General features: G+C 34.2%; 6 protein-coding genes across 7 annotated transcripts; 1 reads left to right on the forward strand and 5 right to left on the reverse strand.

The window, feature by feature from the left end:
- The first annotated feature begins 46,848 nt into the window (after nucleotides 1-46,848).
- On the forward strand, nucleotides 46,849-50,118 carry LOC139877689 (protein XRI1-like). 2 transcript variants are annotated; one of them, XM_071865117.1, is made up of 10 exons: nucleotides 46,849-46,988; nucleotides 47,101-47,157; nucleotides 47,836-47,882; nucleotides 47,980-48,099; nucleotides 48,187-48,320; nucleotides 48,453-48,516; nucleotides 48,599-48,710; nucleotides 48,793-48,833; nucleotides 48,914-48,997; nucleotides 49,705-50,118. In XM_071865117.1, the coding sequence occupies exons 2-10, from the start codon at nucleotides 47,123-47,125 to the stop codon at nucleotides 49,974-49,976; spliced, it is 909 nt and encodes a 302-aa protein (XP_071721218.1). In that variant the 5' UTR covers nucleotides 46,849-46,988; nucleotides 47,101-47,122; the 3' UTR covers nucleotides 49,977-50,118. The 2 variants fall into 2 exon arrangements, with proteins under 2 accessions (XP_071721218.1, XP_071721219.1); XM_071865118.1 differs by having other exon boundaries at nucleotides 47,101-47,151.
- Nucleotides 50,119-50,941: 823 nt separating this feature from the next.
- On the reverse strand, nucleotides 50,942-51,541 carry LOC139874564 (uncharacterized). The gene has a single exon (XM_071861978.1). It carries the CDS (start codon nucleotides 51,539-51,541, stop codon nucleotides 50,942-50,944), a length of 600 nt encoding a protein of 199 aa, XP_071718079.1.
- A 1,057-nt stretch (nucleotides 51,542-52,598) lies between these two features.
- LOC139874565 (UDP-glycosyltransferase 87A2-like) lies at nucleotides 52,599-173,850 on the reverse strand. The gene is made up of 4 exons (XM_071861979.1): nucleotides 173,795-173,850; nucleotides 57,408-57,829; nucleotides 56,570-56,656; nucleotides 52,599-53,308 (listed from the first exon to the last, which is right to left on the reverse strand). The coding sequence occupies exons 1-4, from the start codon at nucleotides 173,848-173,850 to the stop codon at nucleotides 52,599-52,601; spliced, it is 1,275 nt and encodes a 424-aa protein (XP_071718080.1).
- Nucleotides 173,851-173,981: 131 nt separating this feature from the next.
- LOC139877202 (UDP-glycosyltransferase 87A1-like) lies at nucleotides 173,982-176,492 on the reverse strand. The gene is made up of 2 exons (XM_071864613.1): nucleotides 175,920-176,492; nucleotides 173,982-174,916 (listed from the first exon to the last, which is right to left on the reverse strand). The coding sequence occupies exons 1-2, from the start codon at nucleotides 176,425-176,427 to the stop codon at nucleotides 174,057-174,059; spliced, it is 1,368 nt and encodes a 455-aa protein (XP_071720714.1). The 5' UTR covers nucleotides 176,428-176,492; the 3' UTR covers nucleotides 173,982-174,056.
- A 919-nt stretch (nucleotides 176,493-177,411) lies between these two features.
- Nucleotides 177,412-179,847, reverse strand: LOC139877741 (UDP-glycosyltransferase 87A1-like). The gene is made up of 2 exons (XM_071865162.1): nucleotides 179,340-179,847; nucleotides 177,412-178,312 (listed from the first exon to the last, which is right to left on the reverse strand). The coding sequence occupies exons 1-2, from the start codon at nucleotides 179,845-179,847 to the stop codon at nucleotides 177,438-177,440; spliced, it is 1,383 nt and encodes a 460-aa protein (XP_071721263.1). The 3' UTR covers nucleotides 177,412-177,437.
- Nucleotides 179,848-183,046: 3,199 nt separating this feature from the next.
- Nucleotides 183,047-188,384, reverse strand: LOC139877740 (phosphatidylinositol/phosphatidylcholine transfer protein SFH9). Its single transcript, XM_071865161.1, has 14 exons — nucleotides 188,342-188,384; nucleotides 187,940-188,234; nucleotides 187,156-187,255; nucleotides 186,700-186,966; nucleotides 186,168-186,245; nucleotides 185,969-186,070; nucleotides 185,813-185,862; nucleotides 185,637-185,736; nucleotides 185,360-185,440; nucleotides 185,169-185,258; nucleotides 184,735-184,816; nucleotides 184,303-184,643; nucleotides 183,891-183,965; nucleotides 183,047-183,525 (listed from the first exon to the last, which is right to left on the reverse strand). Exons 1-14 carry the CDS (start codon nucleotides 188,346-188,348, stop codon nucleotides 183,469-183,471), a joined length of 1,725 nt encoding a protein of 574 aa, XP_071721262.1. The 5' UTR covers nucleotides 188,349-188,384; the 3' UTR covers nucleotides 183,047-183,468.
- Nucleotides 188,385-288,358: the final 99,974 nt, after the last annotated feature.

A 288,358-nucleotide genomic window follows, 5' to 3' on the forward strand; every position in this document is an offset into this window, starting at 1 on the left:
GAGTTGTCAAAAGTGGTTCTATATATTTATAAAAGTTATATACGTTTTAATAATAAGGTTCTTTTTAAACTGAAAACGTTTTTGTACGTTTGAAACTAAATAGATCAATCGAGTCTTTATGAGATTCAATCTTCCACTATTCTTTGTCTAGTTCTCAATGATTGACAATTTGTTCTTATTTATAAATCACTTTACCATTTTCCGAATATTTTTAAACTGGAAAGATTTCTCAAATCAACGTAGGCCTTTCAACAGAGACTTGTAATCATAATTCAATATATCTGATAATTCAATCATTTGATCTTATCTTCTAATTCCATTGATAAATATTTTGAAACAGATACAATCATATAAAGTATTTAATCTAATATTTTGTTTACGTTTCAAGTTATAATATATATACACATATACATATATAATCATATTCGTTTAATGGTTCGTGAATCATTGGAACTTGGTCGAGGTTGAATGAATGTATGAACATAGTTTAAAATTCTTGAAATTTAACTTAACAAATATTTCTTATCGTGTCGGAAACATATAAAGATTAAAGTTTAAATTTGGTTGGAAATTTCCGGGTTGTCATAGGGTGACCGAAGTTGTAGAAGAAGAAGCTGAAAACGAATACAAATTCGCAAGTGTGAGGGTTACGGTTTTTTGTGTGTTAGTTGATGCCTTTTTCTCAATACCAAAGTTTGGTATTTATAATGCAAACAAGATCTGAAAAAGAAAAGAAAAGATTTACAAAATCACACAAAAAAGGAAACGATTTTGTTCTTGGTGGACAAGAAAATTGTTTTTTTGGTTGATAAGTCAAATCTTTTCTTTCTTAATAAAAAAACGTGGAAGCAAGTTGGCTGAAACTGGAACGGATTGCAAAAACAGGCCTCGCACGGACCCGGATTTTTGGATCCCCCCCCCCCCAACACTCGCGCTAGGGTATGTAAAGGACAAGTTCGATTTCATTTTAAAAAGCTTCTACTTTGCACTTAAACTAGCAACTTTGAGAAGCGATATCTCATTCACCATTAACCCGTTTTGGACACGCTTTTGTTCGTTTAAAAGCTCTCATTAGTGGCTATAAAACCTACTAAATAATCGTTAATTGTAAGACCCGAATATTCGTAGTGTACATATGTGTATATGAGTTACTCAAGTTTGGGGTTTTTGTTGCACATAATTAAAAAGACAAAAGATGCTGAACTGGGAGGTCGCGCGCCGCGCGGCTAGGTGGCGCGCCGCGCCATCTGTCTGCGACAGATTCCCCTTTTCTTTTTAATTAGATATTTTGAGGGCATTTTGGTAAAATCACCTTGGGGTCCGAATTTAATGCCTTAGATCAGTTTTGGGAGCTCATTAACTCCATTCACAACCACCTTATCCTCTCCAATTCAATTCTAGTGAGAGAGTGCATTTCTTGAGTGAGAAAGCTTCATTAAAGGGTAAAGGAGGTTGAATCGGGTCTTAGTGCGAGTTCTAAAGTCGTTCATCTAGTCGCTAGCTACGTAGTGATTGTGTTGGTAAGTTCTAAAACCTAGATTCTTACTTTAATTGCATTAAGGGTTAGTGATGCACACAAAACCCACTTGCTAGTAATTTGGGGGTTTTGGGTGAATTTGGGTCATGTAGACTCAAAGGTAACTAATTAGGGTTTTCAAAGTGTTAATTTATGTATATGAACCTAATTAGTTAGTTAAAGTACTAGAACACTTCAATGATATGTAAATGGGTGTTAATTGGGTATGGATGACCCAAATGGGTGTGTTGACCTTGAAATGGGTCAAATGGGTCTTTAATGACCTAAGTGGTCTTGCATGTGTGAAAATGAGTTAAATTGGTGATTTAAAAATGTAATAAGACCATATTTGACTAGAGTTAGGGTTTTTGGTGAAGTTGACCCATTATTAGGGTTAATGGTGCAAAATGGGTCGGGATTGCACTTTGGGTCAAAATGACTTAGGAATGGTGAAAGAATTGGTTGACCGACTTGAGTTTGCGTTTGATAATATGTATAATGTGATAGGTACGTTACTTTGAGGTTTCGCAAGCTCGGGTATCTTTTCACAAGACTTTGAGGTGAGTGGAATAATTATATGCGTATGTATATAATGTATCTATTTGTTGTAGCGTGAAAGGTGTAGTGTCGAGGTGTTAAGACACCACGTTTCACGTGAAGAGTGTAGCATCGAGGTGTTAAGATCCACTCGGGTGTAGCATCGAGGTGTTAAGATGCCACCTAGGAGTGTAGTGTCGAGGTGTTAAGACACCACTCCGTAAAAATAACGAGTGATGCATCGAGGTGTTAAGATGCCACTCGGGGTGATGTGCCGAGGTGTTAAGGTGCCACCCTAGGGGTTAGTGGTGCGAGGTGTTAAGTGCCCTAACGGATGTTATGAACACCGATGGCGTTTTCGCGAGTGCCGTTCCCTTGTACTATTGGTTAACCATGGTTATTTGTGTTGTAAGCATATTATATTATTCGAGTTATATTTATATGCGGATGTTATGCTAGCTTGGGGGTATTGGTGAATTATAGCTTGTTATTGCGACGATAAGCTAATGTTGTTTGCTAGCACGTTTGCGGTTGTGTAAGTGTATGCAAGTAGGTATAATTATATATGTATTCGTATAATTATTGCATTCACTAAGCTTTGCTTACCCTCTCGTTGTTTACCATTTTATAGGTTCGGTTTTGGACAAGGGTAAGGGCATCGTTTTGGACTAGAGATCCCGCTTGATGCTATGGGACGCTTTTGGCTTTAGTAGCTCTTGGAGTTTGACCGATAGTTGGGTAGTTTAATCCCAAACACCATGCTCATTGTGTAGTTTGGAACTTAAACTTTTTGGTGGTCGAAACTCGTAAATTGTATTAAACTCGTAAAACGGCCGATGTGGGCCCCGCCTGTAAAACATTGATTTTATATTTGAAACAAGTTAGTTTTACATATTTGGATGTATGGTAAAAAGCGTTTCGTCTAAAAGTGTCAGGAACTAGTCAATCTTTTTCGCATTTAGAGACTTTCCGGACAGTCCACTTTGGCGCGCCGCGCCCCACAGGAATTTTTTTTTTATTTTGTATTTTCGCGTGGTTTGGTCGAGGGTTGGTTTGGGTTGTTACAAGTGGTATCAGAGCATGGTCTAAGGGATTTATGTGACTTGAGATAGGCGCCTATGAAATGTCCCGTTCTTATTGATTAAAAACGTTCCATATTAATTGATTTCGTTGCGAGGTTTTGACCTCTATATGAGACGTTTTTCAAAGACTGCATTCATTTTAAAACAAACCATAACCTTTATTTCATCAATAAAGGTTTAAAAAGCTTTACGTAGATTATCAAATAATGATAATCTAAAATATCCTGTTTACACACGACCATTACATAATGGTTTACAATACAAATATGTTACAACAAAATAAGTTTCTTGAATGCAGTTTTTACACAATATCATACAAGCATGGACTCCAAATCTCGTCCTTATTTAAGTATGCGACAGCGGAAGCTCTTAATAATCACCTGAGAATAAACATGCTTAAAACGTCAACAAAAATGTTGGTGAGTTATAGGTTTATCCTATATATATCAAATCATAATAATAGACCACAAGATTTCATATTTCAATACACACCCCATACATAGAGATAAAAATCATTCATATGGTGAACACCTGGTAACCGACATTAACAAGATGCATATATAAGAATATCCCCATCATTCCGGGACACCCTTCGGATATGATATAAATTTCGAAGTACTAAAGCATCCGGTACTTTGGATGGGGTTTGTTAGGCCCAATAGATCTATCTTTAGGATTCGCGTCAATTAGGGTGTCTGTTCCCTAATTCTTAGATTACCAGACTTAATAAAAAGGGGCATATTCGATTTCGATAATTCAACCATAGAATGTAGTTTCACGTACTTGTGTCTATTTTGTAAATCATTTATAAAACCTGCATGTATTCTCATCCCAAAAATATTAGATTTTAAAAGTGGGACTATAACTCACTTTCACAGATTTTTACTTCGTCGGGAAGTAAGACTTGACCACTGGTTGATTCATGAACCTATAACAATATATACATATATATCAAAGTATGTTCAAAATATATTTACAACACTTTTAATATATTTTGATGTTTTAAGTTTATTAAGTCAGCTGTCCTCGTTAGTAACCTACAACTAGTTGTCCACAGTTAGATGTACAGAAATAAATCGATAAATATTATCTTGAATCAATCCACGACCCAGTGTATACGTATCTCAGTATTGATCACAACTCAAACTATATATATTTTGGAATCAACCTCAACCCTGTATAGCTAACTCCAACATTCACATATAGAGTGTCTATGGTTGTTCCGAAATATATATAGATGTGTCGACATGATAGGTCGAAACATTGTATACGTGTCTATGGTATCTCAAGATTACATAATATACAATACAAGTTGATTAAGTTATGGTTGGAATAGATTTGTTACCAATTTTCACGTAGCTAAAATGAGAAAAATTATCCAATCTTGTTTTACCCATAACTTCTTCATTTTAAATCCGTTTTGAGTGAATCAAATTTCTATGGTTTCATATTGAACTCTATTTTATGAATCTAAACAGAAAAAGTATAGGTTTATAGTCGGAAAAATAAGTTACAAGTCGTTTTTGTAAAGGTAGTCATTTCAGTCGAAAGAACGACATCTAGATGACCATTTTAGAAAACATACTTCCACTTTGAGTTTAACCATAATTTTTGGATATAGTTTCATGTTCGTAATAAAAATCATTTTCTCAGAATAACAACTTTTAAATCAAAGTTTATCATAGTTTTTAATTAACTAACCCAAAACAGCCCGCGGTGTTACTACGACGGCGTAAATCCGGTTTTACGGTGTTTTTCGTGTCTCCAGGTTTTAAATCATTAAGTTAGCATATCATATAGATATAGAACATGTGTTTAGTTGATTTTAAAAGTCAAGTTAGAAGGATTAACTTTTGTTTGCGAACAAGTTTAGAATTAACTAAACTATGTTCTAGTGATTACAAGTTTAAACCTTCGAATAAGATAGCTTTATATGTATGAATTGAATGATGTTATGAACATCATTAATACCTTAAGTTCCTTGGATAAACCTACTGGAAAAGTGAAAAATGGATCTAGCTTCAACGGATCCTTGGATGGCTCGAAGTTCTTGAAGCAGAATCATGACACGAAAACAAGTTCAAGTAAGATCATCACTTGAAATAAGATTGTTATAGTTATAGAAATTGAACCAAAGTTTGAATATGATTATTACCTTGTATTAGAATGATAACCTACTGTAAGAAACAAAGATTTCTTGAGGTTGGATGATCACCTTACAAGATTGGAAGTGAGCTAGCAAACTTGAAAGTATTCTTGATTTTATGTAACTAGAACTTGTAGAATATATGAAGAACACTTAGAACTTAAAGATAGAACTTGAGAGAGATCAATTAGATGAAGAAAATTGAAGAATGAAAGTGTTTGTAGGTGTTTTTGGTCGTTGGTGTATGGATTAGATATAAAGGATATGTAATTTTGTTTTCATGTAAATAAGTCATGAATGATTACTCATATTTTTGTAATTTTATGAGATATTTCATGCTAGTTGCCAAATGATGGTTCCCACATGTGTTAGGTGACTCACATGGGCTGCTAAGAGCTGATCATTGGAGTGTATATACCAATAGTACATACATCTAAAAGCTGTGTATTGTACGAGTACGAATACGGGTGCATACGAGTAGAATTGTTGATGAAACTGAACGAGGATGTAATTGTAAGCATTTTTGTTAAGTAGAAGTATTTTGATAAGTGTATTGAAGTCTTTCAAAAGTGTATAAATACATATTAAAACACTACATGTATATACATTTTAACTGAGTCGTTAAGTCATCGTTAGTCGTTACATGTAAGTGTTGTTTTGAAACCTTTAGGTTAACGATCTTGTTAAATGTTGTTAACCTAATGTTTATAATATCAAATGAGATTTTAAATTATTATATTATCATGATATTATCATGTATGAATATCTCTTAATATGATATATATACATTAAATGTCTTTACAACGATAATCGTTACATATATGTCGCGTTTAAAAATCATTAAGTTAGTAGTCTTGTTTTTACATATGTAGTTCATTGTTAATATACTTAATGATATGTTTACTTATCATAGTATCATATTAACTATATATATATCCATATATATGTCATCATATAGTTTTTACAAATTTTAACGTTCGTGAATCACCGGTCAACTTGGGTGGTCAATTGTCTATATGAAACATATTTCAATTAATCAAGTCTTAACAAGTTTGATTGCTTAACATGTTGGAAACATTTAATCATGTAAATATCAATCTCAATTAATATATATAAACATAGAAAAGTTCGGGTCACTACAGTACCTACCCGTTAAATAAATTTCGTCCCGAAATTTTAAACAGTTGAAGGTGTTGACGAATCTTCTAGAAATAGATGCGGGTATTTCTTCTTCATCTAATCTTCACGCTCCCAGGTGAACTCGGGTCCTCTACGAGCATTCCATCAAACCTTAACAATTGGTATCTTGTTTTGCTTAAGTCTTTTAACCTCACGATCCATTATTTCGACGGGTTCTTCGATGAATTGAAGTTTTTCGTTGATTTGGATTTCATCTAACGGAATAGTGAGATCTTCTTTAGCAAAACATTTCTTCAAATTCGAGACGTGGAAAGTGTTATGTACAGCCGCGAGTTGTTGAGGTAACTCAAGTCGGTAAGCTACTGGTCCAACACGATCAATAATCTTGAATGGTCCAATATACCTTGGATTTAATTTCCCTCGTTTACCAAATCGAACAATGCCTTTCCAAGGTGCAACTTTAAGCATGACCATCTCTCCAATTTCAAATTCTATATCTTTTCTTTTAATGTCAGCGTAGCTCTTTTGTCGACTTTGGGCGGTTTTCAACCGTTGTTGAATTTGGATGATCTTCTCGGTAGTTTCTTGTATAATCTCTGGACCCGTAATCTGTCTATCCCCCACTTCACTCCAACAAATCGGAGACCTGCACTTTCTACCATAAAGTGCTTCAAACGGCGCCATCTCAATGCTTGAATGGTAGCTGTTGTTGTAGGAAAATTCTGCTAACGGTAGATGTCGATCCCAACTGTTTCCGAAATCAATAACACATGCTCGTAGCATGTCTTCAAGCGTTTGTATCGTCCTTTCGCTCTGCCCATCAGTTTGTGGATGATAGGAAGTACTCATGTCTAGACGAGTTCCTAATGCTTGTTGTAATGTCTGCCAGAATCTTGAAATAAATCTACCATCCCTATCAGAGATAATAGAGATTGGTATTCCATGTCTGGAGACGACTTCCTTCAAATACAGTCGTGCTAACTTCTCCATCTTGTCATCTTCTCTTATTGGCAGGAAGTGTGCTGATTTGGTGAGACGATCAACTATTACCCAAATAGTATCAAAACCACTTGCAGTCCTTGGCAATTTAGTGATGAAATCCATGGTAATGTTTTCCCATTTCCATTCCGGGATTTCGGGTTGTTGAAGTAGACCTGATGGTTTCTGATGCTCAGCTTTGACCTTAGAACACGTCAAACATTCTCCTACATATTTAGCAACATCGGCTTTCATACCCGGCCACCAAAAATGTTTCTTGAGATCCTTGTACATCTTCCCCGTTCCAGGATGTATTGAGTATCTGGTTTTATGAGCTTCTCTAAGTACCATTTCTCTCATATCTCCAAATTTTGGTACCCAAATCCTTTCAGCCCTATACCGGGTTCCGTCTTCCCGAATATTAAGATGCTTCTCCGATCCCTTGGGTATTTCATCCTTTAAATTTCCCTCTTTTAAAACTCCTTGTTGCGCCTCCTTTATTTGAGTAGTAAGGTTATTATGAATCATTATATTCATAGATTTTACTCGAATGGGTTTTCTGTCCTTCCTGCTCAAGGCATCGGCTACCACATTTGCCTTCCCCGGGTGGTAACGAATCTCAAAGTCGTAATCATTCAACAATTCAATCCACCTACGCTGCCTCATATTCAGTTGTTTCTGATTAAATATGTGTTGAAGACTTTTGTGGTCGGTATATATAATACTTTTGACCCCATATAAGTAGTGCCTCCAAGTCTTTAATGCAAAAACAACCGCGCCTAATTCCAAATCATGCGTCGTATAATTTTGTTCGTGAATCTTCAATTGTCTAGACGCATAAGCAATCACCTTCGTTCGTTGCATTAATACACAACCGAGACCTTGCTTTGATGCGTCACAATAAATCACAAAATCATCATTCCCTTCAGGCAATGACAATATAGGTGCCGTAGTTAGCTTTTTCTTCAATAACTGAAACGCTTTCTCTTGTTCATCATTCCATTCAAATTTCTTCCCTTTATGCGTTAATGCAGTCAAGGGTTTTGCTATTCTGGAAAAGTCTTGGATGAACCTTCTGTAGTAACCAGCTAGTCCTAAAAACTGGCGTATGTGTTTCGGAGTTTTTGGGGTTTTCCACTTTTCAACAGTTTCTATCTTTGCCGGATCCACCTTAATACCTTCTTTGTTCACTATGTGACCGAGGAATTGAACTTCTTCCAACCAAAATGCACACTTTGAAAACTTAGCGTACAATTCTTCCTTCCTCAATACTTCTAACACCTTTCTCAAATGTTCACCATGTTCTTGGTCATTCTTTGAGTAAATAAGTATGTCATCAATGAAAACAATGACAAACTTGTCAAGGTATGGTCCACACACTCGGTTCATAAGGTCCATGAACACAGCTGGTGCATTAGTTAAACCAAACGGCATGAACATAAACTCGTAATGACCGTAACGTGTTCTGAAAGCAGTCTTTGGAATATCATCTTCTTTCACCCGCATTTGATGATACCCGGAACGTAAGTCAATCTTTGAATAAACAGACGAGCCTTGTAGTTGATCAAATAAGTCATCGATTCTCGGTAGTGGGTAGCGGTTCTTGATGGTAAGTTTGTTCAACTCTCGGTAGTCGATACACAACCTGAATGTACCATCTTTCTTCTTGACAAACAAAACAGGAGCTCCCCACGGTGATGTGCTTGGTCGAATGAAACCACGCTCTAAAAGTTCTTGTAATTGGCTTTGCAGTTCTTTCATCTCGCTGGGTGCGAGTCTGTAAGGAGCACGAGCTATTGGTGCAGCTCCTGGTACAAGATCTATTTGAAATTCAACGGATCGATGTGGGGGTAATCCCGGTAATTCTTTTGGAAATACATCAGAAAATTCTTTTGCAACGGGAACATCATTGATGCTCTTTTCTTCAGTTTGTACTTTCTCGACGTGTGCTAGAATAGCATAACAACCTTTTCTTATTAGTTTTTGTGCCTTCAAATTACTAATAAGATGTAGCTTCGTGTTGCCCTTTTCTCCGTACACCATTAAGGGTTTTCCTTTTTCTCGTATAATGCGAATTGCATTTTTGTAACAAACGATCTCTGCTTTCACTTCTTTCAACCAGTCCATACCGATTATCACATCAAAACTCCCTAACTCTACTGGTATCAAGTCAATCTTAAATGTTTCGCTAACCAGTTTAATTTCTCGATTCCGACATATATTATCTGCTGAAATTAATTTACCATTTGCTAATTCGAGTAAAAATTTACTATCCAAAGGCGTCAATGGACAACTTAATTTAGCACAAAAATCTCTACTCATATAGCTTCTATCCGCACCCGAATCAAATAAAACGTAAGCAGATTTATTGTCAATAAGAAACGTACCCGTAACAAGCTCCGGGTCTTCCTGTGCCTCTGCCGCATTAATATTGAAAACTCTTCCGCGGCCTTGTCCATTCGTGTTCTCCTGGTTCGGGCAATTTCTAATAATGTGGCCCGGTTTTCCACATTTATAACAAACTACATTGGCATAACTTGCTCCGACACTACTTGCTCCACCATTACTCGTTCTGACACCATTTGTTCCTTTCGTTCTATTAACCCCTGGTCCGTAGACCTCACACTTCGCCGCGCTATGACCATTTCTTTTACACTTGTTGCAAAATTTGGTGCAGAACCCCGAGTGATACTTTTCACACCTTTGGCATAACTGCTTCTGATTGTTGTTGTTGTTGCGGTTATTATTGTTGTTGGGATGATTGTTGTAGCTGCTATTGTTGTTGTTGTTGTTGTTGGGCCGTTTGTTGTAGTTGCGATTGATGTTGCGATAGTTGGGATAATTGTTGCGATTATTGTTGTAATTGCTGTTGTTGTTGTATTGGTGATTCTTATCACCATTTTCCTCCCACTTTCTTTTGACTTGCTTCACATTGGCCTCTTCAGCAGTCTATTCTTTAATTCTTTCTTCAATCTGGTTCACTAGTTTGTGAGCCATTCTACATGCCTGTTGTATGGAGGCGGGCTCGTATGAACTTATATCTTCTTGGATTCTTTCCGGTAATCCTTTCACAAACGCGTCGATCTTCTCTTCTTCATCTTCGAACGCTCCCGGACACAATAGGCACAATTCTGTGAATCGTCTTTCATACGTGGTAATATCAAATCCTTGGGTTCGTAACCCTCTAAGTTCTGTCTTGAGCTTATTGACCTCGGTTCTGGGACGGTACTTCTCGTTCATCAAGCGCTTGAATGCTGACCACGGTAGTGCGTACGCATCGTCTTGTCCCACTTGCTCTAGATAGGTATTCCACCATGTTAACGCAGAACCTGTGAAGGTATGCGTAGCGTACTTCACTTTGTCCTCTTCAGTACACTTACTTATGGCAAACACCGATTCGGCCTTCTCGGTCCACCGTTTCAATCTGATCGGTCCTTCGGTTCCATCAAATTCCAAAGGTTTGCAGGCAGTGAATTCTTTGTAGGTGCATCCTACACGATTTCCTGTACTGCTAGATCCAAGGTTATTGTTGGTATGTAGCGCAGCCTGTACTGCGGCTATGTTTGAAGCTAGAAAAGTACGGAATTCCTCTTCATTCATATTCACGGTGTGTCGAGTAGTCGGTGCCATTTCCTTCAAAATAGTCAAATGGAACAAGTTAATCATACAGAATATTAAGAGTAGTTAATAGTATTTCGTAGCATAATATGAACTCATTTATAAAAGCTTTTTCTTCATATTAGCGTTTTATAAGTTTAAATTCGGGTAGTACCTACCCGTTAAGTTCATACTTAGTAGCTAATATACAATTCAACTACTACAATTCTATATGAAAAACTGATTATAATAATATTTCGCGTTCAAACTTTTATACAATATTTTACAAACTTACAATACCGCTTATTTTACATAAAGCATGAAATATAGCACACAATAACTTTGATACAAGATAGTTGTGAAGATAATTCTAGCTAGTACACAAGTCGTTCAGCAAAGGCAATAAAGACACGTAATTCATACGTCCAGAAACAAGTCATGCATTCTGGTTTTACTAGGACTACTTCCCATCCTTGGTCTTGTGGAACATAACCGTTATGGCCGTTGATAAGACAGCGTGTTGTAACGTCGTCAAAGGGACGAGGGTTACGTAATGTCCAACAGTCCCGTAACAATCTAAAAACCTCATTTCTTACCCCAATTACCGACTCCGTCACTTGTGGGAACGTTTTGTTTAATAGTTGTAGGCCGATGTTCTTGTTCTCACTTTGGTGAGAAGCGAACATTACTAATCCGTAAGCATAACATGCTTCTTTATGTTGCATGTTAGCCGCTTTTTCTAAATCACGAAGTCCAATATTCGGATATATTGAGTCAAAATAATTTCTTAACCCATTGCGTAAAATAGCATTTGGGTTCCCCGCAATATATGCGTCAAAGTAAACACATCGTAACTTATGGATTTCCCAATGTGATATCCCCCATCTTTCGAACGAAAGCCTTTTATAAACCAAGGCATTCTTGGAACGTTCTTCGAATGTCTTACAAACTGATCTCGCCTTAAATAGTTGTGCCGAAGAATTCTGACCGACTCTAGACAAGATTTCATCAATCATGTCTCCGGGTAGGTCTCTTAAAATATTGGGTTGTCTATCCATTTTGTGTTTTTATACTGTAAAATAGACAAGAGTTAGATTCATAAAAAAAAAAAAATACTTATTAATACAAGCAATTTTTACATATATCATAAAGCATAAGCACACTATATTACATATATTACACCACACGAATACAGCTATCTTATTCCGACTCGCTTGTTTCTTCTTCTTCGGTTTTGGTTCGTTTTGCCAAGTTTCTAGGGATATATGATGTTCCCCTAATACGAGCCGTCGTTATCCACATTGGTTTAGAAAAACCTGGTGGTTTAGAGGTTCCCGGGTCATTGTTACAACTTAAGGACTTCGGGGGTTGACAATACATATAAAGTTCATCGGGGTTGGAATTAGATTTCTCTATTTTTATGCCCTTTCCCTTATTATTTTCTTTTGCCTTTTTAAATTCAGTTGGGGTAATTTCTATAACATCATCGGAATTCTCGTCAGAATCCGATTCATCGGAGAATTGGTAATCCTCCCAATATTTTGCTTCCTTGGCGGAAACACCATTGACCATAATTAACCTTAGTCGGTTGGTTGAGGATTTTCTTTTACTTAACCGTTTTATTATTTCCCCCACCGGTTCTATTTCTTCATCCGGTTCCGATTCTTCTTCCGGTTCCGATTCTTCTTCTGGTTCCGACTCTTCTTCCGGTTCCTCTTCGGGAACTTGTGAATCAGTCCACGAATCATTCCAATTTACATTTGACTCTTCATTATTATTAGGTGAGTCAATGGGACTTGTTCTAGAGGTAGACATCTATCACATAATATCAAACGCGTTAAGAGATTAATATATCACATAATATTCACATGTTAAAAATATATAGTTTCCAACAAAATTTGTTAAGCAATCATTTTTCAAGTAAACACGGTCGAAGTCCAGACTCACTAATACATCCTAACAAACTCGATAAGACACACTAATGCAAAATTCTGGTTCTCTAAGACCAACGCTCGGATACCAACTGAAATGTCCCGTTCTTATTGATTAAAAACGTTCCATATTAATTGATTTCGTTGCGAGGTTTTGACCTCTATATGAGACGTTTTTCAAAGACTGCATTCATTTTAAAATAAACCATAACCTTTATTTCATCAATAAAGGTTTAAAAAGCTTTACGTAGATTATCAAATAATGATAATCTAAAATATCCTGTTTACACACGACCATTACATAATGGTTTACAATACAAATATGTTACAACAAAATAAGTTTCTTGAATGCAGTTTTTACACAATATCATACAAGCATGGACTCTAAATCTCGTCCTTATTTAAGTATGTGACAGCGGAAGCTCTTAATAATCACCTGAGAATAAACATGCTTAAAACGTCAACAAAAATGTTGGTGAGTTATAGGTTTATCCTATATATATCAAATCATAATAATAGACCACAAGATTTCATATTTCAATACGCACCCCATACATAGAGATAAAAATCATTCATATGGTGAACACCTGGTAACCGACATTAACAAGATGCATATATAAGAATATCCCCATCATTCCGGGACACCCTTCGGATATGATATAAATTTCGAAGTACTAAAGCATCCGGTACTTTGGATGGGGTTTGTTAGGCCCAATAGATCTATCTTTAGGATTCGCGTCAATTAGGGTGTCTGTTCCCTAATTCTTAGATTACCAGACTTAATAAAAAGGGGCATATTCGATTTCGATAATTCAACCATAGAATGTAGTTTCACGTACTTGTATCTATTTTGTAAATCATTTATAAAACCTGCATGTATTCTCATCCCAAAAATATTAGATTTTAAAAGTGGGACTATAACTCACTTTCACAGATTTTTACTTCGTCGGGAAGTAAGACTTGACCGCTGGTTGATTCACGAACCTATAACAATATATACATATATATCAAAGTATGTTCAAAATATATTTACAACACTTTTAATATATTTTGATGTTTTAAGTTTATTAAGTCAGCTGTCCTCGTTAGTAACCTACAACTAGTTGTCCACAGTTAGATGTACAGAAATAAATCAATAAATATTATCTTGAATCAATCCACGACCCAGTGTATACGTATCTCAGTATTGATCACAACTCAAACTATATATATTTTGGAATCAACCTCAACCCTGTATAGCTAACTCCAACATTCACATATAGAGTGTCTATGGTTGTTCTGAAATATATATAGATGTGTCGACATGATAGGTCGAAACATTGTATACGTGTCTATGGTATCTCAAGATTACATAATATACAATACAAGTTGATGTGGTAGCACGGGGTTACGAAATAGTGTATATTTTTAATACGGAATGCTACAAAATTTAACAAGTTTTAATTAAATAAAACCTAATGTAAAATATAAAATAAATACAAGACTTAAATTAAAGCGTAAAGTAAATAACGATAATGAAATTGCGAATAATAAAAGTGCGATAAAATAAACTTGCGATAATTAAAAAGTACGATAATTAAAAGTGCGATTAAATAACAATAAATAAAAGTGCGATAATTAGAAGTGCAATTAAATATAAAATAAAGAAAATTAAATATGAAATAAAAGAATTATGCTTATTTAAACTTCCGTAATCATGATGTTTGACGTGTTGATTTTAGTTTTATGCCCATGGGTTAATTGTCCTTTGTCCTGGATTACTTAATATGTCCGTCTGGTTTTTGTCCATAACAGTCCATCAGTCATAAATATAAAGTGCGAGTGTCCTCGTCAAATTATTCTTATACCCGAAGTTAAATATTCTAACTAATTGGGGATTCGAATTGTAACAAGGTTTTAATACTTTGTTTAATGAATACACCAGGTTATCGACTGCGTGTAAACCAAGGTTTTACTACTTTGTTAACAATTACACCAATTACCCTTGAATGTAATTTCACCCCTGTTTTAATTATTCTAGTGGCTATTAATCCATTCCCGTGTCCGGTTAAATGAACGATTATTCGTACATATAAATACCCCGCCCATCGTGTCCGATCGAGTGTATATGGTAATTTATAGGGACGCCCAATTGTAAATCTTTATATTAACATTAACAAACTATCATTTATTTAAACAAATATAAAGCCCATTAATAGCCCATAGTCTAATTTCCACAAGTGTCGTTCTTTTGTCCAAACCCCAATTATGGTACAAAGCCCAATTACCCAATTTTAGTATTTTAGCCCAACATCATGATTACTTCGGTTCAAATAAGCATAATAACAACTTAGTTACGAGACATTAATTTAAAAAGGAGAACATAGCTTACATTGATTATTTATCGCATAGTGGTACACGGACAGAGCTCCGACTTTAAAAACTCGTAAAAATAACCTTTACATAACCCAAACTAATCTAATATAACACTAATCTATACTATATATACATATATATATTTATTTATATTATGGAGTATTATTATTATTATGTGTGTGTGGTGTGGTAAACTGGAACGAAAACTGGCAATTTATAGAATGTGAGCTGATTCTGATCCTCATGCGACTCGCATGGGTTTATGCCTATTTGCCATGCGAGTCGCATGGCCACGCTGGACAGCTCACATATCTTTTGTCATCTTGTTCGTCGACATATTTATTAAATATATATAAAATATAAATAATTTTAATAATTATTTATATATTATATTATATTTATATGCATAGTAGACTAGATATTTTTGGTCCATTGCGTCGGGCGTTTCTTCTTGGCTCGGGTCCCGGTTCCGGATTTTCGAACGTCCTTGCGTACTATTTTATATCGTGTACTTTGCGTTCCGCAACTTGTACTCTTATCATTTTTAGACGTTCTTCGTCAATATTTTGAACCTTTTTAATTGTTTCTTGTACTATTGAGCATTTTGGACCTTTGCGTCTTCAATTCTTCGTTTTCGCCTTTTGTCTTCGCACTTATTTAATATAAACGAATATTACGTGAATATGGAACAATTACAACTGAAAACTTGTCATATCGGAAGGATATTGATACTAAATATATGTTCATTTGGAGCACTATCAAATATCCCCACACTTGAGCGTTGCTTGTCCTCAAGCAATACAGTCTTGAAATAAAAACATACAAATCACTTCTTTATTCTTCACACTTTATACATCAGTGATTTTGATACGGCGGTATAAACAATGATAGTAACGATAGAACCATGGTTAAAGGTGGGTGTGTCATCCACAGTTGCCTTGGGTTTAGGTCAACGACACTTGCAATCAAATAGCCGATTTACTTTCGGTTTTCAAAGCAAAGTGCACATTTGAAAGGTGGTTTACAGTCCCACATGACTATAAAAATTTAGATCCTTAAGGAAATTGGATCTTTATGAAAACATTTGATCTTTTGAAAATTCATTCTAGCTTTTACCCTAGACAAGTTTTCTGATTTGACCCACCATCGGTGTTGCAAAATATATTTGTGGATCAATATTTTGGCTAAAAACTTTTAGGTTCGTGTAATCCACTGCTATCCCGGTATCGGAAAGCACACATCCAGTTTACTTGTTCCGTATATTACCTTTCGGTAAACTACCGTCCGGTTGTAAAGGAAAGCGATGAACAAGAAACTGTTAAGGCAATGTCCCGTGACATGCATTTGTTCATGGTCTAATTACGTGTCGGATGCTAGTACTATCCTTGGTAGGAGCAATAGTAAAGATCATCCTATGATTTTTCGGTCTGGCACAAGGTCCTGTCTCCGACCATGCTATGCAACCACCGTTCTTACGGTTGACACCCGATTTGGTTCCGGTGACCTAATGAATTCTAGGTGAATTCCTAGGATTTTACGTTCAATGGTAATGAACGCATTGAAAATGGGTTTTCAGAAAACAAATCGGTTTGTATTTTTGATCAAAATATTTTCTCGTTCAAGCTCGAGTTTAGATATCATTGAATTCCATGAGTTTGAATTCTCAATCTTTAAGGTCAATCTCAAGGATTGAGTAATATCAGGCTTAAAAGCTGATTTTTAATCTTTAAGGAGATTATCCTTTCTGGAGATCTGATTCATTAGTCTTATCAAGCTAATTTGCACGGTGCCTCCCATTGTACGAGATAAATCCTTCTCATGGTTAGGATAAATCTGACCACTTGGCGACCCTGTTTGATGCTGAGGTCCGTGGATTTCCAGCCGATTTTAGTGATGACTTTTCTAGATTTTTCGTCAACCTACAGCTGGTCTGGACGACAACTTCATGACCTAAATCAAGAAGCGCGTGTCTTTTTCGGAAGACTTTACTTCCTTCTAATGATGGAATTGATTCATCGTGTAGATCCATCTTTCTTTTAAAAGTATCACAATAAACCGGGTAAAACTATTAATTTAGTTCAAAACAAAAGCACCTGCAATAACTTTACAGAAACATGTGATAGATAATTTTTAATTGAATAACTTGGTACATTCTCCCCACACTTAGTTTATTTCTTTGCCTTTTTATTCTCTTCTATTCCATTCTTAAATGAATTCAAGCGTTTTGGGTTGTTTCTCAATTTATGTCCTTTTTAAGGTAACGATAATTTCGGTATTAACACCTAGTTTTCATCGTTCATAAATATGTATAAACATGATTTTAAATTCATTTAGTTGAAATTTTTTTTTCAAATTTTCACAAAATTTGGCAAATAAACCAAGTGTAAACCCGAGAGAATTTATAACCCTTCCCCACACTTGAGATCATGCAATGCCCTCATTTGCATGAAATCAGACTCTAATTATAAATTCATGAGGGTGATTAGTGTAGAAAAGTGATTAAGAATACCTAGTTTGTACTTACAAAGCTCGACGAATGATAGATGGCGCGCCTCATCATTCATTCCTTCTTGTATTATCACACATGTTTTTCTTCAAAAATGGTTGCTTTTCTGAACTGTTTGCTAATTTTTGAAAATGCGTATTTTACCCTAACTTATCATGCATGTTTATTAACGAGTTATGCACTAACCCGAACCCCTAATTTAACGTTAAGTGGGGTTAGACTTCCCCACACTTAGCTGACGACATGTGAAATCGGTGGAATAAGTTCCACGAATTAAAATAGTGAGCCAGTTATTTGCATCTCGGGTGGTGTATAATATATCAATGGGTTTAAAGTTTAGACTCACCCGATCGTCACTACTTAATTCTTTTTTAAGTGTAGCTTTTAGTAAATGGATATGTCTCTTTTCTGGTTCTTGGTCAAATGGATCGATATACACCGACATACTTATATCTATAGGGTGGTCAATTCCAAAAGTGTCCTTCCGTTTATTCTCGGGATTAAAGTTTTCACCTCTATTACCCAATTGGGTGAAATCCGAGGTGTCATTATCTATTACAGCTCGTAGTTCATCTTCAGTAGATGACTCGTCTATTGAGAATATTGGGTTGGAAAGTTGTGGGATGGTAAAGTTCGGTTTGGCCTCGGGGGTAAAATTTTCAACGTTATCGTTTTCCCAAGAGTACCAATTTGTCACCTTTTCTTCTTCTTCATCCTCCATTGATGGATTGATTATTTCGTCGGTAGAGGCTAATGTGTCGATATGTTGTGAATTTGGTAAGACTGAATAAAAAGTATCATCGGGATAGTTGGTGATTTCGGAGCTCCCGAATTCATCAAAATTCGATGATTTGAGATTTTCTTGCACACGACTCCTCAGATCAACAGGTGTGTAATCTGATAGAGTTTCAGCTTGCCGGTTTACAAACTCTCTCATTTGTTCCTTTTGAGCATCAAGTTCTTCGAGTTTGATTTTCATATTGTCTAAAGAATTTTCGGACACGTAATTTTCCTCGTCTTCTGGTTGTTGAGTTTGGATATATTCTTGGGAATAATCCCAGTTTGAATTGCGTTCTTCATAATCGTTCCATGCAGGTTCTGTGGGTGCGTAATTTTCCATAGGAACGTAATAGTAACATTCCCATGTTGAGTGATAATCTCCACAGATTTCACAACCAGTTATTGTTTCATCGTTCGCGATCCAAGATTGACTGAATGAATTGTCATCAACACTCGGTTGAGAGTATTGATTTAATTGATTTTGGAGTTCAAAAAGAGTTTCCAAGGCCTTGTTTTCAAAATTTTCCATTTTATTGCGACGGCCAAATTTTAGCTACATTCACAAATGATCCTATTAGTTATAAAAATAGAAAAACTTATATAAGTTGTCCAATTAATAGACTTTTCTGCTTTTGCCCACGTTTCGAATAGCCAAAAGATGCAGCAGGGAGCCAGAACCCTTTAAATCGGAAGCTCACAACTCAGCCACTAACAAATCCAACTATTACTACGAAGCAGAAAATTGTCAACGTCCATTAATTTAACCACTTAAATAATTTTTCTTTCTGTTTGAGATATTAGATAAGAAATAGAGAAAATTTTTAAGTCCTAAAAACTAAAGCGTCGAGAAATAAGAAAGAAAAAGAATGCGCGTCGAAAAACGTCGAAAAATAAAAATAAGAAAATAGCGCGTCGTAACTTAAAAAGGAATTAAAAACTAAGAATTAAAAGTTGCGTCTAAAAATATTAAAGCTTAAAAGAAAAACTATATCCCAAATGGTAATAACTTAAAAAGGTACTAAAATATAAAAACGGCGTCGCAAAATTCTAAAGCATCTAAATCTTAGTCTAAAGAAAAAGCACTTAAGGGATTTTACGGCAATGCCTAAAAATTCTAGAAATAAAAATGAAACTGCGGCAAAAACTAGACTTAAAACTAAGCACGAATGATAAAAATACAAAAATTACGCTAAAAATAAATAAAAGATACAAAATATAAAAGTTAATAAAAAGTTTATAAAAATTATTAGTTTTTATAAAAATATTATTTTTATATTTATATATTATAAAAGTATTAATTTATAAATTTAATAAACTAATAATAAGTAATAATAATTTAATTAATCTAAAAACTAAATATAATAATTAATAATAGATTAGGGTTTTAGATAATAATAATAATAAAATACGTGTAATTAATGCGATTTTAGGTTAACATGTGGCCTGTCAGACTCCTCCATGCGACTCGCATGGAATCAGGGGAACAGGTCATGCGAGTCGCATGACCTGCTGAGCCGGTTCAAGTGGGGGTTCAAACAACAGGTTCAGTTTGTATTATATTTATATTTATTTTATTTTCTGTTTTAAAAAATAAGATATTTATAAACATATAATTTAAATGAAAACTTAATTTTTAAAAACTAAAATAAAATAAAAAGACTTAATAATTTTATAAATAATAAAAACTTAAAAATAGATTTTAATATATATATTTTTTTTTTCGGTTTTAATAGATTTTATATTATTTTTTTTTTTAATTTTATATTGTTTTTCTAAAAATCATTAATAATGTTTTGCCGACTCCCCGGCAGCGGCGCCAAAAACTTGATGTGGTAGCACGGGGTTACGAAATAGTGTATATTTTTAATACGGAATGCTACAAAATTTAACAAGTTTTAATTAAATATTTATAAAATGGATATACCAAAACCTTGCTACAACACAATAGGCAGTGTACCTAGTCGCGAAGTAGTATAGTTTTTAGTAAGTCCGGTTCGTTCCACAGGGAGACGGGCTTATGAAACACTTTATTTTTATATAACAATATATAAATATAAATATAAAAAGGGGGGTTTTACCGTTTAATGACCGGTTTGTCGATTTTAAAACTTTAGTCGCAGTTAAAACCTAATGTAAAATATAAAATAAATACAAGACTTAAATTAAAGCGTAAAGTAAATAACGATAATGAAATTGCGAATAATAAAAGTGCGATAAAATAAACTTGCGATAATTAAAAAGTACGATAATTAAAAGTGCGATTAAATAACAATAAATAAAAGTGCGATAATTAGAAGTGCAATTAAATATAAAATAAAGAAAATTAAATATGAAATAAAAGAATTATGCTTATTTAAACTTCCGTAATCATGATGTTTGACGTGTTGATTTTAGTTTTATGCCCATGGGTTAATTGTCCTTTGTCCTGGATTACTTAATATGTCCGTCTGGTTTTTGTCCATAACAGTCCATCAGTCATAAATATAAAGTGCGAGTGTCCTCGTCAAATTATTCTTATACCCGAAGTTAAATATTCCAACTAATTGGGGATTCGAATTGTAACAAGGTTTTAATACTTTGTTTAATGAATACACCAGGTTATCGACTGCGTGTAAACCAAGGTTTTACTACTTTGTTAACAATTACACCAATTACCCTTGAATGTAATTTCACCCCTGTTTTAATTATTCTAGTGGCTATTAATCCATTCCCGTGTCCGGTTAAATGAACGATTATTCGTACATATAAATACCCCGCCCATCGTGTCCGATCGAGTGTATATGGTAATTTATAGGGACGCCCAATTGTAAATCTTTATATTAACATTAACAAACTATCATTTAGTTAAACAAATATAAAGCCCATTAATAGCCCATAGTCTAATTTCCACAAGTGTCGTTCTTTTGTCCAAACCCCAATTATGGTACAAAGCCCAATTACCCAATTTTAGTATTTTAGCCCAACATCATGATTACTTCGGTTCAAATAAGCATAATAACAACTTAGTTACGAGACATTAATTTAAAAAGGAGAACATAGCTTACATTGATTATTTATCGCATAGTGGTACACGGACAGAGCTCCGACTTTAAAAACTCGTAAAAATAACCTTTACATAACCCAAACTAATCTAATATAACACTAATCTATACTATATATACATATATATATTTATTTATATTATGGAGTATTATTATTATTATGTGTGTGTGGTGTGGTAAACTGGAACGAAAACTGGCAATTTATAGAATGTGAGCTGATTCTGATCCTCATGCGACTCGCATGGGTTTATGCCTATTTGCCATGCGAGTCGCATGGCCACGCTGGACAGCTCACATATCTTTTGTCATCTTGTTCGTCGACATATTTATTAAATATATATAAAATATAAATAATTTTAATAATTATTTATATATTATATTATATTTATATGCATAGTAGACTAGATATTTTTGGTCCATTGCGTCGGGCGTTTCTTCTTGGCTCGGGTCCCGGTTCCGGATTTTCGAACGTCCTTGCGTACTATTTTATATCGTGTACTTTGCGTTCCGCAACTTGTACTCTTATCATTTTTAGACGTTCTTCGTCAATATTTTGAACCTTTTTAATTGTTTCTTGTACTATTGAGCATTTTGGACCTTTGCGTCTTCAATTCTTCGTTTTCGCCTTTTGTCTTCGCACTTATTTAATATAAACGAATATTACGTGAATATGGAACAATTACAACTGAAAACTTGTCATATCGGAAGGATATTGATACTAAATATATGTTCATTTGGAGCACTATCACAAGTTGATTAAGTTATGGTTGGAATAGATTTGTTACCAATTTTCACGTAGCTAAAATGAGAAAAATTATCCAATCTTGTTTTACCCATAACTTCTTCATTTTAAATCCGTTTTGAGTGAATCAAATTGCTATGGTTTCATATTGAACTCTATTTTATGAATCTAAACAGAAAAAGTATAGGTTTATAGTCAGAAAAATAAGTTACAAGTCATTTTTGTAAAGGTAGTCATTTCAGTCGAAAGAACGACATCTAGATGACCATTTTAGAAAACATACTTCCACTTTGAGTTTAACCATAATTTTTGGATATAGTTTCATGTTCATAATAAAAATCATTTTCTCAGAATAACAACTTTTAAATCAAAGTTTATCATAGTTTTTAATTAACTAACCCAAAACAGTCCGCGGTGTTACTACGACGGCGTAAATCCGGTTTTACGGTGTTTTTCGTGTCTCCAGGTTTTAAATCATTAAGTTAGCATATCATATAGATATAGAACATGTGTTTAGTTGATTTTAAAAGTCAAGTTAGAAGGATTAACTTTTGTTTGCGAACAAGTTTAGAATTAACTAAACTATGTTCTAGTGATTACAAGTTTAAACCTTCGAATAAGATAGCTTTATATGTATGAATTGAATGATGTTATGAACATCATTAATACCTTAAGTTCCTTGGATAAACCTACTGGAAAAGTGAAAAATGGATCTAGCTTCAACGGATCCTTGGATGGCTCGAAGTTCTTGAAGCAGAATCATGACACGAAAACAAGTTCAAGTAAGATCATCACTTGAAATAAGATTGTTATAGTTATAGAAATTGAACCAAAGTTTGAATATGATTATTACCTTGTATTAGAATGATAACCTACTGTAAGAAACAAAGATTCCTTGAGGTTGGATGATCACCTTACAAGATTGGAAGTGAGCTAGCAAACTTGAAAGTATTCTTGATTTTATGTAACTAGAACTTGTAGAATATATGAAGAACACTTAGAACTTGAAGATAGAACTTGAGAGAGATCAATTAGATGAATAAAATTGAAGAATGAAAGTGTTTGTAGGTGTTTTTGGTCGTTGGTGTATGGATTAGATATAAAGGATATGTAATTTTGTTTTCATGTAAATAAGTCATGAATGATTACTCATATTTTTGTAATTTTATGAGATATTTCATGCTAGTTGCCAAATGATGGTTCCCACATGTGTTAGGTGACTCACATGGGCTGCTAAGAGCTGATCATTGGAGTGTATATACCAATAGTACATACATCTAAAAGCTGTGTATTGTACGAGTACGAATACGGGTGCATACGAGTAGAATTGTTGATGAAACTGAACGAGGATGTAATTGTAAGCATTTTTGTTAAGTAGAAGTATTTTGATAAGTGTATTGAAGTCTTTCAAAAGTGTATAAATACATATTAAAACAATACATGTATATACATTTTAACTGAGTCGTTAAGTCATCGTTAGTCGTTACATTTAAGTGTTGTTTTGAAACCTTTAGGTTAACGATCTTGTTAAATGTTGTTAACCCAATGTTTATAATATCAAATGAGATTTTAAATTATTATATTATCATGATATTATCATGTATGAATATCTCTTAATATGATATATATATACATTAAATGTCTTTACAACGATAATCGTTACATATATGTCGCGTTTAAAAATCATTAAGTTAGTAGTCTTATTTTTACATATGTAGTTCATTGTTAATATACTTAATGATATGTTTACTTATCATAGTATCATATTAACTATATATATATCCATATATATGTCATCATATAGTTTTTACAAATTTTAACGTTCGTGAATCACCGGTCAACTTGGGTGGTCAATTGTCTATATGAAACATATTTCAATTAATCAAGTCTTAACAAGTTTGATTGCTTAACATGTTGGAAACATTTAATCATGTAAATATCAATCTCAATTAATATATATAAACATGGAAAAGTTCGGGTCACTACAGCCTAGACTTAGACTTTTTGTGTGTGCGCTATGCGGGACTTGTAGGACTTTGGGTCGGATCGGGATTGGTTTGTGCATAGGTTTATGTAAACTAATCATGCACTATTTGTTATGTATGTTTAGCGAGCATCGAGCGAGATGGACGTTGTACTAGCAAGTTAATGCGACGTGCTCGCGTAACAATGATTAGCTACCATTGTTACGGGCGCAAATCGTGTCGAACAAGCAATGTACGACGATTGTTGAGCAAGATGGGGTAGTGTGGTGTATATGTATATACATACGTGTTATGTCTTTTTGTTTCACCGCTTAACCTACTTCGTTTTATAGAATGAAGACGAGAAACGGACCCGATCATGATAACGGAAGTACAAGTGAGGACGCCGAGTTTTCGGCCAAGGTTGAGGCCGTCTTTAAAAAGTTAAAAGAGGATTTTCTTACGGACTTCCGAAAGGTCTTCCAAGATTCGGTCGATGGGCAAGTGACCGATTTGATAAATGAACGAATGAAGGCCACTATCGAAGAGGCCCTTGATGCTAGAAACATTTATCCTCGTGGTGAAGGAGGTGAAGGAAGGCGGGACTTCCACTACAAGAATTTCAAGGATGCTCAACCCCCGATGTTTAATGGGGTACGAGATCCTTTAAAAAGTACATGTTGGATCTCCGACATCGAGGGAGCTTTCCGTACCTCGGAATGTCCTCCCGAGAAGAAGGCGAGGTATGGCTCTAGCATGCTACGAGAAGAGGCTAAGTTATGGTGGGATGATAAAATCAACTTGTATGATGAGGAACAATGTATGGGCTTGACGTGGGAAGAGTTTAAGAAGGAGTTTTTCAAGGAATACCGAACTTCTTCCGATCTCGATAGAATCCGGGACGAGTTGCACCATTTGCAACAAGGCTCAATGGACTTAGTTACTCTTAAGTCTACATTCTTGGCAAAGACTCGTTTTTGCCCGAAATATGTTGGTGATGATCATAAGCTCATGAAGGATTTCTACCGTACTTTGAATGATGAGTACAAGGGGAAGATTAGTCGGGGTATGGCTAAGTCTTTTGATGAATTGTTCGATTTGGCTCGGGGTTTTGAGCTGGAGGTTCCAAGAAAGAGTGATTTCATGTTTTCCAAAAGAAAATTTGAAGGTTTTAGTTACTCTAACGCCTCAAGCAAGAAGAGCAAGAGCAAGAGGGGGGCCGAAAGTATCAATAGTGCAAAGAAGGGCACTACCGGTGGGTTTTCTTATACGTGCTACAATTGTGGGCAACCGGGTCATATGGCTCGTGAGTGTCCGAAACCACGTTCCGGGAACAAAGTCACTTGTTTTAATTTCGGCAAAGAAGGGCATAAGAAGCCGGAGTGTCCCGACTTGCGAAACGACAATGTGAAACGGTTAGAGAAGGCGGCGGGTACGGCTAGGGGTCGCAACTATTTGATGACCAATGATGAAGCCAAACAATCGCACAAAGTTGTCTCAGGTACTTACATGGTTAATTCTAATCCGGCAAGGATTCTTTTCGATAGCGGTGCAAATTTGTCGTTTGTGTTTCCTAAATTTGTGCCTAAACTTAATAGACCGTTAGCTAAGTTAAGTCGTCCGATAGAAGTCGAAATAGCGGACGGCAAGACGGTGCTAGTGGTTGATGTGTGTGAAAATTGTGATGTTGTTTTTGGTGCCGAAACCTTTAAAATTGATCTTATTCCAATGACCTTGGGCGACTTTGATATTGTCATTGGTATGAATTGGCTCGATCGTTATAGAGCCGATATTGCATGCGATGATAAGTTTATTCGTGTGAAGACCCTAAGTGGGGGAGAGTTAATTATTCATGGTGATAAGCGAAGGAGACCGGTGCCGATATGCACTTTTGCACGGGCACGTCGTTTTGTTGTTACCGGTGTCATGGCTTTCCTTGCTCATGTTGTTGATACTCGCAATGAGCCACCACCTATTCGTGAAATTTCGGTTGTTAGTGAATTCGAAGACGTTTTTTCGGATGAATTACCGGGTGTTCCGGCGGAAAGACAAGTTGAGTTTCGTATTGAGTTGGTTCCGGGAGCTACTCCCATTGCTAAAACTCCTTATCGTTTAGCACCAACGGAAATGCAAGAGTTGTTAAATCAAACCCAAGAGTTGCTCGAGAAGGGTTTTATTCGACCGAGTACTTCGCCATGGGGCGTTCCAGTGTTATTTGTGAAGAAGAAAGATGGTAGTATGCGTATGTGCATTGAGTACCGTGAGTTGAATAAAGTGACGATCAAGAATCGTTATCCATTACCTAGGATTGACGATTTATTTGATCAACTTCAAGGTGCAACGTATTTCTCTAAGATCGACCTACGGTCCGGCTATCACCAAATGCGGGTCCGTGAGGAAGACATAGAGAAAACGGCTTTTCGAACGCGTTACGGGCATTATGAGTTTGTAGTTATGCCCTTTGGTCTTACGAATGCACCGGCAGCATTCATGGATCTTATGAACCGAGTGTGCCAACCTATGTTGGACAAGTCGGTAATAGTGTTCATTGACGACATACTAGTCTACTCGAAAAGTATGAACGAGCATGAACGTCATTTGCGTGAAGTATTGAAGACGCTACGAAAGGAGAAGTTGTATGCAAAGTTCTCCAAATGTGAATTTTGGCTAAGGGAAGTTCAATTCCTTGGTCATATCGTGAACGAAAACGGTATTCAAGTAGATCCGGGGAAGATCGAAACGGTGAAGAGTTGGGGACGACCGACTACGCCTACGAAAATCCGAAGTTTTCTCGGATTGGCCGGTTATTATCGTCGATTTATCCAAGACTTTTCTAAGATTGCTTCTCCATTGACGAAATTGACAAGGAAGAATGCGAGGTTTGGTTGGGAGAACGAGCAAGAAATTGCTTTTCAATTGTTAAAAGAGAAGTTGTGTCAAGCTCCGGTGTTAGTGTTACCGGAAGGTGTTGAAGACATGGTGGTTTATTGTGATGCTTCCTTAAATGGTCTCGGGTGTGTTCTAATGCAAAGAGGTAAGGTTATCGCTTATGCCTCTCGACAATTAAAGGAACATGAAACGAGGTATCCGACTCATGATCTTGAGTTGGCGGCGGTAGTGCATGCGTTGAAAATTTGGCCCCATTACTTGTATGGTGTCAAGTGTATGATTTATTCGGATCATAAGAGTTTGAAACATCTCTTTAATCAACGAGATTTGAATTATCGCCAACGTAGGTGGATGGATGTGGTGAAAGACTACGATTGTGAAATACTTTATCATCCGGGTAAGGCGAATGTGGTCGCGGATGCGTTGAGTCGAAAGAGTCAACATCCGGCGATAAAAGTGGGGTCGTTACGTTTGATTATTACCAACGATTTTCTTGAAAAGCTTGGTGAGATTCAAATAGAGGCTTATGTTCACAACAAGCATAGGGAGCGAATCGTGGGCCAATCGGAGTTTATTACTTTGGGTCCGCGTGGGTTGTTGTCCTTTCAAGGAAGGGTGTGGGTGCCTAAGATGGGTGATTACCGACGAGTGCTACTTGATGAAGCACATAAGTCAAAATACTCCATTCATCCTGGCGCGACGAAAATGTACCTTGACTTGAAGAAAGATTATTGGTGGCCGGGCATGAAACGTGATGTTGTGAAGTATGTTGAGCAATGTGTCACGTGTTTACAAGTAAAAGCCGAACACCAAAAGCCGTATGGTAAGTTGCAACCATTAGAAATCCCGAAATGGAAATGGGAGCACATTACCATGGATTTCATTACAAAGTTACCTAAAACGGCGAGAACCCAATTCGATTCGATTTGGGTTATAGTTGACCGATTGACAAAAAGCGCTTTGTTTCTTCCCATTAAAGAAGCGATATCGTCGGAGACCTTGGCTAAGTTGTTTATCAAGGAAGTGGTCTCGCGATATGGGGTTCCTATATCTATTATTTCAGATCGAGATACCCGTTTTACATCTCGGTTTTAGGAAAAGTTTCATGAAGATATGGGTACGCAATTGAAGTTGAGCACGGCGTATCATCCTCAAACGGACGGTCAAACCGAACGTACGAATCAAACTTTGGAAGATATACTACGAGCGTGCATCATTGACTTCGGTGGTAGTTGGGATGAGCATTTGCCTTTGGTGGAATTCTCGTACAATAATAGTTATCAAACTAGTATCGGGATGCCACCTTACGAAATGCTTTATGGGCGTAGGTGTCGAACTCCCGTTTGTTGGGGAGAAGTGGGTCAAAGAGAGATCGGGAGTACCGATTTGGTTTTAGAGACCAATAGCAAGATCGATTTGATTCGGGAACATTTGAAGAAGGCTCAAGATAGGCAAAAGTCGTATGCCGATAGACGTAGGCGATTGATTGAGTTCCAAGAAGGCGATATGGTGATGCTTAAGGTTTCGCCATGGAAGGGTATTATCCGATTTCGAAAACGGGGAAAGTTAGCTCCTCGGTTTATTGGGCCATTCAAGGTTTTAGCTCGTGTTGGTGAAGTTGCATATCGATTGGAATTACCCGAAGAGCTTGCGGGGATCCATAATACATTTCATGTTTCCCACCTCCGTAAGTGTCTTGCGGATGATTCCTCATGGATGCCTTTAGACGAGATCGAGCTAAACAACAAGTTAGAATATGTCGAGGAACCGATTGCTATCCTTGACGAGAAGGTGAAAATGTTGAGAAATAAAGAGGTGAGAACTTTCAAGGTTCAATGGCGACGAAGTAAAGGTTCCGAGTTCACTTGGGAACCCGAATAGTTCGTGTTGGTTTATCTTCCCTCATGTCATGCAGCTTGGATTGCGAGGACGCAATCCGAATAAGTGGGGGAGAGTTGTAAGACCTGAATATTCGTAGTGTACATATGTGTATATGAGTTACTCAAGTTTGGGGTTTTTGTTGTGTAGTGACCCGAACTTTTCCATGTTTATATATATTAATTGAGATTGATATTTACATGATTAAATGTTTCCAACATGTTAAGCAATCAAACTTGTTAAGACTTGATTAATTGAAATATGTTTCATATAGACAATTGACCACCCAAGTTGACCGGCGATTCACGAACGTTAAAACTTGTAAAAATGACATGACGATATATATATGGATATACATATGGTTAACATGAGATTATGATAAGTAAGTATATCCATAAGTATATTAACAATGAGTTATATACATATAAACAAGACTACTAACTTAAGGATTTCGAAACGAGACATATATGTAACGATTATCGTTGTAACGACATTTAAATGTATATATATCATATTAAGATATATTAATATATCATAATATCATGATAATATAATAATTTAACATCTCATTAGATATAATAATCAATGGGTTAACAACATTAATTGAGATCGTTAACTTAAAGGTTTCAAAACAACACTTACATGTAACGACTAACGATGACTTAACGACTCAGTTAAAATGTATATACATGTAGTGTATTTAGATGTATTAAAATACTTTTGGAAGACTTCAAGACATATATCAAAACACTCATACTTAACGAAAATGGTTACAGTTACTTTCCCATTCTTTTCTTTCATCAAGAATTCTAGTCGTATTTTTACCCGTATTATACACAGCTTCAAAACGTACTTACTATGGGTATATACCAATAGGAACTAGCATGGGATTCCACTCTTGATTATGTCATGTATGACTAATCAATTTTAACTTCTACCATGAGCTAGTCAACTAACTAGAACTCCTTTTAACCCCACTCAACACTCACCAATTACCACTCATCATTCACTCCATTTCACTTCCAATTCTCTTTCTAATTCTCTCTCAACACACCCACACTATTATGAACGTATTTTTCCAGTAGTTAATCATCATCTTCATCAAAAATCACTTCAAGAATCAAGCTATAATCATCATAGGAAGAACACTTCAAGAACACTCTAAAAATCCCTTCAAGTTTACTAATTTACTTCCAAGCTTTCTAATCCATTCCAAGTAATCATCTAAGATCAAGAAACCTTTGTTATATACAGTAGGTTATCTTTCTTATTCAAGGTAATATTCATATTCAAACTTTGATTCAATTTCTATAACTATAAACTATCTTAATTCGAGTAAAAATCTTACTTGAACTTGTTTTTGTGTCATGATCCTACTTCAAGAACTTTCAAGCCATCCAAGATCCTTTCAAGCTAGATCATTTCTTGTCACTTCCAGTAGGTTTACCTACTAAACTTGAGGTAGTAATGATGTTCATAACATCATTCGATTCATATATATAAAACTATCTTATTCGAAGGTTTAAACTCGTAATCACTAGAACATAGTTTAGTTAATTCTAAAATTGTTCGCAAACAAAAGTTAATCCTTCTAACTTGACTTTTAAAATTAACTAAACACATGTTCTATATCTATATGATATGCTAACTTAATGATTTAAAACCTGGAAACACGAAAAACACCGTAAAACCGGATTTACGCCGTCGTAGTAACACCACGGGCTGTTTTGGGTTAGTTAATTAAAAACTATGATAAACTTTGATTTAAAAGTTGTTATTTTGAGAAAATGATTTTTATTATGAACATGAAACTATATCCAAAAATTATGGTTAAACTCAAAGTGGAAGTATGTTTTCTAAAATGGTCATCTAGACGTCGTTCTTTCGACTGAAATGACTACCTTTACAAAAACGACTTGTAACTTATTTTTCCGACTATAACCCTATACTTTTCTGTTTAGATTCATAAAATAGAGTTCAATATGAAACCATAGCAATTTGATTCACTCAAAACGGATTTAAAATGAAGAAGTTATGGGTAAAACAAGATTGGATAATTTTTCTCATTTTAGCTACGTGAAAATTGGTAACAAATATATTCCAACCATAACTTAATCAACTTGTATTGTATATTATGTAATCTTGAGATACCATAGACATGTATACAATGTTTCGACCTATCATGTCGACACATCTATATATATTTCGGAACAACCATAGACACTCTATATGTGAATGTTGGAGTTAGCTATACAGGGTTGAGGTTGATTCCAAAATATATATAGTTTGAGTTGTGATCAATACTGAGATACGTATACACTGGGTCGTGGATTGATTCAAGATAATATTTATCGATTTATTTCTGTACATCTAACTGTGGACAACTAGTTGTAGGTTACTAACGAGGACAGCTGACTTAATAAACTTAAAACATCAAAATATATTAAAAGTGTTGTAAATATATTTTGAACATACTTTAATATATATGTATATATTGTTATAGGTTCGTGAATCAACAGTGGCCAAGTCTTACTTCTCGACGAAGTAAAAAATCTGTGAAAGTGAGTTATAGTCCCACTTTTAAAATCTAATATTTTTGGGATGAGAATACATGCAGGTTTTATAAATGATTTACAAAATAGACACAAGTACGTGAAACTACATTCTATGGTTGAATTATCGAAATCGAATATGCCCCTTTTTATTAAGTCTGGTAATCTAAGAATTAGGGAACAGACACCCTAATTGACGCGAATCCTAAAGATAGATCTATTGGGCCTAACAAACCCCATCCAAAGTACCGGATGCTTTAGTACTTCGAAATTTATATCATATCCGAAGGGTGTCCCGGAATGATGGGGATATTCTTAAAAATGCATCTTGTTATTGTCGGTTACCAGGTGTTCACCATATGAATGATTTTTATCTCTATGTATGGGATGTGTATTGAAATATGAAATCTTGTGGTCTATTGTTACGATTTGATATATATAGGTTAAACCTATAACTCACCAACATTTTTGTTGACGTTTAAAGCATGTTTATTCTCAGGTGAATACTAAGAGCTTCCGCTGTTGCATACTAAAATAAGGACAAGATTTGGAGTCCATGTTTGTATGATATTGTGTAAAAACTGCATTCAAGAAACTGATTTCGATGTAACATATTTGTATTGTAAACCCTTATGTAATGGTCGTGTGTAAACAGGATATTTTAGATTATCATTATTTGATAATCTACGTAAAGCTTTTTAAACCTTTATAAAGGTGATGGTGTTTTAAAAATGAATGCAGTCTTTGAAAAACGTCTCATATAGAGGTCAAAACCTCGCAACGAAATCAATTAATATGGAACGTTTTTAATCAATAAGAACGGGACATTTCAGTTGGTTTCAGAGCGTTGGTCTTAGAGAACCAGAATTTTGCATTAGTGTGTCTTATCGAGTTTGTTAGGATGCATTAGTGAGTCTGGACTTCGACCGTGTTTACTTGAAAAATGATTGCTTAACAAATTTTGTTGGAAACTATATATTTTTAACATGTGAATATTATGTGATATATTAATCTCTTAACGCGTTTGATATTATGTGATAGATGTCTACCTCTAGAACAAGTCCCATTGACTCACCTAATAATAATGAAGAGTCAAATGTAAATTGGAATGATTCGTGGACTGATTCACAAGTTCCCGAAGAGGAACCGGAAGAAGAGTCGGAACCGGAAGAAGAATCGGAACCGGATGAAGAAATAGAACCGGTGGGGGAAATATTAAAATGGTTAAGTAAAAGAAAATCCTCAACCAACCGACCAAGGTTAATTATGGTCAATGGTGTTTCCGCCAAGGAAGCAAAATATTGGGAGGATTACCAATTCTCCGATGAATCGGATTCCGACGAGAATTCCGATGATGTTATAGAAATTACCCCAACTGAATTTAAAAAGGCAAAAGAAAATAATAAGGGAAAGGGCATAAAAATAGAGAAATCTAATTCCAACCCCGATGAACTTTATATGTATCGTCAACCCCCGAAGTCCTTAAGTTGTAACAATGACCCGGGAACCTCTAAACCACCAGGTTTTTCTAAACCAATGTGGAAAATAACAGCTAGTATTAGGGGAACATCATATATCCCTAGAAACTTGGCAAAACGAACCAAAACCTAAGAAGAAGAAACGAGCGAGTCGGAATAAGATAGTTGTATTCGTGTGGTGTAATATATGTAATATAGTGTGCTTATGCTTTATGATATATGTAAAAATTGCTTGTATTAATAAGTATTTTTTTTTTTATGAATCTAACTCTTGTCTATTTTACAGTATAAAAACACAAAATGGATAGACAACCCAATATTTTAAGAGACCTACCCGGAGACATGATTGATGAAATCTTGTCTAGAGTCGGTCAGAATTCTTCGGCACAACTATTTAAGGCGAGATCAGTTTGTAAGACATTCGAAGAACGTTCCAAGAATGCCTTGGTTTATAAAAGGCTTTCGTTCGAAAGATGGGGGATATCACATTGGGAAATCCATAAGTTACGATGTGTTTACTTTGACGCATATATTGCGGGGAACCCAAATGCTATTTTACGCAATGGGTTAAGAAATTATTTTGACTCAATATATCCGAATATTGGACTTCGTGATTTAGAAAAAGCGGCTAACATGCAACATAAAGAAGCATGTTATGCTTACGGATTAGTAATGTTCGCTTCTCACCAAAGTGAGAACAAGAACATCGGCCTACAACTATTAAACAAAACATTCCCACAAGTGACGGAGTCGGTAATTGGGGTAAGAAATGAGGTTTTTAGATTGTTACGGGACTGTTGGACATTACGTAACCCTCGTCCCTTTGACGACGTTACAACACGCTGTCTTATCAACGGCTATAACGGTTATGTTCCACAAGACCAAGGATGGGAAGTAGTCCTAGTAAAACCAGAATGCATGACTTGTTTCTGGACGTATGAATTACGTGTCTTTATTGCCTTTGCTGAACGACTTGTGTACTAGCTAGAAAAATCTTCACAACTATCTTGTATCAAAGTTATTGTGTGCTATATTTCATGCTTTATGTAAAATAAGCGGTATTGTAAGTTTGTAAAATATTGTATAAAAGTTTGAACGCGAAATATTATTATAATCAGTTTTTCATATAGAATTGTAGTAGTTGAATTGTATATTAGCTAGTAAGTATGAACTTAACGGGTAGGTACTACCCGAATTTAAACTTATAAAACGCTAATATGAAGAAAAAGCTTTTATAAATGAGTTCATATTATGCTACGAAATACTATTAACTACTCTTAATATTCTGTATGATTAACTTGTTCCATTTAACTATTTTGAAGGAAATGGCACCGACTACTCGACACACCGTGAATATGAATGAAGAGGAATTCCGTACTTTTATAGCTTCAAACATAGCCGCAGTACAGGCTGCGCTACATACCAACAATAACCTTGGATCTAGCAGTACAGGAAATCGTGTAGGATGCACCTACAAAGAATTCACTGCCTGCAAACCTTTGGAATTTGATGGAACCGAAGGACCGATCGGATTGAAACGGTGGACCGAGAAGGTCGAATCGGTGTTTGCCATAAGTAAGTGTACTGAAGAGGACAAAGTGAAGTACACTACGCATACCTTCACAGGTTCTGCGTTAACATGGTGGAATACCTATCTAGAGCAAGTGGGACAAGATGATGCGTACGCACTACCGTGGTCAGCATTCAAGCACTTGATGAACGAGAAATACCGTCCCAGAACCGAGGTCAATAAGCTCAAGACAGAACTTAGAGGGTTACGAACCCAAGGATTTGATATTACCACGTACGAAAGACGATTCACAGAATTGTGCCTATTGTGTCCGGGAGCATTCGAAGATGAGGAAGAGAAGATCGACGCGTTTGTGAAAGGATTACCGGAAAGAATCCAAGAAGATATAAGTTCACACGAGCCCGCCTCCATACAACAGGCATGTAGAATGGCTCACAAACTAGTGAACCAGATTGAAGAAAGAATTAAAGAACAGACTGCTGAAGAGACCAATGTGAAGCAAGTCAAAAGAAAGTGGGAGGAAAACGGTGATAAGAATCACCAATACAACAACAACAGCAATTACAACAATAATCGCAACAATTATCCCAGCAATCGCAACATCAATCGCAACTACAACAAACGGCCCAACAACAACAACAACAACAACAACAACAACAACAGCAACTACAACAATCATCCCAACAACAATAATAACCGCAACAACAACAACAACAATCAGAAGCAGCTATGCCAAAGGTGTGAAAAGTATCACTCGGGGTTATGCACCAAATTTTGCAACAAGTGTAAAAGAAATGGTCATAGCGCGGCGAAGTGTGAGGTCTACGGACCAGGGGTTAATAGAATGAAAGGAACAAATGGTGTCGGAACGAGTAATGGCGGAGCAAGTAGTGTCGGAGCAAGTTATGCCAATGTAGTTTGTTATAAATGTGGAAAACCGGGCCACATTATTAGAAATTGCCCGAACCAGGAGAACACGAATGGACAAGGCCGCGGAAGAGTTTTCAATATTAATGCGGCAGAGGCACAAGAAGACTCGGAGCTTGTTACGGGTACGTTTCTTATTGACAATAAATCTGCTTACGTTTTATTTGATTCGGGTGCGGATAGAAGCTATATGAGTAGAGATTTTTGTGCTAAATTAAGTTGTCCATTGACGCCTTTGGATAGTAAATTTTTACTCGAATTAGCAAATGGTAAATTAATTTCAGCAGATAATATATGTCGGAATCGAGAAATTAAACTGGTTAGCGAAACATTTAAGATTGATTTGATACCAGTAGAGTTAGGGAGTTTTGATGTGATAATCGGTATGGACTGGTTGAAAGAAGTGAAAGCGGAGATCGTTTGTTACAAAAATGCAATTCGCATTATACGAGAAAAAGGAAAACCCTTAATGGTGTACGGAGAAAAGGGCAACACGAAGCTACATCTTATTAGTAATTTGAAGGCACAAAAACTAATAAGAAAAGGTTGCTATGCTGTTCTAGCACACGTCGAGAAAGTACAAACTGAAGAAAAGAGCATCAATGATATTCCCGTAGCAAAAGAATTTCCCGATGTATTTCCGAAAGAATTACCGGGATTACCCCCACATCGATCCGTTGAATTTCAAATAGATCTTGTACCAGGAGCTGCACCAATAGCTCGTGCTCCTTACAGACTCGCACCCAGTGAGATGAAAGAACTGCAAAGCCAATTACAAGAACTTTTAGAGCATGGTTTCATTCGACCAAGCACATCACCGTGGGGAGCTCCTGTTTTGTTTGTCAAGAAGAAAGATGGTACATTCAGGTTGTGTATCGACTACCGAGAGTTGAACAAACTTACCATCAAGAACCGCTACCCACTACCGAGAATCGACGACTTATTTGATCAACTACAAGGCTCGTCTGTTTATTCAAAGATTGACTTACGTTCCGGGTATCATCAAATGCGGGTGAAAGAAGATGATATTCCAAAGACTGCTTTCAGAACACGTTACGGTCATTACGAGTTTATGGTCATGCCATTTGGTTTAACTAATGCACCAGCTGTGTTCATGGACCTTATGAACCGAGTGTGTGGACCATATCTTGACAAGTTTGTCATTGTTTTCATTGATGACATACTTATTTACTCAAAGAATGACCAAGAACACGGTGAACATTTGAGAAAGGTGTTAGAAGTATTGAGGAAGGAAAATTTGTACGCTAAATTTTCAAAGTGTGCATTTTGGTTGGAAGAAGTTCAATTCCTCGGTCACATAGTGAACAAAAAAGGTATTAAGGTGGATCCGGCAAAGATAGAAACTGTTGAAAAGTGGGAAACCCCGAAAACTCCGAAACACATACGCCAGTTTTTAGGACTAGCTGGTTACTACAGAAGGTTCATCCAAGACTTTTCCAGAATAGCAAAACCCTTGACTGCATTAACGCATAAAGGGAAGAAATTTGAATGGAATGATGAACAAGAGAAAGCGTTTCAGTTATTGAAGAAAAAGCTAACTACGGCACCTATATTGTCATTGCCTGAAGGGAATGATGATTTTGTGATTTATTGTGATGCATCAAAGCAAGGTCTCGGTTGTGTATTAATGCAACGAACGAAGGTGATTGCTTATGCGTCTAGACAATTGAAGATTCACGAGCAAAATTATACGACGCATGATTTGGAATTAGGCGCGGTTGTTTTTGCATTAAAGACTTGGAGGCACTACTTATATGGGGTCAAAAGTATTATATATACCGACCACAAAAGTCTTCAACACATATTTAATCAGAAACAACTGAATATGAGGCAGCGTAGGTGGATTGAATTATTGAATGATTATGACTTTGAGATTCGTTATCACCCTGGGAAGGCAAATGTGGTAGCCGATGCCTTGAGCAGGAAGGACAGAGAACCCATTCGAGTAAAATCTATGAATATAATGATTCATAATAACCTTACTACTCAAATAAAGGAGGCGCAACAAGGAGTTTTAAAAGAGGGAAATTTAAAGGATGAAATACCCAAAGGATCGGAGAAGCATCTTAATATTCGGGAAGACGGAACCCGGTATAGGACCGAAAGGATTTGGGTACCAAAATTTGGAGATATGAGAGAAATGGTACTTAGAGAAGCTCATAAAACCAGATACTCAATACATCCTGGAACGGGGAAGATGTACAAGGATCTCAAGAAACATTTTTGGTGGCCGGGTATGAAAGCCGATGTTGCTAAATACGTAGGAGAATGTTTGACGTGTTCTAAGGTCAAAACTGAGCATCAGAAACCATCAGGTCTACTTCAACAACCCGAAATCCCGGAATGGAAATGGGAAAACATTACCATGGATTTCATCACTAAATTGCCAAGGACTGCAAGTGGTTTTGATACTATTTGGGTAATAGTTGATCGTCTCACCAAATCAGCACACTTCCTGCCAATAAGAGAAGATGACAAGATGGAGAAGTTAGCACGACTGTATTTGAAGGAAGTCGTCTCCAGACATGGAATACCAATCTCTATTATCTCTGATAGGGATGGCAGATTTATTTCAAGATTCTGGCAGACATTACAGCAAGCATTAGGAACTCGTCTAGACATGAGTACTGCCTATCATCCACAAACTGATGGGCAGAGCGAAAGGACGATACAAACGCTTGAAGACATGCTACGAGCATGTGTTATTGATTTCGGAAACAGTTGGGATCGACATCTACCGTTAGCAGAATTTTCCTACAACAACAGCTACCATTCAAGCATTGAGATGGCGCCGTTTGAAGCACTTTATGGTAGAAAGTGCAGGTCTCCGATTTGTTGGAGTGAAGTGGGGGATAGACAGATTACGGGTCCGGAGATTATACAAGAAACTACCGAGAAGATCATCCAAATTCAACAACGGTTGAAAACCGCCCAAAGTCGACAAAAGAGCTACGCTGACATTAAAAGAAAAGATATAGAATTTGAAATTGGAGAGATGGTCATGCTTAAAGTTGCACCTTGGAAAGGCGTTGTTCGATTTGGTAAACGAGGGAAATTAAATCCAAGGTATATTGGACCATTCAAGATTATTGATCGTGTCGGACCAGTAGCTTACCGACTAGAGTTACCTCAACAACTCGCGGCTGTACATAACACTTTCCACGTCTCAAATTTGAAGAAATGTTTTGCTAAAGAAGATCTCACTATTCCGTTAGATGAAATCCAAATCAACGAAAAACTTCAATTCATCGAAGAACCCGTCGAAATAATGGATCGTGAGGTTAAAAGACTTAAGCAAAACAAGATACCAATTGTTAAGGTTCGATGGAATGCTCGTAGAGGACCCAAGTTCACCTGGGAGCGTGAAGATCAGATGAAGAAGAAATACCCGCATCTATTTCCAGAAGATTCGTCAACACCTTCAACAGCTTAAAATTTCGGGACGAAATTTATTTAACGGGTAGGTACTGTAGTGACCCGAACTTTTCCATGTTTATATATATTAATTGAGATTTATATTTACATGATTAAATGTTTCCAACATGTTAAGCAATCAAACTTGTTAAGACTTGATTAATTGAAATATGTTTCATATAGACAATTGACCACCCAAGTTGACCGGCGATTCACGAACGTTAAAACTTGTAAAAATGACATGACGATATATATATGGATATACATATGGTTAACATGAGATTATGATAAGTAAGTATCTCCATAATTATATTAACAATGAGTTATATACATATAAACAAGACTACTAACTTAAGGATTTCGAAACGAGACATATATGTAACGATTATCGTTGTAACGACATTTAAATGTATATATATCATATTAAGATATATTAATATATCATAATATCATGATAATATAATAATTTAACATCTCATTAGATATAATAATCAATGGGTTAACAACATTAATTGAGATCGTTAACTTAAAGGTTTCAAAACAACACTTACATGTAACGACTAACGATGACTTAACGACTCAGTTAAAATGTATATACATGTAGTGTATTTAGATGTATTAAAATACTTTTGGAAGACTTCAAGACATATATCAAAACACTCATACTTAACGAAAATGGTTACAGTTACTTTCCCATTCTTTTCTTTCATCAAGAATTCTAGTCGTATTTTTACCCGTATTATACACAGCTTCAAAACGTACTTACTATGGGTATATACCAATAGGAACTAGCATGGGATTCCACTCTTGATTATTTCATGTATGACTAATCAATTTTAACTTCTACCATGAGCTAGTCAACTAACTAGAACTCCTTTTAACCCCACTCAACACTCACCAATTACCACTCATCATTCACTCCATTTCACTTCCAATTCTCTTTCTAATTCTCTCTCAACACACCCACACTATTATGAACGTATTTTTCCAGTAGTTAATCATCATCTTCATCAAAAATCACTTCAAGAATCAAGCTATAATCATCATAGGAAGAACACTTCAAGAACACTCTAAAAATCCCTTCAAGTTTACTAATTTACTTCCAAGCTTTCTAATCCATTCCAAGTAATCATCTAAGATCAAGAAACCTTTGTTATATACAGTAGGTTATCTTTCTTATTCAAGGTAATATTCATATTCAAACTTTGATTCAATTTCTATAACTATAAACTATCTTAATTCGAGTAAAAATCTTACTTGAACTTGTTTTTGTGTCATGATCCTACTTCAAGAACTTTCAAGCCATCCAAGATCCTTTCAAGCTAGATCATTTCTTGTCACTTCCAGTAGGTTTACCTACTAAACTTGAGGTAGTAATGATGTTCATAACATCATTCGATTCATATATATAAAACTATCTTATTCGAAGGTTTAAACTCGTAATCACTAGAACATAGTTTAGTTAATTCTAAACTTGTTCGCAAACAAAAGTTAATCCTTCTAACTTGACTTTTAAAATTAACTAAACACATGTTATATATCTATATGATATGCTAACTTAATGATTTAAAACCTGGAAACACGAAAAACACCGTAAAACCGGATTTACGCCGTCGTAGTAACACCACGGGCTGTTTTGGGTTAGTTAATTAAAAACTATGATAAACTTTGATTTAAAAGTTGTTATTCTGAGAAAATGATTTTTATTATGAACATGAAACTATATCTAAAAATTATGGTTAAACTCAAAGTGGAAGTATGTTTTCTAAAATGGTCATCTAGACGTCGTTCTTTCGACTGAAATGACTACCTTTACAAAAACGACTTGTAACTTATTTTTCCGACTATAAACCTATACTTTTCTGTTTAGATTCATAAAATAGAGTTCAATATGAAACCATAGCAATTTGATTCACTCAAAACGGATTTAAAATGAAGAAGTTATGGGTAAAACAAGATTGGATAATTTTTCTCATTTTAGCTACGTGAAAATTGGTAACAAATATATTCCAACCATAACTTAATCAACTTGTATTGTATATTATGTAATCTTGAGATACCATAGACACGTATACAATGTTTCGACCTATCATGTCGACACATCTATATATATTTCGGAACAACCATAGACACTCTATATGTGAATGTTGGAGTTAGCTATACAGGGTTGAGGTTGATTCCAAAATATATATAGTTTGAGTTGTGATCAATACTGAGATACGTATACACTGGGTCGTGGATTGATTCAAGATAATATTTATCGATTTATTTCTGTACATCTAACTGTGGACAACTAGTTGTAGGTTACTAACGAGGACAGCTGACTTAATAAACTTAAAACATCAAAATATATTAAAAGTGTTGTAAATATATTTTGAACATACTTTAATATATATGTATATATTGTTATAGGTTCGTGAATCAACAGTGGCCAAGTCTTACTTCTCGACGAAGTAAAAAAATCTGTGAAAGTGAGTTATAGTCCCACTTTTAAAATCTAATATTTTTGGGATGAGAATACATGCAGGTTTTATAAATGATTTACAAAATAGACACAAGTACGTGAAACTACATTCTATGGTTGAATTATCGAAATCGAATATGCCCCTTTTTATTAAGTCTGGTAATCTAAGAATTAGGGAACAGACACCCTAATTGACGCGAATCCTAAAGATAGATCTATTGGGCCTAACAAACCCCATCCAAAGTACCGGATGCTTTAGTACTTCGAAATTTATATCATATCCGAAGGGTGTCCCGGAATGATGGGGATATTCTTAAAAATGCATCTTGTTATTGTCGGTTACCAGGTGTTCACCATATGAATGATTTTTATCTCTATGTATGAGATGTGTATTGAAATATGAAATCTTGTGGTCTATTGTTACGATTTGATATATATAGGTTAAACCTATAACTCACCAACATTTTTGTTGACGTTTAAAGCATGTTTATTCTCAGGTGAATACTAAGAGCTTCCGCTGTTGCATACTAAAATAAGGACAAGATTTGGAGTCCATGTTTGTATGATATTGTGTAAAAACTGCATTCAAGAAACTGATTTCGATGTAACATATTTGTATTGTAAACAATTATGTAATGGTCGTGTGTAAACAGGATATTTTAGATTATCATTATTTGATAATCTACGTAAAGCTTTTTAAACCTTTATAAAGGTGATGGTGTTTTAAAAATGAATGCAGTCTTTGAAAAACGTCTCATATAGAGGTCAAAACCTCGCAACGAAATCAATTAATATGGAACGTTTTTAATCAATAAGAACGGGACATTTCATGTTGCACATAATTAAAAAAACAAAAGATGCTGAACTGGGAGGTCGCGCGCCGCGCGGCTAGGTGGCGCGCCGCGCCATCTGTCTGCGACAGATTCCCCTTTTCTTTTTAATTAGATATTTTGAGGGCATTTTGGTAAAATCACCTTGGGGTCCGAATTTAATGCCTTAGATCAGTTTTGGGAGCTCATTAACTCCATTCACAACCACCTTATCCTCTCCAATTCAATTCTAGTGAGAGAGTGCATTTCTTGAGTGAGAAAGCTTCATTAAAGGGTAAAGGAGGTTGAATCGGGTCTTAGTGCGAGTTCTAAAGTCGTTCATCTAGTCGCTAGCTACGTAGTGATTGTGTTGGTAAGTTCTAAAACCTAGATTCTTACTTTAATTTCATTAAGGGTTAGTGATGCACACAAAACCCACTTGCTAGTAATTTGGGGGTTTTGGGTGAATTTGGGTCATGTAGACTCAAAGGTAACTAATTAGGGTTTTCAAAGTGTTAATTTATGTATATGAACCTAATTAGTTAGTTAAAGTACTAGAACACTTCAATGATATGTAAATGGGTGTTAATTGGGTATGGATGACCCAAATGGGTGTGTTGACCTTGAAATGGGTCAAATGGGTCTTTAATGACCTAAGTGGTCTTGCATGTGTGAAAATGAGTTAAATTGGTGATTTAAAAATGTAATAAGACCATATTTGACTAGAGTTAGGGTTTTTGGTGAAGTTGACCCATTATTAGGGTTAATGGTGCAAAATGGGTCGGGATTGCACTTTGGGTCAAAATGACTTAGGAATGGTGAAAGAATTGGTTGACCGACTTGAGTTTGCGTTTGATAATATGTATAATGTGATAGGTACGTTACTTTGAGGTTTCGCAAGCTCGGGTATCTTTTCACAAGACTTTGAGGTGAGTGGAATAATTATATGCGTATGTATATAATGTATCTATTTGTTGTAGCGTGAAAGGTGTAGTGTCGAGGTGTTAAGACACCACGTTTCACGTGAAGAGTGTAGCATCGAGGTGTTAAGATGCCACTCGGGTGTAGCATCGAGGTGTTAAGATGCCACCTAGGAGTGTAGTGTCGAGGTGTTAAGACACCACTCCGTAAAAATAACGAGTGATGCATCGAGGTGTTAAGATGCCACTCGGGGTGATGTACCGAGGTGTTAAGGTGCCACCCTAGGGGTTAGTGGTGCGAGGTGTTAAGTGCCCTAACGGATGTTATGAACACCGATGGCGTTTTCGCGAGCGCCGTTCCCTTGTACTATTGGTTAACCATGGTTATTTGTGTTGTAAGCATATTATATTATTCGAGTTATATTTATATGCGGATGTTATGCTAGCTTGGGGGTATTGGTGAATTATAGCTTGTTATTGCGACGATAAGCTAATGTTGTTTGCTAGCACGTTTGCGGTTGTGTAAGTGTATGCAAGTAGGTATAATTATATATGTATTCGTATAATTATTGCATTCACTAAGCTTTGCTTACCCTCTCGTTGTTTACCATTTTATAGGTTCGGTTTTGGACAAGGGTAAGGGCATCGTTTTGGACTAGAGATCCCGCTTGATGCTAGGGGACGCTTTTGGCTTTAGTAGCTCTTGGAGTTTGACCGATAGTTGGGTAGTTTAATCCCAAACGCCATGCTCATTGTGTAGTTTGGAACTTAAAATTTTTGGTGGTCGAAACTCGTAAATTGTATTAAACTCGTAAAACGGCCGATGTGGGCCCCGCCTGTAAAACATTGATTTTATATTTGAAACAAGTTAGTTTTACATATTTGGATGTATGGTAAAAAGCGTTTCGTCTAAAAGTGTCGGGAACTAGTCAATCTTTTTCGCATTTAGAGACTTTCCGGACAGTCCACTTTGGCGCGCCGCGCCCCTATCTGGCGCGCCGCGCGGGTATGCTGCACAGGAATTTTTTTTTTTTATTTTGTATTTTCGCGTGGTTTGGTCGAGGGTTGGTTTGGGTTGTTACATTAATATATATCACTTTATTATATATTAATTTGTGTCCAAACATTGATGGAACACACTTTCCAATCAAATTTTTCAACAGCCGGTTCAACTTTTTTGTAGGGATATGCAAACTTTGATGACAAGTATATTATTAAATTGTTAATTTTGAATTTAGCTTGGTTTTAATTTGTAGGTTTTGATTTTTATTTGTTTCTGATTTTCATAAATGAAGATATTACATTTGGGGAAGAAGATGAAACTTAAAATTGGGGAAGAAAAGCAACGTAAATGACAGGAATACCCTCATATGCGTTGCACATATGGTGACTTAACAGAGCTAGACTAACGTTTGTCACAATCATGGACCTACCGAGTAACATTTGTAAGCATTAGAGGCATCCACCTAAAAAAATTGAAGTCCATGCGTGTAATTTTAACCAATCATTAAGGATGAACCATGCAATTTTGTCATTTTAGGGTTACACTGTATTTTTTTGGGCTATAAAAAGGCAACTTTTAATCATTTCAACAGTTTTTAGTTATGTTTGATCTAATTAATATGATCCGTTAGTATAATGTGAATTAATAAAACTCCTATAAATCTGTAAACGGTGAAAACTATTCCTTTTACTTTATTATTTTGACGCACACGGTTTAACTGAATACATTGTACATAGGTAGAAACATTTTTTTTTTTTTTTTTTTTTTTTCTTATGTTAACAAGGAAGTGTTTTGATGGATCAAATTAACCTTCTTTATACATCCCTACATAAGAATTAAAAATAATGTTTTGGGGATCTTTTTTTTTTGTCATTTCTAAGGGTATCATAAAACCTTAAAAGTAGATCATGTTTTCTAGTACCCTGTCACGTATCCTTGTACAAGAATCTTTAAATAAAGTCAAAATTCAATAACAATAGTTTTTGTATTCAAGTGTAACGACTTAGTTGGATTGTCACATGTCATCAATAAAATAGTGAATCACATGTCAACTCTCTTTCAATAGATAAAAGTCCAAATGCCCACTAATGTGTTAACTTCTTTATCCGATGGAACATATCAAAGCACTGAAGGTGGTGACACATCAAACTCGGTGTTAAATATAGTGTTTTTCGAAAACTATGAAGATAGCTAAAATAATGAGGTAGAAGAGTATGATCAATCTTGTATATATATATCATAATATAACGGTCTCAGTTACAATCTACTTTTATTTCGTGCTAGATATTTAAGAAAAAAAAAAAACTATTCTTATATTGAAATGTAAATATGCAATTTATTCGACACAAACTCAATAAAAAAACTTTATTTCGACGTAAATGGTTACAAATTAACCGCTATATATCTTGCATTTAACCAAATTATTCGAATTAATCTACTCTTTGTTAACCTAAATTGAGTAGTTAAGAAAGTTGATTGACTAAAGTAGTGAATATGGGACATTTTTCATACATATCCGCCCTTAATCTTCCATACTTATCCTTAGTTGATTCATTATAAATTATGTGAAAAGCTCACCGGATATTTTAGTGTGTTAGGTAGAATTAGCTCGTAGATGATAGCTTTTAGCTATTAGCTTATAGTTGTTATTGTTAAATGGTAGCTAATAGTTGTTATGTTCTTAGTTGTATTTAGGTGTTTGACATGATATATGAAACTATTTAAAAAAAAAGAGTAAAATGACGAAAAAGTGATAGATTCGTACACCACCATTTTTTAGCCATACACCATTAAATATACATTAATGCATTGTAATGTATACCTATTTAATGCATATTTAGTAGTGTATAGCGTGGTGGTGTACGGATCACCTCTTATGACAAAAAACTATGAGTTTTTTTTTTTTCTCAAACACTAGTTCTAATAGCTTTAGGCTTACAACTTTTTCCATCAGTCTAAAAATTTTAAACTATTTTAACCAAACGAAACATTATTATAAAGTACGAACTTTTTCATAAATTTGAAGCTTTCGAAAACTTCAAAAAGCTCAAAGAATTCCCTTAACACACACCCTTAGACAATTTGATGCATTTACAATTAGTCAGATAGGTTGATGAAAAAGTATTTATTTTATACCTATAAAATCGTAAGCCTTATGTTTTCTTACCTATAATTAAGCCTATAGTTATTGCTTAATTTATGATATAAAAAGTTTATATACTACAAAACAATTAAAGAAATTATTAATTTTCTGTTCAGTTTATGTATGTCCTCAAAAGGATTTATTAGCTTACCACATATTTAATTTAATTTTATTTATACATATAAATATAATCTTTTTTTTGATAAGCGAGAAAATCCTCTTATGAACGAGCACATTGGATCCCCATAGAAGGTAAAATCATCACATACCAATTCATTTTTCATATCTTAAAAAAAGTAATTATATATAGATCTTATGTTTTAAATTTATTCATATCCTAAAATAGTACTGTAAAACAGTATAGTAGAGTATTCCGTAATACTCCGTATAATAAACGTAGTACGGAATAATACATAATCATTTTCAAAAAAAACACTACACTAAATAAATCAAGTAAAAAAAGAATATTTGTTATCCGTTAAAAAGTAACAAAAACAAAATTACACCATACAACACACGCACATATAAAAAAACTGTATATACATACACACATCTATATCTATAGGTGAGTGAGAACCGGCGGTTTTTACACATTTCTCAACGCAAATTCCATTCGCCTTCTTCGCATTCTCCGGTTACTAATTGTATGTATATTCCGTACTTATAATTTCAACGGCTAGTACTTATTGTATAAATTAATATTATAGATACATGAAACTGTATGTAATCTTTTTAATCTGATCCATTTGCTTGCAGATTTGATTATTCATTCAATTTTATGGACCACAACATCAACAATCATAACAAGTACGTGTACGTGCTTGTGGTTAGCTTCATTTCATTAATTTTTGGAATATTGAAATGATATTATTTATGTTTTTGTAAGTGATTATTGATTGATTTGAGAAGCAATTGAGGTGTGTGAAATGTTGTTAGAGGCAGATCCTTTGTTATTCTGGTTAATTCATTCAATTTTGTGGTGATTTAAGATTTTAGCACTTGAGGTCCGCTTCATTTTATTAAATTTTGAGTTGCAAGTGATAATTGATTGATTTGAGATGGCATTGATGATGAATTTTTGGCCAATTTAAATCGGATAGAGTAATTTGAATGATTAAATGTATGATTTGCTTGTTAGTCAAAGTAATTAATGTGTTAACTAATGGATATATCATGAATTTAGGTTTGTTTTAATGGTGATTTTTTCATCTTTAAACTGAGATTAATGTTTCCTTGTGATAGATTCATCACTAACTGTAAGCATTCCACCTTGCATATTTAATTGTAATTTATGCTGTAAATCAAGGTCTTAACTCCTATTTTAATGTCTTCAATTTAGGATATTTTGTGCTTAGTTTCTTAATCTAATTTTTTTTTTTAATCAAAACTCTTCTTGTGAAATGATTTGATATGAATTTAAGGTGTTTGATGTTTAGTTGGCTATGAATATTTGGTAATGTTGTTAATTATTATTATTGTTTGTTTATGTAGTGATGAGATGTGGGATTTTAAAGGTGAAGATTACGGGTTGCAGCTAGGTGAGACTTGTGATTCGTTTGATAAATGTTTAAACATCAAATTGTTGGTGGCCACTATATTAATGTTGATATTGTTATTATGCATTTTATTAAACAGATATTCCTAATAGTCTTTGGAACAATGTAAGTGAGAATGATGATGTTCTTTCATACGTGTTTAACGATACGACTCCAGTGAAGTCTTGTGGGGATTTGGCTTATCAAGTAACCGATAATGGTGTGTAACTGATAATGTTTTAGTCATAGATATTAAATATTAATATTATAATATTATTTTTGTCATCTGATACAATTGTTTAAGCAGAAAATGTGAACAAGGATAAGGAGGTGTGCAGGGATGCTTCATCCCAATCAAAGAGACGCCGAATGCTGCATTTTGATGAAGAAGTTCTTCCCCTTTGTGATGAGGATTTTTCATCCATCTATTTAAAGTCCAAGGTTGGTATCAAATATCAACCCTGCATAATGTTTGTGGGACCTACTTTTACTCATTGGGCTCGAAAAGCATAATTTAACCTCGAATTCGGGCAGCCATTGATTAACTACTACTGTTTTGCTGGTTTACTTTAGGAGAGGGAAGACTCATTGGACAGGGCTTTTTCTGACATGTCACAATGGATGTCTGAATTTGCTGGTACATTTTTAACTTCTGATCAATGAGTAATAATGTAAGACAGTTTTATTTGACTAAAATTACTAACTAATTGTGTTCCTAGATGATATGTCTACATCTGCATCTGGTCATGATGGTTTGGAACAAATTTCAGAAGGTTGGCTAGAAGATTGTCTAGTAAATGACTCGGGGATGCATTTTAGTCCCGATGATTTGTACGTTATCTTTTGAGTTATGTTACGATTTGATGTCTTTATCTACAAAAGAAATTGGCTTAATTCAGTATGTTTAATATAGGAATTTATCTGAGACATCTGATATGCAGACTAATCTTACAGGTAGTGCATCTTCTAACGTTTAAACTTGTATTTTTCTTATTTTGTGATTTCCTCAATATAATGTGTAACTGTCATTATAGATTCGAATAGTTCACAACCCGAGAACAGAGACGTTATAATTCAAAGTCGTCAGCCTCCTATTCGTCAAAACGTCATTATTAAAGGTTTGTCTTCCCATAGTTCTTGTTTTCCTTTTCTTCAAATTATAGATTATAGATTAGGTTACATTTCTTGTGCAAAAACACTAGACAATGTAGGATAAATAAGCCAACATATATAAATTATAAATATTGATATACAGAAAAAAAAGTTACCATTGACCACTTAAATAATATGGCCTACATTCAATTCTAAGTAAGACGAGTATGTTCCATTCAACCATGCTTGGCAATTAAGACCCATACTCCAAAAATTGGGTCTATTGGGTCAACCATTTGGGTCCATTGAGTCAACCATTTGGGTCCATCGAGTCTTGAGAAAACAAAGGGAATGGGTCCGATATGGACCCATCTTTAGCTCATCAATATATTATAAGGTCTAGACCCGTTGAAACCTATTTCCAATCCATTTCAATATAAAAAATTAAAAAAAGTTAAAAAAATTAGAAAAATTAAAAAGTTAAAAAAAATTAATAAAAAAAAAAAATTCAAATAAAAAACAAGAAAGTAATAAAAAAAATGAAAAAACAAAACAAGACATACATCATTTTATAATTTTATAAGGAAAAATGGGTCTCGATCCAACCCAACTCGTTTGGACCCGACCCGTTCAACCCATTAGACCCGTTTGGGTCTCGAACCGACCCATTTGCCAGACATACATTCAACTTAAAACTGCAGTAAATTAACCTTTATGTTCCTGTACTACTCAGGTAAGAAGTCTTTAATTAAAAGACCCGCAAAGATGACATCATCAGTCGTTCTTCCATTTGCATTCGTAAAACCTTGCGGTGTTCAGGGAGCAGTAACTCTTAAAGATATAAATCAGAAGATACATACACCATCAAAATCCAAGAAACCATATGAAGATCCCACAATAGAATACCCTAAATCTGCGTTCTCGGGGAAACCAATCGTTGGTAAAACCAAAATTCGCACAGAAGGCGGGAAAGGGAGCATTACAATTATGAGAACAATAGGATGATGATCAGATTGTTTACATTTATATCTTCATTTTAAAATTTTAAATTAAAAAAAAAAAAAGATAGCTCTGGTCACATGTTTGTATGTTCATGGAGAGTCCTTATAGGCGGTAGATTCAGGTTTCTATCCCTGAGTTGACTGGAATCAATTAGGATCTTTTTGTGTATAAGATCCTTTTACCATTTTTGTCTCTACAACTTTGACAATGCTAATTTGATTAATTAATCTCATTTTTAACTTATAAACATGTGTTTTCGCTTACTTTTTTTCTACATTACTTACTAACTTGAGTTTTGATTTGGGCTAGGATTAGTGGTGAAACTGGAACACATATGTTGTTGGGTGAATTAGTTAACCGATAAAACTTTGAGAGACGAAAGTGATTAATATATAGATATATGCTAAATTTGTACTTTTATCCTTGATCCTGTCCAAGTTCAGGGAAAAAAAAGTACTGTTCTTGATGAATTTTGGATACATCTCTATTTTGATCACTTTCGTCTAGGGGTGTACACGATTCGAGAAAATCTGAGCAACCTAACCAAAAAATGAGGAACCGAGCGGATCCCGAACTGAACAGGATTATTTCGGTCCAGTCCTTGGTCCACATTTTGACCGATTTTCGGTCTTTGGCCCGGGCCAAACCCAAAATTAAGACTAAAAATAACCGGACCAAACCAAATATATACTGTCGGTCCTCTGTGAGGCTTTTTACTAAAAATTGGGACTTGGGATAGAACCGAATCGAACTAGTTTGGTCCGGTTCCGCACCATACACGCCCCTGCTAATCATTTGACTCAAAGTTAATGTATGTATGGGAATTTAACATGTAATCACATACATATAAGAATTTAAAAGAAATTCGAATAAAACTAAAATAACAGCCTCAATAACAACAAATGCTAAAAACTATAGCGAAATTAACGAATGTAAATAGAACAAATTGAAGTAATAATTTGTATATTCTAATAAATATCAAGAATCTCTAAAATATAATCATTGCAAGTTGGACAATTACCTTTAGAGACATGAAATTCCTTGGTACAATTTTTGCAAAATGTATGTCCACATGGCCCTAATGCATCACCCTTGTGTTTCCCTTTGCATTTGCTACAAACATTGCAATCTCCCATATCTTCTTCTTTATGGTCTTCTTCTTCCTCTTCTTGTTCAGCGTTTTCCAAATAATTAGATCCGTCCGTACTCAACAATGACATCAACGACATTTGTTGATCGTCTCCTTGTTTTTCCTCGTTATGCGATTTATTTTCGTCCTCTTCTGGATCAGTTTCAACCGGAAGTAAACGAGTACTTCTTTGTTTTTCAATTGCCTCACCTTCTAACTCGTCCGTTTCGTCTTCACTTGAATACCTATAAGATCCATGTCGTACCATCATACGATTGTTTTTAGGCATTGAAATGTCTGATTCGGGAATAGGGACAGAAGATTTCCATGCTTTTCCTGCACGTTTGAGACGAAGTTTGTCACGAAATGTTTTCCAATTTTTCTTGGTTCCCGAATTTTGATCATTTCGAATCATATCGACTATATTCTTGTCTTCCATTTGTTTCTTCGAGTCTTGACCGATCACGATGAAATTTCAAATCTTTTCACAAACATTAAATTTTTATGATGGAATAATTGGTATGAATTTGAGCAACTGATGAAAGAAATGATTAAAGTTATAAATTTACAGTTACAGAAAAGTGAAGCATTGTTTGATATGATGTTGTAATAAATGGAATAAAGAGAGATGATGGGTTGTGAAGTAGAAAAAGAAGTTAAAAAGATCATAACAGAAATGAAGTAGAGGCCATAAGAGATGGTGTGGAGCGAGTCTTATGGAAAAATAAATCACTCCATATTTTATTAGCTTTTGAATTAGTAATTAAATTAAAAAAATAGGAAGGGGCGAAATTGGAAAATACGAGGGGCTATAATCGGTTAAGAAAATAATGGAGGGTTGAAATTGAAAATTTGGCGGAGACTTAGTTCGGGCAAAAGAAAGTGTGGGGAGCCAATTTAAAACTTACGTTTTAAAAAAAATGAAGTTATGTTCGATTGATGCGACATTTGTAATAGTAAAACCGAATCTAGTCCCTGCCACGCTGCAACCGAAGTAAAACCCACGGCTTCTAGTTTTGATTATATGTATAATGTACGGATCATAAAAAAATTTATTGCAGTACTTGTGAGATACCGGAATCGTTACAATAAGACTGTATATAACCCGGCGTCAAAATACTCCCGTCATCCCACTTGGCAACAGATTTGACGCCCTTGACGCCCCTAACGCGGCGTCAAAATTTGACGCCCGGGGCGTCAGTCGAGAATTTGACTGGTGTGTCAAATGTGTGTCAGCCAATCAGATTTTTTCAAATATTTTTATATATTATTAATTAATATATTTTATACCCAACTACCAATAATATTTTACCACATCACCCATTAAAAAATTTAACCCTCAAATTTGACACTCCCTTTTATTTAACTTCATATTTTGACCTTGCCACATCACCAAAAAGTACATCACTTGACTTTGATGTCACCGCCACGGTTGGAAACAGTCTAACAGAATCAGAAAAATACATAACAACTAATTTAAATTTTTAACAACAAAATCAGGTTAGACATCCCTTAATCACTTTCTTTTGGTCCAAAACATTGTCTCTGATGAAAGTATCAATATCTTGGTTAGCTGACCCACCTTCAACGACACTTTTTCGACAAACTTCTCTAAGTCGTTTCGCCCTCTCCATCATCGCAATCCTATCATCACTCTTTCGATCCATAAAACGTCTTACAATCTCTGAAATCTCATCTCTCTTAACAACTCCCGACTCCTTCCTCATATTCGACCCATTTCCCCAATCTTTAACAATTGCTAAACGATTAAGTGGTTGATCAAACCATAAAGGGTAAGCCAACATTGGCACACCCGAAAACAAACCCTCCTTGACCGAATTCCACCCACAATGTGTCAAAAACCCTCCTATTGAACAATGTGACAAAACCCTAAATTGATCACACCATTTTACCACCATTCCCTGTTCGCCACAAGATTCTTCTAAGTACGAATTTTCTCCTCTAACCACCCACAAATAGGTGCTTCGTGCGATGTAAATAGGTGCTTCGTGCGATGAGGTGTCTAGTTTCATTTGGTAAGGTATGTTTGGTCCACATGTGTAAAGCGGTATATGTAAACCGGCCTTGAGGGCATCATTGGTCCTAGATTCTAACTCGTAGATGGTGGATAATAGGACATAATTTGCCTTTTTTATCAAATCGTCAAGATTAGGGAGCAAACCAGAAACAAGATTGGGTACCAAACCTTCAGATGTGCGTTGAGACTTGCTGAAATGTCCCGTTCTTATTGATTAAAAACGTTCCATATTAATTGATTTCGTTGCGAGGTTTTGACCTCTATATGAGACGTTTTTCAAAGACTGCATTCATTTTTAAAACACCATCACCTTTATAAAGGTTTAAAAAGCTTTACGTAGATTATCAAATAATGATAATCTAAAATATCCTGTTTACACACGACCATTACATAATGGTTTACAATACAAATATGTTACATCGAAATCAGTTTCTTGAATGCAGTTTTTACACAATATCATACAAACATGGACTCCAAATCTTGTCCTTATTTTAGTATGCAACAGCGGAAGCTCTTAGTATTCACCTGAGAATAAACATGCTTTAAACGTCAACAAAAATGTTGGTGAGTTATAGGTTTAACCTATATATATCAAATCGTAACAATAGACCACAAGATTTCATATTTCAATACACATCCCATACATAGAGATAAAAATCATTCATATGGTGAACACCTGGTAACCGACAATAACAAGATGCATTTTTAAGAATATCCCCATCATTCCGGGACACCCTTCGGATATGATATAAATTTCGAAGTACTAAAGCATCCGGTACTTTGGATGGGGTTTGTTAGGCCCAATAGATCTATCTTTAGGATTCGCGTCAATTAGGGTGTCTGTTCCCTAATTCTTAGATTACCAGACTTAATAAAAAGGGGCATATTCGATTTCGATAATTCAACCATAGAATGTAGTTTCACGTACTTGTGTCTATTTTGTAAATCATTTATAAAACCTGCATGTATTCTCATCCCAAAAATATTAGATTTTAAAAGTGGGACTATAACTCACTTTCACAGATTTTTTACTTCGTCGAGAAGTAAGACTTGGCCACTGTTGATTCATGAACCTATAACAATATATACATATATATTAAAGTATGTTCAAAATATATTTACAACACTTTTAATATATTTTGATGTTTTAAGTTTATTAAGTCAGCTGTCCTCGTTAGTAACCTACAACTAGTTGTCCACAGTTAGATGTACAGAAATAAATCGATAAATATTATCTTGAATCAATCCACGACCCAGTGTATACGTATCTCAGTATTGATCACAACTCAAACTATATATATTTTGGAATCAACCTCAACCCTGTATAGCTAACTCCAACATTCACATATAGAGTGTCTATGGTTGTTCCGAAATATATATAGATGTGTCAACATGATAGGTCAAAACATTGTATACGTGTCTATGGTATCTCAAGATTACATAATATACAATACAAGTTGATTAAGTTATGGTTGGAATATATTTGTTACCAATTTTCACGTAGCTAAAATGACAAAAATTATCCAATCTTGTTTTACCCATAACTTCTTCATTTTAAATCCGTTTTGAGTGAATCAAATTGCTATGGTTTCATATTGAACTCTATTTTATGAATCTAAACAGAAAAGTATAGGTTTATAGTCGGAAAAATAAGTTACAAGTCGTTTTTGTAAAGGTAGTCATTTCAGTCGAAAGAACGACGTCTAGATGACCATTTTAGAAAACATACTTCCACTTTGAGTTTAACCATAATTTTTGGATATAGTTTCATGTTCATAATAAAAATCATTTTCTCAGAATAACAACTTTTAAATCAAAGTTTATCATAGTTTTTAATTAACTAACCCAAAACAGCCCGTGGTGTTACTACGACGGCGTAAATCCGGTTTTACGGTATTTTTCGTGTTTCCAGGTTTTAAATCATTAAGTTAGCATATCATATAGATATAGAACATGTGTTTAGTTAATTTTAAAAGTCAAGTTAGAAGGATTAACTTTTGTTTGCGAACAAGTTTAGAATTAACTAAACTATGTTCTAGTGATTACGAGTTTAAACCTTCGAATAAGATAGTTTTATATATATATGAATCGAATGATGTTATGAACATCATTACTACCTCAAGTTTAGTAGGTAAACCTACTGGAAGTGACAAGAAATGATCTAGCTTGAAAGGATCTTGGATGGCTTGAAAGTTCTTGAAGTAGGATCATGACACAAAAACAAGTTCAAGTAAGATTTTTACTCGAATTAAGATAGTTTATAGTTATAGAAATTGAATCAAAGTTTGAATATGAATATTACCTTGAATAAGAAAGATAACCTACTGTATATAACAAAGGTTTCTTGATCTTAGATGATTACTTGGAATGGATTAGAAAGCTTGGAAGTAAATTAGTAAACTTGAAGGGATTTTTAGAGTGTTCTTGAAGTGTTCTTCCTATGATGATTATAGCTTGATTCTTGAAGTGATTTTTGATGAAGATGATGATTAACTACTGGAAAAATACGTTCATAATAGTGTGGGTGTGTTGAGAGAGAATTAGAAAGAGAATTGGAAGTGAAATGGAGTGAATGATGAGTGATAATTGGTGAGTGTTGAGTGGGGTTAAAAGGAGTTCTAGTTAGTTGACTAGCTCATGGTAGAAGTTAAAATTGATTAGTCATACATGACATAATCAAGAGTGGAATCCCATGCTAGTTCCTATTGGTATATACCCATAGTAAGTACGTTTTGAAGCTGTGTATAATACGGGTAAAAATACGACTAGAATTCTTGATGAAAGAAAAGAATGGGAAAGTAACTGTAACCATTTTCGTTAAGTATGAGTGTTTTGATATATGTCTTGAAGTCTTCCAAAAGTATTTTAATACATCTAAATACACTACATGTATATACATTTTAACTGAGTCGTTAAGTCATCGTTAGTCGTTACATGTAAGTGTTGTTTTGAAACCTTTAAGTTAACGATCTCAATTAATGTTGTTAACCCATTGATTATTATATCTAATGAGATGTTAAATTATTATATTATCATGATATTATGATATATTAATATATCTTAATATGATATATATACATTTAAATGTCGTTACAACGATAATCGTTACATATATGTCTCGTTTCGAAATCCTTAAGTTAGTAGTCTTGTTTATATGTATATAACTCATTGTTAATATACTTATGGAGATACTTACTTATCATAATCTCATGTTAACCATATGTATATCCATATATATATCGTCATGTCATTTTTACAAGTTTTAACGTTCGTGAATCGCCGGTCAACTTGGGTGGTCAATTGTCTATATGAAACATATTTCAATTAATCAAGTCTTAACAAGTTTGATTGCTTAACATGTTGGAAACATTTAATCATGTAAATATCAATCTCAATTAATATATATAAACATGGAAAAGTTCGGGTCACTACACTTGCCATGGAATGATGCGGGAAGATCTGCTACTGTTAATGAAGATATTCCGGGAATGTAATCTATGACCTCCTTTCCTCTTTCTGTTGCGTGAAATAACAAATACTACCGTTTAATATTTGATTTCAAATTGTTTGAAAAAATCCAACTGAATAAAAATTGAAAAAAACGAAACTGAATTTGAATTCAATTTCCAGTTCAGATTCAAATTTTAATTCGATTTTCAGTTCAATATTTGATTTCACTTTTTGAATTAAGTTAAACCGAACACGGTCATTGGTCTGGCGGTATCAAGGTGCCCCTTTCACCTTGAGTTCATGGGTTCAAGTTTCGTGTGAAAAATCGAGTTGGGTGTGTGCGTTCACATTCAGAAAAAAATATAAATATAAATATATATTAATAATAGATAACCGATTTAAAACTCAAAATTCGAATTCAACATCGATTTTTATGGTTGTTTTGGTTGAATTATAATTTTTTCGCTTTTAACTTTTGGCCGAAATCTTATCGAATTCAAACTCAATTCAAATACTGTTTTTGGTTCGGTTTTGCTTAAATTATAAAAAATTTAACAAACCTAAGAGATAAAACAATGAAACCAAAAATTGAACTGAACCACCCCTAATAACAATCGTACACAAGTTCGAGCCTGATCGGGCTCGAGCTCGACTCGTCTACGCCCCTAACTTCATAGCTTTCAGTATATGCACCCAAGTCCTTGAATCTTGTACTTTAGGCATACATGATAATCAGGTGATTTAATTAGGTGTGAGTGTGTGACATACATGAAATAATCAACTATTTTAATTAGAAGCTAAGAGAGAGTTAACACACCTGAGACATCTATGTACAGATGATTATGTGATTCAAGAAGATCAATATGATGTATAATCGAAAACATAAACGCAGACATCGGCCAATATGCAGGAACCGGAATATTCCTTCTGTTAGCCACATCAAATGGCCACACCATAGTCGCATCGGCTATGATCAAGTCTACTGACACCTTCATCCAGTCAAGAACATCTTCAAAAGGTCGTTCCATATTAGTATTAACGGCTGCAATAAATGCTACAATATCCGAGCCACGAATGTGCTCTGACGGTATAACGTTAGGAATAGTAACGAACCGAATGATGTCATCATCATCCGGGTTCGGTCTGATCAATCCTAGCCACTCCTCAGTGACTATGATTGTAAAGATAGTTTTGAGATTGTGTTGGTTTAGTTTTGATGAGAGAAAGTGACATAAGTTTTTTTTTTTTTTTTTTTTTTTTCAAAAATGGGAATTTTTATTAAACAACCAAAATAAGATACAAAGGGCAGGGAATATCCATAACCCCCAACAACAAAACGACAATACAATTAGAAAACCTATGACCAATCGAAACAGAAAAACGAATACAATCAATCGGGCTTGAGATGCAATCGATCACCCTTCAATAGCAAACCCCAATTCTTCTCTGCAATCCTTATGGCATTCGATCCCTTAACAATTAGGGTAGAAAGCTTTAATTCGATTCCAGCAACAATTTCAAGAACAACATCCATCGCATTTCTTCTTCTTCCTTTAAAAATCCTGCTATTTCTTTCATGCCACAAGTGATACACAATAGCAGTAATGGAAAGCCTATTAATGACATCCCAAATCTGATTTCTGAAAGGATAGCTTGCAAGAGTGTTAACAATGCTCCTCAAATTATCAGGTAATCCCTTGAAAAGCAGATACATTTTCAATTCTTTCCATACAATCTTAGAATAGTCACATTCAAAAAATAAGTGATTGACTGAATCTTCACACATCCCACACAATTCACATTTAAAACTCTTATTTGGGTACCATTTCATCAGCTTTTCTTGAGTAGTGAGTCTGTCTAGATATGCCAACCATAAGATGAAAGCATGCTTGGGATTGGCCTGAGGAAACCAAATCACATGATGCCAAGGGACTTTTGGATGAGCAGACCTCAAATCTATCCAAACTTGACTAGTTTTATATGTACCAACCTTGCCCTGATTAAAAATCCATTGAATAGAGCCATCATTACCTTCAAAAACACGATGCTTAATTCTATCTCTCATACTCAGAAGTTGCTTCCAATCTCAGCTATCATTAGGTTTATACTCCACCTCCCAAAAAGATTTTCCTTTAAGCTTGACTAAATTGACCCAATTATACCACAAAGAGTCCTTTTTAGCAACTAATTTCCATAACTGCTTTATCAAAAGGATCTCATTCAAGTTGATAATGCTAAAAACGAACATATATTTCATAGCATTATTCCTCAAGAAAGACAAGCTTTTAGTTGCAACTGTTCTATTTACAAGTGATATTCGTTTAAATAATAAAAGGTGAAGACAAAAGACAGATTCGACGAATTGAAGACATAAACGATCAAAAAGCTCAAAACTACAAAATACAATCAAAGAGGTTCCAATTATTGATAAGAAACGTCTCAAAATTACAAGAGTACAAGATTCAAAACGCAAAGTACAAGATATTAAATTGTACGCAAGGACGTTCGAAAATCCGGAACCGGGACCAGAGTCAACTCTCAACGCTCGACGCAACGGACTAAAAATTACAAGTCAACTATGCACATGAATATAATATAATATATAATTAATTCTTAAAATTAATATATATATATATATATATATTATATTATATTATAAAACCGTCGGCAGAAGAAAACAACCACATGTGACTCTCCCCAGCTGGTCATGCGATCGCATGAGCCTGAAGGGAAAAACTCATGCGATCGCATGAGGCCCTTTTCCAGTTCACAGGCCTATAAAAATCGAGCTTTGGTGCACCATTTAACACATCCTTTTCTCATTCACTCATATGTAAACATATATATATATATATATATATATATATATATATATATATATATATATATATATATTTATATATATATTTATATTTTAATTTTAATTTTAATTTTAAATCCTAATAATAAGGGTATGTTAGCGAATGTTGTAAGGGTGTAAGTCGAAATTCTGTCCGTGCAACGCTACGCTATTTTTAATCATTGTAAGTTATGTTCAACCTTTTTAATTTAATGTCTCGTAGCTAAGTTATTATTTTGCTTATTTAAAATGAAGTAATCGTGATGTTGGGCTAGATACTAAAATTGGGTAATTGGGCTTTGTACCATAATTGGGGTTTGGACAAAATAACGACACTTGTGGAAATTAGACTATGGGCTATTAGTGGGCTTTATATTTGTTTAACTAAATGATAGTTTATTAATTTTAATATAAAGATTTACAATTGGACGTCCCTATAAATAATCATATACACTCGATCGGACACGATGGGCGGGATATTTATATGTACGAATAATCGTTCATTTAACCGGACACGGGAATGGATTAATAGTCACTAGAATTATTAAAACAGGGGTGAAATTATATACAATGACACTTGGTGTAATTGTTAACAAAGTATTAAAACCTTGGGTTACACGCAGTCGATATCCTGGTGTAATTATTAAACAAAGTATTAAAATCTTGTTACAGTTTAAGTCCCCAATTAGTTGGAATATTTAACTTCGGGTATAAGGATAATTTGACGAGGACACACGCACTTTATATTTATGACTGATGGACTGTTATGGACAAAAACTAGACGGACATATTAAATAATTCAGGACAAAGGACAATTAACCCATGGGCATAAAACTAAAATCAACACGTCAAACATCATGATTACGGAAGTTTAAATAAGCATAATTCTTTTATTTTATATTTAATTTCCTTTATTTTATATTTAATTGCACTTTTAATTATCACACTTTTATTTATTGTTATTGTATTTAATTGCACTTTTAATTATCGTACTTTTTAATTATCGCAATTTTATTTTATCGCACTTTTATTTATCGCAATTTCATTATCGTTATTTACTTTACACTTTAAATTAAGTTGTATTTATTTTTAATATTTTACATTAGGTTTTAACTGCGACTAAAGTTTTAAAATCGACAAACCGGTCATCAAACGGTAAAAACCCCCTTTTATAATAATAATATTACTTATATATATTTGTATTTTTATAAATTAAAACTAATATAGCGTTAAGCTTTGTTTAAAGATTTTCCCTGTGGAACGAACCGGACTTACTAAAAACTACACTACTGTACGATTAGGTACACTGCCTATAAGTGTTGTAGCAAGGTTTAAGTATATCCATTCTATAAATAAATAAATATCTTGTGTAAAATTGTATCGTATTTAATAGTATTTCCTTGTAAAAATATAAGCTATTTCATATACACCTCGCATAACATCAAGTATTTTTGGAACCGCTGCCGGGGACCAATATCTGCTAAAACGCCGGAAGCGCAACGCTAATATATATAAAAAAACATTTTTATTAATTTTTAAGTCTACTTTTATAAAAAATACGCTTTTGAAAAAATACGTTTTAAATATTCGAAAATATAAAAAGAAAAAAATATATAAATATTTTTAAGAGTTTGTTAAATATATAAGTTTTATAAAGTTTCTTTATTTTAATTTTTAAGTTTGTAAAAATTTAAATTTTATTTAAATATTTTGTATTTATTTAAAACAGAAAAATTAAAACAGCAAAAAAGAAAAAAAATAATAAAAACTCTCGGCCTCGTACTGTAGCAGCCCAGACCGTGGCCCAAAATTTAAGCTCATGCGATCGCATGAGCCCGAAGGCTTAACTTCATGCGATCGCATGAAGGCGCCTGACACGCCGCGGTAAAACCCTAACAGCATTAAATACGGAGTAATTATTATTATTATTATTTTTATTTATAACCCTAATTAGGTTAGTGTTTTAATTTAATTTTTAATTTAGTTTTTATTATTATTTTGTATTATTTAGTTTTAATTAGTTTAATTAATTTATAAAATTAATAGTTTTATTAAATAAATAATCTAAAAATAATATTTTTATAAAAAATTGTACTTTTTACAACTTTTAGTATATTTTTATATTTTGTACCTTTTTAATTGTTTTAGCATAATTTTTTATATTTTTCGTTCGTATTTAGTTTTAAGATATAGTTTTTTCCATAGTTATTTTTATTTCTAGATTTTTAGGCTTTGCCGTAAAATCCCTTAAGTGCTTTTTCTTTAGACTAAGATCTAGGTGCTTTAGAATTTTGCGACGCCTTTTTAAGTTTTAGTACCTTTTTAAGTTATTGCCATTTGGGATTTAGTTTTACTTGTAAGCTTTAATATTTTTAGACGCAACTTTTAATTCTTAGTTTTTAGTTCCTTTTTAAGTTTCAACGCGCTACTTTCTTATTTTTATTTTTCGACGCCTTTTACCTATGTATCAATTATCACTCCAATTAGTAATCTCAATTTGCAATTTTAATTTTAAGTTAGTGATAATAATAAGGTTGGGTTAGTCGAGTGTTTTAAAGTTTTATAAGTCACTCTTTTTCTTTCTTATTTCTCCAATTTTAATACCGACGCGCTCTTTTTCTTTCTTATTTCTCGCCATTCTAGTTTTTAGGACATAGATTTTTATTCTATTTCTTCTCTAAATTTCTTTAAATTACGAAAATTTATTTTAAGTGGTTAAATTGATAGACATCAAAATTTTCTGGTTCGTAGTAATAGTTGGATTTGTACGTGGACCGGGTTATTGGAGCCAAACAGTACTCAATTATATTGAGACCAAACGAATCCTGCCTCTCTGCTGCATCTTTTGGCTATTCGAAACGTGAGCAAAATCAGAAAAGTCTATTAATTGGATAACTTATATAATTTTTCTTTCCTTTTAAAAACTAATAGGATATTCAGTGAATGCACCGAGCAAGACGTTCACCACCTTTTGTACGTTCACCACCTGTAACTCGATCAAGACATCTAGCAAATATTGTCGCCGTTGATTTTCCTTTAGAATCGTCATCCAGTCGACCAAGTACTCCAATTCAAATTTCCGATAATCCATTTTTTGAACCCGACCTCACAATTGAGAATTCGGAGAATATTCAGGGACGATTTATAGATCCTGAACCACTAATTTTTCCTCCGGAACCACCAATCATTCAAACAGAGATTGTTGAGGAACGAACCATTAAATCAGAATCCTCTAGTGATTCAGATTCAACGAATTCAATCATGAAAAATCTAGAACCTCTAAGTATGGAAGACCGAATGAGAGCTAAACGCACTGGCCAAGGTCACGCAATTACTCATCCAGACATTAATGCGCCAGATTATGAAATCAAAGGACAAATTCTACACATGGTAACTAATCAATGCCAATTTAGTGGTGCGCCGAAGGAAGATCCAAATGAACATCTTCGTACCTTTAATAGGATCTGCACACTATTTAAAATAAGAGAAGTAGAAGATGAACAGATATATCTCATGTTATTTCCCTGGACTTTAAAGGGAGAAGCCAAAGATTGGTTGGAATCGTTACCTGAAGGGGCGATTGATACATGGGACGTTTTAGTTGAAAATTTTCTTAAACAATTCTTTCCGGCATCTAAAGCCGTAAGACTTCAAGGAGAAATTGTTACATTCACACAGAAACCAAATGAAACTCTATATGAGGCATGGACCAGATTTGGAAAGTTATTGAGAGGATTTCCGCAACATGGTTTAGACACTTGTCAAATAGTACAAATATTCTACCAAGGATGCGACATCACTACAAGAAAAGACATCGACATAGCAGCTGGTGGTTCCATTATGAAGAAAACAGAAACTGATGCTTACAAAATTATTGATAACACTGCTTCCCACTCACATGAGTGGCACCAAGAAAAAGATATCGTTAGATCATCTAAAGCAGCTAGAGCCGATTCTAGTCATGACTTAGATTCCATTTCTGCGAAGATAGATGCTGTCGAGAGACGAATGGAAAAGATGAGTAAGGATATACACTCAATACGAATTAGTTGTGAGCAGTGTGGAGGACCACATTTGACAAAAGATTGTCTCAGTATTGAACTAACAATGGAACAAAGAGAGAATGTTTCATACATAAACCAAAGGCCTGGAAATAATTATCAGAATAATTATCAACCGCCAAGACCGATCTACAATCAAAATCAGAATTATAATCGAAATGTTCCATACAACAACCAACAAGGTCCTAGTAATCAACAAGTATCCAATAATACTTACAATCAGCAAAGACCTAATTTTCAAAACAAACCACCACAATCCGATGATAAAAAGCCGAATTTAGAAGATATGATGACGAAGCTAGTTGAATCTCAAACACAGTTTTTCACATCTCAAAAACAAACGAATGAACAAAATGCTCAAGCATTTAGAAATCAACAAGCTTCTATTCAAAATCTGGAACAAGAAGTGAGCAACCTAGCAAGGTTAATAGGTGAAAGAAAACCGGGAAGTCTACCAAGTGATACAAATGCTAACCCCCGGAATGAAACAGCTAAAACCATTACCACAAGAAGTGGTATTACACTTAAACCACCTGAAATACCTGTAATTTCTGATGAAGCTATTCCTACTCCACAAGAACCACAACCTGAATAAGATAAGGAAAAAGAACCGGTAGTTGAAAAGGTTAATGAAGATAACACAGTTAAGGCTAAACCTTATGTTAAACCATACCAACCACCACTTCCTTACCCGAGTAAAATGAAAAAAGAGAGACTTGAAGCCGAGCAATCCAAATTTTTGGATATGTTTAAACAGATAAATGTAAATCTTCCTTTCATTGATGTAATTTCAGGAATGCCTAGATATGCTAAATTTCTGAAAGATCTGATCTCGAATAGAAAGAAAATGAAAGAACTCTCGGCTGTTACTATGAATGCTAATTGTTCTGCAGTGCTGTTGAATAAGATACCAGAAAAACTATCTGATCCAGGAAGTTTCACAATTCCATGTTTTCTGGGTAGTCTTAGTTCAATAGAAGCATTGGCAGATTTAGGTGCTAGTATAAATTTAATGCCGTATTCACTATACGCTAAACTAGACCTTGGAGAATTGAAACCAACACGAATAAATATACAACTAGCCGATTGATCAATAAAATATTCTAGAGGGATAATGGAAAACATGCTAGTTAAAGTTGGTACTTTAGTATTTCTAGTAGATTTTGTTGTTCTGGACATGGAAGAAGATTCTCAAGTTCCTCTCATATTAGGAAGACCATTCTTAAACACGGCTAAAGCAATGATAGACGTGTTTGGTAAGAAATTGACCCTAAGTATAGAGGACGAGAGTGTTACCTTTTCAGTTGATAGAGCAATGCAACAACCGCAATCTGCAGATGATACATGTTATTATATTCAAACTATAGAATCACATGCAGAATTGTTAGAAGAATTTCCAGAATTAAAAGGAACAGGAGAATGTTCTTTAGGAGAAGGAACTGAACCAATTGATGAAACTGAAATGTTAGCTACACTTATGGCTAATGGATATGAACCAACAACAGAAGAAATTCAAATGCTAAAAGAAGAAGACAGATATCGATATAAATCATCGATAGAAGAACCACCAACATTAGAGTTAAAGCCACTTCCAAACCATTTGGAATATGCTTATTTACATGGTGAATCTGAATTACCTGTAATAATATCGTCTTCTCTTACTAAAAATTAAAAATCTCAACTCATTTCTGTATTAAAAGCTCATAAACCAGCCATTGCATGGAAGATTCATGACATTAAAGGAATAAGTCCTTCGTATTGCACACATAAAATCCTTATGGAAGAAGGTCATAAAACGTATGTGCAACGCAACGAAGACTAAATCCTAATATGCAAGATGTAGTTAAGAAAGAAATTATTAAACTGCTTGATGCAGATTTAATTTATCCAATTTCTGATAGTCCATGGGTAAGCCCAGTTCAATGCGTGCCTAAGAAGGGTGGCATGACTGTTATCACAAATGAGAAAAATGAGTTTATTCCTACTAGGGCTGTAACAGGATGGCGTGTATTTATTGATTATAGAAAATTAAATGACGCCACCAGAAAAGATCACTTTCCCTTACCTTTCATTGATCAAATGTTGGAAAGATTAGCCGGAAACAGTTACTATTGTTTTCTTGATGGTTTTTTCGGATATTTTCAAATTCCAATAGCACCCGAAGACCAAGAGAAAACCACATTCACGTGCCCTTATGGTACTTTTGCTTAAAAATGCATGCCATTTGGACTTTGCAACGCCCCTGCAACCTTTCAAAGGTGCATGATGGCAATTTTTCACGACATGATAGAAGAATGCATGGAAGTTTTCATGGATGACTTTTTAGTCTTCGGTGATATTTTTGAAACATGTCTAGTTAATCTAGAATGAATGCTTATTAGATGCGAACAATCAAATCTAGTACTTAATTGGGAGAAATGCCATTTCATGGTTAAAGAAGGCATCGTTCTTGGTCATAAAATTTCAAAGGAAGGAATTGAAGTGGATAGAGCTAAAGTAGATGTAATTGCTAAACTTCCAAATCCCACCAATGTTAGAGGAGTTAGGAGTTTTCTAGGGCATGTCGGTTTTTACCGACGTTTCATAAAAGATTTTTCTAAAATTGCCACTCCTATGAATAAACTCCTAGAAAAGGATGCTCCATTCATCTTTTCAGATGAATGTATCAAATCTTTTAATATTCTTAAAGAAAAACTCACTAATGCGCCGATCATGATAACACCAAATTGGAATCTACCGTTTGAACTAATGTGCGATGCAAGTGATTTTGCAATGGGAGCCGTTTTAGGACAAAGGATTGAAAAAAGATTTCAACCTATATATTATGCTAGTAAGACGTTACAAGGAGCACAAACAAATTACACAACTACTGAAAAAGAACTCCTTGCTATTGTCTTTGCTTTTGACAAATTTCGATCATATCTCGTTCTTGCTAAAACGGTGATCTATACCGACCATTCTGCTCTTAGATACCTATTTTCGAAACAAGATGCTAAACCAAGATTAATACGTTCGATCTTACTCTTACAAGAGTTCGATATTGAAATCCGAGATAAAAGAGGAGCAGAAAATCTCGCCGCTGATCATCTTTCTCGTCTTGAAAATCCTGAATTAGAAGTTCTAAATGAATCGGCCATACAAAACAATTTTCCTGATGAATATCTATTGAAGATAGATTATAATGAAATTCTATGGTTTGCAGACTATGCAAACTATTTAGTATGTGGATTCCTTGAAAAAGGATTGTCGTACCAAAAACGAAAGAAATTCTTTAGTGATATAAAACACTGTTTCTGGGAAGATCCACATTTGTTTAAAAGTTGTCCCGATGGAATAATACGCCGATGTGTATTCGGAGATGAAGCTAGTAAAATCTTAAACCATTGTCACACAGGACCAACAGGAGGGCATTATGGGCCTCAACTAACAGCAAGAAAAGTTTATGATGCTGGATTCTATTGGCCTACAATTTTCAAAGACGCACACTGATGTTAAAGCTAAGGGGTATAAAATACTATTAAATTTTAGCAGAAAATACTATTAAATATGCTACAATTTTACACAAGTTTTAATTATTTATCTACAAATGGGATATACCTAAACCTTGCTACAACATTATAGGCAGTGTACCTAATCGTAGAGTAGTATAGTTTTTAGTAAGTCCGGTTCGTTCCACAGTGAGCAGGCTTATTAAACACTATATTTTTAAACAACTATATTTGTACAAAATATATATAATAATATATAAAAGGGGGTTTACCGTTTTATGACCGGTTTGTCGATTTATATTTTAAGCGAAGCGTATAGTAAATGACGATATTTAAATAACAATATAAAATAAATAACAATAATTAAAATGACAATAAATAAAAGTACGAGGAAAAAAATGAAATAAAATATATTATGCTTATTTAGGCTTCCGTAACCATGATGTTTGACGTGTTGATTTTAAGTTTTATGCCCATGGGTTAATTGTCCTTTGTCCTGGATTATTTAATATGTCCGTCAGATTTTTGTCCATAACAGTCCATCGGTCATAAATTTAAAGTGCGAGTGTCCTCGTCAAATTATCCTTATACCCGAAGTCAAATATTCCAACTAATTGGGGACTTAAACTGTAACAAGGTTTTAATACTTTGTTTAATAATTACACCAGGATATCGACTGCGTGTAATCCAAGGTTTAATACTTTGTTAACAATTACGCCAAGTGTCCTTGTACATAATTTCACCCCTGTTTTAATAATTCCATAGACTATTAATCCATTCCCGTATCCGGTTAAATGAACGATTATTCGTACATATAAATATCCCGCCCATCGTGTCCGATCGAGTGTATATGGTTATTTATAGGTACGTTCAATTGTAAATCTTTATATTAAAATTAACAAACTATCATTTAGTTAAACAAATATAAAGCCCATTAATAGCCCATAGTCTAATTTCCACAAGTGTCGTTCTTTTGTCCAAACCCCAATTATGGTACAAAGCCCAATTACCCAATTTTAATATTTTTAGCCCAACATCATGATTACTTCGTCTTAAATAAGCATAATAATAACTTAAGTACGAGACATTAATTTAAAAAGGAGAACATAGCTTACATTGATTATTTATCGCGTAGTGTTACACGGACAGAGCTCCGACTTTAAAACCCGTAAAATAACCTTTGCATAACCCAAAACAAATCTAATATAAAACTACACTATATATATATATATATATATATATATATATATATATATATATATATATATATTTATTATTTATGTTACAGAGGAAGAGATATATGAATATGGTGTTTAAACTCGGCCAGAATTCGTTGCATTTATAGGACATTTTTGAAATTTCAAACTCCGCGAGTCGTGGAGTTTTAAGCCTTCAAACTCCGCGAGTCGTGGAGTTTGATTTTCCAGCTCACAATTTTTTGGATCTTAGCTTGTCGACGTAATTTAATAATAATATAATATATAAATAATTTTAAGAATTATTTAAATATTATATTTTATTTATGTGCATAGTTGACTTGTAATTTTTGCACCGTTGCGTCGCGCGTTGAGAGTTGACTCATGTCCCGGTTCCGGATTTTAGAAAATCCTTGCGTACAATTTAATATCTTGTACTTTGTGTTTTGTAACTTGTACTCTTGTCATTTTTAGACGTTTTTCATCAATAAATTGAACCTTTTGAATTGTATCTTGTACATTTGAGCTTTTTAGACGTTTGTGTCTTCAAATCTTCGTTTTCGCCTTTTGTCTTCGCACTTATTTATTTAAACAATTACAATGAAAATATAATACAATTACATATGAAAACCTATTATTTAGGAGGGATATTGCTATGAAATATATGTTCCTTTTTAGCCTTATCAAATATCCCCACACTTGAGCGTTGCTTGTCCTCAAGCAATACAGAACTTGAAATAAAAACATACATGAATCACTTTTTTATTCATCACACTTTGTACATCAGTGATTTTGATATGGTGGTATAAACAATGATAGTAACGATAGAACCATGGTTAAAGGTGGGTGTGTCATCCACAGTTGCCTCGGGTTTAGGTCAACGACACTTGCAATCAAATAGCCGATTTACTTTCAGTTTCCAAAGCAAAGTGCACATTTGAAAGGCGGTTTACAGTCCCACATGACTATGAAAATGTAGATCCTTAAGGAAATTAGATCTTTATGAAAATATTTGATCTTTTGAAAATTCAATCTAGCTTTTACCCTAGATAAGTTTTCCGGAATAACCCTTCACCGGTGTTTGCAAAATATTTTTGTGGGTTGTGTGGGTTTCAGATTTGAAAATTTTAGCTCAACACTTGTGGTTTTGTGTTATCCACTTGCTAACCTTGTATTAGGAAAGCAACACGTCTAGTTTACTTGTCCCGTATATTAGCTTTCGGCAAACTACCGTCTGGTTGTAAAAGAAAGCGATGAACAAGAAACTGTTAAGGCAATGTCTAATGACATGCATTTTATTATGGTCCAAAAACGTGTCGAATGCTATTACTATCCTTTGTAGGAGCAATAGTAAAGATCATCCTTATAATTTTTCGGTCTGGCACAAGGTCCTGTCTTCGACCAAGCTATGCAACCACCGTTCTTACGGTTGACACTCGATTTGGTTCAGGTGACCTAATGAATTCCAGGTGAATTCCTAGGATTTTACATTCGATGGTAATGAACGCATTAAAAATGGGTTTTCAGAAAACAAATCGGTTTATAATTTTGATCAAAATATTTTCTCGTTCATGCTTGAGTTTAGATATCATTGAATTCCATGAGTTTGAATTCTCAATCTTTAAGGTCAATCTCAAGGATTGAGTAATATCAGTCTTAAAAGCTGATTTTTAATCTTTAAGGAGATTATCCTTTCTGGGGATCTGATTCATTAGTCTTATCAAGCTAATTTACACGGTGCCCCCCCCATTGTACGAGATAAATCCTTCTCATGGTTAGGATAAATCTGACCACTTGGCGACCCTGTTTGATGCTGAGGTCCGTGGATTTCCTGCTGATTTTAGAGATGACTTTTCTAGATTTTTTGTCAACCTACAGCTGGTCTGGACGACAACTTCCTGACCTAAATCAAGAAGCGCGTGTTTTTTTCGGAAGACTTTACTTCCTTTTAATTATGGAATTGATTCATCGTGTAGATCCATCTCTTCTTTCAAAAGTATTACAATAAATCGGGTAAAACTGATTAGTATTATTCAAAACAAAAGTACCTGCAATAACTTTACAGAAATATGTGATAGATAGTTTTTAATTGAATAACTTGGTACATTCTCCCCACACTTAGTTTCTTTCTTTGCCTTTTTATTCTCCTTTATTCCATTTTAAATGAATTCAAGAGTTTTAAGTTGTTTCTCAATTTATGTCCTTTTCGAGGTAACGATAATTTCGGTATTAACACCTAGTTTTCATCGTTCATAAATATGTATAAACATGATTTTGACTTCATTTAGTTGAAATTTTTTCAAATTTTCATAAAATTTTGCAAATAAACCAAGTATAAACCCGAAAGAATTTATAACCCTTCCCCACACTTGAGATCATGCAATGCCCTCATTTGCATGAAATTAGACTCTAATTATAAATTCATGAGGGTGATTAGTGTAGAAAAGTGATTGAAAATACCCAGTTTGTAATTTCAAAGCTCGTTGAATGATAGATGGCGCGCCTCATCGTCATTCCTTTTTGTTTTATCACACATGTTTTTCTTCAAAAATGGTTGCTTTTCTGAACTGTTTGATAATTTTTGAAAATACGTCTTTTACCCTAACTTATCATGCATTTTTATTAACGATTTATGCACTAACCCGAACCCCTAATTTAATGTTAAGTGGGGTTAGACTTCCCCACACTTAGCTGACGACATGTGAAGTCGGTAGAATAAGTTCCACGAATTAAAATAGTGAGCCAGTTATTTACATCTCGGGTTGTGTATAATATATCAATGGGTTTAAAGTTTAGACTCACCCGATCGTCACTACTTAATTCTTTTTTAAGTGTAGCTTTTAGTAAATGGATATGCCTCTTTTCTGGTTCTTGGTCAAATGGATTGATATACACCGACATACATATTATAGGGTGGACAATTTCTAACGTTTCCTTCCTTTTATTCTCGAGATCAAAGTTTTCACCTCTATTACCCAATTGGGTGAAATCCGAGGTGTCATTATCTATTACAGCTCGTAGTTCATCTTCGGTAGATGACTTGTCTATTGAGAATATTGGGTTGGAAGGTTGTGGAATGGTGAATTTCGGGATTGGAGTAGATTCTTCTTCATTAACGGTACTTATCGGTCCCACCACTTTGGTCTCGGGGGTAAAATTTTCAACGTTATCGTTTTCCCAAGATTACCAATTTGTCACCCTTACTTCTTCTTCTTCATCCATTGATGGATCGTTGATTTCGTCGGTAGAGGCTAATGTGTCGATATGTTGTGAAATTGGTAAAGCTGAATAAAAAGTATCATCGGGATAGTTGGTGATTTCGGAGTTCTCGAATTCATCAAAATTCGATGATATGAGATTTTCTTGCACAATACTCCTCAGATCAACAGGTGTGTAGTCTGATAGAGTTTCAGCTTGCCGGTTTACAAACTCTCTCATTTGTTCATTTTGAGCATTGAGTTCTTCGAGTTTGATTTTCATATTGTCTAATAAATTTTCAGACACGTAATTTTCCTCGTCTACTGGTTGTTGAGTTTGGAAATATTCTTGGGAATAATCCCAATTTGAATTGTATTCTTCATAATCATTTCATTCAGGTTCCGTGGGTGCGTAATTTTCCATAGGAACGTAATAATAACATTCCCATGTTGAGTGATAATCTCCACAGATTTCACAACCAGTTATTGTTTCGTCATTCGTGATCCAAGATTGACCGAACGAATTGTCATCAACACCCGTTTGAGAGTATTGATTTAATTGATTTTGGATATCAAAAAGAGTTTCCATAGCCTTGTTTTCAAAATTTTCCATTTTATTGCGATGGCCAAATTTTAGCTACAATGTGGTGCATTTACTAATTATCCTATTAGTTATAAAAATAGAAAAACTTATATAAGTTGTCCAATTAATAGACTTTTCTGCTTTTGCCCACGTTTCGAATAGCCAAAAGATGCAGCAGGGAGCCAGAACCCTTTAAATCGGAAGCTCACAACTCAGCCACTAACAAATCCAACTATTACTACGAAGCAAAAAATTGTCAACGTCCATTAATTTAACCACTTAAATAATTTTTCTTTCCGTTTGAGATATTAGATAAGAAATAGAGAAAATTTCTAAGTCCTAAAAACTAAAGCGTCGAGAAATAAGAAAGAAAAAGAATGCGTGTCGAAAAACGTCGAAAAATAAAAATAATAAAATAGCGCGTCGTGACTTAAAAGTCTAAAAATTATATCTAAAAAGTTGCGCCTAAAGGTCTAAAGGTAAATGCAATTTTATTCAGAAAACGTCAATTACTTAAAGGCACTAAATCTATTTCAAACTAAAGCGAAAAACGGCGTCGCAAAATTCCAAAGCGCCTAAATCTTAATCTAAAGAAAAAGCACTTAAGGGATTTTAGGGCAAAGCCTAAGAATCTATACATATAAAAAAACTACGGAAAAACTAATTTTAAAACTAATTGCGAACGAAAAATATACAAAATATTACAATTACACTAAATAAAAGGATACAAATTATAAAAAGTGATAAAATTACTTATTTTTATAAAAAAAATATTATTTTTATATTTTTATTTTTATATTTTATAAAAGTATTAATTTTTTATATATTAAAACTAAATATAATTAATTATAACTAATTAATTTAAAAACTTAAACTAAATAATAATAATAATAAAGTAAATAGGGTTAAATAATAATAATAATTAATAATACCCAGTAATAAATGCTTTTTAGGGTTTCTTTGTGGCCTGACAGGGCGGCTCCGCGAGTCGTGGAGTTTGAAAAAACGTTTTTTTTTTATTTGTTTTTTTTTTAAATTTTATATTGTTTTTCTAAAAATATATTTATACAAAAATAAATTAAAAATATAGCGTTTCGCCGATTTCCCCGGCAGCGGCGCCAAAAACTTGATGTTAAAGCTAAGGGGTATAAAATACTATTAAATTTTAGCAAAAAATACTATTAAATATGCTACAATTTTACACAAGTTTTAATTATTTATCTACAAATGGGATATACCTAAACCTTGCTACAACACTATAGGCAGTGTACCTAATCGTAGAGTAGTATAGTTTTTAGTAAGTCCGGTTCGTTCCACAAGGAGCAGGCTTATTAAACACTATATTTTTAAACAACTATATTTGTACAAAATATATATATAATAATATATAAAAGGGGGTTTACCGTTTTATGACCGGTTTGTCGATTTATATTTTAAGCGAAGCGTATAGTAAATGACGATATTTAAATAACAATATAAAATAAATAACAATAATTAAAATGACAATAAATAAAAGTACGAGGAAAAAAATGAAATAAAATATATTATGCTTATTTAGGCTTCCGTAACCATGATGTTTGACGTGTTGATTTTAAGTTTTATGCCCATGGGTTAATTGTCCTTTGTCCTGGATTATTTAATATGTCCGTCTGATTTTTTTCCATAACAGTCCATCGGTCATAAATTTAAAGTGCGAGTGTCCTCGTCAAATTATCCTTATACCCGAAGTCAAATATTCCAACTAATTGGGGACTTAAACTGTAACAAGGTTTTAATACTTTGTTTAATAATTACACCAGGATATCGACTGCGTGTAATCCAAGGTTTAATACTTTGTTAACAATTACGCCAAGTGTCCTTGTACATAATTTCACCCCTGTTTTAATAATTCCATAGACTATTAATCCATTCCCGTGTCCGGTTAAATGAACGATTATTCGTACATATAAATATCCCGCCCATCGTGTCCGATCGAGTGTATATGGTTATTTATAGGTACGTTCAATTGTAAATCTTTATATTAAAATTAACAAACTATCATTTAGTTAAACAAATATAAAGCCCATTAATAGCCCATAGTCTAATTTCCACAAGTGTCGTTCTTTTGTCCAAACCCCAATTATGGTACAAAGCCCAATTACCCAAATTTTAATATTTTTAGCCCAACATCATGATTACTTCATCTTAAATAAGCATAATAATAACTTAAGTATGAGACATTAATTTAAAAAGGAGAACATAGCTTACATTGATTATTTATCGCGTAGTGTTACACGGACAGAGCTCCGACTTTAAAACCCGTAAAATAACCTTTGCATAACCCAAAACTAATCTAATATAAAACTACACTATACTATATATATATATATATATATATATATATATATATATATATATATATATATATATATATATATATATATATATATATATATATATATATATATATATATATATATATTTATTTATTTATTTATTATTTATGTTACAGAGGAAGAGATATATGAATATGGTGTTTAAACTCGGCCAGAATTCGTTGCATTTATAGGACATTTTTGAAATTTCAAACTCCGCGAGTCGTGGAGTTTTAAGCCTTCAAACTCCACGAGTCGTGGAGTTTGATTTTCCAGCTCACAATTTTTTTGATCTTAGCTTGTCGACGTAATTTAATAATAATATAATATATAAATAATTTTAAGAATTATTTAAATATTATATTTTATTTATGTGCATAGTTGACTTGTAATTTTTGCACCGTTACGTCGCGCGTTGAGAGTTGACTCATGTCCCGGTTCCGGATTTTCGAAAATCCTTGCGTACAATTTAATATCTTGTACTTTGCGTTTTGTAACTTGTACTCTTGTCATTTTTAGACGTTTTTCATCAATAAATTGAACCTTTTGAATTGTATCTTGTACATTTGAGCTTTTTGGACGTTTGTGTCTTCAAATCTTCGTTTTCGCCTTTTGTCTTAGCACTTATTTATTTAAACAATTACAATGAAAATATAATACAATTACATATGAAAACCTATTATTTAGGAGGGATATTGCTATGAAATATATGTTCCTTTTTAGCCTTATCACACACCTTCTTTGCAAATCCTGTGATGCTTGTCAAAGGGCCGGAAAAATAAGTCAACGTGATGAAATGCAACAAAATGTCATTCAAGTATGTGAAGTATTTGACATTTGGGGTATTGACTTTATGGGTCCATTTCCAAAATCTCATAATAATCTCTACATTCTCGTTGCCATTGATTATGTATCTAAATGGGCGGAAGCACAAGCTCTCCCAACTAACGATGCACGAGTTGTAGTCAACTTTTTAAAACATCTTTTTGCAAGGTTTGGAACACCGAAAGCTTTAATAAGTGATTGGGGAACTCATTTTTGTAATAATCAACTTGAGAAAGTTCTTAAAAGATATGGAGTAACTCATAAAATCTCCACCGCATATCATCCACAAACAAGTGGACAAGTTGAAAATACCAACCGAGCTTTAAAACGTATTCTAGAGAAAACCGTAGGATCAAATCCGAAGGAATGGTCCATAAAATTGGAGGATGCACTCTGGGCTTTTAGAACATCCTACAAAACTCCAATTGGAACCACACCTTTTAGACTCGTTTACGGAAAAGCATGTCATCTTCCAGTAGAAATTGAACACAAAGCATTTTGGGCTTTGAAGACATGTAATCTTGATTTACATGAAGCCGGACGTCTACAATTAAGTCAATTAAATGAATTAGAAGAATTAAGACATGAAGTGTACAAAAATTCGTTAATCTATAAAGAAAGAACGAAGAAATGGCATGATAAAAGAATCAGAAGTTCAAAAGAATTTAAAGAAGGAGACAGAGTTCTTCTTTTCAATTCACGATTCAAGCTATTTCCTGGAAAATTGAAATCAAGATGGTCTGGACCATTCATAGTCAAAAGAGTTTTCCCGTACGGAACAGTAGAATTAATAAATTCAAATGGGATTGAATTCAAGGTTAATGGTCACAGAGTTAAACATTACATAGATAGTCCGATGGAAGTCGACAACGAAGTTAATCACAATTTCGATACCACAGCTAACTAAGTGTGGGGAGAATCAAGTCTTTTAAGGATAATATTTATTTCTTTTAGAGTTAGATTTTCTGTTTTCATGTAGTTCTCGAAAATGGAACCCGAATGGTCTTTCCCTAGCAGACCCTAAAGAACTAGTCTTCTCCCCCCATTCTGAATTTAATTTTTTTTAGGTTTTTACGAAATGAAGACTTCCTGTGAACTAAACCATGGTCTAATGCTACACGCTTTGATCACTAAACGTAATAATGACACACTTCCGAGTGAACTGGTATCAGTAATCAGAGAAAAATTGGACGGAGTAAGAAAAGAATCCAGATACGAAGATAATAAGTTACAATTTGGTAAAGGAAAATCAAAATTCGCAGCAAAAAAAGAGCACGACACCTTGAAAAATGTCACAAATGCAGAAAATGGTCACACGAAGGTAAATGTTCAAATAATCAAACCTATTCAAATACCAAATTTGTTACTTTATGCAGAGATGGACCGTTCGTATGTTTAGAAGAAAAAACGTTGAATGCTTGAGGTTACGCCTATGTAGCTATGGAAAATCAATTAGTCCGACTATCTTATGAGTGGGCTAGAGCATATCACTAAGAAATATATTTCACAGGTAAGTTTGTACAGTTTTTATTTTTATATTTATTTTTAACCTTTTGATAATAAACGCTAATTTGTTCGCTATAAAGTATTAAATTGGTATTCGATGAAATTAGGTCTTGTGACCGAAATTATTGATATCATACAAAAATTTATTACATCACTGCGAAATTTACCGTTTATTCTTAAGGTATAAATATCTTTAATCAATCAACTCAAAATATTTCAAAAATTCGTCATGAGTTAAATTAGGTCATGGAACCGAAATTACTTTACCGAAAAGAGGGGCGTATATTTTTGATAATATTTGATTGATTAAAGTGGGATAAAAGCCAAAAAGATTTTTAATTTTATTTTTACCATATTTTTAAAATTAATATATAAATATTAAATTAATATTGTAAACTTCTTTAAAATTGTAAATATTTGAAAAATAAATATTTTTTAAGTTTGTATGTATAAAAACAAAAATATAATATAAGTTTGGTGTGAATTTTTAATTTTTAAAAGAAGAATTTTCAATTTTATGCATTTTAAATTTAAGTTTGGTGTGAATTTAAAAATAAAAATTTACTTTATTTTGCTAAGTTAAAAATATGATTTTTAAAATTCGTCGTAAGTTGAAGACTAGGTCATTGAACCGAAATTGCTTTACCCGAGGGAGGGACGAGAACTTTTATTATCATTATTTTTAATCTTATTGAATTAAAGTATGCCAAAAATATTTAATAAATCCAAAAATTTTTGCTTTTAAAACAGCGCTTTAATTTGACAAATTTTAAAATTTTGTCGAGGGACGGACTAGGACATCGATCCGAAAAGCCCTCATCCTAAAAAAGAAACAAATTTTTAAAATTTTATTAATTTTATGTTTTATAAAGTGTAAGGTTTTATAAAAAAAAAAAAGGTGAAAACACTGTTCCCGGATACCTATGCGATCGCATGGGAATTGAACACCAACCTCATGCGATCGCATGAGGCTGGATTCCAGGCCAGTTTGATAAAAAGAACAGCTCGCTGTTCTGTCCATAAACACACACACATATACGAACCAACTCCCAAATCACCTCTAAAATTCTCCAAAATTCACCGTAATTCATCAAATTTTTCATTCTAATCATGCCTAGATTCTCATTCTTCAGCAAAATATAAAAATTACACCCCTAAACTCATAAATTTGCTAGTTTTGTGATAATTACCAATATTTTACCTAATGCAATTTTATTAATTTCTAGTGCAATTAGTGTTAAATTGTTAGTATTTTATGCATGTATAACCTAGATTGATGCTATTTAACATGATTTGAAGCCAAAAACTTCAAAAATTTTAGAAATCTAGGGTTTGTGTTCTTGAGCAATTTGGGGCTTTTTAATATAAACAGGTTATGGCCAATTTTTGTCATGAATTATTGCTAAATTGAGTAGTGTAACATGTTTAGGTAGTTAAATGATCCAAACATTGATCCTAAACATGATTTTTGGAGATTAAAGTGGACTTTTTAAGTCCAAAATTCATGAACTTGATTAATTTGATATATTTGCCATTTGAGACTTGTTTAATTGTTAGTAATGACTATTTTGACATGTTATTTGAGTTAAATGCTTATGAACTTTGTCTACATTTTCATATGTGCTTATTTGGAAAAGTGTAGAATTGTGAAAAAGTGTGAAAATGTGTATAAGTTTAATTTTGATTTAACATGTTATTGTGATTGTTTTAAATTGTTATTTTGCTAACACTAATGCATACTTGGATGCACAAATGTTGTGTTTAATGTGTTTTGCAGAAAGCAGATACTGGAGGTTCAGGAGCATCATCATCTAGACAGCCTGCTCCAGCTCCAGAACCAGAACCAGAAATGCAATATGAACCTGAACAACAACCACAAAAAGAACCACAACATCAGCCTGAACAGCACGTACCTTATTATGATCCGCTACAGTTACCTAATGAATTCACAGTATTTCCCCCGCATCTGCCTGTAGAATACCCAACGATACCGGAACACACATTGCATCCTAATTTGAGATTCGATAGACGATGAAGAGATTACCCATCATATCAAAGTAATAAGTTCAAATTAGTAACAAAAGAGGTAGAGGTGCCAAGAGTAATTGATTGGAATCCTTTGGAAACGGTCCATCTAGCTGACCGTGTTAGACAGCATTTGGTACAAAGGTATGGCAGTTCTTCTTTTACAGATTGGATACGTCTTTTCACCATTCGTAGACATGTATATAAGGAATGGTGTGTTGAGTTAATGAGTACTATAGCGTTAAATGTAGATGTAGATAGGTTAGATGATAGAAGTTTTCTTAGATTTATCCTTGGCGGTAGAATGTACAGAATGTCCATGATGGACATGGCTAGGGCATTACAGATTTACACTCCTAGTGAATTGCTACTACCCGATTGTATGAGTTTGATTTATCGTGGTGAAAGGGTAGATAGGAACTTTGACGCTGACGATGTTTGGAGGCGTATGTCAAACTATAATGTTTTTACACTAGGAGGAAAACACTCCTACTTACATATTAACAAAGCTGAGCTTCGTGTGATTCATAGATTTTTAGCTAACTCGATTACACAGAGAGGTTACAATAAGGAGAAACTGACCTTACATGATTTATTCTACCTAAAGTGTATTCGGGACCCGAGAAGCTTTGTTAATATCCCTTACTGTGTTGGTTTTTATTTATCTAAAATGGTAGAAGGAATGCAGGACGGGAGTATAATAGGAGGAGGTATTTTTGTTACTCTCATTGGAGAGTATTTAGGTGTTGATAGGAACCAAGGGGGTCCATTACAGCTTTGTAGAGAACAGGATGAGACCATAGGATTGCGGGTTTATGTGGGTGCTAAGGTATTAAAGAGTAGACGCAACCAGGCACTTCCCTATGAAGGTGATCATCCTCAGGTAGAAAGGGGTTCAGACGAAGAAATGGAGGAAGCGGAAGACATTAGGGATGTCATTCGAGATGCTATTCTTGACGTCCACGTTCGTATAAATGAGGAATCAATGACGAGCGCGGCCAGACATAGTATGTACGAGCAGTGGAACTCCGAGCGAGTATACGAGGATTATAGGCGACGCCAACACGATAGCTGGTTAGTTCATCAGCACCAAATCATGAGCCAGCTATCATATCAGGTACCAAATAATTACGTGCCTACTTGACCTGCTTATTTTCCGCCACACAGCCCCGACATCCGACCACCCTTTAACCGATATGACTATAACCAAGCCTATCAGAACACCTATAACCAACAATGGAACCCACCTGACGAGATGAACTGGAACCCCTATCCAGACTGATTTGGTTCCATTTGGTTATTTTTATGATTTTTATGTTTTTATCTTTTTAATTATTCATGTTTAAACTTATGTTATTGGATATATTTATTTAATTTTTATCATTTTTATTGTTATTGTGTACTAATATTTCACATTTAGGATTTTAAAGTGGGATATTAAGTCCCATTTCAAATTGCCATGCATGTTTATATTTGTATTGTATGTATATTGTCAATTGTACAAAACAGGGTAAAACAGCGCATTTTCAAAGACTGGCATTAAGTTCAGCAAAAGCTAGTAATTTTGACGACAAGATGAAAAATAAATGTGATGTAACAACAAGATGGAATGAACAAATGATACGCACCATTTATCATTCAGCAAACAAACGCCAATATGTTTGGAAACTTTGGTAAAATTTAATCATTTCTGCGCTAATCGCCCTCAATAATTTAAATTGTTACTGATTTCTTGCAAATGAGGGCATTGCAAGATCTTAAGTGTGGGAAGGGGTTAAATTCTTTCGGAATTTTAAATTTTTTTTTTATTTATACACTTGGTTACCATTAAAAATACTAGTAAAGCAGTAGTTGTATTAGAATCTTGTGCTCTCTGATAATAAAGAACAGCCCTAGTCTTATATACTGACTACCCAATTCTAGTAAAAATTTTCAAAATTTTCAATTAAATGAACTCAAAATCATGTTTATACATATTTATGAACGATAAAACTAGGTGTTAACACCGAAATTATTGTTACCTCGGAAAGGACATAAATTGAGAAACAAACCAAAATGTTAGAATTCATTTAAAATGGAGTAGAGGACAATAAAAAGGCAAATAAAAGAAAATAAAAGCCAAGTGTGAAAAAATTACCAAGTTATTTTGAACATATATCATATATTTCTGTAACAAATAACTGAAGATGCTTTTTCTTTGGACTAAACTAAACAGTTTTACCCAATTCACTGTAATATATTTGAAAGAAAAGATGGATCTACACAATGAATTAATTTCATCATTAAAAGGAAGTAAAGTCTTCCGAAAAAGAAACGCGCTTCTTGATTTAGGTCATGAAGTTGTCGTCAAGACCAGCTGTAGGTTGACGAAAAATCTAGAAAAGTCATCTCTAAAATCAGCAGGAAATCCACGGACCTCAGCATCAAACAGGGTCGCCAAGTGGTCAGACTTATCCTAACCATGAGAGGATCTGTCTTGTAAAATGGGGAGGACGCCGTGCAAATTAGCTGGATAAGACTAATGAATCAGACCCCCAGAAAGGATAATCCCTTAAAGATCAAAAATCAGCTTTTAAGACTGATATTACTCAATCCTAGAGATTGACCTTAAAGATTGAGAATTACAAACTCATGGAATTCAATGATATCTAAACTCGAGCTTGAACGAAAAAATATTTTGATCAAAATTACAAACCGATTTGTTTTCTGAAAACCCATTTTTCAATGCGTTCATTACCATTGAATGTAAAATTCTAGGAATTCACCTGGAATTCATTAGGTCACCTGAACTAAATCGGGTGTCAACCGTAAGAACGGTGGTTGCATAGCATGGTCAAAGACAGGACCTTGTGCCAGACCAAAAAATTATAAGGGTGAGCTTTACTATTGCTCCTACCAAGGATAGTAATTGCATCCGACACGTTATAGACCATAATTAAAAGCATGTCAGGGGACATTGCCTTAACAGTTGCTTGTTCAAACGCTTTCCTTTACAACCGGACAGTAGTTTATCGAAAGGTAATATACGGAGCAAGTATACTGGACGTGTTGCTTTCCCAATACAAGGTTAGCAAGTGGGTGACACAAAATCGCAAGTTTTGAGCTAAAATTTTCAAATCTGAAACCCACCAAACCCACAAAAAGAATTTGCAAACATCGGTGAAGGGTTATTCCGGAAAACGTATCTAGGGTAAAAGCTAGATTTAATTTTCAAAAGATCAAATGTTTTCATAAAGATCCAATTTCCTTAATGAATCTAAATTTTATAGTCATGTGGGACTGTAAACCATATCGTTACTACCATTGTTTATACCGCCGTATAGAAATCACTGATGTACATAGTGTGAAGAATAAAGAAGTGATTCTAGTATATTTCAAGACTATATTGCTTGAGGACAAGCAACGCTTAAGTGTGGAAATATTTGATAATGCTAAAAACGAACATATATTTCATAGCATTATTCCTCAAGAAAGACAAGCTTTTAGTTGCAACTGTTCTATTTACAAGTGATATTCTTTTAAATAATAAAAGGTGAAGACAAAAGACAGATTCGACGAATTGAAGACACAAACGACCAAAAAGCTCAAAAGTACAAAATACAATCAAAGAGGTTCCAATTTTTGATAAGAAACGTCTCAAAATTACAAGAGTACAAGATTCAAAACGCAAAGTACAAGATATTAAATTGTACGCAAGGACGTTCGAAAATCCAGAACCGAGACCAGAGTCAACTCTCAACGCTCGACGCAACGGACTAAAAATTACAAGTCAACTATGCACATGAATATAATATAATATATAATTAATTCTTAAAATTAATATATATATTATATTATATTATAAAACCGTCGGCAAAAGAAAACAACCACATGTGACTCTCCCCAGCTGGCCATGCGATCGCATGAGCCTGAAGGGCAAACCTCATGCGATCGCATGAGGCCCTTTTCCAGTTCACAGGCCTATAAAAATCGAGCTTTGATGCACCATTTAACACATCTTTTTCTCATTCACTCATATGTAAACGTATATATATATATATATATATATATATATATATATATATATATATATATATATATATATATATATATATATATATATATATATATATATATATTTTAATTTTAATTTTAATTTTAAATCCTAATAATAAGGGTATGTTAGCGAATGTTGTAAGTGTGTAAGTCGAAATTCTGTCCGTGCAACGCTACGCTATTTTTAATCATTGTAAGTTATGTTCAACCTTTTTAATTTAATGTCTCGTAGCTAAGTTATTATTATGCTTATTTAAAAAGAAGTAATCGTGATGTTGGGCTAAATACTAAAATTGGGTAATTGGGCTTTGTACCATAATTGGGGTTTGAACAAAATAACGACACTTGTGAAAATTAGACTATGGGCTATTAATGAGCTTTATATTTGTTTAACTAAATGATAGTTTGTTAATTTTAATATAAAGATTTACAATTGGACGTCCCTATAAATAATCATATACACTCAATCGGACACGATGGGCGGGATATTTATATGTACGAATAATTGTTCATTTAACCGGACACGGGAATGGATTAATAGTCACTAGAATTATTAAAACAGGGGTGAAATTATATACAAGGACACTTGGTGTAATTGTTAACAAAGTATTAAAACCTTGGGTTACACGCAGTCGATATCCTGGTGTAATTATTAAACAAAGTATTAAAATCTTGTTACAGTTTAAGTTCCCAATTAGTTGGAATATTTAACTTCGGGTATAAGGATAATTTGACGAGGACACTCGCACTTTATATTTATGACTGATGGACTATTATGGACGAAAACCAGACGGACATATTAAATAATCCAGGACAAAGGACAATTAACCCATGGGCATAAAACTAAAATCAACACGTCAAACATCATGATTACGGAAGTTTAAATAAGCATAATTCTTTTATTTCATATTTAATTTCCTTTATTTTATATTTAATTGCACTTTTAATTATCGCACTTTTATTTATTGTTATTGTATTTAATTGCACTTTTAATTATCGTACTTTTTAATTATCGCAATTTTATTTTATCGCACTTTTATTTATCGCAATTTCATTATCGTTATTTACTTTACGCTTTAAATTAAGTTGTATTTATTTTTAATATTTTACATTAGGTTTTAACTGCGACTAAAGTTTTAAAATCAAAAAATCGGTCATTAAACGGTAAAAACCCCCTTTTATAATAATAATATTACTTATATATATTTATATTTTTATAAATTAAAACTAATATAGCGTTAAGCTTTGTTTAAAGATTTTCCCTGTGGAACGAATCGGACTTACTAAAAACTACACTACTGTACGATTAGGTATACTGCCTATAAGTGTTGTAGCAAGGTTTAAGTATATCTATTCTATAAATAAATAAATATCTTGTGTAAAATTGTATCGTATTTAATAGTATTTTCTTGTAAAAATATAAGCTATTTCATATACACCTCGCATAACATCACAAGTCTTGCAGGGGTTTAAGACCCAAACTGTAGTGACCCGAACTTTTCCATGTTTATATATATTAATTGAGATTGATATTTACATGATTAAATGTTTCCAACATGTTAAGCAATCAAACTTATTAAGACTTGATTAATTGAAATATGTTTCATATAGACAATTGACCACCCAAGTTGACCGGTGATTCACGAACGTTAAAACTTGTAAAAACTATATGATGACATATATATGGATATATATATAGTTAACATGATACTATGATAAGTAAACATATCATTAAGTATATTAACAATGAACTACATATGTAAAAACAAGACTACTAACTTAATGATTTTTAAACGAGACATATATGTAACGATTATCGTTGTAAAGACATTTAATGTATATATATCATATTAAGAGATATTCATACATGATAATATCATGATAATATAATAATTTAAAATCTCATTTGATATTATAAACATTGGGTTAACAACATTTAACAAGATCGTTAACCTAAAGGTTTCAAAACAACACTTACATGTAACGACTAACGATGACTTAACGACTCAGTTAAAATGTATATACATGTAGTGTTTTAATATGTATTTATACACTTTTTAAAGACTTCAATACACTTATCAAAATACTTCTACTTAACAAAAATGCTTACAATTACATTCTCGTTCAGTTTCATCAATAATTCTACTCGTATGCACCCGTATTCGTACTCGTACAATACACAACTTTTAGATGTATGTACTATTGGTATATACACTCCAATGATCAGCTCTTAGCAGCCCATGTGAGTCACCTAACACATGTGGGAACCATCATTTGGCAACTAGCATGAAATATCTCATAAAATTACAAAAATATGAGTAATCATTCATGACTTATTTACATGAAAACAAAATTACATATCCTTTATATCTAATCCATACACCAACGACCAAAAACACCTATAAACACTTTTATTCTTCAATTTTCTTCATCTAATTGATCTCTCTCAAGTTCTATCTTCAAGTTCTAAGTGTTCTTCATAAATTCCAAAAGTTCTAGTTTCATAAAATCAAGAATACTTCCAAGATTGCAAGTTTACTTCCAAGTTTTCTAAATCCATTCCAAGTAATCATCCAAGATCAAGAAACCTTTGTTAATTACAGTAGGTTATCTTTATAATACAAGGTAATAATCATATTCAAACTTTAATTCAATTTCTATAACTATAACAATCTTATTTCGAGTGGAAATCTTACTTGAAATTGTTTTCGTGTCATGATTCTGCTTCAAGAACTTTCAAGCCATCCAAGGATCCTTTGAAGCTAGATCTATTTTTCTCATTTCCAGTAGGTTTATCCAAGGAACTTAAGGTAGTAATGATGTTCATAACATCATTCGATTCATACATATAAAGCTATCTTATTCGAAGGTTTAAACTTGTAATCACTAGAACATAGTTTAGTTAATTCTAAACTTGTTCGCAAACAAAAGTTAATCCTTCTAACTTGACTTTTAAAATCAACTAAACACATGTTCTATATCTATATTATATGCTAAATTAATGATTTAAAACCTGGAAACACGAAAAACACCGTAAAACCGGATTTACGCCGTCGTAGTAACACCGCGGGCTGTTTTGGGTTAGTTAATTAAAAACTATGATAAACTTTGATTTAAAAGTTGTTATTCTGAGAAAATGATTTTTATTATGAACATGAAACTATATCCAAAAATTATGGTTAAACTCAAAGTGGAAGTATGTTTTCTAAAATGGTCATCTAGACGTCTTTCTTTAGACTGAAATGACTACCTTTACAAAAATGACTTGTAACTTATTTTTCCGACTATAAACCTATACTTTTTCTATTTAGATTCATAAAATAGAGTTCTATATGAAACCATAGCAATTTGATTCACTCAAAACGGATTTAAAATGAAGAAGTTATGGGTAAAACAAGATTGGATAATTTTTCTCATTTTAGCTACGTGAAAATTGGTAATAAATCTATTCCAACCATAACTTAATCAACTTGTATTGTATATTATGTAATCTTGAGATACCATAGACACGTATACAATGTTTCGACCTATCATGTCGACACATCTATATATATTTCGGAACAACCATAGACACTCTATATGTGAATGTTGGAGTTAGCTATACAGGGTTGAGGTTGATTCCAAAATATATATAGTTTGAGTTGTGATCAATACTGAGATACGTATACACTGGGTCGTGGATTGATTCAAGATAATATTTATCGATTTATTTCTGTACATCTAACTGTGGACAACTAGTTGTAGGTTACTAACGAGGACAGCTGACTTAATAAACTTAAAACATCAAAATATATTAAAAGTGTTGTAAATATATTTTGAACATACTTTGATATATATGTATATATTGTTATAGGTTCGTGAATCAACCAGTGGCCAAGTCTTACTTCCCGACGAAGTAAAAATCTGTGAAAGTGAGTTATAGTCCCACTTTTAAAATCTAATATTTTTGGGATGAGAATACATGCAGGTTTTATAAATGATTTACAAAATAGACACAAGTACGTGAAACTACATTCTATGGTTGAATTATCGAAATCGAATATGCCCCTTTTTATTAAGTCTGGTAATCTAAGAATTAGGGAACAGACACCCTAATTGACGCGAATCCTAAAGATAGATCTATTGGACCTAACAAACCCCATCCAAAGTACCGGATGCTTTAGTACTTCGAAATTTATATCATATCCGAAGGGTGTCCTGGAATGATGGGGATATTCTTATATATGCATCTTGTTAATGTCGGTTACCAGGTGTTCACCATATGAATGATTTTTATCTCTATGTATGGGATGTTTATTGAAATATGAAATCTTGTGGTCTATTATTATGATTTGATATATATAGGTTAAACCTATAACTCACCAACATTTTTGTTGACGTTTTAAGCATGTTTATTCTCAGGTGATTATTAAGAGCTTCCGCTGTCGCATACTTAAATAAGGACGAGATTTAGAGTCCATGCTTGTATGATATTGTGTAAAAACTGCATTCAAGAAACTTATTTTGTTGTAACATATTTGTATTGTAAACCATTATGTAATGGTCGTGTGTAAACAGGATATTTTAGATTATCATTATTTGATAATCTACGTAAAGCTTTTTAAACCTTTATTGATGAAATAAAGGTTATGGTTTGTTTTAAAATGAATGCAGTCTTTGAAAAACGTCTCATATAGAGGTCAAAACCTCGCAACGAAATCAATTAATATGGAACGTTTTTAATCAATAAGAACGGGACATTTCACAAACTACCTTGGTCCTTAGGAGTGCAAATTGTAGTGACCCAACAAAATCGTCATTGACGGCGCCATTAACTTAGGTCCCGTTGCGTGGTCATAGTCCCTAAATGAGACACGTTTGACCCACATTATGTCGCATTCATTTGAAACGTATAAGACTTACATAGTTTAGTTTACCAAACGGATCGACAACAAGTTTAAGCTTACAAAAGTATAAAGTATAAATGAAATAACTTGCGACATAATTAGTTTAAAATCACGGTTACTATAAATAGCGTAAGTATGTAAATATTTGTTTGAATCTAAAGGTGCTATCACTAGCGTATGCATGTATGTATGCTTGACTCCAAGCAAGTATGAGTGTACGCGGAAGCTGTAGTGACCCGAACTTTTCCATGTTTTTATATATATATTAAATGAAATTGTTATTTACATGATTAAGTGTTTCCAACATGTTAAGCAATCAAACTTGTTAAGACTTGATTAATTGAAATAGGTTTCATATAGACAATTGACCACCCAAGTTGAGCGGTGATTCACGAACGTTAAAACTTGTAAAAACTATATGATGACATATATATGGTTATATATATAGTTAACATGATATTATGATAAGTAAACATATCATTAAGTGTATTAACAATGAACTACATATGTAAAAACAAGACTACTAACTTAATGATTTTGAAACGAGACATATATGCAACGATTATCGTTGTAACGACATTTAATGTATATATATCATATTAAGAGATATTCGTACATCATAATATCATGATAATATAATAATTTAAAATCTCATTTGATATTATAAACATTGGGTTAACAACATTTAACAAGATCGTTAACCTAAAGGTTTCAAAACAACACTTACATGTAACGACTAACGATGACTTAACGACTCAGTTAAAATGTATATACATGTAGTGTTTTAATATGTATTTATACACTTTTGAAAGACTTCAAGACACTTATCAAAATACTTCTACTTAACAAAAATTCTTACAAGTACATCCTCGTTCAGTTTCATCAACAATTCTACTCGTATGCACCCGTATTTGTACTCGTACAATACACAGCTTTTAGATGTATGTACTATTGGTATATACACTCCAATGATCAGCTCTTAGCAGCCCATGTGAGTTACCTAACACATGAGGGAACCTTAATTTGGCAATTAGCATGAAATATCTCATAAAATTACAAAAATATGAGTAATCATTCATGACTTATTTACATGAAAACAAAATTACATATCCTTTATATCTAATCCATACACCAACGACCAAAAACACCTACAAACACTTTCATTCTTCAATTTTATTCATCTAATTGATCTCTCTCAAGTTCTATCTTCAAGTTCTAAGTGTTCTTCATAAATTCTACAAGTTCTAGTTTCATAAAATCAAGAATACTTCCAAGTTTGCTAGCTTACTTCCAATCTTGTAGAGTGATCATCCAACCTCAAGAAATCTTTCTTATTTACAGTAAGATATCTTTCTAATATAAGGTAATACTCATATTCAAACTTTGATTCAATTTCTATAACTATAACAATCTTATTTCGAGTGGAAATCTTACTTGAACTTGTTTTCGTGTCATGATTCTACTTCAAGAACTTTCAAGCCATCCAAGATCCTTTGAAACTAGATCCATTTGTCACTTTTCCAGTAGGTTTATCCACAAAACTTGAGGTAGTAATGATGTTCATAACATCATTCGATTCATACATATAAAGCTATCTTATTCGAAGGTTTAAACTTGAAATCACTAGAACATAGTTTAGTTAATTCTAAACTTGTTCGCAAACAAAAGTTAATCCTTCTAACTTGACTTTTAAAATCAACTAAACACATTTTCTATATCTATATGATATGCTAACTTAATGATTTAAAACCTGGAAACACGAAAAACACCGTAAAACTGGACATACGCCGTCGTAGTAACACCGCGGGCTGTTTTGGGTTTGATAATTAAAAACTATGATAAACTTTGATTTAAAAGTTGTTATTCTGGGAAAATTATTTTTCTTATGAACATGAAACTATATCCAAAAATCATGGTTAAACTCAGAGTGGAAGTATGTTTTTCAAAATGGTCATCAAGACGTCGTTCTTTCGACTGAAATGACTACCTCTTACAAAAATGACTTGTAACTTATATTTCCAACTATAAACCTATACTTTTTCTGTTTAGATTCATAAAATAGAGTTCAATATGAAACCATAGCAATTTGATTCACTCAAAACGGATTTAAAATGAAGAAGTTATGGGTAAAACAAGATTGGATATTTTTATTTTATTTTTGTAGCTACGGGAAATATTAACAATTCTATACAAATCATATCCTAGCTAACTTATATTGTATTATACATGTATTCTAATATATTATGTAATCTTGGGATACCATAGATACGTATGCAAATGTTTTGACATATCATATCGACCCATGTATATATATTATTTGGAACAACCATAGACACTCTATATGCAGTAATATTGGAGTTAGCTATACAGGGTTGAGGTTGATTCCAAAAATATATATACTTTGAGTTGTGATCTAGCCTGAGATGTGTATACACTGGGTCGTGGATTGATTCAAGATAATATATATCAATTTATTTCTGTACATCTAACTGTGGACAACTAGTTGTAGGTTACTAACGAAGACAGCTGACTTAATAAACTTAAAACATCAAAATGTATTAAAAGTGTTGTAAATATATTTTGAACATACTTTGATATATATGTACATATTTGTTATAGGTTCGTGAATCGACCAGTGGCCAAGTCTTACTTCCCGACGAAGTAAAAATCTGTGAAAGTGAGTTATAGTCCCACTTTTAAAATCTAATATTTTTGGGATGAGAATACATGCAGGTTTTATAAATGATTTACAAAATAGACACAAGTACGTGAAACTACATTCTATGGTTGAATTATCGAAATCAAATATGCCCCTTTTTATTAAGTCTGGTAATCTAAGAATTAGGGAACAGATACCCTAATTGACGCGAATCCTAAAGATAGATCTATTGGGCCTAACAAACCCTATCCAAAGTACCGGATGCTTTAGTACTTCGAAATTCATATCATATCCTAAGGGTGTCCCGGAATGATGGGGATATTCTTATATATGCATCTTGTTAATGTCGGTTACCAGGTGTTCACCATATGAATGATTTTTATCTCTATGTATGGGATGTATATTGAAATACGAAATCTTGTGGTCTATTGTTACGATTTGATATATATAGGTTAAACCTATAACTCACCAACATTTTTGTTGACGTTTTAAGCATGTTTATTCTCAGGTGATTATTAAGAGCTTCCGCTGTCGCATATTTAAATAAAGACAAGATTTGGAGTCCATTCTTGTATGATATTGTGTAAAAATTGCATTCAAGAAACTTATTTCGTTGTAACATATTTGTATTGTAAACCATTATGTAATAGTCGTGTGTAAACATGATATTTTAGATTATCATTATTTGATAATCTACGTAAAGCTTTTTAAACCTTTATTGATGAAATAAAGGTTATGGTTTGTTTTAAAATGAATGCAGTCTTTGAAAAACGTCTCATATAGAGGTCAAAACCTCGCAACGAAATCAATTAATATGGAACGTTTTTAATCAATAAGAACGGGACATTTCAGTTGGTATCCGAGCGTTGGTCTTAGAGAACCAGAATTTTGAATTAGTGTGTCTTATCGAGTTTGTTAGGATGCATTAGTGAGTCTGGACTTCGACCGTGTTTACTTGAAAAATGATTACTTAACAAATTTTGTTGGAAACTATATATTTTTAACATGTATATATTATGTGATATATTAATCTCTTAACGTGTTTGATATTATGTGATAGATGTCTACCTCTAGAACAAGTCCCATTGACTCACCTAATAATAATGAAGAGTCAAATGTAAATTGGAATGATTCGTGACCTGATTCACAAGTTCCCGAAGAGGAACCGGAAGAAGAGTCAGAACCGGAAGAAGAATCGAAACCGAAAGAAGAATCGGAACCGGAAGAAGAAATAGAACTAGTGGGGGAAATAATAAAATGGTTAAGTAGAAGAAAATCCTCAACCAACCGACCAAAGTTAATTATGGTCAATGGTGTTTCCGCCAAGGAAACAAAGTATTAGGAGTATTACCAATTCTCCCATGAATCGAATCCCGACAAGGATTCCGATGATGTTATAGAAATTACCCCAACACAATTTAATAAGGCAAAAGAGAACAATAAGGGAAAGGGGATAAAAATAGAGAAATTTGATTCTAAACCCGATGAACTTTATATGTATCGTCAACACCCGTATTTCTTAAGTTGTGACAATAACCCGGGAACCTCTAAACCACCAGGTTTTTCTAAACCAATGTGGAAAACGACGGCTCGTATTAGGGGAACATCATATATCCCTAGAAACTTGGCAAAACGAACCAAAACTGAAGAAGAAGAAACAAGCGAGTCGGAATAAGATAGTTGTATTCGTGTGGTGTAATATATGTAATATAGTGTGCTTATGCTTTATGATATATGTAAAAATTGCTTGTATTAATAAGTATTTTTTTATGAATCTAACTCTTGTCTATTTTACAGTATAAAAACACAAAATGGATAGACAACCCAATATTTTAAGAGACCTACCCGGAGACATGATTGATGAAATCTTGTCTAGAGTCGGTCAGAATTCCTCGGCACAACTATTTAAGGCGAGATCAGTTTGTAAGACATTCGAAGAACGTTCCAAGAATGCCTTGGTTTATAAAAGGCTTTCGTTCGAAAGATGGGGGATATCACATTGGGAAATCCATAAGTTACGATGTGTTTACTTTGATGCATATATTGCGGGGAACCCAAATGCTATTTTACACAACGGGTTAAGAAATTATTTTGACTCAATATATCCGAATATAGGACTTCGTGATTTAGAAAAAGCGGCTAACATGCAACATAAAGAAGCATGTTATGCTTACGGATTAGTAATGTTCGCTTCTCACCAAAGTGAGAACAAGAACATCAGGCTACAACTATTAAACAAAACGTTCCCACAAGTGACGGAGTCGGTAATTGGGGTAAGAAATGAGGTTTTTAGGTTATTACGAGACTGTTGGTCATTACGTAACCTTCATCCTTTTGACGACGTTACAACACATTGTCTTACTATCGGTCACAACGGTTATGTTCCACAAAACCAAGGATGGGAAGTGGTATTAGTAAAACCAGAATGCATGACTTGTTTCTGGACGTATGAATTACGTGTCTTTATTGCCTTTGCTGAACGCCTTATTTATTAACTAGAATTATCTTCGCAAACTACTTTGTATCAAAGTTTTATGTGCTATATTTCATGCTATATGTAAAATAGCGGTAAGTTTGTTCAACTTTGGTGAGAAGTGAACATTACTAACCCGTAAGCATAGCATGCTTCTTTATGTTGCATGTTAGCCGCTTTTTCTAAATCATGAAGTCCTATATTCGGATTCATTGAGTCAAAATAATTTCTTAACCCGTTGCGTAAAATAGCATTTGGGTTCCCCGCAATATATGCGTCAAAGTAAACACATCGTAACTTATGGGTTTCCCAATGTGATATCCCCCATCTTTCAAACGAAAGTCTCTTATAAACCAAGACATTCTTGGAACGTTCTTCGAATGTCTTACAAACTGATTTCGCCGTAAATAGTTATGCCGAAGAATTCTGACCGACTCTAGACAAGATTTCATCAATCATGTCTCCGGGTAGGTCTCTTAAAATATTGGGTTGTCTATCCATTTTGTGTTTTTATACTGTAAAATAGACAAGAGTTAGATTCATAAAAAAATACATATTAATACAAGCAATTTTTACATATATCATAAAGCATAAGCACACTATATTACATATATTACACCACACGAATACAACTATCTTATTCCGACTCGCTCGTTTCTTCTTCTTCGGTTTTGGTTCGTTTTGCCAAGTTTCTAGGGATATATGATGTTCCCCTAATATGAGCTGTCGTTTTCCACAACGGTTTAGAAAAACCTGGTGGTTTAGAGGTTCCCGGGTCATTGTTACAACTTAAGGGCTTCGGGGGTTGACGATACATATAAAGTTCATCGGGGTTGGAATTAGATTTCTCTATTTTTATGCCCTTTCCCTTATTATTTTCTTTTGCCTTTTTAAATTCAGTTGGGGTAATTTCTATAACATCATCGGAATTCTCGTCGGAATCCGATTCATCGGAGAATTGGTAATCCTCCCAATATTTTGCTTCCTTGGCGGAAACACCATTGACCATAATTAACCTTGGTCGGTTGGTTGAGGATTTTCTTTTACTTAACCGTTTTATTATTTCCCCCACCGGTTCTATTTCCTCCTCCGGTTCCTCCTCTTCCGGTTCTGATTCTTCTTCCGGTTCTGATTCTTCTTCCGGTTCTTCTTCGGGAACTTGTGAATCAGTCCAATATATATTCGACTCTTCGTTATTATTAGGTGAGTCAATGGGATTTGTGCTAGAGGTAGACATCTATCACACAATATCAAACATGTTACGAGATTAATATATCACATAATATATACATGTTAATAATATATAGTTTCCAACAAAAATGTTAAACAATCATTTTTCAAGTAAACACGGTCGAAGTCCAGACTCACTAATGCATCCTAACAAACTCGATAAGACACACTAATTCAAAATTCTGGTTCTCTAAGACCAACGCTCGGATACCAACTGAAATGTCCCGTTCTTATTGATTAAAAACGTTCCATATTAATTGATTTCGTTGCGAGGTTTTGACCTCTATATGAGACGTTTTTCAAAGACTGCATTCATTTTTAAAACAAACCATAACCTTTATTTCATAAATAAAGGTTTAAAAAGCTTTATGTAGATTATCAAATAATGATAATCTAAAATATCCTGTTTACACACGACCATTACATAATGGTTTACAATACAAATATGTTACATCGAAATCAGTTTCTTGAATGCAGTTTTTACACAATATCATACAAACATGGACTCCAAATCTTGTCCTTATTTTAGTATGCAACAGCGGAAGCTCTTAGTATTCACCTGAGAATAAGCATGCTTTAAACGTCAACAAAAATGTTGGTGAGTTATAGGTTTAACCTATATATATCAAATCGTAACAATAGACCACAAGATTTCATATTTCAATACACATCCCATACATAGAGATAAAAATCATTCATATGGTGAACACCTGGTAACCAACATTAACAAGATGCATATATAAGAATATCCCCATCATTCCGGGATACCCTTCGGATATGATATAAATTTCGAAGTACTAAAGCATCCGGTACTTTGGATGGGGTTTGTTAGGCCCAATAGATCTATCTTTAGGATTCGCGTCAATTAGGGTGTCTGTTCCCTAATTCTTAGATTACCAGACTTAATAAAAAGGGGCATATTCGATTTCGATAATTCAACCATAGAATGTAGTTTCATGTACTTGTGTCTATTTTGTAAATCATTTATAAAACCTGCATGTATTCTCATCCCAAAAATATTAGATTTTAAAAGTGGGACTATAACTCACTTTCACAGATTTTTACTTCGTCGGGAAGTAAGACTTGGCCACTGGTTGATTCACGAACCTATAACAATATATACATATATATCAAAGTATGTTTAAAATATATTTATAACACTTTTAATATATTTTGATGTTTTAAGTTTATTAAGTCAGCTGTCCTCGTTTGTAACCTACAACTAGTTGTCCACAGTTAGATGTACAGAAATAAATCGATAAATATTATCTTGAATCAATCCACGGTCCAGTGTATACGTATCTCAGTATTGATCACAACTCAAACTATATATATTTTTGGAATCAACCTCAACCCTGTATAGCTAACTCCAACATTCACATATAGAGTGTCTACGGTTGTTCCGAAATATATATAGATGTGTCGACATGATAGGTTGAAACATTGTATACGTGTCTATGGTATCTCAAGATTACATAATATACAATACAAGTTGATTAAGTTATGGTTGGAATAGATTTGTTACCAATTTTCACGTAGCTAAAATGAGAAAAATTATCCAATCTTGTTTTACCCATAACTTCTTCATTTTAAATCCGTTTTGAGTGAATCAAATTGCTATGGTTTCATATTGAACTCTATTTTATGAATCTAAACATAAAAAGTATGGGTTTATAGTCGGAAAAATAAGTTACAAGTTGTTTTTGTAAAGGTAGTCATTTCAGTCGAAAGAACGACGTCTAGATGACCATTTTAGAAAACATACTTCCACTTTGAGTTTAACCATAATTTTTGGATATAGTTTCATGTTCATAATAAAAATCATTTTCCCAGAATAACAACTTTTAAATCAAAGTTTATCATAGTTTTTAATTAACTAACCCAAAACAGCCCGCGGTGTTACTACGAAGGCGTAAATCCGGTTTTACGGTGTTTTTCGTGTTTCCAGGTTTTAAATCATTAAGTTAGCATATCATATAGATATAGAACATGTGTTTAGTTGATTTTAAAAGTCAATTTAGAAGGATTAACGTTTATTTGCGAACAAGTTTAGAATTAACTAAACTATGTTCTAGTGATTATAAGTTTAAACCTTCGAATAAGATAGCTTTATATGTATGAATTGAATGATGTTATGAACATCATTACTACCTCAAGTTCCTTGGATAAACCTACTAGAAATGAGAAAAATAGATCTAGCTTCAAAGGATCCTTGGATGGCTTGAAAGTTCTTGAAGCAGAATCATGACACGAAAACAATTTCAAGTAAGATTTCCACTCGAAATACGATTGTTATAGTTATAGAAATTGAATTAAAGTTTGAATATGATTATTACCTTGTATTAGAAAGATAACCTACTGTAAGTAACAAAGGTTTCTTGATCTTGGATGATTACTTGGAATGGATTTAGAAAACTTGGAAGTAAACTTGCAATCTTGGAAGTATTCTTGATTTTATGAAACTAGAACTTTTAGAATTTATGAAGAACACTTAGAACTTGAAGATAGTTGAGAGAGATCAATTAGATGAAGAAAATTGAAGAATGAAAGTGTTTGTAGGTGTTTTTGGTCGTTGGTGTATGGATTAGATATAAAGGATATGTAATTTTGTTTTCATGTAAATAAGTCATGAATGATTACTCATATTTTTGTAATTTTATGAGATATTTCATGCTAGTTGCCAAATGATGGTTCCCACATGTGTTAGGTGACTCACATGGGCTGCTAAGAGCTGATTATTGGAGTGTATATACCAATAGTACATACATCTAAAAGCTGTGTATTGTACGAGTACGAATACGGGTGCATACGAGTAGAATTGTTGATGAAACTGAACGAGGATGTAATTGTAAACATTTTTGTTAAGTAGAAGTATTTTGATAAGTGTCTTGAAGTCTTTCAAAAGTGTATAAATACATATTAAAACACTACATGTATATACATTTTAACTGAGTCGTTAAGTCATCGTTAGTCGTTACATGTAAATGTTGTTTTGAAACCTTTAGGTTAACGATCTTGTTGAATGTTGTTAACCCATTGTTTATTATAACAAATGAGATGTTAAATTGTTATATTATCATGATATTATGATATATAATATATCTTAGTATGATATATATACAGTTAAATGTCGTTACAACGATAATCGTTACGTATATGTCTCGTTTCGAAATCATTAAGTTAGTAGTCTTTTTTTACATATGTATTTCATTGTTAATACACTTAATAATATATTTACTTATCATTTAACATAATTAACCAAGTGTATCAATATCTTAATATGATTCATATGTACCTAGTAAGACGTTCTTATAACGATAATCGTTATATATATCGTTTTCGAGTTTCTTAAATTAATAGTCTCATTTTTTATGTATATAACTCATTGTTAAAATACCTAATGAGATACATACTTATAATAAAATCATGTTAACTATATATATAACCATATATATGTCATCGTATAGTTTTTACAAGTTTTAACGTTCGTGAATCACCGGTCAACTTGGGTGGTCAATTGTCTATATGAAACCTATTTCAATTAATCAAGTCTTAACAAGTTTAATTGCTTAACATGTTGGAAACACTTAATCATGTAAATAACAATTTCATTTAATATATATATATAAACATGGAAAAGTTCGGGTCACTACAGCAGTGTCACCAGAATGAATCAACCAATCATCCATCCCCAATTCATCTGATGGATTCGTAGCCTACTTAATCATTGGAGGCAAGAAGAAGGTGATCCCTTCCACCAACCGAATTCAGCTCTTGGTGAAGAACCTGAAACACTTATCGGCAAACTAGCCCGAAACACCATTTTCACCTTCATTTCCCGAATATCTCATCATGATTACATACTATCTCAGATTCTAAACCTTATTCATTCACTCGTTCTTACTGACAATCATCCCGCAGCAATCGAAGAAGTCAACGAACTTCGCGCTCGAGTAATTAATTTGGAAAACGTGGTGCAAAACCTACCAGCTTCAACAACAGCACCGGCAACACCAGTACCACCAACAACCCAAGTTTCAACATCACACACCTCAACATCTCATTCCGTACCTCGAGTATAATCATCGTTCTACGTGTCGTTCTACATCAATCATCTTCTTTCAGTATGACGATTATGTAATCTCCAATGTTTTAGAGATTATATATTCTTGTTCTAACAATAAATCAAATGAGATTAATATCACATTAACGCATTAAATCCGTGATTATATCTGAAGAAAATATATATGTATATATATTTTCATAAAGATTGTAATTAAAAATTCTTTCGTACAAACTGTTAATGGTGAAAATATTTTAACGGGTAGGTAATACCCGAGGAATATTTAGTTTTCACATTAGTAAGTTACACTGTACATTCTTCGAATCTGATTCAACAGTCATTTACTATTCTACTTACATCCACAGATATACGAATCTATTCACCACAGAATAACCATTTTTCATTCAATTTCATATTTGGATTTTGACCTATCAGAATCCAACAAGTGGCATAATGAAGAAAACTGATGTTGTAGCGTGGGGGTATGAAATAGTTTATATTTTTACTAGGAAAAGCGATACAAATTACACAAGTTTTAATTATTTATTTACAAATGAGATATACCTAAACCTTGCTACAACACTATAGGCAGTATACCTAATCGTAGAGTAGTGTAGTTTTTAGTAAGTCAGGTTCGTTCCACAGGGAGCTGGCTTATTTCACACTATATTTTAAACAATTATATTCGTACAAAATATATTATATTAATAATATATAAAAGGGGGTTTTACCGTTTAATGACCGGTTTGTCGATTTTATATTTTAAGCGAAACGTAAAGTAAATGACGATATTTAACTAACAATATAAAATAAATAACAATAATTAAAATGACAATAAATAAAAGTACGAGGAAATATGAAATAAAATATATTATGCTTATTTAAACTTCCGTAACCATGATGGTTGACGTGTTAATTTTAGTTTTATGCCCATGGGTTAATTGTCCTTTGTCCTGGATTATTTAATATGTCCGTCTGGTTTTTGTCCATAACAGTCCATCAGTCATAAATATAAAGTGCGAGTGTCCTCGTCAAATTATCCTTATACCCGAAGTTAAATATTCCAACTAATTGGGGACTTAAACTGTAACAAGATTTTAATACTTTGTTTAATAATTACACCAGGATGTCGACTGAGTGTAACCCAAGGTTTTAATACTTTGTTATCAATTATGCCAAGTGTCCTTGTACATAATTTCACCCATGTTTTAATAATTCCATAGACTATTAATCTATTCCCGTGTCCGGTTAAATGAACGATTATTCGTACATATAAATACCCCGTCCATCGTGTCCGATCGAGTGTATATGGTTATTTATAGGTACATCCAATTGTAAATCTTTATATTAAAATTAACAAACTATCATTTAGTTAAACAAATATAAAGCCCATTAATAGCCCATAGTTTAATTTCCACAAGTGTCGTTCTTTTGTCCAAACCCCAATTATGGTACAAAGCCCAATTACCCAATTTTAGTAATTAGCCCAACATCATGATTACTTCGTCTTAAATAAGCATAATAATAACTTAAGTACGAGACATTAATTTAAAAAGGAGAACATAGCTTACATTGATTATTTATCGCGTAGTGTTACACGTACAGAGCTCCGACTTTAAAACCCGTAAAATAACCTTTACATAACCCGAACTAATCTAATATAACACTAATCTATATTATTTATATCTATATTATTTATATATATATATATATATATATATATATATATATATTTATTTATATTATACTACGGAGTATTATTATTATTATGTTATTTTTACTCGCAGAATTCGTGACCTTTTATAGGCATTTTGGAATTTGGCAGCTCCGCGAGTCATGGAGTTTTTGGCCTTCAAACTCCGCGAGTCGTGGAGTTTGAAAATCCAGCTCACAAACTTTTGGCTCCTAGCTTGTCGACATAATAAATATATAAATATAAAATATAAATAATTAATATAATTATTTATATATTATATTATATTCTTGTGCATAACTGACTTGTAATTTTTGGTCCGTTGCGTCGGGCGTTGATAGTTGACTCATGTCCCGGTTCCGGATTTTCGAACGTCCTTGCGTACAATTTAATATCTTGTACTTTGCATTTTGTAACTTGTACTCTTGGAATTTTTAGACGTTTTTCATCAATAAATTGAACCACTTGGATTGTATCTTGTACATTTGAGCTTTTTGGTCATTTGCGTCTTCAAATCGTCGTTTTAGCCTTTTGTCTTCGCACTTATTTAATATAAACGATTACAACTTAAAATAGGACAATTACAACTAAATAATTTACATATTGGGAGGATATTGCTACTAAATATATGTTCATTTGGAGCACTATCAAAAACATTAAACAAAATAAAATTTGTTAGAAACAAACAAAGTAACTATGAAGAATTTTGTTAAGAATCCACGCTAACTGTTCCTAGCTAACTGTTCCTAGCTAACTGATTACATTTTATTTATCGCAATTTAATTATCGCAATTTACATTCTCACAATTTTATTTATCGTCATTTAATTTTTGTTATTTACTTTACGCACTTTATTTAACGTCATTTAATTTCTGTTATTTATTTTTACGCACTTTAAATATCGGGACACGTATACAAAGTTTTGACATATCATATCAACGCACATATATATATATTATTTGGAATAACCATAGACACTATATATGCTGTAATGATCGAGTTCGCTATACAGGGTTGAGGTTGATTCTATAATAATATATATACTTTAAGTTGTGATCGAGTCTGAGACGTATACGGGTCACGATACGTATTAATTAAATTCGAATATTATATATTAAACTATATATGAATTATTGGACTGTTACTGTGGACTATCAACATTGGACTATCAACAATGGACAATTAAAAATGAATTAAAATATTGATTATAACATATGAAACTAAACAATTCTTCAAGTTTGCCACTTGATTTCATCTTAAACTATCTTTTGTATCTTGACGATTACCATCTGCATTCAAACCCTTTCAAATTCTTGAAAACACTTCGGATTGATAACCGACGATTCAGTTATGATAACTTTGAATGCTGATGAAGCAGCAAAAACTGTAGATGGTCTTAATGGCCAAAAGTTTGATGATAAAGAATTGAGTGTTGGAAACGCTCAACAGAAAATGTGATACTGGAAAGCGGATTATGAAAAACTGTGAAGGAGACCAATGATAAATACAAGGACCATACCCTATATTCAAAGAATCCAGGTAATTCTGGATCCGATGAAACTTTCAACGAATATCTTGCTCCTTACTCATGTTAAAATCTTGCTAAAAATCTTTTCCATCAACCACCGAACTTAGAAATTTCAAAAATATCGTCATAAATATCTTCGATATTTCTGAAGATACCTTCATAAATATCTTTATCCGAAATTATTTATCTTTTCGTGCTATCTATGCTACATCATAAAAGAAACTGTTTTAGTTTCTATCCTCCTATAAAATTTGAGTTTAAATTATGGATGATTTCTGGAGAAGTGTTAAGAATTTGCGCATGAGTTAGTATAATATAATGACACTTGGCCAACGTGATTATATTACAGTAAGTCATGCTGAGCTTCTAATGGAACGTGATGATTCACAGATCATAACGTCATCATGTGCCATGTTACACGACTCTTTCATTCTACTTAATTTCTAAGCATATCACGGAAATATTTCTTTGATATTTCTGTTCTTCTGTAATTCCAACAGTTTGCTAATAAATCGTGCTATTACATTTTCTTTCTGATTAGAAGATTTTCTTTAAATTCCATGAATTCCGGAAATTTACCATGACTACGTCAAAAGTTAAATCTCTATCTCGATCTTTTGCGATAGCTCCACTCATACGCTTCAAGTAATCGAATTGTTTTATCCATATTACTCAATGATGATAAAACTCTATTTATCAATTCATATTTGTCATAAAAACATTTTTTTGTTATCCATGACGACCTCGATCAAATTTCGGGGACGAAATTTCTTTAACGGGTAGGTACTGTCATGACCCGGAAAATTTCGACTAATTTTTAAATCAAACTCTCAATACGATTTAATATTTTTGACACGATAAGCAAAGTCTGTTAGGTTGAGTCTCAAAAATTTTGAACTGTTTCATATATTCATTTGTCTTTCAACCATTCTCGACGATTCACGAACAACTATTTGTAAATGGTTACATATATATTTAATATATATATAAATATGTATATAAATATTACTTGTAAATATATAAAATTATAATAAATTTAATTGTTTAAAAATATATAATATATTTACTTTAGTAGTTAAACTGCTATTTAAAAATGTTTATATATAGAACGAGATTATATTAAAAATAAATGATTTCCAGCTTAAATAGTAAATAAATGGGATACTCGGTTGGCATTTCATTAATATTCATATAGATCTAATACGAGTTTATGAAAGATTAAGATAAAAGTCGGGCTGTAAATTGATTACGAAGATTTTAGATTTGTTAAAAATATTTTTACATTTTTAAGTTTAAACATTAGTACTCCGTACATATAAATTGGAACAGAAAATAAATAATTATCTAATCTTTTTGATCAGGTTTCAAATAGTTAATGAGTGAAATAATTAAATATATTTAATCTAAAAATTTGGGATTTTTAGGAGACTTTTATATGTTAACTGTTTAGCAATGGACACGATATAACGGGATGTCGACTGAGAAAGAACAAGAGTTCGATGGCTTTGAATTCTAAAATATCCACAAACATTTAATTAACACGTTTATTATTATATTATTATATTCGATTACTGTTATTGATTGGTTAATTATTAATCTATTATTGTATACATACAATGAATGAAATCAAATGATGAACTAGACTCCATTTCATTTCAATTCTTAATATAATAAACATACATATACATATTACCTATGCAATGATCAACCTTCCACCTTGTTTTATTTTGTCAACAAATTCCACCGAGACCATTATCCACCATCTTTTGTTTTCTATATATAATATACATATACATACAATAGATAAAGAAAACACCATCCGTGAATTAAATTAATTATTGAATCTCACTGTTTTACTTTTCTCCTATCTATCTCTTATTATATGTACATGAAACATGTGGTTGTTAGTATCAACCAAACCCATCACTCAAATAACTACTCACAATCACTAAACCTTGTTATAACCACTGATACTAACCGATTGTTTATGCATCACTTTCTTGTTAGAACAACGTAAACCACCACCCTTGTTAAACCCATCATCATTATCATCCTAAAACCATGAATGTAAGTTGTTGTTTCTGCTCAAGTTCACTTGCTACGATATCGCTTCTAGTCTTCTTAAACAAACCAATCCGCCACCTTAAACCCACCTAATCACCATCATTTTTGTTGATGACCATCACCTTTCAAACACCATCAATTAAACCCAACAACATCATCGACAAATCCAACAAGACCCAATCGGTTGATATTGTTGCTTGCCGTTTTTTCGGTTCATAAACTACCAACCGCCATGAACACCCTATTGATCAAACCACCACCTCCTTTGGTTCTAAACGACTACTGCTGCTATACACTTTATATTTCTGTTTTCTGTTCATGGGTTCACAGACCCAAACACCCTTGAAGCTGTTCTACTGTTCCTGTTTCTAGTTCGATTGTTTCAGCTCAAACATATGCAACTACTCGTTGTGGTTTCTGACCGAACATCTCAAAAACCCAAATCACCACTAGACCCTCACTACCTTACACGATCACCCTCAAGCCGTTAAACAACCCTCACCCTCTTGAAACCCATATTTTTTTCTGTTGTGGTTTCATGTTGCTGCTACGCTAAAACTTCCTGTTTTCTTCGATCACCAACACTAAACCATAGCTGTAACTTCTACTGTTACTCGATAACATCATCACCATAAAAGGTGTTGTAGAAGTTCTCTTGTTTGACCCGTCACCAAAGTTTATTTTATTTATTTTATTTCAGCTGCTACGGTGTTCATGTTTGTTGCCACAACAGCCTGCTCGAACAGCAGCCTTATAGCTGTTTTGGTTCGTTTCCGTTTGAGTTCTTCTCCATAAGCCATCACCTTTATCAACCCAAGAACTCCATCATTATTTTCCTTCTACTCAACAACTATCACAAACCACCTCTGCAACTTCTGTTTGTTTTGTTCTATTCGAAACCCCACAACCAAACTCGTTGTTGTTTACTGATCGAACAGACATGGCAGCCACTATATTTTTTATTATTATTTCCAGCTGGTACCTTCTTTATTCATCTACGGAATATTATGATATAGATAATGGAATGTACAGCTGGTACTTTAATTTTGTTCCTAATTCTTGTCTCCTTGCTACCGTAAATGTGTAGCAAAACAAATTCATTTTTGCTTGGGCTGTATTAATTTTTCTTGGGCTGTTATGATTATAATTTATTGGGCCGTGTAATTGTTCATGTGGTTGGGCCGAAGAATCACTTTTTCTGTTGGGCTAAAAGAGTTGATTATGATTATGATTATGATTATGATAATCACGATGGTAATTGGATGGTGGTTACGGCTTGATTTTGATTTTGATGATGATGTTTATACGATTATAAAATGATGATACGGGTTAAAAGATGGTAGATGATATATGATTTTTGATAATGAAAAATCATATGTGAAATAATAAATTTTATGATGATGATAGATAAGATGATGATGGTTTATAGGATTTAGTTTAGGGCAAATGGCCCGAAAAGGTAACCTATTTTGCCAAATTTGCCAATAAAGGTAATATGACTTTTCCAGATGCCCGAAAAGAATGTTTGTTTTAATTGGGAAGTCGAAAAGGATTATAATTTGAAAAAGTGTTAATTTGAGGTAATTTTTTCTGATGTGGCGTTTTTTTTTATTTTCATTTGCAAATCGTTGATACACTTTTTCAGCAAAAATTACCTCAATTTAACACTTTTTCAAATTATAATCCTTTTCGACTTCCAAATTTAAACAAACATTCTTTTCGGGCATCTGGAAAAGTCATATTACAGCAAAAATTACCTCAATTTAACACTTTTTCAAATTATAATCCTTTTCGACTTCCAAATTAAAACAAACATTCTTTTCGGGCATCTGGAAAAGTCATATTACCTTTATTGGTAAAATTGTCAAAATAGGTTACCTTTTCGGGCCATTTGCCCTTTAGTTTATGATTCAAGTCAGGAAAGCTGAAACAGAGGGATGGTTGGGTGGTGTGTTGGTTAAACGAGAGGTCTCTGGTTCGAGACCGAGTTATGCCATTTATTTTCTTAGGCTTGTTTGGAAGGTAGTCTCTTTTTATAATAATAATAATTATTATTATTATTATTATTATTATTATTATTATTATTATTATCATAAGTATTAGTATTATTCTTAGTAGTATTATTATCATTATTATTATTAGTAAAATCGTTATTTTTATAGTTGTTATTATTAGTATTCATTATTATTAAAATTAACATTTTTATTAAAAGTATCATTTTTATTAAAGTTATCATTTTTATCATTAATATTAAAAGTATCATATTTAACTCTATTATCACTATTATTATTTTTATCATTACAAATATCATTTTAGTATTATCATAATTTTAATAAAACAAACGATATATAAATATATACAAAAATATATTTAATATATATAACATAACAAAATTAATATTTTTACTTGTATAAAATGAATATATGAAACATGTAGACTATTAATATAAAAATGATTTAACTAACAAATTTACATAGATATAAATTTATTTGATTACAATTAGATGTATTAATATATATAGCTGATATAGGTTCGTGAATCCGAGGCCAACCCTATACTTATTCAATGTCGTTATATGTATTTTTACTACAAAATATAATATGGTGAGTTCATTTGATTTCCTTTTACTCTTTACATTTTTTGGGATTGAGAATACATGCGCTGCTTTTATGAATACTTTACGAAATAGACATAAGTACTTAAAATATATTCTACGTTGAGTTGTACCACTGGCATACTTCCCTATAGCTTGGTAACTACCATTTACATGCGATATTGTAAACGCGAATCCTGTTGATAGATCTATCGGGCCTGACAACCCCAACCGGACTGGACGACCAGTATTCAACGGTTGCACAGTACTTCGTTTCGGTGACTACTCTTGGTACAGTGTAGTGAGATTTCATAATAAAGGGAATATGCGACGTTGATTAAATCTTGTGGTCTATTAAGATATTGAAATGATTGTTATGATAAACCTATGAACTTACCAACCTTTTGGTTGATACTTTTAAGCATGTTTATTCTTAGGTATGAAAGAAACCTTCCGCTGTACATTTGCTCATATTACATGGAGTCGTTCATGACATATAGAGGCCAGAACCTCGCAACGGGACCAACTGTTGAAGACTTCGTCCAGATGGATTAGGACGGGTCACTACATTGCTATAGTGGTGAGAACTCTATAGTACTCGTGGATAGTAAGCTGGGACGGTGGTGAATAATAACATGGGAGACGGAGTTCCTGAACTAGTATAACGAATGAAGTCGTCGTCATCCTTACGCGTATGAATCTCGAATTTACGTGTGTTACCAGAAAGTGGCAGAATACATATTCGTATGATGAAAGGTTGGTACCATTAAGAAGTTTGCCTAAGAGTGATTCAAGTATATATGCACAAGTAGTCAATTAAGTGCTATCTATAGCAAATGTATGTCAGAATGCAATGGCTAACTATCCGGTTGTAGTCTAGATTCACTACACTAATGCACATCCTAGATCCCTACAACCAACGCTCTGATACCATCTGTAGTGACCCGAAAAAATCGTCATTGACGGCGTCGTTAACTTAGGTCCCGTTGCGTGGTCATAATCCCTAAATGAGACACGTTTGACCAAAATTATGTCGCATTCATTTGAAACGTATAAGACTTACAAAGTTTAGTTTACCAAACGGATCGACAACAAGTTTAAGTTTACAAAAGTATAAAGTATAAATGAAATAACCTGCGACATAATTAGTTTAAAATCACGGTTACTATAAATAGCGTATGTAAACATTTGTTTGAATCCAAAGGTGCTATCACTGGCGTATGCATATATGTATGCTTGACTCCAAGCAAGTATGAGTGTACACAGAAGCATGTATCAAATAGCCATGTATGAACTTGAGAAAACATGTAGAAAACTGTCAACGAAAAACGTTGGTGAGATCATAAGTGTATTTGTATAGGTATGTTTTTGAACCACAAGATTTAGTATCAAAGCGTATACATCTCAAAAGATGTGTTTGTATCAAGCGTATACATCTCAAAAGATGTTGTTTTTGAATGACAAGATTTAGTATAAAATGAATATCAAGCGTATACATCCCAAAGGATGTTGTATGTATCACGAGCACCCAATTACCAAAACTTAATTGAATCTTACCTCTGCATAATAGTGTTAGAACCTACACTATATCCCAAAAATAGGTTTCATCTGTCAGATGAGGGTTCGTCAAACCCGTATGGCCACACAACATAAGTTCTCGCTCACACCCTACAAGTGTAACAAATGGTAATTGGACTTGAGGATTTTTGTTCTAACTCGTATGTATCTTTGCTTTTGTATTCGTGTTCAAGTATCAAAGTATGAAAAGTATATATACATATGAAATGTATATAAGTATGTAATGTATATGTTTCTCAGCCCACGATTTAAAAGTATAAAAGTAATTGAAAAGGTGGGACTATGATCTCACCTCGAGTGTACGAGTATAAATGTACTTCACAAAGTAAACGTATGCATGATAGTTGCTTAGCCTTCACCTAAACAAGTAAGTTATATCAATTAACCGGTTAAGACACAAGGTCGGGCGAAATGTGTTCAATTAGTCCTATGGCTCGTTACGACTCGATTATATAGCATGTGTGTTGTAGTGACCCGAACTTTTCCATGTTTATATATATTAATTGATATTGATATTTACATGATTAAATGTTTCCAACATGTTAAGCAATCAAACTTGTTAAGACTTGATTAATTGAAATATGTTTCATATAGACAATTGACCACCCAAGTTGACCGGCGATTCACGAACGTTAAAACTTGTAAAAACGACATGACGATATATATATGGATATACATATGGTTAACATGAGATTATGATAAGTAAGTATCTCCATAAGTATATTAACAATGAGTTATATACATATAAACAAGACTACTAACTTAAGGATTTCGAAACGAGACATATATGTAACGATTATCGTTGTAACGACATTTAAATGTATATATATCATATTAAGATATATTAATATATCATAATATCATGATAATATAATAATTTAACATCTCATTAGATATAATAAACAATGGGTTAACAACATTAATTGAGATCGTTAACTTAAAGGTTTCAAAACAACACTTACATGTAACGACTAACGATGACTTAACGACTCAGTTAAAATGTATATACATGTAGTGTATTTATATGTATTAAAATACTTTTGGAAGACTTCAAGACATATATCAAAACACTCATACTTAACGAAAATGGTTACAGTTACTTTCCCATTCTTTTCTTTCATCAAGAATTCTAGTCGTATTCTTACCCGTATTATACACAGCTTCAAAACGTACTTACTATGGGTATATACCAATAGGAACTAGCATGGGATTCCACTCTTGATTATTTCATGTATGACTAATCAATTTTAACTTCTACCATGAGCTAGTCAACTAACTAGAACTCCTTTTAACCCCACTCACCACTCACCATTTACCACTCATCATTCACTCCATTTCACTTCCAATTCTCTTTCTAATTCTCTCTCAACACACACACACACTATTATGAACGTATTTTTCCAGTAGTTAATCATCATCTTCATCAAAAATCACTTCAAGAATCAAGCTATAATCATCATAGGAAGAACACTTCAAGAACACTTCAAAAATCCCTTCAAGTTTACTAATTTACTTCCAAGCTTTCTAATCCATTCCAAGTAATCATCAAAGATCAAGAAACCTTTGTTATATACAGTAGGTTATCTTTCTTATTCAAGGTAATATTCATATTCAAGCTTTGATTCAATTTCAATAACTATAAACTATCTTAATTCGAGTAAAAATCTTACTTGAACTTATTTTTGTGTCATGATCCTACTTCAAGAACTTTCAAGCCATCCAAGATCCTTTGAAGCTAGATCATTCCTTTTCACTTCCAGTAGGTTTACCTACTAAACTTGAGGTAGTAATGATGTTCATAACATCATTCGATTCATATATATAAAACTATCTTTGTCGAAGGTTTAAACTCGTAATCACTAGAACATAGTTTAGTTAATTCTAAACTTGTTCGCAAACAAAAGTTAATCCTTCTAAATTGACTTTTAAAATTAACTAAACACATGTTCTATATCTATATGATATGCTAACTTAATGATTTAAAACCTGGAAACACGAAAAACACCGTAAAACCGGATTTACGCCGTCGTAGTAACACCGCGGGCTGTTTTGGGTTAGTTAATTAAAAACTATGATAAACTTTGATTTAAAAGTTGTTATTCTGAGAAAATGATTTTTATTATGAACATGAAACTATATCCAAAAATTATGGTTAAACTCAAAGTGGAAGTATGTTTTCTAAAATGGTCATCTAGACGTCGTTCTTTCGACTGAAATGACTACCTTTACAAAAACGACTTGTAACTTATTTTTCCAACTATAAACCTATAATTTTTCTGTTTAGATTCATAAAATAGAGTTCAATATGAAACCATAGCAATTTGATTCACTCAAAACGGATTTAAAATGAAGAAGTTATGGGTAAAACAAGATTGGATAATTTTTCTCATTTTAGCTACGTGAAAATTGGTAACAAATCTATTCCAACCATAACTTAATCAACTTGTATTGTATATTATGTAATCTTGAGATACCATAGATACATATACAATGTTTCGACCTATCATGTCGACACATCTATATATATTTCGGAACAACCATAGACACTCTATATGTGAATGTTGGAGTTAGCTATACAGGGTTGAGGTTGATTCCAAAATATATATAGTTTGAGTTGTGATCAATACTGAGATACGTATACACTGGGTCGTGGATTGATTCAAGATAATATTTATCGATTTATTTCTGTACATCTAACTGTGGACAACTAGTTTTAGGTTACTAACGAGGACAGCTGACTTAATAAACTTAAAACATCAAAATATATTAAAAGTGTTGTAAATATATTTTGAACATACTTTAATATATATGTATATATTGTTATAGGTTCGTGAATCAACAGTGGCCAAGTCTTACTTCTCGACGAAGTAAAAATCTGTGAAAGTGAGTTATAGTCCCACTTTTAAAATCTAATATTTTTGGGATGAGAATACATGCAGGTTTTATAAATGATTTACAAAATAGACACAAGTACGTGAAACTACATTCTATGGTTGAATTATCAAAATCGAATATGCCCCTTTTTATTAAGTCTGGTAATCTAAGAATTAGGGAACAGACACCCTAATTGACGCGAATCCTAAAGATAGATCTATTGGGCCTAACAAACCCCATCCAAAGTACCGGATGCTTTAGTACTTCGAAATTTATATCATATCCGAAGGGTGTCCCGGAATGATGGGGATATTCTTATATATGCATCTTGTTAATGTCGGTTACCAGGTGTTCACCATATGAATGATTTTTATCTCTATGTATGGGATGTGTATTGAAATATGAAATCTTGTGGTCTATTGTTACGATTTGATATATATAGGTTAAACCTATAACTCACCAACATTTTTGTTGACGTTTAAAGCATGTTTATTCTCAGGTGAATATTAAGAGCTTCCGCTGTTGCATACTAAAATAAGGACACGATTTGGAGTCCATGTTTGTAAGATATTGTGTAAAAACTGCATTCAAGAAACTGATTTCGATGTAACATATTTGTATTGTAAACCATTATGTAATGGTCGTGTGTAAACAGGATATTTTAGATTATCATTATTTGATAATCTACGTAAAGATTTTTAAACCTTCATTTATAAAATAAAGGTTATGGTTTGTTTTAAAAATGAATGCAGTCTTTGAAAAACGTCTCATATAGAGGTCAAAACCTCGCAACGAAATCAATTAATATGGAACGTTTTTAATCAATAAGAACGGGAAATTTCATGTGTCACGTTGTCAAGTTTCATGCAAGAATCAAATATAAAATAAGATTAGAATGATCGCATAAGTGTTTTGTTAAGTTTGACTAAAAGTCAAACTTGGTCAAAGTCAAAGTCACCGGGATCGGGTCGGGTATCCGACAATTTTTCTTCAATTAGTAGTCATATATAAACATGTTGGCCAAATTTCATGTTAATCGGAGTTGCGAGTAAGCGGGGATGAATTTGTGAAAACACAAAATAAGTTGGTCTACTTTTTCAGCACAGGAGCGGCGCACCAAAACCAGGAGCGGCGCTCTTGAGGACCAGGAGCGGCGCTCTTGTTTTCAGGAGCGGCGCTCTTGATGTCTGATGAAAAACTCAACAAAAAGGCCTACCAGGAGCGGTGCTCTTAGTTCAGGAGCGGTGCTCTTAGTTCAGGAGCGTCGCTCCTGTACCTGGGAAATGATGTTTCTGAGTTTTATCAAGTGCACGAACCAAACTTCAAACAAACATAACTCATGAACCGTAAACATTCAAAACAAGTATCTTATATCGTTGGAAAGCTTTTTTGACAAGGAATACAACTAAGAACATATCATCTATCAAAACTAGCATTTACAATAATCAAATTCTCGTCGAAAGTTCAATAAACGTTCATAATCAAAAGTTTCAAGTTTGTAAAACGCATTTCATGATTAAGGCGACCAATTTACACGTATGATATGCCGTTTCGAAGGTAATTAAACATAAAATACAACTAAACACTTACTAACAATGTTTCATAGCATTTCAAGCATCAAAAGTTCATTTCAAGTTCATCAAACCCTAACCAAAAATCAAGAATTCGTCAATTTTGTAAATGAAGCTTTTCTAAATCAACCTACACATCAAAATGAAGCTAATGATACTAGTAACACTTTTAATACATGAACTTTAGCATTTAAACAACATTTAATCATCCAAAATCCAAGATTAAGCACTCCCATTTTTCATATTCAAGCTAGTTACTCAAAACAACAAATCGAGCAAACTAAACACATATTCATGTTAGACTTGAGCCATACACACTAATTAACACCATTTCAAGTATATAAAACGAATTTACAGAAATCTAGTGTTTTTAGAAAGTTACCCAAACTTGATGAAATTGGTACCAAAATGTAGAGGACGAAGAGAGGATCACGAATATGTAATTTGTTTTGATGTTTGCTTCCTGATTCGGATTGGGATGATGATTGATTGAATTGGGTGTTTGTGTGTGTTCTTGAGATGGAGAGAAAAAGAGAAGTAAGAAAAGAAAAAGGAGGTTGAATGTGTGGTGGTGGTGAAGTGGTTGACTAGTTGACCTAGTCACCACTTTCCTCACTTGGCAACTTCGGTCCCTCAAGTTTCAAAGCGGGTGCGTGAATTTACCGAACGAATATTTTAAAAACGCTAGAGTAAACGAGTGACGTTATAATCCAATAACGGGAATATCAAAAACATTAGTTAACGAAAGGCACGAATTTAGATAACAAAAGATATTATCTAAAAAAAACGGTGTTAAAATAAATTTAACGAAAAAAAAACGCGGGATGTTACATTACCTACACCTTAAAAGAAATTTCGTCCCGAAATTTAGTTGGAAGTAGTAGTCGTTGTTTCTTCCTCGAAATCTTGCGTTGCCAATTCTACGAATGAGTGAAGGTACTTCCTTGGGCATTCCAACGAACTTCGAAAATTGGGGTTTTACGTTGTTTTAGAGTTTTGTTTCACGATTCATAATTTCAATCGGTTCTCCTAGGAGGTGGAGTGTATCGTCGATAGTAAGCTCATCAAAGAGGATAACATGTTTTTGTTTTGCAAGATACTTCTTTAAGTTTGATACATGAAATGTAGGATGAACAGAATTCGATCGAGTTGGGAGTTTGAAACGGTAGCAACGGGTCCAATACGCTCCAAGATTTTCAAAGGATCAAAATATTGCGGATTTAGCTTTGTACGTTTTCTGAAACGGATTACACCTTTTCAAGGTGCGACTTTTAACGTTACGCAGTGACCCACTTGGAATTTGAAATGTTTACGTCTAACATCGGTATAGCTCCTTTGGCAACTACGGCTGTCTTGAGTCTTTCTTGGATTTGAACAATTTCTCGGTTGTTCATGATAAATCTCGGGCCCGGTGAATTGATCATCATTTACTTGGTTCGACAAAAGGAGAATGACGTTTCCGGTCACATAAGGTTTCAAAAGGTGTGACGTTAATACTCGAATGAAACTTATTGTAGTAAAAGAATTCGGCTAAAGGCAAATACTTTTCTCAAGTAGATTTGAAGTCGATAACATGATCTCGTATTATGGTTTCCAAGGTTTGAATCGTATGTTTGTTTGGTCCTTCGGGTTGTGGTTGATGTGTTGTACTAATGTCTAAACGTGGTCCCGAGGATTTTTGTAAGGTACCCCGAAATTTAGAAGTGAAACGAGGATCTCGATCCGAAACGAGGTACAGTTCTTTTAGGATACATTTGAACAAGCTTGTTAGGACCTGAAAACGTTTGTTGGAACAAGTTTCTGTTTCTCAAGAATTTCGTGCCGCAAAAGATTTATCGGTTTCTGAAAACGTTTGTTAGAGCAAGTTTCTTATCGGGTTCTGAAATCGTTCGTTAGGACTACTCACCCTCGTGGCGAATACTAGTATAACGTGAAGAGTCTCTCTCTCCATTGAGAATTTAGATAAAAGTTTTCCTTACACGGAAATACGAGTTTAATGCGAGAGAAGTTTCCACCTCGATGTGAGCATAACAAGCATATTGTAGTTCGTCGATAAAACTGTGCGAAAATGAGATAGTATACACGTGTAACCTATGTCGAAATTGAAAGAATTCGTCATTCATTCGGAAGTGTAAATATGTTTTGGCAATAATCAAAGATGTGTCCCTGATATGGTTGTTAACAATATTCTCAAAGTTTTCGGATGACAACAAGGAAAAATGAAGTCATGTACATGGCACATGATGGTGATTAGGTTGATAGAGTCCAATCACCATCACGAGTCATTAGAACTTTGGTATGAGTTACCATAATATAACTACGTTGATCGAGTGTCGTTATATTATGCTAATTCATACCCCCATTCTCACATCACTCCATAGAATCAAGTTCGTGTAATCGTGAAGATTTAAAATGAACAAAGTGTAACGACGTCTCTAACGTGACTCGTATCGAATCGAAAGAATTTGTGCAACTCTGAAGAAGCGTTTCCCGAGGGAAGTGTATAAACGATTGTTCACGTCAATGCGGTTCAAGTCAAACAATAATGTCTTTAGGTACGACAAGAGTAACGAATATAACGAGTAGTATGCGACCGTATTGACAAGTAGTGATGACAATACTCACCTAGAGTAGTGATGGTAGTAACAAGAAGTGGTAGATAGTGAAAAACACCGATGTAACATCGGTAGTGATTAATGATTGCTATAGTGGTGAGAACTCTATAGTACTCGTGGATAGTAAGCTGGGACGGTGGTGAATAACAACATGGGAGACGGAGTTCCTGAACTAGTATAACGAATGAAGTCGTCATCATCCTTACGCGTATGAATCTCGAATTTACGTGTGTTACCAGAAAGTGGCAGAATACGGATTCGTATGATGAAAGCTTGGTACCATTAAGAAGTTTTCCTAAGAGTGATTCAAGTATATATGCACAAGTAGTCAAGTAATTGCTATCTATAGCAAATGTATGTCAGAATGCAATGGCTAACTATCCGGTTGTAGTCTAGATTCACTAATGCGTCCTAACGACTATGTCAGACACACTAATGCACATCCTAGATCCCTACAACCAACGCTCTGATACCATCTGTAGCGACCCGACAAAATCGTCATTGACGGCACCATTAACTTAGGTCCCGTTGCGTGGTCATAGTCCCTAAATGAGACACGTTTGACCAAAATTATGTCGCATTCATTTGAAACGTATAAGACTTACAAAGTTTAGTTTACCAAACGGATCGACAACAAGTTTAAGTTTACAAAAGTATAAAGTATAAATGAAATAACCCGCGACATAATTAGTTTAAAATCACGGTTACTATAAATAGCGTAAGTATGTAAACATTTGTTTGAATCCAAAGGTGCTATCACTAGCGTATGCATGTATGTATGCTTGACTCCAAGCAAGTATGAGTGTACGCGGAAGCATGTATCAAATAGCCATGTATGAACCTGAGAAAACATGTAGAAAACTGTCAACGAAAAACGTTGGTGAGATCATAAGTGTATTTGTAAAGGTATGTTTTTGAACCACAAGGTTTAGTATCAAAGCGTATACATCTCAAAAGATGTGTTTGTATCAAGCATATACATCTTAAAAGATGTTGTTTTTGAACCACAAGATTTAGTATAAAATGAATATCAAGCGTATACATCCCAAAGGATGTTGTATGTATCACGAGCACCCAATTAACAAAACTTAACTGAATCTTACCTCTGCATAATAGTGTTAGAACCTACACTATATCCCGAAAATACGTTTCATCCGTCAGATGAGGGTTCGTCAAACCCGTATGGCCACACAACATAAGTTCTCGCTCACACCCTACAAGTGTAACTAATGGTAATTGGACTTGAGGATTTTTGTTCTAACTCGTATGTATCTTTGCTTTTGTATTCGTGTTCAAGTATCAAAGTATGAAAAGTATATATACATATGAAATGTATATAAGTATGTAATGTATATGTTTCTCAGCCCACGATTTAAAAGTATAAAAGTAATTGAAAAGGTGGGACTATGATCTCACCTCGAGTGCACGAGTATAAATGTACTTCACAAAGTAAACGTGTGCATGATAGTTGCTCAGCCTTGACCTAAACAAGTAAGTTGTATCAATTAACCGGTTACGACACAAGGTCTGGCGAAATGTGTTCAATTAGTCCTATGGCTCGTTACGACTCGATTATATAGCATGTGGGTCACGTTGTCAAGTTTCATGCAAGAATCAAATATAAAATAAGATTAGAATGATCGCATAAGTGTTTTGTTAAGTTTGACTAAAAGTCGAACTTGGTCAAATTCAAAGTCACCGGGGTCGGGTCGGGTATCCGACAATTTTTCTTCAATTAGTAGTCATATATAAACATGTTGGCCAAATTTCATGTTAATCGGAGTTGCGAGTAAGCGGGGATGAATTTGTGAAAACACAAAATAAGTTGGTCTACTTTTTCAGCACAGGAGCGGCGCACCAAAACCAGGAGCGGCGCTCTTGAGGACCAGGAGCGGCGCTCTTGTTTTCAGGAGCGGCGCTCTTGATGTCTGATGAAAAACTCCACAAAAAGGCCTACCAGGAGCAGCGCTCTTAGTTCAGGAGCGGCGCTCTTAATTCAGGAGCGTCGCTCCTGTACCTGGGAAATGCTGTTTCTGAGTTTTATCAAGTGCACGAACCAAACTTCAAACAAACATAACTCATGAACCGTAAACATTCAAAACAAGTATCTTATATCGTTCGAAAGCTATTTTGACAAGGAATACAACTAAGAACATATCATCTATTAAAACTAGCATTTACAATAATCAAATTCTCGTCGAAAGTTCAATAAACGTTCATAATCAAAAGTTTCAAGTTTGTAAAACGCATTTCATGATTCGGGCGACCAATTTACACGTATGATATGCCGTTTCGAAGGTAATTAAACATAAAATACAACTAACACTTACTAACAATGTTTCATAGCATTTAAAGCATCAAAAGTTCATTTCAAGTTCATCAAACCCTAACCAAAAATCAAGAATTCGTCAATTTTGTAAATGAAGCTTTTCTAAATCAACCTACACATCAAAATGAAGCTAATGATACTAGTAACACTTTTAATACATGAACTTTAGCATTTAAACAACATTTAATCATCCAAAATCCAAGATTAAGCACACCCATTTTTCATATTCAAGCTAGTTACTCAAAACAACAAATCGAGCAAACTAAACACATATTCATGTTAGACTTGAGCCATAGACACTAATTAACACCATTTCAAGTATATAAAAGGAATTTAGAGAAATCTAGTGTTTTTAGAAAGTTACCCAAACTTGATGAAATTGGTACCAAAATGTAGAGGATGAAGAGAGGATCACGAATATGTAATTTGTTTTGATGTTTGCTTCTTGATTCGGATTTGGATGATGATTGATTGAATTGGGTGTTTGTGTATGTTCTTGAGATGGAGAGAAAAAGAGAAGTAAGAAAAGAAAAAGGAGGTTGAATGTGTGGTGGTGGTGAAGTGGTTGACTAGTTGACCTAGTCACCCCTTTGCCCACTTGGCAACTTCGGTCCCTCAAGTTTCAAAGCGGGTGCGTGAATTTACCGAACGAATATTTTAAAAACGCTAGAGTAAACGAGTGACGTTATAATCCAATAACGGGAATATCAAGAACATTAGTTAACGAAAGGCACGAATTTAGATAACAAAATATATTATCTAAAAAAAAGACGGTGTTAAAATAAATTTAACGAAAAAAAAAACGCGGGATGTTACACAAACAACCTTCCAAGCAACTTTAGCATTCCCTTTAGCCCCATTACCTTGGCCCCACAGAAAATCTTTTACAATTCTTTCAATATCTTTTACAACAGTGTTAGGGAGTTTATATACAGATGCCCAGTATATGTGCATAGAAGATAACACATATGCAATGAGTTGGAGTTTTTCAGCATATCATTAGCGAATACCTTGCTCCTTACTCTAAAACCTTTGCGGACAATATTCTTCATCATCATCTTATCTTAAATATTCTAAGATATCATCGTATCTCCCATTATAAATATCCTCCATATTTCTGAAGATATTTCTTAAAACCATTCTTATCTGAAATCATTACCTCTTCGCGCTATCTGTGTTACATCATAAAAGAAACTATTTTAGTTTCTAAAATCTGAAAAATTCGAAAAAAAAATGGATGTTTTGAAGTAATGTTGGGAACTGAAGCATGAGTTAGTATAATATAATGACACTTGATCAACGTGATTATATTACAGTAAGTAATGTTGAGTTTCTAATGGAACGTGACAAAGGTTCACAGATCACACCCTCATCATAAACCATGTTACATAACTCTTTCATTCTATATAATCTCTAAATATATCAAGAAAATATATTTCTTGTTGATTCGGTCTTTTCCGGATATTCTGGTAATTTGACAAGTCGGATTGTGCCATTACCGCTTCTTTCTTAGAACATTAATTATGTTTATTCTGAAATTCATACCTACGAATTCTGGACCATTATTCGCTTGACTTAAGGTCGGGAAGAGAAAACGAAAGCATGAAGCTCCGAAATATAATGGGGAACATAAAGCCCGATAACAACCCCGAAATTACAAACCGTGTATATCAATGCGTATAGCAATATAAAGACACGGGAGAATGAAAAACACTATAACCCCAAGGTAATAGTAGAAGAAAATAACTTCCTCTGGTGGCAGATGAAAAAGAAGAATGAAGGATACGATAGCCAGGAAAATATCAAGAATCAGAACTGGATTAAGTATTTTCACAATCTATTGGGATGTATGAAATAAGAAAGAAGATTATAGGAGCGGTGAAAATAAATGAAACGGAAGAGGTCAATTTATAGCAATCGAGACAGATTACGCATTTAATCAAAGAAAATCCTAATTTCCGCAAATTCCGAAGAATCAAATCTTATTTAGATTATGAAGATTTTCTATTCCTTAAATTCCGGAAATCAATCGTAACTACGTCAAAAGCTAAGACGAATCTCTATTCTTTCATTTCACTCTTTTACGATAACTTCTCTCATACGCTTCGAGAAATCGGATTGTTTTATCCATATAACTCAATGGTGATAAAATTCTATTTATCAACTCATATTCATCATGAAAATATTTCTATTGTTAGCCATGACGACCTCACTTAAATTTCGGGACGAAATTTCTTTAACGGGTAGGTACTGTGATGACCCGAAAATTTCTGACCAAATTTAAACTTTATCTTTAAATGATTTAATGTTTCCGACACGATAAGCAAAGTCTATGAAGTTGAATCTTAAAATTTTAGAACTGTTTCATGTATTAAATTACATTTGACTGCTCTCGACGATTCATGAACAATTATATGTATGTATATATATATATATGTACAAGTAAAAACGACTTTCCTACCGTAAAACACTATTTGCTACAGTAAAATGACTTTCCTACCGTAAAACACTATTTGCTACAGTAAAACACTATTTGCTACAGTGAAACACTATTTGCTACAGTGAAATACTATTTGATGTCGACGAACTAGCAAACAAAAACAGGATAAGGCGGCCATGCGATCGCATGATAAAAACACTGAAAACTCATGCGATCGCATGAGGTATTGTAGCAGGCCACATACTATAAAAGCTCGATTCATTCCTCTGTATTATTATTTTTTTATATTATTATTATTATTATTATTATTATTATTATTATAATTATAATTATAATTATTATTATTAAGATTAATATTATTATTATTAATCTTATTATAATATTATTATTAGTAGTATATATACCTAAAATACTACGACGAGGTTATGAGCGTGTCACCTTCAAAATGGGTTTTTGAGCGGGATAGAGCTAAGGAAATTATGGGTTATTGTCAAGGAGGTTATGGGTAATGTTCGAGGGTATATTTGTGAATCAAATCTAGCGTTTATCATCTCTGTTGCGTCTACGTACTTTCCTACAATATTGAATCTCAATATTGATACGTAAGCACTCATATTTTATCTTTTATACATTAATTGTGTATCCATGTCTAGTGCTCGAGTATATATATTTATGCATGTGATGTGCGAAAAGTGGTATATGAATTATCGTATGGAAAATACCGGTTTTAGAGATTGCTACACACTAACGGGCAGTGTACCCGATCGTGTAGTAGTATAGTAACTGGTTTAGTTCCGTGTATCTTTCCAAGGACAGTTATATCAGTCAAATTAGAATTAGAAACTATATTATGATTAACTAAGTGAATGAAAGTTAAAAGTACAAGTTTTTGTGTTTTGGTGGCTATTTAACGATTTAGCCAAATCAAAGAAGGTTAAATGTAAAAAAAACAATATTTTTGTCTTTTAAGTTTATGAAATGATAATAAGTGCAAATAAAGCAAGTAAGATAGTTTTGAATTAAATCAAAGAGATGAAATGTTTATCTAGATATTTTACCCTCGGTATTGGATGTAAATTAGATATTAAGCCCTAATTGAATAATTATGTGTGTAGTTATCTAATAGGTTCACTAAGAGTTCTCTCGGATAAACACGCAAATACAATAACAAGATCAAGGGTTCCCTTTTCACTATAGTTCTTGTATTTGTAATCAAATAATTATAAGTATGCTAATCACCTAAATCGACTCGCCAAGAGTGCTCTTTAGCAAGTACTCAAACTAGAATTACTAAGCGAGGGTTCCCTATTACTTAGACCTTTTCGTTTGTGACTAGTTGATCAACAAGATCAAAGACTTGAATAACAATTGTCTTTGCGTTCGCTCTACACAATTCATTCCTATTTTGTTTAACCATTTTAATCTAGTTTACCCCCTTGGTCCGGTTTAGCAAACAATCAATCTAAGACAAGTTGATTGTAAATCAATATGATACATCAACAAGAGTTCTCTTTATCAACAACATATCAATTAACTAGATACAAATGATTTTAACAACAATAAGCATGGTTCTTAATTCAAGCTTCAATCTATCACGCATAATACATTCAATCAATAAGATTACATCCAATACCTTGATTATTAATCTAGACAAACATTATAGAAACTAGCCAACAATCATGGTAACAGACAACAATACAATCAAATTATTAACTGAAATCATTGCTGAGAACAAGTAAATAACCTACAAGAACAAGAGTTCTTGGATGAAGAAGATGTTGATGGATGATGCCTTGATGTTGAGCCTCTTCAAAGAGGTTGGAATTCTCCAAAATGCTCTTCAAAATCGCCTCTAAAACTCTCTGGTGCGTAACTCTCTTGAAACAGTCCCAAAACTGATGTTTTAAAGTGGAGAAATTAGGTAAAAAGCAAAAAAAGTCGGGTACACCTACTTCGGGACGTCGTCCTAAAAGGCAGGACGGCGTCCCGGTATAAAGATCAAGACGGCGTCTTGAATGACCATGACGGCATCCCACTTCAAAGGGCAGGACGGCGTCTAGCTATGTGGGACGACGTCCTGCTGTACTATTTTTGACTCTTTCGTTTTCTTTTCAATATTATTTCATTTGGACGAAACCTATCATATCGGAAGCCTTGTTTTATTATTTTAGAGTGGTATTTTGACCCTAACTCGTATCGGGATCAACCAATGTCATAAATCATCGAAATTCTTTGCAAATCATTCTTCCGATACAAATTCGCGCATCTCGGCTTATCACTTGTAGATCACCTTCATTATCTTCGATTATAGAGCGTTTTAAGCGATATTGCGATAGATATATATGATGTAATTGAGCAATATCAAAACACCCCACACTTAAACCTTGCTTGTCCTCAAGCAATTCTTTCGTTACAAAGTAGAACAATATCAATCATAATCACACAATATAGATTACATACATTACATGAATCACTCGAAGCACACGAAACACACATGTTGATATAAAACACAACACACACTATATGAAACACACGCTTTAAGTAACACACTCACGCTATATACACAATGGAAACACACGCTTTAAGTATAGTACACTTTTATTGAAATCACACGCACGCTTTATACACAATGGAAACACACACACACATTTTTGGGAGATTTGAGCCAAGTATCCGAAAAATTTGATCCTAGGGAAATCAGGACCTTGATGAAAACGTTTTATGGTTTTGAAAATATCATGCTAGTTTTTAATACTAGACACGTTTTCCGATTTTGTCAGATTTTTAAATTTTGAAAAATGAGTGCGGGTTTCCTGCTATTGGTCAAGCCAATCCCTCCCACGGTACCTAACATCGCGAGATGTCGGTAGAAAATAATGTGCTTAGGAGGATACACATTACGTCCGGATATCATCGATAATCATGAGGTAATCATCTAATCCGTTAAGTCAATCATAAAGATTGAAGTTTATCAGGCTTAAAAGCTGATATATTACCTTTCTGGAGGTTATCCTTCCGGGGATCTGATAAATCACTAACATTTTGTGTATACATGGTGCCCCCCCCCCCCCCCCCCCCCCGTTTTACTAGTTAATCCCCCTCATTGAGACAAACCTTGACTACCAGTTTCCCTGTTTGACGTTGAGGCCTGGTAGATTTCCAGTCGATGTTAGTAATGACTTTTCAAGAGTTTTTGTCACCCTACAACTGGTCTGGACTACATCTTCTGAATTGAATCAGTAAGTGTGTCATTCGGAAGACTTTACTTCCTTGAGGATGGAACAGATACATCCTATTGGTTATAATAGGTGGTCGGACGCAACATTGTCCTTGTTAGGAGAAACAATGAGGATCGTCCTTAAGGTTTTCGATCTGGCGCGAGATCCGGTTTCCGACCACGCTATACAATCACCGCTCTCTCACGGTTTACACTCTTTTTGGTACAAGTGACCTACAAGTTAGCTTACTAAACTAGTAGGATTTTCATTCAAATAATTGAATGATAGTGCAACTTCAAAGACTATTAATAATTTAAAATGTAAACCAACATTTATTTTCTAGATTTTAAGACCATAATGTGTATAACGTGGTTTTTGGGCTTTTAATCGTTTTTAAGACTTACATGAAAATTTTAAAATTTTATAATAAACGCCTTAATTTTTGTGAAACGAGTTCCCGATAAATTACGAGTTCCCGATAAATTTCTATTCCCCACCCCACACTTGAGATCATGCAAGGCCCTCATTGCATGAAATCACAAAAAGGATTAAATTTAGAGGGCAAAGTGATAGGGTGATTGTAGAAATTTTCAATTTTTAACCTGTAAATCGTGGAATATGTAGACGGATGCCGCTGAACTTACTGCCAGCATAAGAGCATCGTCTAGTCCGCGATTATCATCATACACACATCATAATATCAAATGTCGCTGAACTTAATGCCAGTCTTTGAAGTTCAATCATGCTGCACAAATAAACAAACCACACAAATCACAACAAAAATAACGGTGTTTTTACAACCACATCCGTTTATCAAACCACACCATTAGTATATTATTACAAACCGAAATTGTATCAAAATACATCACACAAATAAAATAGTCTAAAAACAAGGTACAAAATGATCCAATAGGCACGCAGGCCTAGTTATCAAACGGCAAAAAATAATTACCCGAACCATCTCTGTACGGGCGTCCCTGTGGATATTGCTGCTCAAATCTGTTCCGAGCATCCTGCAACGCAGCGGTATTATCATAAATCGGGTGAGGCGGAGGTGGGTTTTGAGGATCCGTGTAATATTGGGGTGTCAGACGTGTCGTCCCATAGTACTGCTCGGGGTTGGAATAAAACAACTCTGAGTTATGGTTATTCCAATCAATACCATAACTCATCCATCCCTGATCGTGCACTTGAGCAATCTGTCGTTGCTCCATTCGCTGCTGACTATCCCACATTCGATCGTTGTGCATCCTTTGTTCGTTCGGGCTCAACCTCATGTTATTAACACTACCAACCAAACTGTCCCAACTTGATTGGGACGGATGCCACGGAACCTGTTCACCAACATTAGTTTGTGCCTCCATTTCCGCCTCCTCTTCCTGCTGCTGCTCTTGCTGAACACCACTGCCACTTGCGCCACCTGCACCAACTGCCACAAAAGGCACCAAATGCCCATTTCTATCTTTCATAATGATTTCAGCATTAATATAAAAAACCTTTTTTAATGGTTTCATTACGCTCGTGTACTCCTGTAATCTACTGAAATCAATGTTAAAATGTCGGGCAATTCGGGTGATGTAGTGGCCTCCCAGAAGTGGCTTCCGTAGCCGTGTCTCAGTCGCAATGGCAAGGAAATAATTACCGATTAGCCCAGGAATGTTGGTATAGGAACCCCGCTTGATTTGATCCATAATCCACAAATCTAATGTTTTCACCTTCTCATTACCCTCAATCCTCGCATTAAACGTGCATGCGATGAGTCGATGAAGCAGCCTATCATCCCGGGCTGCGATTTCGTTGTACCTGTGCTTGCTTGATCTAAAATGTGCAGGCGCAATATTTGGCTTACAAATTCTGCGCCAATAAGAGGTGTCATCAAAAACATGCCGGCCAACGTAATCAGAAGCCCGCAAATATTCACCTAACTGATTATCGGTGAATTCCTCAAAAATTCCCAGAACTCTACAAAGCTGTAAACTGCTTATACCCCTATCTTGGCCCCCGAGACGAAACTGTAGAAACTCATTCGATAAATAATCGCTGACATTGTTAAACCGCATGGTAGAGTAAAATTCTTTAAGCAGCACCGGATAGATTGGTTCATTGATGCTAAAAACCTGTTCCCAAACGTGGGTGACTACTCTACCGTAAGGAATGGCGAGTAAATTAGAAACATGTCGGCGCATGCCCGCCTCTTCCAATGGCCCCCAGATAAAATACCAAGTGGCATTAATCGGCCTGCGGTTTATTCTCTCAAACGTTTCGGTGTAGTCTTCGTCGTTCTGAACCCGTGTTAACCAAACTCGAGGATCGTTTAGATCCTCCTCCGCTTCTTCTCCGGAAGACGATGATGAATGATGTTGTTGTTGTGGTGGTGGTGGTTGTCGTGGAGGAGCCAAACCTGCTGTCCTTCCTCTTTTTGCCGGTCCTCCTCTGCTTGATTGTCCCTGCAAAACATTATACACCAAACCAAAAGAACATAGAAACCGTTGTGTTAATGTTAGCTAAAAACATAACCGAGTAGCAGGAGAACTTCATCATTCAATTCCTAGCTCAAAAGCATTATGATTCATTTAAACGAAAGTGCATGTTCACAATTTTAAACCAAAGTCAACCAAAGTCAACATGAATTCGTTAATACACCTTCAAAAAAATTGAAAATCATAACTTCACAATGTAGCACAAACTTAGGACTCAAAGATTCAAGTATGTTGTGTCATAGGTCATAACATTTAACTTTGCATTCTAATCATATTCATCACAAATCATAATACAATTTTCACAATTTTTAGCTCAAATGACCATCTTAACATCATACATTATGGCATTCCATTCCATTAATTTGATTCAACAGGCCCTTACAAATGAAAAACAAGCATACACATTTCATAAATTCATTACAATTCAACAATATGCTTAGAAATTCACTAACATTCAAAAATGACCCTGCCAAGTTGACATCAACATCACCAACACAATCATATACTTCACAAGAATCATAAACATCATACATAAACTCAACATCATAAATTAAGCATCCCAAATTCGGATTTAATTTCTACAAACCCTAGAATCATGAACAAACCCTTAAAAACATGTAATCTTTGCAAAATAAACACATTAAGGGCAATTAAACTACTAAGGTATGTTAATCTTAACAATAATCATGCAAATCAAACACCCCACACTTATCCTTCACCAATTTATAGATATAGACATACAATTCAAGTAATGGATAAAGAAAAGTGTAAAAATGGAGTATCCATACCAAAAAGTTCATGATTTGAAGCTTGAATTTGAAGAAGGAAACGCGAAATTGAAGTAGAAATTAGGGTTTTTGGAGAGTGGTTCGGGTTAGGGCAGAGAAAAATAGAGAAGAGTGTGTTTTGTGGATAAGAAATGAGTGGGTAAGTGTATAAAACGTATTTTTTTTTTCTGACTCAGGGGGTCGGGACGTCGTCTCGGAATGGAGGACGGCGTCTCGGTTAGTACTTTGGGACGGCGTCGAGCTAATTGAGACGGCGTCTTGATCTTAAAAGTGGGACGGCGTCTAGCTAAATGGGACGGCGTCTAGAAGTTTAAACTGGGACGGCGTCTTGCATAGTGGGACGGCGTCCTGCATAGTGCTAAAACCCACTGACCTGGTTTTCTGAGTCGTTCGCGTTTAGGGGTCATACGTTAATCATTTTGTACCAAACTAAAATTTAACGTGCACACAATACAAACCTAATTACAATCGTGAACCATTCTTTTACGAGTCGTTCACCAAACTCGTCCCCATTTAGATTTAGGCATTTTTCTTGAAGTTGAGGCTAACCTCATCCTCAATTTCTAGGGGACCATCAACATAGTGTTTGACCCGGTGGCCATTCACTTTAAAAATATCACCCTTCCCGTTCTCCATTTCGACTGTACCATAAGGGTACACCTTTCTAACAACAAACGGTCCCGTCCATCGGGACTTAAGCTTTCCGGGTGATAACTTGAAACGGGAATTATAAACAAGGACACGATCTCCTTGTAACATCCCGCCTTTTTCCATTTACTTTTCCGTTATACTAATATAAAGTCCGTTATATGTTTATAACATCTCCCGTTGATACGCGTTTTAAATTATCTCGTTTAGGTAATTCCCGCACCCGAACGAAAGTTGAGGGACTAAACTTGACAAGGGATCAAACCCTTGACTAGGTCAAAGGGTCAAACCCCTTTCACCCATTCATTTCCACCTCCATCTCTCTCTCTTTCTCTCTAGCAAGAACACACACACTCAAAACCAAATTCATTCAATCATCATCTAAATTCGATCTAGGAGGCTTACAACAAAATAAACTACATATTTGTGATCCTCTCTTCATCCTCTTCATTTTGGTACCAACTTCATCTCATTTGGGTAACTTTCTAAAATCACTAGATTTTGTGTTCTTGATGTTTTTAACTTATAAAAGTGTTAATTAGTGTCTATGGCTCAAGTCTAACATGAATATATGATTTATATGCTCGATCTCGTTGTTTTAGTGTAACTAGCATGAACTTGAATTTTGGTGTGTTGTTCTTGAATTTTGGATGATCATATGTTGTTAGATGTTAAAAGTTGATGTTTTAATTGTGTTACTAGCATCACTAGCTTCAATTTGATGTGTAGGTTGCCTTAGAAAACTTCATGAACTTGATTAGTGATTTTGGTGAATTTGGGTTAGGGTTTGATGAACTTGAAATGGACCTTTGACGCATTGAATGCCATGGATTATTATTGGTAAGTGTTTAGTTGGATTGTATGCTTGATTACCTTCGAAACGGCATATCATTCATGTAAATTGATTGCCCGAATCATTGAATTGCATTTATGAACTTGTATGCGGTTAATGTTAAGCATTAGATGCGGTTTTGGTTGTTGTAATAGGTAGATTGATTGATGAAATGTGTTTAGTTGTTTTCCTCGTCAAATTACCTTCCCAACGGTATAAGATACTTGTCTTGATTGTTTGCGGATCATAAATGGTGATTGTTTGAAGTTAGGTTCGTGCATAAAACTTAAAAACTGCCAGAATTATCTGCACAGGTACCCGCGCGGCGCGCCATATACCCGCGCGGCGCGCCGTTTGGGTCTGTCCAACTTGGGCAATTTTCGAATAATGTTCGCTATGCTACGCACCTCCGATTCACATGTAACTTGTCCTAGCATGCTCATACATGATTAAAAACCTCAGAAAAATAGTTCGGGACACGACCCGAACGTGTTGACTTTTTCGTTGACTTTGACCGACCAAAGTTTGACTTTTTGTCAAACTTAACCAAATGATTTTTGCAACCTTCCTAACTTGTTTATATACTTGTATCTTGCATGAAACTTGACAATTTGATTTCACATGCTAAATAATCGAGTCGTAACGAGCCATAGGACTAATTGAACATCTTTGACCTATCGTGTTTACCGTTATTAATACAACCTATTTGTTTAGGTCAAGACTAGCATTGTTCTTTGCACACGTTACTTGTCGAAGTACTTTTTGGTTCGTGCATACAAGGTGAGATCATAGTCCCACTTTTACTCTTTTAAAACTTACTTTTGGGATGAGAAAACATAAACGATTCTTTTGAACTAAGTGAACACAAGAACGGGAAAACAAACATTCTACATACGAGTTTAGAACGAAAATCCTCAATCCGATTATCATTAGTTACATCAGATGGTGTAAGCGAGAACTTATGTTATATGGCCATATGGGTTTGACAAACCCTCATTCAAACGGTTCGCTACCGTTTACGAATGAAATATATTTTCGGGAACAGTGTTGTTCTAGCACTAATTGATGGGGTATTCAACGGACGGAACGTTAAGCTTTGATAATTGGGTGCTCGTGAATATTAACTTTTAGAATGTACTATGGCTTTATCGATGTTGCAAATCTTGTGGTTCAACTTACTATTACTCATTTACTTATTTAAACCTATGATTTCACCAACGTTTTCGTTGACAGTTTCTCTATGTTTTTCTCAGGTCCTTGAACTTAGGTGATACATGCTTCCGCTCATACTATTTGATACTTGCATTGGATGTCGAGTATACTTGCATACGTGGAGCGTCTTTTTGACTACTTTTAATCGTGTCGCATGTGTTTCATACAAACTTTAACATTGTTATGTACTTGTTATGGAAACTACTTTTGTAAACTTTGAAACACCCTTATTTATGAAATGAATGCGACATACTTTTCGGTCAAACTTTGTTATAAAGACTTACGACCATGTAATGGGACCATACGTAGATGACGCCGTCATTTGACGATTTGTCGGGGTTGCTACAAGTGGTATCAGAGCTTTGGTTGTAGGGATTTAGAGTTCATTGGTGTCAACCCCGAGTCTTAGGGTACATTGGTGAGTCTAGACTACAACCGGCATATAGACTTGACGTAGGAATTACTTGACTATTTGTGCATTTATACTCGAACTCTCTTACTCATATCTACTCTTATCCTATCTAAATCTTGCGTTGTATAATTTAATTGACACGCCACCTTGACTATATGATGTAATGTCGAATGCACATATGAATTAGGGTAATATAATTCCCGGAAATTATATTACGGTGACTCATATGAACATACCGACATTATGACATAAAGAATTTAAGGCGGGTCAAAGATAATTTTTCTCTCTATCTTTATCCCATATCACGGTTAGTATCATTTAGAATACTAACCAACGGTATTCTTTTGTTTTGAAGGAACAATGGCTCCTCGTCGTGTACGCCGCAATGAAACTCCCGAACAAGCTCTCGAACGGATGATAGCTACCGCCGTAGATGCGGCCATGGCCGGTCACTCTTCCAACAACAATAACAATAACAACAACCACAACAACAATAACAACAATGGGGCTGGTAACTCAAACGAGGGATGCTCCTACAAAGCTTTCATGGGGTGCAAACCTCACACTTACGATGGAACCGGTGGACCGGTTGTGCTTACTCGTTGGTTTGAACAAACCGAGGCCGTCTTTAGCATAAGCGGTTGCCGGGATCAAGACAAGGTCAAATACTCCACCCACACGTTCTCCGGTGTTGCTCTCACTTGGTGGAACACCTATGTTCAATCGGTGGGTACCGATGAAGCTCATGCCCTCTCTTGGACCGATTTGAAGGAAAAGATGATTGTCGAATATTTTCCGCGCGAAGAAACCCGAAAGCTTGAAGAAGAACTAAGAGCTTTGAAAGCGGTTGGAAACGATCTTAAAGCTTATAATCAACGCTTCGCCGAACTATCCTTGATGTGTCCTAATCTTGTTAACCCCGAATCTCAAAGGATTGAGCTCTACATGCTCGGTCTTCCAAAAAGCATCAAACAAGGGGTGATGTCATCCAAACCCACTACTCATCAAGCCGCTATGAACATGGCTCGCCAACTAATTGAAACGGTTGACGAAATCGTAGCGCCGGCTCCTAAGGCCGAGGACAAGTCGGGTGGCAACAAAAGGAAATGGGAAGCCACTCCATCAACCAACTACAACAACAACACCTTCACCAAAAAGCCCTTCAACAACGACGGCAAGAAGGGTTATGTCGGAAACTTACCTTTGTGCAACAAGTGCCACAAACATCATTACGGCGAATGTAACAAGCTAATTTGTCACCGTTGCCAAGGAGTTGGTCATAGGGCCAACAATTGCACAAGCACCGCCCCCGTCGCTCGAAAGGGGCCCAATCCTCCAAGGACGGTCACTTGTTATGAATGTGGCCAAACGGGCCATTATAAGAACGAATGCCCGAAAAAGAAAGCCAACCCCAACAACCGAGGCCGAGCCTTTAACATCAACACCGAGGAAGCCCGAGATGACAATGAACTAGTCACGGGTACGTTTCTTCTCAACAACTCTTATGTTACTTGCTTATTCGATTCGGGTGCCGATAAATGTTTTGTGTCCAAGACTTTAGCTCCTACCCTTTGCACTCCACCACACCCTTTAGATACTACTTATTCCATCGAAGTGGCCGACGGAAAACTCTTAAGTGCCGACACATATTACCGGGGGTGTACTTTGAACATTTTGGGTAAGGAATTTGAAATTGACTTGATACCCATGGAACTAGGAAGCTTTGATGTAATAATCGGTATGAATTGGTTAGTCAAAACGAAAACTCACATTCTTTGTGATCTTAACGCAATCCGAATTCCTATCGAGAATGGTGAACCTTTGATCGTCTATGGCGATAAGAGTTGCACCGGACTCAACCTCGTTTCGAGTATTAAAGTTAGAAAACTACTCCGTAAAGGTTGTTTAGCGATCCTTGCTCACGTTAAGAAAGTCGAGTCCGATGAGAAACACATCGATGATGTGCCAATTGTTAGTGACTATTCCGATGTATTTCCCGACGAATTACCGGGTCTTCCACCTCATCGACCGGTTGAATTTCAAATCGATCTTATTCCAGGAGCCGCACCCGTAGCGCGTGCACCATATAGACTCGCTCCATCTGAAATGCAAGAATTGCAAAGTCAAATCCAAGAACTACTTGATCGTGGTTTTATCCAACCTAGCCATTCACCTTGGGGCGCTCCGATTTTGTTTGTTAAAAAGAAAGACGGATCCCTACGAATGTGCATTGATTATCGTGAACTAAATAAATTGACGGTTAAGAACCGATATCCTCTTCCTCGCATCGATGACCTCTTTGATCAACTACAAGGGTCTTGTGTATATTCGAAAATCGATCTCCGCTCGGGTTATCATCAATTAAGGGTTAAGGGGGAAGATGTCTCCAAAACCGCTTTCCGAACTCGTTATGGTAGTTATGAATTTCTTGTAATGCCATTTGGTCTCACTAACGCACCAGCGGTGTTCATGGATCTTATGAACCGCGTGTGCAAACCGTATCTTGACAAATTCGTTATCGTGTTCATCGATGATATTTTAGTCTATTCAAAAAGCGAAGAAGAACACGAGGAACACCTCCGACTTGTGCTTGAACTTTTAAGACAAGAACAACTCTATGCCAAATTCTCCAAGTGTGAATTTTGGTTAAAGGAAGTTCAGTTTCTTGGTCATGTTGTGAGTGATCAAGGTATTAAAGTCGATCCCACGAAAATCGAAGCCATTAGCAAATGGGAGACTCCTACTACTCCTACTCACATTCGTCAATTTTTGGGTCTCGCCGGGTACTATCGTAGATTCATCGAAAATTTCTCTTTGGTTGCACGTCCTCTAACCGCATTGACTCACAAGGGAAAGAAATTCATTTGGGCGACCGAACATGAATCCGCATTCCAAATCTTGAAAACGAAGCTAACCACCGCTCCTATCTTGTCACTTCCCGAAGGCAATGATGACTTTGTTGTATATTGCGATGCCTCAAAACATGGTTTTGGGTGTGTATTGATGCAACGAACGAAAGTCATTGCTTATGCTTCTCGACAACTCAAAATTCATGAACGAAACTATACGACACATGATCTCGAACTCGGAGCCGTTGTCTTTGCACTTAAAATGTGGAGACACTATCTTTATGGAACCAAGAGTACTATCTTCACCGATCACAAAAGCCTTCAACACATTTTCGATCAAAAGCAACTAAACATGAGACAACGAAGGTGGATTGAAACCTTAAACGATTACGATTGCGAGCTTCGTTACCATCCTGGGAAGGCAAATGTAGTAGCCGATGCCTTAAGTCGAAAAGAAAGAGCGGTGCCTCTTCGTGTCCGAGCCTTAAACATCACCATCCACACAAACCTTAATAGCCAAATTCGGGTAGCCCAAGATGAGGCTCTCAAGGATGAAAACATCTCTCTCGAACACTTGAACGTCCTCACCTCTCGATTCGAAGTTAAAGAAACCGGACTCCGATATTTCGCCGGAAGAATTTGGGTGCCTAGTTATGGAGATCTACGAAGCCTTATTTTAGATGAAGCTCATAAGTCACGATACTCGATTCACCCCGGTGCCAATAAGATGTACCACGATCTTAAACAACTATATTGGTGGCCGAACATCAAAAGGGACGTAGCCACGTATGTTTCCAAGTGTTTGACATGTTCCAAGGTCAAAGCCGAACACCAAAGACCGTCCGGACTACTTCAACAACCCGAGATCCCGCAATGGAAGTGGGAAAGGATAACGATGGATTTTATCACCAAGCTACCAAAAACGACGGGCGGTTTTGATACCATTTGGGTTATTGTTGACCGTCTCACCAAATCCGCACACTTCCTTGCCATGAAAGAAACGGACAAAATGGAGAAACTTGCACAACTTTACATTAAGGAGATCGTAGCCCGACACGGTGTACCATTATCAATTATCTCCGACCGAGATGGCCGTTTCGTTTCTAGATTTTGGCGTACATTGCAAGAAGCGTTGGGAACGCGTTTAGACATGAGCACCGCATATCATCCTCAAACCGATGGACAAAGCGAACGTACAATTCAAACCTTAGAGGACATGTTACGAGCTTGCGTGGTTGATTTCGGAAAAGCTTGGGACAAGCACTTACCTCTCGCCGAGTTCTCTTACAACAATAGTTATCACGCGAGTATTAAAGCCGCACCTTTTGAAGCGCTATATGGCCGCAAATGTCGTTCACCTCTTTGTTGGGCCGAGGTAGGCGACGTGCAAATCACCGGACCCGAACTCATTCACGAAACCACCGAGAAAATCGTTCAGATCCGAGATAGGCTTAGGACGGCCCGAAGTCGTCAAAAGAGCTATACCGACAAACGACGCAACAATCTTGAATTTCAAATCGGTGACCGAGTTATGTTAAAAGTCGCACCTTGGAAGGGTGTAATCCGTTTTGGGAAACGCGGGAAGCTAAATCCGCGGTATATTGGTCCTTTCGAAATCTTGGAGCGTATTGGAACCGTTGCTTATCGTTTAGATCTTCCGCCTCAATTGAGCTCCGTTCATCCTACTTTCCATGTATCCAACTTGAAAAAGTGTCTTGCCGAACCCGATATCGTCATTCCTCTCGAGGAGCTTACCATTGATGACAAACTTCATTTTGTAGAGGAACCGGTTGAAATTGTGGACACCTCCGTCAAGACATTGAAACAAAGCCGAATCCCGATTGTCAAGGTTCGTTGGAATGCCAAAAGAGGACCCGAGTTTACTTGGGAAAGACAAGATCAAATGCAAAGGAAGTATCCTCATCTATTCGTGAATTCGGAAACGCAAGATCTCGAGGAAGAAACAACGACTACTACGCCTACTTAAATTTCGGGACGAAATTTCTTTTAAGGAGTAGGTAATGTAACATCCCGCCTTTTTCCATTTACTTTTCCGTTATACTAATATAAAGTCCGTTATATGTTTATAACATCTCCCGTTGATACGCGTTTTAAATTATCTCGTTTAGGTAATTCCCGCACCCGAACGAAAGTTGAGGGACTAAACTTGACAAGGGATCAAACCCTTGACTAGGTCAAAGGGTCAAACCCCTTTCACCCATTCATTTCCACCTCCATCTCTCTCTCTTTCTCTCTAGCAAGAACACACACACTCAAAACCAAATTCATTCAATCATCATCTAAATTCGATCTAGGAGGCTTACAACAAAATAAACTACATATTTGTGATCCTCTCTTCATCCTCTTCATTTTGGTACCAACTTCATCTCATTTGGGTAACTTTCTAAAATCACTAGATTTTGTGTTCTTGATGTTTTTAACTTATAAAAGTGTTAATTAGTGTCTATGGCTCAAGTCTAACACGAATATATGATTTATATGCTCGATCTCGTTGTTTTAGTGTAACTAGCATGAACTTGAATTTTGGTGTGTTGTTCTTGAATTTTGGATGATCATATGTTGTTAGATGTTAAAAGTTGATGTTTTAATTGTGTTACTAGCATCACTAGCTTCAATTTGATGTGTAGGTTGCCTTAGAAAACTTCATGAACTTGATTAGTGATTTTGGTGAATTTGGGTTAGGGTTTGATGAACTTGAAATGGACCTTTGACGCATTGAATGCCATGGATTATTATTGGTAAGTGTTTAGTTGGATTGTATGCTTGATTACCTTCGAAACGGCATATCATTCATGTAAATTGATTGCCCGAATCATTGAATTGCATTTATGAACTTGTATGCGGTTAATGTTAAGCATTAGATGCGGTTTTGGTTGTTGTAATAGGTAGATTGATTGATGAAATGTGTTTAGTTGTTTTCCTCGTCAAATTACCTTCCCAACGGTATAAGATACTTGTCTTGATTGTTTGCGGATCATAAATGGTGATTGTTTGAAGTTAGGTTCGTGCATAAAACTTAAAAACTGCCAGAATTATCTGCACAGGTACCCGCGCGGCGCGCCATATACCCGCGCGGCGCGCCGTTTGGGTCTGTCCAACTTGGGCAATTTTCGAATAATGTTCGCTATGCTACGCACCTCCGATTCACATGTAACTTGTCCTAGCATGCTCATACATGATTAAAAACCTCAGAAAAATAGTTCGGGACACGACCCGAACGTGTTGACTTTTTCGTTGACTTTGACCGACCAAAGTTTGACTTTTTGTCAAACTTAACCAAATGATTTTTGCAACCTTCCTAACTTGTTTATATACTTGTATCTTGCATGAAACTTGACAATTTGATTTCACATGCTAAATAATCGAGTCGTAACGAGCCATAGGACTAATTGAACATCTTTGACCTATCGTGTTTACCGTTATTAATACAACCTATTTGTTTAGGTCAAGACTAGCATTGTTCTTTGCACACGTTACTTGTCGAAGTACTTTTTGGTTCGTGCATACAAGGTGAGATCATAGTCCCACTTTTACTCTTTTAAAACTTACTTTTGGGATGAGAAAACATAAACGATTCTTTTGAACTAAGTGAACACAAGAACGGGAAAACAAACATTCTACATACGAGTTTAGAACGAAAATCCTCAATCCGATTATCATTAGTTACATCAGATGGTGTAAGCGAGAACTTATGTTATATGGCCATATGGGTTTGACAAACCCTCATTCAAACGGTTCGCTACCGTTTACGAATGAAATATATTTTCGGGAACAGTGTTGTTCTAGCACTAATTGATGGGGTATTCAACGGACGGAACGTTAAGCTTTGATAATTGGGTGCTCGTGAATATTAACTTTTAGAATGTACTATGGCTTTATCGATGTTGCAAATCTTGTGGTTCAACTTACTATTACTCATTTACTTATTTAAACCTATGATTTCACCAACGTTTTCGTTGACAGTTTCTCTATGTTTTTCTCAGGTCCTTGAACTTAGGTGATACATGCTTCCGCTCATACTATTTGATACTTGCATTGGATGTCGAGTATACTTGCATACGTGGAGCGTCTTTTTGACTACTTTTAATCGTGTCGCATGTGTTTCATACAAACTTTAACATTGTTATGTACTTGTTATGGAAACTACTTTTGTAAACTTTGAAACACCCTTATTTATGAAATGAATGCGACATACTTTTCGGTCAAACTTTGTTATAAAGACTTACGACCATGTAATGGGACCATACGTAGATGACGCCGTCATTTGACGATTTGTCGGGGTTGCTACACTCCTTCCATGAATTCTTTTGGATGTTTCAATCTTTTGTCGTGCCATTGTTTGGTTTTTTTCTTGTAAATTAGAGAGTTGTCATAGGCTTCAAGCCTCAACTCGTCTAATTCATTTAGTTGGGTCAAACGTAACCGACCCGCTTCTTGGTAATCCAAATTGCATGCCCTTAGCGCCCAATGTGCTTTATGTTCAATCTCCAACGGGAGATGGCATGCTTTTCCGTATACCATACGGAAAGGAGTTGTTCCAATCGGTGTTTTGTAGGCCGTGCGAAAAGCCCACAATGCATCGTTTAACTTGGTTGACCACTCTTTGGGATTGGCACCAACGGTCTTTTCAAGTATGCGTTTTAATGACCGGTTGGTGTTTTCTACTTGCCCACTCGTTTGGGGATGATAAGATGTCGAAATTTTATGGATTACTCCATATCTTTTCAACACCTTTTCCAATTGCTTATTGCAAAAGTGGGTGCCCCTGTCACTTATAAGAGCTTTTGGTGTGCCGAACCTAGAGAAAAGTTCCATCAAAAAGTTTACCACTACTCGGCCATCATTTGTTGGTAGAGGTTTTGCCTCCGCCCATTTAGAAACATAATCTATGGCGACAAGTATGTAGAGGTAAGAATGAGATTTTGGAAAGGGGCCCATAAAGTCAATTCCCCAAACATCGAACACCTCGCATACTTGGATGCTTTGTTGAGGCATTTCATCCCGTTTAGTTATTTGACCGGCCCGTTGGCACGCGTCACAAGCTTTACAAACAGCGTAGGCATCTTTGAATATTGTAGGCCAATAGAAACCGGCCTCGTAAACTTTCTTCCCCGTGATTTGGGGACCAAAGTGCCCACCTGTTGGACCAAGGTGACAGTCAAGTAGAATTTCGGTGCATTCCTTCCCCGAAACACACCGACGGATTATCCCATCGGGACACTGTTTAAAGAGATATGGGTGTTCCCAAAAATAGTATTTTAAGTCACTAAAGAATTTCTTTCTTTTCTGGTGTGACATACCGGTTTCTAGGAATCCACCCGCAAGATAGTTGGCAATGTCTACAAACCATGGATCATTAATTTTCTCAACTCTCATGAGATTTTCATCAGGAAAATTATCTTGGATAACTGTCTCATGTAGAACCCCAAGATTCGGGTTCTCAAGTCGAGAAAGGTGATCGGCAGCTAGGTTTTCGGCACCCTTTTTATCTTTTATATCGATGTCGAATTCTTGCAAAAGCAAGACCCAACGTATTAAACGGGGTTTAGCATCTTGCCTAGAAAGCAAGTACTTTAAAGCCGAGTGGTCTGTGTAGACAACCGTCTTTGCTAGCACCAAATAGGATCGAAATTTGTCAAACGAAAAGACGATTGCAAGGAGTTCCTTCTCGGTGGTAGTGTAATTAAGTTGGGCTCCTTGCAGTGTCTTACTAGCATAGTAAATGGGCTTGAAATGTTTTTCTATTCTTTGCCCCAAGACGGCACCAATAGCAAAGTCACTGGCGTCACACATAAGTTCGAATGGTATTGACCAATTCGGCGATATGAGAATCGGTGACTGCGTGAGCTTTGCTTTAAGAAGATTAAAGGCGGTAAGACACTCGTTCGTAAAGACAAATGGAGCGTCCTTCTCAAGAAGTTTGTTCATGGGGGTTGCAATTTTGGAAAAATCTTTAATGAACCGCCGGTAAAAACCGGCGTGCCCCAGAAAACTTCTAACACCTTTCACATTCGTTGGTGGTGGTAATTTGGCTATTACTTCCACTTTAGCCCGATCCACCTCAAGACTTGCACAAGAAATTTTATGACCCAATACAATTCCCTTTTTTACCATAAAATGGCATTTTTCCCAGTTTAGTACAAGATTTGATTCTTCACACCTAATCAACATACGCTCAAGATTTTTAAGACATGAGTCAAAAGAATCACCGAAGACTGAGAAGTCATCCATGAATACTTCCATAAAATCTTCAATCATGTCATGAAAAATAGCCACCATACATCTTTGGAAGGTAGCAGGAGCATTGCATAAGCCAAAAGGCATACGCCGATAGGAGAAAGTACCATAAGGACATGTAAAGGTCGTTTTCTCTTGGTCCTCGGGTGCTATAGGGATTTGGAAATATCCCGAGAAACCGTCAAGAAAACAATAAAAATTCTTTCCCGCTAATCTTTCCAACATTTGATCAATGTAAGGAAGGGGAAAATGGTCTTTTCGGGTAGCATCATTTAATTTCCTGTAGTCAATGCATACCCTCCAACCCGTGATAGTCCTGGTAGAAATTAATTGGTCGTTTTCATTTGTGACAACGGTCATGCAACCCTTTTTGGGCACGCATTGGACCGGACTCACCCAAGGACTATCCGAAATTGGATAAATAAGACCCGCATCTAGGAGTTTTACAATCTCCTTCTTAACAACTTCTTGCATATTGGGGTTGAGTCGCCTTTGTCTTTGTACACACGGCTTATAGTTATCTTCCATTAATATCTTATGTGTACAATAAGAGGGACTTATACCCTTGATGTCATGAATTTTCCATGCTAGAGCCGTTTTATGGGCTTTTAACATGGAAACAAGCTTAGATTTCTCACTTACAGAGAGTTCGGATGAAATGATCACCGGGAGAGTAGAACCTTCTTGTAGGTAAGCATATTCCAAGTGATTTGGAAGTGGCTTTAGTTCCAAAACGGGAGGTTCTTCAATCGATGTTTTACATCGGTATTCATTCCCTAAATCCAACTTTCTGTACTCTTCATCATTTGGCTCATATCCGTTAGCCATCAAAGTGGTCAACATCTCCACTTCTTCCACCATTGTTTCATCATCACCTTCCGCAAAAATGCATTCTCCTGTACAGTGCAATTCTGGAAATTCCTGCAATAACTCCGAATACGTGTCTACGGTTTGCAAATAATAACATTGATCATCAGTAGACTCGGGGTATTGCAAGGCATGGTCAACGGAAAAGGTAACCTTCATATCCTCAATACTAAGGGTCAATTTCTGCCCATGAACATCTATCATAGCTCTAGCGGTATTGAGGAAAGGTCGACCTAATATAAGAGGCACACGTGTGTCCTCCTCCATGTCTAGAATTACAAAATCAGCCGGAAATACTAGGGTACCTACTTTTACTAACATATTCTCTAAAATTCCACGAGGGAATTTAACAGAGCGGTCTGCTAGTTGGATTGCCATTCGAGTTGGTTTCAGTTCCCCGGGGTTTAGCTTAACATATAATGAATAAGGCATTAAATTTATGCTAGCCCCTAAATCCGCTAATGCTTTAATGCATTCCAAATCTCCCAGGAGACATGGTATGGTAAAACTTCCAGGATCAGCTAACTTTTTCGGTATTTTGTTCATCAAAATTGCTGAACAATTTGCATTCATGGTGACGGATGAAAGTTCCTCCATTTTCTTCCGATTAGTAAGTAAGTCTTTTAAAAACTTAGCATACTTGGGCATACCTGAGATTACATCAATGAAAGGCATGTTTATGTTAATTTGTTTAAACATATCTAGGAATTTCGACCTTTCGGCCTCTAGCCTCTCTTGTTGTTGTTTTCTTGGGTATGGGAGCGGTGGTTGATATGGTTTCACTACGGGTTTTTCCCGTTCTTCGTTTTCAACCACTTTTTCCGGATCCTTAACCGGTTCATCATTTTGGTTCAATGGAACCCTGAAATCAGAATTTTTGGGCATTTTTGGAGCATCGTATGCTAGACCACTCCGTGTGGTGATAACATTTGCGTGCTCATTTCGTGGGTTTTTACTGGTATCGCCCGGTAAACTACCTGGTTTCCTCTCGCTCAGTAAATTGGCTAAACCACTCATTTGTTTTTCTAAATTTTGAATTGATGCTTGTTGGTTTCTAAATTGATGTTCGTTTTTCTCGTTGGTTTGGTTTATATTTGTGACAAGCTGAGTTTGTGATGTAATTAACTTTTCCAACATACTCTCTAAATTTGACTTTTTCTCTTCCTGTTGGGGTTTTTGGTAAAAACCCGGAGTTTATTGTTGGAACCCACTACCTGACCCTTGTTGAAAATTGGAAGTTTGACCTTGAGGGTTGTAGGGGTTGTTAAAGTTCCGGTTAAATTGGGCTCTTCCCTGAAACTGGTTATTATTTCTTTGGCTTATGAAAGCCAATTCTTCTTTTTGAGCCATGGTTAACCCGGCATCACAATCTTTTCCTAAGTGGAGACCTCCACAGAATTCACAACCTACTTTCATACTATGGATTTCCTTGGTGATTTTGTCCATGTTTCGGACAACACCATCTATTTTTACACCTAGGGAGCTTAAGTCATCATAAGCACCGGCGCTTTGGACTTGAGCATTTCGAGTAATTGGGCGTTCTTGATGCCACTCATGAGAATAATCGGCTAGTTTCTCGATTATCTCATAAGCCTCTTGCTCGGTTTTGTCCATAAGAGAACCACCGGCCGCTTGGTCAATTGAAATTCGGGTTGCTACATCACAACCTTTGTAAAAGATTTGGACCTTTTGAAAGGTATCCAAACCATGGTTTGGACAACCTCTTAGCATTTTGGAAAATCGATTCCATGCTTCGTACAGGGTTTCCATCGGCTTTTGACAGAATTGGGTAATTTCGTATTGGAGTCTCGCGGACTTGGATGCTGGAAAATATTTCTTAAGAAATTTTTCCAACATACCATCCCACGTTTCTATCGTAGCCTCGGCCAATGAATCTAACCAACTTCGTGCTTCCCCTTGGAGTGTCCAAGGGAAAAGTCTTAATAATATGGCCTGGTCAGTTTCTGGTTTAAGTTTAAATAGAAGACATATCTCTTGAAAGAGACGAATATGTTCGTTTGCATCTTCATTCGGACCACCACCAAATTGACACCTGTTATTAATCATTTGAAGAATAGGTCCTTTTATTTCAAAAGTTACCTCACCAGTGGGTGGAGTAATAGCACTACCTTGTCCGGTCCGGGTTGCTTTCATCTTTGCTGCCATTGATTGTCGTGGTACCAACGGTCTTTCTCCTTCCATTTCAAAATTTGGGGGTTGAACGGGTTTACCAAAGTCTGAATATCGAGGCTTGGTCGTACTTGATTCTGAATCAAAGGTTTCTTGCTTTGATGAAGATTCAAAAATTTCAAGTACTTCTTTTGAAATCCTACCAAGCTTTCTATCAGGTTCTGTAAACGGTGTAAGTAATGGAGATTCTGAACTTCGGGTATGTGGCATATGCGACCTATAAACTGTCAATCACACAACTAACAAAAATTATTAAACATACCGATTCTATAAGTTTAAAGATCAAAGATTATTAAAAATTTAAAATAATTAAGAAACTACTTAATCACAAATCAGTTAATAATTCTATTTTGACACAAAACTGTCCCCGGCAGCGGCGCCAAAAACTTGATGTGCGAAAAGTGGTATATGAATTATCGTATGGAAAATACCGGTTTTAGAGATTGCTACACACTAACGGGCAGTGTACCCGATCGTGTAGTAGTATAGTAACTGGTTTAGTTCCGTGTATCGTTCCAAGGACAGTTATATCAGTCAAATTAGAATTAGAAACTATATTATGATTAACTAAGTGAATGAAAGTTAAAAGTACAAGTTTTTGTGTTTTGGTGGCTATTTAACGACTTAGCCAAATCAAAGAAGGTTAAATGTAAAAAAAACAATATTTTTGTCTTTTAAGTTTATGAAATGATAATAAGTGCAAATAAAGCAAGTAAGATAGTTTTGAATTAAATCAAAGAGATGAAATGTTTATCTAGATATTTTACCCTCGGTATTGGATGTAAATTAGATATTAAGCCCTGATTGAATAATTATGTGTGTAGTTATCTAATAGGTTCACTAAGAGTTCTCTCGGATAAACACGCAAATACAATAACAAGATCAAGGGTTCCCTTTTCACTATAGTTCTTGTATTTGTAATCAAATAATTATAAGTATGCTAATCACCTAAATCGACTCGCCAAGAGTTCTCTTTAGCAAGTACTCAAACTAGAATTACTAAGCGAGGGTTCCCTATTACTTAGACCTTTTCGTTTGTGACTAGTTGATCAACAAGATCAAAGACTTAAATAACAATTGTCTTTGCGTTCGCTCTACACAATTCATTCCTATTTTGTTTAACCATTTTAATCTAGTTTACCCCCTTGGTCCGGTTTAGCAAACAATCAATCTAAGACAAGTTGATTGTAAATCAATATGATACATCAACAAGAGTTCTCTTTATCAACAACATATCAATTAACTAGATACAAATGATTTTAACAACAATAAGCATGGTTCTTAATTCAAGCTTCAATCTATCACGCATAATACATTCAATCAATAAGATTACATCCAATACCTTGGTTATTAATCTAGACAAACATTATAGAAACTAGCCAACAATCATGGTAACAGACAACAATACAATCAAATTATTAACTGAAATCATTGCTGAGAACAAGTAAATAACCTACAAGAACAAGAGTTCTTGGATGAAGAAGATGTTGATGGATGATGCCTTGATGTTGAGCCTCTTCAAAGAGGTTGGAATTCTCCAAAATGCTCTTCAAAATCGCCTCTAAAACTCTCTGGTGCGTAACTCTCTTGAAACAGTCCCAAAACTGATGTTTTAAAGTGGAGAAATTAGGTAAAAAGCAGAAAAAGTCGGGTACACCTACTTCGGGACGTCGTCCTAAAAGGCAGGACGGCGTCCCGGTATAAAGATCAAGACGGCGTCTTGAATGACCATGACGGCGTCCCACTTCAAAGGGCAGGACGACGTCTAGCTATGTGGGACGGCGTCCTGCTGTACTATTTTTGACTCTTTCGTTTTCTTTTCAATATTATTTCATTTGGACGAAACCTATCATATCGGAAGCCTTGTTTTATTATTTTAGAGTGGTATTTTGACCCTAACTCGTATCGGGATCAACCAATGTCATAAATCATCGAAATTCTTTGCAAATCATTCTTCCGATACAAATTCGCGCATCTCGGCTTATCACTTGTAGATCACCTTTATTATCTTCGATTATAGAGCGTTTTAAGCGATATTGCGATAGATATATATGATGTAATTGAGCAATATCAGCATGCTTGTATGCTAAATTTTGTCGTTAAACAGTTATGATGAATCACGAAGTAAATACATATATTACTGGTAAAAGGTATATGATATACATGTTTTTGGAAAGCTGGCGAAAAATCAATAACTTTTCATTTAGATATCGAATAATTTCGATGAACGGATTAAAAGATATGATCAACTGAATTATGATTAGCGTTAATTGAAATTGCTTTTGAATCTACAATTAAGATTTAAACAACTTGTTTACGAGATTGATAAATTGGATTTTTGAATATTACCAACCGAGTAAATGAATCCTTATATAAGGTATGTCTCGTTTTGTTGAACTATTGTCAAAATTGACTTTTTGAAACGACTTTGGATAACTTTTGTATGTCGATCTCGAGCATTAGGATTGTTATACACTATGACCTGACCTAGCTTGATAGACATTTATTGACCAACATATGTTCTCTAGGTTGAGATCTACGGTTATTTGATATTCCGAGTTTCGGTCATGTTTTGGTGAACAACTTTATGTGCTGCTAAGGTGAGTTTCATTTGCTCCCTTTTTAATTGCTTTTGCAATCTATGTTTTTGGGCTGAGAATACATGCAATTTATTTTAAACGCAATGGATACAAGTACATACTAAATTCTACACTGAGTTTAAACCGAAAATTCCTTAGCTTTGGTAACTAGTAACTGCCGGTTATAAGAACTGGCGGGCGCGAGTAGTTATATATGGATCCATAGGGCTTGATATCCCCGTCCGAGCTAGAGCACTAGCCTTTTAACGGACGTATGCTATTTGAGAAGCGTACACGTTGGTTTGCGTGTATTATTAAGATTATTATACAAAGGGTACAAATTATATATACGTTAAGTTTAGTTACCAGGGTGCTCAATCTTGTAGAATATTTTGATAAACATTTCTGGATGAAACAACTAAAATTTTGTGATCCACCTTTATACACAGATTATGCGAAACATTAAAACTATGAACTCACCAACCTTTGTGTTGACACTTGTTAGCATGTTTATTCTCAGGTTTCCTAGAAGTCTTCCGCTGTTGCTTATATGTTAGACAAGCTATGTGCATGGAGTCTTACATGACATACTTTTCAAGGAAATGTTGCATTCACCAAATTATCACCATGTATCTTATTTTGACTGCATTGTCAACGGAAGTACTATTGTAAACTATTATTTACGGTGATTGTCTATATGTAGAAATCATCAGATGTCGAAAACCTTTGATTTAAATATTCATTTATGGTGTGCCTTTTCAAAAGAATGCAATGTTTATAAAACGTATCATATAGAGGTCAAATACCTCGCAATGAAATCAATGAATGACGTATTGTCCATATTGATTTGGAGCGATCGTCACAGCACACCTTTTTGAACCAGCTGCTCTGTTATATCCCTTCAATAGCTCTTGAGCCACTAAGATATTATCTTGAATGGCTTTCCCTGGAACGAAAGCACTCTGATTTATATTAACCAATTTTTCCAGGCCATTCTTCATTCTATTCACCAAAATCTTACTAATAGCTTTATAAATCACATTACAACAAGCTATTGGCCTGAAGTCTGAGACTTTGTTAGGAGTATCAAGTTTGGGAATTAATGAGATAAGTGTAGAATTAATCCCCCCAATTAATTCTCCAGTCATGAAGAATTCTTGAATAGCCTCACAAACATCATTCCCCACAATGCTCCATGCTTTTTTGAAAAATTGAGAAGTATAACCATCAGGTCCAGCAGCTTTATCCCCATCAATATCAAAAAGAGCATCCTTGATTTCCTCTCTTGAAACATCAGTCACCATATCATTAGCTTCATTCACAGTAAGCTTTTTTGAAAAAATATCACCCAACATATCAATAGGACTGACATTATCAGCTTCACCTAGAAAACTTTTGAAATGCTTAACAAATTGCTCAGCAACTTCGTCACCATAATGTCTAATTCTATTTTCATCACAAATACTTTCTATTCTAGCTTTTTGTTTTCTACTTTTCAAGATCTGATGAAAGTATTTTGTGTTTTTATCCCCTTCACTAAGCCATTTAATTTTTGATTTTTGTTGCAGAATCAAAAATTCTTCATGTTTTGCAGTTTCATAATCACTCAATATTTTAATAGCTTTCTCTTTTGCATCTCCATTATGGGGATCACCATCAACCTGGCCTTGAATATTCTTTAACTCTTGTTTAAGGGTGTTAACCCTATCAAAAGTATTGCCATTCATCCAGTTGAGCTTCTTCAAGTCTTTCTTTAGGAGTTTAAGCTTCTTAATCAAACAGAACATTTTGCAGCCCACCATTTGCACATCCTATCCATTCTGCACTATAGGTAAAAATTCACCTTTTTCCATAACATAGTTCATAAACCTGAATGATTTAGGTTTACTAACAATGTAATTGGGAATGCATATGACAGCAGGGCTATGATTAGAGACAACTGATGTTATGCGAGGTGTATATGAAATAGCTTTATATTTTACTAGGAAAAACTATTAAATACGATACAATTTTACACAAGATATTTATTTATTTATAGAATGGATATACTTAAACCTTGCTACAACACTTATAGGCAGTGTACCTAATCGTACAGTAGTGTAGTTTTTAGTAAGTCCGGTTCGTTCCACAGGGAATCTTTTAAACAAAGCTTAACGCTATATTAGTTTAATTTATAAAAATACAAATATATATATATATATGTAATATTATTATTTTAAAGGGGGTTTTTTACCGTTTAATGACCGGTTTGTCGATTTTTAAAACTTTAGTCGCAGTTAAAACCTAATGTAAAATATTAAAAATAAATACAACTTAATTTAAAGCGTAAAATAAATAACGATAATGAAATTGCAATAAATAAAAGTGCGATAAAATAAACTTGCGATAATTAAAAATACGATAATTAAAAGTGCAATTAAATACAATAACAATAAATAAAAGTGCGATAATTAAAAGTGCAATTAAATATAAAATAAAGGAAATTAAATATGAAATAAAAGAATTATGCTTATTTAAACTTCCGTAATCATGATGTTTGACGTGTTGATTTTAGTTTTATGTCCATGGGTTAATTGTCCTTCGTCCTGGATTATTTAATATGTCCGTCTGATTTTTGTCCATAACAGTCCATCAGTCATAAATATAAAGTGCGAGTATCCTCGTCAAATTATCCTTATACCCGAAGTCAAATATTTCAACTAATTGGGGACTTAAACTGTAACAAGATTTTAATACTTTGTTTAATAATTACACCAGGTTATCGACTGTGTGTAACCCAAGGTTTTAATACTTTGTTATCAATTATGCCAAGTGTCCTCGTAGATAATTTCACCCCTGTTTTAATAATTCCATAGACAATTAATCCATTCCCGTGTTCGGTTAAATGAACGATTATTCGTACATATAAATACCCCGCCCATCGTGTCCGATTGAGTGTATATGGTTATTTATAGGGACGTCCAATTATAAATCTTTATATTAAAATTAACAAACTATCATTTAGTTAAACAAATATAAAGCCCATTAATAGCCCATAGTCTAATTTCCACAAGTGTCGTTCTTTTGTCCAAACCCCAATTATGGTACAAAGCCCAATTACCCAATTTTAGTAATTAGCCCAACATCATGATTAATTTGTTTTAAATAAGCATAATAATAACTTAGCTACGAGACATTAAATTAAAAAGGTTGAACATAACTTACAATGATTAATAATAGCATAGCGTTACACGAACAGAATTTCGACTTACACCCTTATAACATTCGCTAACATACCCTTATTATTAGGATTTAAAATTAAAATTAAAATTAAAATATATATATATATATATATATATATATATATATACATACGTTTACATATAGATAGAGAGATTGATGGATATATTATGATGAACCAAACACGCGAATTTATAGGGGTTGTGGCCAGAAAAAGATGCTCATGCGATCGTATGGAGTTTCTTCCTCCAGGCCATGCGATCGCATGGCCAGCTGAGGAGGCTCAAAAGTCTTTGTTTTCTTATGCCGACGGTTTTTAAATATAATATAATATATATATATTAATTTTAAGAATTAATTATATATTATATTATGTTCATGTGCATAGTTGACTTGTAATTTTTAGTCCGTTGCGTCGAGCGTTGAGAGTTGACTCTGGTCCCGTTTCCGGATTTTTGAACGTCCTTGCGTACAATTTAATATCTTGTACTTTGCGTTTTGAATCTTGTACTCTTGTAATTTTGAGACGTTTCTTATCAATAATTGGAACCTCTTTGATTGTACTTTGTACTTTTGAGCTTTTTGGTCGTTTACGTCTTCAATTCGTCGAATCTGTCTTTTGTCTTCATCTTTTATTATTTAAACGAATATCACTTGTAAATAGAACAATTGCAACTAAAAGCTTGTCTTTCTTGAGGAATAATGCTATGAAATATATGTTCGTTTTTATCATTATCAAATATTCCCACACTTGAGCGTTGCTTGTCCTCAAGCAATATAGTCTTGAAATACTAGAATCACTTCTTTATTCTTCACACTTTGTACATCAGTGATTTCTTTACGGCGGTATAAACAATGGTAGTAACGATATGGTTTACAGTCCCACATGACTATAAAAATTTAGATCCATTAAGGAAATTGGATCTTTATGAAAACATTTGATCTTTTGAAAATTAAATCTAGTTTTTACCCTAGATAAGTTTTCCGGAATAACCCTTCACCGGTGATTGCAAAATATTTTTGTGGGTTTGGTGGGTTTCAGATTTGAAAATTTTAGCTCAAAACTTGTGGTTTTGTGTCACCCACTTGCTAACCTTGTATTAGGAAAACAACACGTCCAGTATACTTGCTCCGTATATTACCTTTCGGTAAACTACCGTCCGGTTGTAAAGGAAAGCGTTGAACAAGCAACTGTTAAGGTAATGTCCCCTGACATGCTTTTAATTATGGTCTATAACGTGTCGGACGCAATTACTATCCTTGGTAGGAGCAATAGTAAAGCTCACCCTTATAATTTTTCGGTTTGTCACAAGGTCATGTCTTTGACCATGCTATGCAACCACCGTTCTTACGGTTGACACCCGATTTGGTTCAGGTGACCTAATGAATTCCAGGTGAATTCCTAGGATTTTACGCTCAATAGTAATGAACGCATTGAAAATAGGTTTTCAGAAAACAAATCGGTTTTAATTTTGATCAAAATATTTTCTCGTTCAAGCTCGAGTTTAGATATCATTGAATTCCATGAGTTTGTAATTCTCAATCTTTAAGGTCAATCTCTAGGATTGAGTAATATCAGTCTTAAAAGCTGATTTTTGATCTTTTAAGGAGATTATCCTTTCTGGGAATCTGATTCATTAGTCTTATCCAGCTAATTTGCACGGCATCCTCCCCATTTTACAAGACAGATCCTCTCATGGTTAGGATAAGTCTGACCACTTGGCGACCCTGTTTGATGCTGAGGTCCGTGGATTTTCTGCTGATTTTAGAGATGACTTTTCTAGGTTTTTCGTCAACCTACAGCTGGTCTAGACGACAACTTCATGACCTAAATCAAGAAGCGCGTTTCTTTTTTGGAAGACTTTACTTCCTTTTAATGATGGAATTGATTCATCGTGTAGATCCATCTTTCTTTCAAATATATTACAGTAAATCGGGTAAAACTGTTTAGATTAGTCCAAAGCAAAAGTATCTTCAATTATTTGTTACAGAAATATGTGACCTATGTTTAAGATAACTTGGTAAATTTTCCCACACTTGGCTTTTATTTTCCTTTTTATTATCCTCTATTCCATTTTAAATGAATTTTAACATTTTGGTTTGTTTCTCAATTTATGTCCTTTCCAAGGTAACAATAATTTCGGTGTTAATACCTAGTTTTATCGTTCATAAATATGTATAAACATGATTTTGAGTTCATTTAATTGAAAATTTTGAAAATTTTTACTAGAATTGGGTAGTAAGTATATAAGACTAGGGCTGTTCTTTATTATCAGAGAGCACTAGATTCTAATACAACTATTGCTTTACTAGTATTTCTAATGGTAACCAAGTGTTTAAGTTAAATAATTTTAAAAATCTGAAAGAATTTAACCCCTTCCCACACTTAAGATCTTGCAATGCCCTCATTTGCAAGAAATCAGTAACAATTTAAATTATTGAGGGTGTTTAGCGTAGAAAAATGATTAAATTTTACCAAAGTTTCTAAACATATTGGCGTTTGTTTGTTGAATGATAAATGGTGCACATCATTTTTTTTTTTTTTTTGTAAAACCTTATACTTAATAAAAAATAAAATTAATAAAATTTTAAAAATTTGTTTCTTTTTAGGATGAGGGCGTTTCGGATCGATGTCCTAGTCCGTCCCTCGATAAAATTTTAAAATTTGTCACTTTTTAAATGCGGTTTTAAAAGCAAAGATTTTTGGGTTTTTTAATGTTTTTGGCATACTTTAATTCAATAAGATTAAAAATAATGATAATAAAAGTTCTCGTCCCTTCCTCGGGTAAAGCAATTTCGGTTCAATGACCTAGTCTTCAACTCACGACGAATTTTAAAAATCATATTTTTAACTTAGTGAAATAAAGTAAATTTTTGTTTTTAAATTCACACCAAACTTAAATTTAATTTGCATAAAATTAAAATAAAATTCATATTTTAAAAATTAAAAATTCACACCAAACTTAAATTATATTTTTATTTTTATACATACAAACTTATATTAAAAATATTAATTTTTCAAATATTTACAATTTTAAAGAAGTTTACAATATTAATTTAATATTTATATATTAATTTTAAAAACATGGTAAAAATAAAATTAAAAATCTTTTTGGCTTTTATCCCACTTTAGTCAATCAAATATTATCAAAAATATGCGCCCCTCTTTTCGGTAAAGTAATTTCGGTTCCATGACCTAATTTAACTCATGACGAATTTTTGAAATATTTTGGGTTGATTGATTAAAGATATTTATACCTTAAGAATAAACGTTAAATTTCGCAGTGATGTAATAAATTTTTGTATGATATTAATAATTTCGGTCGCAAGACCTAATTTTATTGAATACCAATTTAATACTTTATAGCGAACAAATTAGCGTTTATTATCAAAAGGTTAAAAATAAAAATAAAAATAAAAATGAAAACTGTACATACTTACCTGTGAAATATATTTCTTAGTGATATGCTCTAGCCCACTCATAAGATAATCGGACTAATTGATTTTCTATAGCTACATAGGCGTAACCTCGAGCATTTAACGTTTTTTCTTCTAAACATATGAACGGTCCGTCTCTGCATAAAGTAACAAATTCGGTGTTTGAATAGGTTTGATTATTTGAACATTTACCTTCGTGTGACCATTTTCCGCATTTGTGACATTTTTCAAGGTGTCGTGCTCTTCTTTTCGCTGCAGATTTTGATTTTCCTTTACCAAATTGTAACTTATTATTTTCGCATCTGGATTCTTTTCTTACTCCGTCCAATTTTTCTCTGATTACTGATACCAGTTCACTCGGAAGTGTGTCATTATTACGTTTAGTGATCAAAGCGTGTAGCATTAGACCATGGTTTAGTTCACAGGAAGTCTTCATTTCGTAAAAACCTAAAAAAAAAAAAAATTCAGAATGGGGGGAGAAGACTAGTTCTTTAGGGTCTGCTAGGGAAAGACCATTCGGGTTCCATTTTCGAGAACTACACGAAAACAGAAAATCTAACTCTAACAGAAATACATATTATCCTTTAAAGACTTGATTCTCCCCACACTTAGTTAGCTGTGGTATCGAAATTGTGATTAACATCGTTGTCAACTTCCATTGGACTATCTATATAGTGTTTAACTCTGTGACCATTAACCTTAAATTCAATCCCATTTGAATTTATTAATTCTATCGTTCCGTATGGGAAAACTCTTTTGACTATGAATGGTCCAGACCATCTTGATTTCAATTTTCCAGGAAATAGCTTGAATCGTGAATTGAAAAGAAGAACTCTGTCTCCTTCTTTAAATTCTTTTGAACTTCTGATTCTTTTAACATGCCATTTTTTCGTTCTTTCCTTATAGATTAACGAATTTTCGTATGCTTCATGTCTTGATTCTTCTAATTCGTTTAGTTGACTTAATCGTAGACGTCCAGCTTCATGTAAATCAAGATTACATGTCTTCAAAGCCTAAAATGCTTTGTGTTCAATTTCTACTTGAAGATGACATGCTTTTCCATAGACGAGTCTAAAAGGTGTGGTTCCAATTGGAGTTTTGTAGGCTGTTCTAAAAGCCCAGAGTGCATCCTCCAATTTTATGGACCATTCCTTCGGATTTGATCCTACGATTTTCTCTAGAATACGATTTAAAGCTCGGTTGGTATTTTCAACTTGTCCACTTGTTTGTAGATGATATGCGGTGGAGATTTTATGAGTTACTCCATATCTTTTAAGAACTTTCTCAAGTTGATTATTACAAAAATGAGTTCCCCGATCACTTATTAAAGCTTTCGGTGTTCCAAACCTTGCAAAAAGACGTTTTAAAAAGTTGACTACAACTCGTGCATCGTTAGTTGGGAGAGCTTGTGCTTCCCCCATTTAGATACATAATCAATGGCTACGAGAATGTAGAGATTATTATGAGATTTTGGAAATGGACCCATAAAGTCAATACCCCAAACGTCAAATACTTTACATACTTGAATGACATTTTGTGGCATTTCATCACGTTGACTTATTTTTCCGGCCCTTTGACAAGCATCACAGGATTTGCAAAGAAGGTGTGCGTCTTTGTAAATTGTAGGTCAATAGAATCCAGCATCAAAAACTTTTCTTGCTGTTAGTTGAGGCCCATAATGCCCTCCTGTTGGTCCTGTGTGACAATGGTTTAAAATTTTACTAGCTTCATCTCTGAATACACATCGGCGTATTATTCCATCGGGACAACTTTTAAACAAATGTGGATCTTTCCAGAAGTAGTGTTTTATATCACTAAAGAATTTCTTTCGTTTTTGGTACGATAATCCTTTTTCAAGAAATCCACATACTAAATAGTTTGCATAGTCTGCAAACCATGGAATTTCATTATAATCTATCTTCAATAGATATTCATCAGGAAAGTTGTCTTGTATGGCCGATTCATTTAGAACTTCTAATTCAGGATTTTCAAGACGAGAAAGATGATCAGCGGCGAGATTTTCTACTCCTCTTTTATCTAGGATTTCAATATCGAACTCTTGTAAGAGTAAGATTCAACGGATTAATCTTGATTTGGCATCTTGTTTCGAAAATAGGTATCTAAGAGCAGAATGGTCAGTATAGACCACCGTTTTTGCTAGAACGAGATATGAACGAAATTTGTCAAAAGCAAAGACAATAGCAAGGAGTTCTTTTTCAGTAGTTGTATAATTTGTTTGTGCTCCTTGTAACATCTTACTAGCATAATATATAGGTTGAAATCTTTTTTCAATCATTTGTCCTAAAACGGCTCCCATTGCAAAATCACTTGCATCGCACATTAGTTCAAACGGTAGATTCCAATTTGGTGTTATCATGATCGGTGCATTAGTGAGTTTTTCTTTAAGAATATTAAAAGATTTGATGCATTCATCTGAAAAGATGAATGGAGCATCCTTTTCTAGGAGTTTATTCATAGGAGTGGCAATTTTAGAAAAATCTTTTATGAAACGTCGGTAAAAACCGGCATGCCCTAGAAAACTCCTAACTCCTCTAACATTGGTGGGATGTGGAAGTTTAGCAATTACATCTACTTTAGCTCTATCCACTTCAATTCCTTCCTTTGAGATTTTATGACCAAGAACGATGCCTTCTTTAACCATGAAATGGCATTTCTCCCAATTAAGTACTAGATTTGATTGTTCGCATCTAATAAGCATTCGATCAAGATTAACTAGACATGATTCAAAAGTATCACCGAAGACTAAAAAGTCATCCATGAAAACTTCCATGCATTCTTCTATCATGTCGTGAAAAATCGCCATCATGCACCTTTGAAAGGTTGCAGGGGCGTTGCAAAGTCCAAATGGCATGCGTTTGTAAGCAAAAGTACCATAAGGGCACGTGAACGTGGTTTTCTCTTGATCTTCAGGTGCTATTGGAATTTGAAAATATCCAGAAAATCCATCAAGAAAACAATAGTAACTATTTCCGGCTAATCTTTCCAACATTTGATCAATAAAAGGTAAGGGAAAGTGATCTTTTCTGGTGGCGTCATTTAATTTTCTATAATCAATACATACACGCCATCCTGTTACAGTCCTAGTAGGAATAAGCTCATTTTTCTCATTTGTAATGACAGTCATGCCACCCTTCTTAGGCACGCATTGAACTGGGCTTACCCATGGACTATCAGAGATTGGATAAATTGAACCTGCATCAAGCAGTTTAATAATTTCTTTTTTAACAATATCTTGCATATTAGGATTTAGTCTTCGTTGGCGTTGCACATACGTTTTATGACCTTCTTCCATAAGGATTTTATGTGTGCAATACGAAGGACTTATTCCTTTAATGTCATGAATCTTCCATGCAATGGCTGGTTTATGAGCTTTCAACACAGAAATGAGTTGAGATTTTTCATTTTCAGTAAGAGAAGACGATATTATTACAGGTAATTCAGATTCACCATGTAAATAAGCGTATTCCAAATGGTTTGGAAGTGGCTTTAACTCTAATGTCGGTGGTTCTTCTATCGATGATTTGTATCGATGTCTGTCTTCTTCTTTTAGCATTTGAATTTCTTCTGTTGTTGGTTCATATCCATTAGCCATTAGTGTAGCTAACATTTCAGTTTCATCAATTGGTTCAGTTCCTTCTCCTAAAGAACATTCTCCTGTTCCTTGTAATTCTGGAAATTCTTCTAACAATTCTGCATGTGAATCTATAGTTTGAATATAATAGCATGTATCATCTGCAGATTGTGGTTGTTGCATTGCTCTATCAACTGAAAAGGTAACACTCTCGTCTTCTATACTTAGGGTCAGTTTCTTACCAAACACGTCTATCATTGCTTTAGCTGTGTTTAAGAATGGTCTTCCTAATATGAGAGGAACTTGAGAATCTTCTTCCATGTCCAGAACAACAAAATCTACTGGAAATACTAAAGTACCAACTTTAACTAGCATGTTCTCCATTATCCCTCTAGGATATTTTATTGATCGATCGGCTAGTTATATACTTATTCTTGTTGGTTTGAATTCTCCAAGGTCTAGTTTAGTGTATAGTGAATACGGCATTAGATTTATACTAGCACCTAAGTCGGCCAATGCTTCTATTGAACTAAGACTACCCAGAAAACATGGAATTGTGAAACTTCCTGGATCAGATAATTTTTCTGGTATCTTATTCAACAGCACTGCTGAACAATTAGCATTCATAGTAATGGCCGAGAATTCTTCCATTTTCTTTCTATTTGTGATTAGATCTTTCAGAAATTTAGCATATCTAGGCATTCCTGAAATCACATCAATGAAAGGAAGATTTACATTTATCTGTTTAAACATATCCAAGAATTTGGATTTCTCGACTTCAAGTTTCTCTTTTTTCATTTTACTCGGGTAAGGAAGTGGTGGTTGGTATAGTTTAACATAAGGTTTAGCCTTAACTGTGTTATCTTCATTAACCTTTTCAATTACCGGTTCTTTTTTCTTATTTTGTTCAGGTTGTGGTTCTTGTGGAGTAGGAATAACTTCATCAGAAATTACAGGTATTTCATGTGGTTTAAGTGTAATATCACTTCTTGTGGTAATGGCTTTAGCTGTTTCATTCCGGGGGTTAGCATTTGTATCACTAGGTAGACTTCCCGGTTTTCTTTCACCTATTAACCTTGCTAGGTTACTTACTTCTTGTTCCAAATTTTGAATAGAAGCTTGTTGATTTCTAAATGCTTGAGCATTTTGTTCATTGGTTTGTTTCTGAGATGTGAAAAACTGCGTTTGAGTTTCAACTAGCTTCGTCATCATATCTTCTAAATTCGGCTTTTTATCATCGGTTTGTGGTGGTTTGTTTTGAAAATTAGGTCTTTGCTGGTTGTAAGTATTGTTGGATACTTGTTAATTGCTAGGACCTTGTTGGTTGTTGTATGGAATATTTCGATTATAATTCTGGTTTTGATTGTAAATCGGTCTTGGCGGTTGAAAATTATTCTGATAATTATTTCCAGGCCTTTGGTTTATGTATGAAATATTCTCTCTTTGTTCCATTGTTAGTTCAATACTGAGACAATCTTTTGTCAAATGTGGTCCTCCACACTGCTCACAACTAATTCGTATTGAGTGTATATCCTTAGTCATCTTTTCCATTCGTCTCTCTACAACATCTATCTTTGCAGAAATGGAATCTAAATCATGGCTAGAATCGGCTCTAGCTGCTTTAGATGATCTAACGATATCTTTTTCTTGGTGCCACTCATGTGAGTGGGAAGCAGTGTTATCAATAATTTTGTAAGCGTCAGTTTCGGTTTTCTTCATAATGGAACCACCAGCTGCTATATCAATGTCTTTCCTTGTAGTGATGTCGCATCCTTGGTAGAATATTTGTACTATTTGACAAGTGTCTAAACCATGTTGCGGACATCCTCTCAATAACTTTCCAAATCTTGTCCACGCCTCATATAGAGTTTCATTTGGCTTTTGTGTGAACGTAACCATTTCTCCTTGAAGTCTTACGGCTTTAGATGCCGGAAAGAATTGTTTAAGAAATTTTTCAACTAAAACGTCCCATGTATCAATCGCCCCTTCAGGTAACGATTCCAACCAATCTTTGGCTTCTCCCTTTAAAGTCCAGGAAAATAACATGAGATATATTTGTTCATCTTCAACTTCTCGAATTTTAAATAGAGTACGGATCCTATTAAAGGTACGAAGATGTTCATTTGGATATTCCTTTGGTGCACCACTAAATTGGCATTGATTAGTTACCATGTGTAGAATTTGTCTTTTGATTTCATAATCTGGCGCATTAATGTCTGGATGAGTAATTGAGTGACCTTGGCCAGTGCGTTTAGCTCTCATTCGGTCTTCCATACTTAAAGGTTCCAAATTCTCCATAATTGAATTTGTTGAATCGGAATCACTAGAGGATTCTGATTTAATGGTTCGTTCCTCAACAATCTCTGTTTGAATGATTGGTGGTTCCGAAGAAAAAATTAATGGTTCAGGATCTATGAATCGTCCCTGAATATTCTCCGGATTCTCAATTGTGAGGTCGGGTTCAAAAAATGGATTATCGGAAATTTGAATTGGAGTACTTGGTCGACTGGATGACGATTCTAAAGAAAAATCAACGGCGACAATATTTGCTAGATGTCTTGATCGAGTTACAGGTGGTGAACGTACAAAAGGTGGTGAACGTCTTGTGAAATGTCCCGTTCTTATTGATTAAAAATGTTCCATATTAATTGATTTCGTTGCGAGGTTTTGACCTCTATATGAGACGTTTTTTAAAGACTGCATTCATTTTTAAAACAAACCATAACCTTTATTTCATAAATAAAGGTTTAAAAAGCTTTACGTAGATTATCAAATAATGATAATCTAAAATATCCTGTTTACACACGACCATTACATAATGGTTTACAATACAAATATGTTACATCGAAATCAGTTTCTTGAATGCAGTTTTTTTTCTACACAATATCATACAAACATGGACTCCAAATCTTGTCCTTATTTTAGTATGCAACAGCGGAAGCTCTTAGTATTCACCTGAGAATAAACATGCTTTAAACGTCAACAAAAATGTTGGTGAGTTATAGGTTTAACCTATATATATCAAATCGTAACAATAGACCACAAGATTTCATATTTCAATACACATCCCATACATAGAGATAAAAATCATTCATATGGTGAACACCTAGTAACCGACATTAACAAGATGCATATATAAGAATATCCCCATCATTCCGGGACACCCTTCAGATATGATATAAATTTCGAAGTACTAAAGCATCCGGTACTTTGGATGGGGTTTGTTAGGCCCAATAGATCTATCTTTAGGATTCGCATCAATTAGGGTGTCTGTTCCCTAATTCTTAGATTACCAGACTTAATAAAAAGGGGCATATTCGATTTCGATAATTCAACCATAGAATGTAGTTTCACGTACTTGTGTCTATTTTGTAAATCATTTATAAAACCTGCATGTATTCTCATCCCAAAAATATTAGATTTTAAAAGTGGGACTATAACTCACTTTCACAGATTTTTACTTCGTCGGGAAGTAAGACTTGGCCACTGGTTGATTCACGAACCTATAACAATATATACATATATATCAAAGTATGTTCAAAATATATTTACAACACTTTTAATATATTTGGATGTTTTAACTTTATTAAGTCAGCTGTCCTCGTTAGTAACCTACAACTAGTTGTCCACAGTTAGATGTACAGAAATAAATCGATAACTATTATCTTGAATCAATCCACGACCCAGTGTATACGTATCTCAGTATTGATCACAACTCAAACTATATATATTTTGGAATCAACCTCAACCCTGTATAGCTAACTCCAACATTCACATATAGAGTGTCTATGGTTGTTCCGAAATATATATAGATGTGTCGACATGATAGGTCGAAACATTGTATACGTGTCTATGGTATCTCAAGATTACATAATATACAATACAAGTTGATTAAGTTATGGTTGGAATAGATTTGTTACCAATTTTCACGTAGCTAAAATGAGAAAAATTATCCAATCTTGTTTTACCCATAACTTCTTCATTTTAAATCCGTTTTGAGTGAATCAAATTGCTATGGTTTCATATTGAACTCTATTTTATGAGTCTAAACAGAAAAAGTATAGGTTTATAGTCGGAAAAATAAGTTACAAGTCGTTTTTGTAAAGGTAGTCATTTCAGTCGAAAGAACGACGTCTAGATGACCATTTTAGAAAACATACTTCCACTTTGAGTTTAACCATAATTTTTGGATATAGTTTCATGTTCATAATAAAAATCATTTTCTCAGAATAACAACTTTTAAATCAAAGTTTATCATAGTTTTTAATTAACTAACCCAAAACAGCCCGCGGTGTTACTACGACGGCGTAAATCCGGTTTTACGCTGTTTTTCGTGTTTCCAGGTTTTAAATCATTAAGTTAGCATATCATATAGATATATAACATGTGTTTAGTTGATTTTAAAAGTCAAGTTAGAAGGATTAACTTTTGTTTGCGAACAAGTTTAGAATTAACTAAACTATGTTCTAGTGATTACAAGTTTAAACCTTCGAATAAGATAGCTTTATATGTACGAATCGAATGATGTTATGAACATCATTACTACCTTAAGTTCCTTGGATAAACCTACTAGAAAAGAGAAAAATGGATCTAGCTTCAACGGATCCTTGGATGGCTCGAATTTCTTGAAGCAGAATCATGACACGAAAACAAGTTCAAGTAAGATCATCACTTGAAATAAGATTGTTATAGTTATAGAAATTGAACCAAAGTTTGAATATGATTATTACCTTGTATTAGAATGATAACCTACTATAAGAAACAAAGATTTCTTGAGGTTGGATGATCACCTTACAAGATTGGAAGTGAGCTAGCAAACTTGAAAGTATTCTTGATTTTATGTAACTAGAACTTGTAGAATATATGAAGAACACTTAGAACTTGAAGATAGAACTTGAGAGAGATCAATTAGATGAAGAAAATTGAAGAATGAAAGTGTTTGTAGGTGTTTTTGGTCGTTGGTGTATGGATTAGATATAAAGGATATGAAATTTTGTTTTCATGTAAATAAGTCATGAATGATTACTCATATTTTTGTAATTTTATGAGATATTTCATGCTAGTTGCCAAATGATGGTTCCCACATGTGTTAGGTGACTCACATGGGCTGCTAAGAGCTGATCATTGGAGTGTATATACCAATAGTACATACATCTAAAAGCTGTGTATTGTACGAGTACGAATACGGGTGCATACCAGTAGAATTGTTAATGAAACTGAACGAGGATGTAATTGTAAGCATTTTTGTTAAGTAGAAGTATTTTGATAAGTGTATTGAAGTCTTTCAAAAGGGTATAAATACATATTAAAATACTACATGTATATACATTTTAACTGAGTCGTTAAGTCATCGTTAGTCGTTACATGTAAGTGTTGTTTTGAAACCTTTAAGTTAACGATCTCAATTAATGTTGTTAACCCATTGTTTATTATATCTAATGAGATATTAAATTATTATATTATCATGATATTATGATATATTAATATATCTTAATATGATATATATATACATTTAAATGTCGTTACAACGATAATCGTTACATATATGTCTCATTTCGAAATCCTTAAGTTAGTAGTCTTGTTTATATGTATATAACTCATTGTTAATATACTTATGGAGATACTTACTTATCATAATCTCTTGTTAACCATATGTATATCCATATATATATCGTCATGTCGTTTTTTACAAGTTTTAACGATCGTGAATCGCCGGTCAACTTGGGTGGTCAATTGTCTATATGAAACATATTTCAATTAATCAAGTCTTAACAAGTTTGATTGCTTAACATGTTGGAAATATTTAATCATGTAAATATAAATCTCAATTAATATATATAAATATGGAAAAGTTCGGGTCACTACAGTACCTACCCGTTAAATAAATTTCGTCCCGAAATTTTAAGCTGTTGAAGGTGTTGACGAATCTTCTGGAAATAGATGCGGGTATTTCTTCTTCATCTGATCTTCACGCTCCCAGGTGAACTCGGGTCCTCTACGAGCATTCCATCGAACCTTAACAATTGGTATCTTGTTTTGCTTAAGTCTTTTAACCTCACGATCCATTATTTCGACGGGTTCTTCGATGAATTGAAGTTTTTCATTGATTTAGATTTCATCTAACGGAATAGTGAGATCTTCTTTAGCAAAACATTTCTTCAAATTCGAGACGTGGAAAGTGTTATGTACAGCCGCGAGTTGTTGAGGTAACTTAAGTCGGTAAGCTACTGGTCCGACACGATCAATAATCTTGAATGGTCCAATATACCTTGGATTTAATTTCCCTCGTTTACCAAATCGAACAACGCCTTTCCAAGGTGCAACTTTAAGCATGACCATCTCTCCAATTTCAAATTCTATATCTTTTCTTTTAATGTCAGCGTAGCTCTTTTGTCGACTTTGGGCGATTTTCAACCGTTGTTGAATTTGGATGATCTTCTCGGTAGTTTCTTGTATAATCTCTGGACCCGTAATCTGTCTATCCCCCACTTCACTCCAACAAATCGGAGACCTGCACTTTCTACCATAAAGTGCTTCAAACGGCGCCATCTCAATGCTTGAATGGTAGCTGTTGTTGTAGGAAAATTCTGCTAATGGTAGATGTCGATCCCAACTGTTTCCGAAATCAATAACACATGCTCGTAGCATGTCTTCAAGCGTTTGTATCGTCCTTTCGCTCTGCCCATCAGTTTTTGGATGATAGGCAGTACTCATGTCTAGACGAGTTCCTAATGCTTGCTGTAATGTCTGCCAGAATCTTGAAATAAATCTACCATCCCTATCAGAGATAATAGAGATTGGTATTCCATGTCTGGAGACGACTTCCTTCAAATACAGTCGTGCTAACTTCTCCATCTTGTCATCTTCTCTTATTGGCAGGAAGTGTGCTGATTTGGTGAGACGATCAACTATTACCCAAATAGTATCAAAACCACTTGCAGTCCTTGGCAATTTAGTGAAGAAATCCATGGTAATGTTTTCCCATTTCCATTCCGGGATTTCGAGTTGTTGAAGTAGACCTGATGGTTTCTGATGCTCAGCTTTAACCTTAGAACACGTCAAACATTCTCCTACGTATTTAGCAACATCGGCTTTCATACCCGGCCACCAAAAATGTTTCTTGAGATCCTTGTACATCTTCCCCGTTCCAGGATGTATTGAGTATCTGGTTTTATGAGCTTCTCTAAGTACCATTTCTCTCATATCTCCAAATTTTGGTACCCAAATCCTTTCAGCCCTATATCGGGTTCCGTCTTCCCGAATATTAAGATGCTTCTCCGATCCTTTGGGTATTTCATCCTTTAAATTTCCCTCTTTTAAAACTCCTTGTTGCGCCTCCTTTATTTGAGTAGTAAGGTTATTATGAATCATTATATTCATAGATTTTACTCGAATGGGTTCTCTGTCCTTCCTGCTCAAGGCATCGGCTACCACATTTGCCTTCCCCGGGTGGTAACGAATCTCAAAGTCGTAATCATTCAATAATTCAATCCACCTACGCTGCCTCATATTCAGTTGTTTCTGATTAAATATGTGTTGAAGACTTTTGTGGTCGGTATATATAATACTTTTGACCCCATATAAGTAGTGCCTCCAAGTCTTTAATGCAAAAACAACCGCACCTAATTCCAAATCATGCGTCGTATAATTTTGTTCGTGAATCTTCAATTGTCTAGACGCATAAGCAATCACCTTCGTTCGTTGCATTAATACACAACCGAGACCTTGCTTTGATGCGTCACAATAAATCACAAAATCATCATTCCCTTCAGGCAATGACAATATAGGTGTCGTAGTTAGCTTTTTCTTCAATAACTGAAACGCTTTCTCTTGTTCATCATTCCATTCAAATTTCTTCCCTTTATGCGTTAATGCAGTCAAGGGTTTTGCTATTCTGGAAAAGTCTTGGATGAACCTTCTGTAGTAACCAGCTAGTCCTAAAAACTGGCGTATGTGTTTCGGAGTTTTCGGGGTTTCCCACTTTTCAACAGTTTCTATCTTTGCCGGATCCACCTTAATACCTTCTTTGTTCACTATGTGACCGAGGAATTGAACTTCTTCCAACCAAAATGCACACTTTGAAAACTTAGCGTACAATTCTTCCTTCCTCAATACTTCTAACACCTTTCTCAAATGTTCACCGTGTTCTTGGTCATTCTTTGAGTAAATAAGTATGTCATCAATGAAAACAATGACAAACTTGTCAAGGTATGGTCCACACACTCGGTTCATAAGGTCCATGAACACAGCTGGTGCATTAGTTAAACCAAACGGCATGACCATAAACTCGTAATGACCGTAACGTGTTCTGAAAGCAGTCTTTGGAATATCATCTTCTTTCACCCGCATTTGATGATACCCGGAACGTAAGTCAATCTTTGAATAAACAGACGAGCCTTGTAGTTGATCAAATAAGTCTTCGATTCTCGGTAGTGGGTAGCGGTTCTTGATGGTAAGTTTTTTCAACTCTCGGTAGTCGATACACAACCTGAATGTACCATCTTTCTTCTTGACAAACAAAACAGGAGCTCCCCACGGTGATGTGCTTGGTCGAATGAAACCACGCTCTAAAAGTTCTTGTAATTGGCTTTGCAGTTCTTTCATCTCGCTGGGTGCGAGTCTGTAAGGAGCACGAGCTATTGGTGCAGCTCCTGGTACAAGATCTATTTGAAATTCAACGGATCGATGTGGGGGTAATCCCGGTAATTCTTTCGGAAATACATCGGGAAATTCTTTTGCAATGGGAACATCATTGATGCTCTTTTCTTCAGTTTGTACTTTCTCGACGTGTGCTAGAATAGCATAGCAACCTTTTCTTATTAGTTTTTGTGCCTTCAAATTACTAATAAGATGTAGCTTCGTGTTGCCCTTTTCTCCGTACACCATTAAGGGTTTTCCTTTTTCTCGTATAATGCGAATTGCATTTTTGTAACAAACGATCTCTGCTTTCACTTCTTTCAACTAGTCCATACCGATTATCACATCAAAACTCCCTAACTCTATTGGTATCAAATCAATCTTAAATGTTTCGCTAACCAGTTTAATTTCTCGATTCCGACATATATTATCTGCTGAAATTAATTTACCATTTGCTAATTCGAGTAAAAATTTACTATCCAAAGGCGTCAATGGACAACTTAATTTAGCACAAAAATCTCTACTCATATAGCTTCTATCCGCACCCGAATCAAATAAAACGTAAGCAGATTTATTGTCAATAAGAAACGTACCCGTAACAAGCTCCGGGTCTTCCTGTGCCTCTGCCGCATTAATATTTAAAACTCTTCCGCGGCCTTGTCCATTCGTGTTCTCCTGGTTCGGGCAATTTCTAATAATGTGTCCCGGTTTTCCACATTTATAACAAACTACATTGGCATAACTTGCTCCGACACTACTTGCTCCGCCATTACTCGTTCCGACACCATTTGTTCCTTTCGTTCTATTAACCCCTGGTCTGTAGACCTCACACTTCGCCGCGCTATGACCATTTCTTTTACACTTGTTGCAAAATTTGGTGCAGAACCCCGAGTGATACTTTTCACACCTTTGGCATAGCTGCTTCTGATTGTTGTTGTTGTTGCGGTTATTATTGTTGTTGGGATGATTGTTGTAGTTGCTGTTGTTGTTGTTGTTGTTGTTGTTGTTGTTGTTGTTGTTGTTGTTGTTGTTGTTGTTGTTGTTGTTGTTGTTGTTGTTAGGACGTTTGTTGTAGTTGCGATTGATGTTGCGATTGTTGGGATAATTGTTGCGATTATTGTTGTAATTGCTGTTGTTGTTGTATTGGTGATTCTTATCACCGTTTTCCTCCCACTTTCTTTTGACTTGCTTCACATTGGCCTCTTCAGCAGTCTGTTCTTTAATTCTTTCTTCAATCTGGTTCACTAGTTTGTGAGCCATTCTACATGCCTGTTGTATGGAGGCGGGCTCGTGTGAACTTATATCTTCTTGGATTCTTTCCGGTAATCCTTTCACAAACGCGTCGATCTTCTCTTCCTCATCTTTGAATGCTCCCGGACACAATAGGCACAATTCTGTGAATCGTCTTTCGTACGTGGTAATATCAAATCCTTGGGTTCGTAACCCTCTAAGTTCTGTCTTGAGCTTATTGACCTCGGTTCTGGGACGGTACTTCTCGTTCATCAAGTGCTTGAATGCTGACCACGGTAGTGCGTACGCATCGTCTTGTCCCACTTGCTCTAGATAGGTATTCCACCATGTTAACGCAGAACCTGTGAAGGTATGCGTAGCGTACTTTACTTTGTCCTCTTCAGTACACTTACTTATGGCAAACACCGATTCGACCTTCTCGGTCCACCGTTTCAATCCGATCGGTCCTTCGGTTCCATCAAATTCCAAAGGTTTGCAGGCAGTGAATTCTTTGTAGGTGCATCCTACACCATTTCCTGTACTGCTAGATCCAAGGTTATTGTTGGTATGTAGCGCAGCCTGTACTGCGGCTATGTTTGAAGCTAGAAAAGTACGGAATTCCTCTTCATTCATATTCACGGTGTGTCGAGTAGTCGGTGCCATTTCCTTCAAAATAGTCAAATGGAACAAGTTAATCATACAGAATATTAAGAGTAGTTAATAGTATTTCGTAGCATAATATGAACTCGTTTATAAAAGCTTTTTCTTCATATTAGCATTTTATAAGTTTAAATTCGGGTAGTACCTACCCGTTAAGTTCATACTTAGTAGCTAATATACAATTCAACTACTACAATTCTATATGAAAAACTGATTATAATAATATTTCGCGTTCAAACTTTTATACAATATTTTACAAACTTACAATACCGCTTATTTTACATAAAGCATGATATATAGCACACAATAACTTTGATACAAGATAGTTGTGAAGATAATTCTAGCTAGTACACAAGTCGTTCAGCAAAGGCAATAAAGACACGTAATTCATACGTCCAGAAACAAGTCATGCATTCTGGTTTTACTAGGACTACTTCCCATCCTTGGTCTTGTGGAACATAACCGTTATGGCCGTTGATAAGACAGCGTGTTGTAACGTCGTCAAAGGGACGAGGGTTACGTAATGTCCAACAGTCCCGTAACAATCTAAAAACCTCATTTCTTACCCCAATTACCGAATCCGTCACTTGTGGGAACGTTTTGTTTAATAGTTGTAGCCCGATGTTCTTGTTCTCACTTTGGTGAGAAGCGAACATTACTAATCCGTAAGCATAACATGCTTCTTTATGTTGCATGTTAGCCGCTTTTTCTAAATCACGAAGTCCAATATTCGGATATATTGAGTCAAAATAATTTCTTAACCCATTGCATAAAATAGCATTTGGGTTCCCCGCAATATATGCGTCAAAGTAAACACATCGTAACTTATGGATTTCCCAATGTGATATCCCCCATCTTTCGAACGAAAGCCTTTTATAAACTAAGGCATTCTTGGAACGTTCTTCGAATGTCTTACAAACTGATCTCGCCTTAAATAGTTGTGCCGAAGAATTCTGACCGACTCTAGACAAGATTTCATCAATCATGTCTCCGGGTAGGTCTCTTAAAATATTGGGTTGTCTATCCATTTTGTGTTTTTATACTGTAAAATAGACAAGAGTTAGATTCATAAAAAAAATACTTATTAATACAAGCAATTTTTACATATATCATAAAGCATAAGCACACTATATTACATATATTACACCACACGAATACAACCATCTTATTCCGACTCGCTTGTTTCTTCTTCTTCGGTTTTGGTTCGTTTTGCCAAGTTTCTAGGGATATATGATGTTCCCCTAATACGAACCGTCGTTATCCACATTGGTTTAGAAAAACCTGGTGGTTTAGAGGTTCCCGGGTCATTGTTACAACTTAAGGACTTCGGGGGTTGACGATACATATAAAGTTCATCGGGGTTGGAATTAGATTTCTCTATTTTTATGCCCTTTCCCTTATTATTTTCTTTTGCCTTTTTAAATTCAGTTGGGGTAATTTCTATAACATCATCGGAATTCTCGTCGGAATCCGATTCGTCGGAGAATTGGTAATCCTCCCAATATTTTGCTTCCTTGGCGGAAACACCATTGACCATAATTAACCTTGGTCGGTTGGTTGAGAATTTTCTTTTACTTAACCGTTTTATTATTTCCCCCACCGGTTCCGATTCTTCTTCCGGTTCCGATTCTTCTTCCGGTTCCGATTCTTCTTCCGGTTCCTCTTCGGGAACTTGTGAATCAGTCCACGAATCATTCCAATTTACATTTGACTCTTCATTATTATTAGGTGAGTCAATGGGACTTGTTCTAGAGGTAGACATCTATCACATAATATCAAACACGTTAAGAGATTAATATATCACATAATATTCACATGTTAAAAATATATAGTTTCCAACAAAATTTGTTAAGCAATCATTTTTCAAGTAAACACGGTCGAAGTCCAGACTCACTAATGCATCCTAACAAACTCGATAAGACACACTAATGCAAAATTCTGGTTCTCTAAGACCAACGCTCGGATACCAACTGAAATGTCCCGTTCTTATTGATTAAAAACGTTCCATATTAATTGATTTCGTTGCGAGGTTTTGACCTCTATATGAGACGTTTTTCAAAGACTGCATTCATTTTTAAAACAAACCATAACCTTTATTTCATAAATAAAGGTTTAAAAAGCTTTACGTAGATTATCAAATAATGATAATCTAAAATATCCTGTTTACACACGACCATTACATAATGGTTTACAATACAAATATGTTACATCGAAATCAGTTTCTTGAATGCAGTTTTTTTTCTACACAATATCATACAAACATGGACTCCAAATCTTGTCCTTATTTTAGTATGCAACAGCGGAAGCTCTTAGTATTCACCTGAGAATAAACATGCTTTAAACGTCAACAAAAATGTTGGTGAGTTATAGGTTTAACCTATATATATCAAATCGTAACAATAGACCACAAGATTTCATATTTCAATACACATCCCATACATAGAGATAAAAATCATTCATATGGTGAACACCTGGTAACCGACATTAACAAGATGCATATATAAGAATATCCCCATCATTCCGGGACACCCTTCGGATATGATATAAATTTCGAAGTACTAAAGCATCCGGTACTTTGGATGGGGTTTGTTAGGCCCAATAGATCTATCTTTAGGATTCACGTCAATTAGGGTGTCTGTTCCCTAATTCTTAGATTACCAGACTTAATAAAAAGGGGCATATTCGATTTCGATAATTCAACCATAGAATGTAGTTTCACGTACTTGTGTCTATTTTGTAAATCATTTATAAAACCTGCATGTATTCTCATCCCAAAAAATTAGATTTTAAAAGTGGGACTATAACTCACTTTCACAGATTTTTACTTCGTCGGGAAGTAAGACTTGGCCACTGGTTGATTCACGAACCTATAACAATATATACATATATATCAAAGTATGTTCAAAATATATTTACAACACTTTTAATATATTTGGATGTTTTAACTTTATTAAGTCAGCTGTCCTCGTTAGTAACCTACAACTAGTTGTCCACAGTTAGATGTACAGAAATAAATCGATAACTATTATCTTGAATCAATCCACGACCCAGTGTATACGTATCTCAGTATTGATCACAACTCAAACTATATATATTTTGGAATCAACCTCAACCCTGTATAGCTAACTCCAACATTCACATATAGAGTGTCTATGGTTGTTCCGAAATATATATAGATGTGTCGACATGATAGGTCGAAACATTGTATACGTGTCTATGGTATCTCAAGATTACATAATATACAATACAAGTTGATTAAGTTATGGTTGGAATAGATTTGTTACCAATTTTCACGTAGCTAAAATGAGAAAAATTATCCAATCTTGTTTTACCCATAACTTCTTCATTTTAAATCCGTTTTGAGTGAATCAAATTGCTATGGTTTCATATTGAACTCTATTTTATGAATCTAAACAGAAAAAGTATAGGTTTATAGTCGGAAAAATAAGTTACAAGTCGTTTTTGTAAAGGTAGTCATTTCAGTCGAAAGAACGACGTCTAGATGACCATTTTAGAAAACATACTTCCACTTTGAGTTTAACCATACTTTTTGGATATAGTTTCATGTTCATAATAAAAATCATTTTCTCAGAATAACAACTTTTAAATCAAAGTTTATCATAGTTTTTAATTAACTAACCCAAAACAGCCCGCGGTGTTACTACGACGGCGTAAATCCGGTTTTACGGTGTTTTTCGTGTTTCCAGGTTTTAAATCATTAAGTTAGCATATCATATAGATATAGAACATGTGTTTAGTTGATTTTAAAAGTCAAGTTAGAAGGATTAACTTTTGTTTGCGAACAAGTTTAGAATTAACTAAACTATGTTCTAGTGATTACAAGTTTAAACCTTCGAATAAGATAGCTTTATATGTACGAATCGAATGATGTTATGAACATCATTACTACCTTAAGTTCCTTGGATAAACCTACTGGAAAAGAGAAAAATGGATCTAGCTTCAACGGATCCTTGGATGGCTCGAATTTCTTGAAGCAGAATCATGACACGAAAACAAGTTCAAGTAAGATCATCACTTGAAATAAGATTGTTATAGTTATAGAAATTGAACCAAAGTTTGAATATGATTATTACCTTGTATTAGAATGATAACCTACTGTAAGAAACAAAGATTTCTTGAGGTTGGATGATCACCTTACAAGATTGGAAGTGAGCTAGCAAACTTGAAAGTATTCTTGATTTTATGTAACTAGAACTTGTAGAATATATGAAGAACACTTAGAACTTGAAGATAGAACTTGAGAGAGATCAATTAGATGAAGAAAATTGAAGAATGAAAGTGTTTGTAGGTGTTTTTGGTCGTTGGTGTATGGATTAGATATAAAGGATATGAAATTTTGTTTTCATGTAAATAAGTCATGAATGATTACTCATATTTTTGTAATTTTATGAGATATTTCATGCTAGTTGCCAAATGATGGTTCCCACATGTGTTAGGTGACTCACATGGGCTGCTAAGAGCTGATCATTGGAGTGTATATACCAATAGTACATACATCTAAAAGCTGTGTATTGTACGAGTACGAATACGGGTGCATACCAGTAGAATTGTTGATGAAACTGAACGAGGATGTAATTGTAAGCATTTTTGTTAAGTAGAAGTATTTTGATAAGTGTATTGAAGTCTTTCAAAAGGGTATAAATACATATTAAAATACTACATGTATATACATTTTAACTGAGTCGTTAAGTCATCGTTAGTCGTTACATGTAAGTGTTGTTTTGAAACCTTTAAGTTAACGATCTCAATTAATGTTGTTAACCCATTGTTTATTATATCTAATGAGATATTAAATTATTATATTATCATGATATTATGATATATTAATATATCTTAATATGATATATATACATTTAAATGTCGTTACAACGATAATCGTTACATATATGTCTCATTTCGAAATCCTTAAGTTAGTAGTCTTGTTTATATGTATATAACTCATTGTTAATATACTTATGGAGATACTTACTTATCATAATCTCTTGTTAACCATATGTATATCCATATATATATCGTCATGTCGTTTTTTACAAGTTTTAACGATCGTGAATCGCCGGTCAACTTGGGTGGTCAATTGTCTATATGAAACATATTTCAATTAATCAAGTCTTAACAAGTTTGATTGCTTAACATGTTGGAAATATTTAATCATGCAAATATCAATCTCAATTAATATATATAAACATGGAAAAGTTCGGGTCACTATATTAGTTTAATTTATAAAAATACAAATATATATAAGTAATATTATTATTTTAAAGGGGGTTTTTACCGTTTAATGACCGGTTTGTCGATTTTTAAAACTTTAGTCGCAGTTAAAACCTAATGTAAAATATTAAAAATAAATACAACTTAATTTAAAGCGTAAAATAAATAACGATAATGAAATTGCAATAAATAAAAGTGCGATAAAATAAACTTGCGATAATTAAAAGTGCAATTAAATACAATAACAATAAATAAAAGTGCGATAATTAAAAGTGCAATTAAATATAAAATAAAGGAAATTAAATATGAAATAAAAGAATTATGCTTATTTAAACTTCCGTAACCATGATGTTTGACGTGTTGATTTTAGTTTTATGTCCATGGGTTACTTGTCCTTCGTCCTGGATTATTTAATATGTCCGTCTGGTTTTTGTCCATAACAGTCCATCAGTCATAAATATAAAGTGCGAGTATCCTCGTCAAATTATCCTTATACCCGAAGTCAAATATTCCAACTAATTGGGGACTTAAACTGTAACAAGATTTTAATACTTTGTTTAATAATTACACCAGATTATCGACTGTGTGTAACCCAAGGTTTTAATACTTTGTTATCAATTATGCCAAGTGTCCTTGTACATAATTTCACCCTTGTTTTAATAATTCCATAGACTATTAATCCATTCCCGTGTCCGGTTAAATGAACGATTATTCGTACATATAAATACCCCGCCCATCGTGTCCGATTGAGTGTATATGGTTATTTATAGGGACGTCCAATTGTAAATCTTTATATTAAAATTAACAAACTATCATTTAGTTAAACAAATATAAAGCCCATTAATAGCCCATAGTCTAATTTTCACAAGTGTCGTTCTTTTGTCCAAACCCCAATTATGGTACAAAGCCCAATTACCCAATTTTAGTAATTAGCCCAACATCATGATTACTTTGTTTTAAATAAGCATAATAATAACTTAGCTACGAGACATTAAATTAAAAAGGTTGAACATAACTTACAATGATTAAAAATAGCGTAGCGTTACACGGACAGAATTTCGACTTACACCCTTATAACATTCGCTAACATACCCTTATTATTAGGATTTAAAATTAAAATTAAAATTAAAATATAAATATATATATATATACGTTTACATATAGATAGAGAGATTGATGGATGTATTATGATGAACCAAACACGCGAATTTATAGGGGCTGTGGCCAGAAAAAGATGCTCATGCGATCGCATGGAGTTTCTTCCTCCAGGCCATGCGATCGCATGGCCAGCTGGGGAGGCTCAAAAGTCTTTGTTTTCTTATGCCGACGGTTTTTAAATATAATATAATATATATATATATTAATTTTAAGAATTAATTATATATTATATTGTATTCATGTGCATAGTTGACTTGTAATTTTTAGTCCGTTGCGTCGAGCGTTGAGAGTTGACTCTGGTCCCGTTTCCGGATTTTCGAACGTCCTTGCGAACAATTTAATATCTTGTACTTTGCGTTTTGAATCTTGTACTCTTGTAATTTTGAGACGTTTCTTATCAATAATTGGAACCTCTTTGATTGTACTTTGTACTTTTGAGCTTTTTGGTCGTTTACGTCTTCAATTCGTCGAATCTGTCTTTTGTCTTCACCTTTTATTATTTAAACGAATATCACTTGTAAATAGAACAATTGCAACTAAAAGCTTGTCTTTCTTGAGGAATAATGCTATGAAATATATGTTCGTTTTTAGCATTATCAACAACATATGGTAAGAAGATACCATGAGCTTGGAGGATAGAATTCATAATTGCATCATTAATCATTATCCTGTCCAGTTTTTTCAGTGTACCACACTTAGGATTTTTTAAAGATTTGGTCCAGGTGAAATGAAAACCAGTACTCCTTATATCTTCCACTTCAATTTGATTGATACAATCATTGAATTCATTCATTTCAGCTGTGATAGAGGAAGTGCCAGAAGAATGCTCATTGAGGTACCTAGTAACATTAAAATCTCCCAAAATAAACCATGGACAATTATTAGTTACCCTTTTTTGAAGTATAAGATCTTCCCATACAGCTAACCTCTCCTTACCCTTATTGCAGGCATATATGCAGGTACAATAAAACTTTGCTTTAGAACTAATAACCTCTACCATACAAAACAAAGCTTGTCTTGTACAATTAATCACCATAACATTCACAATATTCTCATCCCAACCCACTATAATCCTACAACTATTGAGACTATAATTGATATTGGATTGCCATTTCCACTTACTAAAGACATTAGCACAAAGAGTGCTAATGTTATTCTTTTTTAGATGAGTTTCTAAAATAAAACACATACTTAGATTCTCATCCCTAATAAAATTCTTTACCTCATACTGCTTGTCTAAAGTATACATTCCTCTAATATTCCATGATGCAACCCTAAACTCTTTTGTGCAATTCATTTTGAGTTTAAGAAAGAATGCTATCATCCATGCCCTTAACTTCATTGGCCAATACATTCTCAATACCATTGGGGACCACATCCTCCATTAATTCATTCTCTTTGTTATACATTAGTTCCCATTTCTTTTTAAAATACAAAAACATCTCATTTGTCCAATCTTTTGAGTCTTGAAGACTTGGTTGTTTCTTGTATCTTAAGAACTTATCAATCTATTTTTTACTTAACATTTGCATTCTTTGCTATTTTGTTATCCTTAGTGATGTTTTTTTTTCCCTAGCCAATACATATCCATCATTATCAGGAACAATGACCTTCTTTTTAATTTTTGCTAGTTCCTCCTATGTTCTAGGTCTTACCCTGCATTCCACAGTGCTATGTCCAAAGACATTGCAATGCTCACAAACACTAGGCTTCCATTCATATTCTACAGCCACCTTCTTAATCCCTTTAACTTTCTGAGTTTTATCCATATACTTAATTTCAACTTGTTCAACAAAACCTTTGGATGCCTCAGCTTCAACCATAATTCTTGCAAAACCTGCCCTTCCACTACCCTTATGACACATACTAGCAGTAATTGTATCCATTGAAAGAGGCTTACCAACCCTACTAGCTATTGCACTTAAGCCCTTAACATTCCATGCTTCTAATGGCAACTCCTTAAATTTGACCCATATTGGCACCTTAATAGGATCAACTTTTTCAAGACAAAGGTCTGGGTCCCATTTCTGCACAAGGAGTGGTTTCCCATTAACCATCCAAGGACTACTCTCAACCACCTTGTTCATTCCCTGTTCATTATTGAACTTGAAATAACAAATACTTTTGGAATCCATGATAATATCAACTAGACCAAATTTGCTCCACATTTTTCTTAAGTTGTAGTTCAATACATTATAAGACATAGAGCATCCAATAGAATAGCCACAAGCAGTTAATTGCCATTGTTTACTACTCTCTTCAATGAATTCATCATCAAACACAACAAATTCACCACTATCATCAGAAACAGTGGGAATAAACTTAAGCTTTTTTCCTAATTCTTCCTTATGAATGATACTAGCATACGATAAGGTTTTATCAGAATTATCATTACAAGCAAGATCAGCCACACTTACATCATTTGCTTTATTTGTATGTGATGCAGATTTAATAACTGGAACAGATGCAGGTGTAGCAGACACAGACTCAGCAACATCAGTAGGAGTTACAGTATTACCATGTCTGTTGTGCTTTAGTTGCAGGTAACACAGTACCAGGAGATACAGAATTAACATCCACATGATCACAACCCTCAGTACTCTTCTTCTCTCGAGCCTCTTTCAATTCAACCGAGTCTCCAGATTTCTTTAATTCAGATCTCTTATGCTGATCCTTGCTCTTATTAAGATCATGGATTGAGTTGTCAAATTTTCCAGGAATTTTTCCAGTACGATTTGATTTTCTAGGTTTAGGTGACATGATCAAAATTTAGCACGGAGTCAATGAAGAACAAAATAAATCCTACATAGATGCTCGCCTCTCTAAGTTGGATGGAATGTAGCGAGGAATTAAACTGGAATGGAAAAACAATGGCGGATTTGAAGGATGAAGGTGAATCAATGGCGGAATTGGGAGATGGATGAGTAACAAACTTTCCCGCCAAATCGCCTTAGAGAGAGAGAGAGAAAAAGTTTTGAGTTGCATAATTAGTGACATAAGTTTATTAGAGGGTTTACGTGACCTCTTCCTGGATATGGCATCACTACTACTTGATTCATTTTTTGTTACGAGTAATCAATTAATGATCAGTGAAAATATATACATTTTGTGAAGTTGAAAATGTGATCAGTGAAAATATTTTGTATGTTTATATCAGTACATGATTAATACAACAAGATTATGAAATTGTTACTTGCACACTTACAAAGTTACAAGTTATTCATGTCTCGGATTAAAATGTCTACACTTATTCACTTCCTTCCGTTTATTGCCATGTTCTCAAAAACTCATCAAGATCTTTGTTAACTGATCCACCTTCAACGACACTTTCTCGACATACTTTTTGAACTCCTTTCGACCTCTCCATCATCTCGATCCTCTCAACGCTCTTTGAATCCATAAAACGTCTTACAACCTTCGCAATCTCATCTCTCTTAAACCCTCCCACTTCCTTCTTCATATTCATTCCAATCTTCCAATCTTTAACAATCGCTTTACTATTAAGCGGTTGGTCAATGATTATAGGAAAAGTCAACATCGGCACACCCGAAAACAAGCTCTCTTTCACTGAGTTCCACCCACAGTGCGTCCAAAATCCTCCAATCGAACAATGTGACAAAACCTTTAGTTGATCACACCATTCCACTACCATCCCTTTTTCAGCACAGAATTCTTTTAAACGTGAAGTTTCTCCTCTAGCGACCCATAAAAAGTTAACGCCACTTTGTACTAAACCAGCTGCAATTTCGTCCATTTCATCACCAGAAACCGATAAAAAACTACCCAAGGAAACATACAAGACACTTGTTGAAGGCTTAGAGTCTAACCATTTTAAGTAAAGTGGTTCATTGGGCGAAGAGTCTAGTTTTATTCGCGAATAAGGTATGTTTGGTCCGGATGTATAAACATGAATATGTAATCTGGCTCTTAAGGCATCAATGACTTTAGATTCTAACTCGTAGATGGTGGATAACAGGACGTAATCTGCTTTGTTAGCTACGTCGACTGTATCATTTACCACTCCCTTTAACTTCTGGCCAATCCCTTCATGTAGCAACATTGAAACATCTGCTATGGTTAATGAAGATATTCCCGGAATATAATCGATGGGCTCGCTTCCTCTTTCTGTTCAATGAATAAATAATTCAAAATTTCAACCATATATTCATCTATATATAATGTGGATATAACTAAAAGATAAAATTAACATTCCTGTAAAAGTGAGAGAGGTGAAGAACAAAGCTTCTATTGGTACACCTTTATATTTAGGAAAATAATAAGAGAAAATATATATATCATCAAACGATAAGCGTCCTGTGATATCCTTATAAGAGGTCTCAATTTCATCGGCGGATCTCCAGGGGGCACGGCAGGGTGATGGTCCCCCAAAATTTTGATTATATAGTTAGTCTTTTATTCATAATATAAACTAAATGTGAAGTTAGCTTAGTTGCTTTGTTAGAATATTTTAGGTTTCTAGGTGCAAGTTCGATCCATGTTAACTTAATTTTTTCCTTGTTTCATTTTTACAAATTTTTTTATATGATTACATATAGATTAGTCCCTCCAAAAATTATGTTCAAAATCCACCACTGCTCAAATTCAAACCTCCTTGGCATCACATCTTAGGTGACAAAATAAAATGTCAAAAACGGTCAAGGGATAACCCGATTAGACCACGTACATCTGAGTTAAAATTACTCACTCTTTTCCCGTAATCCGAACAAAGGAAACCTCATACGTTTTAACCATTCATAACTACAAACTATCGAAACTATAATTTTAGTACATTAGGGTTTTTTGAGTTAACATTTTTTTTTTCATGACAAGTTTATATTTATATTTATATATTACTTTTACATAATCATCATCGTATCAATTAAAACATCACTAGCAACATATATTGTAGTGGTCATAGAAATAAATCGAAACAGTCACGAAATAACTCAATTAAACAAGGTACATTTAAGGGGAAAAAAAACTTCATTTGAATAATACTATTCATTTATCCGTTTAACCACCGTTTACCTTTATCAATGCAATTGAAATTTATTCAAAACCAAAGTTACTATGAAAAACAGAGCAATATGTACGTATTCAAAAACTTAAAATGTTAATTATAACGCACCTGAAACATCAGCATAAAGCTGATTATGCGATTCAATCAGATCAACATGATGCAGAACTGAAAACATCATAGCAGACATCGGTGAATACGCCGCTACCGGAATATTCCTATTTTTAGCAACATCAAATGGCCACGTCATCGTTGCATCAGCCATGATAAGTTTCACCGGAACAAACTCAATTAGATCATCAAGAACATCCTCAAAAGGACATTGCATTTTAGTTTTAACAGCCATTAAAAACTCAAACATGTTAGTCATGCTCTGGCCTCGATTTAGCTCAGACGGCAGGACGTTAGGGATCGTAACAAATCGAACGTTATCATTATCGTTATCGTTATCGTGATCGGGATCTTGTTTGATCAATTGTAGCCACTCTTCAGTTAGGATTAGAGTGAAAATGGTGGTGCGATTTGGTTGGTTTAATTTAGAAGAAAGTGAGTGACAGAGGTTTAAGATAGGGTTTATGTGACCTCTTCCGGGATATGGCACAACAATTACTTGATTCATTTTGAAAATTAAAATAAAGAAATTGATTTGATCGGAGAATTAGTTTAATGATGAACGGAAATGGTTTGTAGAGGTAGTGAATATAAAGTTTAGAATAAAGCATTTATGGATATTGATTTACCTTTATCGATGTTTGGGTCCTACAACTTTTGTTTTGTTTGCTTCATTTAGACGGTTGTTTATGTTTTTATGAGGAAAGAATATACAGTAGTATTCTGATTCTGATTTCCATATGGAGTAATACTTTAACTGTTTAAATAAATGAATTTTAGAAAATTGGAACGAACTATTTTTAAAAGGGAGTAATCGAGGATTAATCGGAAGCAATTGGGTTCTTTTACAACAGTGATAATACCTATGTTTAGCAAGTCCCTTTAATTATGTACTTATATTTTTATTCAGACTTTTCAATCCTTCTTTGTATGTTTATATTATATATTATTATTATTATTATTAGTACATTATTAATACAAACAAGATCATCAAATTGTTACTTGCACACTTACAAGCAAGGTTGTAAAAGTCGCGAGTCGGGGACGCATCGGTCGAGACCTAAAAAGGACGCGTCGGTCGAGTCGGTGACGCGTCGGGGACGCATCGGTCGTTGACCAACGTTGACTTTATTAATAATTTCTTAAATATATATTTATATATGTATAAAATAGTTGATTCTGTATCATAAATTTCTTAAATAAGAACTCGAATTTAAATACAATCAAACTTCAAACTCAATTAATGTTACCGAGTACATAATCAGTAAGGACACAGAAAAAAGAGCGGCCCAAAAAATGAAAAACAAACCCTAAATTTAAAGCATATCACATCTTGACGAAAATTTGACTGATTTGGACCGTTTTTTGACCAACTTTGACCGTCTTTGACAGACTTTGACCGAATTTTTAGCTTTCACCGTCTTTTAAGTCGTTTTCAGAAAATTTTTAGCTTCGGCCGACTTTTACAACACTGCTTACAAGTGATTCAAGGTCTTGTATTACAATGTCTACACTTATTCACTTGCTTTCGTTTGTTGCCATGGCTCTCAAGAACTCATCAAGATCTTTAGTAACCGATCCACTTTCAACGACACTTTCTCGACATACTTTTTGAACTCCTTTCGACCTCTCCATCATCTCGATCCTTTCAACGCTCTCTGAATCCATAAAACGTCTTACAACCTTCGCAATCTCATCTCTCTTAAACGCTCCCACCTCCTTTTTCATATTCAATCCAATCTTCCAATCTTCAACAATCGCTTTACTATTAAGCGGTTGGTCAATGATTATAGGAAAAGTCAACATCGGCACACCCGAAAACAAGCTCTCTTTCACTGAGTTCCACCCACAGTGCGTCCAAAACCCTCCAATCGAACAATGTGACAAAACCTTTAGTTGATCACACCATTCCACTACCATCCCTTTTTCAGCACATAATTCTTTTAAACGCGAGGTTTCTCCTCTAGCGACCCATAAAAAGTTAGCACCACTTTGTACTAAACCATAAGCAATTTCATCAATTTCATCACCAGAAACCGATAGATAACTACCCAAAGAAACATACAAGACACTTGTTGAAGGCTTAGAGTCTAACCATGTTAAGTAAAGTGGTTCATTGGGTGAGGAGTGTGGTTTTGTTCGCGAATAAGGTATGTTTGGTCCGGATGTGTAAACAGGAATTTGTAATCTGGCTCTTAAGGCATCAATGACTTTAGATTCTAACTCGTAGATGGTGGATAACAGGACATAATCTGCTTTTTTAGCTACGTCCACCGTATCATTTACCACTCCCTTTAACTTCTGGCCAATCCCTTCATGTAGCAACATTGGAACGTCTGCTATGGTTAATGAAGATATTCCCGGAATATAATCGATGGGCTCGCTTCCTCTTTCTGTTCAATGATCAAATAATTCAAACTTTCAACCATATATCTATCAATATCTAATGATGATATAACTAAAAGATGAAACATGCCCGTCAAAGAGATAGAGGTGAAGAACAAAGCTTCTATTGGCACACCTTTATATTTAGAAAAATAATAAGAGAAAACCTATATACCATCAAACGATAAGCGTTCTGATATCCTTATAAGAGGTCTCAATTTCATCCGCGGATCTCGGGGAGCATGGAAGGGTGCTGGTCCCCAAAATGTTGATTATATACATACAGTAGTCTTTTATTCATAATAACCAAATGTGAAGCTATCTTAGTGGCTTTGTTAGAATATTTTACGTTCCTAGGTGCAAGATCGAACCATGTTAACTTCATTTTTGTTTTTTTCAGTTTTATAACTTTTTTATATGATTACATACAAGATTAGCCCCTCCAAAAAATTATGTTCAAAATCCGCCAGTGCTCAAATTCAAACCTCCTTGGCATCACATCTTAGGTGACAAAATAAAATGTCAAAAACGATCACAGGATAACCCGATCAGACCACGTACATCTGAGTTAAAATTACTCTCTCTTTCCCCATAATCCGAACAAAGGAAACCTCATACATTTTAACCATTCATATCTACAAACTATAGAAACTATAATTTTAGTACATTAGGGTTTTTTGAGTTAACATTTCCTTTTCATGACAAGTTTATATTTATAATTATATATTACTTTTACATAATCATCATCATCATCATCATATCAATTAAATCATCACTAGCAACATATATTGTAATTATCATAGAAATAATTTGAAACAGTCAGGAATAACTCAATTAGACAAGGTACATTTAAGGAAGAAAAAAAAAAAACTTCATTTCCCCGAGTAACCTGAAGAGAAATAATTAATACTATTCATTTATCCGTTTAACCACCGTTTACTTTTAGCAATGCAATTGAAATTTATTCCAAAGTTACTATGAAAAACAGAGCAATATATACGTATTCAAAAACTTAAAAAGTTAATTAAAAGACACCTGAAACATCAGCATAAAGCTGATTATGCGATTCAATCAAGTCAACATGATGCAGAACTGAAAACATCATAGCAGACATCGGCGAATATGCTGCTACCGGAATATTCCTATTATTTGCAACATAAAATGGCCACGTCATCGTTGCATCAGCTATGATAAGTTTCACCGGAACAAACTCAATCAGATCATCAAGAACATCCTCAAACGGCTGTTGCATTTTAGTTTTAACAGCCATTAAGAACTCGAACATGCTACTCATGTTCTGTCCTCGATTTAGCTCAGACGGTAGGACGTTAGGGATGGTAACAAACCGAACGTTACCGTTATCGTTATCGGTATTGTGATCGGGATCTTGTTTGATCAATTCGAGCCACTCTTCAGTAAGGATTACAGTGAAAATGGTGGTGCGATTTGGTTGGTTTAATTTAGAAGAAAGTGAGTGACAGAGGTTTAACATGGGGTTTATGTGACCTCTTCCTGGATATGGCATAACAATAATTTGATTCATTTTGAATTTTAAAAAAAAAAAAAAAAATTGTATTGATCGGAGAATTAGTCTGATGATGATCGGAAATGGTTGTAGAGTAGTGAATAATTGAATATAAAGGTGCAAAGAAACATTTATTTATAGTTATATTAAAGTTATTGGGACCTACAATTTTTGTGTTGTTTTCTTCATTTGGACAATCTTTTTGTTTTTTTTATAAGAAAAGAATCTGGTGCTGTGATTACCATATGGAGTGATACTAGTGAATTAAGAGAGTCTACTAGGTTCGTATCTTATATTGATAGACATATAAGAATATACTATTCCTTGAGATTTATTTACAAAGTGTCATACTTTAATCAAAATCAAATGACGACATCACCCATTCATTAATATTTAATATATATGTTATATATTAATGAAGTAATGAGAAATTTCAGATTCAATAGCAGTATATATTAAAGTGGTTAGAAAAATGATCGAAATAACTCATCTAAACCGTTGCATATATCAAAGTAAAAAAATTTTGCCCTCTCTAGAAATATTCGCCCTCTCAAAGTTAACTAAGGGTGGTTAAATCCCCTTTTCGATGATCCCGTACTGCTGTTAAAAAAAACTAAGACTTCTCAAAGTCAAATCGCTACTTTGAGAAGTCTTAGGGGGTGTTTGGTTAGCGTTTTGAAAATTGATTATACGTTTTACATAATCTGATTCAGATTATTTGCTGTATCAAAACGTGGTTTTCATAAATGGTGTTTGGATTTGATTATGCTGTTTCATATCGTAATAATCTGAAAATCTGTTTTTTTAGTGTTTGGCAAAATCTGATTATTTGATAAGTTAACATGTAAAATTACTGAAAAGGACATTCTTTTAAAATAACTAAATATATATTTATACTTATAAGTATTAAAACTAAATGTAAATTTATTTAATTTTTGGAATTAAAAAATGCAATCACAAAGAACATATATGTTGACAATTATTCAAGATGTAAATGACGCCATCATATATGTATAGTGACATTCACCGGGATTCCATAACATGTGTTGCGATTCTCTCTCTTACTACACTCATATATAGATCATCATTTCTACGACTTGTACTTGGCTCTCCTTGTGTCACGTTAATGCTAGTAGTGGATCCGGCGTTTACCTCTTGATTTGGACGATAATTTTCTTGTTGTGCCGTGTCAAATGCTTCATCAAACTGACATTTCATTCTAATATAGTTATGAATTACCATAGATGCTATCACGATGTTAACTTGTGTTTCATATGAGTAATTTACATGCATATCTTTTAGCCGGATTCACATTATCGAATCCATATCCTGAGTTTTATTAATATTACACCATCCAAATATAAAAAGTTGATTAACATATAATATATACTACGGAGTAATAAATTAGAAAAATAAAATTGTATAATGCATAAAAATATATATATACACCTCTGTACTATGATAATTAACATATTACTTTTAGGATATGATATAGCAATTGGACGTAAAAACACGTATAACGTAACTTTTTTAATACCCCGTATAAAAATGATCCGAAGTACTCCATATATAACATGCATTCAGTATGAGAGTTCTACATTATAGTTTGATACCATGAAGCAAAACAATTAAAACTTAAAAAGAATATAATATAATAAAGTCACAATCAAGTTGCAGTAGCGTCATACAAAAAGTAAAAGGCAAATACAAGATATAAATAAAGTTGTAGGAGTACAGTACCTAAAGAATGCAACAAAAAGTACGGCAGACGCATTAGACTGTAGAAGAAGAGAATAGGGCTTTTATTTTTTCTTCTTTGTACTCTGTATAATAAAGGGGTTTTAAGGGTTATATAAGGGTATAATAGTAAAACAAGTGGCGGGAAGATTATCTTGAGAATCGCGTTTTCCCAGCAGTAAGGTCCACCTTACTTTTTCATTTCTGCGTTTTGTAGCCTTAAAAACGCATATAATCAATTTTTTTAATTTATTTGCCAAACACTCTAATTAGATTAATTGTGATTTCTAAACGCAATGATCAAATAATCCATGTCTAATCGCTAACACAAACACTCCCTTAGTTAATACGCACTTCCCTTCAAAGTTAATCCGTTACTATGTAAATTCTAATATGAGAATTCTTAGTTGTTTCTGTTCGTGATTATTCAATTAATAGGTTCATTATTCTCAGATTTTTGACTTGAAAAGGAGCAAGTTCTAACAAAACCAAAGCTAACTAATAAACTAACCTAACGTTCATATTTATACAAGGCGGGGAAGTTGGTTACACGACTCACGTGCACGACATGTGCACGTCTAAATAATCCATGACAAACACATTGAAACAACTGACTCTGAAGCATCTCAAAGATAGCTTTGTGGTCGGAATCTGTTGTGGTGGTTTAGTAACTAGTCTGTCTCGTTTCGCCCAAAAACGTCTAATTAGTTAGTCAACGTCGGTCAAAAGTCGACTTTGTGTATGGCTTTGATCTAATGTAAACAAAAATTACAAGCCCATTTATAAATTAGTTGCGAACACCAGCTTTTTTTCCTTTTCTTTAAAGATAGGCCCCAAAGTGTAGCTTGTGAAGATTGAACCTCGAGTTGCGAACACGGACTTGCATAGTATTCTTTAATGATAAATTAATAAATACAATACACTATAACTCTGTAAGTCTATAACTATGAAAAACATTATCAAAAACCTATATATTGTTTAAACTAACATACTCCGTAATATGTTTCTAATATTCATATTTAATAAAAAAAAAATTAAAAGACAACGATGGTCAACATTTGTCTCGACCTTTTAAGGTCCTCGCTCGTCTCTGTCTCGCGTATTTTCAACCCTTGGCGCTTTGGAGTCTCAGGTTCAAATCTTTGGTGGTCATAGAAGGGTTCGAAATCGGCCACGGAATAATCTGATTGGGCTACGTATATATGGAGGGTTGTGTGAACACATCTTAGGTCAGTACCAAAATTCTACACCCAAGTTGTTTTAATTCCAGGAGATTTAATAAATACTAGCCATTTCAACCTGTACAAAGTCAGCTAGAGAACCTATTAGCAATTTTGATTTACCAATGAAAACAATAATACATGCCAAGTTTGCAGCAAGTCAATAATATGTAATGAACATCTTATTAACATGTTACATGCATTTGCAACTAGACAAAAGTCAAAAGATATATGCTTTCGTTGCACGAATTTCGGTTCATTTACGAGTTGAATCCATCATGAGTTTGTAAACTCATTCGAACAATTACATCTCAATATGAAAATTTGAATCTCAACTTATTCCTGTCAACTCGTTTCTATAGGCAACTTATCGCGTTCTATGTAAACTATCTATTAATTAACATGTATTGATTGATATGATATTCTTTGTAAAAAAAAAAAAAAAAAAAAAAAAAAAAAAAAACCTTCGCATTAAGTTGCAATGTGCCTTGAATCATCAACCCACGAACGAACCAGAACCAAAAGAACGAAGAAATTATATATGTATTTGAATGCCTGTGTGTATGTAATCGTATAATGTCCATATATTTGAGTGAGAAGTCAAACGCCCGAATCAAGAATCTTGTTTGAAGCAATGTTGAAGACTTTTTGAAGTCAAACAGACCAAAGTTTGACTTCATATTTAGTGCCATCCTCCACTTGAAGATGATTTGGTACGTCTCACCCAACACGAGTTTCTCTGCAATTTTAGATTAATAGCAATTAACAAACAAAAATACAAGTGCTTTGAATTCGAAAATGAGACAATTAGATTAATTTGTATCAAATGAAAAAAGGCATTACTATTGGCATGAACTTCTTGATTAGTAAAAATAGCTTCAAATGAAAAAGGGATTGATATTTCCACTTTCGAAATCGATAAATTTACTTAATTTACTAGAACTGTGCATTAGATACTTGTACAGTACAAGTGCCTAACGGACAATTACAGTGAATCTATCAATTTTGTTAGTGAAAATATCACCGCCCAATGAAAAAGGACCATTTGAAGTGATACCAAATTTCATATAAAATATGAAGATTGAAAGTGAAACGAAGACTTACATTTACTGTAACCCCTCTTAGTGTCTCTATAGATTCCTCAAGTTCCATTTGCTTTGAAGCCGTTGCGAATAATGCCTATAATAAAGTACAATAATAATAAATAAAATAAAATAAATAAAAAACTCATAAGAAACCAGAATAAAACTGAGTTTAAGTGTATCAGAATGAGCAAGCTGCGTGTATTAATCGTTCAGTTTCGTTAAATATAGTGTGTTAAGCAAGATTATAAAAGCTACTAAGTATTGTTCATCATTATTAATCAAATATTTTGCATAACCCTGCCCTGTATCAACTAAACTTACATAAAAGGATGCAACCCATTTGAGATAAAACATAACCCAAATTAACCCATTCATATATAAGTGGGTCGAAATTGCCACTTGACTCAAAAGACACTGAAAAAGATTCATACTTTCTTTGTCTTCTGCAAGTCATACTCCATCGATCTTATTCGATTCATTGATTCCGCAAGCATCTCATCTTTTTCTTGAGGAATTTTTGAAGGTTTACTCGATAACTCGGCAACCATTGCTTCAAGTTGTTTTAGTTTCTCTTCACACGGGTGCAAAAGGTCCTTTTCAATGGGACCCGCAGCTTTAACCAGCGGTTGTGTGTTTTTCTTCAAAATGTTTCTTGACAAAAGTTTCACAAACCGAAAAAGAATAAATATGTACGATAACACTTTGTATAAAAAGCCGGAAACTTTATTTACGGTTGTGGATTCCTCCATTGTTCTTGATACCGTTGAATCATCTGGTTAAATTAGAATAATAGTACCAAAATGGTTAAAACAGTATGCCCTCGAGATATTAACTTTGTATATTATGCACAAACTATTACTTACTTGTGGTTGCAACATTACTCTGAGTATGAGAAACTACTTGTTCAACTCTCGTTATGTTTGAAATAGGCGTGCTTAACGAATTCTATAAAAACATGATAAATAATAATAACATTAGTACATTGTTTTATGTTATGCAAATTTTCTATATCTACATTTTTTTGGCTGCCGTTAGAACAATCTTTTTTTTCATTAATAACCTAATTTCTTTTCATATAATTTTGTTTAGGAAAGTTTATGCATTATAAGTGCACTTTGGTACCCAAATGACCAATTTCCTATTAAGCTTATTTCATTCATTTTAGGATTTTTTTTTACCCGTTTGACCCGACAAATCTTAATGATAGCCTAAATCGACACATTCAAAACTAAATGGGTCAAAATTTCCACTTCTAAACTTCGAGATAAACAAGTTGTTGTAGTCAAGAAATACATACCCTGAGATTGAGAGACATTGATCTTCTTGGAGTATGCGTTTGGAACCCCATGTTCGATACCATCTCCCCCGAAACTTTAAGGTTTGTAGTCTACATTAAAATAACAAATGAAATGTCGTAAATTGACCGAATGAAAGATAAAAATATGCGGTTAAAAGAATAAAAGTTATGTAAATTTATTACCGACGCACCTCAGAAACAATCGATTTCACCTCTAAAGTAGAATCATCGTAAAATCTATCATTTTTCTCCATGTTTCCCGTGTTGATTAGCTGCAACAAGAATACAAAACAGTTCTAAATATACAAGATGGCACGTATACATATATTGAGCATATACCATTTTGACACATTAGTGGGCTGCAGACACATTGACTAGCACATACTCATTTTGAACTTAGCATATATTTTTTACCCTTTATCCAAGACCCGCCCATTTTGCAACATCTAAACTCAAACAATAACCAACCTTCATCAACTCTTGATCATGCCATGGACCCTTGTCTGACCTCAAGCATCCACCTTCATTTGGGCACGAACAATTTCCACCAAGAAAATCTGGCAATTGACTGGTAAACCAATAGACGGTAAGAACGGGATAAAAAAGATATAAACTTTATGCAAAAAAAAATTGAAAAAACAAACCTTGAATCTATAATTTCCAACAACTTATTCTGATACTTGTTTCCTAGAACCTAAAATTTTGCTCCAAAATCAGATCAAGATTTAGTCAGAGACATTATTCAGCTTTATATAAAACAGTTATTAACATATACACACACAAAAAATGTAAACTTTTACATGTATCTTTGACGTCGTTCTCGGATCGAGAAATCCTTTTACTGTATTCCATACAAGTTTGAAGGCATGACCAGCATTTACAATATACATCTGATGTAGTGTCTGGTTGACAAAAAACGTAAGAAAAAAATACTCATAATCTCTATTTTTTAAATAATAAATAAATAATAATCTTGATAATAGGGAACAAAGTCAACACCTCAGGATAGTTATCACCATCTATTTTTTGCATACGAATTAGCAAATCGGTTGCAACTTTCCCAAAACTCATCCAATGCTACAAAAAAAAAAGAAAAAAAAATTTATTTAGATTGCTAAGCCACTGTATAAATAGACAACATTTCATATCGTTGTAATGATTAACGGGTCGTTTCGGTACATTTTTATGCCAAAGGGTCAAACACGTAGTATAAAAGTTAAAATAATATCGGAAGAACCGGTGATGTAACTAAAAAGAAAAAAGACAAATGTGTCAACAGGTTGGAAATTAATCTTATTTTTTAATTAAAGATTAATCTCTCCAAAATCATATAATTTAAAGTGTAAAAACATGATATAGATAATATTCTCTTTTGTGATCTGATACAGCACATTTTATTCCAAACCCATTTTGACCCAAATTTCCTTTGACCAGTGACCCGACCCGACCCGACCCATCCAGCACACACATTTTGTCAATTCTGTGAAATCCATTTTGACCCGAAAGGAAAGAGAAGGTGGTAAAAACTAACCATCCCATGAACATCCAATATAGTGGTACAAGAATCAATATGTCTTCTAGCTGCAACCGAACACGAGGGAAATTTCTCAGAAAAGGCTTTCTCGAATCCCTGTACATGATACCTCAAAAACCTGTCAACCGTCGTGACATTCATAAGCTTGGTAGGGTCCACTTTCCCTAGTCGTTCTATATAAACGGGTCGTCCCTCTTTATCCACCCCATGATAGCCATGAGGATAGTAGCTTTGAACCTCATCATACTCCTCATATACAAAGTCCTATAATTCAAATGTACGCATTAAAACTTACAAATATACAACTACACATAACTTACGAGACAAATCAAATGTCTAATAAAACTACGAACAACCTTATAATTACAAATTTCGTACCAGTAGTGCAAATTTGTTTACTAGTTGGCATGAAAAAATCGAAACAAAAAAAATTAGGGTTGTTATAACGAGCACCTTTAAGATAGAGTCAGCACCATATTCTTTTCTCCAGTTGAGCATTTCTACCCACATGTGCACTGCCTTATCAATATCGAATTTCCTTGCCTTCAAAAATCTGCAAACCCCATGTTAGTTTTTGATTATTATTTTTTTACAAAAAAGCACCAGGAACACTGCACCATTTCCTTTTTCAAAAATTATACAAGTCAAAGTCAACTATCAACTATCAATCCATTATTAGCAACTAAAAATTAAAACTTTAGTCCAGCTCTGTTTCGTTATTCTGATGGGTATTAAGATATTTAACTCTTAGTTGTAGAGTTTTCTTAATACTAAGAATCAAGCGACGCACCGCATTTTTCATGGAATATGAATACTAATACTAATAATTACTAATAAAAAAGGAAAAAAAAAGTCAAAATAACTTAAGAACCTTGTAATCCATCAGCTAGACAATGGATCAAAGCGAAAATCAAATATCATAAACCTTTATTAAGACGTTTGGCTTAGCATTGAGCATTGCCCGTTATAAATTAAACTAATAAGTTCACATCTAATGTGTACCAAATCAAATTTTCTACAAGAAATTAAAAATGAATGTGGGGATAACAAAAAAGTATAAATCTTTACATCAGACTTCCCTACATTTTCTTCAAATTTATATCGTTCATAAAGTTAATATTTTTCAACTCAAAAGTGATAAGTAAAATACTAAGAAACTGATGGAGTTTATACTAATCATGTGCACAACACAAAATGACTATTTTCACAAAATCGTATGAAAAATGTTAATTATTACCTTAACAACGTATGGTAATCATCATGCCGATTAGAAAGCAAGTCTTTTTCAATCAAGTTTTGGCGAAAAGCATTCACTGTTTTCTCTTCTTCTTCATCTCTAACATCATCAATAGAAATTGAAGCAAATTGACAATTTGAAACTCGTTTATTACTTCGCATATGGAGTGGAATTATCGGTCTTGTTGATGCACCCATTGCTTTTTTCTTCAAAGATCTTACCTTTCCCCTTCTATTATCATCCCCAAATGTCCCTAAATCATATCTTTGTGTACTTCTATCTTCTTGGTTTATTGCTACAAGAAAATAGCATTGATAATAAAAATAAATACAAATACATTAACTATAACATTGAATTGAATTGAATTCATCAATAAAACAGAACAAAATTACAAAATACTACCTTGCATTATATAACAAAGATTGGTAATTCAAGTCTACAAGAAGGCCCAAAATCCACAATTACAACACTGCATTCAGTGATATGATTATGATTATATTTAAGGGTTAGATCTAAAAAAGATTCTTAATTTACAAATCCTGATCATTCAATTAGTCAAATTGAATAATTCAAAAAGGTGTAAACAGATTCTGGTATAACATCAAGCTATTAAAGATTGTGTCTTTTAAACAATTAACACCCAAAAAAGGGACTAATAAATCAATCAAATTTTACAACCCATAAAGGAAAAAGAATTGCATAATTAAAGATTTGAGTAAAGATCAAGACTTGAAGGTACCTTAAAAGAACCCACATTCACAAGATCAAAGGATTCAATCAAGAAAGGAATAATCTTTTTATTTATCACACTCTGTTTTGGTGAATTTGATGACGGGAATCAAATAAGAAAGAGTGTAATATTAGTTGGGTATGAGAAATTTTTAATGGTTTTGCTTTGCTTTGTAAATACTCTCTTATTTGCTGTAAAGAACAATTTTTTATATAAATATAAATAATTTAATTAATTTTAATTAAAGTAACAAGAGTGACAAGATTACGAAAGGTTGGAAGGTTGTCATGATCATGATTATTTATTAATCCTTGATTGATGATTTGATTTTGGGGGAATACTAACCATTGGGATGTGCTCTTGGGGTGGGGAAGCTTCTATTTTTAAGGGTTTCTAATCTTAAATTAATAAAGAGATTTATTCATTTAAACTTTTGGGGAAGTACATTTTAGAACGTACATTTGCAAAATTTAGAATGATTTTTTTAAGGTAAACAATTTTTATAGAAAATATTGTACCGGCAATACCTAGCAATTACAAGGTTTTTAGAATGATGTTTGTGACAAAAAATTTTAGCAACAAACACTTGATCTGAATTTTATTTTCTTAATAGTTGATACACTATTATTCATATTTGTTTGAAATGTTCTATAAACTTTTGTAATGAGTTTAAAGAGGATAGTTGTTTTATTAAAACTAATTTATTTATATTTAGCTAATAAAAATGTAATTATATAATTAAATACTCTATCGTCTCATAAAAAGTAACACCTTTGACTTTTTATTAAATTTAAAATATATTACTACGGTAACTGTCTAATTCATCTCTCATTTAACTTTGTTATAAAAAGTAACTAATAAAATAATTCATATATTTAAAGTTGAATTTTTAATAATAAAATATAATTTGAACTTTAATGATTTTGTTATTACTATCTAAAGTAAGACAATATTTTTAAGAAAAATAATAATAGTAAGAAGAACAGTTTTTTGGAACGAATTGAGTAATATAATATACTGATTAAAAATATTAAAGCGATACAACTAATTTCTTTTTTGAATCGGCGAAAGAATATTATTAAACCTCTAGCAAGACGCTAGGGAAAAATTACATAAAGCGATACAACTAATGCTTTTACATTTTACATGAAATTAGAATTTTACGAGGAATTCGTTAAGTTGCTATAAATGGGGGAAATGTTAAGAGAATTATTATTATTATTTATTATTATTATTATTATTATTATTATTATTATTATTATTATTATCCGCAAAGATGAAACACCGCTTGTTTATGTGGCAATCACTCACTTTTTTAATAATAAGGTTTTCTTACGGTTATGTATAATGTTTTTTCTGTTAATAACTATAAGAATTGAGAACTAAATTTAGTATAGTATTTATTTCAATTTTAATAACAATAATAATAATGATAATAATAATAATAATAATAATAATAATAATAATAATAATAATAATAATAATAATAATAATAATAATAATAATAATAATAATAATAATAATAATAATAATAATAAAGCATGGTCATGTTCCTTGTGTGCTAAAATGAACGTATAAGATACTTTGGTGTACTTGAATAAACAATGTGCATATAAATACAATACTAAGTTTTCTGTGTAATGTGCATTAATATTTTTGGTAAAGGAAATTCACCCGATAAATATATTAAGATAACGAATATTTACAATGAAGTACAAGAACGACACTTGTGCATTGGGATGAGGGTGGGGAGGTCTCAAGTTCGAGTCTCTCCCCTGAAAAACGTCCGTGAGATTTATTTCCTGAAAGCCAGATTGCCCCGGGGAAGGTTTTACCGACCCGTATTCAGGACCTAGGTATGACCGACTGCCCCTCGGGATGGTTTAAGGTTCGGATCCCTGTAATGCGGTACGGGTTTCCTGCCCGAAAGCACGTGCGTGCGTGGCAAATGAGAGTATTCGATGCCAATAACTTGCCTTTAAAAAAAACAAAGAGAAACTTTGTTAAGAGAGAGAAAAGTGCATATACTTGCTTGTATATTTGTGACGCCCCGTACAAAACCATCGTGTACGGTTCATCAACAACGGGATCTTTACAAGGTCAAACACTATATGCTGTTTGAAAACCAGTTTTGCATTCATAAAAGATAGCGTTTTACAAAAGACAACGTGCTTCCAATGAATAGAAGCATAAACATAAGTATGTGACCCAAAGATCGTTACAAAGCCATTGTTTGAAAATAACAAAAGTTACGAATGCAAAATAAAAGTTCCATGATTGAGACATCTCTAAGTGATGCAGCGGAAATCTAACACAGCAGGTCTATAACACCAAGACAGCAAGTTTATAACACCAAGACAACAAGTTTAGCAGTGGAAGTAACATCGTCTAAGCACCTGAGAAATACACGCTAAAATGTCAACACGGGTGTTAGTGAGCTATAGTTTGTAATCAGTAAAGTAATGCAGACCACGAGATTTCAGTGTTTCAAAACAGTATGAACAATATATGCTTAACCGTGGGCACCTGGTAACTAGACTTAACGTATGTATATCACCCACTAAAAGTGCACCTGGCGAGTGCGTTTGTCCTCGAAGTATTAAACACCTGTTGTCTGCTAGCACGACTAGCCCGAGTGGGGTTGTCAAACCCTATGGATCCATATCTAAGATTCGCGTTCACGGTTAGGAAACCAATGATTAAACGTTACCAAGCTAAGGGGAATCTTTGTGCCGTTTTGTTATCCACACATATGTAAAGTTTAAGTACTCGTGCCAAGTATGTAAAACGTATAAAAAGCGCATGTATTCTCATTCCCAAAAATAGTAAAAAGTAGTGAAGGGAATGCTATAACTCACAGTGAATAAGTAGTAAAAGTCGATACGAAAGTTTGCAAGTCGTAAGTCGGTCCGAAAGGTCGTCAACCTAAGTCAAAGGTCACTAGGTCAGTAAGTTGTCCTCATAAGTCTTAAAAGTGCATAAAATAAGTTTAAGTGTCATCATCATCATCATCATTCATCATAAAAGCTAAGTGAGTTTAACAAGTATAGAGATCAAAATAAAAGGCTGACTTTGATCAGCTGCTACGACCACTATATAAAACGAGAAGACGCGTAGTCAGTGGCTATGGCTCCGTATGTGAGTCCTCTAATTGCTGACCAATTTTTAGAACCAAACTCGTCTTCGTTTGACCGTAGTGATGGTTTAAGTGCGAGTAGGTCAGAAATTTTAGCACAACGTTACAAAGGTGCAGTGATTTTAAAAAGGCTATAAATCCTAAACCGTATATCGGATTTAGGTGAGTCTTAAACGAAAAGTCATCTACTCGATATGAACTATCTGAAAATCAACTTTCCAGAAGCTCAAAGAGCCTGATCAGACCTCGAAAAACAGTGAACAAGTGCTTCGGTGGGATTCTTGGTGCTTGATGCTCATCATGGTTCTCATCCTTGATGCTTGTAGCTTCAAGTGTACAACTCAATAATGTGTTAGCATCACTTTGACCAAGATTCAACCTTCAATGCACAAAGTATTAAGACTAAGTAAGAATTCAACTCACTTAAGAGAATTGGAAGGATGATGAACCAAGGTTACATCATATTCTTAGTCTTAACACAATCACAAATTCTATTTACAACTAAAGCTACAAACTTTCATCCAATCAAACAAATATGAACATAAAATTAATCAAACAAAGTAATGAAACTCTAAGCTAGAGAGCTTGGTGTGATGACCCGGGAATTTCTGACCAAATTTAAACTTAAACTTTATATGATTTTGATATGATAAGCAAAGTCTATAAAGTTGAGTCTCGAAAGTTTTAAAATCTGTAGTCATGTCAACAATTACCCTTCGACTATGCACGACGATTCACGAACAATGGTATGTAAAGATATATATATATATATATATATATATATATATATATATATATATATATATATATATATATATATATATATATATATATATATATATGAATATAGCAATATATGTAATTTATAAATATTATGTATTTAGAAATGTTAATATTTCATTTTGTGTAAATAATTATGTACTAATATTAATAGGTTATATTAATATTATTTTTATTGTTAATAACATTATCATTACCAGTAACTATTATTAATATTAATATTATTATTAATTGTAAAATTATGATTATCAAAATAAAGACTTTATATATATATATATTATTATAAGAACAATTAAATGTATAACTTAGTTATTATTATTACATTGTTATTAATAATTATCATATTTCTTGTTATTAATATTATTTATTCATTATCATTATTTATTCCTTGTGAAAATTTATGCAATTTAAACTAAAGATTTGCGTTAAAAGGTTATGTAATGCTTCCGATATGATTAAACGAAGTTTTGGTTCGTAAAGAATGATGAATCTGTTTTTAAGTTTACATAAAAATTGCTAGAATGAACTAGAGATTGTTTTAGACTTTGAGCTTCTGGAACATGTTACTTTAGATGTTCCTTGACATGTTTCATTTGTATGCGAACTTGCGAGAACGTGATTTGCCATGATTTATTTGCTAATCTTTGTGATGTGTCAGGTTGATATTCAAAAACTGATGAGTCTGTAATGTTTTGCAAATCTGTACGAATTGGCTAAAGAAATGTTTCTGATTATTTTATAACTTAAATTTTGTGATGTCTTGAGATGACACCAATTGGCCGTTCGTTAAAATCTATTTTCTATATTTTATGAAAAATGTTTAAACACTGACGCGCGAGCAGAATTTTCTGTAATGAACCTGAACTTGAGCCTTTCTGATATTGGACTTTTATTTAATGTATGAGGCCCTAGCTGGACTTTTTGAAATCGATTTTAAGTCTAGTTATGATCTGTAGTTGATCATAATTTTATGAATTATGTGCTATGCGCTATGAGTGTATTTCTTTATGACGTATGATTTCCGAAGGTTTATTTTAAGATGTGGAAAATGCGATTTACTAAATTACGAGCGATAACATGTTATATGACTTAAGTATGATTCGTTGACTATGTTTGCATGACTTACTGAGATGTTTGACTTTAATTAACCTATTTGACCGAGTTGACTTTTGGTTTGACTTTGGTTGACTTTCATTGACTTGCTTGGATTAGTTGACTTTTACATGTTTGTTGAGTCAGTCTGAGCACTAGGACTTTACGTACACTATGGGTTGACTAAGTTTGACCTATTAGTGTATACTTAAGATGATTTACTTATTTAGGTTGCGTTGTTCAGTCGAGAGTGTTCGACTACAGTACAGTTTGCTAAGATCTTTACGAGTGCTTTTGCTAAGGTGAGTCTACAGTCCCTACTATGTTTTTACAGGGATGAGATGCATGCTTTTTACAAATGTTTTACGTGTTTGGCACAAGTAACTTACTAAGAATATACATATGAGTTCAGATCAAAAATCCCTTAGCTTGATTATATTAGTTACTTTGTAAGCTCGACTTATAGGGACGGTACCGTTAGGTTTGACAAACCTCACCGCAACGTTAAACAGGTGCTTATGTAGTTGTTACATGTACACTTGATTGGTGTATCGCTAGTATAGGGTAAACGAAAGACGTGGGCTTGGCCTACGCAAAGGTTAAAGTTTTGTAATCAAGTGCTCATGATAATGTATACTTTTCCTATGATGTTTTCCAAGAACATCTTGTGGCCTAACTTACGAAATGATTTACTAAACCTGTAGATTCACTCAATGTTTTTCGTTGACATTTTGCATGTTTCATCTCAGGTACATAGAGCTAGTACTTCCGCTTTATTTGAAGTTATGTGCTGTTTGCTGCTAGAACTGGACGGCGTCCAGCATGATTTCTATTTTTATTTCAAGAATAAATATTCGCATTTAAACAATTTTATCTGATGTTTTGGGTTCATATACTTTAGTCATTGATGTCAAATGTTTCCAGTTACATTTTCTTAAATAAATGACTTGTTTTCATGATTAATACGAATACTTTTCGGAAACATCTCATATAGAGGGCGTGACCGCTAAACTGTGGGACCAGGAACTAATATTCCGTTAGTAGATTCTGACGGGGTATTACATTTGGTATCAGAGCAGATCGGTTACCTAGGACTAGGCTGCATTAGAGAGTCGAACGTTAGGACAACTAGTGCGTCTAGACTGTAACCGTAGACTCGTTAAGTTGCATGAACCCTAATAGATGAAATTGCTATGATTACTTGGTATCTAATATGATATGATTACTAAGTGACTAACTTTGTGTTTTCTTTGAGTGCTAGATGACTTCTTCTAATCCTATCATTCTTACTGACTCCAACACGGAATCCGAGGAAACCGTGCAAGCGCAAGGAAACATGATACTCGAGTTTGTGGATGATACAGGATCGAAACCCAAGATGGAGACCGAGCATGAGGATGAGCCTAAAGGAAAGGAACCTGCAGAGGATTCCGGAGAAGAATCGAAACCCGAATCTGAATCTGATGTACCCGATTCACCCCAAACACCTTTTGTTAAACCCGATTATGTTAACCCCTATGGACCGAGAGGCCACCGTAGGATACCGAAAGGACCTGCTCGGCGTAATAACCCATTTTATAAGAGTTTTCGTTATGATAATCAGTCACTTGAGATGTGTCGCCATTTTCATCCCTATGATGCTTCTACTTCTACTCCTAAGCCTAGTACCTCCACTGCTGCTACTAATGACAACAACCCAAATGATCTCACCGTGCGAGTTGAAAATTTGGAGAAAATGGTCGAGTACTTATTGAAGGAACTCTAGAAACGCAAATAGAGATCGCTCGACTAGATTTTTCCACGCAATCAAACATTATTTGATTATTACTGTTTATTATATGATGTTCACACATACATTATTAGTTGTGGCTTTGCTTATGTGGTTTTACTTATGACATGAGGAATATGTTACTTTTACTGGTTATGCATGAATTTTGGAACACGAAGTTTATTTCTTTAATTGTTGGTTTACTAATGGCAATTTGTTTTAGTGATAATGTTACTAGTGTACATTGTTCTTACTACTGCTACTACTAAACGTTATGTATCGCTATTATATATCACTAGTGCTACTAGAATCGCTACGATTTAATATTAATTACTATGCATCGTTCCGTTGCTAGTATATTTTCTATGTCGATTTCATTGACACTAACCGAATGTGTTATCTTGACCAGAAAGATAATGCCGCCCAAGCCAGTTTCCCAAGCTAATGTTCGTCTGTGGATTTTAGAAGGAATAACCGAAGCTGTGGCAGAACTCCGTAATGGAACTAATAGTAACAATGTGAACGCTACGAATCAGCGAAACCAAGATACGACTAATACTCAAAACAATGGACAAGTAGGGTGTACGTACAAGACTTTCTTGAGTTGTGAACCACACTCGTTTAATGGCACTGAAGGTCCAGTTGGTTTGACTCGTTGGTTTAAGAAGCTTGAGTCAGTTTTTCGTATCAGTGGTTGTAGAGAGGTGGATAAAACGAAGTTTGCGTCTAGTAAGCTATCTGATGGTGCGTTGACATGGTGGAATACCTATGCAAACTCAGTAGGTATGGATCAAGCATTTGAGACCTCGTGGGAGGATTTGAAACGACGAATGATCGCAGAGTATTGTCCCTACGCCGAAACTATTAAGATGGAGCGAGAACCTCAAAACCTGAAGCTAGTGGGTACTGATTTGACTAGTTACAATAAGAGATTCTCTGAACTTGCCCTTATGTGTCCACATATGGTTACTCCCGAATGTCGCAAGATCACTCTTTATGCGAACGGTTTAACCGAGAAGATTCAAAGTGGTGTAACTACTTCGAAGCCGAGAACTATACAAGACGCTGTTGAGATGGCTAGTGAGTTAATCGATCAGGCCGAACAACGAGGAAAGACTCCTGCCTCAAATGAGACTAAAACTCATGATAACAAGAGGAAATAGATTAATAACAATAACTCAGGGAAGAATTACAATCAGCAGCCCTTTAAGAAACAAGATACTGCTAAGAGTAATGCTGCAATCCCAAATTCTAATTCTGGTTATAAGGGAAAGTTTCCATTGTGTGTTAAGTGTAATAGGCATCATCCGGGGGATTGTTTGAAGAAGTGTGATACGTGCAAGAGGAATGGACATTTGGCTACCGAGTGTAAGACTGGTACGAATATGTGTTATTGGTGCGGAAAAGAAGGTCATTTCCAGAAGGATTGCCCAACTGCTAGTAAGACTAATGAACCTGCAAGAGGAAGGGCTTTTGATGTGCGTAGAGGTATATACGAAATAGTTATATATTTATTATGAAAAACTATTAAATACGATACAATTTTACACAAGTTATTTATTATTTATAGAGTGGATATACCTAAACCTTGCTACAACACTTATAGGCAGTGTACCTAATCGTACAGTAGTGTAGTTTTTAGTAAGTCCAGTTCGTTCCACAGGGATCTAGCCAAGTTTAACGCTATATTTTTAAAACTATATTTGTATAAATATATATATAAATATAAGTAGTATTCTTATTATTAAAGGGGGTTTTTACCGTTTAATGACCGGTTTGTCGATTTTAAAACTTTAGTCGCAGTTAAAACCTAATGTAAAATATTAAAAATAAATATAACTTAATTTAAAGCGTAAAGTAAATAACGATAATTAAAGTGCGATAATTAAAAGTACGATAAATAAAATGATAGTAAATAAAAGTGCGATGAAATATAAAATAAAAGTATTATGCTTATTTAAACTTCCGTAATCATGATGTTTGACGTTTTGATTAATTGTTATCCGGGTTAATTGTCCTTTGTCCTGGTTTATTTGATACCTATCTGGTTTTTGTCCATAATAGTCCATCGGTCATAATTATAAAATACTCTTCAAATTAATCTTATTTCCGAAGTCAAATATTCCAACTAATTAGGGATTCGAACTGTAACAAGGTTTTAATACTTTGTTAATAATTACACCAGGTTATCGACTGCGTATAATCCAATGTTTTAATACTTTGTTAACAATTACACCAATTATCCTTGTATGTAATCCACCCCTGTTTTAATGAGATATGAGTATTAATTTACTCACTTGATCAGAATGAATAATCAATTACCCAACCCGAATAATTGATTAAATGATCGTAAAAGATGTCGTATAAACGTCACTAAATAGAACATACATAATCATTTTAATAATTATTAGATTAACTAATTTGAAGATAGGTTCGACAGATTCTAATGAGTTGTCATTTGATTAGACAATACCCCCTATCTATTAATAGTCAATAGTCCAATGTCCACAAGTGTCGGTCTTTTGTCCAAACCTTAATTATGGTACAAAATCCAATAACCCCGTCTTAATATTTAGCCAAATATCATGATTACTTCGGGTCAAATAAGCATAATAATAACTTAGTTACGAGACATTAATTTAAAAGGGAAGAACAAAGCTTACAGTGATTATTTATCGCGTAGCGTTACCCGGACAGAGTTCCGACTTTAAAACCCGTAAAACATATCTTACAATAACCCAATTATTATTAATCTTAACTTAAACTTAATAAATATAAATATAAATTACGGAGGGAGAGATATATATTATGTTGGTGTCTTTCTCTCGTTCAGAATTCGTGCAATTTATAGACCTGACCAACTTTCCTTAGCCATGCGATCGCATGGAATTAGTGCTTCCTGGCCATGCGATAGCATGGCCGCCTGTGACAGCTAACATCTTTTGTTTTCTTCTTTGTCGACATAATTTTTTAATATATATATATATATAATATATATAATTTATATTAATTATATATATATTATATTATATTCTTGTGCATAGTTGACTCGTAATTTTAGGTCCGTTGTCTCACGCGTTGATGCTCGGTTTATGTCTCGGTTCCGGATTTTTGAACGTCCTTTCGTACGCGTAGATATCTTGTAATTTGCGTTTCGTAATTTGTAATTTGCACAAAAAAATTATTTTCCTTAAGTCCCAAAATCCGCATAAGTCTTTTAACTCACTTTTTAGGACGCTTTTGAGTGCACTATGGCTTTAAGGACCCTTTTCCAGTTTTAGTGGCACTTTTTCTTCAATTCTTTAATCTTCGTGCTTCGTCTTCGCATTTATTTATTTAAACGATTACAACTTAAAAATAGAACAATTACAACTAAAAATATTACATATTGGAATAATATTGCGCCTAAATATATGTTCATTTAGAGCACTATCAGCTTTCAACATTAACTCCAGTGAAGCTCATGATGATCCTAAGCTAGTCACGGGTACGTTTCTTCTCGATAATCAACATGTTTATGTACTTTTCGATTTCGGAGCTGATAGAAGCTTTTGTCTAGAGATTTTTGCCATAATCTTAAAAATGCTGTATCATCATTAGAAAATTTATATTCTATAGAACTAGGAAATGGTAATCTAATGAGTGCGGATAAGGTTTACCGTGATTGTACTTTGACTTTGGCTGGAATGTCATTTAAGATAGATGTGATACCTATTTGTCATAACCCGTCCTTAACCATAAGAACGTGTTAGATAACGTATGATTTCATTGCGAGGTATTGACCTCTATATGCGACATTTTTAAAAGAACAACTGCATATATTTTACATTACAAACCATAATTCTTATTTTGATACAAGCTTTAGACAAAATAAAGATGATTATCGTTTAGCGATAATCTTAGACTTACAAACTTCACAAATGATGATAACAACACGATTTCTAGCATATTTTACAATACAAATCCTCGGATATGCAGTTTTATTTTTGACACAAATATGAGTACGCAAGATCCTGCTTAAATTCAACATGTTGCAGCGGAAGCTTCTAATTATTACCTGAGAATAGACATGCTTAAAACGTCAACATAACGTTGGTGAGATATAGGTTTAATGCCGGCAGCAATATATATATATATATAGACCACAAGATTTCATATATAAACGTTTTAATAAAAATATTCTAAGTGGTTGAGCACTTGGTAACCATACTTAACATTTAATCACGTCGCATATTCCCTTTATTATGAAATCTTACTACACCGTACCAAGTGTAGTCACAAAACGAAGTACTGTGCAACCGTTGAATACTGGTCGTCCAGTCCGGTTGGGGTTGTCAGGCCCGATAGATCTATCAACAGGATTCGCGTTTACAATACCGCTGTAAATAACAGTTACCAAGCTACAGGGAAGTATGCCAGTGGTACAACTCAATGTAGAATATATTTTTCAGTTACTTGTGTCCATAACGTAAAACATAAAATACATGTATTCTCATCCCGAAATACTTAGAGTTTAAAAGTGGGACTATATACTCACTTTCGTCTTGAAGATATGTAATTTTGACTTGGTCTCCGATTGATATCACGAACCTATCCATATATAATATATCAATACCTTTTCTTTTTAAACAAACGTCACATATATATACTTATAATACTTTTAATACTTTTAATAATTCCTTAGTCCGTAGTTAGCAGTCCGATGTTAGTAATTCAATTATAATGGTTCATTTTTAGGTGTTTAATAAACCCCCAATGAAATAAATAAAAACCCCCATCGTATATGTATTGGTCGAGATTAATCTTGACCCACGGTACCGGTGTTGTCAAATGACGTGTTGCGTACATAAAGTACCGGTGTTGTCAAATGACGTGTTGCGTACAATCATGGGATCTTATGATTAATCTTCTCGTATTGTTTACGGGTGATCCTGAACCATATAAAATTAAATTATGAGTACATATATATAAAATATCATGTTATTTTAAAAAGATGTGATTTATTTAATTTTCTCCAATTATTTTCGTAGCTAAACTAGTCTTAGATATCCGATCTCGTTTTGGTCATAGTTTCTTCGTTACAACTCCGTTTTCGTTGATTCAACTTGCCACTTCCTTGGATCGAGTCCCTCTTTAAGACTATGAACTGTAAATACCTTAGTTTGTATTCGAAATCACAGGTCATAGGTCAAACTTTGGTGAAACTTATGAAGTTAATCATTTTCCATCATATAAACAATATTAAATGATTATTTTTCTAAAAATACTTATACTTTTAGTTAAATCATGAAATTTTTATGTGTTATCATATTCATAGTAAATATCATTTTTCCAGAAAATAAACCTCCAATTCAAGGTTCAAAATAGTTTTTAATTATCCAACCCAAAACCGCCCCCGGTTGCACTTCGACGTCGTAAAAACAGTTTTTAAGGTGTTCTTTGAAAAACCAAGTTATACCTTGTTAAATTAGCATATATTTATGATATATTACATGTCTTGAAGTATTTTAAAAGTTAAGTTAGAAGGATCTATTTAGTTTGCAAACAAGTTTGAAAACATTCAAACTATGTTCTTGTTGTTAAAATTTTATACCATAAAATAAGATAGCTATATATATATGAATCGAATAAGGTTATGAACAAAGTTACTACCTCAAGTTACTTGGACAAGATTGCTGTAAAAGAGAAGTAAAAACCTAGAACCAAAAGAGTGATGGAATTGGATGAAAGATTGGAAGCAACTTAAGACATAAACTTGAATTGAAAGTTGTATTTTTGTAGTGTTTTTGTTTGATCTTGTTATGGTGATGTTTAAGGTGATTCTTGAGAGGATTTTTGCTGGAGTTCTTAGAGAGACATGATGCTAGTAAGTGTGTGTGTTTAGCTAGAGAAATGATGATAGAAGTTGAACCAAAATGAGGTGAGAATACCCCCATTAAAAACGTGAATGGGGGGAGACATGGACAAATTTCCAAGCTTGTAATCTTGTGTAATTAGTCAAACAATCATACAAAGTAATTACCTTATACATAAGGCATGAACAAGGGCTGGTTGGTGGTGATTTGATGTGTATATACCAATAGTAAATATGTATAGAAGTTAGGTATGATACGGGTACATATACTCTAGATATACGTATAGAAAATCTTGTGAAAAATGGAATGAGAATTCAAATATAGCTATCTTTTGTGAATATACTTATATTGTTTTATGTATTTAAGTCTTTAAAAGTGATTAAATACATTACATATACGATATATGTATAAACATTATATGTTATAAGTATTTATGTCAAATAACGTTACGTATGGTTATCGTTTTGAAAACTTAAGTTAGTAGTTTCAAAATATACTTATAACTTATTGTTATTAATACAAAATGAGATATTAAAACATCCTTAGATCATGTTAAATATGTATATATACATATATATACACAAACGTATAATTATCATATGTTATATAGTTCTTGATATCATCGGTCAAACTAGACGGTCAAACGTTGTGTAAAACTCATTTCAAAAACATAAGTCTCAACAATTTGGATTGCTTATCAGGTTGGTAAGGTTTAATTTATGTAAATATTAATCTTATAAGTATAGAACGATCGAAAAAGTCCGGGTCATTACAGTACCTACCCGTTAAATAAATTTCGTCCCGAAATTTTAAAATTGTACCTATTTTGCGTCATCGAGAAACAAGTGTGGTTACTTTTGTTTCATCTGATCCTCTCGTTCCCAAGTAAACTCGGGACCCCTTCGAGCATTCCAACAAACCTTAACAATAGGTATATTGCTCTGCTTGAGCCGTTTAATTTCACGATCCATGATTTCGATTGGTTCTTCGATGAATTGTAGTTTCTCGTCGACATGGATTTCTTCAAGAGGAATGGTGAAATCTTCCTTTGCAAGACACTTCTTAAGGTTTGAGACGTGAAAGGTATTATGTACTCCGGCGAGTTGTTGCGGTAACTCGAGTCGATAAGCTACCGGTCCAATGCGTTCGATGATCTTGAACGGGCCTACATATCTTGGGTTCAGTTTACCCCTTTTTCCAAAACGTATTACACCTTTCCATGGTGATACCTTTAACATAACCATGTCACCGATCTGAAACTCTAATGGTTTCCTTCGAACATCAGCGTAGCTCTTTTGGCGACTACGGGCTGTTTTCAATCTCTCCTTAATTTGTACTATCTTTTCAGTAGTTTCATGTATGATCTCGGGACCAGTTAATTGTCGATCTCCTACTTCATTCCAATAGATAGGAGATCTACACTTCCTTCCATACAATGCTTCAAATGGTGCAGCTTTAATGCTCGCATGATAACTATTATTATACGAGAATTCTGCTAATGGTAGATACTTATCCCATCCGTTTCCAAAATCGATCACACATGCCCTGAGCATGTCTTCAAGAGTCTGAATTGTTCTTTCACTCTGCCCGTCCGTTTGCGGATGATATGCGGTACTCATATCCAAACGAGTTCCTAGTGCCTCCTGTAGTGATTGCCAGAACTTTGAGGTAAATCTACTATCACGATCAGATATAATGGAAATAGGTATTCCATGCCTTGAAACAATTTCCTTTATATACAATCGTAATAGTTTCTCCATCCTATCCGTTTCCTTTATAGGCAAGAAATGTGCAGACTTGGTGAGACGATCAACAATCACCCAAATGGTGTCGTATCCCCAAGCAGTCTTTGGTAACTTCATGATGAAATCCATGGTAATACCATCCCATTTCCATTCTGGGATTTCTGGTTGTTGAAGTAACCCTGACGGCTTCTGGTGTTCTGCTTTGACCTTAGAACAAGTTAAACACTCCCCAACATATGTTGCAACGTCTGTCTTTAAATTAGGCCACCAATAGCGTGTCTTAAGATCTTGGTACATCTTTCAACTCCAGGATGTATCAAGTATCTTGTCTTATGTGCCTCGTTCAATATCAACTTCCTTAATCCACCCAACTTCGGTACCCAAATACGATTTGCAAAATAATTCCATCTTCCCGTATAACGAGTTGCTTCTCATACTTCTTCATTATTTCATTTCTTATGTTTTCTTTAGTAAGTGCTTCTCGTTGAACTTCTTTGATTTGTGAGTTGAGATTCATGCGAATTTTTATGTTCATCGCTCGTACTCGAATTGGTTCTCGTTCCTTTCTGCTTAATGCGTCAGCCACCACATTCGCTTTCCCGGGATGATAACGAATTTCACAATCATAGTCGTTTATTAACTCGACCCACCTACGTTGCCTCATGTTCAGCTGTTTCTGATCAAAAATATGTTGAAGGCTTTTATGATCAGTAAACACAGTGCATTTAACCCCATACAAGTAGTGTCTCCATATCTTCAATGCAAACACGACTGCTCCCAGTTCTAGATCATGCGTCGTATAATTTCGCTCGTGAATCTTCAATTGTCGGGATGCGTATGCAATAACTTTCTTCCGTTGCATAAGAACGCAACCAAAACCTTGTCGCGAAGTGTCACAATATATTTCAAAATCATCGTTCCCTTCTGGTAACGATAAAATAGGCGCCGTAGTTAACTTCTTCTTTAGTAATTGAAATGCACTCTCCTGCTCAGATGTCCATTCATATTTCTTCCCTTTTTGCGTTAACGCTGTCAACGGCTTAGCTATTCGGGAAAAATCTTGAATAAACCTTCTATAATAACCGGCTAAACCCAAAAATTGGCGTATCTGCGTTGGTGTCTTAGGAGTCTCCCATTTTTCAATGGCTTCAATTTTTGCTGGATCAACCTGAATTCCTTTGCTACTAACAACGTGGCCAAGAAATTGCACTTCTTTCAACCAGAAAGCACATTTAGAAAATTTAGCATATAGCTGTTCTTTTCTTAACAACTCTAATATCAACCTTAAATGCTGCTCATGCTCTTGCTCACTCTTGGAATAGATAAGAATATCATCAATGAAAACGATAACAAACTTATCTAAATATGGACTACAAACTCGATTCATGAGGTCCATGAATACAGCTGGCGCATTCGTCAATCCAAACGGCATGACCAAAAATTCGTAATGACCGTAGCGTATCCAAAAAGCAGTTTTCGGTATATCTTCTTCTTTGACACGTAATTGATGATAGCCCGATCTTAGGTCAATTTTCGAGTACACACATGATCCTTGAAGTTGATCAAATAAGTCGTCAATTCTCGGTAGTGGATACCGATTCTTGATAGTTAACTTATTTAATTCACGATAATCTATACACATTCGGAAAGACCCGTCTTTCTTCTTGACGAATAAAATTGGAGCTCCCCACGGTGAAGTACTTGGTCGTATGAATCCACGATCCAGTAATTCTTTTAACTGACTCTGAAGTTCTTTTAACTCGGACGGTGCAAGTCTATATGGAGCACGGGCAACCGGTGCAGCTCCTGGTACAAGATCTATTTGAAATTCTACAGATCTAAATGGAGGTAATCCCGGCAACTCTTCCGGAAATACTTCAGGAAAATCTCTTGCCACAGGCACGTCATTGATGCACTTCTCTTTTTCTTTCTTTTCGACTTTATTAACATGTGCTAAGATAGCATAGCACCCTTTCTTCAAGCACTTTTGAGCTTTCAAATAACTAATGAGTTTTAGCTTTGAGTTACCCTTCTCTCCATAAATCATTACTGGCGTTTTATCCTTACGAGGAATGCGAATTGCCTTCTTGGCGCACACAACTTCAGCTCCTATTTTGGACATCCAGTCCATGCCGATTATTACATCAAAACTTCCTAATTCTACGGGTATCAAATCAATCTTAAATGTTTCTCCGGCTAAATTTATTTTACAATCACGGTAAATTTTATCGGCTTTAATTAGTTTACCATTAGCTAACTCAATCATGTACTTAGCATCTAGAGGTAATGATGAACAATTCAATTTAGCGTGAAAGTCTCTACACACGTAACTTCTATCAGCACCAGTATCAAATATAATAGATGCGGATAAGTTATTAATGGTAAACGTACCCGTAACAAGCTCCGGGTCTTCACACGCCTCTCTAGCATTAATAACAAATGCTCTCCCTCGTGCAAGTCCGATATTCTTCTCTGGATTCGGGCACTGGCTCTTATAATGACCCCGTTTCCCACATCCATAACAAGTAACAGTAGCCAAAGCAGTTCTATTTGCATTAGTGGCAGGAGTCTTGGTACCATTTGTATTTGTAACGAGAGCCCTACAATCTTCAGCAAGATGACCCTTTCGATTACATTTGTTGCATACCACATTACAGTAACCAGAGTGATGTTTGTGGCATCGGTTGCATAAAGGATTTTGTCCTTTATAACCAAAGCTTAAACCACTACCCGCACCTTGCGTGATTTCTTGTTTCTTAAAAGATTGTTGTTGGTTACCTCGATCATAATTTCCATTCCACTTTCTTTTGTTACCTGATACCTTCACATCAGTATTGAATACTTTCTTATCCATGATGACCTGATCCATTAGCTCGTTTGCCATGGTTATAGCTTCATGAATTGTCTTAGGTTTCGATGCTGTAACATTTGCCTTGACCTTTTTGGGCAAACCATCTTTGTACATTTCAATTTTCCGTTCTTCGGTTGGAACCAATTCAGGACATAGCAAAACTAATTCCATGAATCGCTGATTGTAGTTGGTGATTTCAGTACCAATAACCTTCAGACTTCGTAATTCATCTTCCAACTTCCTAACCTCGTTCCTTGGACAATATTCGTTGATTAACATTGTTTTGAATTCTTCCCATGGAGTATCATAAGCTACATCTCCTCCTACAGCCTTCACAAAATTTTTCCACCACGTGAGTGCACTATCTTGTAAAGTGCACGATGCATACTTGGTCATGTCCTTTTCAACACAACCACTGATTTTAAACACAGTCTCCATATTTTCTATCCACCGGGTTAAACCGATCGGTCCTTCTGTTCCACTGAATGATGAGGGCTTGCAAGCTTGAAAAGTTTTGTAAGTGCACCCCACACGAGGATTTGGGTTAACTGCAGCACCTCTTGCAGCCTCGACCCATAACATTCTGTCGTTCACTCGCTGATTGATGAGTTCCTGGATTTCTTGTTCCGTCATTCGGTTCAATCGCGCCATATTCTTCTATAAGAATGAAAAGAAAATAATTATTCACATGGAATATTATAGATGTAGTGTATATTTACAGTACATTATAGCTTATTAATAATATGAACCAGGTATTATTATAAAAGCCTTTTCTTCTTATTAGCATTTTATAATTATATCTAGGGTAGTACCTACCCGTTAATGTCCATACTTAATAGCTTAGTACAGAATCAATTACTACCATCTAAATAATACTTAACCATGGAAAATTATTGCATTTCACACTTCACTATTTTACATATGCTTATCTTACATTGAACATTAAGCAAACCACACTAATAATATTATACAAAACATTATATGATCCCATGGTTTAATACGGCAGCGCATCGTTTGGTCTATTTTCTAGGACGTTTAGGTTCAAAGAATCGCTTAACGCTTATCCTGGCTGTCTGCCTATATTTTGGCTGTGGGACTGAAGAACTGGATGCCGGGATAGAACGAATAGGAATAGCGGGAATAGGGGTGGTAGTGTCTAGTGGAGTTGGTGCCACATCATCCTTATTAAACTCAAGATTTGAATTTTCTAATTCATTAGCCTTTCGTTTCTTTCCTAGTTCGAACTTGTCTTTCGTAATTTCCTGTATTTCTTCCTCGGGTTCACTTTCCTCCTCGGGTTCACTTTCTGGGTTCTTTATAGTTGGTTCATCCGGAATTTGTGAGTCTTCCCCAAAGATATTATTTTCGTCATCGGATAGGTTAATGACTGAAACACCATCTGAAGATTCTGATTCGGAGTCGCTGAATGTGATAATAAGTTTTGAGCCCGACATCTATCACACAACAACTAACCCATTAGTACTACATAATATTTACATATAAATTTTAACCAACAATGATAAGCAATGGTTTTTAAAATCAGACCCGGTCAAAGTCCAGACTTACTAATGTATCCTAACGACTTATCAGTTAGACACACTAATGCAAACCTGGTTCGCTAAGACCACCGCTCTGATACCACATGTCATAACCCGTCCTTAACCATAAGAACGTGTTAGATAACGTATGATTTCATTGCGAGGTATTGACCTCTATATGCGACATTTTTAAAAGAACAACTGCATATATTTTACATTACAAACCATAATTCTTATTTTGATACAAGCTTTAGACAAAATAAAGATGATTATCGTTTAGCGATAATCTTAGACTTACAAACTTTACAAATGATGATAACAACACGATTTCTAGCATATTTTACAATACAAATCCTCGGATATGCAGTTTTATTTTTGACACAAATATGAGTACGCAAGATCCTGCTTAAATTCAACATGTTGCAGCGGAAGCTTCTAATTATTACCTGAGAATAGACATGCTTAAAACGTCAACATAAAGTTGGTGAGATATAGGTTTAATGCCGGCAGCAATATATATATATAGACCACAAGATTTCATATATAAACGTTTTAATAAAAATATTCTAAGTGGTTGAGCACTTGGTAACCATACTTAACATTTAATCACGTCGCATATTCCCTTTATTATGAAATCTTACTACACCGTACCAAGTGTAGTCACAAAACGAAGTACTGTGCAACCGTTGAATACTGGTCGTCCAGTCCGGTTGGGGTTGTCAGGCCCGATAGATCTATCAACAGGATTCGCGTTTACAATACCGCTGTAAATAACAGTTACCAAGCTACAGGGAAGTATGCCAGTGGTACAATTCAACGTAGAATATATTTTTCAGTTACTTGTGTCCATAACGTAAAACATAAAATACATGTATTCTCATCCCGAAATACTTAGAGTTTAAAAGTGGGACTATATACTCACTTTCGTCTTGAAGATATGTAATTTTGACTTGGTCTCCGATTGATATCACGAACCTATCCATATATATTATATCAATACCTTTTCTTTTTAAACAAACGTCACATATATATACTTATAATACTTTTAATACTTTTAATAATTCCTTAGTCCGTAGTTAGCAGTCCGATGTTAGTAATTCAATTATAATGGTTCATTTTTAGGTGTTTAATAAACCCCCAATGAAATAAATAAAAACCCCCATCGTATATGTATTGGTCGAGATTAATCTTGACCCACGGTACCGGTGTTGTCAAATGACGTGTTGCGTACATAAAGTACCGGTGTTGTCAAATGACGTGTTGCGTACAATCATGGGATCTTATGATTAATCTTCTCGTATTGTTTACGGGTGATCCTGAACCATATAAAATTAAATTATGAGTACATATATATAAAATATCATGTTATTTTAAAAAGATGTGATTTATTTAATTTTCTCCAATTATTTTCGTAGCTAAACTAGTCTTAGATATCCGATCTCGTTTTGGTCATAGTTTCTTCGTTACAACTCCGTTTTCGTTGATTCAACTTGCCACTTCCTTGGATCGAGTCCCTCTTTAAGACTATGAACTGTAAATACCTTAGTTTGTATTCGAAATCACAGGTCATAGGTCAAACTTTGGTGAAACTTATGAAGTTAATCATTTTCCATCATATAAACAATATTAAATGATTATTTTTCTAAAAATACTTATACTTTTAGTTAAATCATGAAATTTTTATGTGTTATCATATTCATAGTAAATATCATTTTTCCAGAAAATAAACCTCCAATTCAAGGTTCAAAATAGTTTTTAATTATCCAACCCAAAACCGCCCCCGGTTGCACTTCGACGTCGTAAAAACAGTTTTTAAGGTGTTCTTTGAAAAACCAAGTTATACCTTGTTAAATTAGCATATATTTATGATATATTACATGTCTTGAAGTATTTTAAAAGTTAAGTTAGAAGGATCTATTTAGTTTGCAAACAAGTTTGAAAACATTCAAACTATGTTCTTGTTGTTAAAATTTTATACCATAAAATAAGATAGCTATATATATATGAATCGAATAAGGTTATGAACAAAGTTACTACCTCAAGTTACTTGGACAAGATTGCTGTAAAAGAGAAGTAAAAACCTAGAACCAAAAGAGTGATGGAATTGGATGAAAGATTGGAAGCAACTTAAGACATAAACTTGAATTGAAAGTTGTATTTTTGTAGTGTTTTTGTTTGATCTTGTTATGGTGATGTTTAAGGTGATTCTTGAGAGGATTTTTGCTGGAGTTCTTAGAGAGACATGATGCTAGTAAGTGTGTGTGTTTAGCTAGAGAAATGATGATAGAAGTTGAACCAAAATGAGGTGAGAATACCCCCATTAAAAACGTGAATGGGGGGAGACATGGACAAATTTCCAAGCTTGTAATCTTGTGTAATTAGTCAAACAATCATACAAAGTAATTACCTTATACATAAGGCATGAACAAGGGCTGGTTGGTGGTGATTTCATGTGTATATACCAATAGTAAATACATATAGAAGTTAGGTATGATACGGGTACATATACTCTAGATATACGTATAGAAAATCTTGTGAAAAATGGAATGAGAATTCAAATATAGCTATCTTTTGTGAATATACTTATATTGTTTTATGTATTTAAGTCTTTAAAAGTGATTAAATACATTACATATACGATATATGTATAAACATTATATGTTATAAGTATTTATGTCAAATAACGTTACGTATGGTTATCGTTTTGAAAACTTAAGTTAGTAGTTTCAAAATATACTTATAACTTATTGTTATTAATACAAAATGAGATATTAAAACATCCTTAGATCATGTTAAATATTTATATATACATATATATACACAAACGTATAATTATCATATGTTATATAGTTCGTGATATCATCGGTCAAACTAGACGGTCAAACGTTGTGTAAAACTCATTTCAAAAACATAAGTCTCAACAATTTGGATTGCTTATCAGGTTGGTAAGGTTTAATTTATGTAAATATTAATCTTATAAGTATAGAACGATCGAAAAAGTCCGGGTCATTACACTATTAAGCTAGGAAGTTTCGACCTTGTGGTTGGAATGGATTGGTTAGCCGAGAATAGAGCCGACATTGTCTGTCATCAGAAAGTGATTCGTATTCCTGTTGTTGAAGGTGACCCTTTAATGGTGTATGGAGAGCGAAGCAATACGCCGTTACATTTTATTAATTGTTTGAAGGTGCAAAAACACATGAGGAAGGGTTATCTTGCTATGTTAGTTCATGTAAGTAAAACTGAATCTGAAGGCAAGAAACTCGAAGATGTGGCCATTGTTAGAGAATTTCCCGATGTTTTTCCAGATGAGTTACCCGGATTACCTCCGCATAGAGACGTAGAGTTCCAGATTGATTTAGTTCCCGGAGCGGCACCAGTAGCGCGTGCACCGTATAGACTTGCACCACCCGAATTACAAGAATTGTCTAGTCAACTGCAAGAGATTTTAGATAAAGGATTCATTCGACCGAGCTCATCACCATGGGGAGCTCCAGTACTGTTTGTGAAGAAGAAGGATGGATCTATGAGACTCTGTATTGATTATAGAGAGTTGAATAAGTTGACTATCAAGAATAGATATCCGTTGCCGAGGATTGATGACTTGTTTGATCAATTGCAAGGATCAGCATATTATTCTAAGATCGATCTAAGGTCAGGTTATCATCAAATGAGAGTAAAGGAATCAGATATACCGAAGACAGCATTTAGGATACGCTATGGTCATCATGAATTTACAGTAATGCAGTTTGGATTGACGAACGCACCGGCTGTATTCATGGATCTCATGAACCGTGTGTGTAAGCCATATATATACAAGTTTGTTATAGTATTTATCGATGATATATTGGTATATTCTAAAACTGTGAAAGATCATGAACAACATCTCCGTTTGTTATTAGAGATGCTCAGGAAGGAGCAGTTATATGCGAAGTTTTCGAAATGTGACTTTTGGTTGCGAGAAGTGCAATTTTTGGGTCATATTGTAGGTGTCAATGGTATTCAAGTTGATCCTGCAAAGATAGAGACAGTGAAGAAATGGGAGACTCCTAAGTCGCCAACTCAGATACGACAATTTTTAGGTCTTGCTGGTTACTATAGGAGATTCATTGAGGGATTTTCTACTATTGCCCGACCGTTAACAGCTTTGACTCACAAGGGTAAGAAATATGAGTGGACAGAATTGCATGAAGCTGCATTTCAGTTGTTAAAGGAGAAGTTAACGACTGCGCCGATTTTGTCTTTACCCGAAGGAACCGAGGATTTCGTAGTTTACTGCGATGCTTCACGGCAAGGTTATGGTTGTGTGTTAATGCAACGTACGAAAGTGATTGCATATGCATCCCTACAATCGAAGATACACGAATTGAATTATACGACTCATGATCTAGAATTTGGTTCTGTAGTTTTTGCATTGAAGATGTGGAGACACTATTTGTATGGTACGAAGTTCACTGTATTTACGGATCACAAGAGTTTGCAACATATTTTCGATCAGAAACAGCTTAATATGAGACAGAGACGTTGGATTGAGTTGTTAAACGATTACGACTGCGACATTAGCTATCATCCTGGTAAGGCTAATGTAGTGGCAGATGCTTTGAGTAGGAAGGAGAGAATTAAGCCTATTCGAGTTAAAGCGTTGAACTTGACTATTCAAAGGAACGTTACATCCCAGATATGTGACGCACAGCTAGAAGCGTTGAAAGAAGAGAATGTTGCTACCGAATCACTTCGAGGAATTGATAAGAAGTTTGTCACTCAAGATGATGGAACCCGGTATTTTATCGACAGAATATGGGTACCGAAATTTGGCAGATTAAGGGAACTAGTGCTAGAAGAGGCACATAAGACAAGGTATTCTATTCATCCTGGATCCGACAAGATGTACCAAGATCTTAAGGCACTGTATTAGTGGCCTAATATGAAAGCTAAAATCGCTACTTATGTTGGTAAGTGCTTGACTTGTGCTAAAGTTAAGGCAGAGCATCAGAAGCCGTCAGGACTACTGACACAACCAGAGATTCCCCAATGGAATAGGGAGAATATTACGATGGACTTTATCACTAAGTTGCCTAAAACGATAGGAGGTTATGACACGATATGGGTTATCGTGGATCGTCTTACGAAGTCTGCTCATTTTCTACCGATTAAGGAAATGAATAAGATGGAGAGGTTGGCACAGATTTACATAAAGGAAGTAGTTTCACGACATGGAGTGCGACTATCTATTATTTCCGACAGAGACAGTAGATTTACGTCCAGATTTTGGCAATCTTTGCAAGAAGCTATGGGAACTCGTTTAGACATGAGTACTGCATGCCATCCTCAGACTGATGGTCAAAGTGAGAGAACGATTCAGACACTAGAGGACATGTTAAGAGCTTGTGTGATTGACTTTGGAATTGGATGGGATAGACATCTACCGTTAGTAGAGTTTTCCTATAACATGTAACATCCCAACCCGTTATCCGACCAAAAACACGCCTAAAAAAAAGAAATTTGTAACACAGTTCATCTGGACAGCATCCAGTTATCTGGACGGCGTCCAGTTGTGAAGACCAGGGCGGCGTCCAAATGTACTAAAAATTCCTGATCAGTTTGTCAAAGTTACGCGGGCGAAAAACCCGCTTCCCGACACTTTTAAACCAAAACACTTTCACAATATATTATAATAATTAAAACTAAGAGTTTTCCACAATAAAACCGAGTTTTACGACGCCGGGCCCACATCGGCCGTTTTACGACTTTCGTACAAAATTACGAATTTTTGACCATATAAGTTTAACACAAAAACGAAGACCGAGCATGGTGATTGGGGATACGCTACCCAATCCTAATCAAATCCAAAAGCACGTCTTCTAAGCAACTACGCAAGTCCACTAGTCCCCACGCTTACCCGAGCCACCGCATCCATGCAAATCTATAAAAAGGTAAACAACGAGAGGGTAACCTAACGCTTAGTGAGTGAGAATATACTACATACATATATATGCATAAAATGGACACGCAACACAAATATCAAATAACACATATCGGAGCATCCAAGCATATAGCAAGCTATTCTAAGCATACCATACGAACGCGATACAACAAGCTAACAAACATCAAAGTAAGTTTGCCAACAACGATATGAACAACACAAACAAGCTACACCCGGAGGGCTAGTTACATCACCACAATATCAATAACATGAGATAATATGGAATCAAAGAACCTACAACCCAAGGTTAACCACTTAACCTTAAACATACGAAAGTTGGCCGGACAACCCGAGCCTTAGTGAATTCGCACAACCCGAGATTCACTTCTTCACCAATTCAACAACCGAGGTTGGCCGAACAACCCGTGCCTTAGTGAATTCGTACTACCTGAGATTCACTACCTCATCAATAAGATGACCGAACAACCCGAGTCATCATGAATCCGCACTACCCGAGATTCACTTCCTCAACAACGAGATGACCGAACAACCCGAGTCATCATGAATCCGCACTACCCGAGATTCACTTCCTCAATATCAAAACCCTTCGCCATTGGGGTTATATAATCCATATCACAAACACGTGTGATAATGTACACACAAAATGTGCACCTCACCAAAGGTGGTCAACCAAAACGCACAACCGTGCCAATTGGACCCATACACAAGTCCATCAAATCTACCTATATATGAAGTGAGCTCTATAACCGAGAACCACTTCAGCCGACCTGCACCCATCCTACACATACATATGCACATAGGATATTAACACTCACCTTGTTGCCTTGATGAATGCAACCGAATAATCCGCAACGCGCCAATGAAAAGTACGTATTCTATTATCACAATACAAACAACACACTTATAGTGCATTTACAAACTAACTCAAATCGACACTTAGTGCAATTTCGACCCATTGCACTTCCAAGCACCAAACCGCGTCCAAACTAACCAATAATCACTAACACAAGTGAGAATGGTCCTAATATGCCAATTAAACCCGAACACAAGTGTTAAACACTCGTCTTGCCCAATTTGACACATAAACCCTAATTTTGACCCATTTCAAAATTAATTAACCAAACACACCCAAAAGTGTTCCAACACTTCCATAATCACTAAACCTAGTGATTAAACTCAAGATCAAAGCCTAATCAAGGCCAAATTGTCAACCAACCCAAAACCTGCCAAGTGACAAGAATAACTAGTCACCATAAACCCATTTCATCATCTAAGAGGGTTTCACAACAAATCAAGCTCAAACCCTAACTTGAATATCAAATCTAACAAATGAAATTCGGAGTTTGAACTTACCAATACTACCACAATGTAGCTAGGAGTGAGATGAACAACTTTAGAACCCGAGCTTTGGAGAGAATCCGACTCCTTCTTCTCCAAATCAAGCTCTCTCTCTCTAAACTCTTACTCTCTCACTAGAACAAGATGAGAGGGTTTGTGTGGGTGATAGTGGAGCAAATGATGCTCCTAGAACTGATCTTGTGGCCTTAACTCGTTCCACATATGAAAATACCAATGCCCCTCTAAATATCTTTAAGTAAAACAGCTGGCCTGTCAGACCAACTGGACGGCGTCCCAAATATTGGACGGCGTCCCACTCTTCTTATCTGGACGGCGTCCCAAAATCTGGATGGCGTCCCAATCAACTGAAACTGAAATAGGGTGTTACAACTCTCCCCCACTTAGACATGATCGCGTCCTCGCGATCTGCGCCACTTAACCGAATAGACCACACTCAACGGTCCTCAAACATATGTCCCAATCTGACTTTCCTAGGCAACTCTTCCCAATGAATCACCTTTAACAACTAAAATCGTCACTCGCGATTTATCAAATCCACAATCCGAGCCCTAAAACCTCGCTCAATCCCTCACATCGGGAAAAACTCAACCAATCTCATACCGAGACATCAACCCTTTAGCGTACCCTTACCAAGTACAATGCTAAAGTAACCACATACCAACATAAGGTCAACCATCTAAACCGACGAAGACCGAAATAAAAGCAAATCCTTACGGATAACACTTACCACTCAGCATCCCTTGTAGTGCGCAACACGACCAATACGCAACTATCGTAACATCATAAACAAACTGTGATGACCCGGAAATTTCTGACCAAATTTAAACTTTATCTTTAATGTTTCCGACACGATAAGCAAAGTCTATGAATTTGAATCTCAAAATCTTGAACTATTCAATTACCCCTCAATTGTTCTGAACGATTCGCGAACAATTATATGTAAATAGATACATATACTATAACTTGAAAACGTAACAAAGTGTTAAGTAAATGATACTGTGCATTAAACATATTGGTTTGATTATCTGATTGATATATTTAACTATGAAGTTAAAAGATTATGCTAAACGGTTGAATTAAAAGATATTTACTGAGTCCCTTTAAGATTATGATATTATTACGGGTCTCTGTTGTAAGGTCCACGTTGATTTGGGAAATCATTCATGTTTAACGGTATTCGGAATTAATGGTAAAGTGTTTGTTTAAATAACGTAATTTGGACACATACAATAATAAGGAATATTAACTGTTATAATTGAATCTATGAACAAATTGCAACGTATATTTAGAACGTGTTTAAGTATATTGAATATATATTTATGAATATATAGCTCAGGTTATTTGAAAACAATAATAACATTCGGTTATTGATTCAATTGATATTTAGTTATGTTAATTAGAACGTTTGAGAAATAAACGATGACACATAAATGAATTACCTGAATTTAAGTTTAAATGTATAAACAATATGCGATATAACAATTTCAAATGATTTTAAAATGTATTTTAATAAATAGCGAGACAATGATTTATAGAAGTAAATGACCAAAACACTCGAAAGTTTAAGATACACTTTGAGTGATATAATTTAGGGATAATTTAAGGCTATATTTTGACAAAGGTACGTGTCCCAAAATATAAATTACAAGTTTTTTCAGCGTACGAAGGGACACTCGAAAAACCGGAACCGGGACATAAGTCGAGTGACGACGTACGACTTATCGGAACAAAAATTTCAAGTCAACTATGCACGAGAATATAATATAATATATAATTAATTAATATATATTATATATATTATATATTAATAAATAAATATGTCGACAAACAAGAAAACAAAAGTTTGTGAGCTGGATCAGAGGGCCATGCGATCGCATGGCCTTGAAGCACAAATACCATGCGATCGCATGGGGTACTTTTTCAGGCCAAGTCTTTATAAAGCGATCGAATTCAGTTTTTGTGATATATATTTCTTTCATCTTACACTCCGTATAACTTATTTATATTATTATTATTATTATTATTATTATTATTATTATTATTAAGATTAATATTATTATTAATCTTATTATTATTAGTATTATTAATATTAATTAGTATTATACATAAAATACTACGACGAGATTATGAGCGTGTCACTTTCAAAATGGTTTTCAAGCGGGATAGAGCTAAGGAAATTATAGGTTATTGCCAAGGAGGTTATGGGTAATGTTCGGGGGTATATTTGTGAATCAAACCTAGTGTTTATCATCTCCGTTACGTTTACGTACTTTCCTACAATATTGAATCTCAATACTGATACGTAAGCACTCATAATTTATCTTTTATATATTAATTGTGTATCCATGTCTAGTGCTCGAGTATATATATTTATACATGTTTGTATGCTAAATTTCATCACTAAACAGTTTATAATGAATCACGAATTAAATACATATATTACTGGTAAAAGGTATATGATATACATGTTTTTGGAAAGCTGGCGAAAAATCAATGACTTTTCATTTAGATATCGAATAGTTTCGATGAACGGATTAAAAGATATGATCAACTGAATTATGATTGATGATAATTGAAATTGCTTTTGAATCTGCAATTAAGATTTAAACTACTTGTTTACAAGATTGATAAAATAGATTTTTAAATATTATCAGCCAAGTAAATGAATCCTTATATAAGGTACGTCTCGTTTGTTGAACTATTGTCAAAATTGACTTTTTGAAACAACTTTGGATAACTTTTGTATGTCGATATCGAGCATTAGGATTATGATACACTATGACCTGAGCTAGCTTGATAGACATTTATTGACCAACATATGTTCTCTAGGTTGAGTTTCAGTCACATTTTGGTGAACGACTTTATATGCTGCTGAGGTGAGTTTCATTGCTCCCTTTTTAATTGCTTTTGCAATATATTTTTGGGCTGAGAATACATGCAATTTATTTTAAACGTAATGGATACTAGTACATACTTAATTCTACAATGAGTTTGAACCAAAAATCCCTTAGCTTTGGTAACTAGTAACTACCTATTATAAGAACTGGTGGGCGCGAGTAATTATATATGGATCCATTGGGCTTGACATCCCCGTCTGTTCCAGGTATAGAAACCCTTGCCTTAACTATAAAACAGACGTATGATATTTGAGTTTAATACACGTTGGATTGCGTGTATTGTACATGTTGGTTGTATGTATGTTAAAACAGGGGTACTTATTATAACGTTAAAGTTTAGTTACCAGGGTGCTCAATTTTGTAGAATATTTTGATAAACGTTTCGGGATGAAACAACTGAAATCTTGTGATCCACCTTTATGTACAGATTATGCGAAACACTAAAATTATGAACTTACCAATCTTTGTGTTGACACTTGTTAGCATGTTTATTCTCAGGTTCCCTAGAAGTATTCCTCTGTTTGCTTATATGTTAGACAAGCTGTGTGCATGGAGTCATACATGGCATATTTTTCAAAGAAACGTTGCATTCACCAAATCATCACCATGTATCTTATTTTGACTGCATTGTCAACGGAAGTACTATTGTAAACTATTATTTACGGTGATTGTCTATATGTAGAAATCATCAGATGTCGAAAACCTTTGATTTAAATATTCATTTATGGTGTGCCTTTTCAAAAGAATGCAATGTTTACAAAACGTATCATATAGAGGTCAAATACCTCACAATGACATCAATGAATGATGTATTGTCCATATGGATTTGGAGCGATCATCATAGTTGGTATCAGAGCGTTGGTCCTAGTGAACTAGGTCTTGTATTAGTATGTCTAACTGATAGTTGTTAGGATACATTCGTAAGTCTGGACTTCGACTGTGTCTGCATGTTAAAAGTTTTGCTTATTATTTCTTGTCGGAAATTACCTGTTTATCAAACTTAATTCTTGAGACGTGTTTTTGCATTTATTGCATACACGGTGTATAGACAAATATCATATCTACTACAGTGGATCTTATTTGGCGCTTTTCGAATTTCCCTCCGTAAATTACGGAATCTTTTTACTATATATACGTATGCGAGAAGACGGAGATATCATCCAATATTCAACCCTCAATTCATATCGAGAATCATTTCATAACTTTCTGTGATCACGAAAGATGGCCTCTTCGAATAGACCAAGTTCCTCCAGCTCCGAAGACAGCGTGACGGGAGCGCACCGACCGATCAACTACCGTGATTTCTTTAGAAAATGGGGATGGGTTCGCGAAATACTTACCCTATGGAGAAATGAAGATGGTACTCCATACCACGAGCCGAATTTTCCGCCTAACATCGGAGTACTCGATCCGCTTACCGGTGAACCTGTTCGCAACACCGTTTTCACTCTTTTCGCAAGGATTTTCCGCCTCGATGTAGTTAAAGATAGTATTCCCTCTACTCCCGAATTCTAATCAGATAGGATTATTGGAAGAAGTTAGGAGACTTCGAACTAAATATCAAGAATTGACAACCCTTACGGAAGAATAGGTAGAACTAATTCATAGACTTGAGCGTAAAGTAGAAACCCTGGAAGTGACGGTGTTCGATTTGGAAGCTAGGCTCACATCTACTACACAGGTACCACAAGCAGTACCAACAACAACAGCAACACCACCATCACATGCCTCAACATCACAATCTGTACCTCGGATATCAACATCATACGCATCATAGGTACCAAGGAGTACCAACAACAATAAATGATGAAGTATTGATTCATAACTTCATCGGAAAAACATTCTACGGCGATTATGTAATTTTTAAAGTTTAGAGATTATCTATTCTAGTCTTAACCATAAATCAGATAGAGTAGAAACCCTGACCGGAATGGTGTATGATTTACAAGCTAGACTTGTTATATCACAACATAAACAGTACCGTCAGCATCATTAGCACCGTCAGCATCGTCAGCACCAGCAGCATCTGCTACATCACAAGCTCCGTCAGTTCAAGAAAGCACCATGGACATCAATACGAGTCAACAACGAGTATATTGTATCAATGAGTTATGAAGTATTAACTCAATTCCTCTAAGAATTTATATGTATATCTTATATATATAAATTTTAAAACCATCATAAATCTTTTCGTACTAAGCTATTATGTATGAATTGAAAAAGGGTAAATATTACTCGATTAATTCATATTACTAATATGCTATGATGTACATCCTTCGTTAACAACTTAACCTTCATTAAATACAATCTCTGTTTCAACTAAATGAATTCCATTTCCTAATAAACCAAGTGTATTATTCAATTACATAATTGATTTTACATTTTCATTTTCGATATACTCGAAACTTTCTAGAAAACATCATCTGTGCCTTGTAAGGTTCACAAGAATTACACGAGCAACAACATCCTTCACCAAGGAATACCAATAAGAAAAAAAATGAAGTATTGATTTCATTAGCGAAATACTCCGAAAAGATTATGTAAACTTTAATATTTTAAAGATTAATCACTTCTAAGTCAAGCCGAAAATCAAATGAGCTTAATATGATATTAACTCATTAATCTGTATTACATCTGAAGAAAATATACATACATATATTTTCATAAAGACGGTAATAAAAATTATTTGGTACAAAATATTAATTGTGAAATCTTTAACGGGTAGGTAATACCCGGGAAATATATAAGTTCACAATTAATATGTTATACTGTACATTCTTCAACTTTGATTCAAAAATCATTAACTATACTCACTATCTTCACAGTGATACACAATTATTTCATACAAATTCAATTACATATTCTGATATTGACGGACCAGAATCAAAGTCATAACTCTGAACCGGTGAAATCATTCTTAGATCTCTACATCTTTCAAAGCTATACTTTGACTTCAAAACTGTGCAAGATCCTTTAGCGTTGTTTTTACCAAAAATAACCTTGCAATTTTTTTTCCTTTTAAAGTATCCAGTTTTACCCCACTTCCAACCAGTCAATTTTGACTTTTCAGATTAACCTTATTGTAACCTTGACACATACGTTTTTGTTACCGGGGAACCTTTTATGTTCCACCACATTAGCAGTAAATTTACCAACAATTTCATTTATCCTTGACCTTTTGAAAAATCCTTATACTCATTGAAACCCTATCATGTACTCATCCACATCTTGTAACGGTAATTGCCATACCAACTACCGGGAATTAGCAATCAGTATTTTAAATCTTGCAGCATTTTCTATGACAACAGTTATATATAGATAACATTTATCTTCTAGACTTACTTACTTCGAATGTGAAGTTTCTGAAAAACACCCCAAACTGTGAAACTAGTCCTCCGAATTTTGGAAAAATGCTGATGAAGCAGCAAAAACTGTAAACGACGTTAACAGTCAAAAGTTTGATGATAAAGAATGGTATGGTGGTAAAGCTGAGAAAAAGGGAAGGTTTGGAACTGGAAAACGGATTTAACAGACCATGAAAGTGACAAAGGACAAATACAAGGACCAAACTCTATACTCAAAGAATCCAAATGATTCAGTGTCTGCTGAAGTCATTAGAGAATACCTTGCTCCTTACTCTAAAACCTTTACGGACAATATTCTTCATCATCATCTTATCTTAAATATGCTAAGATATTATCGTATCTCCCATTATAAATATCCTCCATATTTCTGAAGATATTTTTCGAAACCATTTTTATCTGAAATCATTACCTCTTCGCAATATCTGCGTTACAATATAAAAGAAACTATTTTAGTTTCTAAATTCTGAAACCTTCAAGTTTAAAATATGAATGTTTTGAAGTAGTGTTGGGAACTGAAGCATGAATTAGTATAATATAATGACACTTGATCAACGTGATTATATTACAGTAAGTCATGCTGAGTTTCTAATGGAACGTGATAAAAGTTCACAAATCACACCCTCATCATGAACCATGTTACATAACTCTTTCATTCTATATAATTTCTAAATATATCAAGAAAATATATTTCTTGATGATTCGGACTTTTCCGAATGTTCTGGTAATTTGACAAATCAAAATCGTGCCATTACAATTCCCTTCTTAGAACATTAACTATGTTCATTTCAAAATCCATACCTACGAATTCTGGACCATTATTCGCTTGACTTGAAGTCGGGAAGAGAAATCGAAAGCATGGAGCTCTGAAATATAACGGAGAATATAAAGCCCGATAAAAACACATAAATCACAAACCATGTATATCAATAAGTATTGCAACGTAAAGACACGGGAGAACTAAAAATACTATAAAGCCAAGAGTATAGTAAAAATGAATAGATTCCTCTGGCGGTAGATGAAAAATAAGAATGATAGATATGAAAGTTAGGAGTATATCAAGAATCAGAACTGGATGAAGTATTTTCACAATCTTTTGGAACTATTAAATAAGGAAGAAGATGTAGGAGTGGTGAAAATAATGAAACGGAAGTGGTTAATTTATAGCAAAATATCAGACATAACAATCGAGGCAGATTACGCATTTAAAGGAAATCTTAATTTCCTTAAATTTCGAAGAATCAAATCTTATTTAGATTATGAAGATTTTCTATTCCTTAAATTCCGGAAATCAATCGTAACTACGTCAAAAGTTAAGACGAATCTCTATTCTTTCATTTCTCTATTTTACGATAACTTCTCTCATACGCTTCGAGAAATCGGATTGTTTTATCCATATTATTCAACGATGATAAAATTCTATTTATCAACTCATATTCGTCATGAAAACATTTTTATTGTTAACCATGACGACCTCACTCAAATTTCGGGACGAAATTTCTTTAACGGGTAGGTACTGTGATGACCCGAAAATTTCTGACCAAATTTAAACTTTATCTTTAATGTTTCCGACATGATAAGCAAAGTCTATGAAGTTGAATCTCAAAATCTTGAACTATTCAATTACCCCTCGATTGTTCTCAATGATTCGCGAACAATTATATGTAAATAGATACATATACTATAACTTGAAAACGTAACAAAGTGTTAAGTAAACGATACTGTGCATTTAACATATTGGTTTGATTATCTGATTGATATATTTAACTATGAAGTTAAAAGATTATGCTAAACGATTGAATTAAAAGATATTTACTGAGTCCCTTAAGGATTATGATATTATTACGGGTCTCTGTTGTAAGGTCCACGTTGATTTGGGAAATCATTCATGTTTAACGGTATTCGGAATTAATGGTAAAGTGTTTGTTTAAATAACGTAATTTGGACACATACAATAATAAGGAATATTAACTGTTAGAATTGAATCTATGAACAACTTGCAACGTATATTTAGAACGTGTTTAAGTATATTGAATATATATTTATGAATATATAGCTTAAGGTTATTTGAAAACAATAATAACATTCGGTTATTGATTCAATTGATATTTAGTTATGTTAATTAGAACGTTTGAGAAATAAACGATGACACATAAATGAATTACATGAATTTAAGTTTAAATGTATAAACAATAAGCGATATAACAATTTCAAATGATTTTAAAATGTATTTTAATAAATTGCGAGACAATGATTTATAGAAGTAAATGGCCAAAACACTCGAAAGTTTAAGATACACTTTGAGTGATATAATTTAGGGATAATTTAAGGCTATATTTTGATAAAGGTACGTGTCCTAAAATATAAATTACAAGTTTTCTCAACGTACGAAGGGACACTCGAAAAACCGGAACCGGGACATAAGTCGAGTGACGACGTACGACTTATCGGAACAAAAATTTCAAGTCAACTATGCACGAGAATATAATATAATATAATATATAATTAATCAATATAAATTATATATATTATATATTAATAAATAAATATGCCGACAAACAAGAAAACAAAAGTTTGTGAGCTGGATCAGAGGGCCATGCGATCGCATGGCCTTGAAGCACAAATACCATGCGATCGCATGGGGTACTTTTTCAGGCCAAGTCTTTATAAAGCGATCGAATTCAGTTTTTGTGATATATATTTCTTTCATCTTACACTCCATATAACTTATTTATATTATTATTATTATTATTATTATTATTATTATTATTATTATTATTATTATTATTATTATTATTATTATTATTATTATTATTATTATTATTATTAAGATTAATATTATTATTAATCTTATTATTATTAGTATTATTAATATTAATTAGTATTATACATAAAATACTACGACGAGATTATGAGCGTGTCACTTTCAAAATGGTTTTCAAGCGGGATAGAGCTAAGGAAATTATGGGTTATTGCCAAGGAGGTTATGAGTAATGTTCGGGGGTATATTTGTGAATCAAACCTAGTGTTTATCATCTCCGTTACGTCTACGTACTTTCCTACAATATTGAATCTCAATACTGATACGTAAGCACTCATAATTTATCTTTTATATATTAATTGTGTATCCATGTCTAGTGCTCAAGTATATATATTTATACATGCTTGTATGCTAAATTTCATCGTTAAATAGTTTATAATGAATCGCGAACTAAATACATATATTACTGGTAAAAGGTATATGATATACATGTTTTTGGAAAGCTGGCGAAAAATCAATGACTTTTCATTTAGATATCGAATAGTTTCGATGAACGGATTAAAAGATATGATCAACTGAATTATGATTGATGATAATTGAAATTGCTTTTGAATCTGCAATTAAGATTTAAACAACTTGTTTACAAGATTGATAAAATAGATTTTTAAATATTACCAGCCGAGTAAATGAATCCTTATATAAGGTACGTCTCGTTTGTTGAACTATTGTCAAAATTGACTTTTTAAAACAACTTTGGATAACTTTTGTATGTCGATATCGAGCATTAGGATTATGATACACTATGACCTGACCTAGCTTGATAGACATTTATTGACCAACATATGTTCTCTAGGTTGAGATCTACGATTAATTGATATTCCGAGTTTCAGTCACATTTTGGTGAACTACTTTATATGCTGCTGAGGTGAGTTTCATTACTCCCTTTTTAATTACTTTTGCAATATATTTTTGGGCTGAGAATACATGCAATTTATTTTAAACGCAATGGATACAAGTACATACTTAATTCTACAATAAGTTTGAACCGAAAATCCCTTAGCTTTGGTAACTAGTAACTACCGGTTATAAGAACTGGTGGGCGCGAGTAGTTATATATGGATCCATAGGGCTTGACATCCCTGAATATTCCAGGTATAGAAACAGACGTATGCTATTTGAGTTTAGTACACGTTGGATTGCGTGTATTGTACATGTTGGTTGCATGTATGTTAAAACAGGGGTACTTATTATAACGTTAAAGTTTAGTTACCAGGGTGCTCAATTTTGTAGAATATTTTGATAAACGTTTCGGGATGAAACAACTGAAATCTTGTGATCCACCTTTATGTACAGATTATGCGAAACACTAAAATTATGAACTCACCAACCTTTGTGTTGACACTTGTTAGCATGTTTATTCTCAGGTTCCCTAGAAGTCTTTCGCTGTTTGCTTATATGTTAGACAAGCTATGTGCATGGAGTCATACATGGCATATTTTTCAAGGAAACGTTGCATTCACCAAATCATCACCATGTATCTTATTTTGACTGCATTGTCAACGGAAGTACTATTGTAAACTATTATTTACGGTGATTGTCTATATGTAGAAATCATCAGATGTCGAAAACCTTTGATTTAAATATTCATTTATGGTGTGCCTTTTCAAAAGAATGCAATGTTTACAAAACGTATCATATAGAGGTCAAATACCTCGCAATGAAATCAATGAATGACGTATTGTCCATATGGATTTAGAGCGATCGTCACACAAACAGCTAAAACTGATAGCGCCCAAGACGACAATGGCAACGCTAGATCCCAAGGTGTACAAAATCGGCTATTGTCACACCCGTAACAACATGTGAGCGAAACAAGGCTATCGCATCACTAACCACGCAACATGGTCCTCACGACCCCACCATCGGTGTATAGAACAACCAATAGTTCACACAACATGGTCCTTACGACCCCACCATTGGTGTATAAAACAACCATTAGATCACACAACATGGTCCTTACGACCCCACCATTGGCGTATAAAACCACCAATAGTTCACACAACATGGCCGAAACAACCCGAGCCTAAACACATATGGGGGATGGTCAAAACAACCTGAACCTTAGTGAATTCGTAACAACCCGAAATTCACCAACCCAATCCATATTTCCCACAACGAAATGACCGCACAACCCGAGTCATCGTGAATACGCGCAAACCGATATTCACTACCCCCACCCCATAGTATAACCGAGGATGGCCGTACAACCCGAGCCTTAGTGAATCCGAACTACCCGATATTCACTACCTCAAACTATAAGTCCAACCAACCGGGACAATCGTACTACCCGAAATATTGTGAATACGAACAACCCGATATTCACGTCCCACAACACAACACATGAATGGTACTCCCATTCTCAATCGGTACTCGAATTTTTCCCAATAACGTCATACCATACCGATATAACACTACACCCATGATGAAGTTAGCGGACCGAATCAACGGCCATAACTCACCAATCACATACGCTCTTTTGGCCTCAAACAACGAGTAGTGCAACATCGCGCACTGCTACACTATAGTGAATCCTAACGGATCACACTAACCATTCACCACAAACAAAGTATATACGCATATGCGAACATCTCTATCGCAATCGAGCAAGAACCACCAATATCGTACATAGGCACAAAACTGTAAGACTCGATTATTTATTGTACATAAGCGTATATAGAGTACATGAAGTGTGGGTGACCTTGTGTATTTAAATGGAGGTCAGAAGCTGAACTGGGTAAGGTGCGCTCAGTGCACACCTAAGGGTGCGCGCAGCGCACTATTACTGTAGCCGGGTTCTGCTTATTTTAATCAGATATTTTGATGGGCTTTTTGGTAATTTCACTTGTGGACGAGTTTGAGGCCAGTAGGTCAGATCTTGGGGAGTCATTCACTCCATTTCCAACAACCTTATCCTTTTCCACTTCAATTTTAGAGAGAGAGTGTGATTCTTGTGTGAGAAAGCTCAAGCTAAGGAAGGAGGAGCTAGTTTTGGGTCTTAGCTCGAGTTCTAAAGTTGTCCATCTCCTCTCTAGCTACGTTTTGGTTGTAGTGGTATGTGCTAACTTGGATTTCCTTACTTTGATTTATGTATGGGTTAGGGTTTGGGTAAACGAAGAACATAAAACCCATATTTGGTGATTTTGGGTGTTCTTGGGAAAGATGGAGTCATGAAGACTCAATGGTAACTAATCTAGGGTTTCAAAGTGTTAATTGATGTTTATGGGTCCTAATTGGTTAGTTAATCACTAGCACACCTAGTAAACTAGTAAATGGGTGTTAGATGGGTTAGTGGATGACCCGAAATGGGTGTGTTGACTTTAAATTAGTCAAAGGTCTAATGATTGACCTAGTTGGGAAATATGGGTATGAAATACCCTAATTGTTTAATAGTTAGTGTTGTTGGACCTTAATCACTAGCTTTTAAGTGATTAATGATGGTCTTGACCCTTAAGGGGCGGTTTTGGGGAAAATGGGGGTATTTAATGCATTTAAGTCATTAAATGCACATGAGTGAAGTGTTGGTATTTAGTCCAACAAGTTTGTTTATTGATCGAGTACTTATTATATTAGGTACTTTGCCTTGAAGCTTGCGGAGGTATAAAACATTCACCGAAGGCGTTAAGGTGAGTGGAATGATTATATGCATATGTATGTAATGTATTTATTTGTATGCTATGGTATCAAAGAGCCGGTAGTGCCATAGTATGTGCGAGCGTGCTATGATGTGAACCAAAGAGCCGGTAGCGTCATAGTACGTGTGTTGTAGTGCGAACCAAAGAGCCGGTAGCACTATAGCATGATTTGTTAGGGTGTGAACCAAAGAGCCAGTAACACCTTAGCGTTGTTAGAGTGTGAACCAAAGAGCTGGTAGCACTCTAGCGTGAGTATGACTCGAGTTGTGATGTGAACCAAAGAGCCGGTAGCATCATGACAAATGCGTATGGTGTGAACCAAAGAGCCGGTAGCACCATGACGAGAGAATGGTTAACCATGGTTATGTATTGTTTTGTAGCATATTATATTATGTCGATTATATGTTATTGATTACGCTAGTAGCGGTTTGTTGGAGATTATTAGCTTTGTACTTGAGATGGTATGCTAATTGTATTGCTAGCGTGTATGCGGTATATGTGTAACTGATTGCAAGTAGGTATATTATATATATATGGGTATAATTATTGCATTCACTAATCTTTGCTTACCCTCTCGCTGTTTATATTTTTATAGGCTCCGGTGGAGACAAAGGTAAGGGCATTCGTATGGATTAGAGATCCCGCTTGTTTGTTAGGGGATGCTTTTAGATGTTATAGCTTTTGGAGTTTGACCGAGATTTGGGTAGTTTAACCCCAAACACCATGCTCATAGTGTCATTTGGAATTTAAACTCTTATGGTCGAACTTGTATGTTTTAGACGAAACTCGTAAAACGGCCGATGTGGGCCTCGTTTTGTAAAACTCATTTTATCATTGAATCGTGTGAGTTTAAACTATTATATCATGTTATGAAAAGTGTTTTGTCTAAATATGTCGGGAAGTAGGAGATCTTTATTTGAAAATTGACAAAAATGGATAGAACTGAAATGGGCCTGTGCGCGCCGCGCACCCTGAGGTGGTGCGCGTGGCGCACTAATCTGTAAATAAAAAAAAATTTCTTTCGCTTGATCTGTTGGTTATTGGTTTGGGGTGTTAGAAGTGGTATCAGAGAATGGTCTAAGGGATTTAGGCGACTTGAGATAGGTACCTAGACTTAGATTTCTTTGTGTATGCACTTTATGCGGGACTTGTAGGAGACGGGTCGGACCGGGAGTTGATTAGTGCTTAGGTTTATGTGAACTAACCTTGCGCTAATTGTTTTGTGTTGTGTTAGCAATCATCAAGCGATATAGACGTTGTACTAGCAAGTTAATGCGACGTGCTCGCGTAACAATGATTAGCTACCATTGTTACGGGTACAAATCGTGTCAAACAAGCGATGTATGATGATTGTTGAGCAAGATAGGGTAGTGTGGTGTATATGTATATATACATACGTGTTATGTCTTTTCATTTCGTTTTTAATCTATTTCATTTCTTAAGAATGAAGACGGAAGATGGGTACGGAACGGAAGAGCCTACTCATGAAAGGAGGAATGAGTCAACGGTAATGGTTAAAGCCGCGATTAAACAATGCATCTCGGGTTTCGCCAATGGAGTTAGTCAAGTAGTCAAGGAGTTAATCGAAGGATGAGTAACCGAGATGGTCCGAGACCAAGTGACTAAGGTTGTAAGGGAAGAGTTTGAGAAGAGGTTCTCTAAACCTCAAGGTAGTGGTGAAGAAGAAGTACTTGCAAGGCTAGAGCCACATGGTGCTCATGGCAATAGGAAGAGAGGTACATCTGAAGGCGTCGGGAATGTGAAAAAGAAGAGTAAGGGAGGTTGCACATCTAAATATTTCAATTGTGGTGTTAGGGGCCACAAGATATGGGAGTGCACGTTGCCGAGGAGTGATAATGGAATGTGCTACCATTGTCATAAAGAGGGGCACAGAAGGTCAGAGTGTCCCGAATTGTTTATTGATCAAAGTAGAGGTGTAATTGAGGCAGCTAGTAGCATGAGGAAGGGAGCGTCGGGCTCCGGTGGGTTGAAGTGTTACAATTGTGGGCAACGGGGACATAAGTCTTGTGAATGTCCGTCGGGCAAAACTGTATGTTTTTATTGTCGGAAGGAAGGGCACCAAAGGTCTGAGTGTCCCGATCGGGCTAGTAATCAGACTAAGAAGTTACGAGGTTTCGTGCCTACATGTTATAATTGTCTGCAACGAGGCCATTTGGCACGGGATTGTACGGGTGTACCTGTGAGCACGATCAGGTGCTTTATATGCCAGGCGGAGGGACACAAAAGGTCAAAGTGTTCCGAATCGTTTGCTGATCGGGTTAAGAGATTAGAGCGCGACTACTTGATGGGTAGTGAAGCACAGAAGTCCAGCGATACTGCTTCAGGTACTTTCGTTTTCGATGCAAATATGTTTTATTATTATTTGTTGTGTGCCGATGTATTTAGTTATGAATTTGAGACTTAAGTCTCGTTACGAAACCTAATTAGTCTCGAGTGAACGTATGTTTCAATAGTACCCATATAAGTGCGGGGTTAGTAATTACGATGATGGTGCACTAGGGTAGCGCTTGAGTCATTGACTCATGAGAATGCGACTTGGGGGCGAATGCATTAGTGCAAATACGTGGTATTGTTACGGGTAGCATTCCTAATGGAATTACCCTGCGTTGGAGTTGGATTGACGATTTCAGGGCGTAAGACTTGGTACAACCAAGCATTCCTTAGTGTTTGGGAAAATGTTTCTACCAAGCCATGGAGACGGGCCTTGGTTTTCGGATGTTGAGCGTGTTCGCTTTTGTGTGGAAGTTGATGAAACCGTTAAGAAAAAGTGTTTGATCTAGACGAATGTTGGTAATGGAGTCTATGAGACCCAACGTTAGGTGTCTCTTTCATACCTACTAGCGTGGTATTCAACTCCGATGGTGTTACGGTTACATCGAACATAGGGTATCAGCAAGAAACCCATAGGTGTTCTTGTGGCGGTGTGGAAGTTACAAGCGATAGCAACTCGATGATTGCTAGAGTAATACTCGTACGGTTAGGTAAGTGCTTCGGTTAAGTAGCAAATGATAATCCGAAATCCTTCGTATGCTCAAGGGTGGAGCAAAGTTTGGTGATGTGCGTGTTATGAGATGCAAGACGGGTGAACCTCGTCTCTCTTTTAAGAGATGGTTGTGGTTTTGGGTCGTTAAGCTCGTTCGAGTGAGACCCATAGGCTTTGTAGATTGTGTGTGTATTGTTGCTCGTATGTGAGTTTAACAACTAATTTCTTGTATGCGCGTGTTATTAGGTTAGTATGCACTGGCTGTTATATCACCATGTGAGAGTACGTGACGTGTGATCGTTTTATCGAGAGTGTTGTGTTTTGATTTAGTAGCCGCAAGAGCTTAACCGAGCGTATAGTGATGAGACCGTGTAGGGCGTAGTCCCAATTGTTGTGTTGAACTTATGGTAAAACCAATTAGGCCATAACCAGAGTGTGGTAGTACGCTTGATGATAATAACATACTATGATGTATATACACATGTTAATTGGCAGTTCGATTTCGATGGCGGTTTTGTGATTGTGTGGCGAGTGTTGTACGCTCTTAACGGCCACTCTTTTCTTTTATGATTTTGGGGGTGTACGCGTTATGCCGTTCGAGAGGCATTTCCGTTAACCACGTCGTGTGCGGGTAGAGTCATGGTGGTTAACTATTCTTATGTATGTAGGTAACCGGGTTAATGGTTATGAAGAAATTAGATAGGTGTAAGCCTTGGTGTTCCAAGTGCCTCCTTAGTGTAGAGTTGAAAGATAAATAGGCTAGCTATGCGGCCTAGGTGGGTAGTGACTAACGGGTGTCGCTAGGAAGTCATGGGCGTTGAGCCGTAAGGTTCGTTAAATTTATGTGACCGCGTGTAGTCAGGTGACGTGTGACGCCAGGAGTAGATCCCATAAGGGTCGAGTCTTTGGAGACTCGGTGTTAGAAATTGGAGTTGGATAACACAACGTCAGGTGCCTCCTTAAACCTGCTAGTGTAACTTTTGACTCCGATGGTATGATAACTTTGGATTTGGGTACCGGTGAGAAACCCGAAGTTACAACTGTGGTATATTGTGGTGTTTAGCGGGTGTTAACACTTAACTGATTTGAAAGATCGAGGTTCGAATATCTTATAGTGAGTCCTTGGAAGGACTATTGGGTATGACCAACGCCGGAAAATGTAATGGGCGTTGTGGAATGTCGGAATTCCTCGGGGTGTTATCATCTTGACGGTGAAAGTAGGGGGTTAAAACCCTAAATGGGGGAGTTAAGTACCGGAGGATGCGGAAAAAGTCCCTAACTAGTAGATGTGATGAGCGAATGGGTGTCACTTATATAGGAAAGAAAGACCTTGGTGGTCTTCGAAAAAGTCCCAAGTTGAACTTTGGAATGAATTGTGAAGGTATTTAGTGACACGAGTCAAAGTGACGAGTTTTCCGATGATCTTTGCGGGAGGTTTTAGGAAGGTGTCGGGATGATTCCCGAGTATTCTATGGTGGGAAGGCGTGATGACGGAGGTCGTCAGGGGATTTTTTTCCACCTTTGGATTTATTGTGAATATATGGTACGAGTTAAATACTAGGTGTAGGAGCGAGCGGTTGCGGTTGTTTTGTCTCGAGGGATGATTACCCTTGCTCGTTGTAATATGATGCGTTAGTGTACGAAGTGAGAACCTGGATGGGTGATTACTTCATGTGTAATTCCGCATCGGAGATGGAAATGTTCAAGGTAGAAGTGCTTAACTTCTAGTAATTGGTGCGGATCACGAGGACGTGATCCAATCTAAGTGGGGGAGAATTGTAAGACCCGATTATTTATTGTACATAAGCGTATATAGAGTACATGAAGTATGGGTGACCTTGTGTATTTAAACGGAGGTCAGAAGCTGAACTGGGCAAGGTGCGCTCGGTGCACACCTAAGGGTGTGCGCAGCGCACTATTTCTGTAGCCGGGTTCTGCTTATTTTAATCAGATATTTTGATGGGCTTTTTGGTAATTTCACTTGTGGACGAGTTTGAGGCCAGTAGGTCAGATCTTGGGGAGTCATTCACTCCATTTCCAACAACCTTATCCTTTTCCACTTCAATTTTAGAGAGAGAGTGTGATTCTTGTGTGAGAAAGCTTAAGCCAAGGAAGGAGGAGCTAGTTTTGGGTCTTAGCTCGAGTTCTAAAGTTGTCCATCTCATCTCTAGCTATGTTTTGGTTGTAGTGGTATGTGCTATCTTGGATTTTCTTACTTTGATTTATGTATGGGTTAGGGTTTGGGTAAACGAAGAACATAAAACCCATATTTGGTGAAAGGACCCGTTCATATACATTATAAACGATTCACAATAGTTGATTACATTGCGAGGTATTTGACCTCTATATGATACATTTTACAAACATTGCATTCGTTTTTAAAAGACAAACTTTCTTTACATCGAAAATTGACAGGCATGCATACCATTTCATAATATCCACTATCCAACTATAAATTGATTTAATAATAATATTTGATGAACTCAATGACTCGAATGCAACGTTCTTCAAAATATGCTATGAAAGACTCCAAGTAATATCTTTAAAATGAGCAAATGCACAGCGGAAGATTTCTTTAAAACCTGAGAATAAACATGCTTTAAAGTGTCAACCAAAAGGTTGGTGAGTTCATTAGTTTATCATAATCATTTATTTCCATCATTTTAATAGACCACAAGAATTTCATTTTCAGTTCTCATAAATATACGTCCCATGCATAGAGACAAAAATAATCATTCATATGGTGAACACCTGGTAACCGACATTAACTAGATACATATAAGAATATCCCCTATCATTCCGGGATCCTCCTTTGGACATGATATAAATTTCGAAGTACTAAAGCATCCGGTACTTTGGATGGGGTTTGTTAGGCCCGATAGATCTATCTTTAGGATTCGCGTCAATTAGGGTGTATGTTCCCTAATTCTTAGATTACCAGACTTAATAAAAAGGGGCATATTCGATTTTGATAATTCAACCATAGAATGTAGTTTCACGTACTTGTGTCTATTTCGTAAAACATTTATAAAAGTTGCGCATGTATTCTCAGCCCAAAAATATAAAGGGTAAAAAGGCAAATGAAACTCACCATACTGTATTTCGTAGTAAAAATACATATAACGTCATTGAACAAGTGCAAGGTTGGCCTCGGATTCACGAACCTAAATTAATTATATATATTTATATGTTGGTCAATATTTGTCTAACAAATTAGGTCAAGTCATAGTGTACCACAATCCTAATGCTCGAGACTAATATGCAAAAGTCAACAAAAGTAAATTTGACTCAAAATAATTTCTAAAAATCTATACATGATTAATATATAGTTTAAATATCATCGTTTTATATTTTTAAATATTTTAAAAAGATTTATTAGAGTAAATAATATAATTTATTTATTAATAAATAAAATTTTATATTAAATTTATATAATCAAATATACTTTTATATATATTAAGTAATAAAATTTATAGGGTTCATTTAATATCATAAAGATAATATGATAGGTATTATTAAAGTAAGTTATTACACGTAGTAAAATATGTTTGTATCACATATTTATTTTATAAAATAATATCTATAATGATAGTAAGTAAAAGTTGTATTATTTTGTAATAATAATTATTATTATAAAAATATCAATATTTATAATTACTAAGATGACATTATGATAAAACGATAATTCTAATTATGATAACTTTAATATTTACGATAATTTTTAATATTATCTTTAAAATAATAATTCTATTTAAAATAATAATAATAATGATATTTTATAGTAACAATGACATTTCTATTAAAATGATAATTTTTGTTAAAATGATAGTTTTAATACTAACGATACTTTTAATAATAATAGTAATGATAAAAATAATAAGAACGATAATTTTATCTAAATTAATATCTTATAATATTTTAATTTCATCATGATACTCTTACTCATTATTTCCTAATCGTTTCGTTTAATAGCTTTTAATCGTCTTTTATATCGTGTTCATAATAATGATAATAATAGTAATCAAAATATTTAGGTGTTACAATTATTTGTTTTAATTACACTAATATTAATAATGATAGTTACTATAATATTATTAACGATAATACTAATAATTATCTTAATGATAATATAGTAATAATAATAATAACAATAACAATAACCATTTTTAAATAATGATACTTCGTATATATATATAATGATAATAATAATAATAATAATAATAATGATAATTGGATAATAATAATAATAATACTAATTATAACTTTAACGATAATAACGATAGTAATAAAAAACAATTTTTTAATGATAAATCCCTTTTATTGATAAAGATAATAATAATGATAATAATAATAATAAGATAAAACTAGAACGACGATAAAAACGACGATAATAATAATCATTTTTAATAAAAATATCGAAAATTCAATTGATTATAACTTCTAATCCGTTCATCGAAACCATTCGATATCTAAAGGAAAAGTTCTTAATTTTTCGCTAGCTTTCCAAGGACATGCATATCTTATACCTTATCTCAACCGCAAGTGTAACTAATTCAAGATTTAACCTAACCTGTCTAAGGGCAATATCAAAAGTACAAGTATGCATAATCCTAAATACTCGAGCACTAGTCAGGGATACACTATTAGTATGTAAAAGTTAAATTATGAGTACTCACGCATCAATATTGAGATTCAATATTGCAGAAAAGGTACGTAGATGCAACGGAAATGATAAACACTATATTGACCTCACGAGCATACCCATGAACCATACTCAATCACCTCCATAGCTATAACCCATAATTTCCTTAATCCTATCCTACTCGAAAAACAATTTCGAAATCACTCTGACAACACTCCGTCGTAATATTTTATGTATACTAATAATATCTTGAAATAATACGGAGTAAATATATATATGTAAATCGATTGAGAGAGTTTAGAGAAAAATATTTTCAAGTTTCTATGAAATAATGAAACCTATTGAATTCTATTTATAATAGATTTTTGAATTATTAAAATGAATTATTAAAGTATGAATTATTAAAGTGAATTATTAAAGTATGAATTATTAAAGTGAATTATTAAAGTATTAATTATTAAAGTAAATTATTAAAGTATAAATTATTAAAGTATGAATTATTAAAGTGAATTATTAAAGTTAAAGTAAAGTAAAAATAAAGTAAAGGTAAAGTTTAAGTATAGTAAAAGTATAAAACTATGTACGTATTATACGCGTATAAATATATATAATATTAATTTAAATCGTTATATATATTTAATAAAATAAAATATAAATATCGTTATCTTTATCATACTAGTTAAGTAATGAGTTGTCAAAAGTGGTTCTAGATATTTATAAAAGTTATATACGTTTTAATAATAAAGTTCTTTTTAAACTGAAAACGTTTTTGTACGTTTGAAATTAAATAGATCAATCGAGTCTTTATGAGATTCAATCTTCCACTATCCTTTGTCTAGTTCTCAATGATTGACAATTTGTTCTTATTTATAAATTACTTCACCATTTTCCGAATATTGTTAAAATGGAAAGATTTCTCAAATCAACGTGGGCCTTTCAACAGAGACTTGTAATCATAATTTAATATATCTGATAATTCAATCAGTTGATCTTATCTTCTAATTCCATTGATAAACATTTTGAAACAGATACAATCATATAAAGTATTTAATCTAATATTTCGTTTACGTTTCAAGTTATAATATATATACACATATACATATATAATCATATTCGTTTAATGGTTCGTGAATCGTTGGAACTTGGTCGAGGTTGAATGAATGTATGAACATAGTTTAAAATTCTTGAAATTTAACTTAACAAATATTGCTTATTGTGTCGGAAACATATAAAGATTAAAGTTTAAATTTGGTTGGAAATTTCCGGGTTGTCACAGTACCTACCCGTTAAAGAAATTTCGTCCCGAAATTTAAGTGGAAAGGTCGTGAATGATAATAAGTATGTTTTCATGATACATACGGGCTGAAAATTAGAGTTTTATCATCAGCGAATAATTTGGATAAACAATCCATTTATATGAAGAGTACGAATGAAGCTAACATAGAAGAGTGAAATGAGTAAGTGTAGATTCATCTTATCATTTGACGTAGATATGATTGATTCCCAGATTTCAAGGGATTTGAAGAAAATCTTCTTAATAAGATTTGACTCTCCGGTAATCAAGGAAATTAGGATCCGCTTTAAATGCGATCGTCCATTTTAATTATTCTGTCGGAGATTTTCTTATAAATTCACCTCCTTCGTTTCCTTACAACTCACACCTTCTGTTGATGCATTTTATGCAAGTCCCTAGACATCTACCCACGTCCATTGCAGGTACAACAGTTTACAGGCCACCATGATTGCTCATTATTATCCTGTGTTTGTATGTGGTTACAGGAACTGCAGGAACGAGATTTAGATGTTTGACTATGTTAGACTTAGTCAGACGTACGAGTGAAGCCTCACTAGTACGACTGACAGGCTCATACGCACGGTTGATGCTGAGCTAAGTCACAATTACAACCTAAATGAGAAGACACGAGTGAGTGATCACCCGTACGGCTGATGAAGCCAACTCGTACGTGTGATGAATGAATCGTATGGGTGAGTCAACAGCAGGGGTATATAAAGTCATATGTTCTTCATTTTAGGTTAAGCCTCTTATTTGTTACACACACTCAGATCTAGTGAGCTCCTCCGATTCTCTCTCAGTTCAAATCACCCATGTGGTGAATAATAGCTCTAGGTGTTGATCTAATCACACTTGATTTAGTTGTGGTTTGACTAAATTAATCAAAAAAAAACTTAACCTATTCACTAGAGGGTTTGATTCACTTATTCTGCCATTGTGTGAGTTAAATCTGTTGATTTCTAAGTTCCTAGTCATGTTTCATCACCTTCTATTCTTTCCCCCTCAACTCATATTTTAAAGTATTCATCAATATGCTCCATCCAGCTCTGATTCTCGATATACTTCTAACTTTCATATCGGTCATTCTTCTTTTTCATCTACCGCCGGAAGAATCTATTTACTTCTACTATACTCTTGGGTTTATAGTGTTTCTAGTTCTCCCGTGTCTTTATATTGCTATATGCATCGATATATGGTTTATAATTTCTGGTTTGTCGTTGAGCTTTATATGTTCCCTTATATTTCAAAGTCTCTGCTTCTGTCTTCTATAATCATTATCATTCACAGTTAATGCTCTCTTTTATTTGCTGCAATTTATACCCCAATTTCTATTTCGGAGTTTTGTCCTTTCGTTTCTTCTTCTTGCGATTAAGCACCGCTTGTAATGGTCCAGAATTCACAGATATGAATTTCGGAATGAACATTGTTAATGTTCTAGGAAGGAAATTGTGATGGCACAATCTTGACTTGTCAAATTACTAGAATACCTTGGAAAAGGCTGAATCATCAAGAAATATTTTCTTGATATTTTAGAGGTTAAATAGAATACAAGAGTCGTATAACATGGCACATGATGATGTTATGATCTGTGAATCATCACGTTCCATTTAGAAACTCAGCATGACTTACTGTAATATAATCACATTGATCAAGTGTCATTATATTATACTAATTCATGCTTCAGTTCTCAACACTACTTCAAAATATTCCTATTTTAAACTTGAATCTTTCAGAATTTAGAAACTAAAATAGTTTCTTTTATGATGTAATACAGATAGCGCGAAGAGGTAAATGATTTCAAATAAGAAAAATTAAGAAAATATCTTCAGAAATATGGAGGATATTTATAATGAAAGATATGATGATATTTTAGAATTTCTAATATCAGAGGATGATGAAGAATATTGTCCGCAGGGGTTTAGAGTCAGGAGCAAGGTATTCGTTAATGACTTCAGCAGGTACTGAATCATTTGGATCCTTTAAAGTCAAGGTTCAGTCTTTGTAATTTGTCCACAGCCTCCTTCCTACTTTGCTCAATCCGTTTTCCAGTTCCAAAACTTCTCTTTTTCTGCGCTTTGCCAGCACACTTCATCATTATCATCTAGCTTTTACCATTTAAAGTTGTTTATAGTTTTTGCTGCTTCATCAGCATTTTTTTCATTTTCGGAGAACCAATTCGTAGTTCGGAGTGTTTTTCAGAAACTTCACATTCAAATTAAGTCCAGAAGATAGACGTTATATATACACATATAACTGTTGGCGCAGACATGTTGCAAGATTTCAAAATACTGATTGCTAATTCCCAATGATTCGTATGGCAATTCTCATTACAAGATGCGAATGAGTAAATGATGGGGTTTCAATGAATAATTATGATGACTTTTTGGAGAGGCTAAAGTCAAAGGGTAATGAAGTTGTTGGTACATCTGCTAATAATATGGTGGAATGTAAAAGGTTCCCTGGTAACGATGGTGTATATCTCAAGGTTATAATAAGGTTAGTCTGACTGAAAAGTCGAAGTTGACTTGCTGGAGCTGTGACAAAACTGGCTACTTTGAATAGGAGTCGCAAAGTTATTTTTGCTAATAAATGCCAAAGAATCTGACGCGGATACGTTGTTTAAACTTTTACTTTGGTTTCAAGAGTTTTTCGGGTACATAACTGTGGGTAACATGTGGTTGGATCATCATCTCGATTGCTCATCATTCGAAGTGTCTTCAGAAATTTTCGAAGGGTTTGAACACAGATTGTAATCGTTAACATACATTTGATGTTCTAACACAGTTTTGAAGTCAAAATATAGCTTGTGAAAGATGTAAGGATCTAAGAGTGATGATTTTGGTCATATCTCAAGTTAAATTTTGAGATTTCAAAATCAGAATATGTAATTAAATTTTGAATGAGTATGGTTGTTTTGATTTCTATAAAAGAATGTATATTGTTGTGAAAGTAGGGAGTATAATGGATGATTTGCTGAATCAGATTCGAAGAATGTAACATATTAATTGTGAATTTATATATCTCTCGGGTATTACCTACCCGTTAAAAAAAAATTTCACAATTAATATTTTGTACAAAAGAATTTTATTACAGTCTTTATGAAAATATATATATGTATATTTTCTTCATATGTAACATAGATTTAATGAGTTAATGTTAAATTAAACTCATTTAATTTACGGTTGAAACTAGAATTGAATAATCCCTAAAGGCTTTAAAAAGTACATAACTTTTACGCAGTATTTCTTTAATGACATTAAAATTATGAATCAATACTTCGTTATTTGTTGATGTATGGTATTCGGTTCGTGGAATTCTTGTGAATTTCGCAAAGTACGAATGATGTTATCTGAAAAGTTTCGGGTACATTGATGATGAAAGTGTAAAATCAAATATATACTTGATTTATTATGAATTGGAATTTGTTGAATTGCGACAGAGATTGTAGTTAATGCTGGTTAAGTTGCGGCCGAATGACGTACATTATTGCATATTTGTAATATGAATTAACCGAGTAGTTAAGATTCACACACAATAGCTTAGCAGTGAAAGATTTATTTCAATATATATATATATATATATATATATATATATATATATATATATATATATATATATATATATATATATATATATATATATATATATATAATATACATATAATTTCTTCAGAGAAAATGAGTTAATTCTTCATAACTCGTTGATACAATATAAACGTTATTGATTCGTAATGATGTCCACAGTGATTCTTGAACTGACGGAGTTTGTGATGTTATCGGTGTTGTTGATTCGGATGTTGACTGTACTGACGATGCTGGTAACGCTGATGGTACTATTGATGTTGTTGGTAAAGCAAGTTTAGCTTGTTAATCACACACCATTTTTGTCAGGGTTTCTACTCTTCCTTCCATCATTTTGGTTCGCTTAACTGATTTATGGTTAGGGCTAGATTAGATAATCTCTAAGACTTTAGAGATTACATAATCGCCTCGGAATGTTTCTCCAATGAAGTTATGAATTAATACTTCGTCAGTTATTGTTGTTGGTACTCCTTGGTATCTATGGTGCGTATGACGTTGATGCTCGTGGGACAGATTGTGAAGTTGAGGTTTACGACGCGGTTGTGGTTGGAGGTGGTAATGGTACTGTTGGTGTTGATGATGGTGGTACTGGTTATGCTGCTGATGCTGCTGCTGGTGTTTGTAATCTCTGCACCATATTCTCCAAAGCCACTACCCGAGCGCGAAGCTCGTTGACTTCTTCTATTACACCGGGGTGATTGTCGGTTCGGACGAGCGGATAAATAAAATCTAAAATTTGATGTAATATATAATCGTGACGAGATACTCTGGAAATGAGCGAGAAAATGGTGTTTCGGACAGGTTCGCCGGTAAGTGCTTCAGGTTCTTCATCAAGGGGGCAATGTGGTGGATGGAAGGGATCACCTTCTTCTTGTCTCCAATGATTGAGGAGGCTACGAACTCATCCCCAATTCATCCAGAATAGGTGATAACTGATTGGTTGATCTATTCCGATCACACTGCTTTCGGAGCTTGAATGGGATTCCATTTCGGAATCTGAGTGACTTGAACTGATGACGAATTCCATTTCGTACGATTGGATAAAGGATTTTTTTTTCCGATATGAAATGATTTTGGCTAACGGATGGTATTCTAATTACATAGAATATATATATATATATATATATATATATATATATATATATATATATATATATATATATATATAGATCAAAAGATTTCGTAGATTACGGAGGACTTTGCGGGATATGTCAGGCAAAGTTTAAAGTAACAGATACGATAAGATATGATTTAGCAGATATGCTAAGATATGAATTTTTGTCTATACACTATTCATGCAATCAATACAGCAAGACGTGTCTTAGACTAAAAATGATAAGCAGGTAATTTTCTGAGGATGATAAGTAGTTAATTTTCGACACAAAATGATAAGCAAAACTTTTGACATGCAGATACGGTCGAAGTCCAGACTCACTAATGCATCCTATCGACTTATCAGTTAGACACACTAATGCAGACCTGGTTCGTTAAGACCACCGCTCTGATACCAACTGAAAGGACCCGTTCATATACATTATAAACGATTCACAATAGTTGATTACATTGCGAGGTATTTGACCTCTATATGATACATTTTACAAACATTGCATTCGTTTTTAAAAGACAAACTTTCTTTACATCGAAAATTGACAGGCATGCATACCATTTCATAATATCCACTATCCAACTATAAATTGATTTAATAATAATCTTTGATGAACTCAATGACTCGAATGCAACGTTCTTCAAAATATGCTATGAAAGACTCCAAGTAATATCTTTAAAATGAGCAAATGCACAGCGGAAGATTTCTTTAACACCTGAGAATAAACATGCTTTAAAGTGTCAACCAAAAGGTTGGTGAGTTCATTAGTTTATCATAATCATTTATTTCCATCATTTTAATAGACCACAAGAATTTCATTTTCAGTTCTCATAAATATACGTCCCATGCATAGAGACAAAAATAATCATTCATATGGTGAACACCTGGTAACCGACATTAACTAGATACATATAAGAATATCCCCTATCATTCCGGGATCCTCCTTCGGACATGATATAAATTTCGAAGTACTAAAGCATCCGGTACTTTGGATGGGGTTTGTTAGGCCCAATAGATCTATCTTTAGGATTCGCGTCAATTAGGGTGTCTGTTCCCTAATTCTTAGATTACCAGACTTAATAAAAAGGGGCATATTCGATTTCGATAATTCAACCATAGAATGTAGTTTCACGTACTTGTGTCTATTTCGTAAAACATTTATAAAAGTTGCGCATGTATTCTCAGCCCAAAAATATAAAGGGTAAAAAGGCAAATGAAACTCACCATACTATATTTCGTAGTAAAAATACATATAACGTCATTGAACAAGTGCAAGGTTGGCCTCGGAATCATGAACCTAAATTAATTATATATATTTATATGTTGGTCAATATTTGTCTAACAAATTAGGTCAAGTCATAGTGTACCACAATCCTAATGCTCGAGACTAATATGCAAAAGTCAACAAAAGTAAATTTGACTCAAAATAATTTCTAAAAATCTATACATGATTAATATATAGTTTAAATATCATCGTTTTATATTTTTAAATATTTTAAAAAGATTTATTAGAGTAAATAATATAATTTATTTATTAATAAATAAAATTTTATATTAAATTTATATAATCAAATATACTTTTATATATATTAAGTAATAAAATTTATAGGGTTCATTTAATATCATAAAGATAATATGATAGGTATTATTAAAGTAAGTTATTACACGTAGTAAAATATGTTTGTATCACATATTTATTTTATAAAATAATATCTATAATGATAGTAAGTAAAAGTTGTATTATTTTGTAATAATAATTATTATTATAAAAATATCAATATTTATAATTACTAAGATGACATTATGATAAAACGATAATTCTAATTATGATAACTTTAATATTTACGATAATTTTTAATATTATCTTTAAAATAATAATTCTATTTAAAATAATAATAATAATGATATTTTATAGTAACAATGACATTTCTATTAAAATGATAATTTTTGTTAAAATGATAGTTTTAATACTAACGATACTTTTAATAATAATAGTAATGATAAAAATAATAAGAACGATAATTTTATCTAAATTAATATCTTATAATATTTTAATTTCATCATGATACTCTTACTCATTATTTCCTAATCGTTTCGTTTAATAGCTTTTAATCGTCTTTTATATCGTGTTCATAATAATGAAAATAGTAATCAAAATATTTAGGTGTTACAATTATTTGTTTTAATTACACTAATATTAATAATGATAGTTACTATAATATTATTAACGATAATACTAATAATTATCTTAATGATAATATAGTAATAATAATAATAACAATAACCATTTTTAAATAATGATATATATATATATATATATATATATATTAATAATGATAATAATAATAATAATAATAATAATAATAATAATGATAATTGGATAATAATAATAATAATACTAATTATAACTTTAACGATAATAACGATAGTAATAAAAAACAATTTTTAATGATAAATCCCTTTTATTGATAAAGATAATAATAATGATAATAATAATAATAAGATAAAACTAGAACGACGATAAAAACGACGATAATAATAATCATTTTTAATAAAAATATCGAAAATTCAATTGATTATAACTTCTAATCCGTTCATCGAAACCATTCGATATCTAAAGGAAAAGTTCTTAATTTTTCGCTAGCTTTCCAAGGACATGCATATCTTATACCTTATCTCAACCGCAAGTGTAACTAATTCAAGATTCAACCTAACCTGTCTAAGGGCAATATCAAAAGTACAAGCATGCATAATCCTAAATACTCGAGCACTAGTCAGGGATACACTATTAGTATGTAAAAGTTAAATTATGAGTACTCACGCATCAATATTGAGATTCAATATTGCAGGAAAGGTACGTAGACGCAACGAAAATGATAAACACTATATTGACCTCACGAGCATACCCATGAACCATACTCAATCACCTCCATAGCTATAACCCATAATTTCCTTAATCCTATCCTACTCGAAAAACAATTTCGAAATCACTCGGACAACACTCCGTCGTAATATTTTATGTATACTAATAATATCTTGAAATAATACGAAGTAAATATATATATGTAAATCGATTGTGAGAGTTTAGAGAAAAATATTTTCAAGTTTCTATGAAATAATGAAACCTATTGAATTCTATTTATAATAGATTTTTGAATTATTAAAATGAATTATTAAAGTGAATTATTAAAGTATGAATTATTAAAGTGAATTATTAAAGTATTAATTATTAAAGTGAATTATTAAAGTATAAATTATTAAAGTATGAATTATTAAAGTGAATTATTAAAGTTAAAGTAAAGTAAAAATAAAGTAAAGGTAAAGTTTAAGTATAGTAAAAGTATAAAACTATGTACGTATTATACGCGTATAAATATATATAATATTAATTTAAATCGTTATATATATTTAATAAAATAAAATATAAATATCGTTATCTTTATCATACTAGTTAAGTAATGAGTTGTCAAAAGTGGTTCTAGATATTTATAAAAGTTATATACGTTTTAATAATAAAGTTCTTTTTAAACTGAAAACGTTTTTGTACGTTTGAAATTAAATAGATCAATCGAGTCTTTATGAGATTCAATCTTCCACTATCCTTTGTCTAGTTCTCAATGATTGACAATTTGTTCTTATTTATAAATTACTTTACCATTTTCCGAATATTGTTAAAATGGAAAGATTTCTCAAATCAACGTGGGCCTTTCAACAGAGACTTGTAATCATAATTTAATATATCTGATAATTCAATCAGTTGATCTTATCTTCTAATTCCACTGATAAACATTTTGAAACAGATACAATCATATAAAGTATTTAATCTAATATTTTGTTTACTTTTCAAGTTATAATATATATACACATATACATATATAATCATATTCGTTTAATGGTTCGTGAATCGTTGGAACTTGGTCGAGGTTGAATGAATGTATGAACATAGTTTAAAATTCTTGAAATTTAACTTAACAAATATTGCTTATTGTGTCGGAAACATATAAAGATTAAAGTTTAAATTTGGTTGGAAATTTCCGGGTTGTCACATTTGGTATTTTGGGTGTTCTTGGGAAAGATGGAGTCATGAAGACTCAATGATAACTAACCTAGGGTTTTAAAGTGTTATTTGATGTTTATGGGTCCTAATTGGTTAGTTAATCACTAGCACACCTAGTAAACTAGTAAATGGGTGTTAGATGGGTTAGTGGATGACCCGAAATGGGTGTGTTGACTTTAAATTAGTCCAAGGGCTAATGATTGACCTAGTTGGGAAATATGGGTATGAAATAGCCTAATTGTTTAATAGTTAGTGTTGTTGGACCTTAATCACTAGCTTTTAAGTGATTAATGATGGTCTTGACCCTTAAGGGGCAGTTTTGGGGAAAATGGGGCATTTAATGCATTTAAGTCATTAAATGCACATGAGTGAAGTGTTGGTATTTAGTCCAACAAGTTTGTTTGTTGATCAAGTACTTATTATATTAGGTACTTTGCCTTGAAGCTTGCGGAGGTATAAAACATTCACCGAAGGCGTTAAGGTGAGTGGAATGATTATATGCATATGTATGTAATGTATTTATTTGTATGCTATGGTATGAACCAAAGAGCCTGTAGTGCCATAGTATGTGCGAGCGTGCTATGATGTGAACCATAGAGCCGATAGCGTCATAGTATGTGTGTTGTAGTGTGAACCAAAGAGCCAGTAGAACTATAGCATGATTTGTTAGGGTGTGAACCAAAGAGCCGGTAGCACCTTAGCGTTGTTAGAGTGTGAACCAAAGAGCAGGTAGCAATCTAGCGTGAGTATGACTCGAGTTGTGATGTGAACCAAAGAGCCGGTAGCATCATGACAAATGCTTATGGTGTGAACCAAAGAGCCGGTAGCACCATGACGCGAGAATGGTTAACCATGGTTGTGTATTGTTTTGTAGCATATTATATTATGTCGATTATATGTTATTGATTACGCTAGTAGCGGTTTGTTGGAGATTATTAGCTTTGTACTTGAGATGGTATGCTAATTGTATTGCTAGCGTGTATGTGGTATATGTGTAAGTGATTGCAAGTAGGTATATTATATATATATATGGGTATAATTATTGCATTCACTAAGCTTTTCTTACCCTCTCGTTGTTTATATTTTTATAGGCTCCGGTGGAGACAAGGGTAAGGGCATTCGTATGGATTAGAGATCCCGCTTGTTTGTTAGGGGACGCTTTTGGATGTTATAGCTTTTGGAGTTTGACCGAGATTTGGGTAGTTTAACCCCAAACACCATGCTCATAGTGTCGTTTGGAATTTAAACTCTTATGGTCGAACTTGTATGTTTTGGATGAAACTCGTAAAACGGTCGATGTGGGCCCCGTTTTGTAAAACTCATTTTATCATTGAATCGTGTGAGTTTAAACTATTATATCATGTTGTGAAAAGTGTTTCGTCTAAATATGTCGGGAAGTGGGAGATCTTTATTTGAAAATTGACAAAAACGGACAGAACTGAAATGGGCCTGTGCGCGCCGCGCACACTGAGGTGGTGCGCGTGGCGCACTAATCTGTAAATAAAAAAAAAATTCTTTCGCATGATCTGTTGGTTATTGGTTTGGGGTGTTACAAAAACAATAATTCTCTAGAAGAGAATCCGACACACACATCCCTTAACCGAGGGATTTCATCTTGCTCGCCAAATACGGCCATTATCTCTCAACGAGATTCACCACATTACCACCTCGGTGATAATTCAATTCCGAAACCATAAGTACGATTTAACCGAAATCGTACTCTACCACAAATCGACCAAATCTGAAGCGCCCCGTCCTAATCCATCCGGAGGAAGTCCATATTGATTATAAACGATTCACAACAGTTGATTACATCGCGAGATACTTGACCTCTATATGATATATTTTACAAACACTGCATTCATTTTTGAAAAGACAATATTTCATTACATCGAAAGTTGACGACAGGCATACCATTTCATAATATATCTAACTATAATTAATTTAATAATAATCTTGATGAACTCAACGACTCGAATGCAACGTCTTTTGAAATATGTCTTAAATGACTCCAAGTAATATCTCTAAGATGAGCAAATGCACAGCGGAAGATTTCTTTAATACCTGAGAATAAACATGCTTTAAAGTGTCAACCAAAAGGTTGGTGAGTTCATTAGTTTAACATAAATAATCATTTCCATCATTTTAATAGACCACAAGATTTGCATTTCTCATAAATATACGTCCCATGCATAGAGACAAAAATAATCATTCATATGGATTGAACACCTGGTAATCGACATTCACAATATACATATAAGAATATCCCCATCATTCCGGGATCCTCCTTCGGATATGATATAAATTTCGAAGTACTAAAGCATCCGGTACTTTGGATGGGGCTTGTTAGGCCCAATAGATCTATCTTTAGGATTCGCGTCAATTAGTAGATCAGTTTACTAATTCTTAGGTTACCAAGCAAAAGGGGCATATTCGGCTTCGATCATTCAACCATATAATGTAGTATCGATTACTTGTGTCTATTTCGTAAAACATTTATAAGAGCGCATGTATTCTCAGTCCCAAAAATATATATTGCAAAAGCATTTAAAAAAGGAGCAAATGAAACTCACGCATATAAATATTGTAAAATAGTTATTAAAACATTGTATGTATTCTCAGCCCAAAAATATATATAAAAAGGGAATAATGAAACTCACGCATATAAATATTGTAAAACAGTTATTAAAACAGTGCATGTATTCTCAACCCAAAAATGTAATGAGTAAAAGGGAGCAAATAAAACTCACATAATGTATTTTGTAGTAAAAATACATATGACATCATTTAACAAGTGTAGGGGTGACCTCGGATTCACGAACCTATATCATTTGTATATATATTAATACACATGTTTGAAATCAAACAATTATATATATATGAATTTATTAGTTCTATCATATTTATATTAGTAATATGTATATGTTTCCTATATTCATTTTGTATATAAAATGTAAATTTTGTTATGTTATATGTATTACATATATTCATATATATATTTATATATCATTTGGTTGCTAATGAAAATATTAATTATAACAATATTAAAATAATATTAAATATGGTAATAATTATAATACTTTAATTTTCTAAGAAAATAATAATGTTAATATTTTTATTAGTGATAATAATAATGATATTAATGATAATAACTATAAAAATATTAATTTTTCTATTAATGATAGTTATGATTATGATGTTAGTAATTACATAATAATAATACATATTCGCATTTTATAGTTTTACTGACAATTAACTTAACTATAATAATAATCATATTGACATAGATAATCATTTTAGTGATATTAATTGTATTATTATTAATAACATTTATATTAATAACAATGATAGTAATGATAAATATAATGATAATACTAATTTTTTAAGGATAATAATAATAATTTCAACATGATAGTTATAATAATACACATCTTAACAATAATAATAATAATATTCAGTTTTGTATTTATAATCATAACAATAATAATATTTACTAATTGCATTAGTAATAACAATAACATAACAATAACTAATTATAACAATAATAATAATAATAATAATGATAATAATAATAATAATAATAATAATAATAATAATAATAATAATAATAATAATAATAATAATAATAATAATAATAATAATAATAATAAAACATGGGACTACCTTAAGAGTCTTAAAAAAAATAACCCGCCAGAGCCGGGACTCGAACCCACGACCTCTCGCTTAACTGCAACACCCCTTAACCAATCCACTATCTCAGTTCTTCTGTATAATACCCTAAAGTAAAATCTATATAAGCCGTAAATTGTCTCGGCCCAACATGAATTTGAGATTTGATCTCGGTCCATTATTAATTACGACCCAACAGCCAAATAAAGGCTCGACCCAACTGAAACCACAGCCCAACATTTTAAAATAAGCCCAAAGTGATAAGGGTTGTTTGGTTTCTCTGGTTCGTCGACGGAACTGAATAAAAAAAAATACATCGCTTCTTGTGTTAATATTCAACATAACTTCATCATCATAATCTCACAACATCTTCATAGTTATCGTCATCATCATTCTTAAAGCATCTCGATCACAATTATCACTTTTGCTATCATCTTTATCGAAACCCGATAACTAATCATCTTTTTCTTCATCAATATTTTAACACGAACAGAAAACAAGATCAAAGCAGAAGGATTGTTCGTGATGGTTATCGATGGGAACAAAAATTTTATCGCAGCATAAAAGAGCCTGACGTTGTGATTTGAGGTGATGTTGGTTTGTTTCACAAAGAATATAACAAAAAGAAGAAGAAGAGAGAGAGAGAGAGAGGGATATATGGTGGTTAATTGAGCATGTAGTGGGAGTGAAGCCGGCAGCAGAGGTGGTGGTGAGGGTGCCGGAGGTGAAGTGGGTTTTGTGTATATATCACTATATGCATATGTACCATATATATACGTATAACCTTGGAGAGAGAGAAGAAAGAGAATAGATGAGAAAGAGAGATGGTAGTGATGAGAGTGGTGGTCGTGGCAGCGGTGTATGGTGATTCCGGTAATGGTGAGGGTTCTACGATAAAGGTGGAGTTTGGGTGGAAGGTTGTGGATGATGGCCGGATTATTGACTGCAGGGATGGCGGTGTTAGTGATCGATTGCGAAGGTGTTAGGGTGGCTCATCCTACAGCAACACATAAGGTTGGAAAATGGTTGATCGTGCAAGTCACAGGATATGTATATATAACTTACATATTCATATTCCTATAATACTAGTAAGAATTAATAATAATATATAATAATAATAATTATTGTAAAGTGTTCAATCATGTAACTTTAATGATCAATATACAGCAAAAGCAGCCTTTTCTTGTTTCCTTCTACCGACGCTTTTTACAGGGTGTGTCCAATTGCTAAACAATTGATGTATAAAAATGTCCCTAAAAATCTCAAATTTTTAGGTTAAACATATTTAATTATTTTACTCATTACCTGTTTGAAACCTGATCAAAAAGGTTCGAAAATTATTTATTTTCTGTTCCAATTTATATGTACGGAGTACAAAAACTTAGATTGAAATGGTAAAAAAAATATTTATCAAAACTATTGTCTTTTTAATCAAATTTTGGAACAACATTTATTTTAAAACTTCTTATATATATAATAGACCTATTTTAAAAATAATTAAACGTCAACCGAAAGTTACAGACATTTACCATTTAAGCTCAAAATTAATTATATTTAATATACACTTTGTATATATATAAACAGTTTTAAATAACAAAATTTACTATTCACATAAATATATATTAAATGATTAAATTAAATATTACAATATATATATACAAGAAATATACATATAAAATAATAGTTTTTATTACAATGTATTTTATTGTACATATTTATTTATAACAATAAATGTATATAATAGTTTATTAATGTTCATGTTATTATATATATTATACATATATTTATATATACACATATTTATATATATATATATATATATCCACATATTTACAAGCAATGGTTCGTGAATCATCGAAAACAGTCGAAAGTCAATTGAATATATGAACATTGTTTCAAAATTTTCTAGACTCAACATTACATACTTTGCTTATCGTATCGGAAATTATATAAAGATTAAGTTTAAATTTAGTCGGAAATTCCCGGGTCGTCACAGTACCTACCCGTTAAAGAAATTTCGCCCCGAAATTTTAGTGAGGTGGTCATGGCTTACAATAAAAATGTTTTCATGACCAATATGAGTTGATAATTAGAGGTTTATCATCATTGAATAATAATGATAAAATAATTCGATTATTCTAAGAATACGAGTGAAGCTATTGCAAAAGAGTGAAATGAGTAAATGAAGATTCGACTTAACCGGTGACGTAGTCACGATTGAATTTAGAAAAAAAATTCGTCTTAACTTTTGACGTTGTCTTGGTTGAATTCCGGAATTCAAGAGATTTAAAAGAAAATCTATGAAATCTATAAGATCTGATTCTTCGAGATTTATGGAAATTAAGATCTTTTTAATTAAATGTGATCATTTGTCTCGATTGCTCTGTCAGGTATTTCCACTATAAATGAACTTCTTCCGTTCCATTATTTTCACCATTCCAATACTTTCTTTCTTAGTTCGTACACCCAAAGGATTGTGAAAATGCTTGATCCAGTTCTAATCCTTGATATTTTTCTAATTATCATTTCTGTCATCCTTCTTTTCAATCTTCCACCAGAAAAATCTGTTTACTTCTACTATTACCTTGGGTGATACTATTCTTAATTATACCGTGTCTTTATATTGCTATTCGTATTAATATCCACAGTTTGTAACCTCTGTGCCGTCATTGGGCTTTATATTTTTTCTTATATTTTGGAGCTCTTTGCCTTTTTATTATCCTCCCGACCTCTAGTAAAGCGAGTAATGATCCAGAATTCGTAAGTATGGAGTTTCGAATGAACTTAATGTTCTAAACGAGAAAGAACGTAATAGCACTATTTGATTTGTCAATTTACCAGAATCACTGAGAATAGAACTATCAAGAATATATTTTCTTGATATATTCAGAAGTTAATCAGAATGAAAGAGTTATATAACATGACACATGATGACGTTATAATCTATGAATCATCATGTTCCATTTAGGAACTCAGCATGACTTACTGTAATATAATCACGTTGATCAGGTGTCATTATATTATACTAACTCATGCATCAATTACTAACATTACTTCAATAACATTCATATTTTAAGCTTGAAAGTTTACAGAATATAGAAACTAACAGTTTCTATATAATGTAACACTGATAGCACGAAGAGATTAATGATTTCAGATAAGAATATTTATGAAAACATCTTCAGAAATATGGAGGATATTTATAATGAAAGTTACGATGATATCTTGGAATTTATAATATCGAAGGATGGTGAAGATAAATTTGTCCGCAAAAGTTGGGAGTCAGAAGCAAGGTATTCGCTAAAGATTTCATCAGAAACAGAATCATCAGGATTCTTAATGTACAAGTTTAGTCCTTGTGATTTGTCCTTGGTCTCCTTCGTGGTTAGCTCAACCCGTTTTCCAGTTTCAACTTTTCTGAGCTTTTCTAACATACTATTCTTTATCATAAAACTTCCGATGATTACGGTCGTTTACGGTTGTCTACGGTTTCTGCTTCTTCATTCAGCTTTTTCAACATTCAGAGTATTGATTTGTAGACTGAGTGTTTTTCAGAATTTCAGAATGAAAGATCATAATTCTAAGAGATGAATGTTATACATATAACTGTTGATGTAGATATGCTGTGAGTTTTCAAAGTACTGATTGCTGATTCCCGGTAATTGGTATGGCAGTTCTCGTTACAAGATGCGGATGAGTATATGATAGAGTTTCAATGAATAAATATAATGATTTATCAGAGAGATTTAAGCCAAGAAGCATCGAGGTTGTTGGTACGTCTGCTGGTAATATGATGGAATATAAAAGAATTCTCCGATATCAAAAGGGTAATCGTATATATCAGGATTATAATAAGACTACTTCGAATGAAAAGTCGAAGTTGACTTGCTGCAGCTGTGACAAAATTGGCTACTTTGAAAGGGGATCGCAAAGTTTTTTTTTTTTTTTTTTTTTTTTGCTAATAAATGCCAAAGGATCTGACGCGGCTACATGTTAAACTTTTACTCAGTTGCCGAGAGTTTCTCAGGTGCATAACTATATGCATAAATCTTTCTTTCCGTAGATGAAGTGCGGTTGATTCATCCTATCGATTGAGGTGTTTTCAAGAATCATGAAAGGTTTGAACGCAGATTGTAATCGTCAAGATACAAATGAGGTTTAAGATGAAATCAAGTGGCAAACTTGAAGAAATGTTTAGTTTCATATGTTATAATCAATATTTTAATTCATTTTAATTATGCAATGTCAATAGTCCACAGTCGATAGTTCACAGTTAACAGTCCAATAATTCATATATAGTTTAATGTACAATATTCGAATTAATTAATACGTATCGTGAACCGTGTACATGTCTCAGACTCGATCACAACTCAAACTATATATATTATTGTAGAATCAACCTCAACCCTGTATAGCTAACTCCAGCATTACTGCATATAGAGTGTCTATGGTTATTCCAAATAATATATATAGATGCGTCGATATGATATGTCAAAACCTTGTATACGTGTCCTGATATTTAAAGTGCGTAAAAATAAATAACAGAAAATAAATGACGATAAATAAAGTGCGCAAAGTAAATAACAGAAATTAAATGATGATAAATAAAATTGCGAGAATGTAAATGGCGATAATTAAATTGTGATAAATAAAATGTAATCAGTTAGCTAGGAACAATTAGCTAGGAACAGTTAGCGTTGATTCTTAACAAAATTCCTCATAGTTAATTTGTTTGTTTCTAACAAATTTTATTTTGTCAAATGTTTTCTTCAATATGCCACTTGTTGGATTATGATAAGTCAAAATCCAAATATGAAATTTAATGAAAATGGTTATTCTGTGGTGAACGGATTCGTATATCTGTGGATGTAAGTAGAATAGTAAATGACTGTTGAATCAGATTCGAAGAATGTACAGTGTAACTTATTAATGTAGAATCTAAATATTCCTCGGGTATTACCTACCCGTTAAAATATTTTCACAATTAACACTTTGTACGAAAGAATTTTTAATTACAACCTTTATGAAAACATATATACATATATATTTTCTTCAGATGTAATCATGGATCCATTGAGTTAATATGATATTATACTCATTTGGTTTACCGTTAGAACTAGAATACATAATCTCTAAAACATTTAGAGATTACTTAATCGCCATGAAGAACGAAGATAATCGATGTAGAACGATACGTAGAACGATGATTATACTCGAGGTACAGAATGAGATGTTGAGGCATGGATTGTTAATGGTACTGGTACTGTTACTGATGGTACTGCTGGTGCCGGTGATATTGCTGAAGCTGGTACATTTTGCACCATATTTTCCAAATTTATTTTTCGCACGCAAAGTTTGTTGACTTCTTCTATTATTCCGGGGTGATTGTCGGTTGGAACGAGCGAATGAATAAGGTTTAGAATTTTTGATAGAATATAATCTTGGCGAGATATTCGGGAAATGAGAGAGAAAAAATAGTATTACAAACAGGTTCGCTGGTAAGTGTTTCAGGTTCATCGCCAAGAGGTAGATTCGGTTGGTGGAAGGGATCACCTTATTCGCGTCTCCATTGATTAAGTCGACTATGAACCTATCAGATGAATTGGGGATGGATGATTGGTTAATTCATTCTGGTGACACCGCTTCGGAACTTAGGTGAATATTCATGTCGGAATAGCTGTCGGAATAACTATCGGAACAGCATCGAAATCTGAGGGACTCGAACTGGTTGAGGGATTCATCTCGTACTATCAGATGAAGAATTTTCGATAAGAAATGGATTATAGGATGGAGATTAGTACCATGCAATACATAATTTGCATATGCATATATAATACTAAAATCCCATAAGTTACGGAGGAATCTACAGAAGCTGTCAGGCAAAGGTAACAATAATAGATACGCTAAGATATGAATTTTGTCTATACACTATTCATGCAATCAATGCAGTAAGATGTGTCTAGACTAGGAATGATAAGCAGGTAATTTTCTAAGGATGATAAGCAGATGATTTCCGACAAAAATGATAAGCAAAACTTTTGACACGCAGACACGGTCGAAGTCCAGACTCACTAATGCATCCTAACGACTTATCAGTTATACACACTAATGCAGACCTGGTTCGCTAAGACCACCGCTCTGATACCAACTGAAGTGCCCCGTCCTAATCCATCCAGACGAAGTCCATATTGATTATAAATGATTCACAACAGTTGATTACACCGCGAGATACTTGACCTCTATATGATACATTTTACAAACACTGCATTCATTTTTGAAAAGACAATCTTTCATTACATCAAAAGTTGACGACAGGCATACCATTTCATAATATATCTAACTATAATTAATTTAATAATAATCTTGATGAACTTAACGACTCGAATGCAACGTCTTTTGAAATATGTCATAAATGACACCAAGTAATATCTCTAAGATGAGCAAATGCACAGCGGAAGATTTCTTTAATACCTGAGAATAAACATGCTTTAAAATGACAACCAAAAGGTTGGTGAGTTCATTAGTTTAACATAAATAATCATTTCCATCATTTTAATAGACCACAAGATTTGCATTTCTCATAAATATACGTCCCATGCATAGAGACAAAAATAATCATTCATATAGATTGAACACCTGGTAATCGACATTCACAATATACATATAAGAATATCCTCATCATTCCGGGATCCTCCTTCGGACATGATATAAATTTCGAAGTACTAAAGCATCCGGTACTTTGGATGGGGCTTGTTAGGCCCAATAGATCTATCTTTAGGATTCGCATCAATTAGTAGATCGATTTACTAATTCTTAGGTTACCAAGCAAAAGGGGCATATTCAGCTTCGATCATTCAACCATATAATGTAGTATCGATTACTTGTGTCTATTTCGTGAAACATTTATAAGAGCGCATGTATTCTCAGTCCCAAAAATATATATTGCAAAAGCATTTAAAAAGGGAGCAAATGAAACTCACGCATATAAATATTGTAAAATAGTTATTAAAACATTGTATGTATTCTCAGCCCAAAAATATATATAAAAAGGGAATAATGAAACTCACGCGTATAAATATTGTAAAATAGTTATTAAAACAGTGCATGTATTCTCAGCCCAAAAATGTAATGAGTAAAAGGGAGCAAATAAAACTCACATAATGTATTTTGTAGTAAAAATACATATGACATCATTTAACAAGTGTAGGGGTGACCTCGGATTCACGAACTTATATCATTTGTATATATATTAATACACATGTTTGAAATCAAACAATTATATATATATATATATATATATATATATATATATATATATATATATATATATATATATATATATATATATATATATATATATATATATATATATATATATATATATATATATGAATTTATTAGTTCTATCATATTTATATTAGTAATATGTATATGTTTCCTATATTCATTTTGTATATAAAATGTAAATTTTGTTATGTTATATGTATTACATATATTCATATATATATTTATATATCATTTGGTTGCTAATGAAAATATTAATTATAACAATATTAAAATAATATTAAATATGGTAATAATTATAATACTTTAATTTTCTAAGAAAATAATAATGTTAATATTTCTATTAGTGATAATAATAATGATATTAATGATAATAACTATAAAAATATTAATTTTTCTATTAATGATAGTTATGATTATGATGTTAGTAATTACATAATAATAATACATATTCGCATTTTATAGTTTTACTGACAATTAACTTAACTATAATAATAATCATATTGACATAGATAATCATTTTAGTGATATTAATTGTATTATTATTAATAACATTTATATTAATAACAATGATAGTAATGATAAATATAATGATAATACTAATTTTTTAAGGATAATAATAATAATTTCAACATGATAGTTATAATAATACACATCTTAACAATAATAATAATAATAATAATAATAATAATAATAATAATAATAATAATAATAATAATAATAATAATAATCAGTTTTATATTTATAATCATAACAATAATAATATTTACTAATTGCATTAGTAATAACAATAACAATAACTAATCATAATAATAATAATAATAATAATAATAATAATAATAATAATAATAATAATAATAATAATAATAATAATAATAATAATAATAATGGTAATAATAATAATAATAATAATAATAATAATAATAATAATAATAATAATAATAATAATAATAATAATAATAATAATAATAATAATAATAATAATAAAACATGGGACTACCTTAGGAGTCTTAAAAAAAATAACCCGCCAGAGCCGGGACTCGAACCCACGACCTCTCGCTTAACTGCAACACCCCTTAACCAATCCACTATCTCAGTTCTTCTGTATAATACCCTAAAGTAAAATCTATATAAGCCGTAAATTGTCTCGGTGTGACGATCGCTCCAAATCCATATGGACGAACACGTCATTCATCGATTTCATTGCGAGGTATTTGACCTCTATATGATACGTTTTGTAAACATTGCATTCTTTTGAAAAGGCACACCATAAATGAATATTTAAATCAAAGGTTTTCGACATCTGATGATTTCTACTTATAGACAATCATCATAAATAATAGTTTACAATAATACTTCCGTTGACAATGCAGTCAAAATAAGATACATGGTGATGATTTGGTAAATGCAACGTTTTCTTGAAAAATATGTCATGTAAGACTCCATGCACATAGCTTGTCCAACATATAAGCAAACAGCTGAAGACTTCTAGGAAACCTGAGAATAAACATGCTAACAAGTGTCAACACAAAGGTTGGTGAGTTCATAGTTTTATTGTTTCATATAATCTGTATATAAAGGTGGATCACAAGTTTTCAGTTGTTTCATCCAGAAACATTTATCAAAATATTCTACGAAATTGAGCACCCTGGTAACTAAACTTAACGTATATATAATTTGTACCCTTTGTATAATCATCTTAATAATACACGCAAACCAACGTGTACGCTTCTCAAATAGCATACGTCCGTTAAAAGGATAGTGCTCTAGCTCGGACGGGGATATCAAGCCCTATGGATCCATATACTACTACTCGCGCCCACCAGTTCTTATAACTGGCAGTTACTAGTTACCAAAGCTAAGGGATTTTCGGTTCAAACTCGGTGTAGAATTTAGTATGTACTTGTATCCATTGCGTTTAAAATAAAGTGCATGTATTCTCAGCCCAAAAATATAGATTGCAAAAGCAATTAAAAAGGGAGCAAATGAAACTCACGCATATAAATATTGTAAATCAGTTAATAAAGCATTTGCATGTATTCTCAGTCCAAAAATGTAGAGAGTAAAAGGGATCATATGAAACTCACGCATATAAATATTGTAAATCAGTTAATAAAGCATTTGCATGTATTCTCAGCCCAAAAATGTAGAGAGTAAAAGGGATCATATGAAACTCACCTTAGCAGCACATAAAGTTGTTCATCGTAATGTGACTGAAACTCGGATTATCAAATAATCGTAGATCTCAACATATCAATATTGAGATTCAATATTGTAGGAAAGTACGTAGACACAACGGAGATGATAAACACTAGATTTGACTCACAAGCATACCCCCGATCCATACCCATAACCTCCAAAGCAATAACCCATAATTTCCTTAGCCCTATCCTACTCGGTAACCAGTTTTAAAAACATTTGGGCAGAATCTCGTCGTAGTATTTTATATATAATACTAAAAATAATAATACTCATGAGATTAATAATAATATTAATCTTAATAATAATAATAATAATAATAATAATAATAATAATAATAATAATAATAATAATAATAATAATAATAATAATAATAATAATATATATCTATATTTATGTGCGTATGAAGATAAATGAATCAGAAAACTGGTACGCTCGCTTTATATACAACTTTTGCTGTCCTAAGTCACCATCACCTTTTTATGTCGACAAACATTACACGTTTCGCATAGATAGGTACGCGATCCGCGTATTATGTCTTCTTGAAAGTTGTAGATTTTTGAGTTACGGTCGTCTGGACACCAGAATCACCCTTTTTTAAGTCAGTATGAATTAGTTATGATTTTTCTCGTGCAAGTGCGCAGGTTTAGTGATTTCCATCATTTTAACTTGCAATCTTGAGATGAAATGTTCTTTTGGTGCTCATTAGAAATCTTTATTTTATTTTTATTTTTATTTTCATATAACTGAAAATCCATAAAAACACTTTATAATCAAATTCTATTATATCGAAAAACGTGTTCGCACGTTTGAAACAAAATCAATTGAATATTATGCAGTTTAGTTCTCCATTAACTTTTCTCTAACTTTCATTATCTAACACTTTACCATTTTCCAGATACCGTAAAAAATGAACGATTTCTCGAATCAACGTGGACCTCACAACAGAGACTCGTAATAATATTATAATTCTTAAGGACTCAGTAAATATCTTTTTAATTCAATCGTTTGGCATAATCTTTTAACTCCGTATTTAAATATATCAATCAGATAATCAAACTAATAAGTTTAATGCACAGTATCATATACATAACACTTTGTTACGTTTTCAAGTCATAGTATATGTATCTATTTACATATAATTGTTCGCGAATCGTTGAAAACAACCGAAAGGTATTTGAATAGTTCAAAAATTTTGAGATTCAGTTTTACAGACTTTGCTCATCGTGTCGGAAATGTTAATCATACAAAGATTAAGTTTAAATTTAGTCAGAAATTTCCGGGTCATCACACTCGGCCCAACATGAATTTGAGATTTGATCTCGGTCCATTATCAATTACGACCCAACAGCCAAATAAAGGCTCGACCCAACTGAAACCACAGCCCAACATTTTAAAATAAGCCCAAAGTGATAAGGGTTGTTTGGTTTCTCTGGTTCGTCGACGGAACTGAATAAAAAAAAATACATCGCTTCTTGTGTTAATATTCAACATAACTTCATCATCATAATCTCACAACATCTTCATAGTTATCGTCATCATCATTCTTAAAGCATCTCGATCACAATTATCACTTTTGCTATCATATTTATCGAAACCCGATAACTAATCATCTTTTTCTTCATCAATATTTTAACACGAACAGAAAACAAGATCAAAGCAGAAGGATTGTTCGTGATGGTTATCGATGGGAACAGAAATTTTATCGCAGCATAAAAGAGCCTGACGTGGTGATTTGAGGTGATGTTGGTTTGTTTCACAAAGAATATAACAAAAAGAAGAAGAGAGAGAGAGGGATATATGGTGGTTAATTGAGCATGTAGTGGGAGTGAAGCCGGCGGCAGAGGTGGTGGTGAGGGTGCCGGAGGTGAAGTGGGTTTTGTGTATATATCACTATATGCATATGTACCGTATATATATGTATAACCTTGGAGAGAGAAGAGAGAGAATAGACGAGAAAGAGAGATGGTAGTGATGAGAGTGGTGGTCGTGGCAGCGGTGTATGGTGATTCCGGTAATGGTGAGGGTTCTACGATAAAGGTGGAGTTTGGGTGGAAGGTTGTGGATGATGGCCGGATTATTGACTACAGGGATGGCGGTGTTAGTGATCGATTGCGAAGGTGTTAGGGTGGCTCATCCTACAGCAACACATAAGGTTGGAAAATGGTTGATCGTGCAAGTCACAGGATATGTATATATAACTTACATATTCATATTCCTATAATACTAGTAAGAATTAATAATAATATATAATAATAATAATTATTGTAAAGTAATCAATCATGTAACTTTAATGATCAATATACAGCAAAAGCAGCCTTTTCTTGTTTCCTTCTACCGACGCTTTTTACAGGGTGTGTCCAATTGCTAAACAGTTGATGTATAAAAGTGTCCCTAAAAATCTCAAATTTTTAGGTTAAACATATTTAATTATTTCACTCATTACCTGTTTGAAACCTGATCAAAAAGGTTCGAAAATTATTTATTTTCTGTTCCAATTTATATGTACGGAGTACAAAAACTTAGATTGAAATGGTAAAAAAAATATTTATCAAAACTATTGTCTTTTTAATCAAATTTTGGAACAACATTTATTTTAAAACTTCTTATATATATATAATAGACCTATTTTAAAAATAATTAAACGTCAACCGAAAGTTACAGACATTTACCATTTAAGCTCAAAATTAATTATATTTAATATACACTTTGTATATATATAAACAGTTTTAAATAACAAAATTTACTATTCACATAAATATATATTAAATGATTAAATTAAATATTACAATATATATATACAAGAAATATACATATAAAATAATAGTTTTTATTACAATGTATTTTATTGTACATATTTATTTATAACAATAAATGTATATAATAGTTTATTAATGTTCATGTTATTATATATATTATACATATATTTATATATACACATATTTATATATATATATATATATATATATATATATATATATATATATATATATATATATATATATATATATATATATATATATATCCACATATTTACAAGCAATGGTTCGTGAATCATCGGAAACAGTCGAAAGTCAATTGAATATATGAACATTGTTTCAAAATTTTCTAGACTCAACATTACATACTTTGCTTATCGTATCGGAAATCATATAAAGATTAAGTTTAAATTTAGTCGAAAATTCCCGGGTCGTCACAAAATCTAGGTCACGTCACAAATTTCGGACCTACTAAGAGCATCATCCGAAACCTTACACTAAAACCTCCTCGTGTGGGAGTGTAACTCCCCCACTCGGAACTACATTTCATAACCGCCTCTTATACAACCGTACCATGCTACCAAAGGTAGACTTTACTAACAACTGGGTTCACACGACCCATCACCGCATCTTGCTCCATCCTTGAGCATGCAAAGGATTTTAACCAATCCTTAAACACTTCGAACAGAAGTCACCATAATTTGCACAACTTTACTCTCGCGATTATCCAATTGCTATAGCTTGTCAAATTTCCACATAGTCATTCATGTACCTAAGGGTTTCTTACCGGTACCCTAAGTATAAAGTAACCGCACTACCATCGGAGTCGAATACCACGCTAGTAGGTATGAAAGAGGCACCTAACACCGCGTCGCGTAGACTCCATTACCAACATACATCGAGATCAAACACTCGATCTTTAGGGTTGTATCCACCCGTCGAACCTCATGGTTCCTCATCTTCAATACGAAAACAAGCATGCGCTTAATGACCAAACACCAAAGCCCATTCCCAAGGCTTGGTAGAAACATTTCCCAACACTAAGGAATGCTCGGCGGCACCAAGTCTTACGCCCTTCGCCCATTAATCAAAACGTCACCGTAGGGCAATTCCACTAGGAAAGCCACCCATAACAAAATATGGACAATACAATGCTTTCAATCAAAATTGTACACAACGACACATAATAGATATCCAAAGGACATATTTATTAAAACGAAACATACCTTAACGTCTCCTTGCGGCATTTGCCGCCGCCAACTCGGGACAATCCGGCTTACGATGTCCCTCTTTATGACAATAGTAGCACATTCCGTCATCACTTCTCGGCATTGTGCACTCCCATAACTTGTGGCCCCTAACACCACAATTAAAACATCTAGGCGCACGAGAACTCGTCATGCCTTTCTCCACATTACCCATACTCGCACTTGCACCCTTTGTTTTCTTACTTGGAGCACCATACGAATCAACCCTTCTCTTACTTGAAGGTTCACCAACCTGCGATCGCGAATACGACTCGAAACCCCTAGCCATGTTGAATAACTCTGCAAATGAGTTCACTTGTCCAACACTAATCTTGCCCTGCAAGTCATCATTCAAGGTTCGATAGAAATCTTCCATCAACATACGATCATTCCCAATATACTCCGGGCAAAAACGAGCCTTCGCCATAAAGGTCGTCTTGAGAGTATTCAAGTCCATCGATCCTTGTTGCAAATTTCGCAACTCACTACGCATTTCCGACAAATCGGCTGAAGTACGGAACTCCTCAAAGAATTCCTTCTTAAAATTGTCCCACAATAATGCCATAAACGGCTCACCACCGACAAGATCAATCTTACCATCCAACCAATCCCTCGCTCTACCCCGCAACAAGCTAGTAGCGAGTCTCGTCATCTTCTCAGGAGGGCATTCAATAGTGTGAAAACACCCTTCGACATCCGAGATCCATGTTGTGCTAACCAAAGGATCCGGTTTCCCATCATACATCGGGGGTTTAGTCCTCATGAAGCTCTTAAGATAATGCTCCATTTCCCTATTACTTTGAAGTTCGGAATACTTCCTATCCATTTCTTCTCAAAACGCACCCATTTGCTCCGCAACGGCGGCCGCAACTCTAGCGTTAAACTCTTCGTCATTCGTCTCGATCTCGTTTTGCGTTGTCATTCTAAAGAATGCAAACGATTAGTCCACGAACGTATAAACCACACACACAACACCGCCCCATCTTGCTAAACACTCATCGTACATCACTTGTTAGACACGATTTGCAACCGTAATAAGGTTTGCAAGCCCTTATTACGCACACATGTCGTATCAACTCGTTAGTACAACGACCGTCTCGCTAGATGATATAACTATCACAAACATAAACAAAGCACAACGCACTACTATATTATTAGTATCTACTTATAAATATAAACGTTAGTCCACCTACAAATAAGGCACTAACTATAACCCGTCCGACCCGTAATCCTACAAGTCCCGCAACAAATAAGCACACACACAAAAGTCTAAGTCTAGGCACCTATCTCAAGTCACCTAAATCCCTTAGACCATGCTCTGATACCACTTGTAACATCCCAACCCGTTATCCAACCAAAAACACGCCTAAAAAAAGAAATTTGTAACACAGTTCATCTGGATGGCATCCAGTTATCTGGACGGCGTCCAGTTGTGAAGACCAGGACGGCGTCCAAGTCTTTTGGACGGCGTCCAAATGTACTAAAAATTCCTGATCAGTTTGTCAAAGTTACGCGGGCGAAAAACCTGCTTCCCGACACTTTTAAACCAAAACACTTTCACAATATGTTATAATAATTAAAACTACGAGTTTTCCACAATAAAACCGAGTTTTACGACGCCGGGCCCACATCGGCCGTTTTACGACTTTCGTACAAAATTACGAGTTTTTGACCATATAAGTTTAACACAAAATCGAAGACCGAGCATGGTGATTGGGGATACGCTACCCAATCCTAATCAAATCCAAAAGCACGTCTTCTAAGCAACTACGCAAGTCCACTAGTCCCCACGCTTACCCGAGCCACCGCATCCATGCAAATCTATAAAAAGGTAAACAACGAGAGGGTAAGCTAACGCTTAGTGAGTGAGAATATACTACATACATATATATGCATAAAATGGACACGCCACACAAATATCAAATAACACATACCGGAGCATCCAAGCATATAGCATGCTATTCTAAGCATACCATACGAACGTGATACAACAAGCTAACAAACATCAAAGTAAGTTTGCCAACAACGATATGAACAACACTAACAAGATACTCCCGGAGGGCTAGCTACATCACCACAATATCAATAACATGAGATAATATGGAATCAAAGAACCTACAACCCAAGGTTAACCACTTAACCTTAAACATACGAAAGTTGGTCGGACAACCCGAGCGTTAGTGAATTCACACAACCCGAGATTCACTTCTTCACCAATTCAACAACCGAGGTTGGCCAAACTACCCGTGCCTTAGTGAATTCGTACTACCCGAGATTCACTACCTCATCAATAAGATGACCGAACAGCCCAAGTCATCATGAATCCGCACTACCCGAGATTCACTTCCTCAACAATGAGATGACCGAACAACCCGAGTCATCATGAATCCGCACTACCCGAGATTCACTTCCTCAATATCAAAACCCTTCGCCATTGGGGTTATATAATCCATATCACAAACACGTGTGATAATGTACACACAAAATGTGCACCTCGCCAAAGGTGGTCAACCAAAACGCACAACCGTGCCAATTGGAGCCATACACAAGTCCATCAAATCCACCTATATGTGAAGTGAGCTCTATAACCGAGAACCACTTCACCCGACCCGCACCCATCCTACACATACATATGCACATAGGATATTAACACTCACCTTGTCGCCTTGATGAATGCAACCAAATAATCAGCAACGCACCAATGGAAAGTACCTATTCTATTATCACAATACAAACAACACACTTAGAGTGGATTTACAAACCAACTCAAATCGACACTTAGTGCAATTTCGACCCATTGCACTTCCAAGCACCAAACCGTGTCCAAACTAACCAATAATCACTAACACAAGTGAGAATGGTCCTATTACGCCAATTAAACCCGAACACAAGTGTTAAACACTCGTCTTGCCCAATTTGACACATAAACCCTAATTTTGACCCATTTCAAAATTAATTAACCAAACACACCCAAAAGTGTTCCAACACTTCCATAATCACTAAACCTAGTGATTAAACTCAAGATCAAAGCCTAATCAAGGCCAAATCATCAACCAACCCAAAACCCACCAAGTGACAAGAATAACTAGTCACCATAAACCCATTTCATAATCTAAGAGGGTTTCACAACAAATCAAGCTCAAACCCTAACTTGAATATCAAATCTAACAAATGAAATTCGGAGTTTGAACTTACCAATACTACCACAACGTAGCTAGGAGTGAGATGAACAACTTTAGAACCCGAGCTTTGGAGAGAATCCGACTCCTTCTTCTCCAAATTAAGCTCTCTCTCTCTCTCTCTAAACTCTTACTCTCTCACTAGAACAAGATGAGAGGGTTTGTGTGGGTGATAGTGGAGCAAATGATGCTCCTAGAACTGATCTTGTGGCCTTAACTCGTTCCACATGTGAAAATACCAATGCCCCTCTAAATATCTTTAAGTAAAACAGCTGGCCATCAGACCAACTGGACGGCGTCCCAAATATTGAACGGCGTCCCACTGGACGGTGTCCCAAAATCTGGACGGCGTCTCAATCAACTGAAATTGAAACAGGGTGTTAAATAACAATAGTTATCATGCGAGTATAAAGACAGCGCCTTTTGAAGCACTGTATGGCAGAAAGTGTAGATCGCCTTTATGTTGGACTGAGTTAGGATATAGTCAGCTAACTGGTCCAGAGATTGTACATGAAACGACTGAGAAAATCGTACAGATTTGAGAAAGAATGAAAATAGCACGAGATCGTCAAAAGAGCTATGCAGATCTTAAAAGGAAAGATTTGGAATTTCAGGTTGGAGACAAGGTTATGGTTAAAGTTTCACCCTGGAAAGGTGTAGTGCGCTTTGGAAAAAGAGGAAAGTTAAGTTCGAGGTATATTGGACCGTTTGAGATTACCGAACGAATTGGACCGGTAGCGTATAGATTGAAACTACTGCAGGAACTTAGCGAGGTTCACGATACTTTTCATGTTTCCAATTTAAAGAGATGCTTATCAGATGAAAGTTTAGTGATTCCATTAGATGAAGTGCAAGTAGATCCTAAGCTTAATTTCATTGAAGAACCTGCTGAGATTATGGATCGCGAGATTAAGCAACTAAAGCAAAGCATAATTCCATTGGTTAAGGTTAGATGGAATGCCCGAAGAGGACCAGAATTCACGTGGGAGCGTGAAGACCAGATGAGGCTTAAGTATCCGCAGCTGTTTCCCGAGGAGACGACTACGGCGGATGACCACTAAAATTTCGGGACGAAATTTTTTATAACAGGTGGGTAATGTAACACCCGACTTTTCCGTTTACTATCGTTAATTGTCCGTTAAGTATTTAACGGTGGTTACTTAGACTTGTGTATTTAATTAAATTAAATACATACTTAATAGAGAAATGTTTGAATTAATATGTTATATTAATTTACGATTTATTTTGGATAAGAAAGAACTAGAAAACGTTACGATTAAGTTTATCGTCTAGAAGACTTTTCAGTTTACGAAACTCAGAAAGATGACACAATAATTATTTTCGATAATTATTGACTTTAAGAAAATTATTTTTAATTTATTATTTATTTAATGAATTAAACTCGGTGATTGCGTTTCAACGACTAGTTAACATTCCGGAGACCCGGTACGGTTAACGGCACTCGAAACGAACCATGCGCATACAAGTAAGTAAGCAAAACGAGCCCAGGAACACTCCTAGTGGGCCATTCGGCCGAAACCCCCCATGGAACCCCTTAGTGGACTAGTTTGGTTATTTGGGTCATTAGTTTATTAATTAAAAGGCCCTAACTATATATATTTAGCAAGTAACTAGAAACCCTCATTCCCCTTATTTGTTCTAGTCGACTATTTGGCTCTCCCCCTGTCCCTTTGGCCGTCGACATCCACACCACCACCACCATCATCAAACTTCAAAATTAGATAAAGTTTTGTGCATCAAAGTTGCTCGTTACATCGTTCTACATCTAGTATTGTGCAATGATTGTGCTAGAAAGGTATAATTGTTAACCCTAATTTCATTAATTCAGTTTTTTGATCAATTACATAGTGTATTAGAGTCTAGTGCTCAATTAATGGTGTCTAGTATTGCTAATTGTTGATTGATTGCGAAATTAACGTTGTATGATTGAAAAACGAATTTTTTTATTGATGATCTGATTAAATTGATATGAGATATGATATTTTAATGTGTTTAATTAGAAAGATATCGAAAATTTATTAATTTTAGACTCCGATTTTGCATGATTTCGTTATCGTATGCTCAAGATATGCGTAATCGAAGTTTACATTAGGGTTTGCATGAAATTCGAATTTTATGAGTTGAATGCTATGTGTTTTAGCTTATGAAAGTTGTGTGACTGTATTCCTTGTGAAAATGTATGCAATTTAGACTAAAGATTTGCGTTAAAAGGCTATGTAATGCTTCCGATATGATTAAACGAAGTTTTGGTTCGTAAAGAATGCTGAATCTGTTTTTAAGTTTACATAAAAATTGCTAGAATGAACTAGGAATTGTTTTAGACTTTGAACTTCTGGAATATGTTACTTTAGATATTCCTTGACATGTTTCATTTGTATGCGAACTTGCGAGAACGTGATTTGCCATGAGTTATATGCTAATCTTTGTGATGTGTCCGGTTGATATTCAAAAACTGATGAGTCTGTAATGTTTTGCAAATCTGTACGAATTGGATAAAGCAATGTTTCTGATTATTTTATCACTTAAATTTTTAGATGTCTTAAGATGACACCAATTGGCCGTTCATTAAAATCTATTTTCTATATTTTATGAAAAATGTTTAAAAACTGACGCGCGAGCAGAATTTTCTGTAATGAACCTGAACTTGAACCTTTCTGATATTGGACTTTTATTTAACGTATGAGGCCCTGGCTAGACTTTTTGGAATCGATTTTAAGTCTAGTTATGATCTGGAGTTGATCATAATTTTATGAATTATGTGCTATGCGCTATGAGTGTATTTCTTTATGACGTATGATTTTCGAAGGTTTACTTTAAGATGTGGAAAATGCGATTTACTAAATTACGAGCGATAACATGTTATATGACTTAAGTATGATTTGTTGACTATGTTGGCATGACTTACTGAGATGTTTGAATTTAATTGACCTATTTGAGCGAGTTGACTTTTGGGTTGACTTTGGTTGACTTTCGTTGACTTGCTTGGATTAGTTGACTTTTACATGTTTGTTGAGTCAGTCTGAGCACTAGGACTTTACGTACACTATGGGTTGACTAAGTTTGACCTATTAGTGTATACTTAAGATGATTTACTTATTTAGGTTGCGTTGTTCAGTCGAGAGTGTTCGACTACAGTACAGTTTGCTAAGATCTTTACGAGTGCTTTTGCTAAGGTGAGTCTACAGTCCCTACTATGTTTTTACAGGGATGAGATGCATGCTTTTTACAAATTTTTTACGTGTTTGGCACAAGTAACTTACTAAGAATATACATCTGAGTTCAGATCAAAAATCTCTTAGCTTAATTATATTAGTTACTTTGTAAGCTCGACTTATAGGGACGGTACCGTTAGGTTTGACAAACCTCACCGCAACGTTAAACAGGTACTTATGTAGTTGTTACACGTACACTTGATCGGTGTATCGCCAGTATAGGGTAAACGAAATACGTGGGCTCGGCCTACGCAAAGGTTAAAGTTTTGTAATCAAGTGCTCATGATAATGTATACTTTTTCTATGATGTTTTCCAAGAAAATCTTGTGGCCTAACTTACGAAATGATTTACTAAACCTTTAGATTCACTCAACGTTTTTCGTTGACATTCTACATGTTTCATCTCAGGTACATAGATGTGATGACCCGGAAATTTCTGACCAAATTTAAACTTAATCTTTGTATGATTAACATTTCCGACACGATAAGCAAAGTCTGTAAAACTGAATCTCAAAATTTTTGAACTACTTTCATATATTCATATACCTTTCGGTTATTCTTGACGATTCGCGAACAATTATATGTATATAGATACATATATATATATATATACTATAACTTGAAAATGTAGCAATGAATTAATTGTTTGATGCCGTACATTAAACTTATTGGTTTAAATATTTATTTGAATATATATGATAAGTTGGAATATTAATTATATGAATAACTTGCGACGTATATTTAAAACGTGTTTATGAATGTTAAAAATATATATTAACTTGGTCATAAAACGATTTGTTATTATATATATATATATATATATATATATATATATATATATATATATATATATATATATATATATATATATATATATATATATATATATATATATATATATTAACAAATAGTGAGACAATGATTTATAGAAGTAAATGACCAAAACACTCGAAAGTTTAAGATACACTTTGAAAGATATAGTTTATTGATAATTTAAGACTATATTTTGACAAAGGTACGAGTCACAAAACGTAAATTGCGAGTTTTCTAAGCTTACGAAAATGCGTTCGAGAAACCGGAACCGGGACCGGGACATAAGTCGAGTGACAACGTACGAGTCATCGGAACGAAAATTACAAGTCAACTATGCACATGAATTTAATATAATATATAATTAATTATTAAAATTATATATATTATATAATAATATGTCGACAAACAAGAAAACAAAAACATTTTGAGCTGGATCAGGCCGCCATGCGATCGCATGGAAAATACACTAAAAACCCATGCGATCGCATGGGCATCAGATTCCAAAAAGTTGCCTATAAAATGCCAGTTTCTGCTCGAGTTTTGTTTACACCTATACTACTCCCTCTGTAATATTATTATTATTTATTATTTATTATTTATATTAATATTATTAATATTATTATTATTATTATTATTATTATTATTAAGATTATTATTATTATTTATTTTATTATTATTTGTATTATTATTATTATTACTAATTATATCACTTAAAATACTACGACGAGGTCATGAGCGTGTCACTTTCAAAATGGGTTTTCAAGCGGGATAGAGCTAAGGAAACTATGGGTTATTACTAAGGAGGTTTTGAGTATTGTTCAAGTGTTTTGCTCGTGAGTCAAACTAGTATTTATCATCTCCGTTGCGTCTACGTACTTTCTTACAATATTGAATCACAATATTGATACATAAGCATTTATATCTTATCTATTATATATTAATAGTGTATCCCTGACTAGTGCTCGAGTATATAGGATTATGCATGCTAGTACGATTAATTTTGTCGTTAAATAGTTTATAATAGATGACGAATTTAATACATATGTTACTGGTAAAAGGTATATGATATGCATGTTTTTGAAAAGCTGGCGAAAAATCAATGACTTTTCATTTAGATATCGAATAGTTTCGATGAACGGATTAAGAGATATGATCAACTGAATTATGACTGACGTAATTGAAATTGCTTTTGAATCTGCAATTAAGATTTAAACAACTTGTTTACGAGATTGATAAAATGGATTTTTGAATATTACCAACCGAGTATATGACTCCTTATATAAGGTATGTCTCGTTTTATTGAACTATTGTCAAAATTGACTTTTTGAAATGACTTTGGATAACTTTTGTATGTCGATCTCGAGCATTAGGATTGTGATACACTATGACCAGACCTAGCTTGATAGACATTTATTGACCAACATATGTTCTCTAGGTTGAGATCTACGGTTATTTGGTAATCCGAGTTTCGGTCACATTTTGGTGAACGACTTTATATGCTGCTAAGGTGAGTTTCATTTGCTCTCTTTTTAAATGATTTTGCAATATATATTTTTGGGCTGAGAATACATGCACTTTATTTTAAAAACAATGGACACAAGTACATACTAAATTCTATACTGAGTTTGAACCGAAAATCCCTTAGCTTTGGTAACTAGTAACTGCCGGTTATAAGAACTGGTGGGCGCGAGTAGTAGTATATGGATTCATAGGGCTTGATATCCTCATCCGAGCTAGAGCACTAGCCTTTTAACAGACGTATGCTATTTGAGAAGCGTACACGTTGGTTTGCGTGTATTATTAAGATGATTATACAAAGGGTATAAATTATATATACGTTAAGTTTAGTTACCAGGGTGCTCAATTTTGTAGAATATTTTGATAAACATTTCTGGATGAAACAACTGAAATCTTGTGATCCACTTTTATATACAGATTATGCGAAACACTAAAACTATGAACTCACCAACCTTTGTGTTGACACTTGTTAGCATGTTTATTCTCAGGTTCCCTATAAGTCTTCTGCTGTTTGCTTATATGTTAGACAAGCTATGTGCATAGAGTGTTGGCATATTTTTCAAGGAAACGTTGCATTCACCAAATCATCACCATGTATCTTATTTTGACTGCATTGTCAACAGAAGTACTATTGTAAACTATTATTTACGGTGATTGTCTATATGTAGATATCATTAGATGTCGAAAACCTTTGATTTAAATATTCATTTATGGTGTGCCTTTTCAAAAGAATGCAATATTTACAACGTATCATATAGAGGTCAAAAACCTCGCAATATAATTGATTAATGACGTGTTCGTCCATATGGATTTGGAGCAATCGTCACAGTTGGCATCAGAGCTGGTATAACGCCGTCCATGTGTGGCGGGTTAGTCATAAAGGAGGTTCTCACAGTGTTACCTGAGACGAAGCATTGGCTCTTACTCCTTGCGATCCCTTACGAGGGTTGGCAGTAGCCGAGAGGCAGGCCCTAAAATCAGTATCTGAGGTACACTCAGTGGTCACCAGGTGGTTAGCTGGGAAGGCACTGGGTGGGACGGTGGTTGTCCCCACTGTAATTACAGTTGGTATCAGAGCGTTGGTCCTAGCGAACCAGGTCTTGCATGAGTGTGTCTAACTGATAGTTGTTAGGATGCATTAGTAAGTCTGGACTTCGATCGTGTCGGCATGTCAAAAGTTTTGCTTATCATTTCTTGTCGGAAATTACCTGCTTATCATTCCTAGTCTAGACACGTTTTACTGCATTGATTGCATGAATAGTGTATAGACAAAATTCATATCTTAGATTATCTATTACTGTAAACTTTTCCTGACATCTTCTGAAAATTTCTCCGTGATTTATGGAATTTGGTATTATATATACATATGTAAATTATGTATTGAAGAATACCAAACTAAATTCTATAATCTAATTCATATCAAAAATCATCTCCCTAATTATACAAGATGGATCCCGTATCTAGTTCAAATTCCTTAAACTCTGACAGCCATTCCGATATGGATATTCACCTGAATTCCGAAGACAGTGTAACCGGAATGGATCAACCAATTAGCCATCATCTATTCTGGATGAATTGGAGATGGGTTCGTAGCCTACTTAATTATTGGAGACAAGAAGAAGGCGATCCCTTCCATCCACCACATTGCCCTCTTGGCGAAGAACCTGAAGCACTTACCGGCGAACCTGTTCGTAATACCATTTTCTCTCTCATCTCCATAATATCTCGTCATGATCATATACTCTCTCAAATTCTGGATCTTATTCATCCGCTCGTCTGAACCGCCAATCATCTCGGTGTAGTGGAAGAAGTCAACGAGCTTCGCGCTCGGGTGGTGGCTTTGGAGAATATGGTGCAAAGGTTACAAGCACCAGCAGAATCACCGACATCAACAGTACCACCGACAACAACACCAACAGTACCATTACCACCACCAACAACATCCGCACCGCAAGCCTCAACATCACAATATGTACCTTGAACATCAACGTCATACGCACCATAGATACCAAGGAGTACCAACAACAATAACCGATGAAGTATTGATTCATAACTTCATTGGAGAAATATCCTACGGCGATTATGTAATCTCTAAAATCTTAGAGATTATTTATCCCATTTCTAACCATAAATCAGATAAATAGAGATGTAGAAGGGAGAATAGAAACCCTGACAAGAATGATGCGTAAGACACAAGCTAGACTTGTTTTACCAATAACATCAACAGTACCCTTAGCCTCACCAGCACAGTCAGTGCTGTCAACATCGCCTCTAACATCACAAGCTCCGCCAGTTCAAGAAAGCACCGTGGATATTATTACGAGTCAACAACGAGTATATTGTATCAATGAGTTATGAAGTAATAACTCAATTTCTCTAAAGAAGTTATATGTATATCATATATATATAAATTTTAAAACCATCATAAATCTTTTTCGTACTAAGCTATTACGTGTGAATCTTAACTAGTAGGTATTACTCGGTTAATTCATATTACTAATATGCTATGATATACATCCTTCATTAACGACTTAACCATCATTAACTACAATATATGTTTCAACTCAATGAATTCAATTTCATAATGAACTTAGTGTATTAATCAACTACATGTTTGATTTTACACTTTTATCTTCGATGTACTCGAAAACATCATTTATATCTTATGAAGTTCATAAGAATTCCACGAGCACCACACCCTTCACCAAGGAATATCAATAAGAATAAATAATGAAGTATTGATTTCATTAGCGAAATACTCCGCAAAGATTATGTAATCTTTAAAAGATTAATCATTTCTAAGTCAAGTCGAAAATCAAATGAGCTTAATATGATATTAACTCATTAAATCTGTATTACATCTGAAGAAAATATACATACATATATTTTCATAAAGACGGTAATAAAATTTTTTTGTACAAAATATTAATTGTGAAATCTTTAACCGGCAGATAATACCCGGGAAATATTTAAGTTCACAATTAATATGTTACACTGTACATTCTTCAACTTTAATTCAAAAATTATTAGCAATACTCACAACGATATACAATCGTTTTCATACAAATTCAATTACATATTCTGATATTGACGAATCAGAATCCAAGTCATAACTCTGAACCGGTGACATCATACTTAGATCTCTACATCTTTCAAAGCTATACTTTGACTTTAAATCTGTGCAAGATCAATTAGCATTGTTTTACCGAAAATAACCTTGTAATTCATTTTCAAAAGTATCCAGTATTATCAACCGTTCAACCAGTCAACGACGACCTTTCAGACTTGTAACCCTGGCATATACGTTTTTGTTACTGGGGAACCTTTCATGTTCCACCACATTAACAGTAAATGTACCAGTAAATTCATTAATCTGTGACTTAAAGACTCTCCGAAAAACTATTATAATTGTTCATTGAAACCCTATCATGTACTCATCCACATCTTATAACGGTAATTGCCATACCAACTACCGGGAATAAGCAATCACTATTTCGAATTTTGCAGCAATTCTACGCCAACAGTTATATATATACATATAATGTCTATCTCCTAGACTTATTTACTTCGAAGGTGAAGTTTCTGAAAAACACCCCAAATTGCGAAACTAGTTCTCTGAATTTTGGAAAAATGCTGATGAAGCAGCAAAAACTGTAAACGACTTTATCAGCCAAAAGTTTGATAATAAAGAATAGTGTGTTGGCAAAGCTCAAAAAAGAGAAGGTTTGGAACTGGAAAACGGATTGAGCAAACCATGAAAGAGGCTGTGGACAAATCACAAAGACTAAACCTGCCTTCAAAGAATACAAATGATTCAGAATCTGCTGAAGTCATTAACGAATACCTTGCTCCTGACTCAAAACCGTTACGAACAAATCTTCTTCATCATCCTTCGATATTAGAAATTCTAAGATATCATTATATATTTCATTATAAATATCTTCGATATTTCTGAAGATATCTTCATAACTATTATTATCCAAAATTATTTATCTCTTCGCGCTATCTGTGTTACATCATAAAAGAAACTATTTTAGTTTCTAAATTATGAAAATCTTGAAAAATGGATGTTTTTGAAGAAGTGTTGGGAACTGAAGCATGAGTTAGTATAATATAATGACACTTGATCAACGTGATTATATTACAGTAAGTCATGCTGAGTTTCTAATGGAATGTGATAAAGGTTCACAGATCATACCCTCATCATGAACCATGTTACATAACTCTTTCATTCTATTTAACCTCTAAACATATCAAGAAAATATTTTTCTTGATGATTCGGTCTTTTTCGAGGTATTCTGGTAATTTGACAAGTCAGATTGTGCCATTACCATTTCTTTCTTAGAACATTAATTATGTTCATTCCGAAATTCATACCTACGAATTCTGGACCATTATTCGCTTGACTTAAAGTCGGGAAGAGAAAACGAAAGCATGAAGCTCCAAAATATAATGGAAAATATAAAGCCCGAAAACAACCCCGAAATTACAAACCATGTATATCAATGCGTATAACAATATAAAGACACGGGAGAATGAAAAACACTATAACCCCAAGGAAATAGTAGAAGGAAATAACCTCCTCTGGTGGTAGATAAAAAAGAAGAATGAAGGATAGATAGCCAAGAAAATATCAAGAATCAGAACTGGATTAAGCATTTTCAAAATCTATTAGGAAGTATGAAATAAGGAAGAAACTTATAGGAGTGGTGAAAATAAATGAAACGAAAGAGGTCAATTTATAATAAAATATCAGACATAGCAATCGAGGCAGATTACGCATTTAATTAAAGAAGATCTTAATCTCCTTAATTTTTGAAGAATCAAATCTTATTTAGATTATGAATATTTTCTATTCCTTAAATTACGGAAATCAATCATTAATATGTCAAGAGTTAAGACGAATCTCTATTCTTCATTTTACTCTTTTACGATAACTTCTCTCATACGCTTCAAATAATCGGATTGTTTTATCCATATTATTCAACGGTGATAAAACTCTATTTATCAACACATATACGTCATGAAAACATTTTTATTGTTAGTCATGACGACCTCACTCAAATTTCGGGACGAAATTTCTTTAACGGGTAGGTACTGTGATGACCCGGAAATTTCTGACCAAATTTAAACTTAATCTTTGTATGATTAACATTTTTGACACGATAAGCAAAGTCTGTAAAACTGAATCTCAAAATTTTTGAACTACTTTCATATATTCATATACCTTTCGGTTATTCTTGACGATTCGCGAACAATTATATGTATATATATATATATATATATATATATATATATATATATATATATATATATATATATATATATATATATATATATATATATATATATACTATAACTTGAAAATGTAGCAATGTATTAATTGTTTGATACCGTACATTAAACTTATTGGTTTAAATATTTATTTGAATATATATGATAAGTTGGAATATTAATTATATGAATAACTTGCGACGTATATTTAAAACGTGTTTATGAATGTTGAAAATATATATTAACTTGGTCATAAAACGATTTGTTATTATATATATATATATTAACAAATAGTGAGACAATGATTTATAGAAGTAAATGACCAAAACACTCGAAAGTTTAAGATACACTTTGAAAGATATAGTTTATTGATAATTTAAGACTATATTTTGACAAAGGTACGAGTCACAAAACATAAATTGCGAGTTTTCTAAGCGTACGAAAATGCGTTCGAGAAACCGGAACCGGGACATAAGTCGAGTGACAACGTACGAGTCATCTGAACGAAAATTACAAGTCAACTATGCACATGAATTTAATATAATATATAATTAATTATTTAAATTATATATATTATATATATTATATAATAATATGTCGACAAACAAGAAAACAAAAACATTTTGAGCTGGATCAGGCGGCCATGCGATCGCATGGAAAATACACTAAAACCCCATGCGATAGCATGGGTATCAGATTCCAAAAAGTTGCCTATAAAATGCCAGTTTCTGCTCGAGTTTTGTTTACACCTATACTACTCCCTCTGTAATATTATTATTATTTATTATTTATATTAATATTATTAATATTATTATTATTATTATTATTAAGATTATTATTATTATTATTATTTATTTTATTATTATTAGTAGTATTATTATTACTAATTATATCACTTAAAATACTACGACGAGGTCATAGGTGTGTCACTTTCAAAATGGGTTTTCAAGCGGGATAGAGCTAAGGAAACTATGGGTTATTACTAAGGAGGTTTTAAGTATTGTTCAAGTGTTTTGCTCGTGAGTGTAACTAGTATTTATCATCTCCGTTGCGTCTACGTACTTTCCTACAGTATTGAATCACAATATTGATACGTAAGCATTTATATCTTATCTATTATATATTAATAGTGTATCCCTGACTAGTGCTCGAGTATATAGGATTATGCATGCTAGTACGATTAATTTTGTTGTTAAATAGTTTATAATAGATCACGAATTTAATACATATGTTACTGGTAAAAGGTATATGATATGCATGTTTTTGGAAAGCTGGCGAAAAATAAATGACTTTTCATTTAGATATCGAATAGTTTCGATGAACGGATTAAGAGATATGATCAACTGAATTATGACTGACGTAATAGAAATTGCTTTTGAATCTGCAATTAAGATTTAAACAACTTGTTTATGAGATTGATAAAATAGATTTTTGAATATTACCAACCGAGTAAATGACTCCTTATATAAGGTATGTCTCGTTTTGTTGAACTATTGTCAAAATTGACTTTTTGAAATGACTTTGGATAACTTTTGTATGTCGATCTCGAGCATTAGGATTGTGATACACTATGACCAGACCTAGCTTGATAGACATTTATTGACCAACATATGTTCTCTAGGTTGAGATCTACGGTTATTTGGTAATCCGAGTTTCGGTCACATTTTGGTGAACGACTTTATATGCTGCTAAGGTGAGTTTCATTTGCTCCCTTTTTAAATGATTTTGCAATATATATTTTTGGGTTGAGAATACATGCACTTTATTTTAAAAACAATGGACACAAGTACATACTAAATTCTATACTGAGTTTGAACCAAAAATCCCTTATCTTTGGTAACTAGTAACTGCCGGTTATAAGAACTGGTGGGCGCGAGTAGTAGTATATGGATCCATAGGGCTTGATATCGCCGTCCGAGCTAGAGCACTAGCCTTTTAACGGACGTATGCTATTTGAGAAGCGTACACATTGGTTTGCGTGTATTATTAAGATGATTATACAAAGGATATAAATTATATATACGTTAAGTTTAGTTACCAGGGTGCTCAATTTTGTAGAATATTTTGATAAACGTTTCTGGATGAAACAACTGAAATCTTGTGATCCACTTTTATATACAGATTATGCGAAACACTAAACTATGAACTCACCAACCTTTGTGTTGACACTTGTTAGCATGTTTATTCTCAGGTTCCCTAGAAGTCTTCCGCTGTTTGCTTATATGTTAGACAAGCTATGTGCATGGAGTCTTACATGGCATATTTTTCAAGGAAACGTTGCATTCACCAAATCATCACCGTGTATCTTATTTTGACTGCATTGTCAACGGAAGTACTATTGTAAACTATTATTTACGGTGATTGTCTATATGTAGATATCATTAGATGTCGAAAACCTTTGATTTAAATATTCATTTATGGTGTGCCTTTTCAAAAGAATGCAATGTTTACAACGTATCATATAGAGGTCAAAAACCTCGCAATGAAATCGATGAATGACGTGTTCGTCCATATGGATTTAGAGCGATCGTCACAATAGAGCTAGTGCTTCCGCTTTATTTGAAGTTATGTGCTGTTTGCTGCTAGAACTGGACGACGTCCAACATGATTTCTATTTTTATTTCAAGAACAAATATTCGTATTTAAACATGTAAGACCCTAATCAGTATTGTACAGCAGTGTAATTATGTTACATAAAGTATGGGCACTTTTGTGGAATTAAACCAAAGTCAGATTCTGCCCATCTCTTTGTGCGCGCCGCGCACATGTAGTGGTGCGCGCCGCGCACTGGTACTATTGACGAATTCCAGCTTTTGTTTAAAAGATTAAATGAGGGGTAATCTTGTCTTTTCACATGGGGACGAGTTAGGGCTGTAAAGGCAGCTTGGATGGTGGTTGAAGGCATATTCAACACTCCACCAACCTTATCATCTCTCCTATTCAATTCTAGAGTGAGAAACCCTTTAAGTGAGAGAAAGCTTAAATCCAAGAGGAAGAAGTTGCTTTCGGGTCAAATCGCGTGCTTTAAAGTTGTTCGTCTCATCACTAGCTACGTTGTGATTGTGGTGGTAAGCTCTAATCTTGATTTCCTTGTTTTAATTGGTTTAAGGGTTAGGGTTTGGATTAATGATGAACATAAAACCCATATGTGATGATTTTGGGTGTTCTTGGGTAAGATTGAGTCATTAAGACTCAATGGTAATTAACCTAGGGTTTCAAAGTGTTAATTGATGTTTATGAGTCCCTATTGGTTAGTAAATTACTAGCACACCTAGATAATTGGTAAATGGGTGTTATTTGGGTATATGGGTGACCCAAAAAGGTGTGTTGATCTTAAAATGGGTCAAAATGACACTTGAATGGTGTGTGAGTTGGTTGACCAACTTGATTGGGTAATTGATTTGTATGCCTAATGTAATAGGTACATCGCGTTGAAGGTTACGAGTTTGATTTCTCACCAAGGCGTTAAGGTGAGTGGAATAATTATATATGTGCGTATATAGTGTATTTGCTTGTGGGCTTGTGGTTAGTGTTATCCGGGCGTGTGGATTTACTATAGTGTTATCCGGGCGTGTGGATTCACTACTCTTTTGTACGATGGGGACCACATGTGCGTGAAGGGTGGTTCGGTAAGTGCGGACGTCCACCTAGGGGGTTAGTGCATACTAACGGTCATTGTGCGAGTACCAACGGTCATTGTGCGAGTACCGTTCCCTTGTGTGTGTTATGGTTAACAATGGTTATTGTGTTGTAAGCGAAAGCATATTATATTGTTCGAGTTATATATATATTTATGCGATTGTTATGCTAGCTTGTGGTATTAGAGGTTGGTAGCCTCGTATTGATGATAAGCTAATTGTGTTGCTAGCATGTATTCGATATGTGTGTTGAGTGGTTGCAAGTAGGTATATTTTATATGTATGTGTATAATTATTGCATTCACTAAGATTTGCTTACCCTCTCGTTGTTTATCTTTTTATAGGCTCTGGTGTTGACAAGGGTAAGGGCATTCGTTTGGATTAGAGATCCCGCTTGTTGCTTAGGGGACGCTTTTGGAATGTTATAGCTTTTGGAGTTTGACCGAGATTTGGGTAGTTTAACCCCCAAACACCATGCTCATAGTGTCGTTTGGAAATTAAACTCTTATGGTCGAACTTTTATTCTTTTGAACGAAACTCGTAAAACGGCCGATGTGGGCCTCGTTTTGTAAAACTCATTTTATGTTTGAATGGTATGAGTTTTTCATATTAGAACATGTTGTGAAAAGCGTTTCGTCTAAATATGTCGGAAAGTGGAAGATCTTTATTTGAAAAATTGAAAAATCGGACAGAACTGAAAATAGACCTGTGCGCGCCGCGGACACTGAGGTGGTGCGCGTGGCGCACTCCTCTGTAATAAAAAAAATTTCTTATGCGTGTTCGATTGTATATTGGGTTGGGTTGTTACAAGTGGTATCAGAGCATGGTCTAAGAGATTTAGGCGACTTGAGATAGGTGCCTAGACTTAGATTTATTTGTGTATGCACTTTATGCGGGACTTGTAGGAGACGGGTCGGACCGGGAGTTGATTAGTGCTTAGGTTTATGTGAACTAACCTTGCGCTAATTGTTTTGTGTTGTGTTAGCAATCATCAAGCGAGATAGACGTTGTACTAGCAAGTTAATGCGACGTGCTCGCGTAACAATGATTAGCTACCATTGTTACGGGTTCAAATCGTGTCAAACAAGCGATGTACGATGATTGTTGAGCAAGATGGGGTAGTGTAGTGTATATGTATATACATATGTGTTAAGTCCATTCGTTTCGTTGCTTAATTTTACTTCGTTTTATAGAATGAAGATGAGAAATGGACACGACACCAATGACGGAAGTACGAGTGAGGACGTTGAACTCACGGCCAAGGTTGAGGCCATCTTTAAAAGGCTAAAAAAGGATTTTCTTGACGATGTTCGAAAGGTCTTCTAAGAGTCGGTTGATGTACAAGTGACCGAAATGATCAATGAACGAATGAAAGCCACGATCGAGGAGGCTTTAGAAGCTAGAAACATTTATCCTCGAGGCGAAGGGGGTGAAGGTAATGGTGGGGGTGGAAGTCGGGACTTCCACTACAAGAATTTCAAGGATACTCAACCTCCGATGTTTAATGGGGTGAGGGATCCATTGAAAAGCACTTGTTGGATTTCCGATATCGAGGGGGCGTTCCGTACCGCGGAGTGTCCTCCCGAGAAGAAGACGAGGTATGGGTCTAGCATGTTGCGCGAAGAGGGTAAGTTGTGGTGGGACGATAAAATCAAATTATATGGTGAAGAGCAATGTATGAGCTTGACATGGGAGAAGTTTAAGAAGGAATTTTTCTAAGAATATCGAACTCCTTCCGACCTTGATAAAATCTGGGACGAGTTACACAATTTGCAACAAGGTTCAATGGACTTGGTTACTCTCAAGTCTACCTTCTTGGCAAAGACTCATTTTTGTCCGGAGTATGTTGGTGATGACCACAAGTTGATGCTAGATTTTTATCGTACACTAAGCGACGAGTTAAAGCGTAAGATTAGTCGGGGTATGGCTAAGTCTTTTGATGAATTGTTTGAGTTAGCCCGGGGCTTCGAACCGGAAGTTCCAAGACAAAGTGATTTCTCCTTTTCTAAGAGAAAATTCGAAGGTTCGAGCCAATCGAACTTTTCAAGCAAGAGGAACAAGAAGGGCTCCGAGAGTGTTGGTAGTGTAAAGAAGGGCGGTTCTAAAGAGTTCAACCCTAGGTGTTATAATTGTGGGCAATACGGTCATCTATCCCGTGATTGCACGAACCCGGCAACGACAAAGTTCACTTGTTTTAATTGTAACAAAGAAGGACATAGGAAGTCGGAGTGTCCCGAGTTGCGGGGTGATCATGTGAAGAAGTTGGAGAAAGCGGCGGGCACGGCTAGGGGTCGCAACTATTTGATGACGAATGAGGAGGCCAAGCAATCCAACGAAGTCGTTTCAGGTACTTTCATGGTTAACTCTAATCCGACACGAATCCTATTTGATAGTGGTGCCAATTTATCGTTTGTTTCTCCAAGATTCGTGCCTAAGTTAAATAAACCGCTAGTTAAGTTAAGTCGTCCGGTAGGAGTTGAAATAGCGGATGGCAAGACAGCGCTAGTGGTTGATGTGTGTAAAAATTGCAACGTTGTGTTTGGTGCCGAAAATTTTAAAATCGATCTCATTCCGATGACTTTGGGTGATTTTGATATCGTCGTTGGTATGGATTTGCTCGATCATAATAGAGCCGATATTACATTCCATGTTAAGTTTATTCGAGTAAAAACCCCAAGTGGGGGAGAGTTAATAATTCATGGCGATAAGCGGAGAAGACTTGTGCCGATATGCACTTTTGCAAGGGCACGTCGTTTCCTTGTTAGTGGTGGCATGGCTTTTCTAGCCCATGTTATTGATACTCGAGATGAACCACCATCCATTAGTGAAATTTCGGTGGTGAATGAATTTGAAGACGTTTTTTCGGATGAGTTACCGGGTGTTCCAGCGGAAAGACAAGTTGAATTTCGCATTGAGTTGGTTCCGGGGGCTACCCCCATTGCTAAAACTCTTTATCGTTTAGCGCCGACGGAAATGCAAGAGTTGTTAAATCAAACCCAAGAGTTGCTTGAGAAGGGTTTTATTCGACCGAGTGCTTCGCCATGGGGCGCTCCGGTTTTATTCGTGAAGAAGAAGGATGGTAGTATGCGGATGTGCATCGATTATCGAGAGTTGAACAAAGTGACGATCAAGAATCGTTTTCCATTGCCTAGGATTGACGATTTGTTCGACCAACTCCAAGGTGCAACGTATTTCTCTAAAATCGACCTACGGTTCGGCTATCACCAAATGCGGGTCCGTGAGGAAGATATCAAGAAAACGGCTTTTCGAACGCATTATGGGCATTTTGAATTCGTAGTTATGCCTTTTGGTCTTACGAATGCACCGGCGGCATTCATGGATCTTATGAACCGAGTGTGCCAACCTATGTTGGATAAGTCAGTGATTGTGTTCATTGACGATATACTTGTCTATTCGAAGAGTATGAAGGAACATGAACATCATTTGAGGGGTGTGTTAAAGACGTTGCGGAAGGAGAAGTTGTATGCTAAATTCTCCAAATGTGAATTTTGGCTAAGGGAAGTTCAATTCCTTGGCCATATCGTGAACGAAAATGGTATTCAAGTAGACCCGGGGAAGATTGAGACGGTAAAGAGTTGGGGACGACCGACTATGCCTACGGAAATCCGAAGTTTTCTCGGATTGGCCGGTTATTATCGTCGGTTTATCCAAGACTTTTCTAAGATCGCTTCTCCATTGACGAAATTGACAAGAAAGAACGCGAGATTTAATTGGGAGAACGAGCAAGAAATTGCTTTTCAATTGTTAAAAGAGAAGTTATGTCAAGCTCCGGTGTTATTGTTGCCGGAAGGTGTGGAAGACATGACGCTTTATTGTGATGCTTCTTTAAATGGGCTCGGGTGTGTTCTAATGCAAAGAGGTAAAGTCATCGCTTATGCCTCTCGACAATTAAAGGAACACGAAACGAGATATCCGACTCATGATCTTGAGTTGGCGGCGGTTGTGTATGCGTTGAAAATTTGGCGCCATTACTTGTATGGTGTCAAGTGTACGATTTATTCGGATCACAAGAGTTTGAAACATCTTTTTGATCAAAGAGATTTGAATTATCGTCAACGTAGATGGATGGATGTGGTGAAAGATTATGATTGTGAAATACTTTATCATCCAGGCAAGGCGAATGTGGTCGCGGATGCGTTAAGTCGAAAGAGTCATCACTCGGCGTTACGATTGGGATTGTTACGTATGATTATTATTAACGATTTTCTTGAAAAACTTGGTGTGATTCAAATAGAGGCTTACGTTCACAACAAGCATGCGGACCGAATTGTGGGGCAATCGGAATTCATTACTATGGGCTCGCGTGGTTTGTTATCTTTTCAAGGAAGAGTGTGTGTGCCTAAGATGGGTGATTATCGACAAGTGCTACTTGATGAAGCACATAAGTCAAAGTATTCTATTCATCCAGGCGCGACGAAAATGTATCTTGATTTAAGGAAAGATTATTGGTGGCCGGGCATGAAACGTGATGTTGTAAAGTATGTTGAGCAATGCATCACGTGTTTGCAAGTTAAGGCCGAGCACCAAAATCCGTATGGTAAGTTACAACCGTTAGAAATCCCGAAGTGGAAATGGGAGCACATTACCATGGATTTTATCATAAAGTTACCTAAAACGGCGAGAACCCAATTCGATTCGATTTGGGTGATAGTTGATTGATTGACGAAGAGTGCCTTGTTTCTTCCCATTCGGGAAGCGATATCATCGGAGACTTTGGCTAAATTGTTTATCAAAGAGGTAGTCGCTCGACACGGGGTTCCTATATCTATTATTTCGGATCGAGATACCCGTTTTACATCTCGGTTTTGGGAAAAGTTTCATGAAGATATGGGCACACAATTGAAATTGAGCACGGCGTATCATCCTCAAACGGATGGTCAAACCGAACGTACGAATCAAACTTTGGAGGATATGTTACGGGCGTGTATTATTGATTTCGGTGGTAGTTGGGATGAGCACTTACCTTTGGTGAAATTCTCGTACAATAATAGTTATCATACTAGTATCAGGATGCCACCTTATGAGATGCTTTATGGGCGAAGATGTCGAACTCCGATTTGTTGGGGTGAGATTGGTCAAAAAGAAATCAGGAGTACCGATTTGGTCTTAGAAACGAATAGCAAGATTGATATGATTCGGGATCATTTGAAAATGGCTCAAGATAGACAAAAGTCGTATGGGTACAAGCGTAGACGAATGATCGAATTTCAAGAAGGTGACATGGTGATGCTTAATGTTTCGCCATGGAAAAGTGTTATTCGGTTTCGAAAACGGAGAAAGTTAGCTCCTCGGTTTATTGGTCCTTTTAAAATTTTAGCTCGTGTTGGTGAAGTCGCGTATCGTTTGGAATTACCCGAAGAGCTTGCGGGGATCCATAATACATTTCAAGTTTCCCATCTCCGTAAGTGTCGCCGTTAGACGAGATTGAGCTAAACAATAAGTTAGAATATATTGAGGAGCCGATTGCCATACTTGATGAGAAGGTCAAAGGGTTGAGAAATAAAGAAGTGAGAACTTATAAAGTTCAATGGCGTCGTAGTAAAGGTTCCGAGTTTACTTGGGAGCCCGAAGAATTCGTGTTAGTTTATCTTCCCTCTTTTCATGTGGCATGGATCGCGAGGACGCGCTCCGATTCAAGTGGGGGAGAGTTGTAAGACCCTAATCAGTATTGTACAGTAGTGTAATTATGTTACATAAAGTATGGGCACTTTTGTGGAATTAAACCAAAGTCAGATTCTGCCCAGCTCTTTGTGCGCGCCGCGCACATGTAGTGGTGCGCGCCGCGCACTGCTACTGTTGACGAATTCCAGCTTTTGTTTAAAAGATTAAATGAGGGGTAATCTTGTCTTTTCACATGGGGACGAGTTAGGGCTGTAAAGGCCAGCTTGGATGGTGGTTGAAGGCATATTCAACACTCCACCAACCTTATCATCTCTCCCATTCAATTCTAGAGTGAGAAACCCTTTAAGTGAGAGAAAGCTTAAATCCAAGAGGAAGAAGTTGCTTTCGGGTCAAATCGCGTGCTTTAAAGTTGTTCGTCTCATCACTAGCTACGTTGTGATTGTGGTGGTAAGCTCTAATCTTGATTTCCTTGTTTTAATTGGTTTAAGGGTTAGGGTTAGGATTAATGATGAACATAAAACCCATATGTGATGATTTTGGGTGTTCTTGGGTAAGATTGAGTCATTAAGACTCAATGGTAACTAACCTAGGGTTTCAAAGTGTTAATTGATGTTTATGAGTCCCTATTGGTTAGTAAATTACTAGCACACCTAGCTAATTGGTAAATGGGTGACCCAAAAGGGTGTGTTGATCTTAAAATGGGTCAAAATGACACTTGAATGGTGTGTGAGTTGGTTAACCAACTTGATTGGGTGATTGATTTGTATGCCTAATGTAATAGGTACGTCGCGTTGAAGGTTACGAGTTTGATTTCTCACCAAGGCGTTAAGGTGAGTGAAATAATTATATATGTGCGTATATAGTGTATTTGCTTGCGGGCTTGTGGTTAGTGTTATCCGGGCGCGTGGATTCACTATAGTGTTATCCGGGCGTGTGGATTCACTACTCTTTTGTACGATGGGGACCACATGTGCGTGAAGGGTGGTTCGGTAAGTGCGGACGTCCACCTAGGGGGTTAGTGCAAACTAACGGTCATTGTGCGAGTACCAACGGTCATTGTTCGAGTACCGTTCTGTAATGACCCGGAAATTTCCGACCAAATTTAAACCTTAAACTCTATAGGTTATCGACACGATAAGCAAAAACCTTAATTCTGAGTCTAGAAAGTTTGAAATCTATATGCGAATAATCAAACACCCTTTGACCAAGCCTGACGATTCACGAACAATTTTTCTTCTATATGTATTTTTATATTTATATGAATGGGAAATTATTAAATAGACATTAAGATATAAAACAATTAAATGAATAAATACTAATTACTGAATATATGTTATTATATATATTAATGACTATCACATAGTTAAAAAAAAAATATGTAATTGTAATATTAATACATTAACAGTAATTCCAGGTTTAAGTATAATTATTGTATTAGTATTATTACTACCTTCTTTATTATTAAATAAATAGTGATACTAATCTTAATATCAGTATTTCTAATATTTTTATTTTAATAAATATGAAATTCGATACATTAGGTTGTAATATCACTAATCTTATTGTATCATTATTATTTTAAATAAAAAAAAAAATTATTATAATTTTAGTTATTATTATTATTATTTTTTTTTTCTTAAATCATTAGTTTCAATAATGTTATTATCATTATTCATATTATCATTAGTGTTATTTTTTTTTATATATTATTATTAATATTATTAATATTATTATGATTAATGTTATATAATAAGTATAAATATCATTAATATAATATAATTCAGTATTAATATATTAAATATTAACTATAAAATTTGTGATCTGATAAAAAAAAAAACGTGTATATTGGTTATATATTTCTATCTGATGCAATTATTTTTCTTGATTATTCTGTGTACTCGTGAAAAACTGTCGGCCTTTTTCTCTCTACAAAACCTTCGAAATCATAATCATACTGGAGATTCAATTCGTTTCCTTCGTTTTCTATATCGATTTCAGCATATATCTTCTTTAAAAACAGAAATTATGAAAAAAAAACAGACCCGATAGTCCTCTGTTATGTTTCTTTCTTTCAAAAGCCACGAATTGAATCAAACTTAAAAAAAATATAAATGTAGGGTTGCTAGGAATTACCTACTCGATCTATCTGTAAGATTTCGAGTCCCAATCTCATCTCTTGATTTCAAATTTTCAAGTTAAAGGTTTATTTCAAAAAAATCAAAATATTTGTTCATAATGAAATTCGTTTTCCTGTGGGTGTTTTAAGTTTAATCGAGGGTACAGACAGATTCTAAAGGGGATAATCAACCTAATTCGTGTTTAAATCATTGTCTAAAAATGACTGGAAATCAAAGTTTGGAATCGGGGTTCGTTCGGTTCTTAACGGGTCTGCTGCTTTGAGTCGATTTTTTTTTTCTTTCTTTCTGTTTTAAACAAATCAAGAAAACCTGTATTGATCGTTATCTGTTTCTGTTGTTAGGATTAGTTAGTGTCTTGTTGTTTAATCCTATGAAGAAGATGAAGTAGAAAGGCAGATTGTATCAGATATATAAATTTTAGTGTGGTATATAAATCAGAAAAAGGATAGGCAGCGTAGTGGTGGAAGGTGTTGGGGTTAAACTGAGAGGTCTCGGGTTCGAGTCCGGTCAGCGATATTTCTTTTTACACAAAGTCTTAAAGGGTATAAATCTCTTATTTTATTCTATTATTGATATTATTATTATTATTATTATTACTATTATTATCATTGTAATTATAAATTATTATTAGT

Source organism: Rutidosis leptorrhynchoides, chromosome 11 (genome assembly GCF_046630445.1).
Source record: "Rutidosis leptorrhynchoides isolate AG116_Rl617_1_P2 chromosome 11, CSIRO_AGI_Rlap_v1, whole genome shotgun sequence".
Lineage (NCBI taxonomy): Eukaryota > Viridiplantae > Streptophyta > Magnoliopsida > Asterales > Asteraceae > Rutidosis > Rutidosis leptorrhynchoides.

Coding starts and splice junctions, on each gene's coding strand:
- LOC139877740 (XM_071865161.1), bottom strand. Junction 185,737..185,812: donor TTGGAAATTATAGATTCAAG/GTTTGTTTTTTC, acceptor TTGGTTTACCAG/TCAATTGCCAGATTTTCTTG. Junction 183,526..183,890: donor TAAGAGGGGTTACAGTAAAT/GTAAGTCTTCGT, acceptor CTAAAATTGCAG/AGAAACTCGTGTTGGGTGAG.
- LOC139874564 (XM_071861978.1), bottom strand. CDS start 51,541: ATGGAAGACAAGAATATAGTCGATATGATTCGAAATGATCAAAATTCG.
- LOC139877741 (XM_071865162.1), bottom strand. CDS start 179,847: ATGAATCAAATTATTGTTATGCCATATCCAGGAAGAGGTCACATAAAC. Junction 178,313..179,339: donor GCTTTATGCTGATGTTTCAG/GTGTCTTTTAAT, acceptor ATCATTGAACAG/AAAGAGGAAGCGAGCCCATC.
- LOC139877689 (XM_071865117.1), top strand. CDS start 47,123: ATGGACCACAACATCAACAATCATAACAAGTACGT. Junction 47,883..47,979: donor AGATTACGGGTTGCAGCTAG/GTGAGACTTGTG, acceptor TTTATTAAACAG/ATATTCCTAATAGTCTTTGG. Junction 48,321..48,452: donor CCATCTATTTAAAGTCCAAG/GTTGGTATCAAA, acceptor GGTTTACTTTAG/GAGAGGGAAGACTCATTGGA.
- LOC139874565 (XM_071861979.1), bottom strand. CDS start 173,850: ATGAATCAAGTAGTAGTGATGCCATATCCAGGAAGAGGTCACGTAAAC. Junction 57,830..173,794: donor GGTCACGTAAACCCTCTAAT/AAACTTATGTCA, acceptor AAAAAAAAAAAA/AAACTTATGTCACTTTCTCT. Junction 56,657..57,407: donor TCTGTACATAGATGTCTCAG/GTGTGTTAACTC, acceptor TTCACGCAACAG/AAAGAGGAAAGGAGGTCATA.
- LOC139877202 (XM_071864613.1), bottom strand. CDS start 176,427: ATGAATCAAGTAATTGTTGTGCCATATCCCGGAAGAGGTCACATAAAC. Junction 174,917..175,919: donor GCTTTATGCTGATGTTTCAG/GTGCGTTATAAT, acceptor TTCATTGAACAG/AAAGAGGAAGCGAGCCCATC.